Source organism: Cavia porcellus, unplaced genomic scaffold (genome assembly GCF_034190915.1).
Source record: "Cavia porcellus strain 051 isolate PalLab524CR breed Dunkin Hartley unplaced genomic scaffold, mCavPor4.1 scaffold_30, whole genome shotgun sequence".
Taxonomy (NCBI): domain Eukaryota; kingdom Metazoa; phylum Chordata; class Mammalia; order Rodentia; family Caviidae; genus Cavia; species Cavia porcellus.
The window spans coordinates 38,627,917-38,916,274 of NW_026947513.1; positions in this window are offsets into that span (position 1 = coordinate 38,627,917).

The following is a 288,358-nucleotide window of genomic DNA, read 5'->3' on the forward strand; positions in this document are numbered from 1 at the left end:
CCTTAAAGAGGATCTGCGAATTCATAACTATTCTCAGTTTATTTCTTATCTCTTATTTGCTTGCTGTCCACCATGAGATGAGCAGGGTTACTCTGCCAAGAGTTATGGTGATGTACTGCCTTAGACTCCTGAAACCATGAAGCAAACCAAATATTTCCTTTAAAAATTGATTTTCTAGGGTATTTTGTCACAACAGTGAAAACCTAACATGCTAGCATAGGAATATGCAAATAGATAATTCTAGAAAAATAGAGTAGAATTTTCTATGACAGAAGTGATACAAATTCACATGTTCAATGGATTTCCAACAAGTGTTCCAGGTCAATTTTGTAGGAACATTCTGGATAACTTATAGAAAAAGTCATTTAGGATCATTGAGTTATTTGTTTAGATCTGCTCACTCTATGACTATCACGCAAAAGTCAATTGAATTGAATGCATTTTGGTGCAGGACACAAAGACAAATTGTTGTAAACTCACATAGTGATACAGGACACAATTAAAATCATGATAAAATGCTTAATAATATAAATAACTTTTATAAGCATTCTATGGAACACAAAGCAGTCCCCCAGTAAATAATAAATACTCTACTCCATTTAAGTAAATTTATAAATAATCATTCCTAAATATGATATAAGACATTAGGATAGAATTTAATTTAGATAATTTAATTCAGATTAGCTTGTGTTTCTAAGAGTGGTTTCTTGGGTATGGACTGATGCTAGTGACATTTTATGTGCAGAGGTGGATTTGTTTATTTTAGTACAGCTGTCCTTAATGTCTGCTTCTCATGAATGTGTAAGTTGGATCATTCATGGGTGAGACAAAGTGGGTCTTGCACACTTTCAACACAAATGCACATTATAAACCATAAAAACCCAAACATATAAACAAAAATACTGTAAATGAACTACTTTTACATTTACAGTTATATTCAAATGGTGGGATAGTTCAGTAAAACTCTGACAATGTTTGGCAGGTATGTGAAGCATCTTGACCATCTATGAGTGTTCATAATTACAGGTCTGTTTGTGCTTGTGAGAGTTCAGAACTCGAGTGTTTATAAGTCAGGGACTTATTGAAATTCACTGAAATATTATTAGTGTAATTTCCTGCAGGGACTTGATATATCAATCCATTTATAAAAAATTAGACAATTTCTCTCAAGTACATAAGAAAACTGGAAATTTTAGCAATCTTCATTTTGACTCAACTGCTATTATAGGTATTCAAACTAGTCATTATCAGTCAATAATGAGTTTTATTTCATTTTTTATAATGCCCAGACAGTTACATAAACATACTATACTCTCTCCATTTTCTTTACCAGATGATAAACTGATACTTAAAGCTGATAAAATTGAAACTTTATGGGCTGGAATAGGATGAATTCTAAGGTATCTTTTTGAATGAAAGGTGCAATGAACAGAGAGAACAAATACTATATTGCTGATAATATGATTAAATTACACAGTGGTAACTTGTTTAAGATATAAGATATTCTTACTGCACTTTATAGTTTACACTCCACCAAATTTATTCTGTACTAAGTGTATTATTTTACATGTATGACTCCTCTGAGAAATATGTGGGCTAATATTTACCTCTCTTGGTCAGAGAGAAAACAGATTCTTAATCGTTCCATATATATATATATATATATATATATATATATATATATATAAAATTTAAAAAGTGTGAAATTTTAGCTTTTTAATTCACCACCTAGAACTTTATCACATGTATGTGAGCAATAGATATTCATCATTTGAAAATATTTTAAATCTTTTATTTTACATAACATATATTTTTGCATTCAAAATAGAAGTAGTAGGAAACACTTTTCTTGTGTCTTTTTTGTGGTTGTATTTCTTTTCAAAATACTTAAAGTGTTCTTTTTAAAGACAGGAGAAATGATGTGGGAAAATTAATCTACACAACTTTTAGAAAAGTGGTACAGTATTTCCATTTATTGGTTTAAAAACTCTACTATATATAACTTTGATAAAATTAACTCTTAAACTATTCAAGAACAGGATTTAGAATTGAAATGTCCTCCTGGTACCCCAGCGTTGTTACCACAGTCTGACAGAATGCCTAATAGGTATTTCTAAAGCCTTGATGTTAGATAATTACTTATTCTATTAGTCTAATGTTATTGTTTTACACTTCGATCAGAAATCTTTCTCTTAAAAACCAATTCCATTTCAAATTACAAGGTACATGTCTGAACTTTTGACACAGACATTTTTAAAACTCCATAAAATAATTATCGTTATAAAATTCACAAGTACTGCATCTTTTCTTCTTTAGAAAATTTAAAAGATTGATTTCTTTATTTGTGTGGAAATCTAATCATATTATTTGTCCTCTTGATTTTTCATTACTCTTAATTATAGAAGTGTGGTATGGAAATATCTTTCTAGTGAAGTGTTTCCATTTGTGACAAATAAAAAGTGATTGAAATATTAAACCTATTTTCCAAATTGAATTAGCTGGATTTTCCTTCTGATTATTTGTTATGACTGGGGTTGTCATATTTTATGTGTTGAAAATTATTCTTATATCAAAAAGAAAAAACTATTTTTAGAAAATGAATTAATTAGCACTTTGTAGTCATCTATGAATATTTGTTGAAAAAAAGGTAGGTGAGACACATTATGATTCATTTTATGTAGTTTTCTTATGGCTTAGAAAGCTCACTGGTATTTGTGTGTCTTTTTGAAAATTAAGACTTACGAAAATAGTGCAACCTGTAATATCCTACATCATAAATTCTTTGTGCTATAGTTTCACTTCCTGATTGTGCATATTGAAAATATTTCATCGGAAATATTTAATTCAGTGCAATTATGGTTTCATTGTCTTATACTATACAAATAATTTTTTAAATAATAGGAAAACAACACTTTCAAATGATTATACAAAAATATTAAATAAATTGACAGGAGTAATTTTACATGCATTTGGATAAGATCTCAAGTGTTCTACTTCAATTATTATTTTTATTATCCTCAAGTATTTTGTACAAATAAAATGTCAGATTGGTTTTTTCCTACTCTTCTTGTGCTTTTGTATATTTGAAAGTACTGTCAGTGAAGGTTGCAAAAATGTGTCACTATCTGATAAGCTCTGCATTAGGACATGAGGAAGGTAGATTTCAGTGTTTACTTATTTCATTTTGAATTTTATCACATATCAAGATGTTCATATTAATATTTAATTATTATTATTTGTTATATATTATATATATTTACTTTTATTTACATATATATATATATATATACATATATATATATATATATATATATATACATATATATATATATATATATATATATATTTACTTTGATTTGACTTCCGTTTATTCATGGTTTTTTCACCGTACTGACAGATTTCCTATGGAAGGAAAAGGAAATTTTACAGTAAGATTATAGAGAGACAATGCATTAAAAATTATTTAAAAATAATAGCCCAGTATTCACAGTAATAAAACCAATACTGCATGAATTTTACTATGATATACTGTCTGAAAGACTTGCAAAACTTCTCAAACTGAAAACTCATGCTTATTATTATTATTATTATTATTATTATTATTATTATTATTATTTTGGTACTCAGGATTGGAATCAGGAACTTGCATTTACCAGGCATATGATTTTCCAGCTTATTTTTAGTGCTGTGTTAGATCTGGTTACATAGACATAAAGCTTGGGATGATAGTGTCCATTTAGTGATGCACTGGGGGAATTCCTTTAATAGCATGAACAAAAGCATCACAGAAGGGCATGATTTAAAAAAAAAAAAAAAAAAAAACAAAAACACTAAGCAAGAATGTGGTCTTAGCCAGATTCAGGCAAATCTCATGGAACCAACCTAGAGTACAAATTGCATCAAATAGGTTAGAACCACCTTAAAAATAGAAGATTAAGAAAAGGTCTATCTTTACCCTAAAATGATCCATCATTGGCTGAAGATATTTCACTATATGTCTTCAATAGAGCTTCATGAACACAATTTCTCCATTTGACCAATGTCTGTTATTTAGGAAAGGGAAAGCTATGATTTAATTAGCCAAAACGCACAGAAAAGAGATGCTCAGCTCATAACAAATGGTTTTTGTATGCGCACCATTAATTTCTCACATGTGACAACTGCAGAATAATAGAGTGGGTAATTAATAAAGAATAAAAATGCGTTGGTTTACAGCTCTGGAGACCGAAGGACGCAAGAGTAAGACACTGACCTGCATCTAGTGAGGGCTTTCTCGTTTCATCTGTCTATAGTATAAGGGTGTGAGAGATGACAGAAAGGGGACACTTGTGCTTTGATGAGGAACCCACTTTTCCCTAATGGAACTATTCACATTGATCATTTCCATTAGACTCGGCTTCCCAACACTATTGGCTTGGATGGGAAGTTTTCATATCATTCTTTTGGGGGTAAATATTTAATGTGTAGCACCACATATTAGTAGCAAACTTGCCTGCAGAGCCATAATTATTATAAAATGGTATTTTTTGTTGTTGTTGTTGTTGTTTGTTTGTTTGTTTTTTCTTTTTCAGGATATAAACATCTGGAAAAGGACTCCAGGTCTCTCTGGGAGGACTGAGAGGGTCGATGATCAATATTCTCCTGTAGTTCTACAGGGTGAACCTGTTCAGTCAATGCATTCTGAATCAGCAAATTGGGCTGGATTTGTAAGATCAACAAGTGTTTCTCATTTTTATGGACTAACTGATGTAAGACATTTTTCATCTATTTGTTATCTTTTTGGAGATAAATTATATAGCAATCTCCTGTAGGTGGTCCATCTATGTTTCTCTTAGAAAAAAGAGTACCTGACCCCTTTCTTTCAGTCTGTTGATGTTGGGCATTCTTGCTTCTTATTCACAATTTCTGATCAACTATAATGTTGTGTGAGCTAATTTGCCTGCTAATTTGAAACAGTGTAGAGATAGCAATTAAAGTCATGAAATTTTAAGTCAGGGTTTCAGTCTAGGCTCCACTGTTCAATAACTGCCCTCCACAACTGACTAATTTAGCAGTCATTTACTACTTCAGCCATTACTAAATATTATGATTTTTAATTTTTGAATTCTAGTTGTTTTACTAACTCAGGCTGTTTATAACAGCATACCGTATACTAGGTGGGTAAACGAAAAAGTTGTTATTTTAGATGGCAGTAGTAACAGGTCCAAGGCCTGGGGGGGTTTCTCAGGGTTTACAGACAACTCTTTTATTACGCTTTTGCCCGTGGAAGAAAAGAAGAGAAAAACAAAGAAAACCCCCCACAAACATACACAGACTTTCCTATCTTTTTAAAGGCGTTAATCTCACTAATGAAGAGTGGGTCTCTTGTCCCTAGTTTTGCGCTGGATGTTTCAATTTCCATAACGCAAGGGATTAAGATTTCAACGAACGAATTTAAGAGAAATATGTTCAGTCCATAACATTAGTATATAATTTGCAGAGTTATAGCAAAGATTAAGTTACCCATAATCATAGTTATTAAACACCACAGATATAATCCTGCATTTTATGAAATCAGTACATTTAAATGTAAATTACATTTGAAATAAAACCTACTGAAGATCTGTCAGAGTCAAATAGTTTAAACTTTTGAAAGAGTTGTATTTTGACTTTCATTGTGTCAAGAATATTTATAATTTTCCTTTTTAAGGAAAATATACATTTTATTTTAAAAATATTTATTCTAGTGTATCTAATTTTTAAAAATTCCTCTAAAAATAAATCATATTATACTTAAGTTAATCTTTATTTGGTTTATGAAATGAATGAAATTTTGATTAGCATCTTTCTATTCTGAAAGATTTAATTATGTAATATCTATCAAAGATTAGATTTAATGGTATTTCTGCCTTTAATGTTTCTTCATATTAAGACTATAACAAATTTAGTGATTATAGATTATCACTGGATTATAGATTTGAAACATATATTAAATATCCATTAAACTATCTAAATTAATAATTTGTTATTCAGTAAATGTCTCCTCCTTTCCTTTATTTTGTTTGTGAAGGTATTTATTGTCTGCAACTTTAAATTAACTTAGATGGATGTGCCTGGTAATATATTCACATGTGATATGCATCTTCTAAAAATCCTTATCTTCTCATACAGCCTTGTTTTGTGATGATGCATGAAACATAAGCTTCTTCTACTATATTATTGATTTCACTTTAGATTTTGCATATTGTTATTCACGTTTTAATGTATAGTTGAGTTAGAATATTTAACCAAGGGCAGTTTAAGGCCATGTACCCAAATTTTAACTGATAATTTTTTGTGGTTTTATGCATGAGTTAGAAAACCAGATCTATTGTAATTTACTTCAGTTTCTCTAAAATATAAATTTTTAATTTTCTTCTCTTATCCATAACTTCAGTACTCATAATTTCTCATATTTCAAATTCACAATTTAAAATTTTTATTTTACATTATACTTAAAATTAATTATGTAATATATATAAATGTGAATATTTTCAACTGAGCATTATTTTGGTATTTCTTGCCCTAGATAGCTTTGGCTTGATGGAAGACAGCTAACTGCGTTGCTGTAACCTAAGGAATATGAGGACACAGTTTCCAATACAAAATGTTATCTATAGAATACACTTTGCACTTCACTAAGGTTAACAGTGAAACTCGCTAGTGTTACAAACTCATTCAACCGTATTATTTTGAAAATGCACATTAAAATGAAAAACATCAAGATTGACAGTAAGCTTGGACACATTTGTTTAGATTAGATATTGTAATTATAGAGGAACATTGAAAATTGGCAACAGTGCTTCAAAAGAGAAAGCATCATGAATTGTTAACAAACACTACACATAAGAAATAAACTATATATGATGATCTAATAAATTTGCATACACTTATTTTGAAATATATTATTTACTATTTGATTTCAGATATAAGAATTCTAGGTTTGTTCTTTATAACTTGTTGAAGATAAATAAAATCAGTGGATGGGCATTATTTGATTTTATATCAAAATGGATATTTAAAGAAATACTTTTAAACTTGGTAGGCCACCACAGGGTCACACCAGCCTTTTAAACACTCGTGATATTCTAACATTTAATAAAAAATTAAATAAAAGGAATGTTTTACTCTTATCTTAATGCCTGTTATTTCTTATCTATAATACACCTCAAAAATAAGAAAATACTCTCCAGTAGAGGCCCTATATATTATTGGGAGGTGACAAAGTCAGAATGATCAGTCAACATTTTCATAATGTCACTTCCGATGGAATTACTAAGGGAATAAAGAGAACTGATAGGAAAATATTAGAATATGTGAGGTCACCTCTAATGGTACCCTTTCTTCTTGTTTACCATTGATCCAATCAATATTCATCTCACTTGCATACAAATATGTGTAAACCTACAGAGTTCTTTATACACAGAGCTCAAATTTATTTATTTGTAAAATATTCTTTACAAGATCACTGAAAGATTAAACTACCTGCTTGCATTATATTCACAGCATACTATTTGATATATAGTAGGCAATTTAGAAATTGAAGACACAAATAACTACTTGTAGCATTAACATTTAGCATAATAAATAAATATTCCAATATTCAATAATATCAGTTGTTTGAGCAAGCAATTGGCCATTGAAATGTGTAAGGATTTGTTAGACGTTATATTAGTTTAGGCATTTAAAGTTTGTCAGATATTCATTACGTTCAAGACTGAACGCTAGACCCTAAGAATGTACTAGTTGGGAGACATAGATAGTGTCAGATCTCAACCTCTTATCATCAGTAGGCAGAATGACCACATGTTCAGAAAAATAAATATGTAATTATTACAGCCGGTGATAAGTACAACACAATATTTTCAAACTGGTAGTTTGTACTGACAAGTTTGACAGATATTTTTAGGCTTAGCCCTCTCTTCAAATTGAATTTTCAGGACAGGTTTTTTTGTTATTCAACTCAGTTATAACTTTTAACTCATTTTTCTTAAATACGATTGCAGCTATATTTCCCTATCAATTTTGCCAAATATTGTATAACTTTTTCCTCTATAGTGTATTCTTTACTCTTTAATCACATTTACTGAATTCTCAATATATATTAAAGCTACTTACTGAGATTGTGAATAGAGTCTTGGTCCTTCTTACTCTGTGGTAGTCAAACCTGAGATCCAGTAATGAATAGAGAAAAATGTTCCCTACAGTACTGGAGGCTGAGATATCTCATTCTGGAGACTCCTTGTGGCTGTCACACTGTATTAAACCACGGCAGCAAATGAAAAGGTAAAAGAGGAAAAAGAAATTTACTGCAGCCCTTTCTAGAGAACTTCATCCTGCACTGACTCCCTTAGCTTGTTCATGAGAGCAGAGTACGCACGGTTTAGAGTCTTAGTGAGACCTCAATTGGACTGAGTTTCCACTTACGCTTTGGAGGACATTTGCAACAATAGAAATCTGAAAGACCGTACCAATTAGAAATTACAGCTACTTGTAACCAAAATTGACTTGTACATATTCAGTTAATCATTGAACAAGAATTTCTCTTACTCTCTACTACAAATATTGAAGAAAAAAAAAGACATTCTCAATATGAATTAGATCAGTGTTTTGAGTGGCTAGCATGTGTAATTTGAATATTAAAAAAACTATATCAATACTTCATTAGCATCCTTATGATAAGATTTTTTTTTTGTCTTTTTCTTTTTTATCGTTACTGGGGATCGAACTCATGACTGCCTGCTTGCAAGGCAGGCGTTTATGCTGCTGAGCTAAATCCCCAGCTCCTATGATAAGATTTTTGTAAAACAGAAACAACCATTTGTGTGTATGTGTGTGCACACTCACATGTACAGTCAGAATAGAACATTACAAATGGAATGCAGAAGCAAGGCAGAGACAGAGACATAGGAAGGAAGAGAGAATTAATTTTAGGGTGGCCCACACAGTTACAGAGGCTGTTAACTTCAAAGTCTTCAGTGCAAGGTACCATCGCAGGTTGGAAAGCTATGAGAGAACCAAGTTGAGCCTCAAGTTCACAGGCAATCTGCTAGGTGAATTCCCTCTTCTGCCCAACACCTCAAACGGATTAAATAGCTCTCAGATTCTGAAGATGAATCTGTTTTTTTTCATACTGCAATGCTTTAAATGCTAATCTCATCTATGCCAGGGTTTGACCAAATAGCTAAGTGTCATTGGCTAACCAATTGATACATGAAACTGATTAGTTTTATGTGTCAACTTAATAAATGTTATTTCCAAATATGTTTATTCTTTCTTATTGCATTAATTTTGGAAATGTCATTTTATTGTTCACTCAAATACAAGATTAGTTTTTTGTGATTTTCTGACTTTTTATTTTTCATTTGAAACATTTAATTCACCTACATCTAATTTATAGTAAAACTTAAAACAAACAAATCTTGCTTTAGTGTTCTTTGATGGTTTATATGAGAAATTCAAGTATTCATCCTTTTCTTTTATTGTAAGTTTTATTCTAACACAATTTTCCTATGAGGGAGGAGGGCATAACTATGGTTATGTTTGGATCAAAAATGAACTCATGTGTGTAAATATTAAAATGTTTCCCCCGAGTGAGAAACTGAAAGCGTAATAAGGACCAAACTGTATAATAGAAATTGTGAAATAGGAAGAAAATGTTCAGCTGGGAGAGGGGCCTAGGAAAGAAAGAAGGAAGGGAAAAATGAAAAGGAAGGATAAAATGGAAACTAAACTTTTGCATATAAGTTGGGGAAGAGGGATAAAGGGAAGGGAGGGGAATGGGGAAAATAAAAGTCAAATTATATCATGTGTAGGCACAAATTCTCTGTGATGAATATGATCATTATGTATATCGAAATTGTACTAATGAATTTAATTAAATAAAAAAAAAGTTCAAAAAATAATGAAAGTAGCTCGCCTGGTCATCCTTCTTGGTGAACCCTCAGAATTTTCATGGAGGGAGAGAATGCTATTTCTTCCCCTGCGCTGTTTGTGTAAGTTGGCCACCAGAACAAGGGCACTTTCGCCACTGACTGCCATAAAGACATGCATTTTTGTGTCTATTCCACTAAAATTCTGAGGGAACTGGTGGACCAAAGCATATGTGTCGATGAAATAAAATAGTTCAACATTCATGGGAAACTGTCTGCCAAGCGCCTTGCGATCTGCCTTCACATTGTCTGCAGCTTCACAGAACATGCAATTATTATGCGACTTTGCCACTCATTTCCAGAGCACCGTCAGAATATACCTCAAAGAAAGCTCACAAAAGAATCTCATTAGAAGGGCTTGCAGACAAAATGTTGACAGAGTAAATCTCACCAATAACAGTTTCTCTCTCAGAGTCAGCCAACTCACGGTTCAGTTGATAAGATTTGGGGATGGCTCAGAGTTTTCAGTTTCCACATTTTTCCTAGGAAGATTGTAATAAGTTTTTTTAAATGTTGAGGATTATAAAATTACTATAGAAGCAAGATATTTTTAAAGAATGTACAATTTTAAATTAGCCACCCTCTGTTTTTAGAATGTGTATTTAATATTCCTTTAGCTCGAGTCCCATTTTTCACGAACATGGATTCTCCTGAGAAAGAAGTGTTAAAGAATAAATCAGAAACCTCTGAAATATGAGAAATATTTTGTAGTGCTTCAAATATTCATCATTCACATACTTTAAAATGATGATTGCCAATATATTTGAATGCCATAACCATATCAAATTCCCAATATTACATACACACACGCACACGCCAGAATTGAATGCTTGATTTATTTAGAGTTTCAAAAATATTCTTTCAGTATCATAGAAGTGTAAATATCAAGACCAACTAGGTTTACATTTTAAATTTATTTTCAAAAATGCACACATGTACATTTGCAGAGTAAAAGCTATGATTTGACAGTAACTTGAAAGGATTGAATAAAAAAACAATCCACTGCATTACAGAATTACAAAAAGTTTTAAATGTTTAATTCAATAAAATAAAACAAAATAAAGTAATTTATTGAGAATCAGAAAATGCTCTTCAGTATCCTCAAACTTAATTTGCCATCGTGTTCCACTGCTGTCTTGGGAATAGAATGTCTGTTCTCTTTGGTCACAGCAAGGGCTATGACTGGCATTTCCAGAACCATTCTTCTGTCACCTGGACTCCAAACAAGTCCCAGAGGTATCAGCCATTCAAAGGGAGAAGGTTTCATCATCCAATAGAAAGAAGGCAAAGCCACATGAAGAAAGCACTGAGAGACGAGGAGGGCTGTGGTGACAATGCTGGGGCATCCTTTTTCAGATAGTCTGAGGAGCTAGTGAGAAAGGGATTAATTTTTTATGGATTTGCTGAATCACTGAATAGACAGCTGCAAAAATAAATTCATCTTTATACTGCGTATATTGTATCAGTGTAAATTCCCACTGAGTAAATTAAATGTATCAATGAAATACAGATAGGAGGAAAAAGGAAATTTATGTTCTAATATTATAGCAACAATGACCTTCCTAATTAAGATTAAAATTTAGAAGTAAAAATCACAGAGATAAAATAATGACCAAAATAAAACAAATTTTCACAAACTAAAAGTATTTCAAAAATTAACAGAAATAGTCCAATGACAATTAGAAAATATTCGTGAATTATATGAAGATAAAGATACAACTTCTGGAATATATAGGTATCTTTTTCTCACAAATAAGTAAGTAACAGCAGTCAAAATTCATTACAAAATGATCAAAAGACATGAATAAATTTCATAGAGAAGTAATAAGAGGAATTCCTTAAAAAATTAAAAGAATCTCAGCCACTTATAGAAGCACAGAAATAAAAATCAAATCACACTGAACTACACTTTTTGTTCCAATAGGACAGGTATAAACAAACACAGATCATCTCTTTTGCATTGCTTGTAGAAGTGCAAAATTTGAAAATTTTACTTGAAAACTATTTGCCAATCTTTATCCAAATTGTATATACTTTGTATATCTATTATTTTTAAGCTGTATGTCTGTTATTTTTTCTATAGATATATTTGTATGAGGGCAAACTTCCATTCTCAGATAAACCAAAATCTATCTGAAGAATATTTTTATTACTTAAATTACTTAAAATACTTAAAGTATTTATGTAGCAAGAAAACATAATTTAAAATCACGCCATGATTATATGTAGTTATTTCGTGTAAAACATATGCTTTTTATGAGTTATATGTTTTATTTTATTATAAAAGGATTTAGCAGCAGTGAAATGCACAGGTTTTAAAATCAAACTGCTTCCACTTTTGAGTGCATAGCCAAAGCTATAAAATCAGCTTGTCACTCCTCATTCACTAAACCACTATTACAATAGCCAGACAATGCAAACAACTCTGGTACCCATCAACTCATGAAAGGACAAAGAAACTGGGCTATATACACATGATACAATGTCTCTGCTATCAAAATTATGTGACTTGTGGCGTAATGGATGGAGCTGGAAATCATCATGCTATGTGAAATAAACCAGGCCAAAAAAAAAAAAAAATGAGCATCATATGCTCTCTCTCATGAAGAATCTAAGAAATAAATCTCATGGAAGTTGAGTGTCAGAAGGTGGCGAAGGATGAGGGCATTAGAGGATAGAGTTGTAGGGACAAGCTGAAAGAAGAGTACTAAATTATGGAGAGAAAGGAACAAGAGGTTCTGGAGTTACATGCATAGACTGATGACGGCAGCAACTAATTTATACTGTACACTGTATCTTGTATACAGTACACTGCATTATTCACTTTATACTTTAAACAGCCGAATGAATTTTAAGAGTTTTCACCACAAAGAAATGAGAAGTGTTTGAAGAAATAATAGGCAACTAAGTTACATAGAAATTAATATACAGTCAGAGAAAGACTTGGTTTTCAAGTAATTCAGCACAAACATAAGACAGTAAGACTGTTGCTGGAGGTCCGAGACGGAAATGTAATAAGCAGCCTGCATGCCTTCTTAGAGATAAATAGCAACATGAGATTATACTGCAATTAGCACCACCTGGTCCATAAAGTCCAGAGAAGTATCAGAGGCATAGGTGGGTGACCAGAACATCTGGACCTGTCTCTCACTCTTTTCCAGGAATGCCTTTGATCTTTCCATATAGAATTGCTGCATGACTCATTTCCCTATCAGATCAATCTTAGCTAAGCAGTTGTGTTTGTCATTGTACAGGTTGATTGCAGTTTGACTCATGTTGTATACACATTGAGATTTTGGTATATCAATCACTTAACAAAGGAACTTCATAGCCATCCTATTTGAAACTCTTTGCAGAAACCCAAGAGCTACTCTTCTTTCCTTATCTCAGTAAAACTCTTTCTTCGTTTGGTTCAAGATTTCATTCCTCAGTGTTTTCCATGAACTCAACATATTTGACATCTAACAGGTTGAGAGTCATGTTTGTCCTGTATGAATAAATGTGTTTAATTCGATTGACCCATAATGCAATAAACATGTCAAACAATACATGGTGTCTCACAAATACTTTTTAACTTGATTAAAAAAAAAAAGAACAGATGGCTTGGTCAGTGGATAACAATTGTAGTATTCGGCCATGTCATATTTTTCTAAAAGTATGGGTAACAATATATCAACTGCCTAGGAGAGTTAGAAGGAAGAGTGTATGTAAAACTTGTGAAATGAAATGCGACAGTGCTCCTTGTATGCTCAGTCAGTTTAGGTAAATGCATAGTTACCTCCGTGCACCAGTATCTCAGGGATTCCCTTTTTATTTCCAACAAAGGTGTAGGAGCCACCTTTATATGAAGCAAGTGGATCTCACAGTAAAACCAGAGCACAGATGTAGAAATCACACACGGTGGATCAAGATCTCCATGAAAGTTAACCACAAGTTTCATGGATAAAAGTAAAGCACACTATAGTAGATGTGTAATAGTAGAAATAATCTTACTTTAGGAGGAGGTGTGATAGGAGATAAAGAAATTTAGAGATATGCCAAATACTTCCACAATTCACACTACAGAATTAATAATTGTTTTAGTACTTTGTTATAAGCATTTAGTATCTACCACATACTCTTTAAATTAATATATTCTCCTATATGCACATTTATATTTATATATGTATATATACTTGTCATAAGGCTAATTTATTTTCTTAATTATTTTTAGATGGATAGGAAAAACAAAAATTAATACAATTGTCAGACTTCTACATAAATGCCTTCTAATTTGACAAGGTTGCCACATGAAATTAGTGGAAAACTAATTGACTTGAACTTTGTAAATGTCCCCATTGTATAAGAAATACAAACTTATAAGCCTCTAAGCTAGGAAAAACACAGTTGTCTAATTCATGAATTTAAAGTGGAAAAACGGTTATAGGTCATGTCTCTGGTGTTTCGTAAGATCTGCAATTTAAAATGCATGAAACAACGGAGAGGAAACTAGGCAGAGGACACAACTGCATTATTTTCAGGTGGAGCTTTGGTTAGTGAAACTCAGGATATTTCAAATAGATTGAGGCAAATATAATACTGAACAGGAAAATACATAGATAAATGCTGGAGACACGTGGAGTTTCTAAGTGGCCTTCTTATCCTTTCCCTAAGGTTACAGTCAAAGGCTCAATGTCTAGCTCTATTTTGCTCTAACTACCCAGGCAGTACCTTTTCTGTTTTCTCCATTTATACACTAAACATGAACACAAATTATAATATGTTTTATCTGTATTTATGAAGAAAGATAGATTACCTTCTGGTTATATTTTAAAGTGCTTATATTTGTTCCCCAAACTGCATCATCAAAACACCCTTCCAGGCTTCTAACTTTTTTCCGTAAGTAGGCCCAAGATCCTATCAAATATACCATATGTTTAGTCTCTGAATATCCCAGTGGGTCTTATTTAACTAATCATGGTGTAATGATAGTTACTTTGCATTATCTCATACAATTGAAAATGAATAAGTTACATATAATATCATTCACTTGAAAGCAGAGCAAAGTAGATCAAGAGATCTACTGCTCATGACTTTTAAGTATGACTTTTGTCTTGTTTTGCTGTTTTGAGCTTTACATCAATTAAAAGACTCTCAGCTACAAACAGTATGTAAACTAAGTCAGATTGGTCCAGAAATACATTGGATCATGTGACAGTAAGGTGGCTGCATAAATGCTTCTCTTTCCTAAAGAAAGTTCGAGTTTTGAACTTTAACCAGAAAGAAAAAATGAGAAGAGAAGAGGAGAGGGGACAGGAAGGAGGAGAGAGAGAGGAGGGGGGAGTGGGAGAGGAGGAGAGAAAATGGAGAGGAGGGGAGGAGAGGAAAAGAAAGGGAAGAGATGGGAAGGGAAGGGAAGGGAAGGGAAGGAAAGGAAAAAAGAAAAGGAGAAGAGAGGAGATGAGAAGATAGGAGTGGAGAGGGGAGAGCAGGGGAGGGGAGAGGAGAGGAGAGGAGAGGAGAGGAGAGGAGAGGAGAGGAGAGGAGAGGAGAGGAGAGGAGAGGAGAGGAGAAGAGAGGAGCCAGGATTGTTTTGTAAAGCCTTGCATCCCATGCATCCTCGGTCCATGAACATCATAAACTAATCACTGAGCAGGTGGATGCAGTTGCCGCCCCCACCATTAGAGTCATCTGAGAAGCTGACACAAATTCATCTTTAACAGCACACACAGGGATTCTGTGGGGGATGATGGAGGAAGACATGCATGACAGAGGCAAAAATACTTATTCTGGCATCCTTTGAAATACTTCCTTTCACTTATTATCCCATCATGATTTGTGTGTTATATGTTTCCAAGTGAGGGGCAGTTCTGTTTTACCAAGTTTTCACTCAGTTGTTATGCTGTGTAAGATATTTTCAGGTAAATTTCAATAGGCTCATATTTCATTGTTGAGACCATCGTGTCTCAGATACAAATAGATTTTAAAAGGCACTATTCTGTATCTTCTTGAACAATGCTTGAATAATGTACAGCTTTGTCAGTAGGATCAGTCAGCTTTCAAGAAAAAGGACAATATAAACATATAATATTGAGATTAGACAAGCTGCAGTTCTTGAAATAACTAAGCAAAATTTGTAGAAATAGATTTCCTTGCACTGAAAGACAAAATCAGTGATTTAGATCAATAATATTATTTCTTCCTTTCGCTATATGAGTGAAATAAAAATAAAGTAAAATCTGGGTTTTTAAAAATACTAGATATTTAAGACTATTATTTGGAAACATTGCAGAAGATGAATACTGTACACATTTCAAAAGATATGTTAAAATTGTTGGGGAAAGTATTATATATTGTAATTTAAACCAAATTTATAATTTGAACTAAATAGGTATGAAAAATCACATTTATTGATCTCATGTTTCAAGATTATACACCCAGCCTATAAGTTTAACACTAATGCAAGATACTATGGATCCCAACTAGCAAAACATGAACAAATTCAGATATGACAAACTAAAATTAAATAAGCAATAACAAACTTTCAAACTAAGAAAAGGATGTTTATGAGATAACCAGTTTCTGCTGAGTGTAAAAACTGAAACTACTCAATTTCATCTTTTTGAGAAATCTCCAGACTGACCTCCACAATGGTTGCTCCAGTGTACATTCCCAAGAGTGCAGGAGAGTTCCTTTTTCCCCACAGCCTCTCCAGCATTTGTTGTTGATGATGAGTAATATTAAAGTGTATAAAAACATAGAACTCTAATCTGGCCATTCTTTCAGGAGTGCGATGGACTCTCAGTGTGGTTTTAATTTGCATTTCTCTCATGACTAATGATGATGAACATTTTATCATGTATTTGTTCGCCATTTGTATTTCTTCATATGAGAAGTGTGTATTCATCTCAGATGCCCATTTTTGGATTGGATCTTTGAATTTCAGGGATCTGATTTTATTTAAAATTCTTTATATGTTTTAGACAGAAGTCCTTTGTCTGAAGGACAGTTCACTAAGATTTTTTTCCCAATTTGTGGGTTTTCTTTTCACTATGCTGGAGATTTCTTTTGATGTGCAGGAAGTTTCTTAAATTGTTCTGTTCTGAAAAAAAAAAGCAGAAACTATATAAGTATTATAAATGGTTCTCTTTTATCATTTTCATTGATGCTTTAAAATTTATTAAAATAAAAATATAATTTTGAGGATCTATATAATTCGTTTCTAATAGAATAAATTCCAAAAAAATAAGTAAATATTTTTCCTTCTTTAAATCAGTCTTTTTTCCTGATACGAATACAGAATAAAATTAAAACAATTAGAGAAATAACAAAAAGAATTAAAAGCAAACAAACCACAGAAATGACACCTTATCTAATCATCTTTTGTTTTTATATTTCTCTTTTATGGAAATATATATAGATATAGACATAGCTATCGATTAAGATATAGATATATGATTCATCCCATTTAGCCTGAGACAAGATTTCTTGGAAATTATTAAAATATACTCCTTTATGAGATACAATATGTAAAATATTTTAGTTTTAACTCTGTACTTCCTATATTATAGTTGTTTCACAAAACATTATTATCTGTACATTTTAAAAGCAAAATTGATCTCCTCCATCTCATACCATGCCATCATCTAAATGTTAATATAATGTGGTGCATTTTAAGAAATGTTAGTGCCTTTTGTTTCAACTTCCCAGACGTTGTTTACCATCCTTAACTCCATCTTCTTTCTTACTAATTACATTTCTTAATTTATATTTTCAAACTGAAGCCTAAATTATTTCATCATATCCACTCATTTCTCTGCTTTTCTTGGCTATTTTTCTAATTTAAGAACAATTGCACTGCAACGCCATTTATTAAAGAGATTGTCGTTCTTCCAGTGAACCTGTTTGGCTCCTTTACCAAAGATAAGGTGGTTGTGTGTGTTTGTAATTGTGGTTGTATCTTCTAATCTATTCCATTGATCTGCAGCTCTGTTTTGATTCCGGTACCAGGTTGATTTTACTACTGTTGCTTTGCAGTATAACTTCAAGTCAGGGATTGTGATGCCTTCTGCCTTGCTTTTGCTGCTTAGAACTGTCTTTGCTATTCTAGGTCTCTTCTCACACCAGATGAATTTTAGGAGTGATTTCTCTAAATGTATGAGGAATATTTATAGTATTTTTATTGGAATTGCATTGAATCTGTATAAGAGTTTTGGGAGAATGGCCATTTTCACAATATTTATTCTTCTTATCCATGAGAAGGGGATGTCTCTCCATATTCTGAGATCATCTTCAATTTCTTTTTTCAGTGTATTATAATTTTCCCTGTATAGGTCTTTTACTTCTTTCGTGAGAGTAATTCCTAAATATTTCATTTTTTTGGTTGCTAGTGTGAAGGGTGTGGCTTCTCTTATTTCTCTTTTTGTGATTTTGTTAATGGTGTATAGGAAGGTTATTGATTTTGAGTACTGATTTTGTATCCAGCTACATTACTGAATTTATTTATTATATTTAAGAGTCTTTTATGAAGTTTAGGGCATCTTCTATGTAGCATATCATGTCATCTGTAAACAATGATAATTTAACTTCTTTTCTTATCTTTACAACTTTTATTCCTCTCTTTTGCCTAATTGCTCTGGCTGGCATTTCCAGTACTATATTAAATAGGAGTGGTGATAAAGGACATCCTTGTCTTGGGCCTGATTTTAAAGTAAAGGCCTTCAATTTTTGGCCATTTAGTAAGATACTGGCTGTTGGTTTGTCATAGATGGCCTTTATTATATTGAAGTAAAGACCATCTATTCCAATTTTCTGTAAAGTTTTTATCATGAATGAATGTTGGACCTTTTCAAAAGCTTTTTCTGCATCTATAGAAATGATCATGTGATTCTTACTATTGGATTATTCATATGGTAGATTACATTTATTGATTTATGTATGTTGAACCATCCCTGCATGACTGGGATGAATCTCACTTCACTGTGGTGAACAATCTTATTGATGATTTGCTGCATCCTATTTGCCAATATTTTATTGAGGGTTTTGCATCTGTGTTCATTAGGGAAACTGATCTATAATTCTCTTTTTCAGTGGGATCTTTTTAAGGTTTTGGCACTAGAGTAATATTTGTTTCCAGGCATGACTTAGGAAGGATTGCTTCCTTCCTAAATTTCATTGAAGAGTTTGAGGAGCATTGGCATTAGGTCTTCTTTGTATTTCTTGTAGAATTTGGTAGTGAATCTGTCTGGGCCTGGGCTCTACTTTGTAGGTGATGACTTAGTTACATTTTCAGTTTGAGTAATAAAAATTGGGTTATTCAGCAGTTTAACACCCTGTTGACCTAGCTTTGGTACTTCATATGTTTTAAGAATCTGTTTCTTGTGTTATCAAACATTTGAGAGTAGAGTTTTTTGAGATAAGTGTTGATGACCTTTGGTATTTCTATTGAGTTTGTAGTGATTTCATCTTTTTCATTTCTTATTGCAAGAATTTGAGCATTTTCTTCCCTTTTTAAAATAAGGTTGGATAGGGGCTTATCAATTTTGTTTATTCTTTCAAAGAACCAACTCTGATTCATTGATTCTTTGGATTGTTTTCTTAGATCTATTGCATTGATTTCTGCTCTGATTTTTATAATTTCCTCTCTTATTTGGCTTTGGGCTTGACTTGCTCTTCTTTTTCTATATGTTTGAGGTGTAACATTACTTTATTTATTTGTATTTGTTCTGTTTTCCTGATGTGGGAACTCAGTGCGATAAATTTTCCTCCAAGGACAGCTTTCATTGCATCCCACAGATTCTGGTAAGTTTTATCTGTATTTTCATTTTCTTGTAGGTGTTGTTTAATTTCTTCTTTGATTTCCTCTGTGACCCACTGATTACTCAAGAGTGGGTCTTGCACTCTATTCAGTTTCCATGTATTTGTGGAATTTTTGCAGTATCTTTTATCATTAAGTTCTAGTTTCAAAGTGCTATGATCTGACAACATAAAGGAATAATTTCAATTGTTTTGCATTTATTTAAATATTTTCTGTGAGCTAATATATGGTCTAATTTAGAGGGTGATCTATGTACTGCTGAGAAGAATGTGTATTCTGATGTTGTTGGATGGAACACTGTAGGTGTCTATCAAGTCCATTTGTTCACATGTGTGTTTCAGTTCTGTTATTTGTTTGTTGATTTTCTGTCTGGTTGATCTGTCCCTTGGTGTCAATGATGTTTTAAGGTCTCCTGTTACAATTGTGTTACTGATAATTTGATTTTTTAATTTCTGTTAATACTTGTTTTATATAACTGGAATTTGGTACATATATATTTAAGGTATTTATCTCTTCCTCTTGAAATTTTCCCCTAACAAGTATGTAGTCACCTTCTTTATCTCTTCTGATCATTATTGGCTTTCCATATGCCGCAGACTTCAACTAGACCTATGCCTATCACCATGTATTAAATTAAAATCTAAATAGATCAAAGATCTGAAAATTAAAACAAAAACACTAAATCTATTGGAAGACAAATTGGGTAGAAACCTTGAAGACATAAGGGTACATAGAGAATTCATGAACAGGACTCAAACTGCAAAGGAAATACTTCCCAGAATCAATAACTGGGACTACCTTTTATTAAAAACTTTCTTCATGTCAAAAGCTATCTCCAGCATAGTGAAAAGAAAACCCACAAAGTGGGAAAAAAATAATATCGAACTCTCCCTCAGACAAAGGACATCTGTTTAAAACATATAAAGAATTAAAAAAAGTCAGACCCCCAAAATTCAAATATCCAATCCAAAAATGGGCATCTGAGATGAATACACAATGCTCAGGTAAAGAAATAAAAATGGCAAATAAATACATTGAAAAAATTTCATCATCATTAGTCATTAGAGAAATGCAAATTAAAACCACTCTGAGATTCCATTTCACTCCTGAAAGAATGGCCAGGATCAAGAAAACCTACAACAACAAATGCTGGAAAGGCTGTGGGGGAAAAGGAACTCTTCTGCACTGTTGGTGGAGTGTAGACTGGTACAACCATTGGGGAGGTCAGTCTGGAGATTTCTCAAAAGCTGGGATTGGAAGTCCCATTTGTTCCAGCTATCCCACTTCTAGGCATATTCCCAGAAGAGCTGAACAGATGGTATCTCAGAGTGGTTTTAATTTGCATTTCTCTAATGACTAATGATGATGAAATTTTTTAGATGCATTTGTTTGCAGCATACCACAGTAATATATGTGCACCCATGTTTATAGCAGCACAATTTGTAATAGCCAGATCTTGGAAACAACCTAAGTGCCCATCAACTGAGGAATGGATAAAAATGTGGTATTTTTATACAATTGCGTACTGCTCAGCTATAAAGTAGGATCACATTGAGATATTTATATATAAATGGATGCAGCTTGAGACCATACTCATAAGTGAAATAAATCAAACTCACATGTATGAATACCGAATAGTTTCCTTATTGTAAGAAATGATTCAAATATATAAAACTATGTGGTAATCATGATTCCCCATTATGTGGCTTTCAAGCCATATAAAGGTATCACTCAATTGGAATGGCTTTATTTCTGGCTTTTTGATATTATTGCCTGTGATGATATGAACAGCTATTTTGAAGAAAACAAGACATCATAATAGCTAGTGATGATTTAATATCATCTTGTTTTGAATCCCACCAAACTGTTGTTCTTCTGTCTCCATTGTTTTTTTTTTTTTTTTCATGTTGTATCTTACTGGATTTTATTACCTGTGATAGTATAAACAAAAAATTTTATAGTCAAAGAGATAATGTAGAAACCATGGTTCCTTTTCCGTTAGCTGGTTCTAAATACCCTGTAATACTTTCATATTCTTGAATGGTTTCAAACTGCCTTGATATGTTTGAAGCCATAGTGTATGAAGTTATACTCAAATATTTCAAGGAAACAGATACTATGGTATCTACTGTTAAGTCGGGTTATCTTGTGGTGAAGCATCAGGTTGCTGAAATTGTTATACTTTGACCTGTATTGTTACGTTGTTGTGTCCTGTTTTATCTCAGTCTCCCCCCCTTTAAAAATTATTTATTTATTATTATTTTTTTAATTAAGGAAAAAAAGCTGGATATATTATAGTAACTTTTTTGATTTTCTATTAAAATGATTTGAAGCTCTGTATTGCTCCCACCATCTTGTTTTGACTGATTTTACTCTGTTCTGTTTAGTTAGATAGTATCAAGTTTGAGGGTATAGGCAACTACTTTGAAAGCAATAAGATTCACTATGATGCCCATTCTGGTTTGACTATTATCTTCTTTTGAAGTCCTCTAATTTCTCCAGTGTTTAGGTTTTATTGGTCTTGTTCTGTATTGTTTGGTTCAATTTTATTATACCTAATGGTATAGGCAATTCTTTTTAAGGTAGCAAGAGGCATTATGGTAACCGTTGTTGATTATCTTGTATTCTGTTTTTACATCATGTGCTATGTCCATCCTTTGTTTTGACTGACTGGATTGTTTTGGCATATTTGGTTTTATTCTCTCCCAAAATGAAGTAATAAGAACTATGGGAGTAATAAAACCCAAAATGTATAAATGTTGTTGTAAAAAAGAGAAAAAAAAGTGCTCTAAAGGATACAACTGCAAGTGTGTTTAGGTGTGTTAAAATAGATACCATATTAATAAGTTTTTGTTAGGTCATTGAACACAACTGTTTGCAGTCTCACTGTTTGAATGTCCACTTTGTATGCTTTAATCCTGTAACTTGAACAACTATTTCTTAGATGACAATATGTACTCTATTCACTAGTGATTTTTTTGCTGTTTTTTTTTTAAATTCTGCATTACTTGTACCCTTATACTGGTTCTTTTTTTGCTTTAAATAAAAAAATGAAAAAAAAGAACAATTGCACTCTTATTTCACCTATACTTTCGGTGAAGTTATGGTCATACTGAATTCATTACTTTAGGGTAGAGTGAATCTGCCTATTTTACCACTCCAAGAGTGTAAAGGTAATTTAACAGTGAGTTTGGAAAACATATTAAAAGAGATTTACATCGACTCTTACCACTCTTATTCAGTGCATATTTCATGATAATTGTCAAATATATATAGTAACATGTTTTATTTTGTAAATCTCTTATTTAAAGGTAAAATGTTTTACCTTAAATTTTTGCCTTCTCTAATTTCTGTTAATCTGGGGGACCCTAACCAATAAAAAGTGTATACATTAAATAACACAATATATACCAACATTTCAGCTTTTTATAGAATGTTGTATATATTGAAAAGAAGAAGTTTATAGATATCATTTATGGATATTCATATATTTGAATATCTGTGTCAATTTGATTTTTAAAAGTTCTGTTGTCAATTAAACAGTGCGAGAAGTCACTTTTGAACAAACCTAAAAATCTAATGGGAAATAAAAATTAAACTATAACAAAAACACAGAGAATAGAGACCATCATTTACTTGTGAGTCTAATTATACCATGAAATTAAAATAAGTGATATTGATTTCCATGTTCATACATATCAGAAAGTATGTATTCTAGGTGGCTTCCATAGACATTAATGTTTGTAGAACTCTAATCTGTGTATTTTTTATGCCAACATTTTTATCCATTTTAATATTATTCATCATCAAGTAATATTAAGCTGCCTGTGAATAACTATGTTAAAGATCAAGATTTAGCAGTGGTACATGTTTATAATTCATATGCATTATTCACAGGTGCAATTTTATTTTAAGGAATTATAGCCTTGGGCCATTAAAAAAAGAGTATTTAAAATCCAGATGTGTGCTTTCATAAGTTTTGAAAAAATAATGACTGTCCTTAATTTCACCATTTAAAAGTTTAATGAGCAGTGATTATTACTTGCTTAATTTTATATATTTAATTTTTTTCCAAAAGTGAATTTATACATCTGTTCTACATTGAATGTTGACTAAAAGTTAGAGCTATTCATAATACTTAGTCTCTAGTATTTCCTCCAATTCTTTTTATTGCCTCTATATAGACAAGTTGTATAGTAATGTAGTGTAGTCAAGCAACCTCAAATAAAAAAAGTAACCTCAAGAAAAGCAAAATAATCACCATATGCTAAATCATAGAACAGGTATAAGACATTAAGATTATGAAATGCTCTTTTTACAAGTGTTATTGAAGATTAAAAATCTTAACTGTCTGTCTTCTTGTTACATAGTAAGATGTATACATCTGTAGTAGATATTTTCTTTATAATAATCATACATACATACTTTGATACATGGTGTATGATATTCATAGTTATAAGTGAATTGAAGGCATTTAATCTTCCCAAGACATTAGCATTTCTTGCCTATGCATCTAAAACATGTTATCAATAATTGAAAAAATAAAATGTATTTATATTTGTTTAATAATGTGTTATATTTTAAACACATAATTTAAAAGAAAGCAAAAATGGCTGAACCAAAGAGCATGAAAGAGTCCAGAGAGACAGACATCAACTTCCTGCAGGTTTTCTATACATATGGACTCCAGGGGTGAGGGCCTCACAGGGCATCCTTTCATGGGCTGAGCTAGGTAGGCAGGCGGGGGGCACAGGAGCAAAATACTGTCTTTAAATACTGGGCATATCTGGTGGATGGAGAGTTGAAGCACTGTATGCATCCATTCTCAGCTTTCATTCAATTTTAGACTGTGTTGTTTGTGTAACTTACTCGTTTTCATAATATATATAATTTTCTAAATTTCAATGTAATTATAATTCAAGTGATTTACATTTTAATTAAATAGATATTGCATCTAGAGTAGAAAAGCACTATGTAGTTTACTGCTTCAACTGGCAAGAAGTTTGCTGCTAAGTAGTATTGACCTATGGAGTCCATTAATGGACTGTCTTGTATTTAATAAGAGATTTCTATCACCACAGTCTTGTATGTGTGCACCACTGGGAAAATGATGAAGCTCAAGGGAAAAGGAATATATAATCTTCAGCTGGTGTTCTATGGAACACCTAGGAAGTAGGATTTTCTTGTCTATCACTGGCCAGGGCCATTTATAAGACCATCTGTAGCAAAAGATTTATGGCAAACAAGGTAGTGTTTTTAAGCTTGATGCATTGGTATGATAAAAAAAACATACATTTCATTTAAAATGATGAGGGAAAAATGCCTAGGCACATAAGCAGTGTCTACCACTACTATCATGATGGGAAGACTAGCTTGGATGTAAGAGTCACATTTGGTAAGTAGGAACCAAAATCTAAAGTTCTCTGTGGGTTCTTCTGTCAAAGTTGGGGTTTCTTTTATTGAGAATGGGATGCAACTGTAGATTGAAAAAGAATAATATAATACATTAACATATAGTATAGTATATATGACATATTATGCATATATATATATATATATATATATATATATATATATGACTATGTGGCTTTTAAGATTTCCATTATTTTATTAATTAAAAATAAAAGAATAAAACAATAAATGAATAGAAGAAAATAATAAAGTTTAGAAAATGCAAACATCAAATAAACATCATTTTTATATAGATTAACATTTTGATTCTTACATTTCTGTAAAAATAGAAAAGATTTAGAATATTCTAAATGACTTTTATAAAAGAACAAAATTAGTGTTCCAACCCTCCCCAATCTTATGACTTTTACAATGTTACACCAACCATGACAAAACAGAGTTGATATCAAGATAGACAAACCACTGAATTACCAACATAAAGTCCCAAAATAGATACCCAAATAACAGACATTTGACTTCTGGCAAAGATGAAAAAACAATTAAGTGGAGAAGGGGTTTTAGCCTCAATAAATATACTGGAAAAGCTGTATATCCATTCACATACAAACAACCCAAATGTTATAGTATATCAAAAATTTCATAAAATATCCAAAAGTCAACAAGATGTACATTCTTGAAAGAGAACTTTGAAATAATCAAGAAATATAGCTGTATACATACTGTACAAAATAGGACTATTGTCAGTTTAAATTTAGAATTTCCTAGTAGAGGAGAAATTGAATAAGATGTTGTTTGAAATATAGGTTTTCAAATCCATAATAGTAATACTGAATTTACTATTTTAATCTTAGGTTTATTCTTATTTTCCAGGATGTAAAAGGATAAAATCAAAATGTCAGAAAAATTAATGTGCTCTTAAGGCATATATATTTATTATCATGAATAGTTTATATATTTATTCATAAAGATGTTAACTTATGCCTCAAATTAAACATAACTGCTATATTAAGAAAGACAGATTTAAAAATTTAAATGAACCACAAGGAAATATTAATCAATGAGTATGCCAGATAAGAGTTTAAATTGTTTTTGTTTTTTTTTTTAATTTTATTTAAAGAGAGAATAAACAAAACAGAAAAAGGGTAGAAATAATACATAATTTCAAAGAAAAATAAACAGAAATCACTGGTTGATAATTATATATTTTCCTCTTACAAATAGTTGTTCAAGTTACAAAAGTGAAGCATACAAAGTGGGCATTCAAACAACGAGACTGCAAACAGTTCAACTGTTCAACTATTCAACAAAAATTTAGTAATATGGTTAACAATCCTATGCACTTTAACATACATTCAGTTATCCATATCTTCATGTATGTTAAGATTAAACAAACCAAAGAAAGCTAAAATGGCTCGAAACAAAGAATAATAGTATTGCTGGATTTCACATTATGACACCACGGGATTGACCCTGGGTACTGTAGTGTCTTTTTCTTTAAAGTAGTTGTTATTTCACCATGCATTATAAGATAAGTTCTCATAAACTCTTTATAGGTTCTATGCATACATGAATCTCTCTATATATTTCTATCCTTTCTATATTAGAGGGAGAAACAAAACAAAGCAAGACAAAAAAAAAACATATTCCTATAAACACATGAAACCAAAAAATCATACAAAACCATAGTACAATGTGTTTTACAATGGTTTCTGTGTTTTCTCTTGTTACCTTCAATAGAATTGTCTATAGCATCAGGCATAGTATAATTGAATATAGTAGTACATACAATGTTAATAAAAACAAAACATTGTAGATAGTATAAAACTTCAAAAGCAGATAATAATCAAATCAGAATGGGCATTGTAGTGAATCTTGTCATCTTCAGTGTAGTTGCCTATACTCTCAGACTTGATATTGTCAATCATAACAGTTTTGAATAAAACCCATCAATACCAAACAGCAATCTAACAAACCAGATTCAACTAAGATCAGCCATGGTAAAACAGTATAAGTTATACAGGGCTTCAGAGTAAGTTAATAGGGAATTAAGGATGATTACCTTACTATATCCTGTTATTTTTGGGATAGCTGTCTGTGCCCTCAGATCTAGTGCAAGTAGACAAACTAGGACAGAATATAATCTATCTAAACAGAGCAGTGTGAGTACTGTGGGGTTTAAGTCCCGATACACAATTAACAATATCCTCTGCCTTCTTTTTTTAGACTAGTCCTTCCCTTTCACTCTCACAGGGTGCACTGTGCACTTTTGGGTCCCACCAACTTTAGATTGAGGGGGCAACCTGCTATTCACCTAAGTGGTTCCGAACCTTCTCCCTCCTGGACTTGATCTCAGGTTGTACTCCTTTACCTACAAAATATGTCTTTACAGTCTATCTGCAGGTGCTGGTCCAGTTGCCCATTACTCTGTCATTCCCAGTCACATACAGCATCGTTTTCTCATATTTGATTTTCAGTCTGTAAACCCTTTTTCAGGTTAATTATATTTCTTATATAGAATGTCTCAGTTGACCTTGCCTCCTGATCTACTATGCCTGTGTTTCTTTTTTCTTTTTCTTTTCTTTTTTTAAGTGTATCAATGCCATCTATAGTAGAGATTATAGCCAACCTTCTCTGCCTCATTTCTGTTGTGCTTTTTTTCTGCCATTAGTTATTCACTTTCTCCTTCACTCCACTTCTGCTCCATTCATTGAGGCCTCTCTGCCACTGTTCCTGGAATCCTGGTAATTTGCTCTCTCTAGAATGTCTTTCAGTATTCTTTGTAGGGCTGGATTGGCAGTTGCATATTCCCCTAATTCCTCTTTGTCTTGGAAGTATCTTGTTTCTTCATTAATTTCTAGAGATAGTTATCCAGGGTACATCAGTCTGAGTAGGAAGTTATTTTCTTTCAGGATTTGGAATACATCATTCCAAGCTCTTCTTGATTTGATGGTCTGTGTCAAGAAGTCTGGCATGTTTTTGATGGGTTTTCCTTTATAGGTGATCTGTTTCTTTTTGCTGATGGCTTTTAATATTCTGTTTTTATATTGAAGTTCTGGGATCTTGTTTATTATATGTCTGGGTGTAGCTCTGTTTTGTTGTAGGTGACTGGAGTTTTGTATGCCTTGTACATCTGAATATAACTTCTTTTTCCTATCTTGTTCCTATGTTTTCTTAATTATATCTGTGAATATCCTTTGTAGTTCCTAAGTTTGTTCTACTGCTTCTTCATTCACATTCTTTATTCTTAAGTTATAGATCCTCTTGTCATCTTATATCCTTTGTATTGTTGCTACCTGTTTCCTTGTTATTTTTAAGATATTTTTTTCCTTTAATGATTCCACATTGCAAACCTGTCTTCAAGTTTTGATAGTCTATCCTTAGTTTCTCTTAAGCAGTTTTGCCAGCTTTCAATGGAATTTTTTATTTCCTGGAAATCTCTTTGAATCTGCTTCATGTATTCTAGATTTTATTTATATTCTTCATTGAATGTTTGTCTCCTTTTTTTGTGTTCCTCCATTCTTCCATCTTTGTCTTCTTGAAAGGCTACTTATATCCTGCTTTACTTGATTAAATATTTCACTTTTGAGCTCATCTATGGGATCCCAAATATATCTCTTTATGTCCACTGATGCCGTGTCTGATAGTGAATGTTTGCTGCCATCAGTCTCTTTTGTATTTACCTTTCCTGGATCAATGCTCTCAGAGCAAGGGTCTGGGGATGTGTTTTGTTTCTTTCACTTGTCATGTTTTTTATTACTTCCAAACAGGTGTATAGAGGAGGTCCCAGCACCCTTCCTTATTGGTTGTGACTCTTCTGAAACATGCTGGCTAGGGTTTTCTGCCCTCTCCAGTTTGCTATTGGTCACTGAGGTGCAAGCAGGGGCAGCATATGCTGGCCCCTCCCCTCTGAGTCAGTCGACCTGTGGGGGTCTTCACTGTGTTAGTGTGTGCCATGTGTAAGGAATGGATTTCGGGCAACTTATTTGGTCTGAGCGAGAGGTGTGACACAGGCCAGGCATGCCAATCTGGTCTGGGAAGGGAACAACTGACTGAAGTCACTGCTGTTCCTTGTTCCTGCACATCCTGCCTGATTCCAATATGTCCTCCAGTTGGTCACCCCCTTTCCATAGGAGGGTCTTATTCCCAGCACTCACAGCACATAATGAAGGCCTTAGCTGGCTCCATTCTCTAAAGACTTGCCAACCTCCAACTTCAGCATGACTGTGGTTCCAGGGAGTCGCAGCAGGGGGAGTTCAGTTAGCTTGGTTGAAGTGGCAGGTGTTTGGGTGGCTGGATCACAGGGGTGGAAATTCGGTTGGCTTAGAAAGTTGCAACCGCATGAATTCAGGCACTGTGGTGAGGACACTGTGGCTGCTAATCTTAGCTGCTCCAGTGGTAGCCCCAGGACTGCATGTTTGACCAGTTCTTTTCCCTTTAGCGTCTTTCTGGGTCAAGAGGATCCATCTCCTTCTGTTCGGACCTCCCCACAATGTTTTATTCTGGCATCTGAGTTGTCTCTCAGGGAGCCTGCTTATCTATCTGCAGTCTTTCCACACTGACCAAGAGTTTTAAAAATTAAAGAAAAATTTCATACCATTTAGCATTGCTTTGAATGAGCATTATGTAATCATAATATATGGAAAATACAATGTATTTAGTCATTAAAATATATTTAATTAAATACAATTAGATTTCTATTAAATAAGCTATAATGTAAAAATCTAATAAGTATTAATATAATTTATTAAATCAATAGAGATAAAGGTAAAAATTATTGACTTGATAAAAAACAGACTTTCATAAATCCTAATGAAATAGTTACGTGGAAAGGTAATAAGAACTGTGGGATTAATAATACCCCAAATGTGTAAATGTTATTGTAAAAAGAGAGGAAAAGTAAGTGCTCTAAAGGACACAACTGAAAGTGTGTTTAGGTGTGTAAGGTAGATGACCATATTACTAAGTTTTTGTTGGATCATTGACCACAACTGTTTGCAGTCTCACTGATTGAATGTTCACTTTGTATGCTTTAATTTTGTAATTTGAACAACTATTTCTAAGATGAAAATATATAATTTGTTAACTAGTGCTTTCTTACTGTTTATCTTTTTTTGAATTTCTGTATTACTTGTACCCTTTTACTGTCTTGTTTTATTTTCCTTTAAATACAAATTAAAAAATAGTTATGTGGTACTGTATTTGATTAGACATATTGAAGTTAAATGAGTAAAATGAAGAATAATAACTCAAGGTACTACATTTACTATTGTAGCCTATGTAATATTATGCTAATGGATTTTAAAGTCAAAAGTAAATAAAGTAAATATTATTCACATATAGAATGAGGCAGTAGAAAATAAAAAACCTCAAGAATTATAGAAAAAAGAATTGGGATTCACATATTTGCTTATTCACTAATTCTCTACTCACAACACAAAAACAAAAGCTCGAAGCATATACTTACTTCACAGATAAACTGTATCTTGCTTAGAAATCAGAATATATTTGTCTAGCACAAGCCACATAGTTTAGAAAAGGAACATGAACAACCCTAATATTCATTTCTTGAGTTTTCATTAAGACTAAACTTTCTGAATTTGAGAACCAGGAAAAGAAATCAATAGTAGAAACCAAAAGTAGTTACTGTCCTGTTAATATTTGAACATTTTACTAATACTTTGTTAATGAAATTATATAAAAAATCTAATTCCATATAGTTTAAAATTCTTACAAAATGAGTCTAACTAAAGTATATTATTGCAATGCAAAATTGTTTAATTTTAAAAAGTACTAATATGATTCTAATTTGTATTTAAAGGAAAACTAAAGTTAAATGAAGTCTTAACAGTGATTCTTTAGTTATTTTTGCAATTTTACAATATATATACATTTTCAAAATCATAAATATACAATTTTCTGATCAAAATAAATCTTAGTAACTGCAAATGGTAATACTTTTCCTTAACATGAAAATTATTTTTATCAAAATACCAGAAACTATTGATGCAAGAATAAGCTTCAACAACAGGTATAAATCATGAATTAAAAGTACCATCTACACTTCTTAATACAGTATTTACGTAGTCAACTACTTTACAATAAAGAAAACATGAGGAAATGTTTTTAAAAATTAAAAAAAATAATTTTTTAAAAAATTAATTAAATAAAAATTTTAAAATTTAAATAAAAAATTTTTTTAAATTTTTAAAAATTAAAATATCAGAGAAGCATTCAGGAAGCAACAGACACAACATTTTTATTTTCAAAATACATGGGTGTATTCAGACTAGCAAAGCAAATGAAAATTACTTAAAAGCATTTTACAGAGTAGCTATCAATGTTAAAAATATTAGAAATAAAGATATCATGATATACTAAAACACACCCAGTATGATGGTTTTTTGAACTATGAAATATATATTGGAGTAGCCCATACCAATTATACAAGCATATATATGTCCACATATAAATATACGTATATACACACATCCAGAAAGGAACAAGTCTTAATTTCTGCCACATAGATACCTCTGGAAAAGACTGTTGTTTGGAGTGGCGATCAAGGTAAGGTGTCTAAGATTATCTCAACAATTAACTTTTCAAAAAGATTTGTGAGCAGTGGACATTGCTTTGCTATGAATTAATTCATATTGTATAGAGTAATAACTTTCAGGATGTGCTTTTGTCTGAGGTGTACACTTTTATATGGTAGCACTTTTCTCCTTTTTGGGTATATATGCTAAGGTAGAATATTTTGGGTAACTTATTTATGACAGAGTCAGACAGCCACTCCACTTTGGACACACAAAGGGTTTAAAAGGAACAAATCCCAGGTTAATAGCACAAACATAAAGCATATATATATATATATTATATATATATTATATATATATATATAATATATATATATATATATATATATATATATATATATATATAAATTCTTCATGCTAATAAAAGCACTGCCTCCGGATTTAGCCTATTAAACCAGAACAATGGACACATGGTTTGTGAAAACCAAATCACAGAAAATGATGTTTTTAAGTTCATCACACATACTGGATCAACAGATGATGTGATCCTTTTGTCACCTTCATAGAAAAAGAGTCCCCTCCATCAGGATGTCCTCTGAAGACTGTCTGCTTTAGATTTATTTCTAGTAGTTACAAATATCTTTGTTAATAAGGTATCTTTGTTAACAAATATCTTTGTTAATATCTTTGTTAAGATAAAAACCCTGTTGTCTTATTTGGTTTCACTACTTATCTCCTGATTCATTAGGAAAGTTACCATAAAGTCCTCGGAATGTAATATTTTCTGTGAAGAGTATCCTCCTACTTCAGGCTTGTTTTCTTCTCTAAGCACATTTCTTCAAACTGTTCCAGTTTTAGTGTATGTGCCACTGATAGGGGTACTTTTGAAACTTTTCCACTCCTGTCTTTTAATCCTTTCTTTTAGTCTTATCTCTATGGAAAAATCTTCTCTGAACATTATGTCTAAAATTACAATAGTTCTGTCCAAGACATATACTCATCCTTTATATGTCTCCTTCCTTATTGTGTTTCTATCTTTGAATTATGTATATTACTCAAAATTTTCCTCATTTATGTCTTTTTGCTTTCTAGAATTTAAGCTGTATGTTGAAAAGGGCAACAAATCAGACGTATTTTTGCCTTCCAGTAGATATCTGTGACCAGAGAAGATTTGAGAAATTTCAAATACACACTAATTCATTTTTACATATAAAATACAAATTAAAATATTTACTCATTTTTCTTAGTATGTTCAGATCAGACATTTTTCATCAGCATTCCAGCTTTTATTTTCTATGGATTTTATTTTCAATTTTTAAAACCTCAATATATTTGGTATTAATGTCATATTTCTAAATATGCAATTTCATATGTTAGCAACAAAATTTGAGTTGTTTTGAACAAAATGTTTGAAAATAATTGCTATATATTCATAATTCACAGAAATCGAGAATTAGCAAAGCTGATAGAGTCTCTCAATAAAACTAGAAGTAGATGGGCTTGAGACATAGTTCAATGTTAGAGCACTTGCCTAGTGAAGGGAAGGCCTTTGGTTCAATCTTAAGGACCTGCCTCATCCCCCACAAAGTTAGTAACGGTAATATTTTTTTTTGTCTTTTTCATTTTTTATCAGTACCAGGGATCGAACTCACGACCGCCTGCTTGCAAGGCAGGTACTTACGCTGCTGAGCTAAATCACTAGCCCCCTAAAGGTAATATTTTATATCATAATTTTAATAAGAGAACTTCAATTTTAAAATCACATATTCAAACCATATCTGATTACTTGTTATAATTTCATAAGCTCAATAAATTCTAATGTAAGTTCCTAAACTCTTGAGGAACTGGACTAACATTATCATGTGAAATGAGAGACAAAGTAAAATTTATGAATTAATTTGTAAGGCTGTGTGAGGTTAGAGGAAGAGGACATTTGAGAGATGTTTTCTGCTTTTTGCTCTTATTATCACTGATAAAATCATTTGTAGAGATAACTCAAGATCAAAGTTAAAGTACAATCATAGACATTGACAAATTGAGAACATGAAATGTCATTGAAAGTATTTTCATGACAGGTGTTTTTCTTTTTATTGCTTGATTTTAATGAGTCTAGGAACACTGACATTGTTCTTTCTATAAAGTGAAAAGTTTCTTGCCTTCAACGCTGTTATTTGAACCTCATTATAGCCTTTGAGTGACTGCAAAGCCTCTGAATTTGAAAATCTTTGTTATAATGTTCGTTGCCACACTGGAAGTGAGAAAATTTTGTCTTCATAAAATATATTAGCCAATGACTAATTACTACATTAATTTTCACTGTCTATTCTAAATTGAATACAGTTTCCATTACATCAGGCTTTCAAAAGGTGGCTATTTTTATGCGAAAGTAATTATGAAAAGTAAGAAGAAAATTGTGCAAGTAAGTTAGAGAATAAACCTAAGGCTTCGTGTGCTTAATAACATTGTTATGAATAAACCTGAAAAGGGCTGTGTCTGTTTGAGTTTTTTACTGGAAATATGTTGCGATTATTTGAGACCATAACTGTAGCCAAATTATTTGATAATTATCTATGGAAATCAGAAGAACAAACTTAACTTTGTCACAGCACATTTGTCAGAGAAAACATTTCAACTATTATATCCACTTTTATATTTTAATATTATGATGTTATTGGCTTGTTGATATCTAAACTATTAGGATACAATTGGCTAAATAGGGAATAATTTCTGGTGTAAGATTTTGTTAGGATAGCCTGTGGAAAAAGCTTTATAATCAATTCTGAAATCTATTTTACTTACTCAGTTGCGTGAGATATATCATAGTAAATATTCTTAATATGGAATTTCAGGTTATTTGGATATAAAAGAAAATTACATCAATTACTAGTCTTTCTAAGTCTATATCGACTATAGCATCTTTTTTTAATATTTTGATTATTATAATAGTGTGAATTATGTGTAGTCATCATTTCACATATTAAAATAGTGATATCAGAAATTCATGTGATTTAATATGACGTTTTATATTCTTTAAGTTTTTCATTTCTGGATGAGCATTGTAGAAGATCATATGCAATAGTACATAAAGGTTAAATGATATCAATAATTTAAAAACCTATAAAGAGCAAATATTGCTGTACGTATTTTTAAAATGATACATTTTACTCTATTTCCAAAGGAACAATGTTGTCTGGCCAGTCAAGAAGACACAGAGACATTCAGTATTATACAGTGGCTTGAGGACTTCACATGTTAACATGAGATAATTATTAGATTTTTAGCAATAATAATTATATTACTTCCTTGGTGTTAAGTTTTTCTTTAAAACACATTTTATGTTAATTTTTTTAGATGTTGTTTACTCAAGTAGTATTCAAGTTTTTGATAATTTCCTTGAATTGATCATTCACATTGATTTTTTTCAAGTGTATGTAAGATTTATGAATGACTCCATTCGTTGTGGCCTCCCCGCCACTATTTCTGAGTTCTTTGTATTTTTCTTTTTTTAGAATATCCTGCAATACTTTCTGTAGGGTTGAGTTGGTGGTTGCAAATTCCCCCAGTTCCTCTTTATCCTGGAAGCACCTCGTTTTTCCATCAATTTCCAGGGACAGTTGTGCAGGATATCTCAATCTTGGCTGGAGATTATTATCTTTCAAAGCTTGAATTATTTCTCCCCATGCTCTTCGTGATTTGATGGTTTGTGAAGAGAACTCTGCTGTAATTCTGATGGGTATTCCCTGGTAAGTGATCTGTTTCTTGTCTCTTACAGCTTTTAATATTCTGTTCTTGTATTGAATTTCTGGAATTTTTATTATTATATGCCTGTGTGTTTCTCTGTTAGGGTTGTAGGTAGCTGGGGTCCTGTATGCCTCATACATCTGAGTATCTTTACCTTTTACTAAATTAGGAAAATTCTCCTGGATTATTTCTGTGAGTAGCTTTTGTAGTTCACTTGTTTGTGTCCCTACTTCTTCTTTTATGTTCTTAATCCTTAAGTTATGGCTCCTCTTATCATCTTCTTGTCTTTGTATTATTGCTGTGTGTTTCTTTGTTATTTTTAAGAAGTTTTTCATTTCATTCTCCCATGTTTCAAGTCTGCCCTCCAATTCAGATAGTCTGTCCTTAGTTTCTTTCAAGCTGTTATGCCAGTCTTGGATAGACTTCTTAATTTCTTGATAGTCTCTTTGAACCTGCTTCACATACTCATGTGTAATAGTCATTGTACAAAAGAGAGGAAAAGAAAGTGCTCTAAACTATATAACCGCATGTATATTTAAGTGTATAAGATAGAAAATGATATCACAGAGTTTTATTGGATCATTGAATAGAACTGTTTGCAGTATCATTGTTGGAATGTCCACTCTACAAGCTTTAATTTTGTGACTTGAACAATTATTTCTAAGATGGCAATATGTAATCCATTAACTAGTGATTGCCTACTGCGCATTTTTTTCTCCTGTAAATCTGTATAACTTGTACCCCTTCACTGTTTTTTTTCTTTCTTTTCTTTTCTCCTTAAATAAAATAAAAAAAAAGATTTATGAATGACACAATGTTCACATTTTCACATAAATTTTATATTTGATTATTTTAAATATAAATTTTCACGAGAAGAGACATCAATATATGTCCTGGTAAATTTTTTAACTATCAGAAATAAGTGAATTTATAGGCTCATATACATATTGACAGACACAAATATGTCAAAGTTTGGAATATTGCAAATTTATAGCTGTATCTGTCAATGAAAGAAAAGTTGAAAAGGAAATTATTTTTAAACTAGAAACAACTATATTAATGGGAAAAATAAGAAAAATACAATTTAACTTTCAGCTATAAGGTTGATCAAGGAATTTGTAAGACAAAATGGTCACCTAGTCAATTAAATTGGCTTCGTTGCTAATATAACAATTTAAATGACACATTCAAATTATTTTAACTGACAAATGCACTCCTGGGAATAGTGTAGCCATTGTCAAACACGTTCACATTTACTTATCCCTACAAAATTTGCTTTTAAAAATGAACTTATTACTCTTGTTTTTCACTATATAAAGAAGAAAATTTATTACTTTTGAAGTTTTACTGTGAAAATAAATGATACATTGTCATGATTTTTTTTTTTTCTTTTTCCTTTTTATCGGACCGGGGGTTAGACTCACGACTGCCAGCTTGCAAGGCAGGTGCTTATGCTGCTGAGCTAAATCCCCAGCCCATGAAATTTTTTTAGACACATGAAATAATGTGCAATGAATGAACTGATGCTGTAGAACATGAATATGCTGTACTATAATAAGCTTGTTCCTGGGCTACAATATTTCTCTTAATAGTTTATAGTGATATAACTAAATTTTCTAAGAATTTACATAGTTTTTTAAAAAAATGGCTTGCATTAAGGTGTTCTTATATTTTTTCTAGTAAATTGAATTTCACCTTATTTCCTCATTTGTCTTATATAATAAAAATCAAAAAGTATTTATTTGATGCATTTACTATATTTTACTATTTTTGTTACTATGCTTTATATAAATATAATTACTTATGCAATGCACCAATTCTAACTCAACATCAATGGGGCACTTAAGTTATTTCTCTAATCCTAATTTGTTTTTCTTCTAATAATCAAAGACAAATAGGATGCAACTGATTATATATAAATATATATATATGGAATTGACAGAATAAACAAACAGAAAGCAACAATAGTGGCAGATTTATTTGAAATGATTAGTCTTATTAATCATATATGAACATTAATCAAAGCGAATTGAAATCTAATTGTTACTATCAAATTTTTCAATAATACCAAGAATGGTGAACTAAATTGTTCTTGAGACTCATTTAGAGATATTCCTTACATATTAAAATGCCCCATCAAAATTAATATTAATGTTAATTATTAAATAGTATTTTCCTGTTATGTCTACAGCTATCCAGTATAGTTATTTGTTTAAAAACTGTTATCTTTCATGAGAGTTGATGAAACCATAAATGCTATTATATTCATATGTGTATATGATAATATTCACTAAAAGTTATGATTTAGATTGTAACATAAGTTTGCTACTAAATAAATGTTTTTTATGCTTTTAGACACATATTTATATAGCAATATGTTAATATAAATGTAGTAACATAAATATTTAGAATTCTTTTTACTATCTATGAATCAGAGTTACATTTTCTATTCTTTGAGGATCAACATTCACTCAAACTAAACGGCGGAAAATTACTTCATTTCTGAGGACTAAGAGGATTACTTTTAGTGGAAGGCTTCATGTGTAAATTGTCTCTGGATAACAGAGTAAACTTAGTTTTCCAAGACAACAGAGATATAGTCAAAGATTTCAAACCTGAGTAACTACAGAACTTTGCTAAAACTGCTGGCTCCAAAACCATACGACTGAGCTGTATAGATCAGACAGCGATATCCACAGTGCTGATTAGTAAACTCAGAATTCATTACAGTTCTGCTTCTGCAGTTCTTACAACTCTGCAGCAAAAACTTGCCCTTTATTCCATATATACATGACCCTTCAAAATCTTTCCACGAGCAGCACACTGGCAGTAGCTATACCACATGCAAGACCAACATTGTACGGAACTTTGGGGCCGCCTAATGTTCAGCATTGCAGTGAAAAGGCCGGTAACAGACTGCTTCAGGAGTATCTACCATACAGAGATTTTCACATCGCTCCTTTCAGCGTTTATGCCTTCAACTAAGAAAAATCTCCAACAAATTTTATTTCAAACCTAAATATACAGAAATAGCTATGATCTTCCCCATGTCATCTGTATTATGTTCCTTAGTGAAAAATCATCTTTTTGTCTAATTCAGTAGCCTGCTTTATAATTTCAGTGTCATTCTCTAATTTTTCCATACTTTTCTTAAAGAGTATGCTGCAAATTTTAGTTGTTGAAGTATTAAACTTATCTGGAGCTAAAAAAGCAAAGAGTATTTGTTATTTTACATTTACCCTAGGTTTTTTTTTGTTTGTTTGTTTGTTTGTTTTTTTTGGAAGAACTTAACTTTTGTTTAGCTTTTACTTATTTATGTAATTGCATTTTAACTTTTTTAGATAGTGGAAAAAGTTGGCATTTTATTCTAGGTCTTGACTTTACTTAAAACACAAGTGAAGCAGAAAAGGCATTTTCAGCCTCATATGGTCTGTTATCTCAGCATTCTAGAATGCTGAGGCAGGAGGATCACAAGTTTGATCCCAGCTTGGACAACTGGGTAACTTAGTGAGACTTTCTTTGAAATTTTTTAAAAACTCTAAAAAGGATTTGCTGATGCAATGCAGTGTGAAGGCTTTTTTACTCCTTCTGCCAAAGGAAGGCAATTTCTTAACGGAAATAACCTTGTATCCGAAGACTCAAACAGGAAGACAGGTAATATTCAGCTATGCCATAATTATAGCTCTTAGGATTGCTACTACTATTTTGACAACTAGTACTATTTCTTTTAAACTGTAAAGTTATATTCACAAACACTTAAAAGGCTTACTTTTAAGGGTAGACATATATCCTGTCATTTAAAAAATTTTCTTCATGATACGGATCAATACCAAAAAATCTAAAAACCTTAGATAAATAAATAGCTATTTGGTACACAATAGGAGTTGATTTCCATCAACTCTTTATGGATCTCTTTTTAGTTATCTATCATTGTTTTAAACATTACAGAATCTGTAAGATTTAAAACACTACACGAGTCTGAATTAGCAATCTGAGCAAGACATAACATACCTTTTCCTCAGATTCTAGCTTAGTTTTAAGTAACTATCAGCAGTAATGTCTTATCTGCAAGTGAAACAAAAGAAACATCCTCTTGTGGGTTCTCTCAAGTAGGCACAACTGATTTCCCCATGTCTGTCAGGCTGAGTGCCTCAGTGTTTTGGTGGCTGTTGGTTGGAGGATGTCTGCAGCTCTTAGCAAGGCGGGGCACCCAGCACTGCTGCTTACTTCTCCTAGGGCATCCGGGGTCATCAGCTAGAAACACGGAGATGCATAGAGCGATTCCAAGGATGCTGTTTAACTTCTGTTCATTTTATCAGTCATGTCATATGTCCCACCTATGCACTCCCACGGGCTGAGAGTAGAGGATGGGTCAATGCAAGGGTGCAAACACTAGCAGCAGGAGTTGTGGCGGGCACTGGGAGTCTGTTTGCTGCCCTCTGCCCTCGAAATCTCAGTGATTCTTTTCGCTCCCATATGAAAAATGTATACCCTATATAATTTGATTATGAAACCTGTTGGGTTTTTCCTTGGTGTGGTAGTGAAGCAAGAGCAGATAGAGGAGAAAAAGGGGGGAAAAGGCCTTTATGGCAGCAGAGGGTTACAGAGCGCGCAAGATCCCCGAAGCCAACCAAGAAGCTGTGAGCTTTCATTTGGTTGGCGAGCAGTGAGGTTTTGACTGCTCATTGGGTGAATGTAGGCGCATGCGCAAAAGGCCCGGTGAATTTAATATCTGCTTGGAAGAAGAACACTGAAGTCAACACTGGAGGACACGCTGTCGCTCTAGGGCCCATCTCCGTGTTGGGCAGGCGCCAGGCTGGACCTGGCAGAGCTTCACAGGGACAGAACCCATCAGCCTCTAGTTGAAAGGTCAGAATTTATTTACTTTTTATTATTTTAAATAGAATAAAATCAAATAAAATGAAGTCTAAATTTGAATACACTTTTTAGATGTGGTGTCTCTGCATTGATCCGTAAAACTGAGCAGGCTTGTTATCTGTGTCCACTCCCGTGCATGCAACATGCAGTGCAGCACAGATGAAAGCAAACATTCCTATCTATAAATGGGAGGAAAAAGGGCTGAGTACTTATACCAGTTTTGAAATATTGCTGAGCACATATTGGTATTTCCTGTTTAGGTTCAGTGCTTGGCAGATTGTCTGTGACTCAACTCCTCCACCAGGCTCATTGCTCTGTCCTGAGTCTCTTCATTTCACATGGAAGGTAACACCTGTTTTATTGTTTATTAAAGGATAACATCTTTCAGATTCTTAAAAACTCTATGCTGTGTAATCTGTGAGGTACATCAACTTGTTCAAATAAGGCGTCAACAACAGTATTTTATCATAACCAGTGTTACAGCCTTCAGGTGCATAGAGGAGCAAAAAGTAAAAAAAAAAAAAAAAAAAAAAAAAAGGAAAGAAACAAAAGAACAGCATTACTGAGGATATTGAAGGGAACACACAACCCATGGTGGTTGGGCTGTATCCTTTGATCAGATACAGAGAGTGAGAGGGTTTTATGACATCTGATCAGAAGTGGCTCATGGGGTGGACACTGATAATGTGTGAGGAACTGATTGGAATTTTCTGCATGCAAACAGGAAAGGGAGTTGTAATTAGGGCTGAAGAAGAGGGAGGAAGAGGAGGAAATGGTGAGCGTTCCCGCTTTGGCCTTCCACCATGTTAGACTACTACTATGATTGTACAGAAATGTATACTAGTGCAGAGAACGTTCATTCCTGCCTTTGTATTGTTAGGAAAAGGGTGAAGACTCTCTTATTATTTTCTGCTGGATGGGACATCATGTTGGGGTTTAGTAAGGTTGGCAGGATGACAGTTGATATCCATGTAGAAACTGGTACCAAACCAGGTGTTTTAGTCAGGACAAGGAGTTTCACATCCTAGATTGGAGAAATAAAAAGGCAAGGTGCTATAAGGAGGTTGATCACTATCATAATTAATGGACCTAGGAGAGGTAGAAAGAAAGGTGACCTTGATCTGCATATAACATTTCATCAGGAGCTTGGTAAGAATGAATCTGAAATATGAGCTTGCAATTGGGAAAGGTGAAGTTATGAAAGGCCATCATTACCCCATCTGAAAGGGTAAAAGTAAAAGTGTAGGCAGGACTCAGTTCTGATCCAGGGGTTGAGCTGGAGAGACTGGGAAGTATGAGAAATGTAAGGCCTGACAGTTGAATCATGTTTGGGAAATTATAAACTAATGATGAGGAGGGCTGTCACTGTCACTATAAGTGAGACGAGAGCCCAGACCCATCTGATGGGTCTCATGTTTAGAATGAAAGGAATTAGGAACCAAGTAGGATAACAAAACATGACCTAACCTGAAACTTGTGGCTCTGGGGCCTTGGTAAGACAGAGATGCGTGGGAGATAGGAGATGTGATGACCACTCAGGATGTTTAGAGTCAGGGTGGTTAGGATTAGAAGGGTACTGCTTAGCTTGCGTGATGTGGAAGCAGGATGGCAGTTCAGTACCCTTGACCAGCAGTGGAGCTCCAAGGCAGTTCCAGGTGCAGGACACTGCACTTTGGGGATAGACCTGTTGAGTGATCTAAGAAATAAAGATTGGATCATTATCTGACTAAATAATGGAATGATTTCTCGTAACAGGACTTTAGTAACTATATCAGTAGTCTCTCTGGTTGTGCAAAAGGCTTTTATTTATCCTGAAAAAGTACAGACAAAAGTAGGAAGATTTTAAGAGTTTTGTGGTGGGGCATATATGTAAAATTTATCTACATGTCCTGACCAAGAGTATCCATGAAATTGAAGAAAAGGAAAGGAAGGAAGAGATGTGGGACACGTTGGTAATACCAGAAAGCTATGAATGAAGAAGAGAGTCTGGAACCTGTATGGAATGGGCCCTGTTTGTAGAGGCTGCATTGGTTGGTCATTAATACCCCACTGTAGAGACTGAGGATTTAGTATAACAGCCTGAAAACTCAGGAAGAACAATATATGTGATCTCCATGTCTACCAGTACAAAGAGCATTTTATCTGTGACCTCCAGTGAGACTTGGGGCTCTGAGAAGGATACCTTATTGGGGGCTGTGAGCCCCAAGGCTCATCAGTGTTAGTAGCAAATCCAAGTTGATCAGCCAGTGATGAATCCGGTGGTAATAAGATCTCCTGTGAGGGTAAGGATTTGTAGGATGGCTTACCTGCTCTCTGGTGCTAGGACAGTAGCTCTTCCAATGGCCCTTGAGAATGTAGAAGGGGCATTCTCTTGTCCAGTATTCTTCCTTGTCACATTTGAAGTCTTGCTCAAGAGGGCTTCAGGGGGCTCCAACTTGTTTTTGCTTTACCTGCCTTAAAGCTCTAAGTGCCACTGCTGAAAGAATGTTATTTTTGCTTTTTGTTTGAGTTTTATTTCTGTTGTTCAAATCACAAAAAGCCATATTAAGAAGGTTTCCCTGTGGGGTTTGAGGGTCAACTTTAGCCCACAGCACAAGGTATCTGTTTCCTCCAAGGTCACAAAACATCTGGTCCTCTTTGTGGGCTCTTATGAGGCCCTCTCCTGTCTGACTGCCTATAGTATTTTTAACTGACGCAACTACCTATAACAGTTTTCCCCAAGAAGAAGTAACACAAACTGCCATGAGGAGTAATAGGCAATGAGTGATCTGTCATCTTCAAGCTAAAAGGGGTTGAAGTTGTCAAACAGCAGTCAGGGATACTTTTCAGAGCTTTTAACTAGTGACTCTCAGTGGATAGCAGGCATTTTCATCTTGGGTAGGCATACAGCTCTCCGTTTAGAGGAGACAAAGGCAAAGAATCAGTTAAGTATGCGTGGGTCAAGTGGCAGAATCAACAGGATATTTATGAGTTAATTTTGGCAAAGGTTTCCTATAACAAGACTAAGGATACGGTCCAGGGAATTTTAGAAACTGACATGTCATTAATTTATCATACACACATTTAGTTTTTATAGTTGTGTAAGTCTATTTCATGCTGTTAGAATTTCTAATGTCATCTGAGTTTGGAGGATGGTCTGTTTTATTAATTTTACCTTTCTATTTAGCAGAGAGAACAGCTGTGGTGTCTTTTAAGTCCTATTAATTATAGTTAATTATGATCTCAGTATATATACAACATCATATTTTTGGGGGGAAAAGATCTGGTAGATCCCAGTAAAGGGAATTTAAAAAGAATTTATAATTATCTCTAAATTTTAATTATTGAACAACAAGAATAAAAGATTGATAATACAGTATAGTAGAGGCAATAAGCTTAACATAGAACATTAAATGGAAAATTAAATTAAATTTTGTTAAACATAAATGTTTTAACATTTTGGATGACATATTGTTACACATATTCATTAATAGGATTTCCTTGAAGAAATTTGTGACATTGTTTGGACTGCTCAATGTTTAAGCATCTGTTAGTATAGTTGTACACATATAACATATACATTACATAAACTTTGGTTGAAAAATAATCACTTGACTGGTGACCTCATGTTGGTTTGAATTGAATTTCTCAGCTGGAGCACAAGAAAAAGGCGGATGTCTGGATCTGAAAGAAAATGTTTATCATCATAAATAACCCCAATTTTATATCTGAAGGTATGAAAATACCATAAGATCAGCAACAATGAATTATCTTAACCATATGAACTTTAGTTGTGGTATCTCGCATAAGGCTATGGACATTATTGGAGACTCTAATTAATGAATAAGAATTGGTTAAAGTTACCAGGTGGTTGCATTCTTATCCATCACTTGAAGTCTTGCTTAATCTCTCCTCACTCAAAGGGATTTTATTTTACCAATTTTAGTGTCATTTTGATTGGCTGGCAACCTAGTGAAGTATGCTTTTTAAATCTATAACCCAAATAAATCTTGCTTAAATGATCCGAAAATGAAAAAAAAAAAAAAAAAAAGGAAAAGAAAAAGATTGTTGAGCTCAAATAAAAAGGAAAAGCTGTTTACAGAGCAGATAAATGAACAAACATGGACAGATGATCTTTACAGAATAAACAGACTGGACAAACAGACAACAGATATACAGAATGACTGACAAACATCTTACAAAATCAGACTGTACCCAAATATGTTTGACCAATTTGAACTATCGGAAGTATATAGTGAGCAGCCAACCCACCCAGAAAGCATCTTGTGGGCAGTAATTGGGTGACTGATCACAAAATGACCACTTGTCATCGTGCAATAGGGAAGCTCAAGATGGCAGCTGGTTATCATGACACTCAAAACAAGATGGCTGTTGCTGGTTACATGGTGAAGGAGCACAAGGTGACAGCTGGTCATCATATGACCTGCAACAAGATGGCTGCTGATCCCCTGATGAGGGACTCCAAGTTGGCGGCTATTTACCCTGTGACCTGTTACAGGATGGTGGTGCACTATCACATGGCAGAGGACTGCAAGATGGCGGCTGTCCTCCATGTGAGCTACAGCAAGATGGCTGCTGAGGACTCTGTGATATGGGATCACAAAATGGTGGTCAAATGCCATGTGGTCTGCTAAGTGACTAAAATGCACGAGACTGAGTATGATGAGCTGGTGGAGAGAATGGCAGTGCAGAGTAGCGGGGATGGAAGTGGGGTGATCCAACAGGATGGAGAGCTCAAGGTGAGGGACCTGAGCCCGAAAGGAGCAGAGAAGGGAGGGAAAGGAAGAGTTAGAGACTGCTGGGGGTGAGGAAAAGGAAGAGAATGAAACAGGGCTCAGAGACCTGTGGCTGAAAATGTGGAGGGATTTGGTCTTGGGGATACGGGGGGCGGGGGGAGCAGTGAAGACAGGAGGGGCATCATCTAAGGAGACTAGTGAGGAGGAAAGGAGAGATCCTTGTGTAGCAGAGTGAGCCAAAAGTATTTGGGCCATTGTACAAGGCACAATTGAGAGAAGAACATGTCCTCAAAGTGAAAAAGGCCTAAAAATGAGGGGTTTCTGCCAAATTTCTGCCATTGTGACAAAAGTATTTTTGAGGCTAAGAGCACCAAGGTTATGAACCAGACACTCCAGAGGTATGTTTATCTGTGTTGCACGTGGTTAGTGGCAATGTATAAGCAAGTCCTGGATGAAGGAAAGGTTCATAGACAGGGGAGTTCAAACTGGGAGTGACCCCCAGGAGCCAATGTATTCTGCCAATCTGAGTTACAAGGAAATAAGACGTTAGAGTTTTGAGGTACAATAGAGAAGTAAAAAGTGAAAAAAAAAAAAAAAAAACAGGTTTATTGAGGATATGGAAAGGGGAGCACACAGCCCATAGTGGTTGGGCTGTGTTCTTTGACTGGATACAGAGAGGCAGAGATTATATGACCTCTGGTCAGAAGTGGCTCATGGGGTGGACACTGATGATGTGTGAGGAACTGATTGGGATTTTCTTTACATGCAAACAAGAAAGGGAATTGCAATTAGTACTGAAGAAGAGGAAGGAAATGGTAAGTGTTCCCGCTTTGGCCTTCCACCATGTTAGACCACCACCATAATTGTACAGTAATGTATACTAGGGCAAGAATCTTTTAACCAGCAAAAAGAAACCACTTGATCTCTAATCCCCTGCCTAGAAATCTCTTTAGCTATATTAACCAAATTCACTACTTAAAGGTCTGTTTCAGTATATCTCATGTGGCATATTTTTTTGAGGCCGTGTTTCACTATATTGTCCAAGCTGGTCTGAATGCACTTTGTAACCCAGGCTGGCCTTGAATATGCAGCAGTTCTCCTGCCTCAGCTTCCTGAGTACTGGGATTACAGGCATGTGTCACTACACCCAGTTTATGTGACAATTTTACTAGACAGTTTGCAACTACATAACAGTCCTTCCTCTAGTTACCACAAAAACATTCATCCTATGCAGTTGAGTTCTCACCAATAACAATTTGGCAAAATATAGTTTAAAAGAAAACAGTTAAAACAAAACAAACTAATAGAACCATACTATTTCAAAACAAGTTGATAGGAAATTTAAAAAGATCACTAGATTGCATATTTTAATCTCAAAAAATAGATGCTTAGATTATGAAATACAAGCAAAATAGATCACACAACATAAGCAGTTTCTTTCACAGAACTCACAGTAACTTTTTAAGTCTATATATCTGCTAACCATTAATCCAGAGCAATTTAGGCTATCTCCATCATGATTATTGAAATTGCATTAGTTTCTACTTCCATCTTGGCCCCAAACTGCTTTTGTACTTTTAAGTATTTGTTAGAGCAACACACTCCTTTAAGCACCTACATGACATTAGTTTTCTACTGTTGCTCTACACAAATTTAGAGGTTTAAATAATGTGTATTAATTGTTTTATAGTTCCTAAGGTCTGGCAAATTCTTACTTGGGTCCTCTATTAAATTTCCACAAGCTGCTGCCAAAATGCCACCAAAGAAAGAAGAGACCCAAGAAACAAAGTGACTGATGAGTTTCTACTGAATGCAATGGAAGGCAGACTTAGACTGTTCCATGAGTCCAATTTTCGGTGTCTGGTGTCATAGATACAACTGGATAAACCATAGCAATTTATTCCATTTGATGCTGTAAAATGAACTAATTCTGAATAGTAACGTTGGCTCATGCAAAGTCACAAAATCTTTTAGATGTATTAGTTGTTAATTAAAATATATAAAAACTAATTATTTTGATTAATTGTTTCTGATTTTTACCACCTTGAAAATTATTTATTTTTAAAAGATTTTTTCTATCATTTAGTGTCAATATTGCTTGTATTTTCTATTTTCAAATTACTACTCAAAGTAAGATAAGTTTTGCTTCTTGAATGTTATACATAATCAGTGATCTATTCTATTTTAAATGCCAATCATTCTAGAAAAGCTATCTTTTCTCATGAGTCTCAAGTTTTCTTGAACATTTCATGTGTAGTTTTTGTGTGACTTCTCAATACCTTAAGCTGCGTAAAGAGTACAACTATTGTGAGAATCTTATTTCTTCTCAATACCTCCCTGCAGAGAAGCATGTTTTAGGCCAGGCTGAAATGATGCTGAATCTTCAGTACCTTACCTGGGTGATCTTTAATCTGGGATTTCTTTTTTAGATGGCCTCATTTCTATCTAGTTTCTCATGCTTTATTTTGTGTTTGTAATATCTGTTTATCCAGTTTATTCTGCCTTGATTAATAGCACCTAGAGGCTTTGTTTGATGATTTCTTGTTGAAATCTTATTTTACTCAGCCAAACTGACTAACAGAAGTAGGAAGGCTTTCTAGTTGTGAAAGTGCCACAGCAATTCTGAATGAAGAAAAGTAAAATTCAGTTATTCTTTTCAAAGATTATTTTACAATATACATCTGCAAAGAGTTGTTGATTAGGAACAGTTAAGGGATTCTGGTCTCAAATAACACCACAAACTGAGTCAAGTCACAGCCACAGAAAACATTGAATATTTAAGTAAATATCAAAAAGGTTTTCTAGTTGCAAAAAAAAATGCTTTTTATCATGCCAGTTTCTCAAACTTTCTGGTGTTTTTTTCTTTCTCTAACAACAGTAAGAGTATTTGATTTTTAAAAAAAGAATATATTTTTCAACAGAAACAAGAGACACGACTCTGCAAGCAGTCTTCCAAATGACAAAGATGAACTTAAAAGTATAAGTTTAAAGTCATGTACATCATGACATGAAAACTGAACTTTATTCAGCAGATAAAGGAGAGTATGTACAAGATTTCAGACAGAAAAGTGGGATGATTAAAACTGATTTCTCAAAAGTCTTTATGATACTCACAACTTTCTTATTGTAACATTCTTCATTTATTTGTAGATTTTATATATGTATATGTATAATGTTTAGCCTAATTCATCAATTTTTTTATGTTCACTAATCCAGTCCAGTAAGACATTGTATTTCAAAAACTTGCTTTGAACTCTGACATTCACTGTTACTAAATTTGTCATTAATAAGTACAAGAGGAAAATTGGAGAAAACCACAGGTACTGTCACTGCTTTCCCTTAGATGTGTGAATATAATTCTTTTAAACTGAAAAAGTAAGAAAGTACAAAGCTTAAAAATGGCTATCAGGGAAAAGGAAATAGGATGACAAAAAGTGAAGACTAGCTCTTTACAATATGGTTTGCTTCGCAAATCTGACATCAAAGCTTTATTAATTGTCAAAGATTTAAATTGCATGGAGATTTCCATGTCTGAGCAAGTCCTTGGTCCTGTGACACGGACCTATGTACTTCTCCTTCATGCTGACTTCTGCATGTAATTATATTCAACTTTTTCATGTTTATTAACTTCTTTCCCTGCTATTCAGATACTCGTATTTTTGTGAATTTTCCAAATATTTCTCTTTTAGATTTACATTCTATTTCATTTATGTATATTTATATTTATATATATTTATTATGTATATTGTGCATGTTTATCATGTATATTATATATATTTATTATGTACTTATATATTTATTATTTTTAAAATATATTTTAGAAGTGAACAGAAGTCAAGATTTTGAACCGAGTTTCAATCTATCAGTTTTAGCTGGAAGTGAAGGTTACCTTTCTTACAATGTTTGATATTCTTATATTTTTAAAATCTGTTAATCTGTTCCACATAATTCTGTGAATCCTTGACTTTTCTGTGGCTATTATATAGCATAAACTCTTAAATAGTCATTACCTATATGATTATTATCAAATATTTATCTATATTTATACCACACTTGGAATTGAAACCAAGGCCTTTGCACTAAACAGTGTCCCCAGCTCATTTTCTTTTTTTTTAAATTTAATTGTTTCCTTTCCTTTCCTTTCTTTTTCTTTCTTTCTTTTCTTTTTTTCTACGATAGGGTCTTCCAAAATTGCCAAATTGCCCCGTCTGGGCTATAATTTGTATTGTTCCTACTCAGCCTCCCACAGTACTGGGATTATAAAGTTCAATCCCAGCTGGATCAAACTATTTTAATAGCTGATTAAACAATCAGTTGTTGCTTAAAATAATATCAGAACCCATTGCTTTAAAATAACAATCATTTATCAGCCTTTGAATCCATCGGTTTGTAGTTAGGCATAGGTGTAGGCAGATGACCTTTGTGTTCTGGCCTCAATATAAATGTCATCCAGAAGATCTCTGAGAAGCTGGAGATGAGCAGAGCCCCTTGTGCCTTTTGTCATGTAAACTCTCAGCCTCTAGAAACACAACCCAGGCTTATTTTCCTTGTGGTAAGCTGTTTGAGGATCATTAATGTGTAATCACCAATAAATAAGATAAAACATCATGCTTTCTACCTTCCACTTGCCAAAGAAAATCATAGGGTCAATTCTGGAATCAAAAGTTACAAGAGTAAACTCCACCACTTTACATAAGATGTTGTGGATCTACATTGTACAAGTGAAATCCAAATGAATGGATGGCTGCTTAGGCAACATATCACCATGACTGTGTTTTGCGATGGAAAGTACATTGAAATAGAATATTATTTTAAACAGAATAGTCTCTCATACTAATTTCTCAGCAACCGTATCAAACCTGATAAAATTTTCATACAGAAATCAACACTTTGAATATATTTACATCATTCACCACATGCAGTCCACAAGATCAATTACAAGTGACTAATGTAAGGATAGGGCTAGGGCCAACAATACTCATAATTGAAATCCATTATGTAAAGATATTTTCAAGCAAACACACTACTGTCATGCATTTAATTTCATTAGTGTTTCAGTAGTATTTTCATCAAGCTATTTTTCCTTAAAATACAATATTAGGAAATATTTATTCATAGAAAACCTGAAAATTCATCATAGAGACTGTGTCATTACCTTTTCAATATGGATAGAGTTCACAGCTACAGAAAGGAGTGAGATATTCAATCCAAACAGCACAATACAAAAGAAAGGTGAAATATGAAGTGTTAGTAATTTATCAAAAACTGGAGCTGGGGATTTAGCTCAGCGGCATAAGCACCTGCCTTGTAAGCAGGCGGTCCTGAGTTCGATTCCCAGTACCAATTAAAAAAAAAAAAAAAAGAATACAGAGAAATTTATAAGAAACTGAGAAAAAGTCTGTTTCTTGGTTATGTGTGCTATTTTTTCAGTATTTATGCAAATATTAAACGTAAATAAAAGAAAATGTTCTGTCTTCTTGTTATGTAATACACCCTGTCATGTTTGCAAAAATGGTGAAGAAAAAGAATTAGATCACCACGTATCTATGAAAATAAAAAGATACCTCAAAATTGTAGAAAATTGAATATGTCAGTTGGACACAAAAGCAACATGGTTGAATATATAAAGTTTCTATGTTCATATTAGGCTTTTATTGTTGGTTTGTATTTTTACATTAGAATTTATTTGCTAATATAAAATATGAAATGTATTTCAAAAAGAGCACAGCCACATGCTTAGAATATAATTAACATTTTAGAAAACAAAAATTTGGGAAGACAGAATGAGAATTGCATGATTTTTTTCTTGTGCTGTTCTGAAACACACTACCTTGATATTAAAGTTTAAGAACAAACAGGCAACATATTTCAATTCAGTTTTTTGTCAGCTACAGAAACACTGGGCACTCAGTTCTTTCTTCAATAACACTCAACCTTACATAGAGTATATACTTGACAAAACAACCAAAGCAATCTAAAAATTTTCTATTAGTATTGATTATGCATATTTGTTTCCAAAATACATATTACTTAGAAAAAAATAGAAAAATATTTACAAGTGCAAAGTATACTTGTCATGATGTATATCTTGTATTAGGTGAGTGATCAAAATGATATTAAATTATATAAAGTGATGGTGCTTGCGTTTCTTCCTTGCTGTATCTGCCCGTTTTAAATAATTCTTGGAATGGAGTAAATATTTTGATACAAATTCAATTGTCAATTTTTATGCATATGAAGTCATCATTTTGCAAATTGTGCTACCAAGATAGCTTATGCAAAACTTGTTTCTGTGAACCAAGCTAGTATTACCCATTCATTAATCAGCTGTAACAACTAGAACTTGAAATTTTACATTGGTGTGTCCTCTACATATTTATCAGGACTTCCAGGCATCCTGAGATGCTGTGGCTTCAACTCTTGAGTACAGAGTGCTGACCAATGTGGATCCTGTCTCCTTAGTGACCGCAATACCCCCAGTTTCAACAGCAAAATATAACTTGCTTTGATAAGCTTTTTATTACTTGATTTATAGTTTTTGAGGTGAAAGTGAAATTGTGCTTCCAAGAAAACCTTGAACATTTTTGTCCTTTTTATTTTTGGTGGTATGAGGTATTGAATTCCAGACCTTTGAGCTAATTCCTAAACCCATTTTTAAAAAATATTTTAATATTTTATTGATGCAGGTTCTCTCCAATTCACTAAGTTTCCCAAACTCAGATTTGTGACCCTTTTGTCTCAGCCTCCCAGATTTATATAATTATAAGTGTGAACCACTACACCATGCTTCTTAATTTTAAAAAAAAAATCTTAAATATCATGTATGTTGAAGACTTATATGCAGATATCTAAAATGTTGATGTAGATATATCTTCAAAATGTTCAGTGTAGTCAAAACATGGTACAGTACATAACTACTACAGCACACAAAATTACTGCTCCTTAGTATGCAGTCATCATTCCAAAACATGCTTTGATCCCTTTTGTTCCTTAGAGATTAAATAATATTAACTAAAGCTTTACAAAAATTGAAAAACAGAGAATGAATTTTCCAGTGGCTGTTCATTTACTAACTGATATTTCTAACTGTCTTAGATATTTCACTATTCTTATTTATTGAACTTCTTTCTCTTGCTAGTGTTAGTCCATCCTTCAGTATCTGTCATATTGAAATTGTGAATAGAGAACTAGATGGGAACAAAAAATGACTCTGCTTAGATGATGTATGCGTGTCAAAGAAAATATGTGAGTTAAATAAAAGAAGAAAAAAAAAACTATAACATGCTACTTTTTGAAATTAACTCCATGGTAGAAATACCATTATCCATCATATTGATGGAAAGTACATTTTGTGCTGAAGAGAAATTTTCTTTACTATAAAATGGATTTGTACTTTTTTATTCAAAAAATTTGAGGAACTGTATTCATACTAATTAGAAAACCCACAAAGAATATCTGTTAAAATTTCTGCAATTAAGATTCATTGATTCCACAACTCCTAATGAAGCAGAGGAGACTTAGGAGAATTTCTAAAAGGCAGATCAACACAACACTGAAGATTTTCTGTTTTAATTCTTCAACATGTGCCTTTCATAAACAAATTGATAAACTTTGTAAATGAAGGTCGTGTAGTGCTACGGATGCGCACATGTACACAGCACATATTCATTACCCTTTAGAACTTGAGTAACTATAAATTATTTATGTTAAAGCTACGTTTGATAATCACCATCTACTATGCAAATCTAATATGCCAGAGAGAAAACTTAACCCTAAGAAACAAAATGACTATGCAGTCAGAGAGCCTCTCTAAATATTAATTATGTAGAGCATCATATGTGCTAACTGGACACACTAGCAATCTTACATACTATAGGGCTAGCACTTCCAGGGTTAATCACAAGTAGGAAATGTAAACTAATGTAAGACACATTATAACTGACAGAAGCTTGAATTTTATACTATGTACAATCTCATATGTACCTTATTATTGAGAGATAATGTGACAAAATTGACATTGAAAAAAAATAAATGTGTTCATTACACAACAAACAGAAACTTATCTCCACGAGACTGGAAGAGTCTGTGGACAAGTGGTACATGCATACCTTGTATGTTGTACAGAATCACATCTAAAAAATAATAAGTCACTTCTTATAAAGCAGAGTTGCATCTTACTCAAGGAAAAATATGACTTCAGCCTCCAAAGTTTTATTGCTGCAAATATAACCTTAAAAAATACTGCACACAGAATAGCCTTGGCCTTAGATTCCTTTAACTTTATGAAATAGTTCTAAATTCTGATTTGAGGAATAAGAATGTCTGTCTCATGACTCCTTTACCATGGTGTTGTCTTCTTTTTTTTTTTTTTTAATGGTGTCTTACTTTCTAATTCACACTGGCCTTCAACTCACTGTGTAGCCAGGCCGACCGCAAATTTACGGCAATCCTCCTGCTTTTGCCCCCCAATTTCTGAGATTATAGTCATGCACCGCCACACCCAGTACCCATTGTGCTTTGGAAGCTGTCAGTTTCTGATTTTGTAGGTCTAATATGGGCAGGAATATTTTTGCAGAGTGCATCCAGCCAGATAATTATCCATACACAATTTAGAATGTTTGGATAGTAAAACTTGGATTGTCTGAGCTGTATTCAGAGGAGACTGGCATTGCGGTTGATTCTGGGATGCACTGAGAATTTTAGAAGTTGTGAGGTGAAGAGAATGGCTTTTGCATATTTAAAAAGTGTGACTTAGAGGAAGGCTGTGGACACAGAAAGAGAGAGTGACTGAATGGCATCCTCTGAGATGGAATATGACTTTAGTTTGAAACTGAGATCTGTAGAGGCAGTTAAAAAAGAGATCATACGGGCCCTAGATTGGAAGTAAAAGGGAAACACAGAAGCCTCAGGAAGACGGCACGTGGAAGTAGATGAAAGGACTGAGGTTAAACCGCAGCAAGTCAAGGAAAGTGAAGCCACCAGGTGGAGGCAGCAGGAGGACACAGCAGCTGCCCTCAGGAGAAATCCTAACTTCCCATGACCGGCCCGCGCCTGTGACTTAGCAAGATCCAGTTGTTTTTAGGAACCAAACTTATGGGAACGTGCTAGTGAGGCTCCATGCAACACCTACAGAAATGCTGGCTGAGGATTGGCAAACTCTTAAGTAGGTGAAAAAAGAAGAGACAAATATAATTTGCTCCCTTCGGAACAGTGGCAGGGCACACAATGGCAGTTTTTCTTCTTTATTTACCTCTGTGAAGGCTTCTCAGAAAGAGTCCACTTGCGTGTCCTAGGGAAGGGTTAATGGGCTTGACCACTGCAAGCAGAAAACAGCACTCGGTACTGTACCCCGTTATCCAGATCTCCTTCCAATGCTGAAGTTCTCACGTCTCCCTCTGAGAAGAGGGTTGCTGACTGTGTGTTGTAAACTGAGAGCCATTCTGAGAACTGTTGGAGCTGAAAATTCCTCCTGAGCCTATGGCATTGGCTGTTACCAATTGTGCAGCACAGATGCAGTGACAGATCCACAGGGGCTTGTGGGTCCTATTCCCTCCTTCACTTAGACACATCTCTGAGGACCACCACAGGCACAGAGCTTAAAATATGATGGCTGCATTGTAGATTAATTCTCCATTATGCCAAAGTTTACTTTTTTCACCTTCTCAAAGGTGTTGAACATTAGTGTATGCTCAAATACACTTCCACATATTAATCTTCATCTAAATGTTCACATTCCATAGAATCCAGCCTAACAGAAAAGATAAGCTCAAGTTTTGCTAGGTTACTTTTGATATCTAAACATATTTTTCCTTAAATCAATCCATGCAGAAGCTAGTACTCCAAGATTTTAATGATTTATATTTTTAGGTTTTTGAATATCTATTAGAATTTGTATTCCATGCAAAAATATCACTTTCATGGTGAAAAGTTAGTACTAAACACCCTAATATTGGCCAATATTAGGAACAGACAGGCAGCTATGAGGTGCTGCTTTTGATTTTCTGCTGTGATATTAAATATTTCATGTTTTATGAGACTTTCTGTAGCTTTTTTGTGAGAAGAAATAAAACTCAACTCAGATGTTTTCTTTTATTGTAATATTGTGTATACCTCCATTGTAATTTTTTTATTCCTCAAAAAGAATCACTGTCAGTCTTGATGTCTCTGAGGACTTTCCTTCTTATGAATTGACTACATGGCATATCTCAAGGATTCTGAAGAAAGTTATATGCCATGTTCCATAGCATTACATTAGTGGTAAATTTAGGAAAGTTTAAGTATTAAATGCAAACAACCACAACAAAAACATATTTGGAATAAAGACAAATACTTCTGACATTAATGCTCAGTCCAAAACATATTTATAAATTTACATGATTTCATAAGTTTCTCTAATAAAATTGTTTAAATTTCTCTAATAAAAAATGTTATTCTCAAAGAGAAATTCTGGGTTGGTTTATAGAATTAAATTGAGGGTGGAATTCCCCAAAGAGATTATCTGGATCAGTGGAGTTTTAGAATCTAGGCTAATCACCTGAAAATATTATTGGGTCCCTGGAGCTTTTGAAATGATTTGAGAAAGAAAAAACGATTTTCTATAAATATTTTCTGAATGAACATAAAATCACCATACCAGTAATAACATTTAAACTTTTACATTGGAATTAACTTTTAACTACTGTTGTAGTCAGGGGTTGTACAGAGAACAATTCAGATCAGGACATTGAGTTTATAATATTTTTATAATGGCCACTGGAAGTTAACACGAAAATGCAGGAAATCTATCCACACCGCCAAAGACATAGATTATTTAGTCAAGAGCCTAAACTCCACAGCAATTCCCACATGAGTCCAGATAAAAATCCAGAGCTCAGGACAATGGCTCCCATGAGTCGAACTGGAGGCCCAGAGCCCACAAGGACTCACGTTCATCTCTTTTACGGATGCGTGCCGGGAAGACCCAAGGGTCAGCGGTGGAAGCCAGAAAGTCTATGCCAGCAGGATGAAGGAGCTGTGCTAGTGGGATGAGTGTTCTACGCTGGAGCTGAGAAGTCACACTCACAACCAAGACCAGGGCTGTCCTGAAAGGTACCACAGCTGTCAGCGACACGGAGGCTCCGAGCTCCTCTGATGACAAGCACAGTCGGGTATGTGCCAGGAAGCAGTGTGACAAGTTCATCCTGGAGACCAAGCAGCACATGTCTTCCCCTCCAGAGCCAGGAAGCAATGCTCGATGTGAAGACCAAAGCTTCTCCAGAAGAACCAACAGCTCAGACAGCAACTCGTAGGAGAACCCACAATGCTTCCTTAACGCCTCAACCCCTCAACACCTCCCTTCTTCTCCACCGATTTATCCTGGCAACTTTCCGGTGGAGCATCTTCACTCAGTGCCATGCTGATGTAATCCAGCTGGCGTTAAGTTGACCAGTTCTTAACCCGTAACAACAACCAAAAATAATTGTAGATGTACTTTTAGAATGAAAGTTAATATCATAATTCAGTATTAGATAACAAAAGATTTTCAATAATTGTTTTCATTTGGAATAAAGAGAAGCATGTATTTTAGATATTGATACAATACTGTATATACCTCAATCCAGTCACAACTGCAAAAGACAATTGGAAAATAATTAGGCAAGTTTACTCACGAAGATTGTTAATACAAGTTATTGAATGTATACACCTGCATCGGAAACCTGATACTACTTTTTACATATGTAAATTAATGACACTATTAAATAGTCTACCACTATATCAGGGCCAGTATAATCTAATTATAAACTTTACAGCTACTAACCCTAGTAAAACAATTAATAAACTGCAATGCTCACATTTAGCTATTGGAGCCATCTTACTTGTGTTAATCTGGTTGTAAAACAACTGAAAACTGGCAGGCAAGACAACTCAATTGTTGAATGTCTTGATATTATGTTATGCTTACAGAAGGTATGCAGTGAGAAAGGAATTTTAATAAATTAAATGCATTTAATCCATTACTGTATTTTCCAAGACATGAACTTACTATTCAAATAAAATAGTTCAGATAAAAAATTAAAGTTGACCTCGCCACAGAAAATATATTTGTAGTATAAAAGTGTAACAAACACACATCTTTGGAGGGAAAATCAAAAATGATGAAGACTTCAGCTACATATTCTACAGGGAACCAGTGCATCATGTGACCATCCGCTTTATTCCGCATAGAAACCGGTTTTAACATATGTAGTGTAAGACAGCAGTGCAGAAAGTATACTGTTAACACTCATTTTTTGTGAGCTTTTAAATAATACAAAGTTCTAATTGCTTCAGAATGAGTTGTGATATTTATAGGTATCATCCTTTACATTAAAATGTAACTTCGAGGAACACAGATTTAATTACTGCATTTTTCTAATTATTGCTGAGAGAATAAAACTAGTACAGTAAATATATTCAGCCGAAAATAAAACAGAAAAATATTCCCCTTTCCTCTGCTGACTCTAACTGAATTGGGCAAGGGAAATAAAAACATGATCATAGTATGAAAACATCTTCTTAGCAATTTCTCTGAAGTCAGGTGGAATGAATCTCCCAAATGAAAGGATGCGAGCCCCAGCTGCTGCCTCAAATTGGTCTATTTACTAGAACATATCTGTTTAATCTTTCATGATACATCACGACACCAAAAACATCTTGACATGAACTGAACTTGACATTTGCCAAATTAATTTCTCATTTTCTCTCCAGAAACAGGAAATTTTGTTAATTTGCAGCATATTCGTGGCATACACCAATATTTATGTAATTACATAACATATGGCAAATGATAAGACAGTCTATGAAACATTGTATTCCAAGTGAACGCTAATTCACATAGGACTTAAGTAATCAATTTAACTAAGTGGTTATATGTGATACTAGCAACCCACATGGCTTTGAGTAGGATTTTGTTATTCTGTATTGTTCTGGCTTGTCAGTTAAGATGATTTGTTAAAATTCTATCCACATTCACATACTTTTCATATATGCCTATGTTCGATGGAAATAAAAAGCTGAAAAACTGGAAATAAGACAATTTTAAAAATATTTTTGGAAACACTTTTACACTGAAAATATTTAGTAAGCAAGACGAAGAGAACTCCCAAAGCATAACAACCATTTTTTATTACATTCTACTTGATAACAGGGATATTATTACATGTCCCTATTGCTGGGAAAAATACCTGACACACTTTAAGGGAGGAAAGGTTAATTTTGGCTTATTATTTGTAAATGTTTAGTCTTTTGTCCACTAAATAGCATGACAGAGGGATACAATATGGCGTGGGGGGGGGATTCTTCCTTTTATGGTGGACAAGAAACAGTTAAAAGAGGAAGGTAAAGCTTTCCAGGTCACAATCACAGGGAGTTATTTCTTCCTACTGGCTGCATCTCCTAATAGCAAGTCAGCTATAATGTGTCCATAATCCAATAACCTTCCAAAGGTCTCAGCTTTGATCTCATGAGGCTTTCAGGCATTATCTAGACATAAACCATAACAAGACCTAACATTAAAGTAAATTGATATGAATGAAAAATAAAATAGCTAAACTTGCATAGACTTTTAAGAGAGGCAATATATTCAGCTTTTGGTTCACAATGGAGTTCTGTTATACAGATTAAATATAAAAATAAATAGGGAGTGTAATAAGAGGAACCAGCAAGAAGGAAATTTTATCAACTCACATGGAAGACTATGATGTATTTTACTAATGCTACATCATTAAAAAGAAAATTACTCATTAAATAATTTAAAAATTTAGAAAACAATGACAAGTTTTAAACATCAATTTGCAGGTGAGTACATTTAAATTTAAGTCTTGAGGGCCACTGTGATAAGTTAGCATGATTTTCAAAGGATAAATATGTGAATCGGAAGTCTGTAGTCTGAAATTTGTAATGGGTAACCCAGGTGTGACAGCAAAGGCCTGTGATCCCAGTACATGGTAGGTTGAGACAGGATTGTTGTTGGAATGCAAAATAACACCATTTAGTCATATGAAAACATACTGTAGTTTCTCTTTCTGATTAAAAAATATATTTTAGCTCGTCAAGGTATGAAGGGGTACAATATGAAGTTTACCTCAAGGGCCTGTGGACTTGGGCTCACAGCTGGGTCCTGAAGCCTTTATTTAGGTGTTATTAGAAGACGACAATGAGGTGGACCTGAGTTCGGAAGAAAGGTCATTAGGAGAGAATGCTTGGAAGACATATGGGCAATTTTACTCTTTTCTATCTTCTCTCTTCGCAGCTCTGCTCCTCCCCAGGCTCCCGGTCATGATGGTGTGGCTCATCAGAGATCCTAAGACGATGGAGACCAACAGCTGTGGCCTGAACCTTCTACAGGAGAAATATAACAGGAAAGAAATGAATTAAGATTTGTGTTAATAAAAATTCATACCTGAGAGAATACACTCAGCTAGTTTTTAGGGTAGACGTCAAGTAGAATGTCATGCATAGATCCAAGAATAAAAAGATACTGCAGTTTTGGAGGCCAAAGAAAATGAAGGTAAAAGTGGAAACCACAGAAAGGAAAGACTTACAGGGGAGAAAATGAAAATAGTTACTTTTTTTCTTAAATCTTTGGCTGAACTGATAAACTGTACATCTATAGAAAGAGTCCTCTCCTGTCCAGATAATGGCAATATTCAAAACAAAATTGTATGTATAATTAGCTATGCATAACGAGGGAGAAAGAGTGATATATATATGCATATATATTATGCATATATATATGCATAATGATATATATGCATAATGGGGAGAGAGAGAGACAGGTTTAGAGAGAAACAGACGAATAAGAATGAATGAAGCATAAAAATATTTGAAGAAAGATGGATTATCTCCAAAATCAGATCTAAAAATAAATTAGTTTATAAATTTATAATTTTGGCCTGCTTTTAACAGTAAATAAAGTAAAAATACTCAGTCAAATTGCTAAAACAGACAAAAATTCCTTAAACTTTTTTATGTTGCCAGAAAAATAAAATAAAATAAAATAAAACAATACCTTTAAGGTAACAACTACACTAAAGAATCTGAACTCTAATCAGACCATATTGACAAAAAAATTATACTATTTTAAGTGTTAAATTAAAAAGAAGTGTGACCAGCATTATATATCCAAACAGAAACAGAAAAGAAAACCATAGTGTTGTAACACTGAAGTCTACAAGTTATCACTAGTGGATTTGGCACACTGCGACATATTCTAAAGAAAGTGTTTCAGACTGAAGAAACATAACACCAGAACTTGGAAAAGAAATGGAAAGCAATGGGCATAGGAGGTTATTTTGATTTTTAAAATATGTGTGAATGCAATATATATGACAGTATATGAAGTAGAAAGAAGGTGCTAAGTCGATGTGTTCTAGTAAAAGTGACTAAAATTTTTAGTGAAGTCTGAAGTAAAATAATAACTGCAAGCACACTTCAAACGAATGATTCACAAACAAAATCAAGTATTAAAAATGAAGGAATATTGTAACTATGGCTAAATACGTAGCAGGGTAAGTAAATATACTTTAGTTTTTATTACCCTGCAAGTACAAAAGGAAAGACTAGCAACAAAAAATTTTAACAAAACATTAACAAAAATCTAAAATAAGTAGCAAATGTAGTGGATCTATTTTGTTTAATCAACAAAGATACAAAAAATACTCAGCAAGGTACTGTCAAACAGAATGTAAGAAATCATCAAAACAACCATACATCATTACTGAATAGGTTCTCAGAGATGAAAAGGTTATTCATTATCATTTAATTGTAGAAACTAATTTCTTCAGTAATTTCATCTGTAACTCACTGATTGTTCAGGACAGTGTTATATATATTTTCGTGCACTTATAAATTTTTCTTGTTTCTTTTACCATTGATTTCCAATTTTATTGCACTATGATCTGATAATATTCAAGGGCTAGTAAATAACATATACATGAAAAATTATTCAAATCACTACCCTTTACAGAAATGCAAATTTTAACAACACGGAGATTTTAGCTTACTCTAAAAGTGTGACTATGATCAAGAAATCATAATAACAACTTCTAGTGAAGCTGTGGGAAAAAGAAACCCTTCTACATTGTTGGTGGAAATGTAAAGTAGCAAAATCAATATGGAAATATGTACATATAGTCCTCAAAAATTGAAAACAGAAACTCGATTTGACCCAGTGATTCTCTGTCTAGATATCTGTAAGGATTGAAACAGTGAGACATTTGTTTTAATTCAGTACATCAGAACATTGAAAATTCAAAATTAAGATTTATCAAATACGCTAAATCATAGCTTGAATTTTGTAAATGAAATAGCCTAAATGACACAGTGTGCCGATTTTAAAAAATATCACTTGCAGTGAAAATGTAAACTAAAACATTCTGGTCAGACTACTATTTGAATAAATTATTACTGTATTAAAAGAATAATGCATTTGTGTTGAGTAAATTTGTAAGTTCAGATAAAACAAACTATACTTACTTAAATATAAAGCTAATTTCCTCCAAATATGATAATGATGTAGAATCTTTTATATTTCTTTTCATGTCCTTTGAGTTTTGTTTTAAGCAAGATTTATTGGAATATGTTCCATCTTTGGTTAACAGACTTTGTTTTGAGTCCTAACAATATTGCCTGAAGCCATGCAACTTTAAGCTTTATTGCAACAAGTGGTATTTAGTTTGCACGATATGATGGGAGAAAGCAAGCTGTTTGCTTCAAAGAGCCTAATTAGTATAACTGAAAGTCGTGTTTCAGCATCAAAAGTAATACTACACTGAAAGATTAGCTATAAACTGGAAAATTTCAAATTAACTCAGACATTACTCCTATTCACAGCCAAGAAAATATAATCTGAATTTAAAAATTGGAGACATTGTTACACAATGAAAACATGACTAATTTTTATACAGAACACCGTTCTTCAACTGAAGCATGTTTACAGTGGTCTCTTGTCAGTCAGCAAAGTTTCATTGCACAACCTACATTCCCTTATTGGGGCACTCTCTGTCAAACTACTTTTCCAAAGCCTTACTTCTCTTGTGTCCAGTCATCAGCTAAATGGGTAATATATTATTTTTATCTACACAGTCCTGAGCTTGTCTATAATGCAAGGTTGGAGTTCTATCTATCTTAATAGGGCAATTATTCCTGTCTGTCACTCTGCTGCTCCATTAAAAATGGACTTGAGAAGAAAGCCAAGACATATATGCAGCTAAAAATGTAGATCTATCCAAACAGGAAGGACTTGGTTACTTTTGTGTCATTGGTGGGACAAAAACACTGGACAATCAAAAAAGGAAAGGTTTTTTTTTTTTTTAGCTTACAGGCTGTGAAGATTTAAGTCCATATGATGTTAGCTCCAAGGCAGGGTGGAATGGCACAGGGGCAGCCCTTCATGGCAGCAGCAGTTACCAAGGCAAGAGCAGGATAGTGAAGAGCACAGCTCCTTCTCTTCCTTATATTTTATGCTACCGGATTCTGGATTGGTGCAGCACTCACACCAGCAATCCCAGCACTAGACATAACTCAATCAGAAATGCTAGATTTAGTCACCTCCATTACTGCATGAGGCTTTGGGAGCACATCAAAACAAAAGGCACCTTTTCACTAGCTATGAATTGGAGCCACATCTAAGAGCACATTTTTTTGAACTTAAGTAAAGTGCAGAGAGAAGGAATCCTAACTGCCTCCTTTTTCAAGTTCTTACTTTCAATGCAGAATGGAACATTATATATTAAATAACAAAATATGCCAACTATTATAGAAAATCTCAAAATATCACCATTTTTTTAGCCCTAAGTATTTGTGGGTCTTTTGACCTCAGTTGCCAACTACCAGCATCTGTATCCTTGCTTACCACTTCTTCTTACCACCAAAGTCTTTTTTTGTTGGAGCCAGTGGTAGAAAACGGAAGGACTTCTCTTTCCCTTGGAGGCAGTCTTCAACTTATGATATACAGCTATTGGCCTAATAAGTATGCCTGGTCTCTCAGAATGAAGATGGGATAATTGAGGTGCTTACTCTAATTCATAATCACTATTGTTCCAGTTACTGATAACATTAAATAGTTTGAAACAGTTTTTTTTTTTTTTTTTTTACATTTCTACATATTTTCTCAGTTGTGATTAACTTGGATCACAACTAAAATAAATTACTCGCACTCTAGTCTCCCTTTTATGGCCTCTTTCTGGAGAATGCAAACTGAAACACTGATTTCTGCTCTTCATCATAAGGAAAACATTGATATTCTTCCTGGGGTGACAAAATTCACATTTGAATTTCTTAGCTACTTGACGTCTTGGTTGCATTTTTATTACTGAGACGTAATATCCAACACTCAAATTAAATGAGGAAAGTTTTATGTCAACCTATATTTTGTAAAAGTTTCATTCCGGAGTCAGCTGGCTTCTAGGCATTCTAGCCTGACAGAAGATAAACAGTCCATTGCAAAGCAGGTGAGAGGCAGTCAAGCAGCAAGCAGCAGCAGCAGCAGCAGCAAATCTGCCTTCCCTTTCTATCTTTCTATTGGATCCAAGCTAAGACTTTTGAGTGGTGGGCCAACCAGGATGGGCCTTCCCATTATCCACTCTCAGATCTCTGATAAACTAATCATAGGAATAACTTAGTACCAAACATTTAATCCCAGTATTGTATTCCCTAAATTTAGCCAGCTCTTAAATCAAAAACAAAATTTTTTATAAACAAGGAGATAATATAGAAACCATTGTTCATTTTCTGTTAGTGGATTCTGAATACCCTGTAATACTTTCATTCTCTTGAATGGTTTTATACTGTTTTGTTATGTTTCATACTATAGTGTATGAAGGCATACTCAAATATTTTAAGGAAAGAGACACTATAGTAGCTACTGCTATGTTGGATTGTCTTGTGGTGAAACATTATGTTGCTTAAATTGTTCTGTTCTGACCTGTCTTGTTATGTTCTCTTTTATCTTAAACTTTTTTTTTTTAAATTAAAAAGTGCAAAAAACAAACAAAAAAAAAAAAATACAAGTGCCTGATGCTTAGGGAGTGCATCTTGATAAAAGCTATACACTTCTCAAGATTTTATTTCTTCTTCCTTAATCATATAGGTGCCTTATGTTTGCAAGACACCATGAGATTATGTATGATCTTGTCCCTGTGATCTAGACAGACGTTAGTGGGCACATGTTACATGTTCCCTTGCTAAACCATTATTTTCATGATAATTTACTGCTTTTATCAAATGATCATTGTTGTATGATTGTATCTGTGATATTCTTAATTGGGACCATGACACATAGATTTCTTTAAATCAAAATGGAAAACAGTAAATAGATTTGCCTTTCAGTTTTAGTCTGTTGTTCAGTTAATCTTTGGTATATCTCAAACTTATCTACATACTTTGGTTATAGTGAAAAACAGGTAAATGCTTTTGAGGAAATTTCAATGTCAAAGCACAAAAAACATGTAAAATATACTGCATATATAGAAATACAAAATTGTCAATTGTAAAACACATGTGGCTTCTTCAGAGAGTAACTGAGGAGACCATTTGTACAAACAACAATTCCCAGAAAATATCTTGAGGGACAAAAAGGAGCTAACATGCAAATGCCAGTACAGAATAGCATTCTGTACAATGCAACAGGTTTAAGAGTGCAGAGCAGGTAGTAGAAACAATTAACAAAACATTTATAGCTTCAGAAATGGATGCAGAAAAAGAGTTTAATGATAGAATGTCGGGGTCGCTCCCGGCCGGCAGGAAAGACACACGACAAAGTCTGGCGGTGTGCAACCTTGCCTTTATTTGTCTCCGCGTGGGCCCCGCGAGGCCTCCTCTCTGCCACCAGTCCTTTCTCGCCGGTGGACTTTTTCTATCTCTCTCTGTCTTCCTCTCGTGGCGGGAGAGGCATTTACTTTTATAGGGCAACAGTAGCCAATCAGTTCAAAGCATGCGATGCGGGCTGACTGGCTAACATCAGCTGTTGCTAGGCAGACTATCTTACAGAGCGGGTTGTTCAAGTCGCCAGCGCAATCAGGGGGCAGGAAGCAGGCGCCAACTTGGCTCACTCGATGGGAGGGGCAATCTAGCTCAGGCTCCGCTCCCACCCACAGGCCCTACGTCCGCCAAGTAAGGCGACCGGTGTCGGCCGCGGCTCCCAACATCTCCCCCTAATTTATTTACTTTGAATGAATGTATGCATCGCAGCCCACCCTGGATCGAGTGCAGAGGCTTATGCCCTGTGTTGAGGCCCACCGTAGGCCCTTGGCTTGGACCCTGGTCGGCCGCCCCGGGTCCGCCAAGGCCTTGAGACCCTCGTCCTTTTTCCAGGGCCAGGAGTGAACTGGACGGAACCTGGATGCACATAGGCATGCACTCATGCCCCTCCGTGTGATCCCCTCGGAGAGGCATCTAGATCTGGGCAGATTCTAGTAATCCAGCGGCTTTCGTGCAGTATGGGGTAGGGCCTGGCTTAGGTCGAGTCGTGCTGGGGAGGCACGCTCTTACCCGTCATTGACTCACCTACCCTGCTGTGTGGTGTCAATAGGGAAGGAATGCGGAAGACCCGCCACACCTAGACCCGGTCATAGGCCAGTCGAGCGAGCCATGCGTAGGCCTGGGGGTCATTGTGCCCATCACGGGCTGCTGCCAGGGCCGCATGGGCAACCAGGCGTACTTGACGCCGGGCCGCCGCAAGGCGCCCATTAATAAATGATGTAACCCATCAGAGCAAGAATGGTCCTACAAGTAAGAGCAGAAGCAAGGAGCACAGGGGACCTAACAATGGTAAAATATAGGGGAGCAAGCCATTCCAGGCTCCCCAAAAAGGGATTGTCCTGCAGTTCTTTTAGGGCTCATCTTGTTGTTGGGTCTGCGGTTGGCCTCTGGTGGAACAGGCCTGATCTTCAGTCGAGGGACTTGTCGCAACCTCTCTGGGACCCACAGTGGTTTTCGTCCCGGTTCCTGCGGAAAAACACAAACCGCGCCTCGGTTCCAGCTAACCACCGGATCCGGGCCCATCCATTGTCATGCCATAGATAACCGTGCCTTTGGAGGCAGGCCTTGGCTTACTCCCCCTTTTTATTTTTTATTTTATTTTTTTTTTTTATTTTTGGTCTGTTTCGTTTTTTTTTTTTTTTTTTTTTTTTTTTTTTTTATCGGTACCAGGGATCGAACTCGCGATTGCCTGCTTACAAGGCAGGCGCTTATGCCGCTGAGCTAAATCCCCAGCCCCCGTTTCCTCGACCGGCGTTTTTCTCAGCCTGCTCGGCAGAGTAGCCGCCCATGAAAATACCGTCCGCCCCGCGGCGCAACGTCATAGGACGGCGGTCGCGACAGAGTGGAACGGGGCATCACTTCCTGTGCCGGCTGAGAGAAGGGAGGGTTCCCTGTAGCGGCCTCTCGGCGGGGAGCCGCTTCTGGAGAAGAGCTCCAGGGCGGAGCGGATGGCTCTCTATCTCCTCCCCGCCAGAGAGCGCTCGGGGGCCCTTTCTCCTCTCTCTGCTTTTTTCGAGCGGCGCACGCACACAATTCGCGGCGCAACTCGGCATAGGAGTCAAGGCACGCATGTATCATTTCCCACAGGGGGTGAATAGCCGGCGAAATATCGCCTCCCAATTCCGCCGAGGCGAGGTCCCCGCCTAACTTCTCCCATGACGGCAGGTTTAAATGCCCTGTGGGTAAAAACCAGGGAGCCACCCTATCTACCTCTGCTATGAATAGTTCCAGTGTTTTTTGACCTACCCTGAGGTCTCTAGCTTTTAAAAGCTTCCTAAGGGCCTTTACCAAGGGCCGCGCCTCCGCGCTCGGTAAATTACCCATCCTCAACCTCTAAGGGCTGTAACTCACCGCGTGTGACTTAAAGAACCCGTCACCTACGCGTGAGCCTGAGGGGAGTCTAAAAGCCCTGTAGGTACGCGCCACCCAGAGCCCAGGCTTATCCCCAACTCACCTGTCCGGCAGCACCACGCTGGAGCGTTGCACACCACCGCCGTGTCTCGGGGTTGATCAGTCCCCGTGCGGGTCACCAAATGTCGGGGTCGCTCCCGGCCGGCAGGAAAGACACACGACAAAGTCTGGCGGTGTGCAACCTTGCCTTTATTTGTCTCCGCGTGGGCCCCGCGAGGCCTCCTCTCTGCCACCAGTCCTTTCTCGCCGGTGGACTTTTTCTATCTCTCTCTGTCTTCCTCTCGTGGCGGGAGAGGCATTTACTTTTATAGGGCAACAGTAGCCAATCAGTTCAAAGCGCGCGATGCGGGCTGACTGGCTAACATCAGCTGTTGCTAGGCAGACTATCTTACAGAGCGGGTTGTTCAAGTCGCCAGCGCAATCAGGGGGCAGGAAGCAGGCGCCAACTTGGCTCACTCGATGGGAGGGGCAATCTAGCTCAGGCTCCGCTCCCACCCACAGGCCCTACGTCCGCCAAGTAAGGCGACCGGTGTCGGCCGCGGCTCCCAACAATAGAAGATACCACAAAAGAAAGTTTAGGAGTTTTAATGTTTATTCTTTAGCTATACTTCTGATGTAAGTACACAGTTTAGATTTGTAGCAGTGCATTTTAAATGTTTGATAGCAAATAGATTCTGGAAGGACACATATAGACACACACAAAACAGTCATATGCTAATACAATTGTTTTTTTAAAATAAGTGATACTGAGACCTTTGTCTAAGGTGGTTCTTGAAAAACTAGAAAGAAGTTCAAGAATGTGACCTGGGAATATTTTTGATAGACATAGCTAAAGGATTATATGAATGATGAGAGAAATACAGGTATGAAGGATAAGTAACTGTGATACAAAAATAATTTTGTTTAGTTTAGTGACACAAGAAAGACTGCTGAAGAGGATAAATGAAAAAAAAAACAATTTTGTGACACATTTTTTAAGCAAAAGAAATGTCTGCAATTCTATCTTTCTGGTGAACTCCTAGAAGTTTGTGTGACAGAAAGATGTTAAGAATGTAAATAAATGATTATCCAGGTAAAATAAAAATTCCCTGATGTGTATTTATTCAATATTATTTTTCCTAAATACTGTGATCATAACCATATATTTATTGCAGGTGAGTCACTAACAACTAAAAGACAAAAATTATCATAAATTAGTATTAGTATAGATTTGAAGTCCATACATGTGAACTAACACATCTGACGAAATCGAGCAGATCATCATGGGATAGGGAATTATAAAATTAAAGTAATCAAATGAAATAGTCTCTAGCTTTTTTTGTTATTCAGTTGCTTATTCTAAAGTAGGATAAGTGTAACTAGTTATCCTTAGGAATCATTTAAAGTAAGCAATGATATAGCCAGCATTTGTATTTGCTAGTCAAAAATTTTATTGACTATAATTCAAATGTCCACCTTCCTCAGAGGACTGTGTGATACAAAGATCTTAATGAATCTTAAAGTACTTACATATGTACCTAAAAACATAGAAAAGTAAGAAATAAAATTTTTAGGATAAGTGTAGGAACCAAAGTCACATTATAATACAGTGAGAATGCAATAGAGTTAGTATGGCAATAAACACATTAAAGTACACTAATGTCTTCTAATATAATGGAAAAGTTTATCATGTTGTCTTTGTCCAAAATCCCTCCCATCATTTCTTGAAAAACTCTACTGGATTCTTCTCATAAACAGCGGAGCAGAGGGTAAGAGAAATTGTTAGGGTCTGCTATGCTCAGGAAGAGACACGAGCATTTCTCTACACTCACGGTGACAAGAGGAAACCAAGACTTTTACCCTGTGGTAGCGCAGTGGCCCAGCTATTGATGAAGTGATGGTTACTTTTTTTTTTTTCTCATGTGAAAATTCCTTGAAAATTCCAGTGAGCTTTACTGGTGTCATATTTACAGCAATGTGAAAAAACTTTGATGTTTGAAGTGTCATTCTTCCTTTAGGATAGATAATAAGCAATTATTTTAGAATGTGTGTATTTCAAGTGATTCAAAGAGCAGAGTATTTTCTCTAGTCACAAAAAATTATACTTGAAATAAAAATGACAAGCTATATGTAAAATATATAAATATTTAGCATTTAAATAGCATAATTCAAACACCATTCCATGAAAAGAAGCACATCAGAAATTAGAAAATATTTGAGGTGATCCATCAATAAATGATATGATGTTAGTAAACTTCATGGGAAGCTGAGATGTACTCCTATGAATGCAAAGCCTCATTCTCACATTTGGAAAAGGTAAATGTGCTGGGGATATGGCTCAGTGGTTGGGTGCTTGAATGGCATTCACTTGACCCAGTTCAATCCCAGCATGGACAAGTGATAAAGAAGAAAGAGGTGGATATTTATTTTTTTTTATTTTTTTATCTTTTTCGTTTTTATCGGTACCAGGGATTGAACTCACGACTGCCTGCTTGCAAGGCAGGCATTTATGCTGCTGAGCTAAATCCTCAGCCCCTGAGGTGGAGATTTAGAATAAATTACATTAACAATTGCTTTAAGCAGATAGAAAGGAGTCCATCAGATCTAAATTAAATAGAAATAATAATATTTTGAGCAGGAATTCATGCAATAAAAAACATAGAAGCAAAAATAAAAGATGGTTTATTAAAATTCCTAACTCATCAACATTTGGTTTTTAAAAAGAGAAATATTAAAAAATTCACTTATTAGGCGAGCAATAAGGAAATCTTACAAAGTTGAATTTATAAGGAATAAGATACCAATAAAGAAGTAAATACCTTGAGAAAAAGATTAAAATTGACCAAAGAACTAAGTGAAAAATAGCCCTAATCATATTAAAGAAATGCCACATATGGTTTATAATTTTTTTTAAAAAGATCAAGGTAGAAATATGGGAAGTTTCATTATTTTTGTTTGTTTTAGTACAGAGAGAAAAAATACATCTTTTGTGTTAAGCTATAATCACCTCCTTACTTAAATTAGATAACAGAAGCATAAGTCACAAAATACATAAAAAGAAAACTGGAAAACTGCAAATGTTTAAGTATGTTCAGAGATATACAAGCCTTTTAAAAATAAGGTATAGAAAAATATAATTAAATGACAGTCAATATACACAGACTTAAGTAAAGAAAAGAGGCTTATACCCCAGTGGCAAATGACCTGCCTTGCCACAAAGGAACTCCATGAAAGCACAGGGCATCAGGAGGAGATGGAAGAAAACACAAAAATTTTGGTATGGTTTCCCAAGAAATGACAGACAAAGCATATTTTGCTGAGCTTGACTACTTTGGATAATTTCAGCAGTTCTTGAGACATATGTGGTTACCAGGGATCTGTTCCTGTGTTTATTAGGCCTAAAATGTAAGCATCTGAGACAAGCACTCGGGAATTGGGAGTATGGGCTCTGAAAAGACTTGATTTTATATGGAAGGTGTGACTAACGTGAGGTGCCTGGTGACCAGCAGGCAAGAAATACTCAGGAGAAGCTAAGCAGCCCCAAGACTTCAGTGTCTGAATATCAAAGATGAAAAATGTGATTAATGCAGTGTGTATATCACAAACATTGAAGAAAAACATTGTATCTGAAACTATTTTTCACATAAAACGGAGATGGGGACTTATATTATAAGCGAAATATTTGGACCATTATCAAGACACTAGAAATGAACAAATATCACACTTTAATTTAGTGTGATTTAGGGCTCTTTAAATACATATATATATATATATATATATATATATATATATATTGACATATATATTTATATATGAAATCCTGATTTCATTTACTGGATATACATAAGACATATACATGGTGCTTATCACCATTTCATTATAGTATACAGTGAAAAGAAATTAGCAATAAATACATAATTGCATAATTCAGATATTATGTTCTGATATAATGTCTGGATACTGCAGTTTAAAAAATGAAAAATGACTACATATCCAAAAAGCTATGCTTAAATGAATAGATGGGTATAAATATCATAAGTAGCTCTGTAATTTTAACAGTCAAAATATGATATTTTTTATTTAAATATATTTATCTGGCTTCTGCTAAAAATGGCAGATAGATAAGAGCAGATTACAGAGGCTCCCTGAGACAGTCAAATTAAATGATGAAATAAAACATTGTGGGGAGTCCTGGACAGAGGGAGATGAAGTCTCTCAACCTAGGAGGTAACTAAAGTAAAAAGAAACAGTAAAATATGCTATCCTGGCACTACTATTGGGACAGCTAAGATTTGGTGCTCCTGCTGCAGTTCCCAAACCATAACCAATAAAGAAAGGGACTGGGACCTCCTCTATATGCCTGTACATGAGAAACAAAAAATATGAGAAGAAGAAGCAACAAGAAAAAGTCCCCAGCCCCCAACTCAGAACATTGATCCAGGAAAGGTAAATACAGAGATTTAGGTTGGCAAATATGCAGTATCAGACACGGCACCAGTGTACATAAAGAGATATCATTGGGATCTCATAGCCAAGTTCAAAAGTGAAATACTTAACCAAGTAGAGCAAGATATAAATAGATAAAAAAAAGTAATGCTAAACACCTCTCAAGAAGGCACAGATGAAAGAATGGAGGAACAAAAAAAAGGGGGGAGAATCATTTGATAAAGAATATGAAGAAAAAATACAATACATGAAGCAGGTTCAAAGAGATTACCAGGAAAAAAAAAAAAAAACTCCATTGAAAGCTGGCAAAACTGCTTGAAAGAAACTAAGGATAGATTATCCAAACTGGAGGACATGTTTGCAATGTGGGATCACAAAAGGAAAAATCTCTTTTAAAAAAAATAAGGAAACAAGCAATAATAATACAAAGGCTAGAAGATGAAAAAAGGGTCTATAACTTGAGAATAAAGAATGTGAATGAAGAAGCAGGGCTACAAAGAAAGGAACTACAAAGGCTATTCACAGAAATATTTAATGGAAACTTCCCAAACATAGGAAATGATATTCAGATGTATGGGGCATACAGAACTCCAACAACCTACAACAAAACAGATCTACACCCAGGCATAAAATAATCAAGTTTCCAGAAAATCAGTATAAGAACAGAATACTAAAAACTCTCAGAAATGCAAAACAGATTACCTATAAAGGAAAACCCAGCAAAATGATGGCAGACTTCTTGACACAAACCATCAAATCAAGAAGAGCTTGAAGTATTCCAAGCCCTGAAAGAAACTAACCTCCAGCCCAGATTGATGTACCTTGAAAAACTGTCTCTAGAAATTAATGGAGAAATAAGATGCTTCTAAGACAAAGAGGAACTGTGGGAATCCGTGACCACCAATTCAACTCTATGGAGAATTCTGCAGGACATTCTAGAGAGAGAGAAAAGTACTGATTTCAGGAACAGTGGCAGAGAGGCCTCAATGAATAGAGCAGAAAGTGGAATGAAGAAGATAAGCAGACAACTAGTGGCAGAAAAAGAGCACAACGGAAATGAGGCAGAGAAGGTTGGCTATAATCTCTAATATAAACGGCCTTGATTCACAGAGAGAGAGAGAGAGAGAGAGAGAGAGAGAGAGAGAGAGAGAGAGAGAGAGAGAGAGAGAGAGAGAGAGAGAGAGAGAGAGAGAGAACACAGACAGAGTAGATCAGGAGGGAGGGTCCAACGAGATGCCCTTTATAGGAAATATAATTAACCCGAAAAAGAGTATATGGACCAGAAATCAAATATGTGAAAACAATGCTCTATTTGACAGGGAATCAGAGAGAAATAGGGGCAACTAGACCAGTATTTGTGGGCATATTGGAAAGACAGGCTTTAATAGGTAAAGGAATACCACTAGAGATCAAGTCCATGAGGGAGAAGGTTCAGAAGCACTTATGTAAATAGCAGTTTGCCTCCCAGTCTAAACCATGAGGGTGTTGATGAGACCTATAACTCCACAGTGCACACTGGGTTAGTGAAAGGGGAGGAATAGTCTTTAAAAAGACAGCAAAATATTTGTTAATACTGTATCAGGATTTAAAACCCATATTACTCACACCCCTCTGCTGAGATAGATTTTATTTTGTCCCAGTTTGTTTACTTGCACTAGATCTGATGGCACAGACAGCTACAAAAACAGGATATAGTACAGTAATCTTCTTTAATTTCCTATTAACCTAATCTGGAGCCCTGTATAACTTATACTGTTTTATCATGACTTAGTTAAATTTGGTTTGTTTGATTGCTGGTTGGTAATGACAGATTTTTATTTAAAACTGTTATGACTGATAATATCAAGTCTGAAAGTATAGGCAACTGCACTGAAGATGACAAGATTCATTATGATATTCATTATTTGATTACTACCTGTTTTTGAAATTTTGCACTATCTACAAAGTTGTGTTTTTATTAATATAGGTATGTACTGCTATATTCAAATATACTATGTCTGATGATATAGCCAATTCTATTCAAGATAACAAGAGACAATATAGTAACCATGGTAGAACTCCTTGTACAGCAGTTTTATATGTCGTTTCCATTTCATGTGTTTATAGGAATATATTTTGTTTTGCCTTGATTTGTTTTGTTTCTCCCTCTAATATAGAAAGGATAGAAATACATGTTAAGACTCATGCATGCATAAAATCTATAAACAGTTGACAAGAACTGCGCATCTAATACATGATGAAATTTTCCCAGTTTGTGGGTTTTCTTTTCACTATACTGGAGATTTCTTTTGATATGCAGAAACTTTTTAATAAGACATGATTCCAGTTATTGATTCTGGGAAGTATTTCCCATGCAGTTTGATTCCTGTCCAAGAATTCTCTACCTACCGCTACATTTTCAAGATTTTTATGTAATTTTTGTTTCAATAGATTTAGTGTTTCTGTTTTAGGTGGTTGGAGTAGGTGGTTGGAGTTTCTGTATGCTCATTATAACAAATATGGAGAACTGCTTGTATGTTTAAGTGTGTAGGATGGATAAGTTTTTGATGCATATTACTAAGTTTTTAATGCATAGTTGAACAGAACTGTTTGCAGTCTCATTGTTTAAATCCCCACTTTATATTTCACTTTTGTATCTTGAACAACTATTTGTAGGAGGACAATATGTAATCATCAACTAGTGATTTCTTACTGTATTTTTTTTCTTTGAGAGCATGTATTATTTCTACTTATTTTGTTTTGTGTAATCTTGCTTTAAATAAATTTTTTTAAAAATAATAATTAATAATAAATGCATTTATCCATATGTAAAAGCATATAGTATAATGTACTCTTATTTAAAAAAAAGTTATTGAGAACTGAGAAATTGTACTGTTATTTATTTTATACTTTTTAGTGTAAAAAATTAGAACATGTGAAAAAATCATATTAATTCTTAATGCAATATATGATGATGTTTTGGGTTACTTCCCTTTTTATTTTTTCTTCTGCATTCACAAATCAAAACGTAATTGTATCCACCATAAACATATATTTAATTACTTTTAATTTTAAAGAGATTAAGACAAAAGATGACATAACAAAGCAGACCAGAACAGACTACTGTAAGTAACACAATATTTCACCACAAGACAATGTGTAATTAGCGGTAACTACCATAATGTCTCTTTCTTTGAAATAGTTGAGCATAACTTCATTTACAATAGTATCTAACATTACAAAATAGTATAAAAGCATTCAAGAGAATGAAAGTATTACAGGGCTTTCCGAACCAAATAACAGAAAACGAACGATGGGTACTATATTATCTCATTTTGCATAGAAAATTTGTTTATACTATCATATATTGTAAAATCTGATAAGATACAACATAGATACAAATCTAGTAAGATATAAATCTGATAAGATACAACATAGAACCAATGGAAACAGAAGAACAAAAGTATGGTAGGACTTCAGAGGAAGATGATATTAGATCAGCACTGGCTATTATTATGTATTGTTTTCTTCAAAATAGCTGTTCATACCATCACAGATAATAAAATCAAAAACAAATCAGAATAAAATCATTCCAACTGGTGAATGCAAACATTATAAGGCTTCAAATCAATGTAATGGGGAATCATAATTACCCTAAACTCTTATGTTCTCTTACCATTTCTTACACTAGGAGAGTAGGTGATATAAATACATGTGCATTGGATTTATTTCACTTATGAGTATGGTCTCAAGTTGTATCCATTTATTTATAAATATCTCAGTGTGATCATTCTTTATATCTGAGTAGTGCTCCATTGTATAAAATATACCACAAGTTTTTGTTTGTTTGTTTGTTTGTTTTTGTTTTTATCCATTCCTCAGTTGATGGACACTTAGGTTGTTTCCAATATCTGGCTATTACAAATTGTGTGGCTATAAACATGGGTGAACATATATCACTGTTGTATGATGTACTCATTTTCTTCTGGGATTATGCCTACAAGTGGAAGAGCTGGGTCGAATGGGACTTCCAATCCCAGCATTCTGAGTAATCTCCCAACTGACCTCCACAGTGGCTGCACCAGCCTACACTCCCCCAACAGCGCAGGAGAGCTCCTTTTTCCCCACAGCCTCTCCAGGATTTGTTGTTGGTAGTTTTCTTGATCCTGGCCATGCTTTCAGGAGTCAGATGGAATCTCAGTGTGGTTTTAGTTTGCATTTCTCTAATGACTAATGATGATGAACATTTTTTATGTATTTATTTGCCATTTGTATTTCTTCATCTGAGAACTGTGTTTTCATCACAGATGACCATTTTTGGATTGGATCTTTGAATTTTGGAGGCCTGAATTCTTTTAAATTCTTTTAAGCAGAAAGACATCCTTTGTCTGAGGGAGAGTTTGCTAACATTTTTTCCCCCAGTTTGTGGGTTTTCTTTTCACTATACTGGAGATTTCTTTTGACATGCAGAAACTTTTAAATAAGACATGATTCCAGTTATTGATTCTGGGAAGTATTTCCCATGCAGTTTGACTCCTATCCATGAATTCTCTACCTACCCCTACATTTTCAAGATTTTTTGTAATTTTTTTCAATAGATTTAATGTTTCTGTTTTAATATTCAGATCTTTGATCTATTTATATTGTAGCTTCATACATGGTGAAAGGCATGTATCTGTTTTCAGTCTGTGCATGTGAAAAGCCAATTTTTCCAATGTAATTTATTTAGCTTTTGGCACATTGAGTACCAGATTTTCCAGCAGCATTTATTAAAGAGACTTTTGTTTTTCCAGTGAACATGTTTGGCCCCTTTATTAAAGATAAGATGGTTGAGTGTGTTGGTGGTTGTGGCTGTATCTTCTAATATATTCCATTGATCTTCAGATCTGTTTTTATTCCAGTACCATGTTGATTTTATTAAAATAGTTGTGTAGTACAACTTCAAACCAGGGATTGTGATGCCTCCTTCCTTACCTTTGCTGCTTAGAATTGCCTTAGCTATTCTAGGTCTTTTCTAGTTCCAGATGAATTTTAGAGTGATTTCTCTAGATCTAGGAGGTATGTTGATTTCATTGGGATTGCATTGAATCTGTATAACAGTTTTGGAAGAATGGCCATTTTCACAATATTTATTTTTTCTATCCATGAGCAACAGATGTCTTTCCATTTTCTGCCATCTTTTTCAATTTCTTTTTCAGGGTATTATAATTTTCCCTATAGAGTTTTTTCACTTCTTTTGTGAGAACAATTCATAAGTATTTCATTTTTTGGATGCTAGTGTGAAGGTTGTGGCTTCTCTTATTTCTCTCTCAGTGATTTTTTTGTGAGTATACAGAAATTGATTTTTGAGTACTGATTTTGTATCAAGCTACATTGCTGAATTTGTTTATTACATACAGGATTCTTTCAATGGAATTTTGGGGTCTTCTATGTAGAATGTCATGTCATCTGCAAATAATGATAAATTAACTTCCTCTTTGCCTATCTTTACCTCTTTATTTCTCTCTCTTGTCTAATTGCTCTGTCTAATTTCCAGTACTATGTTGAATAGGAGTGATTATAAGAGACATCCTTGTCTTGTGCTTGATTTTATGGTAAAGACCTTCAGGTTTTGGCCGTTTAATATGTTACTGGCTGTTGGTTTGTCATAGATGACCTTTATTATATTGAGGTAAAGGCCACCTATTCATTCCAATTTTCTGCAAGGTTCTTATCATGAATGAGTGTTGGACATTATGAAAAGCTTTTCTGCATCAATCGAAATGATCATGTGATTCTTACTTTGACTTTATTGATACGGTGGATAACATTTATAGATATACATATGTTGAACCATCACTTCATGGCTGGGATGAATCCCACTTGATCATGGTGTATAATCTTCTTGATGATTTGCTGCATCCTTTTGCCTATATTTTATTGAGTATTTTTGCATGTGTGTTAATTAGGGAGATTGGCCTGTAGTTCTCTTTTTTAGTTTGGTCTTTCTCAGATTTAGTTACTAAAGTAATATTTCCTTTCTGGAATGACTTAAGAAGGATTGTTTCCATTTCAATTTCACTGAAGAGGTTGAGGCATGTTGGCATTAAGCCTTCTTTGTATTTTTTGTAGGATTCTGAAGTGAGTCCATCTGGGCCTGGGCTCTTTTTATAGGTAAGGACTTAATTACACTTTCAGTTTCATTAAAAAATTGAGTTATTCAGCAGTTTTACATTTTCTTGATCTAGCTTTGGTACTTCATATGTTTTTAGGAATCTGTACATTTTTTAAAAATTTTATTTAAAGAGAAAAACAAAACAGAAAAAAGGTAAAAGTAATAAAGAATTTTTAAAAAATAAACTAACAAATCATTAGTTAATAGATTGCATATTGTCATCTTAGAAATAGTTGTTCAAGTTACAAAATGAAAGCATGCAAAGTGGACATTCAAACAGTGAGACTGCAAACAGTTCTGTTCAATGATCCAACAAAAACTTAGTAATATCATTGTCTAACACGCTTAAATATACATACAGTTATATCCTTTAGAGCACTTTCTTTTCCTATCTTCTTTACAATAACAATTACAATAACAATAAAATTTTTCACAATAACAATTTTGGGTTTTATTACTCCCACAGTTCTTTTTACTTTTTTTGAAGACAATAAAACCAAATGTGACAAAACAAAAGACAGTCAAATCAAAAGGATGGACATAGTACATAATGTAAAAACAGAATACAAGGTGATCAACAATGGTTACCATAATGCCTCTTACTATCTTAAAATGAATTGCCTATATCATCAGTTATAATAAAATTGAACAAAACAGTATGAAACAAAACCAATAAAAGTGAAACATTGTAAAACATTGCAGGACTTCAAAAGTAGATAATAGTCAAACCAGCATGGGCATCATAGTGAATCTTATTGTCTTCAATGTAGTTTCCTATACCCTCAAACTTGATACTATCAAACAGAACCAAGCAGAGTAAAATCAGTCAAAATAAGATGGTGGGAGCAATACAGGGCTTCAAATCAAGTTAATAGGAAATCAAAAAAGTTACTGTAATATATCCTGCTATTTGTTTATTTATTTTCCCTTTATTAAAAAAATAAAAATAAAAAATGTTTAAAAAGGAGATTGAGATAAAAGAGAACATAACAACACAACAGCAGAGGTCAGAACAGAGCAATTTAAGCAACATATTTTTTCACCACAAGATAACTTGACATAACAGTAGTTACCATAATGTCTCTTTCCTCTTCTGTGCTATGGAGCCTTTGAGAGTAGAGGTACTTTACCTTTTTCATTCCTTATTGCATGAATTTGGGCTTTTTCTTCTCTTTTTAAAATAAGGTTTGTTAAATAATCAATTTTATTTATTATTTCAAAGAACCCACTCTGATTCGTTGATTCTTTGGATTGTTTTGTTAGTTTCTATTGCATTAATTTTTACTCTTATTTTTATAATTTCCTCTTTTCTTTTGGCTTTGGGTTTGACTTGCTTTTCTTTTGCTAGATGTTTGATGTGTAGCATCATGTTCTTTATTTGTATTCGTTCTGTTCTCCTGATATAAGAACATGCTGCAGTAAATTTTCCTCTGAGGACTGCTTTCATTACATCCCACATATTCCACTAAATTGCATTTTCATTTGCTTGAATGTAATGTTTAATTTCTTCTTTAATTTCCCCTCTGAGCCACTCATTGTTTAGAATGTATTATTCAATGTCCATGTGTTTGTGGGTTTTTGCAGTTTCTTTTTTCATTAAGTTCTAGTTTCATGGCCCTATGATCTGACAACATGCATGGGATAATTTCAATTCTTTTGCATTTCCTTAAATATGTTCTGTGGGCTAGTATGTCTGTTGTAGAGAATGTCCTATGTACTGCTGATAAGAATGTATATTCTGATGTTGTTGGATGGAATATTCTGTATATGTATATCAAGTCCATTTGTTCACAGGTGTGATTCAGTTCTGTTATTTCTCTACTGATTTTCTGTCTGGTTGACTTCTCCCTTGGTGTCAATGGTGTGTTAAGGTCTCTTTTTGTAACTGTATTATTGCTTATTTGATTTTTCATTTCTATTAATACTTGCTTTGTATAACTGGGTGCTCTATAATTTGGTGCATATATATGTAAGATTGTTATCTCTTCCTCTTGAAGTTTTCTCCTAACCAGTATGTAGTAACTTTCTTTATCTCTTTGGATCATTCTGATTTCAATTTCACATTGTCTGCAAAATGAATAGCTACCCCTGCTTTTTGGGGGTGATTCCTGTTGCATGTAGTATTGTTTTTATTCTTTGCCCTTTCAGTCTGAGAGTTTCTTTTTGGTTTAGGTGGGTTTCTTGTAGACAGAAAATGGCTGGATATTGTTTCTTGATCCATTCTGCCAGTCTGTTTCTTTTAATTGGTGAATTGAGACCATTTACATTAATGATTATACCTGTTATATATTGGCTTGTTTTTGACATGTTTTCTTTCTGCTGTTGCTTCTCTTTCCATTCTATTTAATTGTCTGCCTTGCTTAGTGCTTTTTTCCTATGTGTATGTAAACTGTCTTTCAGTATTCTCTGCAGGGTTGGCTTGGTGATCATGAAGTTCTTCAGCTGTTCTTTGTCATGGAAGTTTCTTATTTTTCCATCCATTTTGAAGTACAGTTTTGCAGGTTACATCAGTCTAGGTTGGAAATCATTTTCCTTTAGGATCTGAAATACTTCACTCCATGCTCTTCTTGACTTTACTGTTTGTAATGAGAACTCTGATGTGATTCTGATAGATTTTCCTTTATAGGTGATCAGTCTTTAGTCTCTAACAGTTTTTAGTATTGTATTCTCTTGTTGGGTTTCTGGGATGGTGATTATTATATGTCTGGGTGTAGGTTTTGTTTTTTTGGTTTTGACTGTTGTACTAAAATGCTAAAAAACTAAAATGCAAAGTTAAAAAACATTTTTATTATCTAAAAGAGCTTTGTCTTTCTGTGTTATACTTATCACCCTAGTAACCATGTAACTGGAGCACTGATCACATAGTTATAGATTAACTAATGCATTGTTATACTGTTCTGTATGTTTCGTCACCCTACTAGCCTGTTTGCTGTGTCAACCTTCGTTTTATGTGAGACCAATGATGCTGTCAATCTTTGTTCCCTTTATGAGAGACAAATGTTCCTGGAATTGGCAGACCAAGGGCTGTAAATTAAGGGGGAAAAAGGACTAACCACCAACTGTGAAATGTCTCTGATCCCAATCAAAAGGGAACAAAGGCCTTCTCCATTCTTGCTCTCCTCATGTCACTCTTTACTTTGCAGTTTAATTGCTATAGAAGTATGTCAAAATTCTAACCCAGTCACACAGCTTTGCAAAGTCCACCTGCACTGTGTCACTGGTGCCAGCTGAAATAAAAGCACTTTTTTTCTTTTTTAAAAAGATATCTTGCCCCATTTTTCTTGGATAACATCTTGTGGACTCAAAGGGGTACAACAATGACTATTTGGAGTTCTGTATGCTGCACTAATCCTAATGTCAGTTTCCATTTTCATGTTTGGGAAATTTTCAGGTATTCTATAAATAGCCTCTTGATACCATTTGTCTTGTCCCCTTCTTTTCTGTTTATCCCAATCAATCTTAGGTTGTTTTTCTTTGCATCATCTTGCAATTGTTGAATTGTTATTTCCTGATTCCTTGTTATTTTTAAAAGATATTTCCTTTCTCTTTCACTAGCTGCAATCTTGACTCCAGGGTCTGAAATTCTCTCTTCACTTTTGTTGAGGCAGTTTTGACAACTTTCAATGGAATTTTTTATTACCTGTATATCTCTTTGAATCTGCTTCATGCATTCTGCTTGTCTCTTATTTTGTTCATCCAGGGATTCTGTCTTTTTTTTTTTGTTGTTCCTCTAATTTTTTAACTGTGTCTTCTTTAGATTTGTTTAGCATCTCATTAATTACTTTTATCATTTCTTGTTTTACCTGGGAGGTTCTTTCTAATTTGTATTCCTTTGTAGCTTCCTGGAGTTGCTTCTTTATTTCAGTTGCTATTATTTCAGGTATTTCAGGCATATGGCATATATTTTCTTCTATATACATAGCTCCCAGGCTTTCTTGGGAAGGGCTGGAGGTTTGAGATTACCTTTTGGTCTTTCATTTTTGTCATTTTCCTGTATTTCTGTGTTTCAAGTGATGTTCCAAAGCTTCCACTGGGCATGTGGGAAGTCATCTCCTATGCCCTAGTCTCCTGGGACTGAATGGAGGTTGCTGAGCATGGTCCATTCAGGGCCACAGGACCTCCTATGCTACCTCCACTGTTCCAGAAACTGGGTAGGCACCTAACAACTGTGGATCCTGGCCCAAATCTCTCCCTGGGTAAGTGCCAATCCTCTGGAACTCACTTCATGTGCCCTGAACTCCCCTGATTGAAAGGGTTCGCTGGATGTGGTGTAGTCTGTCTGCAAAACCTCCCAAGCCTACTCTAGTGTGGCTGGAAGCTCTGTGAGTCCTTGACCACTGGGAAAATGATCTTAAACTCTCCTGAAGCCTGAGCTGATGTGCAAGAACTCTCCTCTGATAGCTCAGTTCCCTGGATTGAATGAAGCTCACTGGGTATGGCCCAGGCATGCCTGAAAGGTGAAGAGCCCAGTCTAGTGTGGCTGAAAGCTGGAAGTGTCCTTAACTGCTGGGAGTCATGATCTTAAACTCTTTCTGGGCTCCACCACCAACAGGTGTAGTATATATTTATTAACCAATGTCAATACCAAGACAAAACATAGCATTCAGCTTGGAAAAAAAATTACTAAACATTTCTTGAAGCAAAACTGTGTCAGAAAAATACTGTGGCAAAATTTGGTGAATACAGAATGAGCAGGGGAAAATGTTTATTTGTAAGTTTATGAAATTTATATGAAAACAAAATTAAAGCTTTTTACTTCAATCTAGCTCTTAGAAAAATCATCACAAAAGTATTTTTAGAAAGAAATAATTTCTTTGAGGCAAATTTCAGTGCACTTAAAATCAGTTCAAGTAGTTTTCAAAGAGGATAATTTTTGGTCAAAAATGATGCTGACAAAAGATAATTTTTCTAAATAAGTCATTTTGGGGAAGTATTCTGTGCTAAGTAATATTTAAGAGGTTTTTTAACTTTGTTGAGTTATTCCTTGAATTGCTAAATTTTGGGGAAAGCACAGACTTCGCATTCTTAAGAGTTAAAATATTTCAATGCCCAAAGGTCCAAATATTCTGTGATTCCTGGGCTTTCTTCTCTACAACCACATTTGGTTTTCCATGTTGACAAGCAGCAGAATACATTGAAATTAAGTATTAACAAATATAAAGACATATAGCAATTAATAAGTACACTGAAAGTAGAATAAAGTGTTTATAATTTGAATTTTAATAGCAACATTAAGAATAATAAAATGCTAGAATCTGATAGATAGCAAGATTGAGAATAATAAAAAGCTAGCATATCTGATGGAGCATAAATAACACTACTAACAATCTAACAATAGGTTTAACATGTTAAAATAACTTGCATCTTTAGTAAGGATGAATTACCATATTAAATATTTGTTAAAGTTTATGAATTTATTATATTTTAATAATAGAATATTGTACAGTTAAAATGATTGATATCGTGGATGTAACTTGAAGAAGGCAGATCCAGAAATAAGTGAAATAGGTCAGATGCAGAGAGACAAATTCTGGATATTCTCTCCCAGATTTGAATATCAAAGATAAATAAGATTATATAATAGTGATACATAGAGGCTAAAAATAAGTGAAGTTGTGGAGGGATAGTGAAGGTTTTCTGACAGATACCCAAACACAGACAGAGAGTTAAACTCTAGAGTGCTACAGATCAGTCAGTCCAAGGGCCATAGCACAGAATAAGTAGTTGTACACATGAAGAATGAATGGAAGAAATAAGCTCAGAGCTGTTGGAGACCACTATGAAGCAGCTTTGAGAAGGATTTAAATTTTACTAATTGGCTTTCTATATTTGTCTGTAAGTATGTCCTAAGCCTTGGCCCCTTGCCTGGCAATGGGAGCTGATTTATAGTAAGTGAACCTCTATGAATCACTGGTCCTGGCTGAGGCCTGTAGTAGCCTGTGAGGCCAGTGACACCTCAATGGGCAAGATAAGGCCACAGCTGAAGACACTATGCTTCCAAACAATAATTAAATAAATAGAGATTGCAGACTCACTCTTGCAATCACACTAGTAACATATATATTATCTTGGAGATAAGATGATTCTCCTAAATTGGCTTAACTTATTACTTGGAGAAGTCTTTGAAATGATTCCCAAGGTCCTGTTCATTTCCTGTGCTTTCCTCTGTTTCCCAACCTTTTGTCTTTGGTACTAATAAAAATGGGCTGATCCAGAGAACGCTTTGTCACAGCTCTCGGAGTTGTGAGCTCAACTAAAGGGTTTTGACCCTCCTGGAGCCCTAAAAATCACACAAGTTGTCTCTTTTTATTTAAACTCTGCTGTACAATCATTTGGAAGTTCAGGGATCTAGGTCATTACCCAATACAGAGCTTCTCTCTCTCTCTCTCTCTCTCTCTCTCTCTATATATATATATATATATATATATATATATATAATCACACTATACCCAAAATATCACACAGTATCCCAAAATATGTAGTTATTAACATGGTAGCCAAAAACATTTTAAACATCTAAAGTGATAAGATATTTGGTGATCCTGATTTGACCATTGCATGCCTAATAGGTTTATCAAATAGTTTCAGTTTAATCCCTAAATTTGTATAATTTTACCAAAATTTTATTAAGTTTATGGTTTCCTAAGGTAGATTAGGTAGTGTATGACTGAATCCCAGCATTCAGGAAGTTGACACAAAAGGAGTATAAATTCTAGGGCACAGAAGCCTATATAGCAAGATCAAAGCTAACCTACAATACAAAGTGTTTGGTCATTCACAAAACAGAAATACTTAAAATTAAAAAAAGATGACTATGGCTTACTCAAAATTTAATGAAATTGATCTGTTCTTCCAGGCAGGTCCTAGGGCAAACAAGTTTGGAGTTAGTGCCCCTGCAGTATTAGGCCATATGCATACTACCCTGATGTGTCACTAGTGTGAAATATATTTTCCACTACAACAAACACACCACAGTCCTTTAATGAAGTAATTATTGATGGCCAGATTCATTTTTTAATCTGGAAGATATTGAAATAGCACACTGCAGATGCTGCCAAAATTGATTAACAATTAAAAAACTTGAAGAACTGTCCAACCTGGAGAAGTTCTCATTAAAATTAAATTTTGAAGGTAATATTTTTCATATATTTCTTATAATCTAAGAAAAAAATATAATATGTTATAGAGAGAAAAGATGCTTTTAATGTATAGACTTAATGAAAACTTATAAAATATATTGTTATTTTTGCTTATATAAATGTAATGACATCTTTATAGCATAGAAGTTTTGAGGATAAAAATTACCTCAAAATATTGTTGTAAACTACCTTATAAATCATTTCTAGTTTTCTCTTTGCAAATATGTTAGTATTTAAGGCAGTAGTGAGAGTTAAATAATATCACACAATGGTCTAGATATTAAAATTCAGAAAAATGAAACCAAACAAAAAATTCATTGAGAATCCCAGTGACAAAATGATAATTTAAAGCTTGATAAACAAACCAACACTTAGCTAGTTTGGTCACCAAGTTGTCCTTATCTATGCTAGATGCAATTCATAGAATACCATCTTACTTTTCAATCCAAATTGTGTTGCCAGACGGCTTCAATCAAGTTCAATTAGATAGACAAATGAGATTTTATATGTCCCAAGGTAAGCATTTAAGAAGCATCATAGTTGCAAAGTGGTTTATTAGTTGTGTATCTTCCACATATGTAGGCTTTATGAAAAACATAATTCTATTAGCCTCTTTCTGTGGCAGGAAATACCCTGACATGAAACTTTAAAGAAGTTGATTGTGGCTCAATATTGTTATTCCTCATCAGCCTAATCTAAGGCAGAGGGATGACAGAGAAAAAGTACTCACCTCATGACCACCAGAAGACAAAAAGACACAAGAGGGATCAAGGAAAGAATGCACCCTCCCAGCTAACACCTACACCTTCAACCAAACATCACACTCTAAAATCATGCTCAGTTACAGAAGCAATCAGTACATGAATCTGTTAATGACTATAGCATCTGCATGGTCCAATCTTCTTCCAAAAACATGAGATTTTTGTGCAAAGATTTAGATCTAAACAATGTTATGATCCTGATTTTCAAAAGACTCTATTTTAAGAGTTGTTGAGTCTTTTTTTTTAAATTTTATTTAAAAGGAAAAAGAGAAAAGCACAAAAAAAAGCAGTGTAAGGGTACAAGTAATACAGAATTACAAAAAAAAAACAGTAAAAAATCACAGTTAATAGATTACATATTATCATCTTAGAAATAGTTGCTCAAATCACAGTATCAAAGAATACAAAGTGGACATTCAAACAGTGAGACTGCAAACAGTTGTGTTCAATGATCCAACCAAAAACATTAATATGGTCAGCTATTTAACACCCCTAAACACACTTGCTGTTGTATCCTTTAGAGCTCTTTTTTCCCTCTCTTTTTTACAACAAAACTTACACATTTTGGCTTCTATTACTCCTTAGTTCTTATTACTTTTTTGGGGGGGAGAGAATAAAGTCAAATATGGCAAAACAAAGCAGTCAGTCAAAACCAAGGATAGACATAGCACATGATGTAAAACAGAGTACAAGGTTATCAACAATGGTTATCAACAATGTCTCTTGTTTCCTTAAAAAGAATTTTCTATCTCATTAGATATTATAAAGTTGAACAAAACAGTAGAGAACAAGATCAATAAAACTTAGGCATTGTAAACATTACAGGACTTCCAAAGGAGACAATAGTCAAACCAGAATGGGCATCTTAGTGAATCTTATTGCCTTCAAAGTAGTTGCCTATACCCTCAAACTTGATACTATCGCACAGAATGGAACAGAGTCTAATCAGTCAAAACAAGATCATGGGAGTATTACAGGACTTCAAAACAAGTTAATAGGAAATAAAAAAAGTTACTATTATATATCCTGCTATTTTTTTAAATTTTCCCCTTAATTAAAACAAACATAAGAAATAACTAAATAATTTTTTAAAGAATAAGGGGGAGATTGAGATAAAACAGGACATAACAATATAACAATACAGGTCAAAGCATGACAGTTTCAGCAACCTAGTGCTTCACCACCAAGTAGCCCGACTTAATAGTAGTTACCATAGTGTCTGTCTTTTACCTTGAAATATTTGAATAAAACTTCATATACTATAGCTTCAAATATTTCCATATCAAGAAGCTCAGAATAAAGCTTTTCCAATTCATAAGTGAAAACTTTATAAGGCTTCAAGGCCACATAATGGGGAATCATGATTACCACATATTTTTATATATTTGAATCATTACTTACATTAGGGAAACTATTCAGTATTCACACATGAGAGATTGATTTATTTCACTTATGAGTATGGTCTCAAGCTGCGCCCATTTATTGATAAATATCTCAATGTGATCTTTCTTTATAGCTGAATAATACTCCATTGTATAGAAATACCACAACTTTTTTATCCATTCCTCAGTTGATGGACACTTGGGTTGTTTCCAAGATCTGGTGATTACAAATTGTGATGCTATAAACATAAGTGCGCATATATCACTGTGGTATGATGCTTTCAATTCTTCTGGGAATATGCCTAGAATTGGAATAGCTGGAATAAATGGGACTTCCAATCCCAGGTTTTTGAGAAATCTCCAGACAGACCTCCACAAAGGCTGCACCAGTCTACACTCCCACCAGCAGTGTAGGAGAGTTCCTTTTTCTTCACAGCCTCTCCAGCATTTGTTGTTGTTGGTTTTCTTGATCCTGGCCATTCTTTCAGGAGTGAGATGGTATCTCAGTGTGGTTTTAATTTGCATTTCTCTAATGACCAATGATGATGAACATTTTTTCATGTATTTATTTGCCATTTGCATTTCTTCATCTGAGAAGTGCGTATTCATCTCATATGCCCATTTTTGGATTGGATCTTTGAATTTTGGGGGTCTGAGTTTTTTTTTTAATTCTTTAAATGTTTTAGACAAGAGTCCCTTGTCTGAGAGAGAGTTCACTAAAATCTTTTCCCAGTTTGTGGGTTTTCTTTTCACTATGCTGGAGATTTCTTTTGACATGCAAAAACTTTTTAATAAGAAGTGGTCCCAGTTATTGATTCTGGGAAGTATTTCCTGTGCCGTTTGAGTCCTGTTCATGAATTCTCTACCTACTCCTATGTCTTGAAGGTTTCTATCCAATTTGTCTTCCAATAGATTTAGTGTTTCTGTTTTAATATTCAGATCTTTGACCTGAATATTAATATAATTCAATATAATATAATTCTGGTAATTAATATAATATTCAGATCTTTGACCCATTTAGATTTTAATTTAGTACATGGTGATAGCCATGGGTCTAGCTTTAGATTTCGGCAAAAGGAGAGCCAGTTTTTCCAGCACCATTTATTAAAGAGACTGTCGTTCTTCCAGTGAACCTGCTCGGCTCCTTTATCAAAGATAAGGTGGTTGAGTGTGTTTGTAGTTGTGTTTGTATCTTCTAATTTATTCCATTGATCTTTGGCTCTGTTTTGATTCCAATACCATGTTGATTTTACTACTGTTGCTTTGTAGTATAACTTCAAGTTAGGGATTGTGATGCCTCCTGCTTTGTCTTTGCTGCTTAGAATTTCCTTTGCTATTCTAGGTCTCTTCTGGTTCCAGATGAAATTTAGGAGTGATCTCTCTAGATCTATAAGGTATGTTGATGGTATTTTTATTGGGATTGTATTGAATCTGTATAAAAGTTTTGGGAGAATGGCCATTTTCACAATGTTTGTTCTTCCTATCCATGAGCAAGGGATGTCTTTCCATTTTCTGAGATCATCTTCAATTTCTTTTTTCAGTGTATTACAATTTTCACTGTATAAGTCTTTCACTTCTTTCGTAAGAGTAATTCCTAAATATTTCATTATTTGCTTGCTAATGTATAGAGTGCAGTTTCTCTTATTTCCTTCTCTGTGGTTTTGTTGTTCGAGTATAGGAATGCTATTGATTTCTGAGTATTGATTTTGTATCCAGCCACATTATTGGATTTATTTATTGTATCTAAGAGTCTTTCAATGGAGTTAGGGGGTCTTCTATGTAGAGTATCATGTCATCTGCAAACAATGATAATTTAACTTCTTCTTTTCCTATCTTTACCCCTTTTATTTCTCTCTCTTGCCTAATTGCTCTGGCTAGTACTTCCAGTACTATATTAAATAGGAGTGGTGATAAAGGACATCCTTGTCTTGTGCCTGATTTTAAAGTAAAGGCTTTCAATTTTTGCCCATTTAGTATGATGCTGGCTGTTGGTTCGTCATAAATGCCCTTTATTATATTGAGGTAAAGACCATCTATTCCAATTTTCTGTAAAGTTCTTATCATGAATAAATGTTGGACCTTATCGAAGGCTTTTTTGCATCTATAGAAATGATCATGTGATTCTTATTTTTGGCGTTATTGATATGGTGGATTACATTTATTGATTTACGTATGTTGAACCATCCTTGCATTCCTGGGATGAATCCCACTTGGTCATGATGTATAATCTTCTTGATGATTTGCTGCATCCTATTTGCCAATATTTTATTGAGGATTTTTGCATCTGTGTTCATTAGGGAGATCAGTCTATAGTTCTCTTTTTTGGTTGGGTCTTTCTCAGGTTTTGGTACTAGAGTAATATTTGCTTCCAGGAATGACTTAAGAAGGATTGCTTCCCTTTCAATTTCATTGAATACTTTGAGGAGTGTCAGCACTAGGTCTTCTTTGTGTTTCTTGTAGAATTCTGCAGTGAATCCATCTGTGCCTGGGCTCTTCTTGGTGGGTAAGGACTTAATTACATTTTCAATTTCATTAACAGAGATTGGGTTATTTAACAGTTTTACATCCTAGCTTTGGTACTTCATATGTTTCTAAGAATCTGTCTATTTCTTTTGCGTTATCAAACTTTTGAGAGTAGATGATCAGAAGATGCTCAGAAATACAGAAGATGATGATCTTCTGTATTTCTATTGGGTCTGTAGTGATTTCACCTTCTTCATTTCTTATTGCTTGAATTTGAGCTTTTTCTTCCCTTTTTTTAATAAGGTTGGCTAGGGGCTTATTGATTTTATTTATTCTTTCAAAGAACCATCTCTTTGATTCGATGATTCTTTGGATTGTTTTCTTAGTCTCTATTGCATTGATTTCTGCTCTGATTTTTACAATTTCCTCTCTTCTTTTGGCTTTGGGCTTGACTTGCTCTTCTTTTTCTAGCTGTTTGAGGTATAGCATCAAGTTATTTATTTGTATTCGTTCTGTTTTCCTGATGTGGGAACTCAGTGCAATAAATTTTCCTCTCAGGACGGCTTTCATTGCATCCCACAAATTCCGGTAAGTTGTATCTGCATTTTCATTTTCTTTTAGGTATTGTTTAATTTCTTCTTTAATTTCTTCTGTGACCCACTGATTACTCAAGAGTGTGTTATTCAGTTTCCACTTGTTTGCGGGATTTTTGCAGTATCTTTTATCATTAATTTCTGATTTCATAGCACTATGATCCGATAACATGCAAGGGATGATTTCAACTCTTTTGCATTTGTTTAACTATGTTCTGTGAGCTAATATATGGTCTATTTTAGAGAATGATCCATGTACTGCTGAGAAGAATGTGTATTCTGATGTTGTTGGGTGGAACATTCTGTATATGTCTATCAAACCCATTTGTTCGCAGGTGTGATTCAGTTCTGTTTTTTTCTTTGCTCATTTTCTGTCTGGTTGATCTGTCCCTTGGTGTCAATGGCGTATTAAGATCTCCTGTTACCATTGTGTTACTGATAATTTGAGTTTTCATTTCTGTTAATAGTTGTTTTATATAACTGGGTGCTCTGGAGTTTGGTGCGTATATATTTAAGATAGTTATCTCTTCCTCCTGGAGTTTTCCCCTTACGAGTATGTAGTGACATTCTTTGTCCTTTATGGTCATTGTTGGTTTAAAGTTCACATTGTCTGCAAACAGAATGGCTACTCCTGCCTTTTTTTGGATTCCTGCTGCATGAATTATTGTTTTCCATCCTTTGACTTTCAGTCTGTGAGTATCCTTCTGGGTTAGATGGGTTTCCTGTAAACAGCATATGGTTGGATTTTGTTTCTTGATCCATTCTGCTAGTCTGTTTCTTTTGATTGGTGCATTGAGACCATTTACATTAATGGTTATTACTGTTAAATGCTGGTTTATTGTTGGCATGTTATCTCTCTGCTGTTGCATCTTTATCTTTTTGTTCTGTTTAATTATCTGCTTTGCTTAGTGTTTTTTTCCTTTGTGTATCTAAACTGTCTTTTAATATTTTTTGCAGGGTTGGTTTGGTGTTCATGAAGTTCTTCAGCTGTTCTTTGTCATGGAAGTATCGTATTTCACCATCTATTTTGAATGATAGTTTTGCAGGATATATCAGTCTAGGTTGGAAATCATTTTGCTTTTGGATCTAGAATACTTCACTCCATGCTCTTCTTGACTTTATTTTTTGTGCTGAGAAGTCTGCTGTGATTCTGATAAGTTTTCCTTTATAAGTGATCTGTCTTTACTCTTTGACAGCTTTTAATAATCTATTCTTGTGTTGGATTTCTGGGATGGTGATTATTATATGTCTGGGTGTAGTTTTATTTTGGTTCTGACTATTTGGAGTTCTATATGCTTCACTGATCCTGATGTCAGTTTCTGATCTCATGCTTGGGAAATTTTCAGCTATTACTTCTCTAAATATCCTCTTGACATACTTTATGTTGTCTCCTTCTTTTTCATTAATCCCTATCATTCTTGTTATTTTTCTTTGCATCATCTTGCAGTTGTTGAATTGTTGTTTCCTGATTCCTTGTTATTTTTAAAAGATCTTTCCTTTCCTGTTCACTAGCTGCAATCCTGTCTTCAAGGTCTGAAATTCTATCTTCACTTTCATTAAGGCGGTTTTTACAACTTTCAGTGGAGTTTTTTATTTGCTGTATATCTCTGTGCATCTGCATTATGTATTCTGTTTGTTTCTTATATTGCTCCTCTAGGGATTCTATCTTTTTGTTTAGTTCCTCCAATTTTTTATCTGTGTTTTCTTTAGATATATTCAGAGTCTCTTTCATTTCTTTTATCATTTCTTCTTTTCCCTGGGAGATTATTTCGAGTTTGAATTTCTTTAAAGCTTCCTGGAATTGCTTGTTAATTTCGGTGGCTATTGTGTCCGATATTTGAGGTGAATGGCATATATTTTCTTCTATATACATTGCTCCTAGGGTTTCTTGAGATGGGCTGGAGGTTTGAGGTTGTAATTTGGTCTTTCATTTTGTCATTTTCCTACATTTCTGTGTTTCAAGTGTTATTTGAAAGTTTCCTCAGGATCTGTTGGGAATCCCCTTCTATGTTTGCAGCTACTGAGACTCTGGCACCACGCTACCCCAAGCCACTGGGCCTGCAGAACCAATGGCCCTCCTCTGCCTGCTGAGAACTCTGCAGTTCCAGACAAGCTGGGCCTCAGGGACACTGTGCGCCCACCTGCCCCTTAGAAGCTCCACAGCTCTCCAATCGCAGCTGGGATGTGGAGACAGATATAGATGCCTCAAACCCACCTCTCCACTTCATTGCACCTGGAAGCCTGGAGGGACCCAAACAGTCTGGGCTCTGGGCAGAGTGCGCTGAGCACTCACCACAGGCTGCAGGGCCTCCGGAACCCATGATGTTCCACTGCCTGCTGAGACATCCACAGTCCTCCAGACCCACAGGGAGGCCGATGCAGGTGCCCCAGATCCACCCAGCCCCTCCTCTGCACACCGATGGCTAGGCGCGGCAGTTCGAAACAGGCTGGGCTCCATGGATAGTGTGGGCCCGCCCACCCTTTGGAAGCTCAGCTGTTCTCCAAGTGCAGCTGGGGTGGGGAGGCAGATGTAGAGGCCTCAAACCCACTTCTCCACTTCACTGCACCTGGAAGCTTGGAGGGTCTGGAACAGTCTGGGATTTGGGCAGAGTGCGCTGAGAACTCACCACAGGCCGCAGTGCCTCAGGAACCTGTGATCCCTCCCTGCTTGCTGAGACTAGTTGTTGAGTCTTAACAGTTCCATCAATGCTGAAGAGTCCAAGAGCAAATTTCCAATGAGACTCAAAGCAAATTCTTAACCATGAATCCCTATAGAAATCAAAAGAAATATTAAAAGCTCCCTACATAAATTGGCAGATAATAAGCATTCTCATTCTAAACCGAGAAATAGTAGGATAGAAAGGAAAGCAAGACCAAAACCCAGCAAGACAAACAATAAATTCAGTAGTTCCAGTTCCAGTACCTGGATGTGGGAGTGATGAGACACAAGCTCTGCAACACTCAGAGAGCACTCTAGACCTGTGCCCATTGAGCCCACACAGCTTCACTCTTGGGCTGACTGTGCCCACTGCTTGTGCCTTCCCTTAATAGACAGTCCATGTTCCTGTTATCCCTATTACTTCTTTAGTTTCACTTTACAGTTTTAGTCATTGTTCTCTGAGGGCACAGTGGTTGGCCACTAAAGCCTTCCTCTGCAATTTGGGGGGAAACCTCCATAACCCTGTAATTCTTGCATTCTGCATATTTCTCCGCCCATACTTCCAACTCATAGCTTGTTGATCTGCCCTTTCAAGCTCTGCGTAAAGCTCAGGCAGCCCCTAAGATGCTGTACATCACTGTGATGGCAGCCTATAAATGTTTGCATATCTCAACAGTATGAGATAAATCCCACAGAACATGTTCTGTAGACAGCGTTCCCTGTGCTGATGTCTCAGGTTATTCTTTTCATATGAAAAGTTTACAGCTTTATAGTTCAGAGCCTGCTCAGTATGGGGTTTTTTTCATTACTGAGATGCTTTCATGGTATCTTTCCTACTGTCCTGATACATCCTACTTGCCTTCTTTTTAATGCTAACTTTTTCATCAGCTAAATTTCCATGACTTAAACCTTTTATGTACTTCTTGGTTGAGAAAACTGCAAACATTCACACATGTGGTTTGCTCCTTATTTTCACTGTATATCTGGATAAAAATACCCATAGTACCTATATACTCATAGTATATACTGGAAACAGTTTCCCAAAATGAAGACAAAAAACTTAAGCTACTTTACCCACAAAATAAGTGTTCGAGTTTTTTTACTTCTTTCACAGAAAAACAATTTTTAGGACACATAGGGAAAGCAAATGGTACTTAGTAGGCTAAAATGTCAGATCATGCACTCCAAGCAATAGGTCTGGTTACTCAAAAGAGAGAGACATATTTTTCCCCAAAACTAGGAATATTCATGCTTCTCTTAAGAGAATGAACAGCCAAGGAAATATGGCATTTCTCCCTGATGGGTTTTAGTCTGCTTTACGGGTATAAGCTTAACTTATTTAGGCAGATAACTTAAGCATTCTGTAAATTATTAACCTGTTTTATTTTAGAATCAGATTCCTGCTCTTTATTTCTCAAGTAGGCCAATTTATGGACACTTAATATCCTTAAGGAATCTGAGGAGTGATGGGTCTGGAAAGAAAGGAAACTAAGTTATTTAAGAGAATTCTAATGAGTGTAACTCTGGACATTTCTATATCCCTGAGGTTGCAATCATTTTAGAAGAACAATCTTTAGTCATGATTTCTTTCATGTCTTTTCTACCCATTTTTTCCCTTCTACTTGAATTCAATTGTGCAGCTACTTTGAAATTTTCTCACCAGGATTAATTCGTCTGGTGCCCTTAATCTTGGTTGCCTTTAGTCTCAGAAAACAGGCAAAAAGAAGACAATTTTTCTGCCAGACTGTAGTCTACATGTTCTCCAGTGCAGCCATCAATAGAATCTACGGTCCTTACTGAAATCTGAACCTGGCCTTTACTCTCTGCATTCCTATCAATGTTCTGGATTTCTGAGTTCCATTCAGAATCACCCAAGGTGCTCAGGTTACCCCATGTGCTATGGCTTCTCTGGTAATCATCTTTAAACCTTTCTAAATGCTTCCTGAAAACCAGTACCAAATACTTCTAATCAACATGGTAATGTATAGTCATAACGGAGTAATAAATTGATGAGCACAATGCCCTCAATGATCTAGTCACTTTCAAACATATTAGACTTTTCAGGAATATTTTAGACATAAGTCATAAAAATAATGCATTTACTTAGGCACTTTATTAAAATTTTTAAAAAAGTTAGTGAGAATATTATTGGTTGTATCATGTGCTTTCTGTTGGTAAAAAAAAACTGTTGTCATTCTCGTCAATATTTTGCTGATATTTCAAGTGAATTTTAGTTGTAAATATGTTATATACTTATCATTCCTATCCTTGTACTCTAGGCGGGATATAGTCTATCGGGATATATTTTATTATTAAGAACTGAGAAAAATTTGCACTCAGTTTTAAATTAGTGTTAAATTGAACATGGAATTTAACTTCCAGATCCTCATAAGTTTATTGACAATTTTTATGGTTATTTCTTCAAATTCAGTAGATTTGAAATAGTCATTAGGAAATAGGAAAGGAATAGATGAATTTATGACTTTTCTCTCTGTGATACATGTATTAGTATTAATTAAAAATCAAGTACCTGATGATGGGTTTTTAAGTGCAAAATAAGTACTTTTAATGAAACATTCACTGCTCTACTAGTATTTATAAAGTAAACTGTAAAACTGATTATTTTAGAAATGCTAAACTAGGGAAAATATACTGTGATTTGAAAATCATGTTGTCATTCTTTCTTTTATACATCTGGAAAGCACAAATTCCAAAGCAATGTATTGGCAGAGCCATGCTCTCTCTTAAGTCTGTAGGATCCTTTTGATTTCTAATGGTGCCTAAAATCCCTTGGTTTGTGGCAATGTATTTTTTCTTGCTTGGTTAATTAACTTTATTAGTTCAATTTAGGTATACATAATGATCACTTTAATTGTAGGGAATTTGTACCTGTATGTGATATATCTGTATTTCTCTTTTTTCCCCATTTCCCTGCCTTTCCTTCAGCCACTCTTCACTTTCACATTCACAAACCTCTGTTTCTGTCTTATCTTTCTTTTCTCATTTTTTCTTTTCTCTTTCTTTCTTTCCTCTCCTTCATGCTTTTACTTTTGAACAACTGCTTCATATTTCACAGTATCTATTGCATATTTTGATTCTGATTTGCATTTTCAGTTCCTCATACCAGAGAGGCAAAACAATATTTCCATAAGTGTGTCTGATTTATTTCACTTACAGTTATGTGATCTATCTATTTAGTTATAAACATCTCAAATTAATTCTTCTTTATGGATAAGTAATATTCCACTATATAAAATCTTCTCTCTTTATCTCACTCTCTCTTTTTTTTGTACAGGGGAAAAAACTCACAATCTTGTGCTTGTAAAAAAATCTTTTCTATTCATTCATATGTTGATGGGCATTTGGGATGCTTTCAAGATTTAGCTAATAAAAGTCATGCTGCTATAAATATGAGTGTCCATATATTTTTGTGGGATGAGGTTTTAATTCCTGCAGGAAGATGACAAGAAAGGGAATATCTAGGTCAAATGGGACCTTTAGTCCTAGATTTTCCTCCACACTGATTTCCACAGTGATTGCATCAATCTATGATCCTTCTCACAGAGATAAGGGTTCCTTTTTCCTCCATGGCTCCATCTGCATTTGTTATTGGTTGGTTTCTTGAGGATAGCCTTTCCTTCTGAGATGTGATGGCGCATTAGTGTTTTTTTTAAATGTGCATTTATGAAATTATCTGCAACACTGAACATTTTTTTTCCATATACTTATTTGTTGTTTGAGGCACTAAGATTAGGTTAGTGATTTACCATATATATTTACAGTAAACACAAACTGAATACATAATACAAAATTTGAATTTGCAATATAAATTGAAATTCAAATTCAGAGAATACTTTAACTCTACTGATAATTTAAGTATCACAGTTAACAATTTGCAGATAAAACAATTATGAAATAGAAAAAACACATTGAAATTAATCTTGATTCACTTTGAAACTCACTTTCATCAATGAATCAAATTTAATACTCATAAAATCATTTTTATGTTAATGATGACATAAGTTAAATTTCAAATGATTAAATTTTTTAAAATCAACTCTACTGTGAATATATTATTAATAACATTTATTTACAGTTCTAATACTTCTTTTATATAAATTTAAAATAAGTTTGTTTCTGTCTTTTCAAGAAAGTTGTCAAGACATGTAAACACACATTTTTCCTGCATGAATCATTTAATATGTAAAAAGATGAACTATAATGGACAACACATAAATATATATATATATATATATATATATATATATATATATATAAAATATATTCACCAGTCTTAAACAAAATATTTATAAATCATGAAATGTAAAAATGTTAAAATTATATACTTCTCCATATTTTTGAAATTTTTAACAGATTTGCCAATAGCCTGGATAGTTTATAGTCCAAAAAGATACTGATTAAATTTAACCAGTATGCCAGGTAAATGAAAGAGTAAAAGATGAAACAAGATAGAATCATATGAACAGACATAGAACTCATTCCCAACAGTGAAGTAACATACTTGTGAAGAGAACTCCGGCTCTTTAGTATCATTTCATTCATACTCATTTCATTAATGCTATATTTTGCATTAAAATGCTATGTAACAAAAACAGAATGCTACTTTTAGTGATGTTTTAATTAATGGCAATACTAATTATATAACCACTAATAGTTATCATGAAGTCATGCAGAAATGTGGACTTTTAGACTTGAAATGTACTTAAAATTATTTCATAATTCTGCCTATGTTTTCTTATAGTACCAAATAATTCAAGTGGTTAAACTTACAGTGGATTTTATTTACTCAGGTATTGTCTTAATTATCAGTTAGCTGGGGTCTGTGATGCAAGCTTCTTTTGTCCTAAAACAGTCTGACAGAGTATCCTGTCGCAAAGCATGAAGTGAAAGACAACTCTGCTTGGTCTTTTAGAAATGGCTGTGCTGGGTTTCCATCTTGTTATTCATTGCTTCTTGAGTAATTTCTCCTGGAAGTCAGAAAAACAGAAAGACAGACTAAGAGATCATAGCACTCAGATGACTTGCCATAAGTGTAGATTTTAAATTGAAGTTCATGTGATTATCCAGGGTTCTAGTATTTGTTAAATTTCTTACACAAGTAGCTTAACTACTGGCTCACTAGTACAGTGTTATGGTGGTGATTTAAGATAGAGAGTAAATTTAGGAGTAATGACCAAAATACAAATATGTACATCTTTCTATGAATTTAGTAAAAGTTTATCATTTTTTATTTGCAAATATGTATTAATAAGAATGATTTTGCAAAAATTTTATATGCAATGTTTTAACCTTACTTTCACTGTTGGTTTATAGGATTCAATGTGCAAAATATTATCTAGATTGAGTTGAATCTATGATGGGGGATACATTAATTTTGAGTTGTGACAAATCTTCACAAAATCATTCCATGCATAAGTGAACCTGAATTCCACTGAGAATTGGTAAATATGTTTCAAGTTTTACATATATTAGAAATAAATGAGTGAATTTTAAAAAATTAGATAGTTATGTATCTCTAAAAGGTAGTTCATACACATATTAAACATTAAAATCACTTTAAAAGGGCATATAATGGAAAACATTATTTTTCCAGCAAAACAGAGATATTACTGTGTTCTATGTCCTTATAGGTATAAGCTTCACATTTATCCAAATAATTCTGCATTTTTCTGCTGAATTTATTACCTTACGTTTGTGATATTTTTTCCTGTTCTGTGTGTTTATAATCTATGCACAATGTTCCATTATGCAGGAGATTAATTTAATATGTTGACTAGTCTATCAAAGGATTTTTAATTGATTACCTCCTTTAGCTATTTAAAGCAAGGCTTAAGTGCGCAGATCTTGTTTTCTAGATAAATCAATATAACTATCATAAACATCTGGAAAGACTAGTACTGAGTCAAAGTGGATACTAATTTTTATTTTTGATAATTTTACATTTTCCTGGTAAAGATCCTATAAATTGGAGTTACAGACAATTTATAAGAGTGAAAACTTCTTTGAAACCTTAATTCCTGAAAAAAAAATGCATACACTTCACATTTGACTGGTATATATTATACTTCAAAATTTTCTCATTCTAAGTGATTGTTTTACCTGTCTTTAATTCATTACAAATGTCCTACAATACATTTTTGCTCTCACTCACAATCAAACCTAAATGAAGTTATTATTAAGTATCCTACAAAAGAAGTCATATAGCCCACATGCCTATCAAAAAATCAAATTTTATGATTCACTGATTCAAATTACATGATTGTACAGAAAAGGAAACAATTACTACTGCAACATCTAATCGCATCTTAAACGTAAAAAGAGTAAGGATTGCCAAGGTATAATCCATGCCAAAGGTGATTACTTGGCAGCAGAGAAAATGGGTAAACTGAGAATTCAGAGTACTACAGTGCAGAAAATGACTATATACATGCACGTGAGATGGGAACCTGAAGATCATTAGCAAGGCTGCTTCAATCTCTGATGGATTTCTAAATTCAGATTTAGCCTCCCTGAGTGCAGGGTCAGCGCTGTCTCCTGGATTAACCTTCATAGGAGGACATCTGAGAGAAGGTGATGGTTTGTCCTTCGTGCACCACGAGGTTGTTACAAATAAAAACTAAAAGAAAATAAAACTTCCTCCTCTTCATCTTTCCCAGGAATGCCATAGAATTATACTTCCTCTGTTACTTTCCTCCTGCAGTCCTTATGCATATTTTAGTAAACTTTTATCATTATATTTAGGGTTTTTGTAGTGATATAAATGGTACTGTAAAACTTGTAATATAAAATTTCAATTATACATTGATGATATATAACAACTGATTTTTTGTATTGACTCTGAATCCTGATATCTATGTATATTGTCTTCATGAGTCTACTTTTAAATTGGATCTTTGGAGTTTCCTATATATGCTATCATATCACGTACAGGTATTGAGAATTTTATTTCTTTCTTCCTATCTGTATAATTTTTATTTTCTTTCTTAGTTTCATTATGTTGACCATGACTTTTACAGTATATTTCTACTGAGTGTTCAGTAGGATTTTACCTGCTCTTAGGAAGAAGAGCATCTAGTTTTTCACCATGACATATTTTGTTAGAGGTTGACTGTTCTTTAGATGCTTCTTATCATGTAGAGGAAATTCCAATTTATTCTTAGTTTTTGACAGTTTCAATTAGTGAAAGATTTTATCTAATGCTTTCTGCATCAATTTTTATGATCATATATGTTTTTCTACTTTAGCATCTTGATGTGGTTGGAAATGACTTTGAAAATTATAATAACTCGGTACAACTCAAATTAAGCACACTTCTCATGATATGTGATACCTTCTATTCATCAATGAATTGTGTCAATAGATGCTTAAAACGTACTTTATAAAGTTTCATATCACTACTAGATAAAAATACTTAGAAATTTCAGTTTTTAAGAAACATTAAATAAACATTAAATAAAGGCCAATTATTATAAATGAATAGATAATATTGTACTGAATTGAAAATAGTGAAAGCTTTCTTTCTAAGATCTGGCATAAGGCTGGGATCTCCACCTTTACCAGTTTTTTTTTTTTTTTTTTTTTTTTGTTTGTTTGTTTGTTTTTTTCCTTTTTATCGGTACCGGGGATTGAACTCACGACTGCCTGCTTGCAAGGCAGGCGCTTATACTGCTGAGCTAAACCCCAGCCCCCAACCTTTACCAGTTTTATTCAGTGTATTCCAAGCAGTACTAGACAGACAAGTAGGTAAGATTAAGAAACAAGGAAAGCTAGATAAGAAAAGAGAAAGTTAAATTGTCACTTTTACAGATAATATTGTGTCCTAATCCACCCAAGAATTCCAAATTAACTCCAAATATCCCATCATAAATTATTATAAATAAAAAATTAACTCAGTAAACTTTAAGAATATAAAAACAACAGGAATAAGTCAATGAAAATGATGCATGTGTATAGAAATTTATGTAAAATGGAAGTTGGAAAAATCCTATATATAATAGCATATGTGAGTAGATAAAATACTTCAGAATAAATTTACCTAAACAGTGAAAGACCCTTGCAAACATAGTTATAAGAAACATACTGACAGAAGAAATTAAAGAACACAAAGACAATTAGAAAGACATCCTATAATAATGGATGAAAAAACTTCAAAGTCTAACATATCCACAATATCCACAGTGATCTACAAATTTAATGTATATCCTAGGAAAATATCAATGACGTTTCACATAATTGGAAAGAAAAATCCTAAAATTTGAAAGAAACCACATGTATTTCCTTGAAATAGTTAAAGCTATCTAGAGTTAAAAGAACAAAGAAGGATTTTTTATACTATATGGATTCAACATAGACTACAAAGCTGTCACAATCAAAACACCGTACTGGAATAAATACAGGTACACAGAAAAATGGTGTAGAACAGAAAGCCTAGAAGTAAACCCGAGCGACTGAAACCAACTAATTTTCCACACAGATACTAATAATAAACTTGGAGAAAGGACAATCCTTTCAATAAATGACGCAGAGAAAGCTAGAATCAAAATGCAAAACAATGAATATAGGCTCATAGTTCTCTAATGGTACCAAAAGATCAACTCAAAATGCATTAAAGACTTAAATGTAAACCTGAAACTATATAAGTGCTAGAATAAAATACAGAAAAAATATCTCAGGACATTTGAATAGGGAGCAATTCTTTTTTTTTTTTTTAAATAGAATGTCAGATACACAGAAAGCAAATGTAAAAATAGATATGATTACAACAAAATAGACATCTAGAAAGCAAAGGAAACAATCTACATAATAAACAACCGAGTTACAGAATGAATAAAATGCCTTCAAGCTATGCATCTAGCAAAGTTTGAAGTTCATGGTATAAAGATTCCCCAAACTCTATAGTCTCAGTCAAAAAGCAATAGAAATAATTAAATATTTCACAAAACTGATATATAAATGGCTAACCGGTATATGAAAAAAAATCACTATTCATCAAGGAAATGAAAATCAAAGACACAATAAATGACTACTTCATACTATAAAGAATTATTATAGTGTTATTATTTTTATTTTATAGAAAAAAGGTAAGACACAATTTCATAAGAAAATAATAGGAGAATGACAATAGTTAATACATTACAGGTTGCCCTCACTAAAGTAGTTGCTCAAGGCACAAGATATGGGCATAAAATTTCTCCATTTGAAATTAGCACTATCCTTCCTTTGTAATGAACTAAGAGACACTACTAGTATAACTGACTTACATTTTTTAACCTTTTCTCTACTATCCTTTCCCTTTTCCACTTTCCTTTTTGAACAATTTCTACCCATTTCACAATGTTTATTACACATTTTAGACCTTATTTTCTTTTTCAGTTTCTCACACTAGAAGGTCAATATGGTGTTTACACATGTGAAATTGATATATGCCACTTATGAGCATGATCTCGAGTTGCTTCCAATTACCTATAGTCTTAAGTTTATCCTTATTTATGACTTAGTAGTATGCTAAGTAGTATGTGTAAAAATACCACATTTTTAATTCATTCCTCAGTTGACATGCATTTGGGTTGTTTCCAAGATTTAGCTATCACAAATTATAATCTTATAAATTTGGGTATCATATACTGCTCTTGTATGCAATTTTTAATTCTTCTGGGAAGATATCCAGAAGGAGAATAGCTGTTTTGAATGGAATTCTAATCCTGATATTTTGAGGAATCTCCACACTGATTCCACAGTGGTTGTGGGTCTACACTCCAACCAACCATGGAGAGGAAGTCCATTTCCCCAAAAGCCTCTTCAGCATTTGTTATTGATTGATTTCCTAGTGATAGCCATTCTTCCTGGAGTGAGATGGAATCTCAGTGTTGTTTTAATTTTCATTTCTCCAATGACCAGGAATGTTGAAATTTTTTTTCATGTATTTGTTTGAGATTTCTATCTCGTCATCTGAGAAGTATGTATTCATCCTAGAAGGCATTTTCTATTTATTTATTTATTTATTTATTTATTTATTTTTATTTATTTATTTATTTATTTATTTTGAGACAGGCTATTTTTCTTCCAGTGAGCATATTTGGTACCTTGTCAACGAAAAGATGACTGTATTTATATTTGTATCTGCATCTTCTAATCTGTTCCACTACTTTTAAGATCTACATTTTTGGTATTTTGTCAGTACCATGTTGATTTTACCAGAGTACTTTTCCAGTATAATCTTGAAGTTAAGAATTGTGAGCCTCTTTGTTTGCTTTTGTTGTCCAGATTGCCTTTGCTATTCTAGGTCTCTTCTGGTTTCACATAAATTTTGTGAATATTTCGTCTTGATATGTGAGGTATGCTAATGATGTTTTGGTCAGGATTGCACTAAATCTGTATAAGAATCTTAAGAGTATGAACATTTTCACAATGTTGATTCTTCAAATCTATGAACCAGGGTTATCGTTCCATTTTATGATACTCTCAAATCTCTTTATCAGAGGACTATAGTTTTCAAATTCAATCATTCACTTTCTTTGTTAGATTGATTCCTATGTATTTCTCCCTTTTTTGGGTAGTATTACTAAGGATGTTGTTTCCTTAATTTCTCTTTCAAGAAGTTTGTTTTTTGTGCACAAAAATGCTATTGATGTTTGAGTGTTGACTTTGTATTCAGCTAGTCTATTGAATTTTGCTACTAAATATAGAAGTCCTTTGGTGGAGTTTTTGGAGTCTTCTAAGTAGAGTATCATGTCACCTGCAAATAATGATATTTTAACTTCTTACTTTTCTATATTTACTATTTTTTAATCTCTTTTGTCTAGTTTCTCTAGCTAAAATTTCTAGGACTGTGTTGAATAAGTGGAGAGTGGACATCCTTGCCTTGTTCCTGATTTTGAAGTGAAAGCTTTCAATTTTTGCCCATTTGATATGTTGTTCACTGTTGATTTGTAGTAGATGCCTTTTATCAGATAGAGATAAAGATTATCTATTATGATTTTCTGTAGTTCTTTTTTTTTTCTCATGAATGAGTGTTGGAATTTGCCATTTTTTTCTGCATCTATTGAGATGGTCATGCAATTATTGTGTTTGGCTCTGTTGAGTTGGTGGATTACATTTATTTGCATATGTTGTAACATCCCTGCATTTCTGGAATGAATTCCACTTGAGCATGGTATATAATCTTCTTGATGATTTTCTGCATTCTATTTGCCAGTATCTTATTGAGGAATTTTGTATCTATGTTCGTTAGAGATCTTGGCTTGTAGTTTTCATCTTTCTCTGGTTTTGGTTTCAGGGTAATGATTGCCTCCAGGAATATATTAGGGAGAATTATATCCCTTTCAAGTTCAGTAAGAGTTTGCAATAAATCTAAATTTCTTGTAGAATTAGTATTAGTATTAAATCTAAGTTTCTTGTAGAATTCAGCCACGAATTCATCAGACCCTGATCTTTTCTTTGTTGTTAAGTTTTATATTAGATTTTCAATTTTATGATTGATAACAGGTTATTCAGGATTTTTATATCTTCTTGATTCAGCTTTGATAATTGGTACACATCCAGAAATTTGTTCATTTCTTCTGTATTTTCCATCTCATGAGAATAAAGATTTTAAAAGTAGATATTGGTGATCTTCATAATACCTACAGGATGTGTGGTGATTTCACCCTTTTCATTACTCATTGCACAAATTTCCCTCTTTCCCTTCTCTTTTTTGATAAGATTGGCTATAGGCTTATCAATTTTATTCATTCTTTCAAAGAATGAACTCTTCAGCTCATTCATTCTTTGTATGCTCTGTTAGTCTCAGTTGTATTAATTTCTATTCTAATCTTTGTAATTTCCTTCCTTGTAATGGGTTTTGGGCTTATTCCTCTTCTTTTTCTAGAGGCTTAATATGCAATATTAGGTTTATTATTTGTTGTATTTTCATCCTGTTATAAATTGCCCTCTTAGAACTGCTTTTCTTCTGTCCCACAGGGTGCAGTATATTGCATCTGCCTTTTCATTTAATTGTGGATTTTTAAAATTTTTCCTTTGATTCCATCTGTACCCATTTGTGGTTCAAGAGGCTGTTATTTAATTTCCATTGTTTATAGAGCTTTTGTGGTTTCTTTTGTCATTAATTTGCAATTTAATTGCACTATGCTCAGAAAATATGCATAGGAAATTGTCCGGCGCCGCGTCTGTCCCGCAGAATGAGGCACACGAACACTTTGTCTCTGCAGGCTCCTTTATTGACTGGGCTACAACCTCAATACACGTCCGTCCTTGACGGCTTCCTACGTGTTGTGCGTCGGGCACTTCCTATACTTGGGCTTATATAGCTAATGTTATCCAATCATGGGATTACACGTGGGGACAGGCAATTGGGCGGCAACAAGGAAGCAATCAATCATTACCATATATGGCGAGGACAGTAAGCCGAGCAAGAACCAGAAACAGGATGTGTGCGCCATCTTGGGCACACGATGGGCGGGGGAGCAGCGAGGCGGTAGGCGGACGCATCTTGTGGCTATATTCTCATGGGTAATACAGCAGGCTCCCAACATCTCCCCCTTTCTTATTTACAAGGAAGGACAGTGAGACCTTCCAAGTGACTACAGAGGTCTGTACCCCGCTGTGCATGGCTCTGAGGTCATCCCCCGGCACAGGTTGGCCACCCCCGCGTCGGAAGGGACCTCCAAGCCTCATCCTTTTGTGCAGGGCTAGGGTAATTCGGATGAAACCTAGATGCATACAGACATATAGCCTGACAGCTCTCTTCAAAAACCCCAAGAGTAGAATGTCATGCAGTACCATCTGGTCTCGCACCTTGGTACCTCTCGCTGTCTTAATGGAACGGGGCCTGTCTTAGGTTGAGCAAGGTGGGGTACCTTGATTTTACCCGTCTTCGGCTTGCCCATTCAGCATCCTTATAACTGATGCTCTGCAACATGAAGGAGATATGCAGCCGCCCGACCACCAGATGGGCCAGCCTCTGCCAGCTGCATAGCCGCCATGGCTGTAAATCTGACTTGTTGTTGAGTCTGCATCAAGCGATCAAGCAAGCATTTAACAACCACTAATCCAACCAGGATAGCAACAGCAATAAAAATCCAGGTAGTCAAATTGGGCCAGGAGAACCAAGAGGTGACATGAATGTCCAGGGGCTGATAATAAGGCGCGCCGGCCTGGTCCTGGAGGACCGGGTAGAAGCTGGGAGCGTCATACGAGGCAAGGCCCCTACGCAAGACGTCCCATAAACGGCCATGAAATGAGCGGCACCCGGAGAACGGAAGTGTGGCAGGGAAGGGAAGAGGCGGCCCCCAACCACCAGGGGCATTCATTCCCTGGGGTGGTTCCCAGGGAGGGGCCGACGGGACGGACTAACCCCGCCTCGCCGGGGGTGCGCATTTCCTGCAGATCACTCTCCACCCTCTCGAGCTCCTCCCCTAGGCTCTCCATCATCCCTTCACACAAGGCTCCAGCAGGTTTATGAACTTTCTGCCCTGTATTGCGATGTGGGCCTATCTTACTGTCAGTTTCCTCCTTTGGGCCCACCTTAGGGTCTTCCCCCTCTGAATCTGAATGGCTCGGTGAGCCAACCTCTGAGGCCTCCCTGGAGCTCTCCGAGCGCGCCTGCTCGAAAGCGTGGCGTGCCTCTTTGAGTCCCTGGGCTGCGCCTACCATACTTTCGGTTTTAAGACATGCCCGAACCATCTCCCATATGGGGCGGACCATAGGGTCGACACCCATCCCTTGTTCCTCAGCAAACTGAATATCATATCCTAACTTCTCCCAGGAGGGTAAAGTGAGGGATCCGGTGGGCAGAAACCATGGGGCCAAACCATCGATACATTCGAAAAACTGCAGCACCGTTTGCTTATCTATCCTAATCCCTCACGCCCTAAGCCACAACCACAGCGATAAGGCGAGGGGGCCGCAGTTAACATTGCCCATCTTAACAAAATTAAAGAGGCCCGAGGCGCAATAGCCAACAGAGGCCTGCCCTTTTTTTTTCGGGCATTGTCAATCCCCGCAAGGGGTCGACCAGTAGATCCCTTAAAGTGCGTCCACCAAGGGCCGGGTTAAGCCACCGCTCACCCGCAGGTACGTACCGTTTTTCAACGCAGTCACAGGAGTCGCAGAAGACACGGGAATGGTTTCAAGTCCCCGTACGGGCCACCAGCTGTCCGGCGCCGCGTCTGTCCCGCAGAATGAGGCACAAGAACACTTTGTCTCTGCAGGCTCCTTTATTGACTGGGCTACAACCTCAATACACGTCCGTCCTTGACGGCTTCCTACGTGTTGTGCGTCAGGCACTTCCTATACTTGGGCTTATATAGCTAATGTTATCCAATCATGGGATTATACGTGGGGACAGGCGATTGGGCGGCAACAAGGAAGCAATCAATCATTACCATATATGGCGAGGACAGTAAGCCGAGCAAGAACCAGGAAGCAGGATGTGTGCGCCATCTTGGGCACACGATGGGCGGGGGAGCAGCGAGGTGGTAGGCGGACGCATCTTGTGGCTATATTCTCATGGGTAATACAGCAGGCTCCCAACAGGAAATGTTCAGTTCTTTTACATTTACTTAAGCATGCTCTGTGTACTAACCATATGGTGTATTTTAAAGAACATCTTATGTGCAGCTGAGAATGTGTATTCTGATGTTTTTGGGTAGAACACTCTGTATATATAGTAAGTCCATTAGTTAACAGGCTTGGTTCAGATATCTCTTGGCTGATTTTTTGCCTGGTTGACCTATCTATTTGAGATACAGAGTTCTATGATCCTCAATTAAAACTGTGCTATGGCTCACTTGATTTTTTTCCTGTCTATTAATATTGATCTTATAAAACTGGATGCTCCCATATTTGGTGCATAATATTTATGATTGTTATCTCTTCCTCTCTAACATTTTCCCTAAGAAGTAGGTAGGTACCTTCATTATACATTTGGATCATGCTTGGTTTCAAGTTCATAATTCCACAAACAAAATAGCAACCCCTGATTTTTTGTGTGTTTGTTTTTTTTGTTTTTGGTTCCTATTGCATGGGGCAATTTTTTCCATCCTTTACCTTTTAGTCTATGTATTTCTTTTTGAGTTAAATGTGTTTCTTGTATGCAGCATATTGTTCAATTTTGTTTCTTCATCCTCTTTGCCACTCTGATTCTTTGATGGTGGAACTGAGGTCATTTACATTGATGGTTACAACTGATATGTACGGGCTTACATTTGTCATGTTATTTTCATGTTATTGGTTCTGTGCATTTTTTTCCTGTCATCTATATATAAGCAGCAATGACTGCTATAAAGTCTTTGGGAACCAAACTTTCTAAAATTAATTTCTCAATGATTAAAGAGTTAAAGGAATTAACTATCAAAAGGATTCCAATTCCAACAAAGACTTTTTTAGGAAAGACAGAAGTCAGAACTCATTTGAGAAAAAGGGATGTGTATTAGCAGCTGGGGAAAAAAATGTTTTCCTAGGTGTTTGTTCAATTAGAGGCAAATATATCCTGGAGTTCCCCATGCTCCTTTTTTCCTTGAGAATCCTCTTTCAGTGTCCTAAATCACAATTCCTTCTCTGCAATCCATATCATCTAACAAACAGGCAGCATTTGCATGCTCTTATCTTTAAAGAGATGTGATGACCATTGTAGTGTCCAGAACAGCAGCTTTCAAACCACTGTGTTACATATTTCAATATATTTGTTTAATGTTTGGGGGAGAAAGAGAATTCTATATCTAGTTTAATTGTCCTAAAACTTTAGATCTTCTGATAATAAATTTTTCTTCTATAAATATTAAGGGTTTTATTTAATATAAAACCCTAGCCTAGATAATTATTTTCATGAATCTCAAAAACCACACAGATTAGCTACAGATTATAAGAAATTTTCTCAGGTCCTCTGTATTGGAAGCTACTTCTGCATACAAGCATGCCCTGAGAAATGATTTCCATTCTTAGACTTTCTCATGTTTCACTTTCATTTCTTCTTATCAGTATCATTGTTTCATTTTTAGTTTAAAATTACAGTTTATGTTGTTGCTGTTCTAGTATAAAATTTTCATTTAGACATTGCCACTGGAAAAATTTGAGCGAGTTACTCAAATTTAGTTTCTGGCTTGGAATATTTTCTGAAAGGAAGGAATTAACAAGCAGATGACTTATCTGATTCCCATTAAGTTCTGTTTTGCACATAATGAAGCATATTGTGCTTATAAATATTAACAGCATCTAATGCCAATTTTGAGTTCATCACAATGTCTAGATGTCAAATAACGTAACTTGTGCTTCCTGGTTAAATGTGTAGCTTTTCCTGTCCCTGGTCCACATTCCATTCCCTTTTACTGGCTCCAAATTCTTCTTTCAGCAAACTTCTTGGCTGAGATTGCAATTAAAGTTGTGTTAGTTAATCTCTGCATTCCTTTTAGTCATAGCCAGATTAAGTTTAGAAGCTTATTTCACATCAGAATGTTGCACACTATTTATCTCTGAGTAGTAATACAGATGTCTTCTGTATAAACCGACATTAAAGTTAAAAAGCATGTTGTGGCCTTCAAGCCTTATAAAGTTTTCACTTATTAATTGGAAAGTCTTTATTCTGGGCTTCTTGATATGGAAATATTTGAAGCTATAGTATATGAAGTTTTATTCAAATATTTCAAGGAAAAAGACAGACACTATGGTAACTAATATTAAGTTGGATTATTTGGTGGTGAAACACTAGGTTGCTGAAACAGTCATGCTTTGACCTGTATTGTTATATTGATATGTCCTATTTTATCTCAATCTCCCCCTTATTCTTTAAAAAATTATTTAGTTATTTCTTATGTTTGTTTTAATTAAGGGGAAAATTTAAAAAAATAGCAGGATATATAATAGTAACTTTTTTTGATTTCCTATTAACGTGTTTGAAGTCCTGTAATACTCCCACTATCTTGTTTTGACTGATTAGACTCTGTTCTATTCTGTATGCTAGTATCAAGGGTATAGACAACTACTTTGAAGGCAATAAGATTCACTAAGATGCCCTTTCTGGTTTGACTAATGTCTCCTTTGGAAGTCCTGTAATGTTTACAATGCTTAATTTTATTGGTCTTGTTCTCTACTGTTTTGTTCAACTTTATAATACCTAATGAGATAGACAATTATTTTTAAGGAAACAAAAGACATTATGGTAACCATTGTTGATAACCTTGTACTCTGTTTTTACATCATATGCTATGTCTATCCTTGGTTTTCACTGACAGCTTTGTTTTGCCATATTTGACTCCCCCCCCACCAAAAAAGTAATAAGAACTAAGGAGTAATAAAACCCAAAATGTGTAAATTTTGTTGTAAAAAAGATAAGGAAAAAAAGTGCTCTACAAGATACAACAGCAAGTGTGTTTAGGGGTGTTAAATAGCTGACCATATTAATGTTTTTGGTTGGATGATTGAACACAACTGTTTGCAGTCTCACTGTTTGAATGTCCACTTTGTGTGCTTTGATACTGTGACTTGAGCAACTATCTCTAAGATGATAATATGTAATCTATTAACTGGTGATTGCTTACTGTTTTTTTTTTCTGTAGTTCTGTATTACTTGTACCCTTACAACACTTAGTTTTGTTTTGTTTTTTCTCTTTTTCCTTTTAAATAATTTTTTTTAAAAAAAGCAGGTTGTAGCTTAAAAATTTTTATCAGATACTGTGCTCCTTAATCATATGCATATCTGTGATACAGATGCATGTTAGGACAACAGTTTTTTTCTGCAGACAATGTATGACCATTTCTGCTGTATAGTCATAATGATGGGCACAAATAGGATGCATGGTCTCTGCTTTGTAACCTGCTGTGCTGTTATCTAGGAAGTGACACGAGATACGACTATTCTGTTTAATGAACAATATTAGAGAATGCCATATACAGTCAATCTTCATTCCAATATTTTCAAGTTATTATGCATATTCTCACTCATTTTTGCCTAAAATAATAGATAAAAAGTAAATCTCACCCAATGTCTCATCAAGTTTTTCACTGTAAAGTCACTAAGCAAAAGTGAATATTTCTATTCTCGTCAACATTACTTTAAATTATAAATAATTATTTCCTTGTTTTTATACCCTATAACTAAAAATTTAAAATTTAAAAAATGTGTATATTGAACTATTTTTCTTTAGAATTCAAAATTTACAGTTTCTCAACATTGAATCCTTTCCAAAAAGATAGTTTAAATTTCTTCAAAGGAATGTCAGGAAGTTTTTCCTCGCATACCTTAGTGATGACTGGCTAGTCAATGGCCTATTACAAGTAAAACTGTAATTTCTAGGTAGACTAATACGAGTTGACTGATATTTGCCTGTGCAGATCCTTAAGTGATAATAAGTATAGAATTACTCATTGGTAGAGGCTTATGTCATAAGCTCGCTGTCTAAATGATGAATATATAATGAAATTAAATAGAATCAAGACAGATGGTTCTAGCTTTTGATAAATGTGCATATCTCCATAATCAGATAATAAGACCATTGCCTGGAAATCAATTGGGATATAATAACTTTGAAAACTAAATCATTTCATTGTTTGGCATTTATGAGATATGCTAAAAAGCAAATTCCATTTTAATTTACTTAAAGTATTACTTATTATCTATCTAAGACCTTGATGAAAAATAGAAGAGAAGGTATCACTACCTTGTTATTGTTATCTTGTTTCTTTCTCACACAAAATTAATTTTTTTCTATAATGGCTTTGGAAAATCAACTTGATACAAAATATTTAAAAATTTCTGGCTTTTTAGTAAAAAAGAGTGCAATAAAATATCACAAATGTATGTAATGTCAAATATGAGATACAAATTATTAAAAGTGATAATTAAACTATAAATCTAATCTGAGAGCATTTATTTCCTTTACCTAAATTTTTAAAATAAATACAGATCAATATGCTATTTGTTCTAGAAAGATGTTTAGATGTTTGGTAAAATAAGTATTTACTTTCCTGTATTTTCTATTTTAACTAAAAATCTTAAATAAAATTTTATTATGAATAAATTTGAAATACACTCATTTTGGAGAGGGAATTAATTTTTCCTTTAGTTGACATAATATGTAATTTTAAGCTTATGATACAATGATATGATAAGAAATTTGCAAATACGAACAATGATTCATCATTATTATATGTGATATTTTATAATAATCTGAGTCTACTGACTTGGAAGATATTTTATAAGATATGATGTTCCAAGGGTTATTTGCTTACATTGTTTGTTTTGTAATATAATTGGCAATAATTAACTAGGTTACACTTATGGGACAATAATATTTAGAAATGTTTACATTTCAAATGAATTTTATGAATGTTTTCTATTTTGTCAATCACATTGATACAACAGTATAAATCAAATATACTTATTTCCAGTGAATATCAAGTTGACAAGATTGAAGAATTAATTTGAGTATTCTAAAACGCTATTTTCTTCTTTAGTAGGTTGTTATTTGATCCATCAAAACTGTACCGTTTATAATGTCTTTGTTAAATTCCAATAATTAAAACTAAACAAATTCCTTTTTATTCTGATTGTGTTTTCCCTATTAGACAATGAAATCATAAGCATTGATAGTTTACATTCAAAAAATCTAAATCTGTAAGAGCATATTCTTTCAAAATTTAGAAACTATAACAAATCCTGATATATAAAAACAGTTTCAAATATAAAAGTATATTATGTATTTCTTGATAGTAAAGATTAACAGTCGGTTTTATCTAACCTTAGAGGTAAGAGGGGTTGAATGTAGAGTTATGTTATGTTATTGAATTCTGAAAAATGCCCTATATGAAAATAATGTTTTTTTCCACTTTCAGACTATTTGTTCCTAAGATCACATTTTTGTTCTGATTTCTCATGGTTTTTCTTCACAAAGTTCCAAGTAGTTATTTCATGTTCGGTAAGATTTTGTGATGAGTATTTGGAATTATAGGAATTAATTTTGTCATCCAATATTTTGATAGCCGAACTAGGTTTAGAGTTTTCATATAGTATCATTAACTAGGTGACTTATAAAATTGTTGTCTCAGTTTGGGGACCTGGAAGTCTGAAACGAAGTATTGGCAGTACCTTTGTTTCTTAAAAAACTGTAGGTCTATCTTTCCTTTTCTCTTCCTCCACTCAACATTCCTTACATTGTCAATCTTAGTTTAATTTTTACATATTTTTTTGCCTACAGATATTCAGATTCTATTCCTTCTGTGCAAATATGACTTTCTGTCATCAACTCCCTTTGTTATTTACTGAATTCTCTTTTATCAGAACTTTTGCTTGCACAAGTTCTGTCACCCTCTGTACTGTCACATTACACACCAAAATCTCCAAGTATTCTCCAATTTATCCTAAGGATGATTTAACTTCTTAAATAGTGAGTAATGACTGGATTTCTCACATTAAACTCACATCTTATGGTGGGGATTGATCTAGGGCCTTTGCATTGAGCTACATCTTTCTTTTAGCATTTACAAATTTATGTATTTATTTATTTGATTTTGTGGAAGAGACTTGCTAGCTTGCTAAGACATCCAGGCTGCCCTCAAGATCACAGTTCTCTTACCTCGTTCTCGTTGGATGAAGCAACCTGCTGTTACACTGTTGAGAAAAGATAATGACAGTTTATTAGATTCTTCATTCCTCACTCCTTAGATAAGGCAGCAATTGCACTTCATGAGAAGAGTCATCTAGCATTAAATAGGGACCAGGGTTATAGCTCAGCTGTATAAGCACCTGCCTGGTAAGCACAATATCCTGAGATCAATTACCGGTACAAAAAATAATTAAAGGTAATAAAGACACGACTTCTAACAGCACACCTTTTACCTAACAACATAAACCATTCACCCTGCACTTAGAATATCAAAAAAGTGCAATTTCTCTTACATCAATAATGAATCTGAAAATGTCTACAAGTTTTTGGATTTGGCATCATGTACTAAGGTTGAATATATGAATATATATATATATATATATATATATATATATATTCTGATCTTGCATTTTTCCTTTTAGGAGTTTACAAATACCATCATTACTTGCAAAAGTTAGCATGTATAACTGTAAAGCATGATTTGAAATGTCAAAAATTGAAAGCTAAATTTATTAGTCAGGGTTGTATTTAATAATTTAGTCTCTATCAATTTAAAGGAATATTCTACTTATATAAAATATGCTAAAGTTTTACTGAATTCTGATGTGAAAATATCACCATTGTGTGTTACTAAATTGAAAAGAACAAGTTATGGATTGGGACTATTGTATAACTTATGTAAATTGTGAAACCATTTTAAATATTAAAAAAAAAAAAAACTTGTGACTATTTGTCTCCCTAGGTGACAGGGAAATAGATGTTTGAAGAACTTTTTTAATTCAAATTTCAAGCCTTTGAAACTTAACCATCTAAACATAATACCTGTCCTAACTGTATAGTAACAAAACTCCAAGGGTTATAAGGAAAATTTTAGGGAGATAATTGTGTTGAACAATTAAATAGGAAAAAATAGGAAAATAACAGCCCTTTGAAAGTAAGAAATTGCTTGTGAGATGTCTTCTCAGATTATTAGTGTGTATCTCAGTGTCTGGCACACCTGAAGATTCTACAACAACAACAACAACAACAACAACAAAAAAAAAGGATGGTAGGGACCGGGCAGATTTGCAGGAATAGAGCACTGCAGTGACTTCAGTCACGTATCTCCCTCTCAAGCAGGATTGGTGAGCAGTGCCTAGCATACGTGACGCTGCAGGCTGAGACCCAGTAGGCTAGCACAACCCAGGTCCCAGTGCCTGAAGGTAGATTGACCTGGTGGGGCGGGCCCCGCATAGGCTGCCTGGTCTGCAACTTCTTGGTGCGCTGCGGTGGGTGGGAACACCTAGCCAGCGCAATTCAATCAGACTGTGGCTGACAGGGAAGGAAGCCGGGCCTCCTATATATGCTTGCATATATAAGGAACAAAGAATATGGGAAGAGGCAGCAACAAGAAAGGCTCCTTGGCCACCAATCCTGAGAAAGAGGCAATAGCAGACACAGCACCAATAGACATAAAGCACTATCTCCAGAGCCTCATAGACAAGTTCAGAAATGAAGTTATTAATGACCTAAAGCTAGACATAAGCAGAATAGTTAGAGAAATGCTAAGCACCACCCAAGAAAAAACAGATGGTGAAATGGAAGAACAGAAAAAGAGGGGAGAATTGTTTAATGGACAAAATAGAAAAAGCATAGAATACATGAAGAAGGTTCAAAGAGATTACCAGGAAACTAAAAACTCTATCAAAAACTGGCATAACAGCTTGAAAGAAACTAAGGGCAGATTATCTGAACTGAAGGGCAGATTTGTAATATGGGAGCAGGAAATAAAAAACTTCTTAAAAATAACAAACAAACAAACAGCAATAATACAAAGACTAGAAGATGATCAGAGGGTCTATAACTTAAGAATTAAGAACATAAAAGAAAAAGTAGGGACACAAACAAATGAACTACAAAAGCTACTCAGAGAAATAATCCAGGAGAATTTTCCTAATATAGCAAAAGGTAAAGATTCTCAGTTGTATGAAGCATACAGGACCCCAGCCACCTACAACCCAAACACAGCAACACCCAGGCATATAATAATTAAAATTCCCAAAATCCAATACAAGAACAGAATATTAAAAGCTGTCAGAAACAAGAAACAGATCACTTACAAGGGAATACCCATCAGAATTACAGCAGACTTCTCGGCACAAGCCATCAAATCACGAAAAGCGTGGGGGGAAATAGTTCAAGCTTTGAAAGATAATAATCCCCAGCCAAGATTGATATATCCTGCACAACTATCCCTGGAAATTGATGGAAAAACAAGGTGCTTTCAGGATAAAGAGGAACTAGGGGAATATGCAACCACCAATTCAACTCTACAGAGAATACTGCAGGATATTCTAAAAAAGAAAAATACAAAGAATCCAGAAATAGCAGCAGAGAGGCCACAATGAATGGATCAGAAAACAAAATGAAGAAGGCAAACTGACAACTAATGACAGAAAATGAGCTCAAGAGAAATGAGGCAGAGACGATTGGATGATAGGAACAGCTATTTTGGAAAAAATGACGTCTTAAGAGGTAATACTGATTTAGTATCATCTTGTTTTGAAGTCTCATCAAGCTTTTGTTCTTCTGTCTCTATTGGTCTAAACAGGTTGTATCTTATTGGATTTTATTATATATGATAGTATAAGCAAAAAATTTTATAGACAAGGAGATTATATAGAAACCATTGTTAATTTCTGTTAGTTGATTCTAAATATCCTGTAATACTGTAATTCTCTTAAATCGTTTTACATTGTTTTGATATATTTGATGCTACAGTATATAAATTTATACTCAAAGATTTGAAGGAAAGAGACAATATGGTAACTACTTTTATGTCGGGATTATCTTGTGGTGATACACTATTTTGCTTAAATGGTTACATTTTGATCTGCGCTGTTTTGCTGTTATGCCCTCTTTTATCTCAATCTCTACTTCATTATTTACTTTTTTATTTTTATCCTTTTAATTAAGGGAAAAATAAATTAAAAAATAGCAGGATATATTATAGTAACCCACTTTGACTTTCCATTATCTTGATTTAAAGCCCTATATTGCTCTCACCATCTTGTTTTGACTGATGTTCCTCTATTCTGTTTTGCTTGATAGTACCAGGTTTGAAAGTTTAGGCAACAGCTGTGAAGATAGTGGGATTCATTATGACGCCCATTCTGGTTGACTATTATCTACTTTTGAAGACCTATAATATCTCCAATGTTTTGGTATTGTTGGTTTTGTTCTTTACTGTTTTGTTCAATTTTATTATAACTGATGATATAGGCAATTCTATTAGAGATATCGGGAGGCGTTATGGTAACCATTGCTGATCACCTTGTATTATGCTTTTGCATTATCTATTATGTCCACCCTTTTGATTTGACTGACTCTGCTCTGCTAAGTCACATTTGGTTCTACTCTCTTCCTAAAAAGTAACAAGAACTGTGGGAGCAACAAAACCCAAAATGTGTAATTGTCATTGTACAAAAGAGAGGAAAAGAAAGTGCTCTAAACAATATAACTGCATGTATATTTAAGTGTGTACGATAGAAAATGCTATTACTGAGTTTTGTTGGATCATTGAACGGAACTGTTTGCAGTCTCACTGTTGGAATGTCCACTTTATAAGCTTTAATTTTGTAACTTGAACAATTATTTCTAAGATGACAATATGTAATCCATTAACTAGTGATTTCCTACTGTTTATTTTTTTCTGTAAACCTGTATGACTTGCACCCTTTGTCTGCTTTTTTTTTTCTTTTTCTCCTTAAATAAAATTTAAAAAAAAGTCTTTCCTGTGCCCCACCTTCAGCGTAACCTTCACAGTATCCACCATGCCCTATGGTGGGTGCAGAGGTGCCTGGAGAGTGATGCTTGCTGGGGAACACGGCTTGCTCTGAGAGATACCATGAGTAGAAAATTACCAGAAGAAAAAATTGTCTCTCTGGTAGAAATAAACAATGAAAAGAGTTATGTCTGAAGCACAGAGGATACTAAGATGATAGGAGCTTTAAAACAAGGAAAGTGTAAGCATCTTTGAAAGACACTGGGTGAGTTATTGTTTTGTTTCATTTGTAGCAAATACGTGGGAAAAAACTAATCCTAACAGATACCTGAAAGATACAGAGCAAAACAATTATTATTCTTTATATTGATATTTTGCTATTTAAAAATCACAACTATTACAATTTCTTACTTAATAATCGCTTTTCTTTGAATAACCACTTCATAGAAAATTTATCTCGTGAACACATACAGTTAGGGCAATTGTATAGTATAGAAGTTCCCTCAGCAGGTTTATTGTTGAAAATATAGAACTTCACATGCTAATAGGAAGTATGCATTACAGTAATACACGTTTGATCAATGATACAACTGAACGACATTTTTTATGGGAATTACCAGAATAAGGTTGCTGTTAAAGTGCAGTCATAGGGGGGAAATGTAATTTATTAGAAAAGAGAAAATGCCCTACACGACATAAATGATCGAATGCGATGTCTAATGCTCATGCTGGGTGCTGTATATTGGTATTTCTTCTGAATGCCAAATGTGAAAGCAAACAAAGTTTTTTTTTATGAGATTTCTTTTCTACACAAATTGTCACACAGTGGTAATCTGTATCTGTTTGTAATTAAAATGACATTAAGTAGCTTTACTTTCAGCTATACAATATTTCATAGTAAAGATCTCATATAAAGCCCTTCACTATTTCTATAGCTTCAATTATATAACAGATATTACTATATCTCCACATAAAATAATGATGCATTGTCTGATTACCTTCAAAAGAAGACTTCATTCTGGAATTTAATCATACACTGCCTTGCAAAGTTTCTTAAGTGATTCATGCCCTCGTGTCTGACCAACAACTCTCAAAACTTAAAGAACTGGAAGTTTACAAATAATGATTCATTTGAATATACAGTACTGATACATTTACTAGGTATTTTGTGAATGTTTACAGAGAGACAGAATGAAAATCTCTTTTTCTTTCCTCTGTATTTTGCTTTACTCTTAAAATGAGATTAATAATACCTATTTCCTGAGGTAACGTGGCATGATAGAATGAAATTTGATTTTTAGTACTTTTCATTTCTATTTTTAAAAAATCATTTGTAGATCTTTATAGATGTAATAAAATAAATGGAATATTTTCTCATGATATCTACTCACCACTCCCTCTAGTAAGAATTAGTTAATTCATGCTATATAACCTTCCACAGTAATAGTTTAACAAAGCATCACAACCTGAATGATTTAAAACAACAGACATGTGTCCTTCTGCAGTTTAAGAGATTAGAAATTTGAAATCCAGATAGGAACAGAGCTATCCTTCCTGTGAGGCTCTCAGGGAGGGTGTCTTCTTTCTTTTTCAGGATCTGAAATCCTCTAGGACCACTTGGTTTGTGGCAGCATAATTTAATCTGTTCCCCCATCTTCACATTGCTATTTTCCAGTATGCGGTGTCCCAAATTCATGACGGGGACTTTTCATTTGATAATGGCTTTACTTTGAATGAAACTAGTGCATTTTTAATGACTCCATTCTAAAACAGGATTACGTTGAGATAGTGTGTGTCTTAGTTACTTTTTACTCGTTGCTGAGACAAAATACCTGAAGCCCAAGTAGGGAAAGGAAAGGTTTATTTCTTACAATTTTTGGAGCTTTCAGTCCACATTCAGTTGGCTCCAGGCAGGTGGGCATGGCTGGGCCCAGTTCACAGTGGCTGCAAACAGCAAGCAGGAACTAGCAAAGAGCAAGACACACCTTCTTCGTGCCATTATATCACATCCTGGCTCCACCCCTATGTGGGTGGAGCACTGACACCATCAATCCAAGCAGTAGACAATGAACCATCACAAATGCACAATGCAAACTCATGAGGCCTGGGGGCCACAGACATAAGCCATGACAGTGTGGTTTAGGACTTCCCACTATCTTTTGGGAAGCACAATCCAACTCATCACATACACTGAACTGGATATTAAAAGTGAACGATAAAACTGAAACATTAGAATTTGACTCATAGGAAGTATTTTGCTCAAATAGGGGTAGAATTTTCACTATATGTTAGATTAGACCACAGTTGTTATTATATATACCAGTTGAAGTAATTTGAGTCTATCCTTACTTAAAGTAGGCTTAATGTTTGACTAAACCACTACGTAGCCTAAATTGGATATGGAACTTGCAATTTTCTGGCTTCAGCATCCCAGAAAGCTGGGATTGAAAAATCATACCATAACCCAAATTTAATGTCTATTTTTGTCTTGTGGGGTATTTTTTGTTTTGTTTTTTCTGCAACTGTCTATGGAAACACTGGATAATGTTTTCCTTGGCACAGAAGGTGATAGTTGAATTAAGTGTTTATGCATTCTTCAACAAATTTGGTTTCAGTGCTACAAAAAATAATTGGCATTTGTGTTACAGAAAACATCAGCATCACATTGTAATTGATCTTCCTGTGGAATACATTCTGAACCCTCCTTTTTATTGGTACCAAAATCTCATCACATCTGTACTTTGAGAAAATTTGAGATATTATGAGAATAAAAAACATAAGAGATATCACTTTTCCCAGTGGATTTTTCTTAAACAATTATTTACATATTAAATATTTAATAGTTGTTTAAATATAATCTATTTTATTATTTTTCTTCTACATAGGTTGATTGGCATAAGTATCAAGGAGTTACTGTTCTGATTTTCCTATGAAATATTTTATCAATGACTACATAACTTGAGAATTGTAACCATTTTATTTCTCTCTGAAAAACCTATCTGATGGCCTCACTCTTTCACTGTAGGCAGGAGAGGCCCAGTACGCCTTCTGTACACTGTCACCTAGCATTGCCCATCAGACTTATTACGTCTTCAGGTGACACACATTTACAATTTTCAGTATAAGTGCAACTAACTAAGCATCACCTTCAGGGAAACAAAGGATCCATCCTGTCCTAAGTTTTCATCCTATCTTAATTTCAGGGGACAAGCAGTATAATTTGATATGATCAAAATGAGCAGAAAATGTCCTTTCTTGGCACTGAATAAGAAAAAATAAATTTAAAAAGGAAATATCAACAGGGTTTATGTTGAGCACAAGTACCATTCAATTTTTTAAGAGATAATGAGGGCATTTTCTAGTGAGTTGAGGGCATTTGATCTGGAGTTGTTATTTCATATAAGAATTTTCTTATAACCGAAGATGTTTAAAATCTGATTAATGACTACATTTCCATGGCATATGAATGCCTTTCTGACTGCAAAGACTATAACTGATGGTTACTGAAACAAACAAACAAACAAAAAAAATAGAAAAAATTGAAGTTCAAATGTATAAGAAAACTTTATCCTAATTGGAGTATAGCCTGTGATCCTTAATGCTGTCATTGGCAATTTGCAAAGAGAAGTAGATGGGTAGGAAATAAGAAATGTGTCTTGTTTATCAGATACACAACACCAATTTAGAATTAAGACTTTCTTCTATATCACTGATGAATAAGGAAAACAAGAGGACATGAGGCCAGTGACAGAATCAGCTACTCAGCAGCATACAGGATGTCTGATAGAAAAAGACCCAAGCCACAGGACAGGCCATCACCCCATTAGTGAGACGTGCGTATACTCGACTAAGTATAAGTAACAAATGTTTTCTTATGCTAGTGGGAATGTGATCCCTTTACCGCTCCTAGACTTGGAGGTCTGGTGAAAAATAGATATTCATAAAGATTTTCATAGAGAATGACACAAGGTTATGTGACTGAGGAAAAGAAACATGACCTTACTACAGCAGAATAAAACCGCCATATGGTAATAAGGACCCAGAAGCAAAGGGAAAATTTGCTAGAGAGAGAAGACACATTAGAGACCTAACTGTGTGATTTACTTTCATGAATGTCCATATTTATGTGCACTTGAATTCACTGTGTACATTATGGTAGTCAACATGCTACTGCCAGGATCAGGGCCACTTGGCTCATTATGGTTACCTGTCTTCATCTTTATCTATCTATCTATTTATCTACCTATCTACTTATCTACTTTGTTAGTAAAATTTAATTGAACACGATTGTTCCCACAATAACATCCTTGCTTACTATCCTTTTGTTTGTTTTCATAATTAATTTTTATCCATTTATTTATTTTTTATTCTGCAAATGGGAGGTCAATCCCAGGACCACTCATTCATTCTTAAGTAATTACATATTTTGATGATATTATAAATTTTGAAATAATTACCATTACTTTTTTGAAAACGTTTCATTATGTGCATTTATCCTTATTTATCATTATGACATTACAGTATAATAGAGAGTTGGAGAGAGTAGAGGATTTTTTATTTAATGCACATATATGTCATATTACACATATGTGTATTTCTTCAGTCTGAAACATAGTTTTATGTTTTTGGCATATGCCCTTAATATGTTCCATGATTAAATCTTTTTTAAAAATTTTATTTAAAGAGAAAAAAAGCAAAATAGAAAAAAGGGGAAGTAATAATACCAAGCTCCAAAAATAATGTAAATAAAGCAAACTCTGAGAGAGCACTAGTTGACAAATTACATATTGTCATATTACTAACAGTTGTTTAAGTTACAAAATTAAAGCACACAAAGTGGAAAAACAATGAGACTGTAAACAGTTCTGCTCCATGATCCAAAAAACCTTAGTAATGTGGTTATCAATCCTACACACTTAAACACACATGCAGTTATATTCTGCAGAGCACTTTCTTTTCTTCTCCTTTTGACAATAGCAATTACACATTTGAGGTTTAATTACTCTTACAATTCTTATTACTTTTTACACTGGAGACACGATGTGATATTATAAATATGATTCTTGTTTATTTCACTTTTGAGAATAGTCTCAAGTTGCATCCATTTCAATATGAAGGTCTCTCGATCATCCTTTTTTATAGCTGAGTAATATTGCATTGTGTAATAATACCACATCTTTTCCATCCACTCGGCAGTTGATGGGAATTTTGGTTGTTTCCAAGATTAAGCTATTACAAATTGTGCTGTTATGAACATGGGTGCATATATGTCACTGTGACATGATCTTTTCAGGTTTTCTGGAAAAATACTCAGGGGTGGGAATAGCTGGGTTGAAAGGAACTCCAATCCTAGGCTTCTGAGAAATCTGCATAGTGATTTCCATTGTGGCTGCATCAGTCTACACTCCCACCAACACTGGAGCAGTGAGTGATCCTTTTTCCCCACATCCTCACCAACATTTGTTATCAGTTAATTTTTTGATGACAGTTATTCTTTCTGGAGTGAGATGAAATCTCAGTGCTGTTTTTAATTTGCATTTCTTGAATGACCAGTGATGGTGAACATTTCTTCATTTATTTATTGCCATTTTATATCTTCAGCTGAGAATTAGATGTTCACCTCAGATGCCCATTTTTGGAGAGGGTCTTTGAATTTGGGGGGCTTGATATTTTTTAATTCTTTAAATGTTCTGAATATAAGTCCTTTGAGGGTTGCTGGCTAAAATTCTTTCCCATTTGGGGGGGGTTTCTTTTCACTCTGTTGGTGATATTGTTTGAAGTGCAGAAACTTTTAAATATTATGAGATCCCAGTTATTGATCCTTTAAAGTGTTTCCCATGCAGTTTGCATTTTGTTCATGAATTCTCTGCCTACTCCTATGTCTCCAAGACTTTTACCTACCTTGTCTTTCAGTACACTTAGTGTTTCTCTTTTAATATTTAGATCTTTGATCCATTTAGACTTTAGTTTTGTGCATGGTGATAGGCATGGATCTAGTTTCAGTCTTTGGCATGTGGAGAACTGACTTTTCCAGCACCATTTATTAAGAGGTTATCCCTATTCCAGGGAACATGTTTAGCCCCTTGTCAAGTGGCTGAGTGTCATTGTAGTGGTGCTTGCATCTTCTGATCTGTTCCCTTAATCCTCAGGCCTATTTCTTTGCCAGTACCATGTTGATTGTATCACTGTAACTTTGTAGTATAGTTTCAAGTCAGGAATTGAGATACCTCCTGCCTTGCCTTTGTTGTTTAGAATTGTCTTTGCTATTCTAGGCTTCTTCTGTTACAAATTAATTTTATGAGTGTTTTCTCTAGATCTGTGAGGTATGCCAATGACATTTTGATTTGGATTGTGTTAAATCTGTAAAACAGTTTTGGGAGTAAGGCCATTTTCAAAATATTGATTTTTCCTAGCCAAGAACAAGGATTATGCTTCCATTTTCTAATATCCTGTTCAAACTCCTTTTTTAGCATAGCATAATTTTCAGCATATAGGTCTTTTATATGTCAGGTTAATTCCTAAGTATTTTTTTTTTTAGATGTTATTGTGGAGGGTAATAATTTCATAATTTTTCTCTCAGTGTGGTTTTGTTTGTGTACAGGAATGTTATTCATTTCTGAGCACTGACTTTGTATCCAGCTAAATTGCTGAATTTATTACTTCTAGTCATCTATTAATGGAGTTTTTTTGGTCTTCTATATAAAGTTTCATGTCACGTGCAATTAGTGACAATTTAACTTCTTCCTTTCCTATCTTTATTCCTTTTATTTCTCTCTCTTGTCTGATTGCCCTACCTAGTGTTTCCAGAACTATATTGGATAGGAGTGTGATAATGGACATCCTTGTCTTGTTCCTGATTTTAAAGTGAAAGCTTTCAGATTTTGTAAATTTATTATAATGTTGGCTTTTGCTTTGTCATAGATGGCCTTTATAAGATTGAGGTAGACACCATGTATTCTGAGTTTCTGAAGCGTTTTTATCATGAACATGTATTGGACTTTATCAAAAGTTTTTCTGCATCTATTGAGGTGACCATGTCATTTATGTTTTGGGCTCTGTTGATATGGTGTAATACATTTATTGATTTGTGTATGTTAAACCATCCCTGCATTCCTGGAATGAATCCCACTTGGTCATGATGTATAATCTTCTTGATGATTTGCTGCATTCTATATGCCAGTATTTTATTGAGAATCTTTGATTCAGTGTTCATTAGTGAGATTGGCCTATAGTTCTCCTTTTTGGTTAGGTCTTTCTCTGTTTTTGGTATTAGAAAGATATTGCCTCCAAGAATGATTTAGGGAGAATTGATTCTTTTTAAATTTCATTGAAGAGTTTAAGGAATATTGACATCAAATCTTCTCTAAATTTCTTGTAAAATTCAGCCATGGGTCATCAGGACTAGGCTTTTCTTTGCTGGTAAGGTTTTAGTTATGTTTTAAATTTCAATAGCTGATATTGGGTTATTAAAAGTTGCTATACCTTCTGATTTGAGGTTTGGTAGCTCATATGTTTCTAGAAATCTGTCCATTTCCTCATGTTTTCCACTATATATTTGTAGAATTTTTTTTTTTTTGTCTTTTTCCTTTTTATCGGTACCAGGGATCGAACTCACAACTGCCTGCTTGCAAGGCACGCATTTATGCCACTGAGCTAAATCCCCAGCCCCTAGAAATTTTCAAAGTAGGTATTTATGATCTTTTGAATTTCCATGAGATCTATAATAATTTCCCCCTTTTCAGTCCTTATTGTGTGAATTTGTTTTTTTTTTTTCTTTCTTTTTCTTGATAAGTTTAGCTAGAGGTTTGTCAATTTTGTTTATTCTCTCAAAAAACCATCTTTTTGATTCATTAATTCTTTGTATTTTTTTTTTAGTTTCAATGGCATTGATTTCTGCTCTAATCTTTACAATTTCCTTTCTTCTATGAGCTTTGGGTTTAAGTTGCTCTTTTTCTAGAAGCTTGAGTTGAAGCATTAGGTTGTTTATTTGTGCTGATTCTGTTTTCTTGATGTGACAATTTATTGCTATATATTTCCCTCCTAAAAACACTTTCATCACATTCTACAGTTTGCAGTATGTTGTTTCTGCATTTTCATTGAATTGTAGGTATTGCTTTATTATTTAATTTCATCCATAGTCCACTGGTTGTTCAAAAGATTGTTATTTAATTTCCAGGTATTTTTGCAGGTTTTGAAATTTCTTTAGCCATTAATTTCCAATTTCAGTGTGCTATTGTCGCATAATACACATGGAATAATTTGAATACCTTTGCATTACTTATGAATATTTTATGTGATAATATATGGCCTATTTTGGAGAATGTCCCATGTACTGCTGAGAAGAATGTGTACTCTAATGTGGTTGTGTGGAACACTTTGTAAACATCTCTTAAGTCCAATTGCTCACAGGTGTGATTCAGTTCTATTATTTCTTTGCTGACATTTTGTCTAGTTGATCTATCTCTTTGTGACAATGGACTGTTAAGATCCCTTGTTATAATTGTGTTCTTGTGTATTTTGTCTTTCATGTCCATTAGTCTTATATAGTTGAGTGTCCCTGCATTTGATGCATATATATTTATAATTGTTAGTTCTTCTTCTTAAATTTTTCTAATAATGAGTATGTAATTTTTATCTCTTTTAATCATTTTACATTTGAAGTTCATGTGGTCTGCAAATACAACAGTTACCCCTGCTTTTTTCTTGGTTTATGTTGCATGGAATACTGTTTTGCATCCTTTAATTTTTAATCTATGCATTTCCTTTTGGGTCAAATGTACTTCTTGTATACAACATATTGGGTCAGATCATGTTTTGTGATCCATTATTTAGACTTATTTCTTTTGATAGGTGAATTGAGGCCATTTACATTTATGGATATCACTGATATGTACTGGGTGGACTTTGCCATGCCGTGTTCCATTTGTTTGCTTTCTGCTTTTCCCTTTTGTTTAATTGTCCTACTTGGTGGTTTCTTTTTGTTGTTGTTCTGGGGATTGTGGTAACTTTTATCTCTATCTAGTATGTCTTTCAATACTCTTTCTAGGGTTGGCTTGGTGGGCATGAATTTCTTCTGTTGTTCTTTGTCATGGAAGTATCTTGTTTCTCCATTAGATTTGAATGAGAGTTTTCCTGGGTACATCAGTCTGGATTGAAAGTTGTTTTCTTTTAGGGCTTGAAATACTTCACTCCAAGCATGTCTTCACTTGAGGGTTGGGCTGAAAAATCTGCTGTGATTCTAATGGGCTTTCCTTAATAGTTGAGTTGTGTCTTTTCACTAACAGCTTTTAATATTCTGTTTTTATGCTGTATTTCTGAGACCTTAATTATTATATGTCTGGTTGTAGATTTATGTTGATTGTGACTGTTTGGCATTCTGTATGCCTCACTTATCTGTGTATCAGATTTTCCGTCCATTTTGGGAAATTTTCTTCTGTTACTTCTGTGATTTGTTTAGTTGTATCACTTGCACTGATTCCTGCATCTTCACTGATGCCTATTAATATTACATTTTTTTTTTCTCTTGGCATCATCTGGAAGCTGCTGGTTTGTCACTTCATGCTGCTTTATTTTTAAAAGTTCTATCTTTTCATGATCACTAACTGCGATCCTGTCCTCATGGTCTGAAATCCTATCCTCAGCTTCATTTAAATGGTTTTGCCAGCTTTGAATAGAATTTTTGTTTCTTGGATGTCTCTTCGATCTTTGTTTCATGAATTTTGCATGCCTTGTATTTTGTTCATTCGAAGTTTCAATCAGTTTTCCATGCTCCTGTACTTTTTTCTCTATTTCTTCTTTAGCTGTGCTCAACAACTCCTTTACTAAGGTTGTTATTTCCATCTTTACATGGGAGAGTATTTCTAACTTGTTTACCTCTATAGCCTTATGGAATTGTTTTCTTATTTTTATTTTACTATCTTCTCAAAGATATCTGGTGTGTTACTTTTGAATTCCTATACTTGCTCCTGGTTGACTATATGTTTGAGATTGCATTTTGCTTTTTTTTTTTTTGCCATTTTCCCCTTTTGAGTTAATATTTGGTCCTTCAATCCCACCAATGTCAACTGTTGGTAGTGTGTATCTTGGTGTCTTAATGTAAGTTGATGTTTGTCCAATTGCTGGGTCCCACAGTGAATAGGTGGGCCAGTCACCTGACTTCCCACTGCAGGGCTTGTTGGTTGAGTTTTATATTCTTCTTGGGCTGTCAAGCCTAGTAATATTGACATAGGTCAAATTTAGTTTCTGCTATTGCTTTATCTTCAGGTTATTCTACGTCACCAAATTTCCCTGTCTAAAGCATTTGTGTCAGCTGAGGCCCTACTGTGTCCCTATTATGTGCCTGTATGTCTCATAAGCCCTTTTGATTTTCTCCAAGTTGTGCGAGTCCTTACTGGCACCCTCCTCACGCTGCCTGATCTTCTCTGTGTGCAGGAAGGAGTCACTTACATTCTTGTCAGACTCACCAAGGTCTTACGGTTAGTTGGAGGAAGCTTTACTACTGGTCTACTTACCCACTGTGCACCTCTATTTTAGGGTCATACTCTCCACACTGACTGGAGCCTGCTGAGATCTTCCATTTGGATGAGGTAGTCACTGAATCTCCCCTCAAGCTAGCACAGTTAATCTGCTATAGTCCAAGGTTCTGGGAGAAAGAATGGGAGCTCTGGCTGGTGTTTCCTGGCCTGCAAAGTCTTCTGCGGAGATGGCGAAGGTCACAGGAGGGGCCCAGGTCTAGGCCAACCAGTGTGTGCCTCTGCCTGGAGTTCCTGGGTGCTGTGAAGCTGTCTGCAGAGAAGACAGAGTTGCAAGAGAGGCCTGCCCCTCTGCTGGCCCGGCGTACCTCTGGCTGGAGTTCCCAGGGGCCGCAATGTCTCCATGATTTATCTTAAATCTCTATTATCTTCTTATCCAATTCCATCTTACTCATCATAGATTTTATATGTAAACGTCACTAGTGAAAGGGCATAGGTTATCTGGGAGGAGGAAGTTGCACAGTTCAGCCCAGCTACCCGCACAAACTTTTCCAAAAGCAGAAAAACAAAAACCAGTCATAGACACAGTTGATAGCACTGACCACAAAGACACCTGCGTACTTTCCCAAGAACCACAGTGCCCACTGAAACGTTCCTGACTTTCACAACTCTACCTCAAAATGTTCCTGTCGTGCCTTCCCAGATGGTTGTTCTAGCCCACGAGACCATTCCCACAACTGTGGTTTTCATGCATTGAAGCCCCTGACCTCCTGCCTTTAGGGTCACTCGCTGCCCACAACATGAACACTCCCTTGCACCAAATAAACTTCTTTTTTGTGTCAGAGTGTCTCCATCACCCTTGTGTGGATCACAGTTTACATTTATCTCTCAACTAGTAGGCTAACACCTCCTTTTTCAAAAAAAAAAAAAAAAAACTTCCATAAATTAGTACCTATAGCATTAATATTTTATTAATAACTATTTATTTTATCTTTAATAAAAGAAATAGGCATTAAAGTCAAATACTTAGGTATAGGTATTTTGTTTGAAGAATGAAAATTATTTGTAATCTGTCTACAGAGTTACAAGTTTTGAATTTTAGATAGATAAATTTATGATCTTGACGCATATAAGACAAAGGCACAGAGCCTAATAAAACATAACTAAAATAACACAAAGTGATCTTCATAATGCTACATTCAATATTCAGTAAATATTTGTTATTGTTTACTGACAGACATGCAGAGAGAAATAGCCAGGTTTAAGCGAATTCATGTGAAAATACACATGCCATCTAGTTGAATTAGATGGCATGTGTATTATGTACTAGATGGCATGTGTCTTATGGCCTGAAAAAAAGTTACCTTCATTTTTCCTGTGTCCTGAGAATTTACAGTTGACTGCTTTTAAGTGATATAGATTATTCTGAGGGAGGATATTTCAGGGTAGCCCAAAATTCAGATTACAGCATAAGTATTTAATGTGATTTTAACTATATCTATATGAGAATCAGGCCCAGAAAAACAACACAAAAATATGAAAACACTTGTTGGAGTATAGAAAAAAAAATGTCTTTAAACAGCAACATTTCCTATTTTCCTTCTTTCTTTTTATTATTTTTTATTACAGGGGATCAAACTCATGACCTCACACTTATGAGGTACATGCTTGTACTGCTGAGCTAAATCAGCAGCCCCTGAAAATGGCTGTAAAGTTGAGGCCCATAAAATTCATGCTGAGAAGGGCTTAATTATGAAAATAGTTCACATTTTTAAAAACACAAGTACACTACATCATCACAATAGGAAAAATGCCTTGAAGTTATCTCAGGAATCTGCAAGACAAACATTTCAGAAGCTGAAAGGTGTAAAAATTGACAGACTGCTTTGTGAAGTGAGCTCCAGGGGCGTAGCTCATCAAGGGTCAAGTAGGAAAGAGTTTCTCAAAGTTCAGCTATGCAGTCATTCAGAGACTGCTACAGCCACATTTTAAGGAGACTAGCTACTGCTTAAACTTTTTGTCATACATATTTCTAGGTTTACCAGCACACACAAATTAAGATTTTGAGGGTCTGTGAGCTTTTGGCCCAGATTACAGAAGGCCTTGGATGTCAGGCCATGTGCCCCAGGAAGCCATGAGAGCAAAGCTAAATGTAGGGTATAGACCCCCAGGAAGCTGGCGTTCCCAGAAACACAGAAGTACTGCTGAGGAAAACTGGAGGGTGAGTGAAGTCACCCTAGGAGAGAAGCTGTGAGATCTGCAGCTGGCAGTGTCATAGGTATGGGAACAACAAGCCTGTTGTGATTTTATATCTTGCCACATTTGCTCCTCCCTGTGGACAGAAAGCTACTGCTTTAATATTTGCTCTGTTTGGTTTTAGTCTTGCTTTGGTCTGATGTCTTTTGATTTCCCTGATTTTCCCATTTTAATGGAAAGGATTCCCCTGTGCCTATGTGTGTTGGAATTTTTTTTTACTTTCATTTCTTTTTCTTTTTTTTAATAACACCTCAGATAGGAGATTGCCTTGAGTCTCAAAGGAGACATTAGATTCAGATTTTTCAGCAATGTTGGAATTGTTAAATGTTGACAAGTCTTAGAGATGGACTAAATTTATTTTGCATAAGGAGCTGTGTATATGAATCTCTAGGGAGCCAGAGTGAATATTATTATTATTTAGAATAAAAATATACTCCCAAAGCCTCAGGAGCTCCATGATGAGACATGTAAAGGAGTCTAGGCCACAGAGCATTACAGCTGACGTGCTGTTAGGTGATGGGCCTGACTGGAGCCAGGCTGACTTGACTGTTGATGTTGACTCTCATTACTTTTGGAAATAAACTAGTATGTTAAAGATAGTATATTTTATATTTAATGAGATATGAAATCTCTACTTCAAATAAAAAAATTTGACCATTGTTTTGTGCCCTTTCTCACTGATATGAATACTTTTGGGATCTATCATTCAAATGTAGTTTTCAATCCATCTCTTATTAAAAAAATGAAATCTGGTTTCCTTGCTCCTCTTTTCTCATAATGCTGCTATTCACCCATCAATACTTTGCCCAGATACCAAAGAAATATTTATCATATCATTCTCCTACATTTAAAAAATCATAGCATTTTATAGCATTAAACTCCTAAAAATCTCCTTTCCATATTTGTGCTCTTACTGATACTATTAATCTTAGCTGTTTTTATGGGATATGATGTTTCCATTTATTATGGTTATTAGGTTCCTGTTCATCACATATTTTTATTCTATTTATTTCTCTTTATACTCCTTCTTATCCCTTTGCCTTTGTTTCTTGGACTTCTCATTTCCAAGAGATCCATCAACTTGTCACATTTATTGATATTTTAATGATCTTTATGTTTGTCTTTTGCATTCCTTAAGTGATACTATACAGTATTTACAAATGTGCCCCTGTTTATTTCACTAAATATTATATATTCCAGGTATATCCATTTCCTTACAAATGTCTCTAATTTGTCTTTATAATTATGATTATATTATATATAAATATTATATTTTCTTTAACCAATCATTTTAAAATGTTGCTTTCAGGATTCACTTGTCATAAATTGTGCTACTGTGAACATTTGTGTGCATGTGCTGCTGTAGTATGATGTTTTAAGCTCTTTATGGAATATGCTTAGAAGAGGAGTAGCTGGGTCAGACAGAATTTCTAATTTTAATACTTTCAGAAATCTCTATGATGATTTTCACAGTGGTTGTATAAATTTACATTCCCACCAACAATTTCAGACGGTTCCTTTGTCACCTCAGCCTCACCAGCATTTGTTAGTTTTAAATTTCTTGATTATTGCCCATCCTTCCTGAAGTAAGATGGAATCTTAGCATTGTTCTAGTTTTCATTTCTCTAATGAACAGAGATATTGAACATTTTTTTTCATGTATCTGTTGGTCATTTGAACTTCTTGAAGTGTCTATGTGAAGTGTCTGTTCATTTTGCTTGTTCAATTCTTGATTGAGTCATTCATTTTAGATGGTCTATTTTCTTGAGTTCTTTGTATATTTTTCATATAGTCTTCTGTCTGAGGAGAAACTGACAAAATTTTTCCATTCTGTGGGTGGCCTGTTAAATGTATTAGTTGATGCCTTTGCTATACACTAGTTTTAGTTTTGTAATTGAAAGGTTCTTGCCCTAGTATTAAATTACTGTACAATTATGGTGGTGGTCTAATATAGCAGAAGGCCAAAGTGAGAATGCTTACCACTTCCTGCTTCTTGTTCAGCCCTAGTTGCAACAGCCCTTCCTGTTTTCAGGCACAGAGAATTCAATCAGTCTGCACACATCAATATCTGCCCCAGGCACCACTTCCTATCAGAAGTCCTGTAAGCCTCTGCCCCTCTCTATCTGCTCGAAGGAGCTAGCCCAACCTCCATGGATTGTGTGCTCCTTTCCAGGTCCTCAGTAAATCTGTTCATTTTGTACTTTTTTGCTTCTCTATTGTGCCAGAAAACTTTTAACAGTTTTTATCCTATTTGTTGACTCTTGATTTCATATCTTGGGCATTTGCAGTTCTGTTTAGAAATTCCTCTCCTGCTTCTATTTTTTTCAGTGTTTTACTTATTTTTATCTTCCAGTAGGCTAAGGGGTTTCTGTTTTACATTTCTATCAATTTTTATTTAATTCAGTAGATTGTGGGATATACATCTAGTTTCAATCTGGTAACAGTTTTCCAGTATTCACAGCACCATTTGCTGAATAGAATATGTGTTCTCCGACAAACATACTTTTGACCAGTTTGTCAAAAGATCAAATAGCTGACTATTTCTGCAAATGTTTGTGTGTCCTCTGTTTTGTTCTATAAATTTACATATTTATTTTTGTTTGGAATCATGCTATTTTTTTCACTATTGCTTGGAGATATGGGTGAAGACCAGTATTTTAATGTTTCTTGTTATGTTCTCATTGGCCAGAATTTCTTTTGCTATTTTTGCTCCCTTCTGGGTCCAAATGAATTTTAAGACTGTTTCCTCTAGATTTGTGAAGTACATTTTTGGCATTTTGATTGTAACTGGAAAGAATCTGTGTGACAATTTGGGGGCTTATTTTTGAGAGTATCGATTCTGCTTCTCGGCGAATAGGGGATATCTTTCCATTTTCTGATATTCTCTTTAGTCTCCATTTTGAGGCTCCTGTGCTTTTTTCATAGAAATCTTTTACTTTCTTGGATAGGTTAATTCCCAGGTATTTCATTTTGCTTGAAGTTATGGTGAATAGTTTTGTTTTCATAATTTTCATCTTATCAAACTCATCAGTATATGCAAATGCTGATTATTTTTATGTATTGATTTTGTATTTTGCTATTTGCTGAAATCAATGATTAATTTTAAGAGTTTTTGATGCAATCCAATGGGTCTTTTATGTAGAATACTATATCAAACTCAAAATGATGATAGTTTGAGTTCCCTACATGCATTCCTTTTGTTTCTTTTTCTTTTCTGAGTGATCTCTGTGGAGTAGAATAGAAGTGGTGGTGGCAGACATTCATTTGTGTGCTCCTCATTTTAGGGAGAATTTTTTTTTTTTTTTGCCTGTTCAATATGATGTTCACTGTTGATTTGTCATAAACAGTGTTAAGCTCATAAAGATAATTTATCAAATTCAAGTATCCTTCTATTACTCTTTTCTTCAGGATTTTTTTTTATCATGAAGTGATGTTAAATTTTTGTCAAAAGCCTTATCTGTATCTATTGATATGATCATTTGTATTTTGAACTTGCTTCTGTTTATGTTATTATTACAGTGACTGATCTACATATATTGAACCATCTTTGCTTCTCTGGGACGAATTCTACTTAATTTTGATGTATGATCCTTTTATGATTTGCTGTATTCACTAATATTTGTTTAGAATTTTTGCATAAATGACAATATCTGCTTTACTTGACTCTTTATCTGATTTTGGTATCAGGGATACGGGTTTTCATAAATTTGTTTGGGCATACTCCATCATTTCAATTCCTTTGAAGAGCTTGAGAATCACTTCTAGTAATACTGCATCCTTAAGATTTTGTAGAACTGAGCTATGAAATCAGTCAGGTCCAGAGACTTTTTAGTTGGTAGATTCATTTTACTATGATGATTTCACTGTTTGTTTTGGGGTTGTTCATTGTATTTTTGGGAGGATATATTTGATAGTTTATATGACCCTAGATATCTGCTTATTTCTTCAAACTTGCCAATTGTTTGAAATACATTTTTTAAAAGTAGCTGTTAGCATTTAGATTTTAACATTGCTGTGATCTCAAATTTTTCATTTCTAATTGCATTGATCTGAATATTTTCTTTTTTTCTCTTGGTAAAATTGGCTAAGGGCTTACCAATTTTTGTTATTTTTTCAAAGACCAACTCTGATTCATTGATTTCTTGTACTTTTTTCTTTACATTTAATTGACTTCTATGCTAATAATAATAATTTGCCTCCTTAATTTCAGTATGGGCCTTGATTGTTATTTTTCAAGTATCTTAAGATACTTCATAATGTTGTTTATTACAGCTTATACTGTTTTCCTAATATAAGATTGATTTCAATAAATTTTTCTCCTAAGACTGATTTTATAGTGTCCTAGAGATTTTAGCAAATTGTACTAGCATTTTTTTTTTTTTTTTTTTACTTCCAGAAATGTTTATTTTTTTTCAGTTCTTCCAACCCTTTGGTTTCTTGGAAGTGTGTTGTTTATTTTCAAGGTTCTTCTGGATTTTCTCTGATTTCTCCTGTCATTGATTTCTATTTTTGTTGTACATTGTTCTGCTAGTAAAAATGAGTTAATTTCTATTCTTTTATATTTATTTAAGCAGTATTTGTAGACTGTTCTGTGATCTAGCTTGGAAAAAGCACCATCTGCTTCCTTGAAATATGTAAACTCTGACCTAGAATAGCAAAAGCAATTCTGAGCAACAAAAAGCAAACTAGGAGGCAATGCAATCTCTGACTTTAAATTATATTACAAAACTACTCTGATAAAATCAGCATAGTACTGGAGATCAGTACTATGTGGAACAAATTAGAAGATGCAGAAACAACTCCAAGAATATCCAACCAACTTATCTTTCACAAAGGGGCAAAGAATATTTACTGGAAGAAAGACATACTCTTTGATAAATGGTGCTAGAAAAATGGGTTTTCCTCATTCCAAAGACTAAAACTAGACTCATATCTATCACCATGCACTACACTAACGTCAAACTGGATCAAAGGTCTAAATACTAAAGCAGAAACACCAAATCTACTGGAAGAGAAAGTAGGTAGAAATCTACACAGATGTAGGCAGAGACTTCATGAACAAAACCAAACTACCTAGGAAATACTGCAAAGAATCAACAACTGAATGTTATCTTATTAAAATCTTTGGTGCATCAAAAGAAGTCACTAACAGAGTGAAAAGACAATGCACAGGATGGGAACAAATTTTAGCCAATTGCCCCTCAGACAAAGAACTTCTATCTAGAATATATAAATAACTGAAATGAATCCAATTCCTTCCCTCAATTCAAAGACCCAATCCACAAATGGGCATCTGAGACGGATATATATTTTTCCCTTTTGTGGAATGGAGTGATCTTATTTGTTTCTTAAAATTAGGTTTAACTAGATATTTACCCTTTCTGAGATTAAAATTGGGATCTTGGTGCATGTAATATTGTTTTTTATCTTTTAATTTTAGGTCTAGGAATATCATTCTGTATTAGACAAGTTTCTTGCATAGAACAGACTGTTGGATTCTGTTGCTTGACCTGGTCCTCAATCTACTTTTTTAATTGGAGAACTGAGAATATTAACTTTGAGATATATTCTTGAAATATATTGATTAATTATTACCATTGCATTTGTACTTGGTTGGTAATTCCATTGTTTTAATCTTCTCCTGTCTTTTTTTTTCTTTTATTGTTGTTTATCCATTGAACTTACTTGATATTTTGCTTTTGTTTGAATTTTTACTTATATTAATCTGATTGCTTCTTTCAAGGATGTGCTTGAATATTTCCAGTTTTGTAGGCAGAAATCTCTGAGCTCGTGTTTTTCACGAAGACCATTTGTTTCATTTCACCGTATGTTTTGAATGAGCGCTTTACTGGATGAGTTAGTCTAGGTTGGAAGTTATTGGCTTGTAGGGCTTGAAACAAATCATTTGACACTCTTGTAGCCTTAAGATTTGTGCTGAGAAGTCTTCTGCAATTCTAATGAGTTTGCATTTAGATGTGAATTTTTGCTTTTCTCTGGCTGCTTTTGCAATTCTTTGTTGCTGGGGCTGTTGCTGTTGGCTGTCTAACAGTTTAATAAGGTTGTACCTTGTTGAGCCTCTTTTTCCACCTTACTGGTTGGCTGTTCTGTAAACCTTACTTCTTTGAATATCAAAACCACTTATCATATTTTTGAATTTTCCTTATATGGTATCTGTAAACATTAACAATTTCATCTGTATTATCTTCTAGCTTTTCTCTAACTGACACCCAATGGGTATCCTTCGTTCTGTCTAGTACCTATTTGATGGTGTTTTCTTGTTCATTTATATTTTCATGGCTTCTTTGAAAACTTCTCAGTAATTTAACTTTTTGTCTTCTTATGGAACTGAAGATATTGGCATAGAGAGAAATATCAGTTGTTTTTCTGCTATTATTTTATATTGGATAAAGCAGCAAATTCAGTAGCATCTATGACATTAAATGGTAACTAAATATTAAACCCAGGAGCCACTCCCAGATATCCATTAACCAGAGATACAAGGACTACAATTTCAGAGGCAAGAGACACTATTCACCTATAACACTCCAGACCACTAGACTGAGTATAAGCAGCCATGTCAAAGGTCAAAACTACTCCAGTACTGACTTCTTCGGGCCCATTCCCTCTGATCAACCTCCTTACCCGGACTCTTTCAACACAATGCTGGCCCTCTGAATTTCCTGATGTGACTCTAGGTTGCCTAAGGTATCTCAGGTGGTCCCTATTCGGTTCGCCCCTTCCCAAGCCTGTTAACCAAGGATTCTCCTGCTTGGTCTCTGTGATAGAGCAGCACTTCAGTCCTGAAGTAAAACTCCTCCTGCATGACAGTCTGTTCTCCAGTGAGATGGGTCAGCTGGCTTTTACCTCTGCTGCCCTATGCTGAGGAGACCCCAGCAGCATACCCTGTCATGTAACTTGTCCAATCAATCTTGGAATTCTTCCTCAGGCTAGGAGAATGTCATGGGCCGGTGTGCAGCTGGGGTGTGGATAGTTGTCCAGCAGGCCCTAGGATTTCTCCTTGGGTCAAGCATGAGGTGAAGGACCCAGTCAGGGTATGTTGTGCTCATTTGATGGATCGTTGGCTTGATAATTATCTTCTTATCACTGAGAGACCAAAAGACATAAATTAAAAAAAAAAAAAAAAAAAAGAGAAAGTTTTGGTTCCACAGAGATGTTCCTTGGCTTGAAATAGCAAAACTTTCTCTGAGCACAGATATTCCTATTGTCACTTCCCATTCATATAAGAGAGCAGTCATATTGGATTAGGGCTTTACCATAAAAGCCTCATTTTAACTCATAACTTATTTAAAGATGTTACTTCCAAATACGATTATAGTTTCAGGTTGAGTCTTCAACGTATAAATTGAGAAGAACACACAAGTCAGCCAGTAATACATGTCTTACTTGGATTCATGTTCCATGCAATTTGTTCTTTTAGTCTATCTTGTTTTGCTTTATCTGAATAGTACAGAGTGATAATTCATAATGAAGAGAATTTACGGGACAACAATTTCAGAGGCTGGTGCTCCAAGAATGGGCTGTGAGCCCAGGGAGCTGCTGAGGGTTTCTTCCTGGCTGATGTGTGCTGTCTGCTTGTTGTGTTATCACACCGCATGGACCTTACCCTGGTTGGGAACTGGTTCTTTTGGATCATTGAGTCACAGTTATGACTTCATTAAATATTATTTGCATTATCTTCAATAAATTCATGCATGGGTTAAGATTTTACTATATTGATGTGAGAGCAGAGGTGACACAATTCAATTCCTACAACTGAATATTTTGGTAACTTTATTCACCTTGAGACATTCTAACCTTGGAAAGTATTGATGGAGAGGCAAAGAAGTTAAGCAAGAAAAAAGAGTTATGTCATTTAAAAATAAAAATCTGAGTTTAGTTTCTACCAAAGGAAAAGTAAATGAAGAGGTTCACATATGCACAATGAAGACATGAAGTGTTACTCCAAACAAATAATATTATATTAGAATCAAGCATCCTCAAGAGAACCTGAAGTTCAGTTTATAACTCCTCTTAATTTCTGGTTTTAATAGCAGATTTTAAACTACTCAAAATTATTTTGAATTTTGATATGTTATAAGTAAAAGTCCAGAATACCAACATAGAAAACAGAGTTACCAAAATATTTTAAAACATGGAACACAGCAAATGGATTTAGGGTTACTGAAATCATAGAACAGACAGAGAATGAAGCTATATTGAGTATAGAATAACATAAAATTTTCAAAACTAATAAAACTTTTCAAAGGAAAATTCAAGAAGTACTAAGTAAGTACCAACTACTATGTTAAATGTAATATTTTACATAGTTTGAAGACTTTTAGTACATAGGTGAAATGCAGAATTTAAGATACCACTGACTCAAAATTTTTGACATACTTGACTGGATTTGGATAAGCTAAATAAGTACATGCAATAACCCTAGGAAACAAGTGGGACATTACTACCCCGCCCCGTTTAATTAGATCTAAGAAAGACTTGGCTTTCATGTGTATGTATTTGAATTTGGAGATAGAATAAAGCAGTGCTAAAACTACTACAGAATTTGGACTTGCCTTTTAAAATGCAAAAAAGACACTTTTCATTTGTCATAACAAGTTCTACCTTGCTCTAAGTGAAGTGCCTTTGCTGTTTCCTCAGGCCCAGGTACATGGGAAGCTCACATAGTTTACAGGATTCCAGTTCCCACAAGGTTACTATGTCCAGGGTTGACAAGCCACCTACACAGATGGACAGCTGTGTAAAACTTCTTTATGCTGTGAGGTGATGGAGGCCATTTGACCCTGGGAAGTTTATAAAGTTAGATAGCAACAGTAGCTGTATTTCATAATGCATGACAGCAAATCTTGGGAATTATAAGTATAGTAAAACAAAACAAAGCAAAGCAACAAATAGACATATAATAATAATAATGATAATGTTCATGAATAAATACTTATTCACAGAATTAACTTGTTTTGCAACCTAATCGCAATAAAGAAAAGATGATCTTCCCAGTGAATGATGTTGGTGAGTGAGGAATTCATGTAGAAAAAATATATCTTCTGTTAGTAATAATCAAATTCATCCTTTGTAATCATAGATGAATAGGTGAAATGTGAAACAATAACTGTTCAATGTGCAGGACAGGAAAATATCTTAACTTATTTAGTTAAGTATTTCTGAAACAAAACATGCTATCTACATAGTATAGGAGTACTAAATTGGACTTTTATAAACTTAGAGACATATTTGTAATTTTTTTATCAAAAATACATTTAAATAAGTATCATAAGTACATTTAAATCAGTAAGACATATACTATTTAATTAACACAAGTAATGTATGTGCAAACATAATTCACAAATAAGCACATCCAACTGACCAATAAGGAGATGAGAAAGAATTTAACATCATTAGTTATAAAACTAGTGCTTTTTTAAAAAGCCACAATGTGAAATAAATTAACACTAACCAAAATAAATAAGAAAAGAGGAAAGGATAGGAAAAAAAAAGAAAAGGAAAGGGAAGGGAAGGGAGAGGAGGGGAGGGGAAAGAGAAGGGAGGGGAGGGGAAAATGAGGGGAGGGAAGGGAAAGAAAATACAGCAAAAACAAGAAAGAAAATGCTACTGTTTTGTTGAATAAAGACCATTTCTGAAAGCCAGAAAAATCAATGACAATCAATGCTTCTTGCAGTTATATGGTCAACAAGAACCTTACTGCCTGAACCGTAGATGCCATGACTGAAGTTTAATCACTTACAGTTGTCAATCTGTAAATTCTGAAATGTGTGTGTAAGGTTGAAAATTGATCATAATTAGAGAGCTTGTAACTTAAAAGCGTTCTCTTCCTTAGATAAAAAGAACCATTCTATTTTTGGTTTCCAATATTGAATGGTTTTTACCTTCAGTACTACATTGAATATATGTAATTGTAAGCAACGATGATAAACAATTAGCACTTTACAAATTGGTACTTTACAAATTATGTATTGCTGACAAGAGAAAAAAGAGAAAAAACTATGTAGGAAGCCATTAGTATCAAACTGAGCTGAGAAGATGCTTCCTTTTTCCCTGTAACATACACAGTAATCATTATTATATAGAGGTTTTGCTATCCTTGTTCATAATAACTAGGTTGTAAAAAAGTCAAAAATCAATAATGAAACTAATGGATACTCACATTGTGGTGGATTCATAAAATGGGATTCAGTTCACCAAGTGAAAAGTATGTTTTTATGTTAGCAACAGTTTTGATTAATATTATACCCCTTGTACTGAGAAGGGGAGGGGAGGTCAATTATGGCTGGAAAAATTGGACAACCAAAGGGGCAGAATACGGCAAAGGTGACAGAACTATACCAACAAAAACATGCTAACAGACTGATCGGTATGTTTCCTGAAAAGAGTGGATTGCACAAAGCACAACACTCAAAATGACGGCAAGCGTCCCCTGGCTGAGTGCCACAGGCCAAGTGGAAGCATTGTCAGTGCTTCATTTGAATCTGGCTTAGTTTGCAGAACCACGCAGAAGATGCTTTTTTCAGTCCTTCACTTGCATTGGGGCACAATCCACCGAGGGACACTGTTCCTGAGCCTGCATTTACATCACACAAGTTTTCTGAGAAGACTGATAATGGCTACCAGGAGGCGGGATGACTGTCCCACTGTCCTAAGTGTGTGAGTGGGTGAGCACCTGCCGGTGGTCTGCTTCAGCCTTTTTCAATGAGCTTCATTTCCAACTTCAGTAAGCGCACACAGCACTCCATTCGTGGTGTCTTATCTAGTGCAGGGTTTAGTGTACTAAGTGCCTGCAAAAAAGCCTTGGGATCCACTGCCTGCCTGGCAACACTTGAGAGCTTTTGTTCATGCAGTTAAAAATGCGATAGAACTCAGATGATTTATGTACTTCACTGAATGTTCTACAGAAAATAATACACAGGAAAAAAAGAATTACCATGAGCCTGAACCAAATTAAATATGAACAGAAACCACACCAAGTTATTTTAGTGTATAACTAATTCAATCCATGGAAAAAGTGATTTATCTTTTAAAGGTACTGAAAAAGGACTCTCTACATTCACAAACACAAATGTGACTGTTGACTTCTATAAGAGGTACCTGGGATCACATAAATTCTTGTTGTTGTAAGCACCAACTCTAACAAGAAATACCTAAAAGAAATGCGAGCTCTTAGCCTGCAAGAGTAGAGCATGCCTGTGATACCATCACTTGGGAGGCTGAAGAAGGAGGGTTACTGTGGGTCACAGATCAGCCTACGCTACCTAAGTGAGTTCAAGGCCAGATTGCACTACATAGAGAGATCCTGTCTCAGAGAAACAACAACAACAACAAATCCAGCAACAACAATAAAAAAAAGCAAAATGGTACAAATAAAACAAGAAAGACAAGACATTTGTGGTGTTTACTTCAAAGTTCGTTCCTACTTGTATCTGAAAGCCATTACAATAGCTATTACCTTCCTGTCAGTGGGCAGACCCTGGCAATAACTATGAGTATCTTTTATTCTAATGAAAATGCACTAAAATTACTTCTAGTGTTTTTTTGTTTCTTCACTTGCTTACACCATTCAAATTTTAAATATTAGGTTTGTATCTATGAAGTAGGGCAGACCTCAAATTCAGCAAAAGATCACCACTTTCCTGTAGAGTAAATGTCTTGTAGGGCAAATCTTTATATTTTAATTTTTCTTATACAAAGTGAGCTAAATTTTAATTCTTTAATCAACTACTTTTACAACTAAAATGGCTACGAACTAATCTGGAGATCTCTCTAGGTTATGCTATGCTGAATGTCTGTCTATTGTCATTTAAACTGACATTTTGCAGAAAGTATTCTGTCAAACTCACTTGGTGTCATATGATATGAACTGTCGCATTGCCAAACGTACTTGGCTATCTATTACATATTAATGAAGAATTAAAAATAGTATCTTCTGATGGGTTATACACCTGTTCCAATGAAGGATTGAAAAGACCATCTTCAGATTGGATCTGTGAACCTGAGTCAACTGAAGATTTAAAAAAAACAAGTTTCTGATTAATCCAAAATAGTAATTTCCTGATTGGTTCTGTGTACGGTGATTATGCTGTTACTATATGGTGAGTATCTTTCCTCTTGGGGGTTTCCCTCTGCCACATGCAGTCTATAAATATTTTCCATAAGAGACTTTGCATTAACTCCAGAAATCTATGTTGTTTCATTTCAAATGTATCTTGCAGACAATTTGCCTAACCCAAACAAGACCTATTTCTTTCTATTGCTGTATGTTTATTAAGACAATTAAAGCTCAAAAAACAACAAACTTTTACCATTAGACTACATTTTGCTTTTGCTTTACATGCTTTCTAAAAACCTGCATTTGTGATAACTTAAAGAGCATTACAGGGTTTACAGTTGACATTTATTTTGAGAATCTTTTTCATATTCTTTTGAAACTAGCTCTAAAACTAGTGTAACAACTGCTTTAATTTATTATGCATACGATTTACACACAAAGCAAATATTTCTACTTCTCATGCATCTTTATATTATTTTCTCAAATTGGGCTCAAAGATGAGAGAAATAAATATTTCTTGCTCTGTATCAGAGAGTGTATTATGAGAAGGTAACACATTTTCACCATAGAGAAAAACAGAAGACAGAGAAAGGCCATTTTACAGTTCTTTAAGGTGTGATTTGGTAGTGTAAAGGGGAATTGTTTAGAGGCAGGGTTTCATTGCATGGTTCAGATTGGCCTTGAAATTATTTTATAGTACAGTCTGACTTTGAACTTGCAGCATCAGCCTCCCGAGTGCTGGGTTTACAACTGTGTGTCACCATGTCCAGTTTGACAGATCTAGTATTTTATACATTTTTTGAGGCAGGATCTTGCTATTTAGTTTAGATTGCGTTGGATTACTGTGTAGCTTTGGTTGGCTTCAAATTTATGAGGATCTTCTTGCCTCAGTGCTGGGATTATAGGTATGTGGCACCACAATCTGATTATTTTATAATATTTTATCACTATCCATATAGTTTTTGCTTGCTTTTTTACAAAAATATGTAGAGGAACTTGTGTTTATGTGCATGGATGCACTTCATTCGATGAAATAAAAGTGATGAAAAAATATTAACACCTGCTGGCACATTAAAAGCTAATCAGCCTAGCAGAAATGTTAATTTAAAGTTCAAAACAAAAATTTCTGATCAAATGCCCCCTCCCTTTGGAAACTTTAAGAGTTCATATACAGTATTCTTCAAATAAATTTTTCAGTTTTTCCTTGATCCACTCTAGAATTCTGTTATGGATTAGATATAAAATGCCTCCATAGTCTCCTATACTCAGAAATGAGGCTTCTAGAGGGTTATTAGAGAATGTGGGTGCTCCAGTCATGAGAGGGTTGATCCATTAATGAGTTCTCCGCTGACCGCACTGTTAGTAGATGGAGCATCATGGGAAGAGTCAAAGGAGACCCAGCCTGGGAGGATGTGCTCTCATCCTTAGCTTCTCCTGTTTCTGTCTGCTTCCCTGCTGGCATAAGCTGAGCACTTGCTTCTGCCCTGCTGCCCACTGCTCCTACCTGGACCAGGGTCAGTTCCAATGGGCTGCACACCCGGCATTTGTGAACCAAAAGATCCTTCCCTCATTTAGGTTGAAAGTGTCCAGTATTTTGTCCCAGTGATAAGACTGTGACTAATATATTTTTCAAGTAGTTCTACTAAGAAAATACTGTGTCAAAAACAGTATTCACAAAAACCATATATCTTTCTTTTTTTTCTTTTTTGGTAGTAAACTTAACAGAAAACTGGTGAAAAAAATTATGTACTACGCTATTTCCATACCACATGATATTTTACCATGAAGAAAAAGATCTAAATACTATTGACTTCAAATTTAGTACTTATTATGGTTTCTACTTGGACGACCCCCACAAGCCTCATGTGCTCACACATGGTACTTTGTGAAGGGATTTGATCATAGGATGTATTGCTGATCTGCTCTCAAGCAGTGGAGTCTGGCTAGGATGGCGGCTGCTGGGGGCACGGCTCCACAGAGTCCATCACCCTCCTAGTCTCTCTGTAGTCCAAGTCACCATCCTCCCTTCAGTCTCTGCTTTTCTCTGCCTTTCTCTTCTGCCTTGGAGTCAGTTGGTCATGGCCTGTACACATGAGTCAAAATGATTCTATTCTCCTTTAAACTGTGAGCATCAAGTTTTGTGTCCCAGTGAGAACAGTAGCTAAGACATGGAAAACAGTTCCATGGTGAATGTAAACAAAACAAACAAAACAAAACAAAACAAAACAAAAAAAAAAACACTGGCTTTTTGTTGGGGAAGTTTAGTTCATAATATTTAGCAGTTTGTGTAAATGAAAATGCTTCTCTCAATGCTGATTTCAAGCTACCAAGAACACCTTGAAAAGAGAACTGTAAAAAGATGATGGAGGTCATCACATGCCCAATTAAGGCATCAACAGTATACTATGCTGTACCACATATTTCCGTAATAAGATGAATATATGATAATTTTTTGTTAAATAATTTTTCATGTATTTTAGTGCTTCTATGATGTGTTATCATATTGACATGATACAACTATAAATTATGGGTTTTCAGCTCATATTTTTGCTTACTTATACATTCTAATACATGAAAAGTTATCTTCACTACATTTTCTTTGGATATGTTTCAAATTTTCTGACGTAGACTCTTGAGAGTGATATGGGGAGTAAAAATATAAAGAAGTATACCAGCGTAATGGAAAAAGCGTCAATGACTTTCTACAGGTTAAATAACATAATATTAGCTCAAGAAGGTCCCCACAGAAGTAGAGAGGTGCATGGTTTCAGCAGAACAACAACATATAAATGAAATTAGGAGAAGCATAGGATAAATGAATGTAATTTACTGTGTAAATTTAACCTTAAATATTGATCTAGTTGTTTAAACCTTTTATGCCCCAATTTCATCTGAAGAGACCAGAATTATGAAAGACAGACATTTTAAAAATTAAAGTGAATGAGACAAAACAGAAAAATTAAAAGATAGAAATGATTTTGATTTACCCCTGAATTCCTTGAAAAGCGGGTGATATGGTGCCACAGAAGCTGGCACTTTCATCGTGGGCTAAACAGAACTGTTCAGGTGTGTGAGAAGCTGAAGAGTTAGTGGGAGATGTTGGACTGGCTTCGGACACAAACGACGCTGCAAACAAACACAGTGAGCTAGAGTTTTATCAGGATGTACATAATCTGAAACAGAGCTGATTACTGTCTTTCTAGCTTGATCAAGACTTCACTTGTGCTGTAAAAGTTTACACAGATTCATTTGTCTCATGTTCTCTCAGAAGATAACCCTTAGTATCATAATTTTAGTGTAACTAAGTTAACAGTACAGGTACAGTTACAATGATTTGTATCCTAAAAGTCACCTGATGAATTCAAATTATTCACAAAGTCAGTGATTTTTTCAAGGTATCTTTTATTTTCAAACCCGACCACCATTAGGCTTCCCTTTTAAATCCAGTAATTTTCAGTTGAATGTTATCATACCTTCATATGCTTTAACCACTAAGAATGCAGTTAACAGATTTTTTAATGTTCAAATTATTTTGGAACATTTTTTAATGTTCAAATTATTTTGGAATGCAAACTCTAAACTGAAACTTTTGCAACATACTATAGGTATGACCTTTAATAAGAAGCATTTGCATTTGTAAGCTTTAAATTTTGTAAAAAGAAAAGTGGCTGTGTGATGAGCTTGCCCACTGATGACGCTGGGATGTAATACACAGAGAGGAAGCAGCAATGAGTCACTGCTTTAGAATTACACTGCTTTTAGGGGTAGACCGCTCAGAAGTCCGTGGCCAGGCTGCTGTGATGCCGAAACCTATTGATCCTTTTGTGTTGATCACAGTTGTGTTGTCTTCATATCTATCATTACAGCTCTCCTAACTGAGACCCACTTATCAGATTAAACTAAATCATTTTACAATTATTTCTTTCCATACCAGGAGTCTTTGAGAAATCTTGGATCAAATCTTTATAAAAATAAGAATGTGTCTAACTGAGGTGGCTTTTTTTTTTCATGTATATAAGAGCAATCTATGGAAGAAGAGTTGAGTTAATTTTCACCTGATAGAAGTGAAGTGTCACAGAGTACTGTGACAGTTCAGATTGCCAAATTCATTGTCTTGGGAGCCACAAATGGTAGACTTCTAGGTATGTTTGTGTAGGTTGTGCAGGGATGGCCATGGGGACAGTATCAGTCCCCTTATTCACTGCTTCTGCCATTCCTGCTCTGCTTTCTGTCTACCGCAGAATAAGAAACTTTGTCCCACCGCATTTTGCCATCATAAACACTCTGCTCAGGACCTGGGCAGCTACGAACTGAGACCTCTTAAACTACATGTCAGATTAAGCCTCATCACCTTTACATTGAGTGTGCTAGATATTTTGTCTTAGCTAAAGGAAAGATGATTAATGTAAATTGTAATGAGAAATCAGTAGAGATTTTGTGCAAATGAAATTCATGAATAACAGCAAATCATTAGAAAGCAGAAGATTTAACAAAGGTGTCTCAGATTTTTTACTAAGATTTTACTAAGCAAATACTTTTGTGACTGTGTAGTGAACAGACATGATGACTAGTTAATGTAAGGCATAGAAATACATGGTTATCCCATGTTCTATGAGATTTTCAGGAGTACTGAACTTCTGTCTTCTATACAGTCATCGTGCACATGAGCTGCTTAATCCGTTCTAACATATTTTATAAGCAACTGGGTTTTAGTATCATTTACTATAACATTCAGTTAGTATAACAGACGTGAGTAAACAAATATTATAATAAAAAAATGATACAAATATACTGTAGAAGTTTTATTTGACCCAAATTACATATTAAAATATTTTTAACAGAGAAGAAAAAAATTAAAAGAACAAAAATGTATTTAGTATTTTATTATACTAACCATGCTGGTTAAAAAAATGCTTTAATTTAATGATCATATTTAAGTTTGGATGGTGCCAAAGCATTTGTAAAATTGCAAAGTAAAAATTTCTGTAAATGCACTCTTTCATATGCATGATTACAACCACAGGAAAACTGCCAAAAACATTTTAAAACTCTGCCCATTACTTAATAGCTTGTAACAGTCTAGGAAGCATAAGCGTTTCTTTACAAAACCATAGCTGATTCAGATTAAAAAACACAAAAAACAGAGTTGTTTCATCTTTCAACTTACATGATTAACATTCCTCGCTCTCCATTCCTGTGTTGGCTGGAATGAATACCAGTAAAACCTGGCAGCCAGAAGCCCCTGGAGAAAATGTAACAGCTTTGGACCTCTTCCCAAAAGCCTCCTCTCCAGAGCACTGCCACCATTTGAACTATCAAGAATCCCATTGGGGCGACACTATTTGCAGAGGTTGTCTTTATTCAAACCTAACAGGTCATTCGAAAAGAGATTCTAATTCCAGAACATATGAAAACAACTGCTCCCAAATTATGTAAAATTCCACTGGGCTAGATAGTCACACAAAGTTTGGTAAATAAAAAGCCAGCTAATGCTTTTTTCAGAACTGAGCAGTACACAGACCTTTTGGTAAATTTTAACCTTTTCTTGAGCACGTTAAACACCAATGGTCCATGCTCATGCCTAGTGAAGACATAAATGCTCTAAACTCTCATTTCTGCTTGACCATGAGAACCTTGGCAAGTAAAGAGTGGATGATGAGACAAAATTGTGAAACCCTGCAGCCTTGAAAGGCTACTCCAGCACCACCACACAAAGATCTTGGCAGAGGGCTGGAGACATATTCATTTAAGACATGCACTATCAAATCATTAACTAATAAATTACATTAGTTAACAACACACAGGATGGAAAATAAATGAAACTACACAGGAAAACAATTTTGTGTGTTATTGTTACATTAATTTTAATCAACTGAGTAATTTTAAGTAAAGCTTTTAACTAAAATTTCCAAAGTAGGGCAGAATTTAGTATGCACATGACAGGAAATTAAAAATTTTGTGCAGTGAGTCTAGGAAATAATCAAGCAAACAAAGTGTATAATTAACAGAAGCCACAAAAACAACCAGTCCCAATAGTAGAATATTTAAATTTTGAGAGTTATCACTACTTATTATTTTAAAAATATTTATTATTTCATTCATTATTTTAAAAATCAGATTTGAATTATTCAATTATTATTTAATTACTTCTTTTAAAAGTCTGATTTGAGCAACAACAACAAAGTATGAAACATGTAAACAAATAAGAATCTATGGTCTGTGTATTAGCAAAGCACAGTAAAGTTACCTCTGATGTAACTCGGTTGTGGAAATTACTAAATAAGACATTAAAATCAACTCATCAATATTTTTAATAACTGCAGAAAATCATGTTCAAATTATTAAAGGAAAGCATGAGGACACAATTCTACCACGTAGAGGACAGTAGAAACAGGTTATGGCTTGTCTAAAAGAACAAAATCAAAATTATGAAGTTAAAAAGGAAAATAATGAAAGAAAAATTCCTAGAAAAGACTCAACAACAAACTTAAACCACCAGAAATAAAATCAATGTACCTGAAATAAATTAATTTAGAATATTTTTTAAAGAAACAGAACAAAGAAAATACAATTAAGCAGATATTAAAATGAAGGAAATGTAGGATTTCATCAAATGTCCTAACATATACTGAATATTCCAGAGATAGGAGAATAAAAATGGAAGAAAAATGATTTGAATAAATACCTAGAGATTGAAGATATCCACACTGACACCACTGTAAATGTGTAGAAAGAAAAAAAATTTAAAAAATAATAATTTAACATATAGAAGATATTTCCAGGAAGATTAACAGCTGACTTTTTGCCAAACACATATGGAAGCCAGAAGCTGGGACATCAAAAGGTAAAGAAGCAAAAGCAAAGAAAAGATTGTTCACAAGGAGTTTAGTAACCAGAAAAATAGTCCTTGAAAATGAAGAAAAATTAAGACAAATAAATTGGGAAAAAAAAAAAAAAAAAGCAATGCTAGCAGACCTACCTTACCCAAAATACATCCTATTGTGTCTGTTAGGTAGGAATGGAAGAACACTAGAGAATAACTTAAATAACCATAAAGAAGAATAATTAGGAAACTATGTAAACAAATAACATAGACAATATGCATACTTGTTTTGGTTATACTATTCTTCTGATATATTGTTTTAACTTCACAAAAGTATACATTTGGGGATATATAATGAATAAAGATATAGTTAACATGGCTATTACAATGCACGGGATGGAAAATAAATGAAACTACAGGGAAAACAAATTTGTGTTATTAAGTTAAATTAATGTTAATCAACTGAACAATTTTAAGTAAAGCTCTTAACTAGTATTTCCAGAACAACCACAAAGAGAATAATTTTTGACATACAATATATTAGAAGGCATCATTTTGATAGAAAGAAGGTAATAATGGAGAAATAAAATCAAGTGACATAAATAAAAACAAATTGCAAATGTGTAAATACAAACCAACCATGCCACTAATGAGATTATATTTAAAGGACAAAGATTATCCAGAAAGAAGTTAGTGATGTAAAAGATTATACTATATTTTTTCTATTGTAGAAGCATTTTAGTTTCAGAGATACAATTATATTGAGATTAAAACATATGAGAAAATTATACCATTCAAGTAAAAACTATAACATAATTAAGAGAAATATACTCTGGCAAGCACAAGATCATGAGTTCCACTCACAGTATCAAAAAAAAAAAATGAGAGAGAAATACACTTACATTTGTAGAACGCACATTAAATATGTGTTTATAAGTAAATTGCCAAACATAGAAAGGGAAATGTTGCAAAAGTCAAAGTGTCAATTTTTTCTCTTGATGTAGCATATACATCAAATAATTGAGACAAAGTTAACATCTAATGATATAACTGAGCAATAAAAATTGAAGAGTTAATTATTGTGGGAGAAGTAATGGTTACATAAAGTATGTAAAATATCAGAGGTTGTGTGGGACACTTTAAAAATGACTGTAAACTAAGTAGATTTAAAAGACATTCACGAAACATACACCTGGAATAAAAACAATACATATTTCTAACTATAAGCTAAATGTTTTTTAAGTAGTGGTTGCTATAGCTGTAAAAAAAAAAAAAAAAAAAACAAAAAAAAAACATAACAAATTTAAAAGGATAGAAATCATGAAAAGAATTCCAAAACAAAATTTAAATAAATTTTAAAAATAAAATTTGAGACAGTCTCAAACTAGTGGAAATGATGCAAAACACCTGAGAAGGGCACTGCAAGATGGAAAGGGAAGAGAAGGCATGAAGAATGAATTGAGGGGTGTCGTGTACATGGTGCAGTTCTCCATGAGGAGTGCACCCCATGTGAACTGCAAGCATCTATTTAAAAATAAAAAAATTGAAATAAAATAACAGTGAAAATGAAAGAAAACTATAACCAATCTTATAGTACACGAGGTACATGGAGTATTATTTCTATCTGGAAATGCAAATTAAAATAATTCCTAAAATTAAAACTCTGAATGATAGCCTAAAATGAAGAAATAGAACAACAACCTAAAGGCAAAGGCAGGAAATAGAATAAAAAAATAAAATGCACAGGACAATGAAACTGAGAGAAGCAGGAAATGGAAACATGCAAAAAACAAATACAAAACATATATACAAAACAAATATACAAAAAAACTACAGTACAGTAGTGCAAAGGTAGTGCAAAGTTTTTCTTTGAAAACTTAAGCAAACTTACAAGCTTTTTCAGAAGAGAATTCTATTTTTGCTTTTACATTTTATGACAGCTTCTTGTAAACTATGAAGTTGCCTGGGTTGGCCTCCGTCTGTGACCCCTCTGCCTCATCCTCGCAGAGCGCTGTGATGTCCAACTTTCCCTGGCTGCAGGGAACTAATGGTAAGTTCTGTGTGTCAAGCAAATGTAGAGCACTAAACAGACCCACAGTTTCCCAGAAAGACACAAACTGCCAAAAGAGTGTTAAGGAGCATTAGAAATCCTGACTGGAATGATAAAAAAAGAATGACGTTAGATGAATAGTTTGGAAGTTCAGGCACAAATGGTGTCAATAGTGAAGTGTGTAAAACATTAGAAGAACACAAAACTATCACAATTTTTTTCCCCAAAATATAGGACAGGCAACAGATCTGTCTTCATTCTATGAGGTCAATATCCAAAAGGAGGTAAAGATACCATTAGAAAAGAAAACTATCCATTGATATATATTTATAAATTCAGAAACCATGCTAACAAAAAGAGCTACAACAAGCTTAATTTGGAAACATAAAAAAATATGTCCCATTCTGTAGGTTGTCTGTTCACTCTACAGATTATTTCTTTTGCAATACTAAAAAGTTTTGATCTGATACAATCCTATTTATTGATTGTTGCTTTCATTTCTTCTGCAATTGAAGTTCTATTTAGAAAATACTTGCCTACGTATGTCTTTGTTGTTTTACCTATTTTATCCTCCAGAAAGTTTAATGCTTTTTTTAGTGTTTAAATGTTTGATCTATTATGATTTTAGTTTAGTATATGGTGAGAGATAAGGGTTCAGTTTCAATCATGTGCATACGGATATCCAGTTTCCCCAGCACCACTTGGTGAATAGGCTGCCTTAACTCCAAAATATGCTTTTGGCCCCTTTACTAAAGAATAAGTTAAACATGTCAGGAAGAAGTTTTGTATCCTCAGTTTTATTCCATTGATCCAAATATTTGTTTCTGTTCCAGGACCATGCTGGGTTTTTGTTGTTGTTTTGTTTTTGTTTTTTCTTTTATTTTTACTTTGTGTTTTTGTTTTTGTACCAGGAATTGAACTCATGACCTTATTCCTGCCAGGCAAGCATTGTGCCCTGAGCTACATCCCTGGCCCCATGATGCTTTGTAATCACCATTGCTCGGTGGTACAGCGTGAAGTGAGATACTGTATTGTTATTCCTCCTGCTTTGCTATTGTTGCCCAAAATAGCTTTTGGTATTGTGGCTCTCTTCAGATGAATTTCAGAATTTATTTTTAAGATTTATGAAATATGTTGTTGTTATTTGGTTTGGGACTGCATTGAATCTGTACCACAAGGTTGGGAGTATTGTGATTTTGACAATGTTGGTTCTGCTTACATAGGAGCACTGAAGAGCATCTTTCCATTTTCTGATGCTTTTCCAGAGTAGTGCCCTTTGCAGAGGTCTTTCATTTCCTTGGTAGGATAACTCCTCAGTATACATTTTTCTTAATGTTACTATGAATGGTATCATTTTCATAATTTCCTTCTCATACCATTCTTGTTAATGCATTCAAATGCTAATAATTTTGTGTATTGATTTTTTATACTGATGCATTGCTATTATTAATTTTAATAAACCTTTGGTAGAATTTTTGGGTCTTCAACGTACAACATTCCGCTATCTAAGGATAATGATAATTTGAGTTCTTATTTTTTCCATGACAATACCATTTATTTCTCTTGGCTAATTGCTCTGGCTAATGCTTCAAGTACTATGTTGAATACAAGATGTGACAATGCGTATCCTTTATCCATTAAATAACTTACTTTGAAACACGTTATGAAAATTAAAACACTTTCATTTAAATCATCTTAAATATTCTGTTAATAACAAAAATTATTTGAAATACTTTATTTATAATAAAACAATCTCTTTGAGATAATTAGGAATTACAACTCTTTCATTGTTTCCTCTGACAATGAAGGAATGCTGTCACTTATTTTTTATCTCTACTAGAATGAAATGAAGAGATTCAAGGAGACATATTTTATGGTATTTTTTAGACTTTAGTAGACTCATTTTTTTTCTTAAAGATTTTAGTAGTCATTTTTTTCTTAAAACTATGTTACATAAGTATGTAAATTTAGATCTGCTTTTTAATATTTATATTGGTTATATTAAAGAATAAAGAATTTTTCTGTGTTTTAAAGAGTATTATAAGGGAATAATACAAAAGAAAGACTATAAAATTAATTCTTTACAAAAATCATAGCTACTTATGTTAAGAAATCACAGCATAATGTTCACCGAATTTCATTTTTTTTTTTTTTTGTTACCATGTGTTAAACACAGGACCCTGTGCTTGCCACGGCATGTGCTGTGCCACTGAGGTGTATCCTCAGCCAAAGAATTTCATAAGAACAGTACTCATTACAGAAAAAAATCTTTAAGGAAAATAACATTAATATAAACCCAAATACAAAACAACCCCCCTCAAACACCACATAAAATTTGACACAGCATTTTTCATAAAAATCATTAAGGAACTCTTTCATTTAGAACAAATACAGCATTAAAATAAGTATCTTTATTTGATGTTTCTTATGTGAAGTGTTTTAACTCATACCCCCGTATAAAATCCAAGGAAACAAGAGTCCGAAAATTTAGGTAGCAAAGGCTTTATTTCCAGGCCTGGTGACAAGTCTCCGGGAGCCAATTTGGAGACTGTGTCCCAGAGACTGAAGGGACGACTTTAAAAAGAGGTTGGAGGAAAAGGGTGGGGGGAGAAACAAACCTGCAGAGCCATCAAACTTGTTGACCCGAGTCTGGAAACTGTATTGCTGTCCACTTAGCTCTGACAATCTCGGGAGTTCCTGATGTTTCTCAAATTACTCCCATTGTACAGACTGACATTATCTCGGAGTAACACATCTGCAGCAATATTTGGAGAAGAAAGTGGGGAAGTTAATTATCCCAGGACAGCTCGTTTTCGCTAGTGGGTGTGAAGGGGTCACGAGTTACAAGAAGCTGAAACTTAAGTTTTACAAAGATCTGATATCTAACTCATTTGATGCATACAGAACAAAAGGAAAGCACCGATTGGGGTTTGGGCCATAGTATTTCCTGTTAATGTCTTTGAAGCTAAACAGTTCTTAAAATTTGGGGCACGTTCATTTTATGACAGATCACTACCGGGTCAGGAAGAGGTCACCAGAAACCCAAATTCTTTATGGCCTAGATAGATAGGTGAGGGGAGAGGGAGGCAATAAGGCGCCATACAGAACAGAACACGGTGGTTATGTGTCAAGGTCAGGTAAAGGGCTAAACTCATATGCAAATCTCTCTGCACATAAGCAGGTTACTTTAAACAAGTGTAAATTAATGGGCCATTCTAGTTTTCTTTAGCTCTTTAGCGGAGAATAGGGGCGCCTAACAGTGATTAACAACCCTTGTTAACTTGTTTTAGCAAAACTTCTGTAGTTTGTAGAGGGCAACAATGGTTAACATATCAATTAGGTGAGATTCTTGCAAGTCTTTGCAGAGGAGAGTATTGCTCAACATATCAATTAGGTCACTTAACATATCAGTTAGGGAAAAAGGATAAAAAAACACATTTAGTAAGCCACATTTGCAGGTTTGCTATAATACACATATAACGAAGCTATTTTCTTAGAGTACAACATAAGAAATACTTTTTGTGATTCTTTTGATATTGGCACATAGTTACCTAAAAATATCAAATGTCTGTAAGCTTGAATCGTTCTGTCTTTTTAGACTCAGTAGACAGCATAGATAAAAAGTTTATTATGTGTGATGTTCAGTTTTCTCAACCTGACTAAGCCATTGTGTACCAAGACATGAGCTAAAGATTACTGTGGTTGTGTCCGTTTGTGTGTTTTTGAAAAGATAATCCACTACGGGACTGAATATGGTGTAGAGACTGAGCTAAGAAGAATGTGAGCTCTTTGTTTAACTGTCTATGAGCTAGGACATTGGTTCTCTCTTGCCTTTACACTCACATTCAAAATGGAACTAATTCCACAACTCTCTCAGTTCACAGGTCTTTTAATTCAGACGAAAAGCATTCTTTTGGTTTCTTTTCATTATTCTGCATGTTAACTGAATATCACAGATCTTGTGAGCATTTCTTAGACTTTATCAATATAAATATCCTAGATAATTAGGACAAATGCAATTCATTACTGGTTTACAACTACAGAATGAATCTTCCTTGATTCTATACAGTACCTAGGAAAATTAGTACAAAATCCAGATACAGTGGCGGGATTATCAAGAAGTTGAGTTCAAGCCGAGGCTGGCCAATTTAACAAGTTATCAAGATCCTGTCATGAATAAAAATAATAAAATATATTTTAAAATGGCTGGAGATGTAGCTCCATGTAAAAGAATTGAATTTAATTCCCAGCACTGAAAATACATAATAAAAGAAAAAGGAAAAGAGAAAAGGAAGGAAGGAACGGAAGACAGAAGGACCTATACAAAGTTTTCTTGACAATCAACTAATAAAATTTTAGAAGTATTGCATTCTTCTGTGAAAGCTGGACAGGTATTTAGAATATAATTCAAATAATATAGGAACAGTGAAAAATATTTTTAAATTATTTTTCTAACACCAAATAAACATAGAACTGAGGTCAAAACTCCTGGCTCACAAATAAAAAATAATAATTTGGATGAGTTACTTGTTATGGTAAATATGTACACCAGCTTATTTACTTTAGGACAGAGCAAAAACTATGCCAAAAAAGGTTGTACAGATAAGGAAGAATCAAGGTTAAAACAAGAAAATGATTAGAATGCATGGAGTCTGAGTTCAACTCCACTGAAACACAGCACTGAAAAGTATTTGATAGCTATCTGTGATGGGAGAGTTTTGCTTTATTCACAGGAAAGTAAACCCTCTCCAATCAAGGCAGAAGCAGTTTTACAAATCTGAACCAGGCACATGCCAGTCACCTTCTTCTTTTTTACAGAGAATGGGAGGTGTGGCATGGGCCAGCACATGTCAAACAAATCCTTGAGAAAGACCTTTGCAGCTTATAAAACTTGATAAAGGCTTTTAAAAAGATGTGAATCTCTAGGGAAGAGAGACATCATTTGTAATTTTCATTTTTTTTTTCTTTGTAAGTAAATTCTGCAAGAAGAGGGAAATAAAGGTCCTTAAATCATGTACAGGTTTGTTAAAAATTTAAGACTTTGTTGTCAAAATGCTAATAAATCCCATCCCATCTCTAAGTGAGAAATCAAGTTAGATCAAGCATTTCGGTTTGTTTGCCATATAGGGATCTTTCTCACTGCTTTATAATAACAACTAAGGATTTTAGTAAGTTAGATCTTATCTGTATAGAACATGTCTATTTCCACTCAGTGGGAGGAGAAAACTATAGCATATGTTCAATGATATATATCTTATTAAACATACGGCAATTTCATTGTATAGTACTTAAGCATGGAACAATTCTGATTCAAATGATGTATATCTTTTCAATATATAAATATTGTGTACAATATTTGTATACTGAATGCAATATACATTGTATTCAATATATAAATATTACATATGTTTCAGTATATAAATATTCTGAAAATAAGCATTCTAATACTTATAACTTCATATACAAGGAAATCAATAATTTAGACTAAGTTGAAAGTAAAACCTGTGTTTAGATAATTAGGATTATTGAGAAACATAATCAAATCTTTTATACAGGGCTGTAGACCATATTAGATTGCATACATTAATTCATTGTATCTTTCTATTCTTTTTTGTTTGCTTCCTGAATGCCTTAGAACTACAAAACTGGATACTTACTTAGAATAGATACACTGTTTTTATAAGGTTGCTACCTTGGGGCCAAGAGAATCATTTAGCTGCATGGTTTGTAACACCATCTTTTGTTTAGTAGCTCAAAGGTCTCAGTGGAATAGATGTTTGACTACTTTGCCAATTTGAGTAAAGATGTTGTAATAAAAGAAAGAGCCAACAAGAGTAAAAAAAGATCTCTCATGCCTCTTAAATGTTCATACTGAAGTGGAGAGAGACTGTCCTCTTATTGCTCTTAAATTCCTTTTTTATTTTGTCTAAGCATTCCTCTGTGCTCTTCCAAGCTCAGCCGAGACCTTCTAAAGGAAAGCATAGATGAGAAAGTTGATAAACCAATATCTGAATAATTTAGGTGGCCCTGAGGAAATGTGGAAACTATTAAGTCAGGCAATATTTAAGAACCAGAACTTCAAGTCAGGAACACTAAAGCAGCAGGTCCAACAAAAAGCAATTGGGAATTCTCTAACCAACTTGGCAATTGAAACTGTGGAGCACAGCTATTTAGTAAGAGGCTTCGGTTGGCCTCAATCTTGAGCTAAATTTGCTTTTTATAAATACAACCAAATTTATTCACAGATAGCTGGCAAAGCCTTTTTTTCCCCTCTGCTAATGGAAACATGTATTTTGTCAAAATACAGTGGCCTTTCATCCATTTTTCTTGTTTTTGCGCAGGTTTCATCACCTGTGTAGACACACCGGCTCATTTTCTTCATCATCATGGTGTTATGCAAACCTTTACAAGGGAGCAGTGTTTTCTGAAGCTTCCAAATCTGCTTTGTGGACTTTCACTACCTGTCACGTTACAGGAGAGAACCAAGCATTGGTTTGCGGTTTTGGAGATTGTGGTAGGTGCTCACTGACAGGAAACTGAGAAAATTGAGTGTGGCAAAGAGAGATGAACAAATTGGTGACAACTAAGAACACTAACATCTTTCAGTCGGTGGTGCCATCTGTGCCCGACTAATTTGCATTTCCCTAATGAAATTACATTTAAACTTGTATTAACAGCTAGGTGTGCAAACAGGCATTAGTGATTGAGAGGAAAATTAATGCTGAATTTAGATTTTATGTTCCCATTTTCTTTAGCAGAATGCACAGGATGGAAGAAATGCCTCCCTCTGGCAATGAGGGAAGAAATATAAGCAGTGAAATGCAAAATGACAATTACACTATCCTTTGATAAGTATGAAAGGTAAATGTTCTTCTGAATTTTGGGGGCAATATTTTTGGCTGCTATTATTCTTTGTGGAAAAGTGTTTTGCAACAGGTTCATAACATTAATAGATAAAGAAATGTTCTGTTTCCTTTATCCTTTATAAGTAGTGGCAAGTCAGGTTTTGTTTCATTATTTGAGAAACTTCTAATTCATGTTGTCAACTGTATTAAATTAGCTTTTATCTATTTTGTGATTCTGGGGCATCCATGTGTCTCCTCAGTACCTCCATTCCAGGTAATTTACTTACATTAATATGCCGGAAACATGGCTCTTCCTTTTTTCTTTATCAATATCATTCTAGAGATTTATACTTTTATTAACAGAGTCTAAGAACCAATTTTTTGATTTATTGGTTTTCTTTACAGAAGATTCCTTTGCAATGCCAATGAATATTCACGATTATTTATTTTTGTTACTTATTTTGATTTAGTAAACACTTTCTAGCCATAAAAGCATTAACCATAGCCAGTTATTTTATTTTTATTTTTTAAGTTAAATATTTGCATATATTTAAACATTGATATTTATTCCTTTTACTCAACATTTAGTAATATCAAAGAAGTATTTACATAGTCACTGGTACTACTCAAAATCCTTTTCTACACTTTGTTGGAATTTATGTTTTAAACCGTAAGTAATTAATATGACAGTTATGTTGTGTCTTTTTGAAAACTGTCCAGCTGTCTTAGTTACACTGTGATATGAGGACTTATTTTTTGTAAGCACTTGAAACACTTATTTAAGTCCTAGTTTTGGCTGATTTTGCTAAATGATATTCTTGTATGTGAAAGGATATATGCATAGTGAGCTAGTTAATAGTCTAAGAACTTGTGTCCTCCTGAAAATTCATGTGCTGAAATTCTAACTCCCAAGGCTGATTGTAGAGTGAGCCCTTTTGGGCCCTTTAGACAGAGACCTCTGGACTAAGACCTTGGTAAGACAGGTTCCAGTTCCTTCTGTCTTCCTCAATGTGAAGACAAAAGGAAGTACTATTTACAAATCAGAAAGCAAACTCTCACCAGGAATAGATTAAACTTTCTGATGTTGTTTTTTGTGTTTTCAAAATTAATTTGCATAGATCAATGTATTATTTCTATATTTCATAGTATTTAATACAATTGTATGACTCAGTATTATTTTATTAAGTGTTTTTAATTGATAAAAATGGATTTCTATTCACTTCTACCCTCTCAGGGATTTACACCTCAGACACTTCACATAAACTATGTATTACTATCTTCTTTTGATTTCTTAGACTTAAAAGCTTTATATTTCAGTTAGACTACAGTCAATTAATATTTATTTTAATTACAAACATGTTTGGATGAATCCATTGTTCCTTCGTTTTTCTCTTTGAACACCCTTTTGGTGTTTCTTTCTTCTCTCCTATGATACTAACTTTTGGGTTATTATTTTATGTGATGCCATAATATCTATTAATCTTTTTGTATCATATTTTACTCATATAACAGGCAAAAATATGCTAATATTGAACATACTAAGTTGTAGTCAGACTTGTCAGAGCCTTCTTCTTAACAAGGTTTCAAACATAGCTAATAAAATCGCCAGCTGACAACAGAAACAATTTCATCTCCATCCATTCATAAAGTAACAAAATGAGTGTCACCCTCTGTTCCCTTGCAGCGCGTCAGTGAATTATTTCTCTATATTCCTGACTGATGGTGAATTCTTTTATCACCTGCAGCTCCAGCCTCTCACACTTTGCACAGTAGTTGTCAAACAGATTTAAATCTTGTTTTATGCCAAACTTGATGACAATTCTTAAACACTTCTCACATCTAACAAAATGTGACTAATCTCTAACAAAATGTAGGTATCACATTTTGTGCTTCTTTGCAATAAAAATGTGCACAAATAGGTTACAGTATATGGATAATGAATATAGTCAGTGCACTTTCATTTGTATTTCATTAAATTTAATGAATATACTCAATGTGTTTACATTTATGTTATTAAATTTTAAATGTAAGTTAATCTATTTGAATATTGACTCACACTTTAAAATTTAAATTGAGTGAGTTTTTAGGTACTATATTATTTTAGTTGTGCGTTCCATATGCATTTTAAAGAACCCTCTTATTCACTGACACAAATGTGTTTAAATTATAACTTGATTTATTAAAATGTCAAAAGTTGATTCATTAAAAGTTCAAGATCTTTGAAGACTTTCATGCAATAGAAGACAATTTGATGTTGTAAAACTTATACACATATTAACCTCTATTTCCAATATGATTTATAATTACATAATTTTTCAACTATATTTAACATAATTGTATTTTTTATATTTGTGGTACAAAGTGATTACATTCATCAAGATGAATTTGTACACATATATAAGATCTTAGTATGTTTTATGTCCCTTTCATATTTCTTTCCTTTCCCTCCTCTATCTTTTGTCTCGCTCCCATTTTCAAAAACATTCATCTCCTTGTTTCCTGTTACCAGTCTTTTATTTTGCTTTTATATTTATTTATGTTTTGGTTTATCATATAAGAGAAATTATACAATATTTAAGCTTGTGTGTCTGATTGATTTCACTGAATATCATGATCTCAAAGTGAATCATATTCTTACAAATCACCCAAGTTCATCCTTCAGTATGAGAGATTACTGCTCCATTATGTACAAATATCACACTTTCTTTAATCCATTCATCTGTTGGTGAACACATGGGCCACTGCCAACACACAGTTACTATGAACTGTGGTGCTATAAACATGGGCATTCATGTATCATTGTAATACATTGTTTTAACTCTTTTGGGAAGATACCTAAAAAAAAAATAGCTCAGTTAAATGGAATTTCTAGTTTTAGGTTTTTGAGGCTTCTCCATACTGATTTTCATACTAGTTTTACTAGTATACATACTCACCAGAGTAGAAGGTCTTGTTTTTCTCAGCAGTCTCACTTACTAGTGAGACTATTTTATATTTGAATCCCTGATGTTTGCCACACTTTCTGGGGTAAAATTTAATCTCAGTTTTGCCTTAATCATAATTGTTCTACCAACCAAAAATGTTAGAATAGTTTCTTGCATTCACTGGTTATTTGTTCTTTTGCTGAGAAATATGTTTATTTCAGTTACCTAGTTTTTGATTGGGTCTCTTATTTGAGAGGCTTTAATTGTTTTTAGTTCTTTATATATTCTAGATATTAATTAGTACCCTGTCTGAAGAGAATTAACAAATTGTCTTTCCATTCTGTAGGTTGTCTCTTCATTTTGGTGGTTCTTTCCTTTGCTGAGAAGACTCTGTTTAATTTTATATGATTCCATTTATTGCTTTTTATTATTTCTTGTAGCATTGAGGTTCTATTCAGAAAGTTCTTGCCTGTTCCTGTGTTCCCAATTGTTTTACATATTTTATGTTCAGTCAATTAAATATTTCCATTTTACAGTTAGATCTTTGATCCTTTTAAACTTTTGCTCAGTGCCCCGAGAGACATGAGTCTGGATTCCGTCTTCTGCATGAGTATAGCCAGTTTTTCCAGCACCATTTAGCAAGTCTTAGTATGAAGATTATCAGAGCTGAGTTTGATTTTATTATCATTTGCATAATATTGAAAAGTGAGCACTAATTTCTTAATTGTTTTAAATTATGGTCATCTTTGTAAGAAAAATGTGGAGAACTTTTATACTAATTCTAGAAAGGTCTGGAGTCAGACAGATTTATGTAATAGTGAACAGAACGCTGCTGCATATTGGGACTTTATATTCCATTAGCTGGGCAACATTTCCTCCCAAGTAAAATGAAATTACTGACATAAAATACCTGCACCACTATATGCTAAGTTGTCAAAAGTGCATGCTTTACTTCCTGAAAAACGTACTCTGTTTCATTCGAATATTTTGTTTTGGGGTACGCTTGTTCTTGGTTCCTAATAACCTGCTTTAGAATTAATGTACTGATTTATTTATGCATATACTACACTTATACAAAAGACTGTAGTTTTTTTGTAATTACATTATCTTCATGCATCACTTAAGATAGAAATATTGTAAACCTTATTGAATCATCTAATCTATGAATTATGTGTATCTTTAGTTAAGCAGTGATTAGTATTATTAGAAATGTATAGAACAATTATATTTTGAGAAATATTATAAATGTGACTTTTAAAATTGAATTCAAACATTTTTTTTTCTGGCTTACCCATATGTAATTGTTTCTTCATGTGAGTTTTGGGTTCAGAAAATGTATTTAGCTTTTAGTGTACTGTTTTATGGCACTACCTACAACTCTAATGTTAAGCAAGAGCTATTTTTGCTTTAAGAATTTGCATGTATCTAAAAATCTTCCTGAAAGATTTTATTTTCACCTGTATTTGACAGTTTTATTATGGTCACAAGATCAGATTAGTGATGAGTAGAAAATTTATTAAAATGTGTAAGTTTTCTATAATATATACATTTATGATTTTAATAACTGGCTATTAAGTAAAGTACAAATCAAGTATTAAGAAAGTGTAATCTAAATGCTTTCATTTAGAAAATTTAGAACTTTAATCCCCCTTTATTTGTAAATGAGGTATAGATAAAAATGGAAAGAACAGAAAAGGTATTGTGATCCGGTGTTCACAATATATCTGAAAGTGTACCTTAACTTACCACAATTTTCTCACTTATATTATATGTTCTTTGGTTTAGTGATATGGTTTTAAATCTGTATATATGACAATTAACTTTATAAGTTCTTATCAGCTAAATTGGTCTGATGCTGAAAAAATAAAAGGGACATGAGAGGAAGGGAGAAAAAAGCAAGCTGACATGTGTTATGTACATGTACCAATATTTAAAGTGAATGTAATCATTATGCACTGCAGAAATATTATTACAAAACAAAATAATGTGAAAAATAATTGTGAACATGAGCAAATCAATGTAAAGTGATAGAAAAATGCCTAAAACATACATTGATCTTTGAAAATGAAGTACATGTTGGATGTACTATGAGCTTACTATTAATGAGGATGTTATTCACTGAATCATTTGCTGACAGTAAGAAAATCATTTTGCCTCTGATAAGATAGAATAATTGAAAAATATATTTATGTTAGTAAATAGTAATTGTGAAAACTGTAAAATATAGCTTTTTAATTGAACTGCTACAGAGCATATGTGATTTAATATGAAGCTATTACTGTGCAAACCACAAGAAATAATTAGATTTCTCTGCATGCATATATAAACTAACTAGAACCTCTCTGGAGGTATTCCACAGAATCAGGTGGTGTTGCTTCTGTAAAGGTGTTGAGGTGATATAAGACTAGAAATGATATATTGAGCTATCATATGCAGTAAAAATTTCAAAATTGGCAATCTGAATGTGGTACTTCTGTATGGATGTATACAAAGACACATCTTAATCTAAACTAGTTAGTTAAAATCAAAATAATTTTTACCAGATAGAATTTTGGTTAGTTAAATAATGAAATTTAATTACCTAATGTTGTAATTAATTTACAAATTTTCTAATTTTCTTAAAGAGAACTGTATCTTATAAAAATTACACATGGTCACACAAACACACATGCACATAATTAATAGCTACCATAAACCTAAAAAAAGAACTATTCACATGGAATAAAAAGAAAATATTTCAATATATATGAAGAAAACTAAGGTATTTTTAGCATTTTATGTATAGATCTCATCTAAAGTATTATTATTATTTTTATGATTATGGATACATAGTGTTCTACAGTATTTTATAGATTTGTCAATAATTGAAATTATTTTTAGATTTACAGGCAAACTGAGCAGATGATACAGAGTCACCAATTTGCAGTACGTATCCCTAACAGTTCACAATAGTCCACGGTTCCATTTGCCAATATTATTGGGCCATTTTTTTTTTTTTTCAGTTGTTAACTCGTGTCCATTTACTTCCTGAGAATTTCACCTCGGATATTGCTTTCACTAATTTCAATATTTCTGAGATCTTCTTACCTATAATTTCTTGTATTTTTTATTTTATTTTTGAGCAAATAAAACCAAATAAAATAAAACAGAATAAAGTCAATCAAAACAAAGCAGTGAACGTGATACAAGATATCAAAAGTATAGGAAATACAGGATAGCTACCACAATGTCTCTTGTTATCTTCAAAATAGTTGCTCTTACAATTAGAACTGGCTGTAATTTCTTAAATATTTTTTTCTGTTTTTCTTGAACACTGACAGATCTTGACCACATGAAATGCTCAGCCTATTGAATTTTAGACAGAGGCAAGAGAGTCGCCTTTTATAGCCTTTAGTACTGTAAGGGATCACAGGTTTCTACTGGGTTCATGTGTAAATGTTGTTTACATGGACTAGGAACATACTCAGCATAGACTAAATCACCATGTGAAACAGACCTGTATGTATCCTTCAGTGTGTAATCTTGTCTAACAGATTTCAGTAGAGTGGAAAACAAAACACCTCACCTGTAAATCACAGAGTAAGTGATGCATATTGTCTTTAAAAATCCATAGCAACTGATTATTTTTGGTATTTTTTCTCAATTTGAAAATTTAATGATACAAAGGTCGAGAATAGCTTATAGATACTTTTATGAAGGTGAAATTAACAAAATGCATATTTAATTGGAAGATCAGAAAGAGAATGTAAGATTTGTACTTAGTATACTGGCTTAGATAATTGAGAGTAAACATGGATTTCTTCTAATTTAGACAGACACTGTATTTAGTCCTTCCTCTCAGATGCTCTCATAAGAATATTTAATCTTCATTTTTGTAGTCATACTATTTATTGCCTATTAACTTTTTCTTAGTAAACTGTATAAGTATACATTTTCAAACTATAATTTAACCCAAAGTTTTTTTTTTTAATTCCCTTTGCCCTTTCCTTCAAAATAAATTAAGTATTGTTGCCATGAGGCAGTACTGTTGTGCGTATCTTATTAAGTAGCACCAAAAATAAACTGAATACTGCCAAAAGTCATGTCTATATTTTAAGTATTCCATGTACATAGCTAATAGAAAATAAGCATTCCAATATATTTGATTCCAGTGGGAGTAAATGAATGAATCTTTGTGAAAGACGTACATGAGAGAGGCAGAAGCATGAAAATAAATATTATATGAGAATGCTATTATTTGCATTATCACTTAGTTTTAGTATTTTACAATGAGCATACATTTATGTATTTTTGTAAATATACATATATATGTATGTCAACTTTTGAGAACAAATCTATTGCATAAAATATATAAATGGCAGTGAATTTAGAGATGAGAGCTTGAATAAAAGAACATTTGGTTTGGATACATTTTACAGTGAATAATCATTATTAGTTACAGAAATTGATTTATAAGTATGATAATGATATGCAATGGTAACATAATGCCATTTTATTATGAATGGCCATAAATATAGTTCTCAATAAGCTACTTCTATAAACTATAGTTAACTACATCTTATAGTTAACCCATATGGCTAACTACAGCTTATAAACTAATCTTCAAATAATGCCAAACTGAGTTTTGCTGGATGTTTTAAAGAATGTTATGTCTTATCTTTTGTTTATGTGAGTGAATGTATTCCTTGGAATGGTAAAGTCTAATAAGAAGACATGTTCAAATAAAATTTGAACAACTACTTTCAGTGTCTTATACCTAAATCCAATAAGCATTGAAGGCAATTTGTTTATTTTTATACATGTATTAATCATGAATTATTTCATCAGACAAGACCTGAAATGCTGAAGATTTCTATGTTCTTCTACTGAAATAAACTAAAATTTATTTCAGTGAGTAGAGTAAGGTGAAAAATTAAAGCAAGTAATGTGTAATTAAATAAGTGTTAAATATATCTAAGAGTATACATTTATTGCAAGATAGAAAATATTATTTCATCGGATCTAATATTATCAAAGGCAACTTTGTGCAGTAGATATTGTCCTCAACAGAAATGTAGGATAGTGCATGAATTAACAAGGGTCCTAAAAACTGATTAATTTTCAGTAAATACAATTCACCCATAACAAAGGTGAAATCTTGTCATATGGAACATCCTTGATATAACAGAAGATCATCTTGATGCCAAATAATCTCACTCATCCTTTAATTCTATACAATTAGTTCTCTCAGAAGTCAAGAGTAGAATAACCATGCCCAGAGTTTACAGACAGTCAGAAGGGGGAGAGAAGGGAAAAGCTGATCGACAGGTACTGTGCTATGGCAGTATGGCACTATATTTTTCTATTTCACAGTAGCATGATTACTCAACATGATAATTTGCTGCATATTCCTAAAAGCTAGAAGTATTTTAAATATTTTGTCAAAAAGAAATTGTAAGTATTTGATATGATAAATATGTAGGGACTTATATAAGTATTCCATAATATGTGCATGCAATTGTGTTACATGGTCTCCCTCATAATATGCATAATTTTAATATTTATGTGTTTTTAAAATTAAAATACTATGTAGTGAAATAAAAAATTATTTAAGTAGAAACAAGTTTCCAAGTACAACAAATATATTCTCCAACAGAGGTGTTTCAATCTTCACCATATGTTTGTACATAATTGATCCAAATTACATTGTAATAAAAAGACTTTTATAATGTTTCCTTAAATAGCAGTCCCAAGGACATAGAAATTTAAGTTTCAAGTTATCAGCAAGTTGTTTCTTAGGAATGATTATTTGTAATCAATGTTAAGTAATGTTACTATTTAGTAAGAACTATCTATGATTATACTCCATGTTTTAAATTAGAAAACATTAAGGTAATTTTATAATGTGTATTTCTTTATAACAATTACAGTAATCAGCACAGGAAATATTTCCTTTTAAGGATTTGGCATATTCTAAGTGAAAATATCAGTGTACTATTACATTTAAACAGTGAAATGTGCATATAAGTAGGATGGATTTTATATCATAAAATAATGTGAAATAAAACTTTAGTGCTACAGTATTTGTAGCCACTGATGAGTCTTGTCAGTATAATTTGTTGTAAATGTTTTCAAACATATGAAATTTCATGTTTACATAAAACCATCTCGTGTGACATGTAGTTTTCTTGTTTTTGTTTTTTGTTTGTTTGTTTGTTTGTGTTTTGTCTTTTTCATTTTTATCAGTACCAGGGATCAAACTCTCGACTGCCTGTTTGCAAGGTAGGCGCTTATGCCACTGAGCTACATCCCCAGCCCTGAAATGTAGTTTTTAAAATATTCCTAAAGCCAGAAATCAGAAAAATATTACATAATTATTTATTACACTATTTCATTGTGATTTCTTTCTAAAGCCATGCATACAAATCAACTAACTCTTACAATGAAATAAAAAATTTCAAAAGCCTGGATTTAACAAAGCCAGTTTAAATACTTTATAGTGTGTATATATGTGAAGTTGAACTTAACAAATCTGTTTGAAGTTTTGTTACCATTCCTAAAAGCTTCACAGGTTGAAGGAAGATTTTGCATCAAAAATATTATTTTTAAAATTAGAATACGATTTTTAGATTTTTTAAAATTAGAATATGATTAAGTAATCACTTTTAGTATAGTAGCATATTTATTGAAAGTAGATATGCTTTACATAACTAAGTTTGAGTTTGACATATACATATGATATAAAATCAGTGTTGTTGTCCTTGCAAAGTATTTGCAGTTCTAAAGTTATATTTTTAAAAGTATAGTGTAATAAGTAAAAAGTACAATGTAACTGTATGATTTTCTCTACAGTTACAGAACTACCTGCACAATTGAGATATAAAATTTTTCCTCCACAAGAAATAATGGCTTTAGCCTCCTTGGCATTCAATCTACTCCAAATTTCCCCAGTCCTAATATGATTTCAGTCCATATGGATTTGCCTTTTCCAAAATATAAATTGAATCGTGCAGCTTGTAGCCTTTTGAGTCAATTTTATTTTACTTAGTATAATGTGTTTGAGTTTTATCCATTTTGCTACATGCATCAGTAGTTTGATCATAATAATAAATTTTAATTTTAAGGTATGGCCCCTATGGAGAAGGTTCCCAGGAATCTCATTTCTTAAGCGAACCTTGAAAATACTGCATTATGAGAACCAAATCTTCTCTGATCTCAGAAGTACCTAATAAGATCCAGAGAAGTTTTTCCTAAATATAAGAAAAGCTAATGACTACTTATAAAAATGTTCATTATTATATACACACAAACATCTGCTAAGCACTGTTCACCTGCACCTACAAATCAATCATGAAAGTCTATATAATTTAAAGCAGCTTAGCCAAAGCCTTCAAAATCCAGGCACACACTAATGCATGACTGGAGAGAGTAGTGCATCCCTGTGTTGTCTGTTTGCAAGGAAAGAAATTTAATACAGGACATATAATTTATGGGATTATTTTATAATATTCACCAAGAGAGTCAAATGCAATAGAGTTCAGGAACTCTATCCAAGCACCTGAGGCAGCATCACTGAGGTCCACGTAACCATGATTTCAAGCTCATCATCTGCTTGCTCCCCAATATTTGTGCCCTAACAGCTCTCATGATTTCATCACCAAATGTTGTCTGGCTTACCATCCCTTCAAATAAAATCTTGCATCATTTCCTTTGTAGCTTCAGATTCGGAATCTGACCTAGTTAGACTTGTTGCATATGCAAAATGTTTCTAAATATAAATATAAGACATTTTGTATAAACACACATTTAAAACAATTATGAATAAAAGATAATTGCAGAGCAACAATATTATCAAACAAGTTTTTTTTTTTCCTTAGGAAGTTTCTCTAAAATTTACTTTAGCAGGGTTAATTTTGTTAAAAACCCTTGAAAAACTAGTATGATCCATTTTTCCCCAAAAATTCCTTTTTTTTTTTTTTTTTTTTTTTTTTGCTATTTTTCATTGTTATCAAACAAGTTGAGAAGGAGAACACGTTAGGAATTCACAGTTTATAACAAATAAATATAATAGAGTTGCTTAAGAGTTTTAGAATTTTCATGAGGCATATATTTTCAGGAGCATTTAATTTTGAATTTAAATGGCCAAAGAAAGGAGAAACTGTTTCTGTTAGTGATTTCATGCTCGTGTTTTACCTCATTATGTCTTGTTGAGTCTCCTACTGTTTATAAAATTGAAAAATCATGCTGAGTTGAATGTCCAATGGCCTGAATAAAATTGATTTTAACATTGTGTATTCCTCTTCTTAAGTTGATCATTGACAGCAGTTAGAAAAAAAAGTTCTTACAGACAAAATTTGCTTTGTGCACTACATGTGTAATTGGTGGTGGTTGTTTCTTTTTAATGTTGTGAATGTATCTTGCTATAACGGAGAAAACCAGGAGAATTAGCAATCAGGGTCACGACTTAAATAACCATGATTAAAGCAATGCTCAGATCTCTCATAAAAACATCCATTGAAATGAAAATTCAAATGCAAGAGTGAATTTTAGATTAGCTATGTGATTTGGAAAAATTGTTTAAGTTTGAAACAGATGCAAACATATAAAATACAGTTGCTATTAGAAATTCACATTGTTTCAGAAATATGAACAGGACATATCAAAATGATATGGCATAGAAAGCTAGAGAAAATAATACTATCTGTTTACTTCATATATATTTGAAATATTTAGAAATGTTTGTCACAAAAATATAAAAATAATAGCCAACTTAAATCAATAATACTAAGAAAGAATAAAGGATTCTGCTTTATATTTTTATCAGCATCAGGTTAAATTAAATTAAAATTGATGTAAGATTTATATGTTCATTATTATCTTCTGAATAATTTCATATACATTTATTATAATGTTCTAAAATCTATTCCCAGATTCGAGCAGTAGGAGTTTATTTTGCAGAGTTCCAAAAACCCTTTTCTTAAGATGCTAATTGGATGATACTTGTTTTCTTTAATTAAATTAAGCTTTCCTGCTGTTTTGAAACAATTGTTCTAAAATCCTGTTTTGTACTAGGAAAAGAAAAATTACTGCAACATTTTCTGTCCTTCAGAGGATGGTCCAGAGAGAAGCTGAATCCCAGTGTCCCAGAAGCTATTAAACATAAAAGCAACTTGGCACTGATTCACCTTAGCACAATTTCTAGAAAATTAGTTCACATTAAATTGCTTTTAAGTAATTTAGTGTGGTGATACCCTTGCCTTAAAACATCTCTAAAAATGTTCTGAATTTAACTATCGTATCACATATATAACTTTCCTTTAGAGATTCTGATTACTGTCTTGATTCCATGATGGTAATCAGATATAAATAAATTAAAATCTATTAATTGAAGTAGATATAGTAGCTTATTGACATCATTGTTTGTTTTAACAATATTCTGAATGGAGTTGACAAAAATCATAAGCTTGGCAATAATTATCTTCACATATTCATTTTACAATGTGTTGTGCTTAAAGAAATAAATTATTTCTCAACCGTAACCTCACTGATCATGTATAAATTTAAATCATGTATAAAATTAACACAGGCATTACATGAGCAGTTGGATAGGAAAGACTTTGAAAAGTTAAAAATGTATTTATTGTGATTACTCAATTAAATAAACTTAGTATAATGGCATTGTTGCTTGTACATTTATGCTGCAACATTACCAGCCCTGTGTTATTGAGGAACAAATATTTCAAAATTTTATCAGAAATAACTATTATTACATTATTAAATTACAATAGTGACAATTCCCTTTTATTATTTTAAAATATTTATATTCATGTATGATCCGATCCCGCGGATCAATCCGTGGGCCCTCACCTGGAGAGGGGATCCAGCATGGGGGCAGGGCAAGAGAAAAGAGAGACAGACTCTTAAGAGATTCCGGTCAAACCTCTTCATTTTTTAAAAATGGCTACAACTTATGTAGGGTGGAGGCGGGCCAAAGGCAGGAAGAGGGCACGGAGTGTTATCTGATGGGTCATTGTCACATCCGGATATATTATGTATGCAGGAGAGGATTATGGGTAATGTAGGCTGACATGAGGATCATGGGAAATGTAGGCTGAAGCAGGAAGTTGCTTACTCATGCACATTGTAGGCAAGGGGGGGATCATGGAAAATGTAGGCTGACACACAAAATGCCCTCAGGCGGGAGGGGCAGGGCAGCAGCAGCCATTTTAAGCCGCTCCCTACACGTGTATATACCTCTAGTATATCCTATTATCTTTAAGCTTGATAAATATTACTTGTCATCAGTAGAATACATTTCTAGTAATCATCTACTCCCATAACTCTTATTAAGCAATATGAAGGAATGAACAGCCAACAAGTTGGGCGCCCAGTTTCTTAAGGCTCATTGGTGGCTTCCCACCTACTGCAATCCTTTCTGTTGGGAGGAGAAGCTGTTTTATAGATATTGCTTTTTTGTATTTTTTCGGATTCCACCTCTGTTCCTAATTCTCATTAAGTCATTCAATCCAGCAAATAATGGGAAGAACGAATAGACATTAGATATTACTAGATATTATTAGATATTATGAATAATGGGGCTGTGAATGTGTCGATTTTAAATAGGGTTTGAGACAAGTGAACAGGCAATATTTTCTTAAAACACCTGCCAATTAGCTGAAGAATGAAGCAAACTAATGGACTCAGCCCTGGGTTCTCCAGCAGGTCTCTCCTGTCTGATTCAGTATACACTGCCATGAAGACTCAATAAAACTCCTCCTTGAGGAGTTTAACTGACACTGTTCAGGGTCTGTCACAAGCTAGGCTGTATCTAAGCCATTTATTGAATTATTCTCTTCTCTTCTAAAATAGGTGATAATAATAATAGTTTTTAAACATCATCCTTATAAGAAAAATTGAATTCGATAGATTTTCAATAATGGTTATCCAGAGGCCTTGCCTAAAGGGGGCAGATAATGACATTTCCTGCTCAGGTAGGAACCCCCCTCACACACACACACAGCACACACCCCGAGAGGTGCTGCCGCGCCTGTGACCCACATTCACGCGTGTGTTCCATTGATTGAGAGGGTGGACCTTCCAGTTGTGAGCTAGGAAAGTTTTTAGAACTGTCTGTCATCTTACAGTCTGTAAATCAGGATTTAACATAGAAAGAATAAAAGATACATTGTTTAGCAAGCTAAAGTCAATTTAATTTAAAAACTGTAAATTTATAAAAGTCAGCATCAGTATCCTCAGTTTATTCCAAATTGTTCAAAACAAATGACTACACATTCCTTTTAACTGTAGACTGAAAAATATCCAGTACTACAAAAGGAAGCATGATACTACTTAAAAAATAAAATTTATCTTTTTCTTTTTTTTTCTTTTTTTTTTTATTTAAGAGGAAAAAGAGAAAAACACAAAACAAAACAAAGCAGTGTAAGGTTACACATAATACAGAACTACAAAAAAAAAAAAAAAACATAACAGTAAGAAATCACCTGTTAATAGATTACATAATATCATCTTGGAAATAGTTGCTCAAATCACAGTATCAAAGAATACAAAGTAGACATTCAAACGGAGAGACTGCAAACAGCTGTGTTCAATGATCCAAAAACATTAATATAGTCAGCTATTTAACATCCCTAAACACACTTATCTTTTTCTTATATTATTACTTTAAGAAAATAAAATTTTGCCTCATTTAATGAATACAATGATTGACAATGCATTGAACTATAGTTAACATTGAAGTCACAGATGTTAAGAACTTATTAAATTAATTGTTTTTAAATAAGTAGATTTTAAATACACTTGTAAATTTGAATTTTTCATTTTTCCAAATAATGACAGGGAAATGAGCCTCTGAAAGCAGGACAATTATCTGCATTTTATTAGACTCCTGTTCAGTATCAACCAAATAGCCTAGAGAGATTCAAACCTAATTTAAATGTATACATACATATTGAATATTATGTGAAGGAATTAAACTAGTGTAAAATAAATAGGAATTAATAACTTATTATCAAGAATTATATCCATGTAAGACTTAAACAGTATAAACATTATGTGTTCTTTTTCAATCTGTAAATGAAAAAAAGATATTCTTGGAGACCAACTATAAAAATAAATTCCAAGCAATTGAAAATGCATTACAGGAGCCCTGATCTTCTCTAGACAATTAGAGAGCAATTCTCCTTTGAGTATAAAGTGGCACGTGAAGAAGTGAATAAATTATGCTGTTATCTGAAATTTAAAATCTCTTGCTTGAGAACAATAGACCTGATTATTGTTGAAACCTTCCAGTTAGGTTACAAAGTATTTTGTTCTCTTTTTAAATAAGTGCCCTATTATTTTTCCTACATCAAAGACAGTTAATCATATTCTGTATCACACAGATAGCTAACCTCTTCACGTAGTGATACACTGCTACAGTTAAGAGATGATGGTACTATTTTAAAACAGCTTTAACATTTTGTCTGCTGCTTTTGTGAGTGGGGCAAAAGGTACATTTAAGGACTATTGATTTAAAAAAGGAGGAAAAAGATTATTTTAATTATTCCAATCTAATTTTTCAGTTACTGACTTTATGGTTTATTACTATAAGACTACAACAAATAAATATTTATAATCAAAAGAATCAGGAATTCACAGCAATGCAATGAACAACATGCCATTTACTCTAAGCTTAAATATGACGTTTTAACAATAAATTTCATTGTTTTCATTTCTGCAAAATATTTTAGTATTACAAACTATTATGAAGTTTTTACTGTATAACAAAAGATACTATATTATATAGTCAGTATAAAATTTTCTAGCTTCTTGATAGAGAAGAGAAATTTGATTTCAAGTTACTGAACCAAACGGCACATATACATGATGTTTTGATGCAATTCAAAGAAAAAATTCAGAGTACTTGTGCATTTTAAATGTAATTGTTAGACACTTTAATAATGTTTCAGGCATGATAAAGTCACTCTAAGGAACCACTGGCAATGAAAGAAAGTGTCTGAAATATTGAAAAAATTTTCTCAATTTTTTTCAAGTGTTAATTTGTCCCTATCAATATCATTGAGCTTTGATGTCTTGATTACAAACATATGCTTGACAGCTTGAAAATTTAAATACTGAAATCCATTGAAATAATTGTCTTCCAACCTATTTCCAAATATTTCTAAACACTGGAATATTACATATACTGCCAAATGTTCGTTATGTGTTTTCATCTTCCACAAGCTAAGTATTTCTATAGCCTTTCAATTTTCAGTCTTAAGTTACAATTGTTACATCAGTGTATCAAAGTGAAAATGAACAAGACTTTTAAAAACAAATTTAAAATGCTTTTTTTCATTTGAATTTAAAGAGTCTCAGAGCCACATATTTATAAAGTGATTTATTTCTTTTACTTTTAAGTAATTGTTTTATAAATGAAACAATTAATTTTGAATCATTTATAAAAAAGAAGAGTATAAAATGAGGAGACGTGGTTTTATGCACAGAGTAATGAAAACTTAAAAGTGTTAAAACATTTAGGATTTCTCTTGCTATTTTAAAGTGACTGGCACATATTATGGAATGAGAAATCTAAAATGCAAATAATAACAATGAAGATAACACTTTGCTTCATTTCTCAATTTACATAGGACTCTGGCAAGAAAGATGAGTATTTCAAGAGTGCCTTCCAAGACGACAATCTCTAAAATTCCACCATAAACATGTTATTATAAAAGAACAATTTTGGGCTTGATCCCTCTCACTAGATGCAGTTTGCAATTTCCCAGTTCCCAGATTAACGCATCACCTTGTCTTGGTAACAGGGTTTGAAAGTTAGTGTGTCTGTGTGTCGGTCAGAGTTCTTTTTCCATATGATATAGATTATATGGTATTTGAGTGTACGTATGTCATGCCATTGTATGAAACCCCTTTGAAACTCATAACCATTTTATACTCCCATTTTGCCTGGAAAATTTTGATCTGATACCCCTTTGTTTAGTATTGAATAACCAAGCTAGTACTTGTCAGTGTTTATCATCTTGTGACTAATTATGCTTCCCAGCCCAAACAATTTGTTAGTTACTCACTGTTTTTGGTACTCATGACATTTCCCAGGACCATTAACAACTGGGACTGAAGTGCCCGGTACACTGTGTGATGTTCGACTAAGGATAATCACATCTATCCATTCAATTTTTTTCATTTATCTGTGGTGGAAAAGGTTACTCTTTAGTCTAGTGAGTTTACATTGTTTTTCCAGTCTTAAAGTTATTTGTTGATATTCTATCTCTGAATTTTATCTGGTTTTATAAATAAGACACTGATGTACTGTTATCTGTTTCTCCTTTATTTTGGTCAATGTTTTCCCCACGTATTTCTGTATTCTTTTGAAAAAAAAATATATATACAATTTATAGTCATCTCATTCCTTGGTTCTCTCCTCTAAATTAGCCTACATTCCAAGCTGTATCTTACTTATCTATTGATTCTTCCCAAGTGCCTTTAAATACAACATTCAGTGTTCTTCACAAAGTACTTGGGTAGAAATTATTCCAAGCTCTTTCATAAACAGACTGTTTTCTGGAGAAATTGTTTTATGGTTTGTTCTCTTCCTTCACAGGCAAGTTACTGGCCTAAACAACTGAGTTGAGAAGGGAATCCTGCCTGCTAGATTCTCTCTGATCACATCCCAGGCTCAGATCTGAGTCCTGTGGAAGAGGAGGCAGCATCTGTCCAGATGCTCCTGGTTTGTTTCTCAGGTCACAGAACCACCAGCTCTCACCTGCGGAATGCCTAGTAAATCTCAGATACTTCAATGGGCTACATTCAAGTGTGAATGTTTATCATAAAAGTTGGAAGAATTAGAATTAGACAGCGAATGCCAGCACATGTACGCTGGACCTCCAGGGAGAGGAAGCCCAGTGGGGCTTGCTGCTGCTCTCTGAGGTGGCATCTGCATCTCCACCTGACTGTGCCAGGAGCGAGGACACAGGACCTAGTTTTGATTCTAATATTACCAGTTCTGATCTTTTGACCTCAGTATCCACAAGTTATCTCAATAGCTATTTCTTTATTGCTCATTTACTGGATGACCATATTCAGAGTATTTGAACGTTATTTAAACAATGTTCACCAGTGGAAAGAGGGCTATTGTAGCTCCATGCTGTCACCAGGGGATATGGAGGTATTGTTTCTTTCATGCTGCTATGGTAGACTACCAATCTTGGTTCTTAGCACATCTCCTCACTGGGACATCTCCTACTGATTTGCTCTTCAATTTTCTTTAAAAAAATCCTGTGACAAATTTGGTTTTAAGGCCAGATATATAAGGAGTCTTAATCTCAAGTGAAATATTAATTCATCTCTATTTTATTTTGTAATCTATATATAACATTCTCAAAGGTTTCAGGAGTTAAGACATAAGTGTGTTTGTAAATCATTATTCTAGCTAGAATAACAGACTCCTCTGCTTAGAATAATTCCCTATGGAATCTACAGGTGCTTCATACTGGTCTGAATTCTTGGTTTTTAGGAATTTCAACAGATACTTGAAAAATTCCTATCTCCTTGAGTAACCAAGCTTTTATTGCATGAAACAGACAAAAGTCGTGGCTTTCTAACTTTCTAACATAAAAATTACTGCAAAGAAAGTAGTAAGAATATCTAGAGCTAAGACATCACTAAAGGGAAAAGGCCTTATCCTTTTGAGTGTTTACATCCAAGGTTCAGGAAAGTTATATTATTTCATCAACTTTTCATATAATTAAATACAGTGTAATTAAATATTACACAAATCTTCAGACAAGTATTTGCACTTGTCTATGACTATGCACCTTTGAAAGGTAAATGTTTTTAAATCACAAAATAAAAAGAAGTATGATAAGTAGATGAAACAACTATATTTTCATTAATTTGGAGTTCTATTGTTGACCCTTTCGTAAAGAGAATGCTATTTACCTGAACGTATATTCTTAAATTTTACTAGCTTGAATTATTCACTATATAAGTTCCATGTCCAGCGTAGCAGTCGAAGTTCCCAGGGGGAAGGATGGTGAGAGGATGGAGAAATAAAGAGAAGAAAGGAAAGCTGCGGTCAGGTGGAGCCCTCCCTCCAGACGGGAGGAAAGGACTGCTGGGCCACCGTACAGCATTTACTTAGATATTTCGTGAGTCTGTTCACATGACGCTCACTTTCTCTATCAATCCGTTTCTGGATTGTCTTGGAACGCAGTGTTCCCTGCACTCAGCAGTTTGTTCACGTGGCTTGCCTGGGGTAGTCTTTGTTCTCCTACAAGGCTTGCCTCGCCCCCAATTTCCAGGTTTAGCTGTTCGGAGCATATAAATTCTTTTTAATGTCAGAGTTTATGAAATAACACAATAGATTATGGTTCACACATATAACAATCTATAAGCATTTTTTAGAATTGTCTTTATTTTCATGCATATATGATAATATATTTATATCTCAGAATCATGGAGATATATATATATATATATATATATATATATATATATATATATGAAGATATTTACATATGCCAGGGGTGTATACGTACATTTATTCAAAAAACGGACATACACAAATAACAGTTACTGTTTCAAGGCCTTGACAGTAAATATTTTCACTTTTGTGGCTTCTGTACTCCACTGGTTTTATCCCTAGTCGTAATCCTGGTGCTTAATTAAGAAAACATGAAGATAGATTAATCAAAAATTAATTAGTCAGAGTACACTTTTTCTGAATTGTTAAAATTAACACTGTAAAACAGTTTATTTAGACTTGCCCTGAAAGAACTCTTGACTTTATTTTAAGAAAGTTTTGAAATATAACTGTGAACCTTGCCTCAAATAAATGCATTGGATTTGATTGAATGAAATATAAGTTTGAAAATCCCTGTGATGTGCCAAGCTAAGTGTAACTCTATATTGAAATGGCATAACCAAGGGTAACACTGCTGGGCTTCAAAACTCAGGATATAAATAACCTACTCCTGAAATTTGCCTGGAGTCCTTACAAAGATAGGTTTTTAGTTGAATCTTGATGAATGTACTGTATTTGGAAGTTAAAAATTAATATGACCGGAGAATAATTACCCCTATGTTTAATCCACTTGTGGAGTGATGGTCATGTGTGACTAACAAAACTTACACTGCAGTCCTAGGTGACAATATTGTAGAAAAGGGAGTTATTCACAATTTTGATACATTTGTCAAGTGAAACTTCTAAATTATTATAACAGAATTTGCATATACATATTTATATATAAAATTATATATATATATATATATATATATATATATATAAATGGACTGGACACTAAAATAAAAATATGGATTATAATAATTATGAAGTTATGAAAAATGAAACAAAATACATGTTTAGGTGTTTGTGATATATATTTTCCACAAATTCTTTACATTGTATATCTTGCAATGCTAATTCAAATAATGATAAAAGTTTTAATATATCAAGTTTTCAGATGAGGTAAAACAAATATATTTTCCTTCATAACTTTAATATAGACTGTTACATTATAGATATATGTATATTAATTCATTTACATATCTGTTATTTAATAAAAATATTTACAATTGACTTGAATATGGTGATTTTGTTATTTCAGGATGCAACATATATATACTCTTCCTTTAGCATGAAAGTGACACATCATTTACTTCACAAATTTGCAGTCTATTACCCAAACCAGCTGGGATACTAAGCAGCTGTTATTCAGATGAAAAATAGTCCATATACTTTTCTGAAATTCTCATTTAAGATTTATATATAATGAAATCATCTCCTATTTCACACAGAGTGAAAAATGATTACCAAGACAGAACTATTTTGAAATAAGTCATCTCATGGCAGGTATAATTTGTAGAGGAAACAAGAGATATTTTAGGGCACAGTAGGAAGTCAAATCTGTTCATTAATTTTTTAAAAAGCATAAATGATTTTAAACTCTATGCTCAGAATAAAACAGTTCAATGTTATAAAATTACCTGACTTGTGAGTTACTCTATCTAGCTTATTTGATAAAGTAGGTAAGGGATTTTATCATTTACATAAAGCAATTTTCAAAATTCTATTTTAGCTTAGTGTATGACTCATCCTATAATACCAGCAATCAGGAAGGCTGAGGCAGGATTACAAATTCGAGCTCAGTCTGGAAAGCTAGCAATTCAAGGAGACCAGTCTTAAAATAAAAAGTACTAAGATTACTGGATATACAGTTTTTTTTCTAAAAACAGAGGTCCAATTCCTAATTCAAAATACATAAAAAAACCAAGGTTTTGATATGCATATGTATACACAAATGCAGGATAAGACATTGCAAAATGGTCTAGTAAAACTAAACTCTAAAACTTACAAAAGTGAAGAAATCATTAAAACAATACTAAACACGTATTAACTGTTAAAAAAGGAAAATAATAAATACTTTTATTCCATTGGAAAAAAACAGGTTAAGATTTTCACTTTAATATGATTAAAACTTATATTATCAGCTAGTAATCCAATAGCAAAACCTGTGCAGATTTTGATAATGCCAAAAGGCTTTCTCTAAGAAAAACATATATTTTGTGATGAAAAACTTGTTTTTTTTAAATTGTATTTTTTCTTAAGGGCCCTAGAAATCAGATCAGTTATGTTTTTCTCTAATAAATCAAGTCATGATTCACTTTTTTACACTGTGCGTGGATCCTGTTTCTAACCTGGATTTCCTCCATTCCCTCTTTATTTTAGAAACATTCCCGTATACTTTTTCACTGTTATTTTGCCTACTGAACTCCCCAAAACTTCCCATGAGCCTTCTTTTAGTTATAAAAAAGACTCATGAAGCACTCACCATTTATTATTGTACTTGACAAGAAACCATTATATTATTCTCTAGGTTTTCAAAAAGCAAATAATTTGTAAACACTGTATCCTCATCCAGGATGAAATATTGCTTAATTGATATTTCTGGCCAAATATTTATAAATATTTAATGGAGAAAAAATTAGATTTTGATTTAACTGAAAACTTAGTTTTGTTACTTATTCAAAAGAAATCATTTGCCTCATTATTACTCACCTTTAATTTTATTTTCAATTGATTAAAATTAAGCATACAAAAACCTCACTAAAGGAGAGAATAGTAAATTCTCTTATTTAGTCAACATGTTTTAGATTACTATTTTTCTTTTTTTATCCAAGTGCAAGAAAAAGATAATTCATTTCTGAAAGTTTTATATTGAATTAACCACCATTTCTGTTAGCTTACTTGGTAACAAAACCCTTTAATTATATTGTAATTAATTAACAAACTACTGAAAGTTGTGATATCATCAAAAAATAAATTAATCTCATAATTGAAGTGAATTTATTTAGTAACTAACTGTAGACAATGTTGTACAAGGTGAGCTACTCAAATATAGCTATTTAACACAAGACTTTAAAGAATTTGTCAGTGAAGACTTCAAATATGATGAATACTAAATACAAAAATGCCTGAAATAATTTAATAATAGTTTTGAAATATATATGCATATATATGTTATTCACATATATATAATTATTACAAGAGTCTTACAAGACAATTTCAGTCAAGATATTATTTTCCCAAAGCAAAAATATAACATGTGTTAAAATGATTTTCAACTTTTTATTAAGTATAAATAACAAATTCATATACACCTAAGGCACAAAACATGCTCTGCAATACATACTGATTATGAATTGACCACTAAAATCAGTCTAATCAATATATCATCACCTCAAATACTCACACCAATTCTCAATTTTTCTGCCCTGAAATATTTTCCAGTAGCACACGTACAAATACTATTATAAAAGAAAAATACACTCATCATCTCACTCCCAGAGGCAGATTAAGTGAAAACCATTTTAGACAATTACTAAATATTTCCCTATATTACTGCACTTTAAAAAACAACAAAAGCAAAATGAAAACCTCTTAGAAATCTTACAGATACTGTTTTGTGACCTGCAGTTTCACTAGCAGAGTGCACTGGACACATCATCACTTCAATAAATGCATATCAACAAAATGACTTCTTAACTATATAATTAATAACTTTTTACACCCCTGAACCTCTCCATTCTTTCTTTTATTTCCTTCTATTTGTCTAAAAATAGTCTCCCTTCCACTTTTTTATCATATTTTTTTAAGATTCCACATGTTAGGGAAAACATGCAATACTGTCTTTCTGAGTACAGTTTATTTCACTTAACGTGATAAGCACCCAGTTCCACCCATTTTCCTATAGGTGATATAATTTAACTTTTCTTTAATACTGAATAACACTCCATGGTGTGTATATACAAATACATGTTTAGTATGTTTATTTTAATTTTTTCTGGTATAAGCCAACTTGTGTAATAGTTAGTAAACGGTAGCTGTATTTTTAGTTTTATGTTTTTTATTTTGTAATCCCAAAACAAGACATTCAACTACTAATTATCATCTTCTAATTCCTCTTCTCTAAATCAAGTCATTGAGAAACTCTATATTTCACAGGCTTTCTGATTCTAGAAATTTACTTTTTAAAAAATTTAAAATAACAATATTCATAGCAATAATAAAGGGAATAGCACATCCAAAGAAATGTAAATCTTGCAAAGTGAACTCTCAAACCATGTTAGAGTGAAACTAGAAAATAGTACAAGCAGTATACATAGAATACAGTAACTTTTCTCTTTTTTCCTATAGCATTTTCATAGAAGAGAATTCTTGAAATCCTTGAACTTGTGTGTCTCATTCAACTTCACTTAATTTTATGGTTTTTAGATGCATCAATTTTCCTATAAATGATTCAAGTTTATGTTTCTTTATGTCAGAGTATCATTCCACTAAATATAAATACTCATTTTCTTTATCCATTCTTCTGTTGATAAGCATACGTGTTTCCTAGGTTTAACTATTAGGAATTGTGCTGCTATAAACCTGGGTTTGTGTGCATCATTTGCTGGGATACTTTAAATCGTTTTGGGAAGGTACTCAAAAAGGGGAAACTGGGTCAACTGGAATTTGTAGCTTTAGTTTCTTGAGGAATCTTCATACTAATTCCCATTGTGGTTGTATCAGTTTGCACTCCCTCTGATAATGAAGATGGTTTTCTTTCTTCATAAAAACTTGCCAGCATTTGTCATTGGTTGATCCATTGATGTTAGCCATTTTTTATGGAATGAGATGGAATATCAAAGTTGTTTTAATTTGCATTTTTCAAATGGCCAGCAATACTGAACATTTTTGCAAGTATTTATTTGCCAGATATGTTTCTTTATGTGAGAACTGTCCATTCATTTTAGATTCCCTTTCTTTGATTTTATCTTTAAATTAGGGGGATTTTATTTTCTGTTTTGAATTTTCATATATTATTGATAGTAAACGGTTGAGGAATAGCACATAAAATTTTTTCCACATGCTGTGGGTTATCTCTGCATCCTGTTCCTGGTTTTCTTTAGTGTGCTAAAGCTTTTTAATTTAATGCAGTAACATTTATTGATCTTGGTAATATTTCTTGCACAACCATGCTTTTATTTAGAAAGATTTTACCTACACCTGTGTCTTGAAGAGTTTACATAGTCTGCAATCCAGTAGATTGTCTCTGTTCTAAAGTTTAGATCGTTGATCCATTTTAATTTTAGTTTATTGCATAGTAAGAATATGAGTCTAATTTCAGCTTTCAGAATGTGGAAAGCCAGTTCTCACAGCATCATTTGTTAAAGATCTATTTTTCCTCCAGCAAAGGGATTTGGCACTTTTATCAAAGACTGACTAACTAAGCCTGACTAGAGTTCTTTCTATACCTTCTTTTCTGTTCCACTGATCCACAAATCTGGTTTGTTTGTTTGTTTATTTATTTGTCAATACCATGCTGTTTTTATGACTAGTTTTATTGTATAATTTGAGAATTTCATTCTCTAGCTCTGTGAGAAACATTTTTGATATTTTAAGTGTGAATGTGTTAAATTAAAAAAACATTGTTGGAAGTATAACTGTTTTAACCATATTGGTTCTGTGTACCCAGAGATAGAGGACATCTTTATTTTTTATCTCCTTTTCATCTATATTTTTAGAATTCTATAGCTTTCATTATAGATGTCTTTCACTTTCTTGGTTAGGTTAATTCCTAAGTATTTCAGTTTTATTGATGCTAGTGTGAATGACATTGTTTCCTAATTTCTCTCTCAATGAGTTTGTTATTAATGTATTAGCAAAATCAATTATGTACCACCTTTAATCATAGAGAAAATGTTTGCAATTATGATGTAAACATTGAAGCAAACTAGGTATTGATTTATAGCTAATGTGTATTAAAAGCAACAACTATAGCTTCAGTAAGGGTAAAAAAGAATTCAGTAGTAATTTTATAGAGTTAATATAAAAAGTTTAACTAGGATTTATAGTTTGTTAAAAATATAGAGTGTGGGTGTGGGTAATCTGTTTAAGTTACCTTTCTTACTGCTGAGACAAAATTCTCAATGCTCGCAAGCTGAAGGAGGAAGGGTTTATTTTAGCCCAGAATTTTTAATAGTTTTACTCCATAGTATCTAGCTCCAAAGTAGAATGGCCTGGGAGAAGAGAAACAGTCCATGGCATAGCAGGCAGCAGGCAGCACAGCTTCAGAAGCAGCTTCCCATTCTCTTTTATCCCATCTTGGGTACAATCTTATGGGTCGTGTGACTCAAATGCAGGTTCAGCCTTCCCTGTCTCCATACTCAAAGCTATGCTAAATCAATCTATGATTAATTTAGTTATTCCACACTTATGCATATTCATGCAACCTTAATCCAAAGTCACACACCCTATGTTAAATTGCCTCCAAAAATGCACCTAGGAAACTATAAAACTTTGGGGGACATATTGACACAAGATATAATGGATTGCAACAGAAAAATTTTGAAAGCTTAAATTCTTATACAAGAGGAAAGAGAAAAAATAGATACAAGGTATTTTATTTGGATGTAGAAGCACTTCTATAGAATTTAATAAAGATAACACAAAAAACCACCTAGAAAGGTAAGATAAAAGAAAAAGAGAGGAAACAGAAAGGAATTATATATAGCAAGCGAAAATTAGAAATACTCAAGAGAAGAAAAATTATATAGAAGAAGAAAATATAGGGAAAATAAGAGTTTAGAAGCAAGACAGAGGTCAAAAGAAGGTTATCTGAGCAAGGAACTAAATGAACAAAACAACAACAGCAACAAAAAACAACATTCACACTTAAAAAATGATTTTCTTTTTGATGTCAAATGTGCAGTTATCATCCAGGGTATACTTTTGGGCCAATGTCCAAGCCAAGATGCATCCCTGCTCCTGCTGGTAGACAATGAAGACAAGGCATGGCCCAGTCTCATAGTGAGTACACTCACAAGCAAGCAGGCAGCCAGATTGAGGTGGTTTTATGCTGATTGTTGGAAGATGCAGGCTAAACCTGGCCCCAGGTCATGAGGGAGGGGCCTAAGTCATTTAGCCTAGCAAACTCTAGGTAAATCTTAGTCTTACCTCACCTTCCCTAATCATGGATGCAGCCCATACATGACCCTCCCAATCCCCTTGAAAGTATAGATCTGGGAGTGTTGAAATAATGGCAACAGGTGCTGCTCAGAGTCCTGTGTTCAGCACTGAGAACTCATTAAGGAGATACAGCAAGTGCTATCTCGGGCTGGAGTTATTCACCAGTGGTGGCACCCCAGCTTCCAGTACCATGACACAGGATGTGTTTCTCCTGTAGACTTTTGCAGATCCGCATTTTCACTATATTTCTTGTACATTAGGCCATTTGCAGGTCATAGGTCAGGACCTAAGGGGAAAGTTCAGATTGTTTTTTCTTTTCTTTTTTTTTTTTTTTTTTTACACCACACATCAAACTCAGGACCTTGCCCTTGCCAGGCAGAGGCTTGTGCCACTGTGCTATATCCCAGTTGTTCCTTCTTTTTTCTACATTTTGTTCTTTGTCTTCAATTACTCCACAGTGCTCTCATCATACACCTCCGGGGTCCCAGAACTCCAACTGCTTCCTTCTTCTCTTTCTCAGATTATTATTTTCCAGTATCTGTATTCTAAATTCTAGAGGAGCTGATTGTTTGCTGTTTGTCATTCCACCATCTTCATGGAAGATGTTTGCGTAGGTACTTAATTAGATGTTTTGTTTATATTGCTGACTATTTTCTTTCAATAACTTACCTTATTCATCAAGCAATTTCAGAGAAATTCTGATTCAGTATCTTTTTTAAAGACAAGTATATGTTCCTTTTATTTCACATATTCTTTCATTATGAATTTTGCTTCTTCTGCTAGTGGTCTTTCAATTTTCTTCTGCTTGTTTGATAAGAAAATGGTTTTCCCATCTTGTGCTTCAAGGAACTAACTGTTCTACAGAGGCACCAAATATCAAGGCTTAAAAAAAAAAAAACATATGAATCGATTTTTGAGATCATTAATCTGTATAAGTTACCTAGCAACTGTTTTCAGTTTTTTACTAGATATATTGATGTTTAAGGTATGATTTTACACTTGATGCATTTTCATTTATATGTAATACTAGATCTCATAAAATTATTTATAGCCACAGAAAAGTACCCAAAATATTTACCTAGGAAATCCTCTTCTCCTTATTGTGAAGTTAGATACAGTGGAATTGTTCTGCTGACTGATTTTCCTACTGAATACTGGTACATTACAAAGATTTAAAGGAAATTTCACCTAAAATTAAAAAGATAAATTGTTCTTGCAAGCAATTACCTTGTAAAAATCTATCCCTAATTAAGGCTCAGATTCAGTCTGTACTACATATATATATATATTTTTTTTTCAGTATTTTATTTTAGAATTTTTCTCCTAAATATATTGATTCAATTAAAATTAATGCCATGTTTACCTGTCATAATTTTTCTGATAATTTTTAGCCATTCCTGATTTGAAATTTATAATAAAAAGGTGATTCTAAAATATATTGTGAGGTTAAATTTTAAATAGTTTATGTATATGTTAACATTTGTGTATTATAAACTTATTGTCTTCTCATCTAGAATATGTGCTAAGAATAATATTTAAATAATTTGAAAATGTGAATATTTGACACAGGTATGACTGGGTAGCAGAAATGGTTTGCCAGAAAAGTTTTCTAAAGATGTGAATATCCTGGAAGAGTTTTTAAAAAGTAAAACTTGTATTGAGGATCAGAAATTGATAGTGAATAAAAAGAAAAATGAGATTTGTAAAAATAGAAGTTTCAACATTAATTCATTTTACACTTGTTTGTTGCACTGGCTTGGACAATGAGGAATATGATAAAATCAAGTAGTAATCACAGCACTTAAGGAACATAATAGTAAATATAGTGTAGAATGAAAATAAGATTAAAAACTTAACAGGTCACCGAGTGTACGTGGAGACAGAGGCTGGAGGATCACAAGTGTGAGTCTGACCTGCGCAACTTAATAACTTAGCCAGAGCTGTCTCAAAATGAGAAAAAAAAAAAAAAAAAAGTAAGGATCTGGTGATGTAGTTCAGTGTGAAGGCTTAGATCAATCACAGTAGTACCAAAACAGAGAGACAGAGAGAGAGGGACAGAGACAAAGAGAGAGACAGAAAGAGACAGAGAGAGACAGACAGAGAGTGCTGATATTCAACTGTTCGTATATACATGCCACTTAAGAGTCAGTGAAGATGATCTCTCTAGAAATACTTATCCCTTCATGGTTAATTGGTGCCTTTCATAAATTGTCCCATAGAACTTTCAGTAACCAGGTTAGAGAAAGATTCAGATTCAGCTGACCAGCTCTTCGAGTACTCTCACCGATCCCAGATGCACCCAGCTGGGGACATCTGAATATTCTATGGAACCCTGTGGCCAGTTACCACTCATCCCTCACTGAGTGGGACTGGACATGTCTAGCACTCGTGAGCCTTCATTCTCTTTCCCTGTACTTTCTGGTTACCCATGGACTAGAATTAATATAATAACAGTGCCATATAACAACAAACACTTTAGGTCAATCAGTGCTCAGGGAAGTCTTTACAGCATGCTTACCCCTATGTTGGCAGGCACTCAGTATATCAAAGAGATGGTGTCAATCCCACTTCCACATCCATGAGCTATTGTGGTAAATAAATGTCTTTCAGACTGTGCTGTGCAACATTTGAATTTTTTTGAAGTAGTTCTTCTTTTGAACCTCACCAAAGTAATAGTTATCATATAGTACACTTGACTCTAATGAACTATTTTTGTTATACTATTATATATTAGCCAATGATTCAAATAAAAACAAACCACTATGCTATCTTTTGACAAGTAAATTATTTGAATATTTACATCAAATAATTAAATAATAAGAAATACAAATAAATCAATGATAGAAACTTAGATTAATTGCAATTTACCAGTATAAACTGAAAATTTCAGTCATTTAAATATAAGTGATCATCATGACTTTTATTATTAATAGATACTAAATGATTCACAAAGTAGAATTCGAGGTGAATGAGATATGCAAAAGAGAGAAAAAAAGTACAAAGTATTTATTTAAAGGAATTTAGCCAAAATGGGATTATTTAAATTGTTTCACACCCACATATATGAAAACAAAAGTTACATACAGATATCATTACACTGAATATTAGCAGTTATTTCCCGAAAATCAACTGATGAAATTACTGGACTATTATTTTTGAATATATTTTCTTTTTTTAAAGGAGAAAAAACAAAACAAAACAGTATAAGGGTACAAGTAATACAGAATTTAAAAAAAACAGTAAGAAATCACTAGTTAATAGATAACATATTGTCATCTTAGAAATAGTTGTTCAAGTTACAGGATTAAAGCATACAAAGTGGACATTCAAACAGTGAGACTGCAAACAGTTCTGTTCAATGATCCAACAAAAACTTAGTAATATGGTTATCTATCTTAACACACCTAAACACACTTGCCGTTGTATCCTTTAGAGCACTTTTTTTTCCCTATCTTTTTTACAACAACATTTATACACATTTTGGGTTTTATTACTCCCAAAGTTCTTATTACTTTTTTTGGAAAGAAAATAAAACCAAATATGACAAAATAAAGCAGTCAGTCAAAACAAAGGATGGACATATTACATGATATAAAAACAGAACACAAGGTAATCAACAATGGTTACCATAATGCCTCTTGCTACCTTAAAAAGAATTGCCTAAATCATTAGGTATAATAAAATTGAACCAAACAGTACAGAACAAGACCGATAAAACCTAAACATTGGAGATATTACAGGACTTCAAAGAAGATAATTATCAAACCAGAATGGGCATCATAGTGAATCTTATTGTGTTCAAAGTGGTTGCCTATACCTTCAAACTTGGTACTGTCAAACAGAACAGACCAGAGTAAAATCAGTCAAAACAAGATGGTGGGAGCAATACAGGGCTTCCAATCAAGTTAATAGGAAATCAAAAAAGTTACTGTAATATATCCTGCTAATTTTTTTTCTCAATTAAAAATATTAAAAAATATATTTTTTTAAAAAGGGGGAGACTGAGATAAAAGAGGACATAACATAACAATACAGGTCAAAGCATAACAATTTCACAACCTAGTGCTTCACGAGATAACTCAATTTAGTAGTTACCATGGTGTATCTTTCCTTGAAATATTTGACTATAACTTCATATACTATGGCTTCAAACATATCGAGGCAGTGTGAAACCATTCAAGAGGATGAAAGTATTACAGGGTATTGAGAACCAGCTAACAGAAAATGAAGAATAGTTTCTAAATTATCTATTTGTCTATAAAATTTTTTATTTATATTATCACATATAATAAAATCCAGTAAGATACAACATGATAAAACCAATGGAAACAGAAGAACAACAGTTTGGTGGGACTTCGAAACAAGATGATATTAAATCAGCACTGGCTATTATGATGCTTAGTTTTCTTCAAAATAGCTGTTTATATCATCACAGGCAATAAAACCAAATAGTCCAGGATCAAGTCATTCCAACTAATTAGTGAAAACTTTATAAGTCTTCAAAGCCACATAATGGGGAATCATGATTACCACATACTTTTATATATTTGAATCATTTCTTACAACAGGAAAACAATTCGGTATTCATACATGTGAGTTTGATTTATTTCACTTATGAGTATGGTCTTAAGCTGTGTCCATTTATTTATAAATATCTCAACATGATCCTTCTTGATAGCTGAGTCGTACTCCATTGTATAAAAATACATGATTTTTTTATCCACTCGTCAGTTGATGGACACTTAGGTTGTTTCCAAGATCTGGCGATTACAAATTGGGCTGCTATAAACATGGGTGCACATATATTACTGTGGTATGATGCTTTCAGTTGTTCTGGGAATATGCCTAGAAGTGGGTTAGATGGAAAAATGAGATTTCCAGTCCCAAGTTTGCACCAGTCTACACTCCCACCAACAGTACTGGTGAGTTCCTTCCCCCAACCCCCACATTATCACCAGCATTTGTTGATTGTTTTCTTGATCCTCACCATTCTTACAAGACTCAGATGGAATCTCGGTGTGGTTTTAATTTGCATTTCTCTAATGACTAATGATGATGAACTTTTTAATGTATTTATTTTCCACTTATATTTCTTCATCTGAGAAGTGTGTATTGATCTCAGATGCCCAGTTTTGCATTGGATCTTTGAATTTTGGGGGTGTGAGTTTTTTTAATTCTTTGTATGTCTTAGACACAAGTCCTTTGTCTGAGGGAGAGTTCATAAAGATTTTTTCCCAGTTTGTGGGTTTTATTTTCACTATGCTGGAGATTTCTTTTAACATGCAGAAACTTTTTAAAAAGAGGTGGTTCCAGTTATTGATTATGGGAAGTATTTCCCGTGCGGTTTGAGTCCTGTTTATGAATTCTCTACCTACCCTGTTTCTTCAAGGTTTCTACCCAATTTGTGTTCCAATAGATTGTTTCTGTGTTAGTATTCAGAAAAGTGATCCATTTAGATTTTAATTTAGTACATGGGGATAGGCATGGATCTAGTTTTAGTTTTCGGCATATGGAGAGCCAGTTTTTCCAAAACCATTTATTAAAGAGACTGTCGTTTTTCCAGTGAATATGTTTGGCTCCTGTCAAAGATAAGGTTGTTGAACGTGTTTGTAGTTTTGGTTGTATCTTCTTATATATTCCATTGATTTTCAGCTCTGTTTTGATTCCAGTATCATGTTGATTTTACTATGGTTGCTTTGTAGTATAACTTCAAGTCAGGGATTGTGATGCCTCCTGCTTGCCTTTGTTGCTTAGAATTGTCTCTGCTATTCTAGGTTTCTTCTCACTCCAGATGAATTTTAGGAGTGATTTCTCTAAATTTATGAGGAATATTTATAGTATTTTTATTGGAATTGCATTGAATCTGTATAAGAGTTTTGAGAGAATGGCCATTTTCACAATATGTATTCTTCTTATCCATAAGAAAGGGATGTCTTTCTATTTTCTGAGATCATCTTCAATTTCTTTTTTCAGTGTATTATAATTTTCCCTGTACAGGTCTTTCACTTCTTTCGTGAGAGTAATTCCTAGATATTTCATTTTTTTTGGGTTGCTAGTGTGAAGGGTGTGGCTTGTCTTATTTCTCTCTCTGTGATTTTGTTATTAGTGCATAGGAATGCTATTGATTTTTGAGTATTGATTTTGTATCCAGCTACATAACTGAATTTATTTATTATATCTAAGAGTCTTTCAATGGAGTTTAGGGGAAACAATGATAATTTAACTTCTTCTTTTCCTATCTTTACCCCTTTTATTTCTCTTGCTTGTCTAATTGCTTGGCTAGTATTTTAAGTACTATATTAAATAGGAGTGGTGATAAAGGACACCCTTGTCTTGTGCCTGATTTTAAAGTAAAGGCCTTCAACTTTTGGACATTTAGTATGATGCTGACTGTTGGTTTGTCATAGATGAATTTATTATATTGAATTAAAGACCATCTATTCTAATTTTCTGTAAAGTTCTTATCATGAGTGCATGTTGAACCTTATCAATAGCTTTTTCTGTGTCTATTGAAATGATCATGTGATTCTTACTTTTGGCTTTATCGATATGGTGGCTTACATTTATTGATTTACATATATTGAACCATCCCTGCATGCCTGGGATGAATGCCGCTTGGTCATGGTGTATAATTTTCTTGATGATTTGCTGCATTCTATTTGCCAATATTTTATTGAGGATTTTTGCATCTGTGTTCATTAGGGAGTTTGGTCTATAGTTCTCTTTTTTAGTTGGGTCTTTCTCAGGTTTTAGTACTAGAGTAATATTTGACTCCAGGAATGAGTTAAGAAGGATTGCTTACCTTTCAATTTTATTGCAGAGTTTGAGGAGTGCTAGCTTTTGGTCTTCTTTGTATTTTTTGTAGAATTCTGCAGTGAATCCATCTGGGCCTGGGCTCTTCTTTCTAGGTAAGGACTTAATTATGTTTTCAATTACATTAATAAAAATTGGGTTTTTCAGCAGTTTTACATCCTCTTGGTACCTCATATGTTTTTAGGAATCTATTTCTTCTGTGTTATCGAACCTTTGAGGGTAGAGGTTTTCTAAATAGATGTTAATGATCTTCTGTATTTCTATAGAGTCTGTAGTGATTTCATATTTTTCATTTCTTATTGCATGAATTTGAGCTTTTTCTTCCCTTTTTTAAAATAATGTTTGCTAGGCGCTAATTGATTTTATTTATTCTTTCAAAGAAACAATTCTTTAATTCATTGATTTCTTGGATTGTTTCCTTATTCTCTATTGCATTGATTTCTGCTCTGATTTTTATAATTTCCTCTCTTCTTTTGGCTTTGGGCTTTACTTGCTCTTCTTTTTCTAGCTGTTTGAGGTGTAGCATCAGGTTATTTATTTGTATGCCTTCTGTTTTCCTGATGTGGGAACTCATTGCAATAAATTTTCCTCTGAGGATGGCTTTCATCACATCCCACAGATTCCGGTAACTTGTATTTGTATTTTAAATTTTTGTAGGTATTGCTTAATTTCTTCTTTAATTTCCTCCGTGACCTACTGATTACTCAAGAGTTTGTTATTCAGTTTCCATGTGTTTGTGAGATATTTGCAGTATCTTTTACCATTAATTTCTAGTTTCAAATGCTATGAACCGACAACATGTAAGGGATAATTTCACCTATTTTGCATTTATTTAAATATGTTCTGTGAGCTAATATATGGTCTCTTTTAGAGACTGACCCATGTGCTGCTGAGAAGAATGTATATTTTGATATTGGATGGAACATTGTGTATATGTCTATCAAGTCCATTTTTTCACAGGTGTGATTCAATTATTATTTCTTTGCTTATTTTCTGTCTGGTTGATCTGTCCCTTGGTATCAATAGTGTGTTAAGGTATCCTGTTACAACTGTGTTACTGATAATTTGATTTTTCATTTCTGTTAGTACTTGTTTATATATCTGGGTGCTCTCGAATTTGGTGCATATATATTTAAGATAGCTATCTCTTCCTCTTGAAGTTTTCCCCTAACAAGCATGTAGTGACCTTCTTTATTTCTTCTGATCATTATTGGTTTTAAGCTCACATTCTCTGGAAACAGAATGGCTACTCCTGCTTTTCTTTTGGGCTCCTGTTGCGTGACATATTGTTTTCCATTCTTGGACTTTCAGTCTGTGATTATCCTATTTGGGTTAGATGGGTTTGTTGTAGACAGCATATGGTTGGATTTTTTTTCTTGATCGATTCTGCCAGTCTGTTTCTTTTAATTGGTGCATTGAGACCATTTACACTAATGATTATAACTGTTATATTTTGGTTTATTGCTGACATATTATCTTTCTGCTGTTGCATCTTTATCTTATGTTCTGTTTAATGATCTGCTTTGCTTAGTGGTTTTTTTTTTTTTTCCCCTAAGTGTATCTAAATTGTCTTTCAATATTTTTTGCAGGGTTGGTTTGGTGATCATGAAGTTCTTCATCTGTACTTTGTCATGCAAGTATGTTATTTCTCCATTGATTTTGAAGGACAAATTTGCAGGGTACATCAGTCTAAGTTGGAAATCATTTTCCTTTTATCTGGAATACTTCATGGTCTTCTTGACTTTATTGTTTGTGCTGGGAAGTCTGCTGTGATTCTGATAGGTTTTTCTTTATAAGTGATCTGTCTTTTCTCTCTGACAACTTTTAATATTCTATTCTTATGTTGGATTTCTGGAATGGTGATTATTATATGTCTGGGTGTAGTTTTATTTTGGTTATGACTACCTGGAGTTCTATGTGTTTCACTGATCCTGATGACAATTCCCAACCTCATGTTTGGGAAATTTTCAGCTATTACTTCTCTAAATATCCTCTTGACATCCTTTATGTCATCCCCTTCTTTTTCATTAATCACTATCAATCTTATGCTGGTTTTTGTGTGTGTGTGTGTGTCATCTTGCAGTTGTTGAATTGTTATTTCCTGATTCTTTGTTATTTTTAAAAGATCTTTCCTTTCCTATTCACGAGCTGCAATCTTGTCTTTGAGGTCTGAAATTCTATCTTAACTTTCACTGAGGTGGTTTTACAGCTTTCAGTGGAATTTTTGATTTCTGTATGTCGCTGTGCATCTGCTTTATATATTCTGTTTGTTTCTTATATTGCTCATCTAGGGATTGTATTTTTTGTTTAGTTCCTCCATTTTTTTTAACTGTGTTTTCTGTGGATATATTCAGCATGTCTTTCATTTCTTTTATCATTTCTTCTTTTACCTGGGAGATTATTTCTAGTATGAATTCCTTTACAGCTTCCCGGAGTTGCTTTTTTGTTTCAGTTGCTATTATGTACGATATTTGAGGTGTATGGCATATATTTTCTTCTATATCCATCAATCCTAAGCTTTCTTTCGAGGGCTGGAGGCTTGAGATTGTAATTTGATCTTTCGTTCTGTCATTTTCCTATATTTCTGTGTTTCAAGTGTTTTGGTGTTAGTCTAAGGCTTCCTCAGTTACTGTTGTAAATCCTCTTCTATGCCCCCTTCTACTGGGACTCTGGCACCCAGTTCCCTGTATTTATAGAGGGTCACTGGGGGTGTAGCAGGCTGTCTCAAGCCTAGCCTCTGGATCCAATGATGCCGGTCTGCTTGCTTAGCACTCCACAGTCTGCCAAGCACAGCCAGGAGAGGGGAGGCTGATGCCTGCTCCAGGGACCTGCTGCGTTGCTCCAGTGCACCTAGAAGCCATGAGGTTCCCTGCCTGGGGCAGAAAGAGGGTCCCAAACTAGCTGGGCTTTGGGGAAAGTGCATGGGGTGCAAATATGCTAGGCTGCCAGGCCTCTGGAACCTGTGGCACCCGCCTGCTTGCTTAGAACTCCACAGTCCTCCAAACACAGGCGGGAACAGGGAGCCCAATGCAGGCACCCCAGATCCACTGAGCTATTCCAGGGCACCTGGAAGCCGCAAGGGTCCCAATCAAGCTGGACTCAGGGGAAAGTGCGTGGGACACTTATGCCATGCCAGTGGACCTCAGGAAAATGTGGTGCCCTCCTACTTGCTTAGAACTCCACAGTCCACCAAACACACCTTGAATATATTTTCTAATATTATTGTCTTTGATTATCCATGGAGATAATATTTTCATTTATTAATTTTGGGGTTTGTTTTAAAGAGAAAAAAAAGTAAAAATAACAAAACAGAGTTTCCAAATGTCTACAAGGACAGTAACAATAATTAGCACATTGCATATTGTTGTTTACATAGTAGTTATACAGGTTACAAATTTTAAGCATATTATGTAATATATTTTGATTATAACCTGAAAAATAAATGGTACAAAAAATGCTGGTTTGTTAAAGAGACGAAGATTGTGAGATGTCCATCTTGAGCTTCATTGTTCTGCCATATGACCATCTAAATGCCTTTCTCATTATTCCAAAGGTAAGATATTCAGGTTGAAAGATATTCTACTTTCAAATAATTAAAAACACACACATTATGATAAGGTTTTGTTAATAAAATTCTCAAGTTACTAGGCATTTCTCTCTCCTCTATCTCTCATTTCAATACTATTTATTTAAGGCTTTATATTATAATTTTTCTGAATATTTGAATCTGAGTCAATATGAGCAATGTAATTTGATTCTAATATTTTGTGAAGGAACTGCTAGTATTTCTCTTACTGGCCTCTCAATTTAACTAAGACAAAGAAGTATTCAAAGAATCTGAGTATAAAATGTAAATAATACATATTAAAAAGATATACAGATAAATAAAATATTAATAATTGCTGAGTAAATTATCACATAGAATACAAAAACATGTTTGAATAATGGTGCACATATAATTATGCATATATAATGCCATATCTATTTATATAACAAATTGTCAATGTATATTATGCATAAATAAGTACAATTATAAAATGCTAAAAAGTATTGTGCAAAGGAGAAAAATTTGAATTAAGTTAGAGCTGTACTGGTTTGTGTATTGAGCCTATAAAAAATAACTTATTTTTACCTGAACTAACATATTAATACTTCTGTTGTACAAGTTATACCAAACTAAAAATATCATAAGATTAAAAAATCTTTGCAATTACAATTTGATATTTTTCATGATATAGTTTAGAAAGTACAATATTTATCATTTCAAAACTTTGAAATAAATCACCATTTGGTCTAAGACCTTAAATTATAGTTGGAAAGATTGAGGAAACATATTTGTCAATATCTGTTTCAAGATTATTTTATGCATATATATATATATATATATATATATATATATATATTATATCTATTTGAATATTTCCTTTCCTAAAATAACTCTTTTAACTAAAACAGCTGCAAATTTAGATTTTCCTCATTCTTACACACCTACAAAATATAATTCTATTTTTGTTTTACTTTCCCAAGATATGAAATCATTATTATTTCACTGTTAAACATTTGACTTCTTTTTGTGGGTGTGAGGTGGTCTAGGAGACAAATTCAGAATCTCACACTTATTATTTTACATTTCATGGTCAGTATTACTTCACAAAACCACTAACACCAATAGTTTTGATTATGTTTCTCTTATTGCACAAGGAATACAACACATATTATTCTAATTAATTTATATATTATGCCATATAATTTTCATTATACTCATAAAATTGGTGATATCAATAAAAACATAAAATATGAAACAGAACAGAGAAGATGGTGGCTTGCTAGATAGCTGTGAGGAAAGCCTCTCTGGGAAAAAACAACTCAAACTTTGGAATTTGATGAGATATAGAGGGCCGGATGAATGAAGAGGGATTCTCATGACCTCAGGAGGAAAGTGACAGAAAAAGAAAAATACGAAGAGGAAGGGAAAATGCAGGTGGAAGTGAAGCCTGACACTGTCACTGAGACCCATCTCACCCTCTGCTGGGAGTCACATTATCCATGGTCATGCTGAAGCTGCAGTTGCTCAATAACAGGAGTTGGTGAGTCCCTGACCCTTGGCAAGAGGACATAGCTCAGCATGGAGTGGAGCCAAGGTGAAGGATTACATTAATTCTTGATGAGTGCTGGAAATTGGGTCCCACAGTGGCTGTGGCTGGCTGGAAGACATCTTGGAGTGGGGCAGAGCCCGGTGCCACAGTGGCATCAGTCAACCACCCCTGGCCCAGAGAGGACTGATGGGATCAGTTTGGGCTGAGTCACACCGTTGGTCAGGACCTAATAGCAGGGACAAAACTGTCTCAATCCTGTGACATCACCACAGCTCAGCCTAAGTTGCTGTAAGCACTTGCCAGTTGACTGGCTCAGAAGAGAGGAGCCGGCCTACATCATTCCTGCATGCACCTCAGATAACAGCAAACTGGAGAAGGCAGCAAGCCACCAGCCAGCAAGCTTCAGAAAACCTGTAGGCAATATGGAAAGGGCTTGTGACCTGCACCACACACCTGTCTGAAAGAAGCCAGAAACATAACAAGAGAAACAAATTAGAGAAAACCTCCAGCTGCTGACTTTGGGAAAATAAGTGCAGAAGAGGTAAATACAGAAGAGATCCAGTGCAGCAATCATGCAATATTAGCCACAGCATCAGCAGACATAAAGAAATACCTTCATGACCTCATGGATGAACGTAAAACTGAAATTCTAATCCAAATGAGGCAAGATATTAAAAAAAAATTAATTAAAGAAATACTAAACTCCTCTCAAGAAGACACAGATGGAAGAATGGAGGAATCTAGAAAAGGAAGAGAAACCTTTGGTGAAGAATATAAACAAAATCTAGAATACATGAAACAGATTCAAAGAGATTACCAGGAAAATAAAATTTCCATTGAAAAATGGCAAAATGCCTTGACAGAAACTAAAGGTAGCATCTTGAAATTTGAAGAGAGATTTACCATGTGTGATCGTGAAAGAAAAGACCTATTAAAAATAACAAGGAATCAAGAAGTAACAATACAAAGGCTAGAGGATGACAAGAGGATCTATAAGTTAAGAATAAAAACATGAGCGAAGAAGCAAGAGTAAACACAAATGAGTAACAAAGGCTACTCACAGAAATAATTAAGGAAAACTTCTCAAGCATAGGAAAAAAAAATTATACCCAGATGAAAGAGGCATACAGAACTTTAACCAACTACAACCCAAACAGATCTACCCCCAGACAAATAATAATCAAGATCCCAGAAATCTAACACAAGAATAGAATATTAAAAGTGGCCAGAGAAAAGAAGAGATCACATACAACAGAAAAATCATCAAAATAATGATAGACTTATCAACACAAACTATCAAATCAAGAAGTGCCTGGGGGGAAATAGTCCAAGCCCTGAAAGAAAATAACCTCCAACCCAGATTGATGTACCCTGAAAAATTCTATCTCAAAATTAATGGAGAAATAAGATGTTTCCAAGACAAGGAGGTACTGAGGGAGTTCATGGCCACCAATCCAGCCTTACAAAAAATACTGAAGGACATTCTAGAGAGGGAGAGGAAAAAATACCAGGATTCCAGTAACAATGTCAGAGAGGCCTCAATGAATGGGGAAGACAGTGAAATGAAGGAGAAAAGTGGACAAATAATAGCAGAAAAATAGAATAGCAGAGATGAGGCAGAAAAGGTAGGCTATAATCTTTAATATAGATAGCCTTGATACACTAGCAAAAAGAAACACAGGCAGAGTAGATTAAGAGGCAGGATCCATCGAGATGCTCTGAATAGGAAACATACTCAACCTGAAAGAGGGTTAATAAACTACTTTTATGTCAGCATTATCTTGTGGTGAAACACTATTCTGCTTAAATGTTTATGTTTTGATCTGCGGTGTTTTGCTGTTATGCCCTCTTTTATCTCAATCTCCACTTCATTATTTACTTTTTAATTTTTATCCTTTTAATTAAGGGAAAAATAAAAATAGCAGGATATATTATAGTAACCCACTTTGACTTTCCATTATCTTGATTTAAAGCCCTGTATTACTCTCACTATCTTGTTTTTGACTGATGTCCCCCTATTTTGTGTTGCTTGATAGTACCAGGTTCGAAAGTTTAAGCAACAGCTATGAAGATAGTGAGATTCATTATAACGCCCATTCTCGTTGATTATTATCTACTTTTGAAGACCCATAATGTCTCAAATATTTTGGTTTTGTCGGTTTTGTTCTTTACTGTTTTGTTCAATTTTATTATAACTGATGATATAGGCAATTCTATGTGAGATAGCGGGAGGCATTATGGTAACCATTGTTCATCACCTTCTATTATGCTTTTACATTATCTATTGTGTCCACCCTTTTAATTTAACTGACTCTGTTCTGTTATGTCACGTTTGGTTCTACTCCCTTCCAAAAAATAATGAGAACTGTGGGAGCAACAAAACCCAAAATGGGTAATTGTCATTGTACAAAAGAGAGGAAAAGAAAGTGCTCTAAATGATATAACTGCATGTATATATAAGTGTATAAGATAGATAATGATATCACTGAGTTTTGTTGGATCATTGAACAGAACTGTTTGCAGTCTCACTGTTGGAATGTCCACTTTACAAGCTTTAGTTTTGTGACTTGAACAATTATTTCTAAGATGACAATATGCAATCCATTAACTAATGATTTCCTACTCTTTATTTTTTTCTGTAAATCTGTATAACTTGTACCCTTTCTCTGCTTTTTTTTTCTCCTTAAATAAAATTTTTTAAAAATGAGCAAAAAAAATATTCCAACTTCTAAACCTACAAAAAATAAAAAAAACTGAATATGAAAGATGAGAAAACAATGCTCTATGTGACAGGGAACCAGAGAGAAATTAGGGACAACTCATCCAGCAGCCACAGAAAGGTTGCAAAGTTATGATACTTTTGTGCAGCGTAGAATTACACAGCTAAAAGAAAGGAAAACTTCATGGCTTTAATAAGTAAAGGAGTACAGCTCAAGATCAAGCTCAGGGGTAAAATTGTTCAACACCACTCAGTTAGATAATGGATTGACCCCTAATCTAAAAACTAAAGGAGCTGTTGTGACCCAAAATATACAAAGCATCCTCAGAAAGGGAAAGGTGAGGAATTGCCTTAAAAAAGGAAGGCAGAAGACATTGTTAATAGTGTATCAGGATTTAAAAGCCATGGTAGTTTTGTTTAGTTTGGTTTTATTATTTCCTGTCTGTCTACTCATACTAGATTTGAGGGCAGAGACAGCTATCCCAAAAATAGCAGGTTATACCATGGTAACTATCCTTAATTTTTTATTAACTTAAACTGCAGCCCTTTATTACTAACATTGTCTTACTATGACTGACATAATTTGAAGCTGGTTTGTCAGAACACTGTTTTGACTTGACTGACTTTATTTGAATTTGGTATGCTTGATAGTATCAAGTCAAAGAGTAGAGGCAACTACTCTGAAAATGACAAGATGTAATAAGACACCCATTCCAGTTTGATTATTAACTGCTTTTGAAGTCCTACAATGTTTCCAAAGTTGTGTTTTTTATTAAAATAGCTATGTAATGCTATGTTTAGTTTTATTATGTCTGATGATGTGGACAATTCTATTGAAAATAACCAGAGAAAGCATAGTAACTACTGTAGATCTCCTAATGTTGTCTCTTTATACATTTTTTCATTTCATGTTTTTCTAAGAATTTGTTTTGATGTCTTGTTATGATCTGTTTTTCCTTATAATACAGAAAGGATAGATACATATGTAGAGATTCACACATGGGGAGAATTTCTAAACAGTTTATGGGAGCAGATTATATAATGCAAGATGTAATAAATAGATACTCTGAAGCAGAAGAGACACTAAGAAACCCAGAGCTAATTCTGCAGCATTATGATATAAAGTCTAGCAATACTATTATTCACTGATCAGAGTGATATTATATAGTCTTTTATGTCCAATTTCAGCATGCATAAAGATAAGGACAGCTACTCTGAACAGAATGAGAGACATTATGGCAGTCATTATTGACTTCCCCAATGTCAGGTCTTGAAAACCTAAAAAGCTTTCATTCATCATCCTGTTATGATGAGGTTAATTCTATAATTTTCAGTATGTATTCAAAGTGTGTGAAGATGAGGACAACTTTTTGGAAGAAAACTAGAGACAATAAGATAAGACAGTGAAGATCTCCAGTGGACTTGTTTTGAAATCCGTGTTTCTTAAAATTTTTTCCTTATGATCTGTTTTGTTCTGTTTTGTGATGCTTAATCTTACCATTTTTAAAATAAAAAATATGAAACACACACTAATTGTTTCTGTAGCCTCTTTCTTGAGTTTGCAAATTGATAAAACAAATAATAACTTTGGAAAACACAATTGTTCAGATTATGCTCTTTTTCTGTAGTGTTTAATCCTAAATTAAGATATACACTTAAAATTATTGTGATATGAATTGAAATTCAGCTCTATAAAAGTAAAATAGCTTCGATATTGCAGACAAATTACCTAAGAATAATTTATTTGGTACTAATTACAAAATGAAGGCAGTAATCTAAATTTTATTTTCAAAATAGTAAAAATTTTAATTTCTGTAATTGGAAATTTTAAAAATTTCATTTTTTCAGTTGCATAGATACTATGTTTAATGTAACCTACTCTATTACATGGTGAGATTTACTTGTTGTAGAAAATCAAGACAAAATGGAATTTATTGTTTTGTTTTTATAATTTAGAGAATAATTTGTTAGTTTCTGTTATCAAACCCAGAGATACATTTTCCATATTTAATATAGTGCATTACCTATGTACAAATGGAAAAAATATAAATTTAACATTTCTAGACAAGAATGGCTGCTAATTTCTGTACAATGTTAATTCAATGCAGTAAACCTAGATAACTTCCTCCAAAGTTAACAACACATTTAAAGTTCACCAAAATTCAAATTGTTTGTATTACTTATATTTACATTTTATAAGCAAAGGCCCAGAATAGCAATATGTAATCATCAATAGCATTAACATCTTTTCCAGGTTCTGCTGTCATCTGAACAAAAGTATGCATAAAAACAGCACGGATATTGAAGATAAATAAAACTAGAAATGGCAATTGTGTTAGATTCCTGGTCTAGTGCTATCTCTTCCTAGGCATGTATCCATAAATAGGTAAATTGATCTCTATCCCTATGCTGCACTGTCTGGAATTTGTAAAATAATCCTGACTTTGTTAGGTACATGAGATCACTGATTAAATTGAGTATCTTATGAAATTCTCCAACATTGTAAGAAAGGCACATAATGCCTACTTGATAAGGGTAGTAACTTCTTGGAAATGAATATTATAGGAATAGATAATATAATTTCATGGTAAGTAAATGAATACATTCTCTTAAAAAATCACTATAATAGCCTTTTCTAATGATGTTAACCATCATGCTCATTGACCTTGTTTAGTATTAATTGAGATTTATTGAAGTTTCTTTATGATAGGTTTGAGTGTATAATAATTATTTTATTCTGGTTCATTTGTAGGTAACTTAAATTGAAATGTGAGTCTGTGAGTAATGCATTTTAATTTTATTGCCAAGAATTCTGAAAAAATTACCAAATTTGCTTAGTAACTGAAGTGGGTTTTCTTAAGGTCACAAATTTATCATTTACTATAAGAAGGAAAATTTCATTATTATAAAATTTTAAATTATTGTAAGAATTGTAAATTCTGCATTGTGTTATTCCTCTTTTACTTTTAAATGTAACTACTTAATTTATACACTGCTTCTATATCTACACTGTAAAAAATAAATGTAAATTTATGCCTACATGGAATAAGTATATGTAAATATATTTAAAGCCCTATATAAATTATGTTTTTTTAGTTTTACTTGAAATATATGCATTAATGGTTATCATACTACAATTAATATATTTTATAAAAATAATTAAATCAGCCCACCTTTTTCCTATAGCTCTATGTCCTGGGAACTTTATGCACTACTAAATGTAGATATAAGTTTAACTCTTTTAAATAGTATGTAAAACCAACAGAGTTATGTTTTGGGATTTATTAATGAATAGCTGTGATATAGTTATGGGAAATTCAGTGTGACAATTTTACATAACTTTGCATAAACTATGTATAAGATCAAAATGTTTATACACAAATGATTAAATCTCCCCAGGTTTCTCAAAAGAATTGTATTATTTACACACAAGCAAATTTTATTGACATAGAATGGTTTTTTAAACACTTAATGGGCAAATTAAATTTTAGATCAGAAAAAAATGCCAATTCATCTCATTTTGGTTTATGGAGCTTTTAAAATGGTTCACAAAGATGAATCTTGTATTTAACATTTTATGTATTTATAATTAGAGAAAATTGCTAGATCTTAAATACACTATTTTTCCATTAAAAACCATTTTTGATTCCTTTGTTATAGAAATGAAAGCATTTCAGAGTCACTAACAACAACCACAGAGAAAGATAAATCTTCAGATGATTTTTGTTGCTGGATTAAATTTTAAAATGGTAATGCTGTTTTAAGTTCAGTTTTAATAAATGCTTATAAACAGATATTCCTAGTTTTGTAATGCAAGTATGAGTGACATATAACCTTAACGTGCTTCAATACAACATCTTACTTCAGCTGAAACATCTCAAAATACCTAGTCTCAAAAATCAGACTGAAGGTTTAAAATGAAAAACATAACCAACGCTTGCCGAGGAGAGTATGTAAATACAGAGGTTATAATTTGCAAATTTTTAGACAGTTTATATTTTACAAGGACACCTTCAAGGAGACTCCAAGTGGTGCCACACTGCAGTTTTAAACACATTGATAAATATATACCAATTTAGTCTTTTTCTCTGCGATGTTTGCAAGCAGTATGAGTTTAGAAGTGGCTATTTCTGGCTAGATATAAAATTCATTTGTTTTCACAGATTTTGCTTTTTATTAAAAACTCAGTACATATTATAGATTGAACTGCACTGTGCTATCTCATTGGGTGTACAGTTATATCATAGTTGATGATTTTGTCAAAGGTAATGAAACAGTACAGAAACCAGATGATGATAGATTGAGTAAATACCATGACAATTGTATGTAAGAGCAGAGGTCCTACTCTGGCTATGTGTTGGAGAGGTGAAACACAAGTAAATGCCAATTTTATATACTATATAAAAATAGACATATATATATATATATATATATATATATATGTGTGTGTATATAGAGAGAGAATGAGAGAGAGAGCTACAGGTACAGCTAAGGAAAAGAGAGAGAGAGAGAGAGACAGAGAGAGAGAGAGAGAGATTTCATTTGATGATGCTGAACACCTACCAACATGGAGATGCAGGGAAGAAAGAAGTCAGTTCATTCAGAAAGGTTTTCAGGGTCTCAAGTCTTAAGACAAGGTGCTTCTTTCCCTTCCTTCTGTGGGCAGCGGGATTTGCAAAACTACTGAGTGAAGACAGCGTGACAGGAAAGGCAGGAAGTCTACATCACATGAGAGGAGTACAGGCATGTCTTGGTTCTCAAGATGACTCCACCAGGGGTTCTAAAAGGCCTAGTTTTATCCCCAAAAGTCTGCAGTCCAGGTAACTTTGAAAATGCTGCCTGCCCTCAGCAGGCATATTCCTTGCTGTCACTCTGCTGACTATTAGGGAGCCTCGCTACAGGAAGAAAGGTACTAACTTCTTGTGCTTCTTGTCATGAACAGAAAACTAACAAACAATGAAAAGCCTAGGAAGGGATAAATTGTACCTTAATACATAGAAGTCGACCAAACTGTGAGGGAAACTATTTATAGTCTTTAAATTTTTAGTTACATATGATGTAGGCTTTAAATACACAGTATATATTTAAAATTTAAAAAAAAAAACTAGTATATAAAACACTGGCATTAATACCCCTCAAAATACTTCCCTTCAATTTTAAACCACATACTGCACTGTGCTGGCCACTTCCTGAAGGAGTTCCTAGGAAATACTGTGCCAAGAGTGTTTATGAGAGATTGAAAATATGGTGCACACTGCCGCCAACTTCCAACCAGCAGAAAGGCAGGTTTGTAAAAATATCATGGAGTCTTCTTAGCCACCATATTCCCTGCATCTGGCAACACAGGACATCTGATTCTTCCTCAAAATCAAAGTGACCATGAAAATATAAATGATTTGAGTCCACTTAGGTCATTGCGGCAGCTACTACAGCACAAATGAAGTCATACATAGAAGACTTTCAGAACTATTTTAGAAAACTGTGAACAATTATGAGACAAGTGTGTTTGAAGTGAGAGGAATATTTGAGGAAGATGAATGGCAATATATCTTCTGCTATAATGCAGTTTATAAAAGTTTAAACATTTACCATATGTTTTGATCACATCTCATACTTATGTGGAATCCATTTTATTCTTGCCCAAGCACACACAGATGCTATGGTGCAAAGTTTGTCTGTGACGATGTTTCTGGTAGAACTGGCAGCAACAACCCAGATTCAAACATAACAAAACAGGATAGGTGGACAGCCTGTGAGAGTTATCTCCAGTGGTCCTGTACCACTGTGGAGAATAGCAGCAGATTAGCAGCTCTGAGGAAAATGAAACATCTTCACCTTGTTGTTCTCAGAATAGTTGCTTACTCTAGAAATATGCTCTGGAGTTCAGAAGAGACTATATTCAAATGTGTAGGATTACTAAAGCTTGAATGCAGTTACTGATTGGCTGGGGAGAGTAAACATTTATGGATTGGATAGATCAGAAAAGTATATTGGAAAGAATTAGCCACTAAGAGAAGAATTTATTCTCAAGTGGAAAGAACTCGTAAATAATATCAAGAACTACTGAACAGTGAAATAGAATGAAGCCTGAGAAATGATCATTGGTTTAGAAATCACCAGGTTATTGATGACAAAAATGAAGTAATTTCAGTGAAACTGTGAGGATGAATTTCTAAACATAAATGGAAAAGGAGAAAATGGGTGGTAAGCAGGAGGAACAGGAAATAGAGTTATCAGAATTTTAATTTATAAGTTTCAAAGCCGAGACTTGAACTTTTCATCCAACTAAGACTAGCAGCAAGCAAGAATGATTTAAGAGTGAGCTGCCGCTCACATTAATCTTAATGATAACATTTGTCTCCTGACTTGTGTTCATTTCTCTTGTGAAAGTGCACTTAGAGGAAGCACTTTCAGTAATGCCAGCTTTGAAGTTAATGGAAACACAGGCAAGTAGCTGTCTGTGCTGAGCTATCATTTTAAAATGAACTGTAATGTTCCTCGGTAATTATTTGGAAATTTTAGAATATGGTTTTGATGTGAAGGAGTTATGTAGAATAATCATATTAAATTTTGCCATAAGCCTTTAACTTTCTTTTAATACTGTCTAAATCTACATTCAGAATTCTAATGATTCCAATAGGACATTAGGGATAATATATGCTGTTCAAAATGAGTTTTAGGAAGAGCAGATGTGACTTGACAAGGAACAGACTTAAATTGAGTCACAGAATTAAAGATTGATTGGTGGGTGTGGGCTATTATAAAGATCACAGTAGAACAAAAAGTGAAAACAGAAATGGTGTCTGGAAAAGGTTATTTATCAAGCCACAAAGACTTTTTGAAAGTCGTAAGCCTAAGAATAATGTTTTCAATTTATATACTAAGATCATTCAAGAAGACTTACTAAAATGTCACTGCCAGAAATATTTTTAAAGGATATGAATAAGCATAAAATATGGGAAGGAATGGATCAAAACAGGGCTTAAAATATCCAGAGATGGTCTTTAAGAATAAAAGGCTGGGAATTTTTAAAATTTGATTAGCTATGAAGAAAAAAAAAGATAAATATTAAAATATTTGGAGGTGGTCAAATTAATTATATCTCTTTGCAACACTGTGACATACCAGGACTACTTCCCAGTCACAATAGCATGAAACTGGAAATAATAATGGGCCAAAGTTCAGGAAATATACAAATATGAACATGGAAATTAAACAATGTGTTCTGAAATAAATAGAGTCAGGAAGGAAATATGAAGATAGTTTTAAAAAGATTTTTAGATAAATGGTAATTGAAACACGATATTCCAAATACTTACTAGATGCAACCAAAGCATCTAAGAAGGAAAATGGTGGTTATAAACTTCATCAAAAAGAAACAAAATATGTCGAATAAGTAGTTTAACATTATACTTTAAGAAATTTGAAAATAAAAATCTAAATTCCAAAATTAGTAGAAGGAAGAAAATAATAAAAAGTTGAAAAAGAAGACATATGACATTTTAATTGATACAAAAAAAGAAACTGAAGAAAAGCAAAATATATCACTTTGGTACCATATATAGGGGATATTTGAAAATAAGTACATATATAATGTCACAAATATTAAGTAATACTAACCAGCAGCAGTAATTTGGATTATATCCTGCATAATGAAAGTATTCAAGGGTGTGATAGTTTCATTATATAAAATTTTAAAGATGCACTGTCAATACACTGAAAGCTTGTACAAATAAGGTTGCTGAGGAGTTGAAATCATACTCAGGCACAATACAAATTCATCCTGGGAATTTACACATCTTATACTTGCTTGTGACAGTTTAGTTTTGAACTTTCCATCAAGGATTCTGTATCTAGATTTTGCAAGAGAAATTTCAAGCCAAATCACTTCTTAAATTTCAGAAATCCCAAATTCTTTCAATCAATTACTTTATTTTATTTACCTGTATTTCCATTCATTTTGTATTATTAAAAAGCAATTACCTTCTTTATATAATTAACTCATCAGATTTGACTACAGGATACTTCAAATTACATAAAACCTTGAGAAAAAAAAAGCTTATTCAAATGTTCTTCTCTTTCCAAGAAATCCAACTTGGATGTGTATGATATATTTTATCTAATTTTCTATCTCCATCTCTATCTCTATCTCTATTTCTATCTCTATCACTTGTCTATCAAGCCTCTCTATACCTCATTGAGTAGAAATAAAAATAGTGGGAATCTTTATCCACCCCCTTGTTCTTGACATGATTCATAAACCAGAAATATTGGGAACATACATAGACAGAAATTCAATTTTTATACCATTTTATCTGAGGACAGAGTATCAAGTGAGTCAAATACTGTATAAGTTTGGACATTTCTAAAATATCTGTGACTTGTAAAAGACTAAGATATTCAAGTATTGTTGTTTTTTTACCTTCAGTACAAATTTCATGACTACGTACAGAAACCATCTTAAAATGATAAAGTAATAATGACTAAAATGGTGAAAAGTAATGTTAATAGCATATTTAAGCAAAACCGTGAAAACTATGAAAATATTTGTCATATCTGTGATAGTTTCTTGAAAAAGAAGTTATTATCCTACATTTCAAAAAATTTAAATGATGTAAAAATGTTCACAAATAAGATATTCTTTTTGCAAATTTATGGAGAGTGTTGTGGTTCAGCCCACAGAATGTCCCCAAGAGACTCCTGCACTTGGGGACGAGACATTTGGAAGGTGAGTGACGTATGGGGACAATGTATCTGACTTATTAGAAGTCAGGACTAGTCAGAAGAGACCGGTCTCTGGAGATGTGTCCCAGAAGGAGGTACCACTCTTCTTGTCTCCTTCCTTTGATGGTTTGCTTTCTGGTCGCCATGATGCGACCCGCTTTCCTCTTCCTGGAAACTTCTATTTCATTGTTCCTGTGTTTGAGCCTGGTGTATGTGGACTGAGACATCTAAACTTTGAATCAAAACAAACCTCCTCTCCTCTAACCAGGTGTCAGGCACTGTGTCTAAGTGATGTGGAGAGTGAGTAAAGCAGAGGAAATAGAGAAAATTGCCACCACTGTAAGCAAATTGAGGGTATTAAAGGCAGTGCATGCAACTCTGGAACTGCTCTCCTGGTAATAGAATTTAAGAACTGAAACAAAAGCAGATAAAAGCTGATAAATGAGCCATTAGCAACAGTGCTTAGTTTTGTTCATGGTGTGTAGACTATCTCTGATGGAAAGAAAAGACAAGAAAATAATGAGAAAAGTGTTTCACTTACAATTCATTCATCAAATCTTTTGTTTTTACAAATTATTCAAAATGAAATAGTTTACAATAGTGTACTATTCTTTATTTCCTTAATCTCCAGTATGGGATTGTAGGAAGGCTCTGGGGTATCACTTCACTGACAGCATTTCTAGGCCACCTAATGCGATGATTACAGTGTCTGAACTTGGACAGAAGGAGCTGGTGGACATTGTCACCTCTTCTCTGTCACAACCTCTCCACAAGGTTTGTCTATCAAGCCTCTCTCTACCTCATCAAGTAGAAATAAAAATAGTGGGAAATCTTTTAAAGTCTATGCAATATATTGTGATTGAACAATTAATGTTTAAAAGAAAAATACAAAAATTTTACGAGTGAATAAAAGTTTATAAAAATCATATTTCAGGCTTCTTAAATTGTAAACAATATTTTATGGATTTGTTAAATTATTGTTACTACATATTTACTTTAATACACATTTAGAACATATTTCTAACACTGACATTTCTTTTACTAGTGAGAAAATACACGATAATCTGCTACTCATTGTATTACTCACAGCTCCAGTTAATTTTGTCATAAATGGTCAGTGTCAGGTTTCCTAATTTGATCATCATTAGATATTTTTTGCAAGATATTAACATTATAAGACTTGTGTACCTATGTTTTTATTCTCTTTCTGTAGCATGCTTTCAACTGTGTGAAAAGCAGAAAGACAGAACTGTCTTGGATTCTGTTTCTATAGTTCTTTAGACTCCAAAACCAGTTCCAATTTTCTGCTTTTTTTCTTAAATTTTAACATCATTTCAGCCAGAAAGTATTTAATTATCAATGTATTTGTGTGTCTTCTGTTTGTTCCTTCTTCCTATTGCTCATGTCAAATTTCAGTTTTTATTTTTCAAATATAATACTACATTTTAGTAGCATTCTTAGTTCATTGTAATTTACAGTGTCAACAGTTTATAATTTCATAATCCCAAGAAACAATATAAAGAAGCAAGATCACCTTTTACTAAAAAGGTACATATTTTAAAATACCTACTTCAATTCCCATCCTCATCACAGCATCTACTATTGGATGACTAATATAAATTATGAGTTTTTTATTCCATGGATTGGCCATCAAAGGAGCACAGTAATAATCCCTATTTATGTAATTAATGTGGTCATTAAATCACTTACTACTGTTAAAAATTTTATTTAGAGTGTTTGGCATAAAATAGACCTTATGTTAGGCAATGAATATTAATATTATTTTGTTTTCATATTGTCATTTTAAACTACTATTTGTCCTCAAAATATAAATCTATATTTTATATAAATCTTCCTTTATGTACTACCAGAATTGTCTCTATGCAGGCACTTGGATCATTATCATTTAATGTTCTAGGGTCAAATTTCATAATTTTGTCCAAAGATTTTTCTAACTTTTATTTTTACCAATTTAACTAGAAAATATCAGATATGACTGCTGTAGTTTGATTTATAAGTATAGTGAAAAGCAAAAGAAACAAAAAATATATATCTAGATATAAAGCATGCTGTGATTTGTATCTAGATATTTTCCCAACACCCCTTGAGGTTATTGGTTAGGTTTTTCAGAGGTGGCTGGATCTAAACTGAGTGACATTGGGATTACGTCACAAAATTCTCCAATTGATTACTTTAGCATAGCTCTGGGAGTGAATAATAAGAAGACTCACCCTGCGTGTGAGCAATATCACCCAAAAGGCAGGTAGCCTGGAAAGGACAAAAGCCAAAGATGAAGACTGCCTCTGTATTTACTACTTTACTGTTTCGCTGCCTTCAGTCTTCCCACAACACCGTGATTCTTCTTTGTGCAATGCCCCTCTGCCATGCCACCCCGCACTGGAGCCAACTGAATATGGACTGAAACCTCCACAAATGTGAGCTGAAATAAACTTTCCCCCTTTGAACTTGTGGTGTTGGGTATTTTGCCTCAGTGATGAGAAAAGTACACATGAAAAGGTGTGTTTCTAATCATCAAAGAATTAATTGTAGAAATAAAATACTTTCCAAAAATAAGTTAAATAAACTTTTCTTACACGTTAATAAACATTAACGTGTAAGTGGAAGAGAAGAATAATCAGGAATTCTGAAAATGAAATTTGGCATAAATGAGACTAGGAAAATAGTCTCACCATGTCCATTTGCCCACAGTTGGGAGAAAAAGATGTGTCAAATAGAACCTATTTTAGAAAATAAAAGTCCTGGTCAAAATTTACATCCTGAAAGATTATAAAAAGGCTTGTCAATTATTCATTAAAAATGCCAAAATAATATCATACAGAAATATCAAATTAGTGGAATAAAAAATGAATGCTATTATGCAATAAAGCTTTATCACCAAGGTAGTATTATGTAGGATGCAAGAACATCCTACATTCTAAGAAAATCAGACACAGAGCATATAAAGGAAAAAAAGAATTTGAAAACATTTGTTATAGTGAGCCAAAAAAGGATTATTTTGAAAAACTGATTAATATTTAGTACCAGAAGACAATTTTTTTTGTCTTTTTCTTTTTTATCGGTACCAGGGATTGAACTCACGACACACACTTGCAAGGCAGGCGCCTATGCCACTTAGCTAAATCCCCAGCCCCCAGAAGACAATTTTAAAAGGGAGACATTATAATAAAAATAAACCAACATATATAATATAATTAGTTTCTATTGGATTATTAGTATAAAAATAAAGAATATCCTCAATTTGGAGAGAATTAGAATTCCATAAGAAACTAATGCTGAACTATATTTTATAATAATACCCCCAAAATGAAGAAATAACATAAATATTGCTGAGTTCAAGAGAAGTTGTAATAATAGGACTTTCGTGAAGACTGAATACTTAATAATAACTAATGCACTATGATTTTGGGGATTCGTTAAAAGTCAGTGTCCTGATGTGTTAGTCATCTTCCTGTTACCTTGACAAAACATCTGAGATATTAAAATTTTAAGGCAGAAAGGTTGACTGTGCCTCACACTCTTAAAGGTTTTCCTTCACGCTTGGCCGGGCTGCTGCCTCTGTGGCTGCTGTAGTGAGGCAGAAGGAGGCAGCAGGATGTGGGGGCACTTCATGGCTGCAATGAAAACAAGGCAGAGCGAGGCAGTGATTGTGTTCCCATGTTCCCTGCGGAAACACACCTGCCTGGCTTTACTTTCTGCAACAAAACTTCACCTATTATGAGTCTACCAAGCAGGGCCGCTGGTCCTTAAACCTTTAACTCACTGCATTTGTATGACATTCCAGAGCCCAACTGTAGTGATATATTTTGTCAAGTATTTTTAACAAAGAGTAACACACTGAGAAAAATATTGTGAAATAATGTCAAAGTGGTAAAATTGAGACCTTTTGTAGCCAAATATCAGTCTTTCATAAAACTCAAAATTTGTTTTGAAAACAAACCATAATAAACATCACTCTAAGAATTTGTTCTTTTAACATGACAAAAGTGCTTCCAATTCTGATGTACTGTTGAACACACATTTTTGAAAATGGTATATCACTCCTTCAATTTCCACTTTTTTGAAATTTTATTTATATTTTATTTTATGTATTTTAAAGTAACATTTAAATGTATTATATTTTTGCAAAAGCATTTCTAGGCATCATTTTACTTATCTACTTTTTACCTTTTTATAATTAATCTTTGTAATTTAAAGTATTAATAGTGAATTGTTAGACAATGATACTTTATTTCATCTCAAAGACAGTGAGATTTTGGAATACTATACATTTGTTTTTATGCTATTCTATATTGTTTAAATGTAATAGGGTATATATCAAATGTGTAACTTAATTGCATCAATTTTTTTTTTTTTTTTTTTTTTTTTTATCAGTACCAGGGATTGAACTCAGGACCACACACTTGCAAGACAGGTGCTTATGCTGCTGAACTAAATCCCCAGCCCCAACTCCATCAATTTTCATAAATGATATAAAATGCTTTGTTCATTAGCTCTCTGTAATTGTAAAGTGACGCATTTGTGTAATTCCCATTTACAACTGAATAGGATTTATCTATTCCACAATACTCAACACTATATTTGTTTCTCTAATTGTTAAACTGTACACATTTCCTAAATCACATTTTGTGAAGAAAATAATACTTTGAAATTAAGAGTTTATATACTGAATATACATTGTAGATTACAGTAAAATAATAAAATAGTTTTAAATTATTTGGGGGACCTGGTAAGCAAGATATTCACCTATAATTTCAAATTTATTTAAGTTCGTCAGAGAAAATTTTATTTTTCACAAAGAGACATTAAAATTTTTATTAAAGAAAATGTCTACAATGGAAAATAACAGCAGAAAAACAGTATCTCAGTCTTTATTCTATACTTGTTATAGGAATTTGCAAAAATTATTCGATATCTTTATTGTTCCAAAATATACCCCAAAGAAAGCTTCATGTGTTTGGAAGGTAACCAGATCATAGGGTGCTATAGTCAGGGATTTGTCCATTGGTAAGTTGAGTAGCTAACACACATGTCAGAACGGGGTCATGTTGGAGGTGAGTTAAAATGGGCTTGGCTTGGAAGGATATGTTCTTGTCTCTGGCTCTGTGATTGAATCCTCTAAAGTCAAAGTAAATTTATCCTCCTTCCAGTTTGGATATTAAGTATTTTGTCACAGCAATGGGAAAGTGACTAATGAATTATCCTTCCATATTGACATCAAAGAATAACAATGATATAGATCATGTCCTGTACCAAAATACAATGGTGCTTTTAAAAATAATGAAAATGAACTTTCTTTGCATATGACACTATATACGTTAAAATTAATAGTCAAGTATGCTAGGACAAATGTTAATTGGTTCTCATTATCATTCACTTATCAAATAGTACTGTGGCCCTATTGTTACATAATTATATATTATATTATTACAATGTAACTATATATTATAATTAAATATTAATGCCAATGGAAATAGATGCAAAGGAGATAACAAAGTTAAGAGTTTTATTTCGAAGGAAATAAAATGGTTAATTTCTTTGTAAATATTAGTGATGAGTCACTAATTGGGAGAAATGTTACATGACACCTAAAATGCATAAGAGACTAAAGTATAAAGAAATCCAAGTCTGGACACAGACTGCGTCACTTTTCAAGACAATTCAAGGAAAAAGACATACCAGACATAGCATTGGGTAACATCGTGTGGCTCCTCCCAGCACAAGAATACTGGTTTACACTGTATTGTTATACAAAAAGACCCTGAAGAGAACTGAGCTGAGGTGTGGCTTCTACTTTAAAATGAGACTTTTGTCTTCTTGTTGGGAAACATGAAGGAATGAAAGTGCAGAAACTGGAAGATCAGTGACAAAAACATTCTAGTAAATCAGATAATGGAATCCAAAGATATGGGCCAATTGGAAATATTGCGTACAAAACATTTAAATATTCTTGCATCTGCAATAGCAAACTAGTGAAAGAGAGTTCTTTGAAGCTGACAGAATACGAATGGGATGTCACAAATCCAGTACAAGACTTGTTCAGGAAATAAAAATGTCACATCATTTACATTTTACTATATGACAATCTAAAGACAAGATTTTTCAGATTTAGTAACAACAATCTGTTTCCTGATTCATTTCTTGTAGGACAATTAATGAGTATTCACTTGGAAAAGAAGATTTTTTTAAATAACGTCATTACATGCAGCTGAGTTACATAAAAAATATTATAGGCAGCCGGACAGTGCTGAGCCTTCAAAGGAGCCAGTGCAGCAGCCAGATACCATGCAACAGTGGGGCAGACAGATACCTCCAGTTTGTGCCAGACCACAAGACAAAAGATCAAGCAAAGACACCCACATCCTAAGGATTGATATTCTAAGTAGTTCTCTGTCACCTGAGGAAGCCAGGAGTCACCATCACAACCCTTTCAGGAAGACTCACTGCTCTCTAAGCATGCCCTCTTGCTATGTGGTGACTTGCTTTCCCATTTGTCCCCAGTTTAATCAATTTTACCTGAGCTCTATGTCAGGGAGCTGAGCAACATGGGTACCTTCACAAAGAAGAAAAGGAGGATCAGGTGAAAAGGCTAGAGCTGAGTCAAGTCTTCATCATCTGGAGACCATGCTGTCTTTCCTTTCCTCCGGTCGCACAGACCAATAAACATTCTCCATCTGTTGGTACAGGGCACTGGGGTGTCCCGGAGCTCCTTCATGGTTGCTGTTGAGCTTCAAAGAATTTTTAAAAAACAAGTAAACAATACAATGGTTTTATGCTTATTTTAGATACTAAAGATAAGAAAGGCAGCGTGGGAAGAAGCATCTGAAAAGAAGCAATGTGCCTATAAAAATAGTAAAAGAAACACCTCTGGAAAAGTGCAGGATGGGCAGGAGGGGGACAAGGCTTATGTCAGCCAGGAGCCTAATGCGCACCATCTTTCACAACCCTTTTCTGACTTCAGGATCTCTGATTGGTGTTAACCTGTACACTCTTCATGCCTTAATTTCTTATGCTCATTAGGAGCAATTACTATATTCCCTTAAAAGGAAAATAATCAAAACACTTCACAAAACTAAACACTAAAGAGGGGAATTCCAAAGGTTATCAGATATTGTAGGTTTTGTAAATGTGTAGAAAGATTTAGCAATTACCATCCTAACTGTTTAAATGGGGCTTTTCTTTGTAATTTACACTGTGAGGCATTGGGCCAGGGAGTGATATTTGTAAACATATTTTCAAGGGGTGTAAAGGCAAAGAGAATGAGAATGGAAAGACAACTCCAAAGAAACAGCCCTGGTACGACAATCGTTAGCATTTATATTGTGTTAATAATTAATATTTCAAAATCTTCTATGTATGAACTATTTAGGAGATATTTACTAAATGTTTTGTTTCAAAATTAGAATCAATATTGCCAATACACTTGAAGCCTAAGTTCAAGTTCTAAGGATTAAGCAATTTGAAAATAACACAGATATATGACAGTATAAAAATATTCCAAATATTTGGATAGATGCCTTCAGGTTACTGTTATAAACAGCTTCTTTATTTATCCTATGATTAAGGCAGTTGTTAGTGGGCTGGGGATTTAGCTCAGCGGCATAAGCACCTACCTTGCAAGCAGGCAGTCGCGAGTTCGATCCCTGGTACCGATTAAAACAAACAAACAAACAAACAAAAAATAAGGCAGTTGCTAGAGGAAAAAGCCTCTGAGGTAGAGTTGAGTGATCAGCAACAGTCATAAAAGTAAAAATAAGAATAGATAGTGAAAATGTACTCTGGGCCAAGAATAAACTTCCTTGGACAACACAAAATGCCTTCAAGTGAGGTGGAGTTACTTCATATTAAGCTGCGGAGTTTTGATGACTTTAAAATGCAAAATAAACATATTATTTTCTTTAGAAGACCAATTTTCGTTTAACCCTACCTGATGAAGAATTAGGTGAAAGTACCTGAAATCTAACTGTTTATCTTAAATTCAGGTGGCCACTGAGCAAATGGCAAACTCCAGTGTTTGCTTACATGTCAGTAGTTCTGGATGGGGTGACCATGCAGCCAACCACTGGGAACCTAGACTGGAAATTCAGAAGTTTGTTCAATTTCCAATAAAACTCTCCTAAACTCCTCCTTTGAGTCCAATTTTTTTCCTTCAACCTGTATAGAACCACTTGCTCAGATCATATGGTAACCGACCTTGCACGATTTTTGCATGTTCAGTGAATATTTATTTTTTTAATAAGAATGCTGTTTTTTTTAAAATAAGAATGCTGTCATAGCATAGAATCTAGAGGCTTTAGGGAACAGACTCTTTTTAAAAGAGAAGTGCTATGAATTATGATGTTCTAAACTCCTAGTTATGTGTAGAAAATCTTTATTTAGAGGAAAATACATCTGAATCTTTTATGAATATAAACTTTGTATGACTTAAATGTTTCTGTCACATATGCTCTTTTATTGTTACTTTTTTTTTTTTTTTGGTCTTTTTCCTTTTTATAGGTACAGGGGATCGAACTCACGACTGCCTGCTTGCAAGGCAGGCGCTTATGCCGCTGAGCTAAATCCCCAGCCCTATTATTGCTTTTATAAAGAATAAAAACAACATTATGGAAATCTATTTGACTTTAACTTTTAAATATAGTATTTAAAATTCTCATATTTTTCTCTAAAGTAACAATTTTTTAAATTTTGCATTTGTATTGTAATATCTCATGAGCAATTCACTAGAAATTATTACCAAAATTTAATCATATTGGATTCATGTTCTTCAGCATATTTAAAGTAAAAAGAGAAAAAAAAAAAAAAACCTCAAGTTCTGAAACATGTACCTCAGAACTATTTGTGCACCTGATGAATAGTCCTATTTGTAACCATATTTAATAAATGATAGGTGCAGAGATACATCTATTTCTTTTCTTCCAGGAGCAGTGACTCTGTTTAATGGCTTAGATCATGATGGGGAAGGGCCATTATTCACTCCATAAATTGCATCTAGGTTGAAACTTTTTTTCCAAAGGGATCCAGAATCCCTCTCATTTATTTTCATATCTTTAATAATTAAGAAAGATGCTATAAAACTTCATGAGAGATTCAGAATTACATTCCTATCCATTGGAACTATGTTTCTTACATTACTTTGTAAATAAGATTAGAGCCAGAAATGGTGGCACATGCCATGAAGAATATGGCAGGAAGATCAAACAGTCAAACTTACACTGGGCAACTTTGAAGAAAGATCTTAACACAAATATTTGTATAGTTCAGTGAAAAGTCCATGGATTTAGTCATCTATACAGCAAATGAAGAAAAAAAAATTCACAAATATTTAAAAATACTGATTTTTTCATTTGTTTGACTTGAGTTAGTTCTTAGATAATTTGGAATCAGTTCAAAAACATTCTATACCTTATGACAATTCACTGTTGTCACTGTGCTCACATTTTCTTTAACTTGAAATATCACTCCAGTAAACCATTTTACTCTGTCACCTTCATTTCTACTCCACAGTTGTTCAAGGGTGCTTAACAGCTGTTAAATGTATTTGGAAAGCCAAGAAATGTGATGAAAGGATTTACCAAGACAGAAACAAAACCAAAGGAAAGCTTAATAGTATGCTATAAACCAGTAGTGTTGCTGAGTTTTAGGCTTCTGTTGACAGCTTTTAGAGATTCTTTCTAGGTTCCTCTTATCCTGAACAAATAATTGGACATAATAAGTGCTAAAAGCAGTGAGGTATTACATTTATTAAAGATAAGTAAAGGGATATGCTCTTCGGGGTGCGTGTGGGCCAGTGAAATGCAAGTAGTAAATTCTGGGGAGAGAGTGAGCCATGCAAAAGAGGAAGCACAGTGGCCGAAAGCTTAATGGCAGCCATGTGTATGACACCCCTCAGACTGAGGTGCCATCTAGGCCATCATAGCAGAAACCTGCTTGACTTTCTCTGAGAAGTAATGAAGGTGCATTTTCTTGTTGGCTCCGCGAGCAGGGCTTGGCGGCATGTTTCCTGCATCTTTGCCAGTTTCCCACATCCTAATCTTCTGCCTAATAGGAAAGACAAGAGGTGTTGGAGGAGAGGCAGCACCAGTGTGCTGTGTTTAAAGGGAAAAGTGCATATGGGAAAAAGTGAGTGCCTCACTTTTATGCATCAGTGGGAAAGTCTAGGAGTCCTTCTCAGAGATCTTGAGAACGAGTGTATATATCAAAAAATATGGAGAAGATGAATAATAAAAATATAATAAGGTGAGTCTGCAGCTACATTGTTCAAACTAAAGGGACACAGTCTAATTTGATAGAAAGAGCACTAAGTCAAGTACAGCTTGGCAACTTAAGGTCTCATTTAAAAGTATAATAATAAAAAAAAAAACTGGGGATAGGTCACATTGAAGGCATGATGTTTACCAAACCCCGCCCCCCACACACAAAACCTTAAGGAAACAATCAGTGACTTTGAATATAAAATACTTGAAATTAAACAATAATGAGAGAATATAAATAAATGAAGAATTACAGGTCATAAAATTATTGAACACAATTACATCAAACTCTGCATAAGATGAATACAAAATGATGGAACAAAAGAAATAAAACCAGAATACATTTTGAAGGAAATAGTGGATGAAAAGTTTGTAATGCAGTAATATATTGGTTTACAAATCCTTCTGTACACAAATTATTTTATTCATGAACAGAAGCTTTTAGCAAAATACTGTTTCCATACATGAACTTCCCATTGGGTGACAAATATGACCATGGCTATGTTCTCCACATGAACAAAAATGTGACCATCTTCACCAGAATCATAAAACAAATTAAGTTCATGAACAAAGGTGCCATTGTATAAAGAAAGAAGCCAAAATCCATATAAAAGATTTACAGGGAACTTCAATAAAGTAGAACCTAAAGAGGAATTATTATGCATATAATTAAAATAAAAAATGAAAACAATAAGGAATAATTAGAAGTACGTAAAGTTAAATAAAAGAAGTTGTAATATAGAGAACACCAAATTTCTCCACAGAAACTGGAAGTCAAGGAGAGAATAAAATAATACACAAAAAATGATGGAGGAAAAACTCCACAACCCAGTTATACTCAACACAGAAAAGCTAGACTTTACAAATGGAAAAAAAAAAAAAAAAAAAAAAAAAAAAAAAAAAAAAAAACAATTTCCAAGACAAATAAAGGCTGAAGGAATTTATTAGCAGCAGACTTGATTTAAGAGGAATAATGTCATGTGTGATACTCATATCTGTAAGCAAATACTCCAGAAGCTGAGGCAGGAAGATCTCCAGGAGTTCCAGGCCAGCCTTGGGTACAAAATGAGTTGAAAGTTAGGCCAAACTACGCTGTGAGACCTTGTCTATAATAATAATAATGATAATAATAATAATAATAATAATAATAATGCTGACTCAGTTGTAGTCGCATTTGCCTATAATTGCAGTGCCTAAGAGGATGAGTTCAAAATCAATCGTCAGATTTTGTCTCAGAAACTGAACCAAAAGGAAAAAAAAAAAAAAAAAAAAAAAAAAGAGAGAAAAAGAAAAGAAAAAAAAAGTAAAAATTTAAGAGTCAACAAGAGGGAGTTTTTCAAGTTAAAATAAATGAATGAAAATGTAGAGATATTATATAGAGTGATTTAAAAAAAGTATTTTTAATAAACCTCATAGAAACTGCACAGCAAAAGTATACACCAAATTTACTAAAAAAATAATTTTAAGAAATAAAAATATACTGCTAGAGAAGTCAGAAAAGAAGATATAGATTCAGGAAGAGAACAATAAATTATCAAGCAGAAAAAGAGTTGCAGAAGGACAGTAGTAGGAGTTTACACATCAATAATTACTTAGAAATTTGTTAACTACATTCTCCAATTAAAAAGCATGCTGTGACAAAAGCAAGATACAAATATACGCTATGAACAAGAGACCCAATTCACCAGTAAATCGATCATCTGTACATGAAAGAATAGGCAAAGATTTTCTATTTAAGTGGAAAAAAAAAGGGAATAGGAATCAGATGTATCTCAGATCAAATAGGCTTTAAGAGACACAGTGGGGAATAAGGGACAAAAGTTTGTATAGGATGATAAAAATGATTGATGTGGTAAAAAATTACAATAGTAAATACATGTGCACCAGAAATTAAAGCACTCTTATAACAAAGTCAGTATTAGTAGATTTAAGGGGGGCTACAGGCTACAATAAAATCATATGGGGAAATTCTATTGCCAATCTAAAACAGGGGAGATACCATCCACACAGGATGTTCCATGCAGGAAATCAATTGAGACACTTTAGATTTTACTATACATAGATGAAATGGAACTAACAGATATTTGAAAATTTTCAGTTCAACAACTGAAAAAATATGAACTAACCAATAAGAAAACTCCGGAAATTGTGTAAGTACCCAAAATTTTAATTTTGTAAAACATACTACTAGAAAACCAATGAGTCAAACAAACAAGTAAAAATAATTAAAAATTTTACTAATTCCAATGAAAATAGAAAACATCAAACTTAAGAGATACAATCAAAGCAGTACTGAGGAAAGTTATAGTCATACACCATCTATATCTTCAAACAGAAAAAAAGTCAAATAATTCATCCAATGTTTCATCTCAGTGAACTGGGAAAAAATTAGTAAAAGCTACTCCCAAATGTAACACACAAAAAAATAATAAAATCCTAAGAAAGATAAGTGAAATTCCCAGAGACGAGAGATTTAAAAGATTAGTGAAGTGCAGAGCTGTTTACTTTGAAATGGTAACAATAACAACATTTCACTAGACTAAGGAAAACATAAAGAAGCATTATGCAAATAAAATCAGGGATTAAAACGGAGATATTCCAACAAACTACAGAAATAAAAATGATCACAAGAGATCATAGAGTGTTTTTAATGTAAACCTACACGGTATAGCCAAATACACACCTCCTATTTTATAGAACATTCTACATTTCTTTATAATTCCCTGACATGTTGTAAGTCACAGTTTAACAAACACTCCACTGTACAAAAGTTGTACTAATATTGTGTATTTATACTCAAAAACATAAAAAAAATTTAACGATCAATGTTCATTGTGATAACATGAAAAAGGATAGTTCAAAGGTAAATGAACTAAAAGATGTATACATGAAATAATATAATATGTCAATAAAATAACTAGAACTAAGACAAAATAGCAATGTATATTAATTTTGCATGTCAGAAATACAGCTCTGTGGCATAACTGCATGCCTGACAAGTGCAAGGTTCTGATTTTAATTTCCAGTAAAATAAAATTACAAGCATAACATTATGTCAAAAATCAAGTTGCAGAGGTACACAGAAAATAAAATGTTATTAATTATTTGAAATATATAAAACAAATGTTTAGCAGACATGTATGTATATGAAATAGAAGAAGAGATCCATATTTTAAAATGGCAAGCCCATGACTGAGTACACCCAGGCTGGGTGGACACTGGACACAGAAGCAAAATGCAACCCAAGCCCCAGTCAAACCAGGACAAGCCTGCAGCATAATGAGATGGATGAAATTGGAAGTCAAACACTGGAACTTTCTGGTGTCTTCCCAAAAAATCAATATCATACCACAACAATATAGGCACACCCTTGTATATAGCAGCACAATTTGTAATAGCTAAATCTTGGAAACAACCCAAGTGCTCATCAACCAATGAATGGGTAAAAAAGATGTGTTTTTATACAATGGAATACTAATTAGCAATAAAGAAGAATAAACTGGAGACTTTTATAGATGAATGGATGCAACTTAAGACCGTACTCATAAGTGAAGTTAATTGGACTTGCATTTGTAAACATTGCATTGTCTCCCTAGTTTAAGAAATTGAAAGAGAAAATAAGTTCTAAAATATGCACTGGATATTATGAAATGGGAGAAAACATTTCAAAAGAAAGAGAATTCAGGACAGGGGTAGGAGAAAAGAAGGAAAGGAAAAGAAAATACAGCATACAAAAGTTTTTTTATTATTATTTTTAACACCAAGTACATTTATTAGAAGAAAAAGTGATGAAGTATCCTCATACTTGAGAAATGAAAAATAAAAGAATAAAACTAAAAACCAATAGAAAACCATAATAAAGATCAGAAAACACAATCCCTTATCAAACTAACATCATTATTGATATAGATTAACATTTTGATTCCTACATTCCTGTATAAATTAAAAAATAGACTCAGAATAGTCTAAACAACTTTGATAAAGGAACAAAATTAGAGTTCTAACCCTTTCCAATCCACAATTTGTCAGAAACTTATATCAAACATGACAAAACGGTATTGATATCAAGATAGACAAACCACCAAAGTACCAATATAAATTGATACCCACTTAAAAGACCATTGATTTCTGGCAAAGATGCAAGAGCAGTTAGGTAGACAGTGGATTACAGCCTCAATAAGTATACTGGGACAACCGGATATCCACATGCAAAAAACGCAAACTGTACAGCACATCAAAAATTTCTTAAGACATTCAAAAGTCAAATCAAAATGACTTACAGCAGGTTAGTTAAAGTAAAGGCAAGTGTGGTCTGAATCATTGTCTGACTGAAGTCATTCTCTCTAGAACAAAATACATGTTTTTTACTTATTATACTAATGAAACAGTATGATAATTATACATGCATGACATTTATTTCACTAATGAGTATGTTCTCAAGGTGTATCCATTTTCCTATATAAATGTCCATTTTATTATTATTTATGGCTGAATAAGTATTCCATTATATAGAAATAGCAGATCATTTTTATCCATTCCTCAGTTGAAGGGCAAGTCTCCACAAGCAATTTAATCCTATCATGAATTTCCTTGTTTCTGCTTGCAGATCCCTCCTCCTTTTCTCATTGGCCTACAAAGAGTCCGCTCTTCATGTCTAACTTCTTTTCTATCTTTAGAAGCAGCTTATGAGTTTCTTTTTTTTTTTTTTGGTGGTACCAGGGATTGAACTCAGGACCTCGTGCTTGCCAGGCAGGGGCTTATGCCACTGAGCTAAATTCCTGACCACAACCTTATGAGTTTCTAACAGCAAATGATTAAACTAACTACAGGGAGAAAGTTCTTATCCATCAATGCTTTCTGCAGTTAGCATAGTGAGTTCTATTCTTAATTAAATATTTTCCCTTCCTTTGTGTAGACACCCTTCAAATGTGTGAGCCCAGTCACTTGTTACAGACTTCAGTCTGAGACCATTTAAAAGCTTTGTTTGTTAACATTCTCTCTTTCTCTCTTTTATCACACTCAGTCTCATTGTTATGTCAGATTAGGATTTTGTTTTATTTTTAAACTCTTTTAATACTTTCTGAGACTCATAATTTGGTGCTGACTCTAGCAATAACAGGTTGTTTTGTTGATAGGACATAGGTGTCTGTTTGGCTAGAGCTATCTCAGTTAACCTCTGAGTTAGTCTCCTTACACGTGGTATATAATACAGCACCCAAAGGTGGTAAGAGTTCTTGTAATTATTGGGGAGGTTAGCATTGCTGATATCATCCCCTTCCATTTTTCATGCCATTTTTTTATCAAACCTGCAAACAGATCATCTACTTCTGAATTTTTTTGCTAATTCGTTGATCAGATTTGTGAGTCCTCAAATTTAGTCTTATCTGGAGCTGTGTTAGCAGGAAGAAAGATGCAACACTATGAATTTTTTTTTGCAATTTTTAATCTTTACTTTTATTAGCATATATTTGTCACATATATTAATCATGCTCTTCATAGGGAATTTGTAACTGTATATAATGTATCTTATCTTACATTCTTTTTTTCTCATTCTTCCTACCTTTCAATGCCTCCTCCTTTTTTATTTACAAAAGGTTCTTTGCTCTTTTTTATTTTCTCCTTCTTGCATTCCACTCTTCCATACCTTGATTCTTTTCACATTTGAACGTGTTCCTCCTACTCCTCAATATCTGCCCTCCATTATGTTTCCTTGGGGTTTCTCACATGACAAAAACAATTCCATATTTAAACACACTGTTCAATTTATAACACTTAAGATTAGCCACAGGGAATGTAAATTGGTATAACCACTATGGAAAACACTATGAAAATTCTGCAAAAAAATAAGACTAGACTTTCCATTTGATTCAGTAGATCCCTTTCTAGAGATCTTTCTGAAAGAGTTGAAGCATCATACCACAGGGATATGTGCACACCTGTGTTTACACCAGCACAATTTGAAACAGCTAAATCTTAGGAAGAGTCCATCAGTATCATCTTAGAATGACACAAACCTTCATTTATTTAAGCTATAATCATATTTAAAACAATCTTACTAGTACTGTCTAGTTGAATGGCTATTCCTTGTGAAGCATTGCTTGTGTGGATGATAGATTCTTTTTGATTATAATAAATGTAATGAATGCAATGTGCATTCTTATTGTTATGAATCATCAGAAAAGAACTGACTCAAATCCAGTAGCTATTTTCTATTTTACCTCTTTTGGAAGTTCAGTTAACTCTGTATAGATATTAGAGTTATAAGAGCCTGGCACAGACTTCTTACTTTGGTGACTGAGTTACTGTTTTGGAAATCGATAAAATGACAGAGTAGAAGAGCCAGTTGCACAAAGATGCAAATTTCTTCCCTGCTGGATACCATCTGGTCAACAGGCTTCTTTCTTTTTTACACAAAGTCACCAGATATAGGCCTGGTGTACTTGAATTGTTACCATTGTTTGGTTCACCAGTGATATCTACAAATTTAGTGCAGATAGTCTGTTTTCCCATTGACCTGTGAAACGGAGGCACTTAAATTATATAGAAATTATTAGACCCTTAGAGAGAGACTAGGCATCTCAAGACAGTCAACAATAAAATTAAAATGAAATAAAGTAAAATAAAATTAAATAGGCAGCAGAATTGTGGTTGGAGTTCATTGCCTGCACCTTTGCAACATGACCCACTTCCCTACTGGGTCAGTATTAACTAAGCAGCTATACTTGTAACCCTATAGGTGATTACAGTTTAACCCAGGTGGTACCCACATTGTAACTTTACTGTATAAACTATCCCTGACAACAGGGCTTGGTGGCAACCCATTTAACAGGACCACTCTTGTCTCTTAACTGCTATCTCTCAGTAAAATTTTCTTTCTCTTAACCTGGTTTGTCCTTTGAAATTCATTCTTCGATTTCAAGTAACATGAACTCAGCACAGTATCCTCTCTTGAGCAATAGATCCGGATTGTAACTTTTGGTCCTTTGTTTAGAGATGTTGGATTTTTAATCTCTTTAGTACAATAAAAGAAACTCTTGCAAGCACCTTGCACAGTCATTTTGATGGTCAGAAGTAATTGGTATGGATATTTGCAACTGGACTGAGCTTCTCTTCTTTCCAGGTCTGAATCAATACCGAGTCTTCTAGCTAGAAGTGATGAATAGTAAACATCAAGAGTGGAGTTTGTGATAAAAGTCCTTTCATTCTGTGAGAGCAGAAAAGGGAATGATAAGACACTATGTAGTTCTCTTGTAAATTAATCCTTAGTTCTCCTAATGAAGCAGTTCATAGCTCTGTACATATATGGGTACCCCTGAAGCACTTTATAGGGAGAAAGCACCCTTGTCGCAAATTCTCTCTGTTTGGAGAGATATACAAAAAAAAAAAAAAAAAAAAAAAAACTAGAGAAAAGAAAAGGATCCTGCTTAGGTCCCCTGAGTTATGGGTGTGCGAGCCACTCACCTGAGGTTGAGGTCACACTCCATGTGCAACCCAAACCAAAGCCATCAAAGTATCTCAATGTCATGAAAAGCCTAGGCATTTTGTCACTTATGCACAGATTTCCTGTTTATATCCAGAACAAACATTCTTATTCCTGGGACAAACTCATTTTATCTTATATTAACAGATTAGGAAGGCAGGGAAAAGGAGTTGCACATAACAGCTAGACTTTTACCCAAAAACTTACCCTAAAGATTTTCATATTTAACTACCTGTGTAATTACTTACCTGTGACCTGTGCAAGGAACTCATAGAAGGTATAAAATGTCTGATAGTATTTCTTACTAACCATACTATGCAGTGGCATAATGATAATAAAGCAATTATAAAAAATTATTGCCATTGTGAGCATTTCTAGTTAGAAATGACCAGTATAGTCATAATTTTATCTGTAAGCTGGATTTTAGGTCTGCTTAACAGGTCTTGAAAGTTCAACTGCGCTGTCAGGAATTTAGGAACATCTTTAGAAGTTGTATAACTTTAGGAGGCAATGTTGCTCAAAAAATAGACCACCCAATAGGTAAGCATATCTCATTTATATAACCACAAAATATTTGTTTAATTTAAGCTGATGGATATGGATCAAGTTTTAAATAGCAGCTCCAAAACTAGAAAAGGTATACTGTATATTGTATAAAAGAGAATATCCACTAATTACTCAGTATGGATTGATTTTAGAGCTTTAGTTTTACACTTAACTTTAAAGCCTAGAATTTTAGCACATCACATATTATACAGCACATCCTATCATGTACACATGTATAATCACATACATAATTTAATTCATAAAACAATAAAAGTTATTTAACCCATCATAACTGAATGATTGCAAATCTTTTTCTAAGCCATCATTTGATTTAACTTTTGCAATTCAGTTACAGTAACCAAAAGATTAACAATGGAAAACACAAAGAACTAGGAAACATTTGGAAGGCTGGTCTTTATTCTAGCTTTGTAAATGTAGCCAAGAGCATCTTAAAGATATTTTAAGGAAACTTCACTGTTTTATATATACAGAATTTAACTCTTTGATTGTAGCTACTATAAATATATCACAATAAAATATTTACTGTTTCTCAAAGTATGTCACCAACCCACTCAGTTCTCTCAAAATAATTTTGACTGACTTATGAGAACCATTTATAATAGTTAACAGCTTTTAATAAAAATTATATTTAAGTTATTTATGCAGAAAATAGATATTATACTTACAAAACCAATGTCGGTATTTTATTTGGCTAAACAGCCTGAAAGGACACACATTGCCAAATTTAAACACATCTTTACATTTACTCATTGTCCTAAATCAGAGCACTGTTAAGCTATGTGAACTAAAAGATACTTAGAATAATATCACGTGTTCATTCATTTATAACCAACACTAGACAGTGAATCAATCACAAACCCCAGATCTAACCACTCTGAAAGGCTCCCCCTAACCTCATGACTGTGTGAGGCTTTGGTGGCACATCTAGACACAAACCATAACATTCCACAACAATATTTGGGCAATGTCCCAGGAATTCATTCTCCTTGTCTTTGTTTCCTTAGGCCTAGAAGTTTCATCCCCCTCCCTCAATTTTTGGTTGGTCCTTGTGACTGAATTTCTCTTTGTATTTAACTCCCTTTAATTCAGATCTCCTCTGCACCTTGAGAATCACTTCCTTGCACATGCAACACTCTCCCGTAGAGTGAAGGTTTCTTATGCACACTGAATCTCTTCTTTGTGTATTAACTACGCTCTCCATACTACATACTATCGCTTGACCAACTGCAGCCATTTTTCTCACTGGAGAAAAAAAATCACAGATCTTTCTACACTCAATTGGAGTCTAGAACACATTTCAGTTTATTTCTCATTCTTGGAAAAAATGGTGTTCCAGCCCAACACTCAGGCTGACATCCTCCTAGAGCTGTCTCAGTTAGCACACAGTACATTCCTCCTTCCTAATGCAGTTCCCTTCCTGTTTCTTCATTGGCCAAGGGCTCTGAGGTTATAGTTTATCCCATTGGCTATTTCCACCTTTAATAAATGTAAACTGTCACTGTCTTTTGTCCTTCTCTTGTTAAATTCTTTGTTCCAAACTACAAGAAATGTCAAAGAATCTCCAGAAAGCATGCTCAGCATCCCAGAATCACAGTAATATATAAGAGTGGATAACAGTCAGAGATTCAGCACAGTGATCATGAGGCTAAGGATCAGTTTGTTTGTGTCTCTTGTTCTTCTCACTCATGACAGATCCTGGATATCCTATTTAAAACCTGGTTGATATTATACAGAAGAATTGAAGATAGTATTTTGAAATTGGCCCTAACCTTGGGAGTTGAGCAGCTATGCCCTTAAGTCTGATTGATGAGGTGTCCTTGCTCAGATGGCTGCCCACACTCCATTGTGAAACACACTTACACACACACTCACATAAACACACACCTAGAGTAGGTAAAATGAACAAGCCTTCCTTCATGGCAAAGACCTATGTTATAGACTCCTAAATGTTAAATTCATTTTCCTTGAACTTACTAAAGTTGAAATCACAAAATAGTGCCTCAGATGGACAAATACTAGGTGAATCTCATGCAAAAAAATGAGACTGTTGCAGTATTCAGCATAGTAAGCACAGTATAATTTCTGCTATTTCATGTCATATAATAAGAGAAGCCAAATATTTTTTTAATAGAAAGCTTATGTCAAAGTCCTGCTCAAAAACTTTCATTTGTTTTCCCTTTAAAATAAAGGTCCAAACTCCTTCTCCTGGAAGAAAGTGACACAGACTTTAGGATCTTAAGTGATTACCAATCCTTTTAGCATTGTTGTCTATTTTTCTATCCCTGCTTGTTGGGGTCCAGGCATGGAACTTTGTCAACTACATAAAAATATTAGTTGTCACCAGTGTCTAAGTCTAGAACTCTCCTCTAACCCTCACACTGCTTTTGTCTCCTCCATCTACTTGCAGAATGACTGGTCACACTTATTTACAGATGACTTGACTGCCACTTCCCTACTAAATCAGCTTTTATTGGCACATGGCACTGTTATGCTTTGTTTGTTCGTTTTTGTTTTTACAGTATTTATCAGAATCAATATAATTTTACAATGAATGTTATAGAAAATTGCTTGCTTTAAGTCATTTCTGCAAAGGGACTAATTTTCTTTATTATCTACTCCGTGATACTAAGCCCTTTATTACATGTAAGATAACACTAAAATTACATGTAAAATAATGCTAACATATACTATATATAGTACCATTTTGTTGATCTGAATATATCTAAGTAGCTATTGCAGGCCAAGTCCATATTCCAAATTCTGCAGGTACAGTTAAATAAAAAAAAATACTCTTGTTAGAACTGAGTCTTTTGTTTAGCATTAGCATATATCTAAAGATGAGAAAAATTGTCTATGTAAAGCATGACAGTATGGGGAAGAAATCCTATTTGGTGGCATGATGTCTTTTATAATGAGGTACAGAAATTCTGCCTGGGACAATAAACTATAATTTAAATAAAGGAAAAATTATATCTCTTGTATAAGAATGATCATATAACAGACATCGAAGAAGTTTCATGCTAAAACCGTGTGTATTGCTGGCATTTGTGGGAGGCAGCTGAAACTGGAGAGCAATCACATGTGCAGGACTAAAGTAAGGCCAGCTCCTAGAACTGGAAAGCCTGAGGTGGCCCAAGTAAAAGAGCTGCTCCACTTCCAGGTAAACAAGCTGTTCAAGCCTTGAAACAGGAGGTTCTCAGGTAAGCCACACAATGCTGCAAAGCAGAGGGGTTAAAACTGACACCAATTTCCCAAGTTTATAAATAAATGCACTGTGTTGTATGAGCAGTTCCTTTCCTTCCATCAGTAGAGAGGGCTCCACTTGATCATAGATTTGATCTGTTTTCTTCATTTTCCCATCTTGTCATCATCCTCCCCACTCCAGGAACTTCCTGGATGCAACAGGAATTAAGGGTTTGTGATTACTAAACTAGTCCACAGATTGGCTTGGCATAGTTCTAGATAGCACTAAGAGTGCCCCACACTCTATGTCAGTGCTACTTGCCAAAAGAAGGGTATCTTTGATAACACTTAAGGGATGGAAGAGGGCCGGTGTGGTGTCTCATTGCTTGCTGGCTGCTTGCTGGCTGCAGCCTTCCATCCCCTACCTTGCCATGTACTATTTCGGCTCTGTGAAGCCTCTTTGCCATGCATTCCTGCCTTGGAGCCAGCTGACTGTGAACTGAAACTTGTATGAATTTTATGTCCAATAAACTTTTACATATTTTAATTTTGAATGTTGGGTATTTTGTCTCACAGTAAGAAAACTAGAAACTGTATAATCGGCCTTGGAGCTAAATGCTCACAGTTTACGTATTTTGGACCCCCCTCCAATGAAGTGGCTTTTCATTTCATCCTTCCAAATAACATGCCCTTGGCAATATTCACTGCTTGCTGTTTTGTTAGCTTCAGTTTTTAGCACCCAAAACAAAGACCTAGAGCATAAAGGAGCTGATATCAATATGAATTCCCTTACATAAACTCCTTTTGTGTTTCTTTTCCTCAATGACACCTTTTTTTTTGTCAAAAAGAATACAGGTGTAAATTAATAATAATTTTGAATTAATAATTCAAATTTGAATTAATAATAATTGAATGATAATCTATTTCTTTTAGAACCCAAGCAAGCGTTTGTCAGGTTTTATTAAGTCTTTACAAATCTATATTTTTACTTACATAGTACAGGAAATATATGCACAAAAATTGTTCTTTAAGGATGAAATCCATATTGATTCAAAATACATAATGAAGTGTAAAGATTTTGAGAATCTTACACCAAATATCCCATGAGCACTTTGTCTGTCCAGATGTTGCCCAACTGCTTTTGAAAGGAAAATACTCCTACTCAACTTTAGTAAAATACTGACGTAAGAGTTTGAGTAGATCTGTCAAGTATTCTAAATAATTAAAAGATCTAATTAATTTACTTTCAGTTTTTAACTATTTACATTGATGTTAACACTATTCATAGCAATCATATAAAAACTGTGCTGTGAAAATAAAGTTGGATGCATCATTAAATGTGTTGATGAGCAACCTTCAGTGTGAAGGAAGATGTTAGAGAAGACCAGCTTCTTTCAAATTGAGGGAGAGAAAGAGACAGAGACAGTGACAGACAGAAAGAGAAAGAGAGAGACAGAGAGAGAAAGTCAAAGACAAAGACAGACAGAGACAGACAATGAGAGAGAGAGAGAGAGAAAGAGTGAGGGGGGGACTAAGAGAGGAGGTCTATTTATTGAACATATTGAAGTCCCAGAAGAAAACAAAAACCATGTCATAACATGAAAAATTTCTAATTCGTGTAAGCAACCTATTAATATTAACTTTTATATTACATATAAAATAGTGATATTGTATTGGTGATGATTCTTGGTAATGCAGACAAATCCTCAAAGCACAGTTTCTTACACATCCATAGGCTTAGAATTTTATATATTGCTTACTGAATGTCACAGACCACAATTCACTAACATATTCCTGGTGCGCATTAACATCAACCTTTTGAATCCTTACTTAAGAGGTGATGTTTTGGTTTTGCTTTTCTATTGGTCTGGAATTTTTTCTGAAAGAAATTGAAATTAAAAATATTTTCTAAACAATTTTATGGTTCATTCATTAGACACAAATTAACATTATACTCTGTTTTCTAATTATCAATTATAACTATTCTTGTTTTCTCCGTAATTTTAAAAACGAAAATTATTTATGTACTTCAAAAACCAGAACTAGAGAAAGAAAGTTAACATAATGACATTATGTCACACATAATTGTACCTATGGGAAAAAAATTATATGTGTCTTTTGTTAATGTGGCATATTTAATATAAAATAATTTATTGTATTTTTACATTTTTGATCCAATCTAATTTTGATGCTTTGTCATACAAACCAATGTCATGTATTAACCAAACCATTTTCAATTTTCTTTGATCCTACAAAGAAACTATTTTCTACATTTTATAACTCTCAGGCAGGGCTACGTGAGTCACACGGTGAGAATTTGAAAATAGGTAAAAATTACATGCAATTTAATATTAAAAATTCCTATGACTTCTCCATGAATTTTTCTCATTAACCTTCTTTTTCCAGCTAGATGACACCAGGGCTGACCCCAAGCCATATCACAGTAATAGCAGGTGGAAGACAAGCAGCGAGCTTGTCACTGATGCCTGTCCAGAGCAGAGACTCATATCTCACTCCCGATTCTCCACGCACAGCACGACTGGCTGTAGCATGAGTAACAAATGTCCAATGTACAAAGAACCTCAATATCTCTATTTTTATTTAGATGTGCTAGCACTGAGTATTCTAACATGAGAATCTCAATTAGAACAAATGTGGACAACACTTTTCTGAATGATAGTAATATGGAGGCTCTTTTCCCATCCTTGTCTCCATCCAGGGAATTTATATTTATAAATTAATGGAAAGGTTGTTTGAATCCTGGAGAATTAATTTTAATCTACCATTCCCGGTGCAAACCACAATGTGAATGAAGACACCAAACCTACTTATAATTAAGGGCCACCAACTGGTCCAGAGCCTGGCCAGACAAGGATTCACAAAAAAGGTCAATACCCAGAACCTAACCTTGATTCTATTAATTTGTGAAGAAGGGAGTAACTAGAGGATGAATGACTGTAAGAATGGCAAGAATTTTGTGAGTACTGAGAGCTGAGCTAGGTAAGAGGCCAGAAAGCAGCTATGCCAAGTGCAGAGAGAAGGATATGCAGACCAATCACCATATCACAACTGAGGTGGCATTTAATGTTTAGAAGAAGCTGCTTCAGTTCTGATGTGTAAATCTTTTTTCCCCTGGAAGTCATAGCCTCTTGTCTCCAGTCTCAAACCTAGCTGACAGCCCTGGAGCTGTGTGGCTCTGCCATCCCACTGAGCACAACCATTTAGAGGGAAACAGAGGCAGGGATATGACACTGTTTCCCGGCTTCAAAGATTACACATCAGTACTTCAGTGAGCTCTGTTTACATTGCTTAGAGCCTACTGAACAGAAAAGGAAATGGCCAGCTCTGCACATGTCAGTACATAGAGATAGGGCCAGGTTTAGTCAAAATGGAGGTAATTGCTCTGTATTCAAGGAGACCTAGGTGCTCTTCTGCAAAATAGTATATCTGAATTGGAACTGGAAATGAAATAATAATAATAGTATTAGTAAGAAGTTGATATATATTATTTACCCTAGCTTGACACCTTATCAGAAATTTGAAAAACAAGAATATATGTTGACTTAATGCAAAAACAAACTTCAGAGAAGTTAAGACTACACAAGATGTAAAAAGGATAGTAAAATACTATGCAGTTGTTAAAATTTATGATAAATATGTATATATTTTGTACAATTTTCAAAAAATGATTTAATTTTCAAATCTTATTCAGACTATCCAAATGTTCTTGAATTTATTTCTTCATCAACATAGTTGTGAACACTCTAATAATTTTCCATGTTACCATTAATTGCCATTGCTCTCCTATAAACTTTCTGTTGTTAGTCAAAGAAAATTTCTTCTTGTATGATTTTGTCTATATTTTTCTTTTTAAAATATTAGATAATTGTTTCACGACTATTTTTATTCTAGTTTGGCTTCACCATTCTGCCTGGGATTCTTTTAAAATTTTTAAATGATGATGTTTCTAGTAGATATAAGTGGAGATTTTCTTTCTTGGTCATTTATTAGGAGTGGTACTTGCCTGAGTATTTTATCAAGGCTTCTAAAATTCTTATGTAGCAAAATCTTTTGCCATAGAAAAAAGATGTTCTCATTGTGATATGGACTGCAAAGCTTACTGTGGACTGGAAAAGCATAGCAGGCAGATTTGAACGCAACCAACCCTAGATCTCATCAATCCTAAGTCTTGTCATCTGGAAACCAGTAAAACCCATACTTTATTTCAGTACTAATATCTATATTCAAATCAGAAAAAACTGAGGCCAGAATAAGTAAATTTGTGTGGGTACTGAGTTCTAAGTTTAAAACTCAAGGTTATGTAGTGTCTAAATGTTTGCTGCTGCAACAGTGGCTCTCTGTTATGGTATTAGAAGGATTTCATGAAGATGATTCCTATTTATAATGCTGTTACAAAAAGTCCGTGAGAAATATTCACCCTGTGTAAGACTGTATGTTTTCTCTTCCTTTAAGATAGTACTTATAGTCTTAGAGGAAGTGGAGTTTTTAATGAAAAAACTAATAAATGTGTTTCTTAATACTGTTTAATTGAATGGAGTTGGGGAAAATGTTAATATTTAATAAAAATTCTGTCATGAAAATGTAAGCAAAGGCTTCATCACATAAGGTTTCTTTATGTCATTTAATACTTTGGGAAACTTAAATTAGTCAAAATTTTCATAACCTCAGCAGACAGGTCTATGCATATTTGTGTATGTTCATGTATGTGATTAAATTGGGAAAGCATCTGATTTTGAGACAAATCCTGGATATATCTTTTATGGAAAAAGTGAATTTTTCAATGTAGTTTACATACATTTATTAATAAACAATATAAAACAATATAAAGACTTCAAGGAACATTATTCATTTTTAATTCTTTTTCATTTTAAAAAAAGCAAAACAGAAAAAATGATAAAAATAATACAGAATTTAAAAAAAAAACAGAAAGAAATTGACACTATTTTGTATATTGCATATTGTTATCTTAGAAGTAGTTGTTCAGGTTACAAGATTGAGGCATAAAAAATGATCAAAAAACTGACAAGCATAAACTTCTTTTTGTTGGGCTAACAGATTATTAATATAGTTATCTATCTGTACAAATATATATATATATATATATATATATATATATATATATATAATTATATGTGTGTGTTTCTACATATATTTAATCTTTTCTTCCATCTCTCCACCCAAGTTGTTCATTCCTTCCCAGGACCTTATTTCCCTTTAATTATTACAATATCTATCATATATTTTGGATCTTATTACTCTTTAAGTTTTTTATTATTTATCTTTTACACTAGGGAAATAATATACTTACATTTATGAGTCTGCTTTATTTCACACATGAGCATTGTCTCAAGTTGCCTCTATGAACCCATAAAAGTGAAGATTACCCATTTTTATAGCTGAGTAATACTCCATTGTATAAAAATACAATATCAATTTTTATTCATTCTGTTGTTCGTGGGCATTTTGGTTATTTCCAAGATTCAGCTTTTACAAATTGTGCTACTATAAACATGGGTGCACGTATATCACTGGGACATGACCTTTCCAATTTTTTTCTGGGAGAACACCCAGAAGAGGAATTGAGTGGGACCTCCAATCCTAGTTTTCTGAGGAATTTCCATACTGATTTCTATAGTAGCTACAACAGAAGACACTAAAAATTCCATCAAAAGACTACTAAAATTAATAAACAAATTCAGCAGTGTAGATGAATACAAAATCAACACTAAAAAATCAATAGCATTCCTATACACAAACAATATCACTAGGAGAAAATCATGGAAATAACAACTTTCACAATAGCATCCAAAGCAATGAAATATGTAGGAATCAACCTAACAAAGGATGTAAAAGGATGTAAAATTATACTTAAAACTATAGTTTCTAAAAAAGAGATTGAAGATGATGTCAGCAAATGAAAAGATACCCCTTGCTCTTGGTTAAGAAATGTCAAAACTGTGAAAAGACCATACTCCCAAATCTTGTATCCAGATTTTATATAATTCCAATCAAAATACCCATAACATAGCTCACAAATCTAGAGAAAACATTCCTAAATTCCTTTGGAAACAGAAAAATCCTAGAACAGCAAATGCAATCCTGGGATACAAAGACAAGGCAGGAAACATCACAATTCCTGAGGTGAAATTATACTAAAAGGCTATATTGATAAAATCCACATGATACTGGCAAAAAAAAAAAAAGACCCGAAGATCAATAGAACAGATTAGAAGATGCAAACACAGCTACAAAGACAATCAGCCACCTTATACTTGCCAAAGGGGCTAAACATGTTCAATAGAAAAAAATATCCTCTTTAATAAATAGTGGTGGAAAAATTGGTTTTCCCATGCCTAAATCTGAAACTGCATCCATGTCTCTCATCACGCACTAAACTAAAATCATAATGGATCAATGATCTAAATATTAAATAGAAACACTAAATCTACTGGAAGACAAGGTAAGGAGAAATCGTGAAGACATAGGGTAGGCAAAGGGTTGATAAACAAAATACAATCTGCATGGTAACTACTTCAAAAAATCAAAAAATAGAATCTCATCTTATTAAAAGTTTTTTGCACTTCAAAAGAAATCAACTACAGAATGAAAAAGAAAACCTACAGAATGTAAAAGAATTTTAGCCAGCTGTCTATCAGACAAAGAACTTATATCTGGAACACATAAAGCATTGAAAAACATCAGACCATGTATTCAAAGACCCAATCCAAAAGTGGGTATCTGAGATGAACATGAACTTTCAGATGAAGAAATATGTAAGGCAAATAAATACATGGAAAAACGTTCAACATCTCTGGTAATCCAAGAAATACAAATTAAAACAACATTAACATTCTATCTCATTCCAGACTGAGTGGATGCCATCAAGAAATCAACTGATAACAAATGTTGGCAAGACTGTGGGGGAAAAAAGAACATTATTTACTCTTAATTTTGCACTGGCTTTGGTTTTAAATTCTTATCTGTGATTTTGACTTATGCTTTATTAATATTATAAAGTTCCATAATTCTTTTGCAAAGTAGGAATATCACATGATTTTACCAGTTTTTCTTCAGTCAGTGTTTCCCATTTACTTTTGTCTGAAAGAATTGTATCACTAGAGTAACAGAAAAAATTTAAATGCATCACTTATGTCAGAATATTAGTATTCATGCAAATTTTTCTCTGTGATGCTCTTATGGGAATTAATTTATTAAGGTAAGAAAACACAATCACAATATGAAATCAATAATTTGATTGAAAATTTCCTTTCAGCTCAAAATCTAAGCTTACAATAAAATTCAGCATTGTACTTAATACTCCTCTATGAATAAAATACTTTTTGCATGTAAGTTTCTGTCAGAGTCACTCAAATATTTTAGAATTAAATTAATCTCTGCTAATAGAAAAGTTAAATTCATTTACTGTGATTCACAGGGCTGGAAAAATAAATTTGGAAATTATTTTTCTCAGATTTGCTCATTTCAGTTTTATTTTTGTCTTGTAATTCTTGTACAGCTATCTGACTGTTTTCAAGGAAAATTATAACTACAATTTGTTAAGAGAGGAGAAGAAAAATGTGGGGTAAAATTATAATCAAATTGAGAAAAATGATGGAAAAAAGGTTTTATTATAAATGAAGAGAACCAAAGAATAGCTCATCTTTTTAAAGTATATAATTCTTTAAATAATTTAATTATTTTCAATCATAGAAACAGAATTCACTGTCTTGTAAAAGAAAAGAGACAACAAGATAGAGACAAGGTGATATAAAAATAATTGAGTTGCTCCACCCTCCACAGACCTAGGGATCAGAGAAAACTTTGGCTGTCGATGTCCGCTCCCGGCCGGCAGGAAGGACACACGACAAAGTCTGGTAGTGGACAACCTTTTCTTTTTATTTTCCTTCTCCGTACAGCCTGCCCTGGGTTCTCCCAGCTGAAGCCTCCTCTGGTCCGCTCCCCGCGGCTCCTTTTGTGCTTCGCTCCGAAGCCTCTATCGGTCCGCTCTCCGCGGCTCCTTCTGGGCTTCTACTTCCGGGCTTCTACCTGGCTTCTTCTTCCGCCCAGGGGTGGCACCGGTATATATACGGGTACAGTGTCCAATCATGTTAAAGTAAGCAAGGCAAGCTGATTGGCTAACATCATCAGTTGCCAGGCAGACTATATTGTTGAGCGGGTTGTTTACGCGGTAAGCAGGAAACTAACATATTCGATGGGAGGGGTAATCTACCTCAGGCTTTGCTCTTTACCACAGGCCGCACGTCCGCCGCGCAAGGCGAGCTATCACAGACGCGGCTCCCAACATTTGGCCTTGCTCCTCTTTCTGCCTCCATTGACTTGGGGGCTGGTGAGCATCAGCCCCACCTCTTGTCCTCCATCCATGAACCTAAGGGTTGGTAGACATGGCCTTGCTCCTCCTCTTCCCTCCATGAACCTAGAGGTTAGAGGAAACTTTGGCCTCACCTCTTCGCCTCCCTCCTAAAACCTAGGGATTAGCATATGCTGGCCTCACCACTCCTGCTCCCTCCATAGACCTAAGGGTAGATGGGATCATTGGTTACCCTCCCCTCACACACACACATTCAAAAACCACAGCAGCCCATGGAAAACAAGCAATTCCTCCACCACCTTCAGAGTCTTGATGGGCTGGTGGGAGCCTGAGCAAAGCTTCACCCACATAGAAGACCTCAGTGGGCTTGCAAGATTGTAATGAATTTCTCTCTCAAATAGAGGACTTCATTGGGTAAACAGGAGCAGCAGTGGACTCTTCTCCAGCTTTAGAATCGTGGCAAGTCTGGCAAGAATGTGAGTCCTTTTTCCAACAATAGGTGGGTTGAGGAGAGTGTCAACAAGACCTCCCCCAACCCAGAGATAATCAAAAGGGCCTACAAGACATCCAGCGATGCAGTAGGGTCCCAGCTGACACTATAGCTAGATAGATCTGGCAGTCTGGAACAGCCTTAAGCCATAGTAACTTTGGAAGCTAAAGTTTGACTTATTTCCATACTCGTAGGCTAGTTAATCCTAGGAAGAATATAGGACTCACCCAAAGGCCTTGCAGGAGGAATTCATGTGACTCAACAGTTGGGCAAACAACTACACAGTAGTACCCTAAGACACATATGATGAACAGTTGAGACTGGTGAGATGGAAAAGATGAAAATATTAACCCAACCAGTGAAAATGACAAAACAAAAAGCAAAATGCAATCTCAAATGACAATTCCATTAGGAAAAAGAGACATTGAAATAGAGGACATTAGAAGTTACACACCTGAAATTTTTGAAAAAATAGCAAAGGAAGCAAAGAAATAAATCCATGATGATATAGAGGAAATTAGATTAGAAATAGTAATGTAAAAAATGACAACCATAATAGAGGAGTTGCTCAGCATAGAGAATACATAGATAAAAAAAAAAGTACAGGAGCATGGGAAGATGACGGAAACCTTGAATGAACAACACAGAAAAGAAGTAGAATGCATGAAACAAATTCAGAGATATCCAAGAGATTAAAAAATAAAAACTCTGTTGAAAGCTAGTGAAATCATTGGAATGAAGCTGAGGATAGAATTTCAGACCTTGAGGACAGGACCACAATTAGTGATCATGAAAGAAAAAATTTAAAAATAACAAGACAGCATGAAATGACAATTAAACAGCTTCAAGATACTGCAAAGAGAAACAATACAAGTCTAGTAGGCATCAATGAAGATGCAGGAGTCAACACAAATGACATCAATAAACTATTTGCAGAAATAATACCAGAACATTTCCCAAACATGGGAAAAGAGTCAGATATACAGATAAGTGAGGCATATAGAATGCCAAACAGTCGTAATCAAAATAAATCTATACACAGGCCATAATAATTAAGATCACAAAAATTCATCATAAAAACGGAATCCTTAATGCTGTTATAGAAAAAACACTATTCACCTATCAAGGAAAGCCTATTAAAATCATATCAGGCTTCTCAGCACAAACCTTCAAGTCAAATTTAGCTTGGGGTGAAGTATTTCACATTCTTAAAAAAAAAAAAAAAAAAAAAAAAAACTGAAATTGAAAATGTCATTAAAAACTTCTCAACAAAGAAATGCCCAGATCTTGACTGATTTATGGTTGAATTCTGTAAGAAATTTAGAGATTTAATGCCAATACTCAAACTTTTCAATGAAACTGAAAAGGAAGAAATTCTTTTATCTCATTCCTGGAGGCAAATATTAGTCTGATACCAAAACCAGAGAAAGTCTCATCTAAAAAGGAGAACTCTAGGCTAATCCTTAATTAATATTGATACAAAAATTTTCACTAAAATATTGGCAAATAGACTGCAGCAAACAGATTATACATCATGATCAAGTGGGGTTTATCTCAGGAATGCAGGGATAGTTTAACGTACACAAATCAATAAATGTTATGCATCATATCAACAGAGCAAAAGACAAAAATCATGTGATCATCTCAATAGATGTATAAAACTTTTGATAATGTTCAACACTTGCTCATGATAAAATCCTACAAAAACTGGGAATAGATTGTATCTACCTCAATCTGATAAAAATCATCTATGACAAACCAACAGCCAACATCATACTAAATGGACAAAAACTGTAAGCTTTCACTTTAAAATCAGGAACAAGACAAGAATGCCCACTATCACCACTCCTATTAATATAGTTGTGGAATCATTAGCCAGAGCAATTAGACAAGAGAGAGAAATATAAGAAATAAAGATAGGAAAGAAAGAAGTTAAATTATCATTATTTAAAGATGACATGATAGTTTACATAAAATATCTCAAAAAAATCTATCAAAAGGCTTCTAGAATTAGTAAGCAAATTCAGCAGTGTATCTGAATACAAAATCAATACTCAAAACTCAATAGCATTCCTGTACACAAACAACAGATTAACTTGGAGAGAAATAGCATTCAAAACAATAAAATACTTAGAAATCAAGGTAACAAAGAATGTAAAATACTTACATGTTGAAAACTATAGTACTCTAAAAATAAGATTGAAGAGGAAATAAGAAAATGGAATGATATCCTTGCTCTTGGTTGGGAAATATCAACATTGTGAAAATGGCCCTACTGCCAAAAGTGTTGCACAAGTGTAACACAGTCCCAAAAAAAGTACCACTGACATGCCTTACAGATCTAGAAACACCATTCCTAAAATTCTCTTAGAAGCAGAAGAAACCTAGCATAGTAAAGGCAATTCTGTGCAACAAAAACAAGGCAGGAAGCATCTCAATCCCTGTCTTAAAATTATACTACATGCTGTGGTGATAAAATACACATGATATTAGCAAAGAAATAGTTCTGAGAATCAGTGAAAAAAAATCAGATTTAGACACAACTACAAACACATTCAACCACATTATCTTTGAAAAAGGGGCCAAAGATGATCACAGGAAGAAAAACAGTGTCTTCAATAAATTTTGCTGGAAAAATTGGCTTTCCACATGCAAAGACTAAAGATAGAGCCATGTCTATCACCAAGCATTAAACTAAAGTCAAAATGGATCAAAAATATGAATATTAAAACAGAAACACTAAATCTGTTGGAAGACAAGGTAGATGATAATCTTGAAGACAGGGATAGGCATAGAGTTCATGAACAAAACATAATCTGCATGGGACATATTTCAAAGAATCAACAACTGGCATCTTATCTTATTAAAAAGTTTTTGCATGTCAAAAGGAATCACCAACAAAGTGAAAAGAAAATACATAGAATGGGAAAGAGTTTTAGCTAGTAGTCCCTCAGACAAAGGACTTATATCCAGAACATATAAAGAATTGAAAAACATCAAGCCCCCAAATTCAAAGACCCATTCCAAAAAATGGGCATCTGAGATGAATATAAATTTCTCAGATGAAGAAATACAAATGGAAAATAAATACATGAAGAAATGTTCACCATCACTGGTCATTTGAAAAGTGCAAATTAAAAACCATTGAGATTTCATCCCACACTGGAAAGAATGGCTGCCATCAAGAAACCAACTGATAACAAATGTTGGCCCCGCTGTGAGGAAAAGAGAACACTTCTCCACTGTTGGTGGGAGTGTGGACTGGTGTTACCACTGTGGAAATCAGTATGGAGATTCCTCAACCACAGAAGGTATGAAAAAGTTGTGGTATTTTTATACAATGGAATATTGTTCATCTAAAAACAGCAAGAGTTTGAGGCTTTTATAGGAGTGGAGGCAACTTGATACTATATGCATAAGTGCAATATATCAGGCTCACATTTGTCAATATCATATGGTCTCTCTAGTGTTAAAAATAACACTAAAAAGTCAAAGAGTAATAAGATACAAAATGTACAATAGATATTGTAATAATGGAAAGTAAAGAAAGTGTCCAAAAAAGGACAGAACTATTAGGACAAGAGAATGGAAAAAAGGAAAAGATTGTATGTATATTGATAAATAGCTATAAATGTATGTATATATATGTATGCTAGATAGATAACTATATTACTAATCTATCTTAATTCATCAAAAAGAACAGTTTGTGCTGTCATTGTTTGATTAATCACTTTTGTATGTATGTATATATATATATATATATATATATATATATATATATATATTTGTAACTTGACCATCTAGTTCTGAGATACCAATGTGCAATGTATTAACTAGTGTTATTTCCCTATTTTTTTTTCCTTTTTTGAATTTTGGAATTATTTTTGTTCTTTTTTTATGTTTTGTTTTTCTTAGAAATAAAATTTTAAAAAATAGATATATCAAAAAAAGAGTAACGTTGTGTATATACGTGTTTCAACCACCAAAGTGAATATGGTCATTATATATTGCAAATGCACAAATAAAATGATAAAACAAAAAATTATGAGAATGTTAATTTTTTAAATCTTTAGTTCTGTACAGTTTTTAATGAAATTTTCAACTTGAACAAGATATAAGTTTAATAGTGCTGAGTTGCAACAGGACCAAGCATATGGTAAATGCCCAGTAAATATCCACTAAAAGAATGAAATAAATATTATGGGAAATAATAGCATGCTCACTTTCTGTCTGGAAAAGTCTCCCTGGAAATTGCTTTAGGAGGTTTCCAAAATCAAAGCAAAAATATCTCAATAAAAACAATATTTCTATGATAAATTAGTGAACAAATTTATAAATATAATACATTACTAAGGTTTTTCAATGACTGCTAAAAACGTTTCCATAAAGATTATTTTTACATCAATATATTAGAGAAAAGTAAATTTTGCATCATACACAACGTAATTGAAACACATTTTTTCCACACTAAGAAGAATTTGAAATATTTGCCACATTTTAATTTATAAGAGAGGTTCCAGTGAAAACTGTTTTTTTTATTCCCCTTCTAAAGAGTCTTTAAATATAAATAGCACTGAATGTGTCAGAGAAGCAAGAAGTATGTGAAGTAATGACATATTTTTCTGATATGAGGACAGGCATTTAGGAATGCAACTGCTCTAATTAGGTAAAGAAAATCCTCAAATTCTATTGGAGACCACTATGAAGCAACTCTGAGCAAGATTTAGAATTAACTAATTGGCTTTCTATGTTCATCTGTAAATCTGTTCTAAGCCTAGGCCTCTTGCATGGAGATGGAAGCTGATTCATAGTAAGTGAACTTCTATGAATCCCAGGTTCTGGCTGAGATATGTAGTGGCCTTTGAGGCCAGAGATACCTCAAATGGCTGTAGCTGAGGATGTCATCATTGAGGTAAGAGGATTCTCCTAAATTGGCATAATTTACTGCTTGGGAAAATCTTTGAAGTGACTTCCAAGGTCCTGCTTATTTACTTGACTTTCCTCAATATCCTTTTTCTTTGTTTGAAAAAGTAATAAATATGGAAGCCCAGAAAAGCTCTTTGTTTTAGTCCTGAGAGTCAAGAACTCTGCAGAGGGTTTTTAATCCTCCTGGAGCCCTAAAATCATACCACTTGTCTCATTTATTTAAGTCTTTGCCATACACTCCTGTGGGAGATTGGGGACCTAGGCCAGACCCTGAAAAGGTCCTCTTGATTGCATTGTAGAAAAATAGATATCTTGAGACACAGTTGTTAAGGATTAAGAGTCATTAGGGATACACATTTGAGACAAGCATTTTTAATCTTTCAGCAAACATACAAGGTAACCACTAAAGGTATGCTAACCAGTTCTGTGGCTTGGATTTTGTCTGTAATTCATAAGTTCATGCGTTAAAAGCTTGGTATCCAGGATACTGTTATTAGAGAATTAGAGTCCTTTCACAGCTGGGTCACAGGCTCAGGCTTTAGCTCAAAGGTACAGCACTTTCCTCCCATACGCAAGACCCTGGGTTAGATCACTGACACTAAAAAAGAATGAATGAATGAATGAACGAATGAATGAATAAGAACTAGTAGGAAATTTTTAGGACAGCTGATCTAACATAGGTGATCTAACATAGAAAAAATTTCAAAAACTTCAGTCTCTGGTTTGCGGCTTGGTAATGTGCTATCTTCCTCCCCTAGGCCCTTTCAAAAATGTCATTTGTCTTGATAGGACTCAGCCAGGGAAGATGGTCTTTGCCAGAACCTGTGTCATCCTATTTGGATACTGAGCCTCCAAAACTGTCAGCTACATAAATCTTTATTCTTCATAAAGTTAGTTTTTCTTGGATATTTTGCTGTAAGAATATACTTGGCTTGATAAATGTGATTCACAGAGAAAAAGGAACTGTATAAATCATATTGTATAAACCACTGCATTCTTAGTTGGAAAAAAAAAACTCTAACATCTTTTCCTGGCTCATCTATCATAACCAACTTTTCTTAGTCTGGCTTTATTGCCTCTACACCTAGGAGATAACACGGTGTAGGTTGCTTACATGGCACAATATTTATCTTGTCAAAATATGTTTCTGGAAAAATATTAATTATGTAAGGTGATTCTCTGCACAGATTGAATGCCTAGGATGTCACAATGCTACATCATAAAAAGTTTCCTCAGTTCGTCATTGCAATAAAGAAGTTTGAAATATTTTGTGCACAGATAATATTTTCCTCTCAAATTTTCCTCTTGTTGTGAAGTTCATATAAGTACCATATATCAAGAAAATAAAAAAATATCAGTCATTTATTATATTTGAAGTACTTTTAACAGAATTGCAGAATTCTTTATAAGCAGAATCAGTATACACTTCAGGATGTGATTTGCAAAATTTAGAAGGTATTTCTTGTTTTATCTTTCTCACTTCTTTTCTAAAATTTAAATACAGGAGGAAATACCTCAATAGAAAATAGATAGCATAAAACATTCAGAGATGCAAAATAAACAACCTTACATATCATTTCCTTACTCTAAGGAGATTATGGTTTATTTTATCAGGGCTACTCAGTATTCAATAAGAAATTAATCTAATTTAAATTGTAAGAAAACTTCATAGTCATACTTTAATTCATTTTTAGTGTGCTTAATTGCTTCTATCTTTAAATATTACAACTTTCAAAGGTTTGTTTCTGTCTTTCTTCTATACCATTTGTAATTTTGAAAGTCTTGGGACTAGGTCATAAATCCTCCAGTCTTTTTCTTTGTCTTCATTGTATGCACTAACTTAATATAGACATATGAATTTAAGCCATACATAAATTGCTAAATATCTAAGTTTATAATTTTAGATAAAATTGGTAAATTAGTACTATACTGGTATTACCAAAGATCTATCTGAAATCTCAAATAGATTTTTTTAAAAGAAATTTCCTTTTAGCTAATCTTGGCTGGGGAATCTCATAACAATAATTTAACTCAAACACCTGTTTTGCATGTTTCCCATTTTAGAAGTATATTAATATAATATCCAGTGTTGCACCTAGGAAGTGTTCCTTGCTTAATGCAATAAAAAATTGAGGATTGCCAAAAATATCTTCATCATGGTTCATTCAAAGAGACTTTACAATACTATTGTCATGGTAAATATCCAAGTAAAAGCAAATAGTGCTTTATGCTTGAGTTCTTTCTTCTTATGTGACTTGTCACACTTTGGGGGAAATGATGCTATGTTATAATTCATCTCCAAATTCTAAAATTAATTTTAAATGACATCTAACAAACAATAATTAAAGAAAAATGACAGTCATTATGGTTTATTTATATTTAACTTTAAAACTAAACTTAGTTTGAACTTCTACAGAAAAGCACAAAAATATGCATACTAGTGAGATAATGTGGTACTTTAATGCAGGTCTACATCACACAATGTTTAAAACAGGTGAAAGGGAATTCTTTCATCACACATTTATCATTTCTTTCTGATAAACATGCTTCAAAATCCTTTCTTGCACTTTTTCTAGGGTTTTGAAATACATAGTACAGTACTGATATGCATGGTCCCTTTATTGTCCAGAAGTGCAGCAGAACTTTTGGCTACTATAACATCTGTCGCCTCCTCCTACTGTCTCCAGTCCATGGGAACTACTATTCACCTTCCAGCTTCTATGAGATCTAGTGTTTCTGGTTCCACATATGAGTGATAACATATGGTATTTTCCTAACCATGCTTGGTTCATTTTGCTTAACGCAGTCAACTCCAGTTTTATGCATGTATCACACGACAAGGTTATATTCATTTTTATGGCTGAATACTACTTCGTTGAGTGTAATGTACCACCAGTTTTTTTTTTTTTTGTTTGTTTGTTTGTTTTGTTTTTGTTTTTTGGCCTTTTCATTTTTATCAGTACTGGTGATCAAACTCATAATCAGTCAACAGACATTTACATTGTTCCTTTTCCTCACAACTGTGAAGAGCATCAACAAGACAATCACTTTAATAATTTATATACAAATTCTATGATTTAAACACTTTAAAAAATAAATTTTGTACTGCTTTTGAAATTTTACAATGTGAAGCTGCAATATATTTTATAAAAGATAATTAAACATGGTCAACATAAATATCCTTGTAATTATATCTAAAATATTCTTATGTTCATATGATTTTGAATTAAGAAAAGAATATGTTAGAAAAATATAGGCTATGCAGTAAATCAATCATAGAATATACAATCTCAAGTTTCCTGAATTTCCCAAGGAGCTTTGAAATTGATAGAAACATGTAATGACACAAGATCCAAATACTAAACAAAGTAAAGATATTGATACTTTAAAATAAAACATACATTTAGTTTTATATAAATAAAATATTGGAATATGATTGTTAATTTTTATATTTCAAATAGAAGAGATTCTTATTTTCTTTTTTAAGTATTTAATCAGAATGGATCGAATTGATTTTTTCTATTTGTGGTTTATAGAATCAAGATTATATAAAAATTATGCCAAAATAATTCTAAAATGTTTATCCCTCCCAACATACTGTGTAGAAGCTAGTTTTCAATCAAGAATCTGAGGAGTTGACCAAATCAAAGATTTTTTTTTCCAGATGGACCTTTTGTTTAGCCAATACAAGTTCTTAGGTAATAAATAAGTATATTGCCAAACATTCAAAGACTAACCACTAGATTAAAAAGAAAAGAATAATTTCTGTTAGATACTATCTGAAATGTAACATAAAAACACTCTATAAAATTTAAGATTTCCTAGGGTTTATGTAAATTACAATCTTTCAGAATGATTCTCTTTCGAATGCTATGAGAATTCTCCTTTTTCAGTAAGTCGTATTATGAACCAAAGATCATTCAAATGCCTTTTGTATGTAGTAGATAGAATTATTTTACAATTTTAAAACAATATTTTATAAAATAAAGTGATGCTGGTGAAAAGGAAATATTTTTATTGTGTGAAATTACAGCTTTGGGTATTTTAGGTGATTTCCTAAAGAATTTATTTTAAAAAAATGATAAAATACTGGTAAAATATTTGAAAATACACTAACTGATAGTAGCCAAATCATAAGTACCTCCCATAAAAGAATTATGATATTCCAAAGAGTTTTACATACATTATTCCAAAATTCCTCATTATAGATTGTGGCCAAGGAAAAAGAAGCATTTCATAAATCAATTAAAGCAAAAACATTGATCTAATGGAATTTAAGATTAAATTTCAAAATGAGAAACTTTTTTTCTAGTCCAATATTTCAGGTGTTTATATTATCATTTAGAAAAATAATGGCAACTATAATCATTCATAATTTTTATCTTGTGAGGCATCTGTATTGGTTAGGACTATTGAGAGGAAACCAAATAGGTCATTGATTTATTAGATAGATTTTAGACTTTCAGGAACAAAATTGAGAGTTCACAACTTCCATCTGTGCTCTTGAGAGCTACAAGATCTAGTGACTGCTCAGTGCAAGAAACTGGTAGTTTGAAGTAGGAGGCATTATAAGCTATAGATACATAGCTGATCTCAGATACAAGGCCTGCAAGCTGTCTGTAGGATTCCATGTTAAGTGGCTCAGAAACCTAAAGTGCAGGGTCCACAGGCAATTGCAATATCAAAAGACATACCAGTTTAGAACAGATGCTTTTACATGCAGGTAAACTCTTCCCTTTTTCTCTTACATTTTATTTGAGATGCAAGTCTATTGGATGGTGCCACTGACAATCAGGGTAGTACTTAAACTCCACTCCTAAATTGCTGTCATCAAAACCCCTCAAAAACAACAAAATAATAACAGCAAAACCTCACAGGTGATAGAACTGTGGGGGACCAGCGGAGGCTGAAAAGATAAGAAGCATGAAATATAAATGACCTTTATTTTGAGAATGCAGGGAGAGACACCCCCAATCCCCTGGGGCACAGCATCTCCACCCCGGGGTCAGTGATCTCTCTGTAGAACACATGGAGTGAGGCACATAAGTACCCTCGGTTTGGGGTGGAACCTAAGGAGGCATCAGGGATGCACAGGTAGCCCATTGGGCTTTGCTTGGTGCCATAGGTAAATTCTGAGGGGAGGGGGAAATAGGAGCTCCTTGGTTCTGCCTCTAAGACTTTACTGGCTACAGTGTCCTATCTGGGCCAAAACCCTTTCATATGCCATCTTATTATTGTTATTATGAAAAAGGGTGAAGATTTCTTTCTTTAACTGCTTCCTGCTGGCAAAGTGCACTTACTGGGGTCTAGGGGAGTCAACGGGATGATGGTTGATGCCCAGGTAGATGATGCTGCCAGGTGTTTTAGCCAGGACAACTTCACTGTGAATGCATGTATGTTAGATTGGAAAAAAAAAAGAGACAATATGTTATGAGGAGGCATGGCACTGTTATATTTAAGGACCCAGGTGAGGTAGAAGTAAAGGTGCCTTTGATTTAGACATGTCATTATATCAGGACCACTTTGAGGTAGGAACATTTGCACAGTAAGGCAGAATTCTGAAAATTAAACATGGGGTTAGGAGGAGTGAAGTTATGAGAGGTGATTACTCCCCCATCTGAAAGGGTAAAAGTTAAAAGTGTAGGTAAGTAAGGCTTGTCTCTGGTATGCATGATGTTAGAGTCTGTAGGAAATACTGTTAAGAGTCCTGCTGTAAAAATGATCATTAATAGAACGTAAGAAATTAGGAACTAAAGTGGATAACCAAACATGACTTAGCCTGTGAGTCGTGGCTGTGAGGCCTTGGTAAGGCAGAGATGAGAAGGCAGCAGGATGGTTAGAACTAGGGCCCTGAGTGATGTGAAACTAGAATGGCAATCTAGCAACTTTGATCACTGTTGAGGTTGCCAAGAATATCAGGCAGGTATGGGTCACTGTAACCTGGTTTTAGTCCTTGGCATGATTTGCTGTAACAGAGCTTTTTTGTTTTTTATTGGTACCAGGGATTGAACTCATGACCGTCTGCTTGGAAGGCAGGTGCTTATGCCACTGAGCTGAATCCCTAGACCCACTGTAACAGAGCTTTAGCAAGTATATCAGCAGGCTCCCTGGTTGTGGGAAAGGCTTTTATGTATCCTTGAAAAGTATAAACAAAATGAGAAGGCAAAATGTATCTATCAGCCTTGACCAGGGTTGCCTGAGAAATTGGTGAATAAGAAAGGAAGGCCGTGGTCTTATATCACTGAGGAGAGGTTTACTAGTGATAACAGGTGGAAGCTGCTAAGGCCTCAGTGTGTCTAAGTCAGCCTGCATAAACACAAGGGAATAAAAGGCATTTTAAGATTTAGGACTGAGGCCTGCACAAAATAGGCCCTATTTGTAAATGGCATAGGTTGACCTCCAACACCCCACCATAGAGATTGAGGGCTTACTATAGCAGCCTGAAAACTCAGGAAGAACTCTGTATATATGGCCTCTATGTCCACAAATATAGAGAATGTCTTGCCTGAGAGTTTTAGTGGGACTTGGACTCTGAGACGGACACACACAAAGGAGGCTGTTGGCCCTGAGCACCCTCAGTCTTTGGCAGCAAGTTTTGGCGATGAATCTGACAGTCCTGGCATTTCCTGGGAGGGCTAGAAATTAGGATGGCTTGCCCAGTCTCTGGGGGCTAGGACAGTTCAGTAGCTCTGGAGTAAGGTCTCAAAGAACTTCAAGATGGGGCACTCTCTTGCCCGATGTATTCTGCTGCATTTGAGCATGGTCCATGGGGGCAGCCAGGCAGCTCCACCTTTTGTAGGTTTACCTGTCTCAGAACTCCAAGTGTCACAAGTGTTCTCATTATCTCTGTTGTTGAAAACATGAAAAGTCATATTAAGATCTCTATAAAGTTTGAAGGTCAAATTTTGCCTTTTTGTTTGGGATTTGGACTACAGTAGAAAGTATCTATAGAATTAAGTATGCAGGAGTCAACAGGGTATTTATAACTTTAGTAATGACTTTATAACTTCCCATAAGGAGGACAAGGTCTAGAGAAATTTAGAAACTGACATGTTATTTATGTCCTATATATATAAGTATCTCTTTATGGTATTAAAATGTCTAATGCTATCTGATTTTTAGAGGATGGCCTGTTTATTAATTTTTACCATTTTATTATTTAGGAGAGAGATCAGTTATGGTGTTATTTAAATATGGTTTTGGCATTCCAGATCAGAGAGCAGGCTTTAGCTGGATGGCACACCACTTTTTTCCATGGTGCCAAGTGGAATTACATACTTAACACAAAAGGCTTTCACCTGCCCTCCCTCTTTCGGAGTATAATCTCATTTTAATGGAAACATTTTGCAGTAAAGGTTTACCAATCTTATGAATAAATCTACCAAAACTGATCTAATACTGTCTAATTCTGAACACATTTTTTCTTTTCAAACCTATTTGCAGTACTATGAACCAAGACAAGTAAAATTCACATTCTTGAGCTTTCAATAACTTACTATATACCCTCAAGTCTTCTTTCACATTAACAAAGACAAATAAAATTTACATCCTCTCGAGCTTTCAACAACTTCTTCTTGAGCTTTCTACAACTTACTATATACCCTCAAGTTGAGCTAAAATTTACATCCCCTTTCACATTTTACATTATTTTTGAGCTTTTTACAACTTACTATGTACCCTCAAGTTAACAATTACCTTTTTTATCACTTCTCAGACAACATTAAAACTTTCAACAAAACCCTTGTCTTGGAACAGAACTAGTGGTTCCCAGCATAAGGAATTTATAATTATCTGGATCTAAAAGAAAATGTTTGTCATGGCTGGAACCCACACACAAAAAAAGGCAACAGAAACAATCTGAACTTTATATCTGAAAATATGAACAGCATCAGATCAGCAATGAGTTTATCCATTGCACCTGTCTGCGGTGGCAGACAGAGCGCACCTGCAGAGAGAGCATACTCGTGCTTGGGGGCAGGGGCTGGGATCTCTCTGGCATGCAGCACATAATGGAACACACAGAGCGAGTGAGGTGAGTGCCAGACATAGTGTGCAGGGGTGGGCTGGGACTGCCCCCGGAAATGTGCAAGGTTGAGGTTACCATGACTGAGAATGGGGGGGGGGTGAGGCTGGGACTGCCCCCAGAAATGCGCAAGGTGGAGGCAGTGTTTCAGTGGCAGTGGTGGGCTTGCAGCGACAGCCACAGGCCCACCCACACATGGTGGTGGGACTGGGAGGCAGCCCGATGCAGCATGAAGCCGGGTCTGCTCCCGGAGGCATGTGGCCAGTAGCCGAATGGCGCTGAGTCAAACTGCCATGGGGAGGAGCCACTAGCGGGATGCATTAAAGCTGAACCTGCATGTGGACCTGGCTGCCTGAGAGCCGAGACACCATGTGTGGAGTTGGGAGATGGTGAGAGTGCCCAAAGCTGATCAAAGCCCAAAGAAGCTTGATACGGTCCCGCATGTGTCTCTCAACTCTGCCTGGGCTCGCCCCCTACCCTGGTGGGGAATGGGCCCACAAGCATGGCGGGCTTGGCAGGGGGAGGGGAAGTGGTGAGACAAAGGGACAGGGATGCTGGCAGGAAAGGACACATTCTCAAAACAAAGGCTTAAAAATAGAGAGTTTTGTAAACTTGTTGTCAGTGTGATAAGCCATAGATAGGTGTGTTTTTTTGGGGGGAACAGGAAGTGCTCCCCAAGATAGAATCTGGTGTGGGGTCTAAGCCCATGAAGTTATAGCAGATGAGTTTATTATATATTATACAGACTGACCGGTTATTATATAACTCCATAACTCCTAATAATTGGCTGTCACCAATATTATGAGTGGACTTCCATGTCAGTCTAATAACAGCTCTGCCTGTGAGAACTTAAAAAGCTCTGAAGGACATGAGGGTCTCTCAGTGTGGTCTGGTCCAGGGTGGACACAGGTTGCCCAGAAAGACCCTGTTTGGGGTGAGGACATGAGAGCTTTACGTGAACCCACAGAGAGGGGGAGAAAACCTGCCTGGGGCCTGGCCCATTGGCAATCTCCAGGAGTTGCTCACCTGTGGTAAATTGTGTCAGTGTTGTTTGCAAACCCGCAGTGACAAGCTTACAGCTCCTGAGTGTAGTAGTGAGGAATTAATGCAGGATGCAGTCCAGTCCTGGTCCTGAATGGCAGGGGACTCAAAACTGGGAACCGGCCCCAGGAGTCTCTCGTCTGCTGTTCCTGGTCAGGGAAACATATGATAGAACTGCGGGGGACCGGTGGCTGCTGAAAAGATAAGAAGTATGAAATATAAATGACCTTTATTTTGAGATTGTGGGGAGAGACACCCCTGATCCCCTGGGACGTGGCATTTCCACCCTGGGTTTGCCGATCTCTCTGTGGAACACGTGGAGTGAGGCACGTAAATAGCCTCAGTTTGGGGTGGAACCTAAGGAGGCATCAGGGATGCACAGGTAGCCCATTGGTCTGTGTGACGCCACATGTAAATTCCTAGGGGAGAGGGAGATAAGAACTCCTTGATTCTGCCTCTAAGATTTTATTGGCTACAATGTCCTGTCTAGGCCAAAACCCTTTTAACAGGGATATCTAGAAGTGTGCTGTACTAATATCTAGAAGTGTGCTGTACTAATATCTAGAAGTGTGTTAGGTATTACATAATGCATTCAAGTCCACAGTCACAATTAGCAATCACAATTGGCCTCTCCTAGATTGACAGCTGTGCAAATCTCCATCTCCAGTGGGCACAGTGTTGTAATGGAACACTTTTGGTGGGTACTGCGATTAAGTCTGGAACCAGGCCCTCCTTGCCTCTCCCTCTGTCAAATAACCATGAGTCCATAATTGTGTTCTGGAGGACAGAAAGCAGCAAAAAGAAAGTAGGAACCATGGATATTTTGGTCAGTTCTTCATGAAACTCACTTGTACCTTCACCTTGTCGAGGGATTGTCTCTGAGAGCTACAGTTGGTCTGTAATTCAATCATTTCTTAATGAAGGCCTATATTTAATGTTTTGCAATTTTAGCTTAACAGCTTCAAAAGAGAAAATTATCTTTCAAGATACAATTACAAGTCTTTTAAATGGTGTGCGCATGCTTGGGGGTAGAAATTGAATCTTTCAGCTCACTGCTTTCCTTTATTACTTTTTTTAAAGATGCTAAAAGCAATAGTCAACATAATCTTGCAGAGAGTGAATGTGTTAAGGTCCATGTATGAAATGTCCATTATTAACGTAATAATTATATACCACAAACTTGTAATAACAATAATTTAAAAATGAACTTAAAGTGTATAAAGTGAAATACAGTATTAACTTGGTTCATGAACTTAATTTGTTCTACAATTCTGGAAAAGAGCCATTCATGTTCATGTGGGGCAAGATAGCTTCAGTTGTGTTATTACTGGCAGAGTTTGCAAACAAAAAACAAATTTTGCAAAAATGTTCTGTTTGTGGACTAAATTGTGAATAAAAATGTTCACCTACTCAGGCACAACTGTATATAGAGTCAGTGTATCTGTTGCATCTTACAAGTTGTGATTAGTAGTGTTAAATGAATCTACATGACATTTTTCTTTAACTCACACAACAGACTGTCAGCACTTGCTAAATTGTCAGGTGAAAGCATGGCAACTTTAGGTCTCATCAAATTGTATATCACATGTTAGAAAACACTGGCGAGAAGAGAGGCCTTGTTATTCTGTTTCTGTGGAAACCCGTAAAGGCATACATCTGTATTGGTTAGGATTCTCCAGAGAAACACCAAGACACAGATGTAATAAACATGCTTAAAGGATATGAGATGTCATCCCCAGTGGCCCTTTGCTTGCTGCAGAGTCTCACAATCCTCAAACTGTTCAGTCCAAGAAGCTGGTACCTGCAGAAACAGGAGAAATGAACACAGTGGCCAATCAAGACTGCAGAACCTGCAGCTCACTAGAGTCTGCTGATGTGAGTCCACATTGAATGACTGAGGATCTGAGGTTCAAATGTGATGGTTGTAGCAAAAGATGCATTTGATGAAGCAGAATGGAAAGAAGCAGGCTCTTTGCTTTCTTTACTTTGGTTCCATCTGGGCTGCAAGCCTACTGGATGATGTCACCCATGGTCAGGTACCATCACTTCATGCTCAGTTTACTGAGCTACATACATACCAGTCTTCTCTGGAAACACCTCACAGACATATCCTGCAGTTTAATTTACTAACTTCCTAGATGCTTTTAATCAAGGCTGATTGAAAAGCATGGAAGGCAATGGTATTCTAGTAAATTTTATTAGCACAGCATTAATGGTCTTGCAATCTTTTGTAAAACATTTAGACTAGAAATTTGATGAGAAATACAAATGGTTATTATATATATGTTATTCTCCAAATTATTAAAATTAATATAAAATATGGTAAAATGTTCAAATGAAAACACTTGAAAAGAGATTTACCAAGAAAGAAGATAAAATAAAGTTAAGGATTTGACACCAGGTAATTTTATTTAATTCATCAACACTGAATAAGAAAATCATTAGTGGTAAGTGTATTATCGTTTTATATCCTCCTTCTTTATTGAGTTTAATATAAAATCATAAATCAGGTAAAACAAAAAAAAAACACAAAGGGGAATAAAATATATAAAACATAATTATGTTTGATTAAGCATGTGATTATAGAATTCATTATTGCTCATATGTTTAAACCCAATAAAAATAAAGTCAGTTTAAATGTTATCACTACCTCAGAGCTTTTGGTAAATAAAATTACTGTAATAAAAAAGGTTGTAAAAGAAACTATAACCTTTAATTTGAGAAAATTAAATAAGACTATAATGTTGGATATACAAACTATTTTATTACTATTTCATATGAAAACCTAATTTTTCCAAGTTATTGATATGTACAGGAGAATATCATTTTTTCAGTGCAAAGAGATTTGCTCTGACTCTAAGAACTTTGCAAAATTACGTTTTGGGGAGAGGGAATTTTTAGGCAGATCATAAAAGGCTTTTAGTGTCAAGCATGACTGTGTTTTACTTCCTTCTGAAATCAAATAGAATACAGAAAATCATTTTTAATTATTCAAAATGTTCTTTGATGCATAAAAAGTAACTTCTATGTATGAATAACAAGTACATGAAAGCAGTAGGAAAAATGAGCAGATGTTTCTTTTAAAACAATAATATAGTACGTTAGACCAGACGGGTGAAGGTAAACTATTAGAACATTTGAACACTAATAATTAATAGTGAATTTATTTTTGCACTAGTGCCATTTGCAAGGCCATCAAACACTAGATTGGAAACCTTGCTCAACAAGATGTGCAGTATGTGTTGGGTCTACGAAGAACAGAATATGGTAAAGGGGAGAATAACATAACAGTCCCTATATGGTCATGATGCCGTATCCGCTAGTCAGTTAAGGTTTACATAATAAAAACACTGCAATAACAAAATACTGCTGTCCATGTGTGTGTTAAAAACAACAGACGTTTGCTTTCTCTCAGAAAGTCCATGATATTTTTTGAAGAGTTTTCTTTATGTGGTTACGTAGATAGTAATCTTTTCAGATCAGAGCTCTACCATTAAGCCTGCAATTAGTCTCGTTTAACTCTTTAAGTACCTTATATATTCATATCAGCCTTTAGGACTTCAAAGTATGAATATTGGGGGTCATCTGTTGCTATCTATAAGTAGTAAAATTTGAATAATTTTCTATTATTGGGTTGAAATCTAGAATTTACCATAAATTATAGAAATCATTTACAAGGTTGGATTTAGTAACTTCAGTTACCATCTCCTATAATCAGGGACTATTTGCAGATCCTATGTGAGGGAGCCTGCTATATTTCTCATGATGCAGAGTGTTCTCGAATTATTGGTTCTGATTAAATTTTTACTGGTTAAAAAGTATTGAGTTTCCAAAGAATTGTTATTTAAATGCTTAAAATATGTAGGAAATTAAGATTAAAAACTGTAATGTCACTTATTTATTCATTTAATTTAACAATAACAAACCATTATAGCATGTTACTAAAACAACTATTTTGTGCATTTTGTAAAATGGTTATAGTAAAATATTAAAACAAAAGGTAGGGAAAGAACTGACATTATTTTCCATTTCAGAAATGTCTTCATTGTTGGCCAAATGAAAGTATGACATCTGTACATGTTTTCCTGTGTTCTGTCTGAGAGCCTCAAGAAAACTCCATTATTCATTTACAAGAAAATGTGAATGAAGAGAATTATCATGACAATAGTTTTGATGACTAAGAATTCTTGTAAGTTTATCAGAAATTTCTGGCATCATTACAATGAAATTTACAAGAGCAATGCTACGAAGGGACATACTGTTTGTTCTTAGATTAGTTAAGTGTTTTACAGCAAACTTATGTCAGAAAAGATAAGTATGCTTAGAGCTAGTCTGTGCCAAGCGATGTCTTGTATTGCTTCTCAGGCTTGCAAGTTGAACATTGACAGACTATTCTTTTATTATCTGAAGTAAAGAGATGATCCATTACCTCACTCAGAAATCTGATTGAATTCCTTGCATTTCTGGACATGATTAAATATATGCTTGAACCATTGCTTATTTTTTGCTCCTATAGAAATGATTAAAATTATGATGAGAGTATTATCAGGTCTTTGCAAAATTAGTAACAGGGATGTTAGCTGCATCAAGATTCTTGTAATTCTAAGCACATGATGAATACAGATTTATAAAAGATTGTCTTATATGATGCAACCTTCTTTAAAAAGATCTGCAACAGAAGCCCTACAGTACTACTTTATCATTGATTAAATTCTGAAGTTATTCATTCTTAAAATCATTAATGCTGCTTTATAGATTAATAAAATAATTTAATCATATTGATATATGTAAGATTAAAGTAGCTGTTTATCTTTTAGTTATGCAAATTAACAAGTCCATTGTATTTAACTATGCTAAATAATAATTACATTTTCTTAGTTTTAAGTGGATGTTGCTTTTACAGTATGTGTTTTTCTTCATATATACACCTACTAGTTGTATTTATGTAAGTTAACCTTAACAAAAATAAAATTTACTCACAAATGATTGCTAACCTTGACTAAAAATATCAAGACTCATGAGAAGATGATACTTTAATAAGAATAATAACACTGATTGAACTATTTAGTTAAACACATTTATTGCTTGTATTTTCATCAAAGCAAATATTTTATAATAATAACATGAATTGGAAGGATACTTGGAATATCTAGATTGATAAAAGTTGAACATTGGACAGAAATATTTCTCACTAACAATAATATGAACACAAATTCTCAATGGCATGGGAACAATTAAACGTTTGCAAAATGATTTTGGTAATAATGCACACTGACTCCCATTCATTCCTATTACATTACATCATTAATTCTTATTGAGTTAGGTCCTGGCATTTTACTCAGAATTATGTCTCTGGCATTTAAGTGATCGGTTCTAAATGTTACAGATGTCAATTATACAAGCATTCATCTTTTTCACTATGGGCTCTCATCAAACATTAATGGTATAAGTGTGAATTCATTTCAAGTAGTAGCAGATATCTGACCTGAAGAAGGATGACTCTATACAAGTGCTTTCACAACCTCTAGTAAGTAATTACTCTTAAAAATATCTCAGTAAATTCAAATCACTCCTACAGGCACTTTAAATTATATGTCATTAAAATGTAATGGTTTCTTCAAATGACAAGGGCATGCCAAAAAGCAAAACTGCTCTCTAATTTTATCTGAGAAAGCTACACCAATAAAAATGTTATAGATTACACTTCAAACTAGAGAAGATAAGTCATGTTATAGTGAGAGGTATTAGATTATCACGCTAAGTTATTATTTTGCTATTGTGTGCATGATATCACTGGGATAAATTGTCTGACACCCAGGTATCTAATAATCCTCTTAAAAGTGAAGAGGCTTATTTTGTTTGTGGCTTTAGAGGGTTCAGTCCAAGGTTACTGACTCAAAAGGATGGCATGGGTGATGACAACTGCTCACCTCCAGGCAGTCAAGTAGGGAGGATACAGGGCAAGCATGGACCTGAGTCATATCTCACAGTGACTAACCTCATAAAACAAAGCCCCATTGTGTCAGAGCACATTCACCTATGGACTTATCAATAAATTCACCCAGTAATGAGTATAATGCTCCTGTGATCCAGTCATGGACCAAACGCCCCAACACTGAATGCATGAGATTTTAGGGGTAGGGGAATATTTTAGATTTAAATCATAACATTTTTCCCTGATCCCTCAAAAGATTCTGTCTATCTTACTATGAAAAATGCATTTACTTCATCTCTAAACATTGCAACATTCTTAATAATTGCAGTGATTCTGGGAAATCCAGGTTCAAAATCTCCTCTGAGGCTCACAGCAAACTCTTAGCTATGAGACCCTATGAAATCTGGAGATGAGCCAACTCATCAGGGAAAACAATAAATTCTGAAGCTTCATGTCCAAAACCTTGGACAGGTTATAAGCAGACAAACTTTAGAAAACTTGGGCATCCTATTCATATATTTGCTGGTGCAGACCATGTGATCTCTCACTTGGATTGTCTCTTCTCTATGTCTGTGCCTTTGTTTAACACATGATCTATAGTTCTGATATCTCCTACTTTTTAGGGGTCTCCACTGTACCTTTGGCTTCACTCTCACAGCTTCATTCATTATGCTTTCAGGGAATCAATACCTGGTTTCCCATTCCTTCCTGTGAAAGATAGACATAAAGGCCAGGGATATGGTTTTGCAGTATATTACCTGTCTACCAAGATCAAAGTTGTGAGTTAGATTCCCAATTAAAATAAAATAGATAAAATTAAATATATATGGAAGTTTCCCTTCATCCAAAATTCTTGCAATCTGCATGCTTAAAAAGCAGACAACACAAGAATGATTGCAAGCATTGTTTATTGCATGTGTTGTCTCAGGGCCTTAAACGTCTCTGAGTACATGGCAGAGTGAACTTCCTTAGGTGGTCCTGATTTGGCAGGGTGCTCCAGAGCTCTCTACTGTAACAAAGATTTTTAATGGAGTTACGTTTCTACACATGAGTCTGTGATGCGTGGAATCTACCCATTTCCTGGAAAGCTCTGAAGACATCGTTTCTATAGTCCCGAAACAATGTACTTGATATCCATTTAATGCTAAAGTTTTAAATATCTAAGCTTTCCTTGTACACAATTTATTATAGTGATTTTCTCCCTGGGAAAGCTGTAATTTTTTTTTAACTCATTCAACTCTGCTGTTTTCTCTTGATTATTTTTGTATTTTTGACTAAAACTCCCACACATATACATGGCACAGTCCAAAAATCAAAGTTCTTTAAAGTTTCTTCAGACAGATTTTTAGTCAACTACCTTTAAATTCAGTCCCTAGTCTTAGAAAATTGAGAATATGTAGACAAATTTTTTGACCAACTAAATAAACACGGACTCTTGCCAATTTTCCCCATTTTCAACTGGAACTTCATGAACCTGGTCTTTACTCTCTACATTCCTATTGTTTTTTGGTCATCTGAATAGTAATCCATCAAGCAACATTGTAGGGTTTCCCCAACCTCCATCTTCAAGCTTTCTAACTTCTCCCACAAATGCCTTCTAAAGAGTTTTGAACATTATATGGGATATTCACAGCAAAAATACTCCTCTTGGTACAAACATTCTGTATTAGTCACTTTCCCACATGGAAAAAATTCCCAGGACAAATAATTCAAAGGAGAAGAGAATTGTTTGGAGTTATAATTTTAGAAGGTTTAGCCTGAGATTGACTTGCTCTAAGGCAGTGGTAGTGAGCCTATGGCACACACAACACAGAACATTGATTGTATCATTGAAAGCTTTAAAAGGTTCACCATCATTATTATGAGACAAAAAGAGTATGGAGGAAGGTTATGAAAGATAACTCCTCATCTTGTGGGAGACAGGAAAGGATGGGGGAACCAGGAAGACACTCTGCTCTATCATGTTTCCTCACTAGGAAAAGGTCTCATCCAATGAGGCCTCACATGGTAAAAGAACATTCAGCTATAAATTCATCAGTGAATTAGTTTGCCTCTTCCCATGACCCAGTCACCTAGCAAAAGCCCAACCTAAGAACACAGATATTTTTTGGATATTTTTACTGCAGGCATAAAACTTATTGATATTAAACCCGAACTTCACTAAACCTAAACATAAGCTTTAATACAGAGACATGCTCCCACTCCACAAAATTCTTAATAAATACAAAATAAGCCAATAACTACTATTTAAAATTCCTCCCAAGTATATACAAAGAAGGAAAATTTCAAAAGACATTTGAGAAAATTGGTCTAGATTACACACATGAAAATTAGTGACATATCAATTTTTCTAATAAATTTTAATGAACTATTAAAATATTGTCAAAGACTTAAATATAAAATTCAATGAAATAAATATTTTTTCAAGACAGAATTTGTTTTACTAGCATTCAAATTAGTTTACTTTACTACAAATTAAAATATAAAAATTTATAGGATACATTTAAAAATCCAGGAGCACATTTCCATAGCCAAATATCTAGAAGCATAATAGAAACATTTTGTTAGTAGCTTAAAATATTAGTAAAAATACTAAAACAGATATCCCAAACATAATGAGTTACTGACATTGCTGCCTATCTAAAATCAGGAATAAGACAAAGAAAAGCACTGTAACTATTTTAGTTGGCATTTAATAAGACCTTAAATCAGAAACTAAAAAAATGAAAGGAAATACCATAAATAAGGAAGTAAAATGATAAAATAAATAAAAACCCAGTTACTGATGAATTATTTGCATGAAAAGAATCAATGAGAAATTACTGAAATTATAAATTTAAAGTTATTCAAATAATTCTGTGTTATTTATATACATTCTAGTCACTCTTTATCACAAAGAAACCTGTTTTGAAATTCCCCATAGCATACCCAAAACCACATTTTATATTTTGGTTCTTATTACATAGAACATGCTAAAGTTTAATTTAAGAATTAGGCATAGTAAAGGACTAAAAACAACTAATAGTACAAAGAACAACTATACAAATATAATACAACAATGTAATTAGCATAGCTTCTTTTGATCCTTGAAGTCATAATTAAATAAAATAAAAAAAAAGTTTTTGAAAGCCGCTTATCAGAACTCAGTGGAACTGATAACTGAGATCTAATAATATGACTAATGAGTGGGTGGTAAGTAAATTGCTGGTGTGCTGGGAAGAATGATTTCCATTCTATGCCAGTGCATGATTTTTATCATATTACTCAGAACTTCACACAGAAAGCATCCAAATTATTTATTTCTGCATTTTTCCATTTAATATTTTGGATGCTGAATAATTAAACACACTGATTGAAAGTTTGTGGATAACGAAGACTCCTTTACTAACAATAAGCAACCAAAAAAATGAAAAAAAAAACTTCATAACACTTAAAAAGCCAAATTCTTCAGAATATACATATGAAAATATGTAAACCTCTATAATGAAACATAAAAAATGTTGCATATAGGAAGAAAAATGCTTTCTATACAAAGGAACAAATATGTGGTGTTCGTAATTGGAAATTAAATCTAGTATAGTAGAACTGTATGTATGTAACTTGGTTATTTTAGTTTTCATACATGGTGATGACATACTTAGTAGATCAAAGAATATTTCCTAATATTATTTTGCTGCAGCTCTCAGGATGACAGTATTATTTTCGAATTCTGACAACCAAGCATGTATATAAAAATTGAGAAATTATTTTTCCCTTCATTTGGGGACTTCCATTGTAAAGGTCTTCATTTCCGCAAATTAGTACATGGATTCAATTTAATCCCGGGCAGAATTACGCGTCATGGAAATTCATAGCATGATTCTAAATGTCATACAGAAAGTCAAATTATCAAAAAGAATCAAAGTGGGACTGACCCCCCCCCCAAAAAAAAAAACAACAACACTAGAAGCTATAGCATTTAAGACAGCAATCTTTTTGAAAGGTAGATCTGTAAACCAAAGGAGTAATATACAACAGCTGGTAATAATTCACATATGTATAGTTACCTGATTTATGATAAAAACGATGTACTTTGCAATTTATAACATGTGACCTTTCTGAAAAATGACTAAATGTCCTTGGAAAAATTACATTCACCAAAAAATATTTTCAAATATGACAGGTAATGGGATAAAAGATAATTAAGACTGTCTTTTTCCCTGAGGTAGCTATTTCTTTAAAATGACATACAGATGAAAAATATTAAATTGCATTGAACTAAAATTAAGAAACTATGCTAATGTAAATGCAGTATTAACAGAAGGCTGAAGTCAAACAGAGTAGGTATACATTTTTCAGTACTTAAATTCTACAAAAATTCATATAGAAAATATCAATAAGCAAAACACCAAAAACTAAGAAAAAGATACGCCCTAAACCTGTATTCAAGTGTTCAATAAAATATCAAATTTACTCAAAGAGTTATCATGGCAATAAAAATAATAAATAAATTATTATTACATATTATGAGAATACCTAATTATTTTTTAAAGAACAAAATTCACATCCAATGTGTGAAGCAAAAGGAGTTCTCTTGCAATTTTGGTGAAAGTGTAATTTACAAGTAACTTGGAGAGCATCTTGGTATCCTCTGTTGTGCTTATCCATATATTTTATGTAAATAACAAGAGCATTTGTTGTTATAATTCAACAGACCTGCATATGGCTGTTTGCCATAATATATGCCCAAAATGTGATCAACAAATGTCATTTAAGAACTCCAAATAGAAATCATATTGTTCTCGAATAGTAGAATTGATATAGTATGTTTAAACAGCAAATCAGTATATGACAAGAAGAACCAACAAGTTACCCCACATGGAAAATCATGAATACAACACACAAAGATAATGTGAAAAACAAAACTAAGTATAAAGCATAAAAGTTAAATATTTTTTCTAAAAGAAAGTAAAAAAGATAAACAAAATATATCTTTATGTTAAATATAATTACAAACTGCTCATCCTTTAGGGATGAGTTGTGATTATAAAGGTGGTATGGGATACTTTGGAGTTACTGACCTGAGTGAGTTATATGACCCAGTGCAATTTATGAGATTAGTGTGTGCTCTTATGTACTTATTTGTATGCACTTTAAACAAGTTTATGCATACCAACATTTCTTTTAGTAAAGAAAAATAAATGTTAAAGTACCAAAAAATATGGAAATACAGTTTATAGAGAAAAAAGTTAATATGACAGCATTTTTAAATGGAAAATATGATGCAGATAGAAATAGTCAAAAATAAATTTACCTTATCTGGGCAAATATTTTGAGCTGGACATAAAGAAGTGAGAAAATTTTCCAATGTGGTGGTTTATATAAAAATTTGAATTATATTTTTCTAGAGACCACAAAAGATTCGTTTTAAAAAGATGTTTAAATATAGATTTATAATATAAATAGAAGCTGGATAAGAAGTCATTTGTAGTATATTTATCCCTTATGACCATGTAGGCAGAAAACATCACTACTACTTCAAAATTGTCAGTCCTTTTGTGTCAGGTACAATTAGTTTAGATACGCTTTTATATTTGATATTCATTGGAATATACATGTCTTAACCTGACCGGAGTGCAGCCATCTAGAATTCTAACTACCATAAGTGCTTTAGAATAATTCTCTGCAGAATTTTTCAGCCTATTATAAGTAGTGGGACTACTTCTTAGAGTGGTTCATGAGATTTCACAATCATATACTAATACCAATATTGTGTCACAAACTTTGATATTAGTCTAAGAAAATCCAGGAATAGTTTGCTCTTGCTGAAGTCACTTTTGTCTACCCCTTATTATGGTTTGAATATAAAATATTCCCCAAAGGTCTGTGTTCAGAGGTGGGCTTTTTGGAGGTGTCATATTCATAGTGAGTTAAAATTAATAGGTAAAATTCCTGTAATGTACTATGGCCTGGTTTGAAGAGGTTACTGAAAACATGGCTGCAATGATTTGCTTTTTTTTCCACTCAGTTTTCCTAGTTCTCTCTCCCTGTCCCTCCCTCCGCGCCTTCTTTGTCTTTCTGCTCTGCCTGTGTCTCTGTCTCTCTAGCTGTCTTTGCTTTCTGTCTCTCTGTCTCCCTGTCTTTTCTGGTTGCAATTTCCTCCCCCATACCTTTGCATCATTCTCTTTCAGCCCAGCAAACCATAAATGAAATACTCTGAAACCATAAACCAAAATAAACTTCTCCTTTAAATTCCAGTTGCCAGATAATTTGTCCTAGAATTGATAAAGTGACTGATGTATCTGTATAATTGTCTCTTCTTTTCACTCAAATAATGGATATTCTTTTGATTATACTGTTTATCAGGACTATGATTCTGTCTATAAATCCTGTGATAAATTATATTCTGTGCAAACTTACCTCTGCCTATTTCTCCAGTCCTACATTGCTTTGGGAATAGGTTTCATAGCCTGGATAAATTTGTTCTAGATCAAACTAATATCTAAAATTCAAAACAGATAATGTGGAAGAGCCATCAGAAACATTCATTCTTAAAATTACAAGTTTATTAGTTAATTATCACTAAGTAATGAAGTTGTGTATGTTAAGAAAGATTGTTCAAGAAGAAAAATGAGAAATTACTCCAAAGTGATGCAACATATATTGCATGGAAAAATAAATAATAATTACAATAAATTGTTTTTTCATATCTAGTATTAAACATGCAGATAGGATTCTTAATATGAGTTGTTATTTTTATCATTTATCAGTTACCTATGTAAGCATGTTACTAAATCTATTGAATTAAATGCATATTTATTTTTTCTGACAGTAAAATACGCAGAACACACATCTATGCTCTTAAGAAGTGAAATAAGAGACTCAAACAGATAGCTGTACTACAAGGTGAAAAAGCACCATTCACAGTAAGCAAACAAAGAAGCAGAACAAGGGTCCAGTGAGTGATGAATGGGCAAAAAAGATGTGAAATACATTTACAAAGAAATAAAATTCAAACTTGAGTAAAGTAATTTTGACACAGGGTAGACATGTTTGAACCTTGCAGACATGAAGTTAAGTGAAGCAAGTCTTTTTCATAAAGACAAACACATAATTTGACATTCATGAGATACCTAATGGTTCCAAAAAAAACCAAAAAGTACAATTCTGGTTGTCAAGGAATGGTAGATGGGGAAAGAGGTCTTATTATCCCGTGAATAAAGAGTTTCTTCTTGGCAGGATTGGACACTGATAATCATTAGAAACCTTTCAACATATTTAATGACATATAACTCTACAAATAGAATGATAGCATTTATAATATATATGTAAAGAATAAAATAAAAATATGTTTCATCAATTATTAAAACATTAAACTAACATTAAATCCACTAAAGAATCATCCTGAATTCTCCTCTTTCACCAGTAAATGAGAATATTTTCACTTTATTTTGTCCCTCCTCCCGTCTCCCTTCTTCTCTCAGTCCATTTATGTATTTTCCATTTTTTCAAGACCACAAAATGTTTTTTCTTTACCTCTGTAAATATTCAAATATGTACATGTATCTTTCACCGCCCTGAATTTTCAGTTTCTAAATTTCTTTACTCAGCAACATGCTTTGGAGTGCCCTTGAGTGCTAGACTGTTGGTGTCAAATTTCCTGTTTTTATTGTCCTCATATTTGGATTGTCATATTACTTTATTTTCATTTCTTTTATTTTTTGTTACACAATAGAGAGACTTTAGTTAATAATATATTTTATGTTTAAAACTAATAAAAGAAAAGATTATGTTTGCCACAAGGAGATAGCTTGAGATATGAGTGGACGTATAATTACCCAGATTTTATCACTGAAGGAATATAGATTTATTCAACTTCACCCTTGTTTCCAGTTTCACCTCAGTTTTGCTGACTTAAATTTTGTCTTGATTCTTCTTCTCTTGCTATATGTTTGAAGCTCATATAAATTGTTTTGGTATTTCCACTGTTATGAGAAGTTAACCAATAAATTAATTAAAGCTTTTAATGAGGTAATCTGTTTCTGACTTTTCCTTTTATGTTTAGATATTTGTCTATAAGGTAACTTTTCATTCATTCTTTTTTGGAGTTTGTTTATAAATTTGAATTTGTCACATAATACGTTCCATTTAAAAAAAATTAAAGCATTATTTGCTGAGACATTGGTTTATATTTATCCTCTTTACATTTACAGAGTTTGAATTACATGTTTATTATATCTTCTCTTTGTAAACTATCTAGTACCATTTCTTTAATATTTTATCTTTGTGATTTTGTGTGTCATATATATATATGTTTTCTCATGAATTCAACTTTATGCTGTCTCATATGTTTTTGATTGTATTATTTATTTTATCCAATATTTTCTTTTTACTTGTAATTATATTCATTTTGTCAATTATATGTATATTTTTATACATTTGTCTTTTGCTGATTATATATGATATATAATATATAATACATAATATATAGTATGTAAATATGTATAAATAATATATATATAATATAATATAATATAATATAATATAATATAATATATATTTATATATTATTACAATTTCTGTATCTGTTTATGGCCATGTCTGGAGTTCCTGTGGTTTGATTGCTAATGATTTTTTCCACTGATTTTTTTTTTAATACAGCATCACAGTACAATAGGTTAACATCCCTAATTTTCTTTTCCTATGATTTGAAGCAATGCAAGTATATTCCTTTTCCAAATCCTGTCTCGGGTACTTTTTTCTAGTTTTTGTAACAAAATACCTGACTCCCAAAATTAAGGAAGGAAAAGTTTATTCAGCTCACAGTTTGTGCATGTTTCCATCCATAATCAGCTGGCTCCAAGGCAGGGTGGGGTGGCCCAGGGACAGCAGTTCAAGAAGGCAGAAGACAGCAAAGCAACATGAACAGAATAAGAGAGAACAAGCCTCTTTCCCTCTCTTTTATTATAATAAGGCTACTTATCTTAGGACAAGTGAAACACAACATCTCCACGCTCCCCCCTGCACAGGATGAAGATGTTTACAACCTGTTGAGTCACTTAAATGAACGTCTAAACTCCAATCAACACAGTGTATCAACCTTACAATCCATCCCTTGTCAACTTGGCAATTGTACACATTTCTTTAAACTGCTTTCCAGAGAGAAAGACATGCTGATTCCTACCATTTCACAACTTGGACTTTGTAGCATAAGTTTAACAGTCCTTAAGAACCATTATGGATTCTATCAACATTATATTACATTAGAAACATACTATTTTCTTTTTTGTTTTGTTTTGTTTTTTGTCTTTTTCCTTTTTATCGGTACCGAGGATCGAACTCACGACTGCCTGCTTGCAAGGCAGGCGCTTACGCCGCTGAGCTAAATCCCCAGCCCCCCTATTTTCTGACCAGCCCCCTAAAGACTATATGTCTAACAGTTGCCAAAGACTTAACAGTTTCAGTAATACTGAAAAATCCAAATCTCAAGTTTACTATGGAGAGCAAGGTAAATTCTTATCAACAAATCCCTGTACAAATAAGAAGTTTAACACTTCCAACATTAAATGACAAGATAACACCTTTATTTCAAAAGTTACAAAATGGAAGATGCAAAGAATAGTGAGCAAAAAAGATCTAAAATCCAAACATTAAGTCCCATAATGCCACGTCCTGTGTTGGAAGCAACTTGTGGCAAGATGTGAACTCTAAAGGGCCTGGATAGCTGCACCCTACTGCACTTGTGGTGATTAAAATTCCTAGGGCTTCTCTCTTGGGCTTGCTTTGCTCCATTCTTATCGGTCTCCTTACATGATGCATGTTCAAGGCTTCTCCAAACTTTGGACGTATGTATTGCAGGTTTGGTGTCACCCTTACAGCTTCACTAATTGACCTCTCAGAGACACATTGCCTGACCTCCTCGGCCTTCTAACATCAAGCTTGAGGCCTTTGTAACCCACAAACTTTGCATTCTGCATGCTCCTAAAACCTATTCCACATGGATGATTCCAAGTTCTTCTCTCAGCTGAAGCAATATCCAGGCATCCCTGCCTCTTACCTGTAGGGAATGAGTACCTGGATCATTGGGCACTCTGAACCCAATTCCAAAGAAAAAATTCTCTATTCTGCTGCCATGCTGCAACATGGTGCTCTGTCGCTTTTTTTTTTTTTTTTTCAAAGCAAAGTCTTTCACTTTTGCAGTTTTGAAGCTGCAAATGGTGGTTAACTGCTGCTTCTTGTGATACTCTCAGAGCAATTTTTGTATTATCCTGTTCCTTCTCAACAATTAAAGCCTCTTAAGCTGGACATGGTGGTGCATGCCTGTAATTCCAATACTTCTGAGGCTGAGGCAAGAGGATCACAGTGAGTATAAGGCCAGCTAGGGCTATAAGGTGACTTCAAGGCCATCCTCAACTATATAGTGAAACCCTGTCTCAGAAAACATAAAAACAAACAAACAAAAGCAAGCAAACAAACAAACAAAAAACAATTGAAGCCTCCTTCAATGTATTTTGCAGTTCTAAGATTTACTGGATTTTTTGTTCTGCCCAGCTCACACATTTTATAGTATCTTGCTGGGCTCTTTGCTCTTTTTTCTCGACATAGATCTGGCTAAAAGCCCCCAACAGCAGTCATGCCATAACCTCAATATTTGACTGCCTTGACATTTCTTCTGCCAGATTAATTAGTTTTCAGCCCTTAATCTCAGTCTTAGGCAAAGTTGCTGGACATAAGAACCAATGCAAAAGAACTTCCTGCCAAGCCATAACACACGTTTTCTGGAGTCCAACAACATATATAATCCTATAATTCCAGCTCATCTCTTTAAGTGATATTTCTAAATGTTTTCAAACACTTCCCACGAGCCTTTCCTAAAAGCTCTTTAACCACATTGTCAGATATAGTCACATCAACAAATCTACTCTAGGTAACAAATTCTGTCTTGGTTACTTTTCTCCTGTTGCTGGGGAAAAAAATGCCTGACACTCAAAATTAAGGGAAGGAAGAATTTACTTAGTTCATAGATTGTGGAGGTTTTAGTCCCTAAATAGCTGACACTAAGGCACAATAGTATAGCATAGGAGTAATAGCTCAAGGTCACAGAAGATAGAAATAGCAAAAGAACATAAAAGGGGTTAGCAAGCCTCTCTTGCTCTTTTATATGGTAATCAGTCTTTGCCCTCCCTCAACTTCCCATCCTTTTGCACAGGATAAAAGTGTTCACAAAATGAGGTTGCTGGGTTCCTACTGAGTTACTTAGCTGAATTTCTAAACTTCTCAAATTGACACAATGTATTAACCATTATAAGTTCCTACAGGAATATGCACCTGAACTTATGTTATCTCCTTTATTCAACTAAGTTAACCAAAATTGTGCTGATGTCAACTACTGAAGACTGCAATTTTTAATTTACTTTTATTTCACTGTTCCTCCTAGTTGTCCTTTCAAAGACTTGGTAAAAATCCTATTTTTTAAAATTTTAAGTTCCTAACCTCATGTAGATCAAAGATACAAAAAATACATCCATTATCAGGAATTATGCACTTCCATATTTGAATAAAAGGTCACCCCCTCTTTTTTCTATTTTGTTTTAAAGAGCAAAAAAAGTCAAAGGACAATCAAACAAACAAACAAAATAAAAAAAAAAAAAAAAAAAAAAAAAAAAACAAAGCCAAATGACAATAGCATCAACAACAACAACAGCAAAAATATAGTGATATAGAATTTCAAAACAAGATAATAAGGAGTTTAACTATGGTTTCTGTATTGTACAATATTATCCTCAAAATAGTTGTTCAGGTTTCCAGATACAGACAGGCAAAATTCATTAAACAATATAATTTCCCCTTGAAGAGTTTTTTTGCCTTTCACTTTATTTATTGTAAATGTTTTTAACATATTTAAATTCATTTTTTTACACTAATGAGAAAATACAGTGTCTACGCATGTGACAGATTTATTTCACTTCTGAATGTGATCTCCAGTTGCATCCATTAATCCATAAAAACCCCTAGTTTATCCTTCTTTATAACTGAGTAGTACTCCATTGCATATAAATATGACATCTTTTTTATCCATTCCTGAGTTGATGCACATTTGGGCTCCTTGCAAGATTTAGCTATTAAAAATTGTGTTGTTTCCCTAATTTCTTTTTCTAAGAGTTTATTTTTTGTTAACAAGAATGTTATTGACCTTTCAGTGTTGTTAAGTCTGGAAGTCTGTTGGTGGCATGTTTGGGGTATTCTATGTAGAGTATCATGTCATCTGCAAATAATGATAATTTAACTTCCCCCTTTTCAATTATTCTTCTTTTCATTTGTCTCACTTTAGTTAATGTTTCTAGAAGTATTTTGAACAGGAGTGATGACTTTAGACATTTTTTTCTTTTTCCTGATTTTAGAGGGAAAGCTTTTGATTTTTGTAAATTTAGTATGATGTTTGCTGTTGGTTTGTCATAGAGGGCTTTTATCAGATTGAGATAAAGACCACATATCCAGATTTTCTCTAAGGTTTTTTATTTAAACCATGAGTTGGTGTTGATTTTATCAAAAGCTTTTTCTGCATCTATTGAGATGATCATGTGATTTTTGTTTTTGTCTCTGTTGATATGGTATATTACATTTGTTGATTTGCAAATATTGAACAATCCCTACATTTCTGAGATCAATCCCAGTTGGTCATGGTATATAATCTTGTTGATGATTTACTGCATTTTGTTTGCTAACTTTTTATTGAAGATGTCTGTATCTAACTTCATTAGGGAGATTAACCTGTAGTTCTCTCTTTTTGGTTGGGAATTTCTCTGGCTTTGGTATTTGGGTATGACTTGCCTCCAGGAATGAGTTAGGGATAATTGCTTCATTTTCAATTTCATTAGAAAGTTTGAGGAGTATTGGAGTTGAATCTTCTCTAAATTTCTTATAGAATTCAGCTATGAATTCATCAGGACCTAGACTTTTCTTTGTTGGTAAGTTTTTAACTACACTTTCAATTTCACTAACTTCTATTGGCATAGTCTTGATCTGGCATATCTTCTTGGCATATCTTCTTGATCCCATTTCATTTATTCCTAAATTTCCAAGAATCTGCATTTCTCCTGTGTTTTCCATCCTAGGAAAGTATATGTTTTCAGTGTAAGCACTGATGATCTTTGTTGTACTCTAAGAAAAATAGCTTCATTATATTTGTACTATAGCAAACTACCTGTAACATGGCCATACCGTATATGTGTTTTCCTTTTCTCCCTGGGTGACCTAATTGATATGTTAACCATTGTTGACCTCTACAAATAACAGATGCAGTGCTAAGATAAGCTAACAGGAGTTGTTAATTACTCCTAGGTTTCCCCATTTTCTGCTGAGGAAAACAGGATTTCTTCTTATCTAAAATTGCTTGTATGCAGGGAGACTTGCTTGTTAGCACAGCCCTTACCTGACCTTGCTCTCCCCAAGGAATGTAATCTCACCATATTTTCTGCTCTGTAATGCGCCGCACTGCCTTTCCCCTTTCCCTACCCGGTGGTAGTCTGTCATAAAATGTGCTAATTGCGCTGTTCTTAAGAAATACTTAACTTCAAAGAAATTACAAGAAAAATGTTGTGGCTTAACCCTAATGCACCAAAAGGGTTAAGTTCCAAATCCTTGTAAAACCTTAAGTTTCAGCTTCTTGTAACTTTCAACCCCTTCTCACATATTAGTGTAAATGAGCTGTCCTGAGATAATTAACTTTCTACTTTCTTTTCCAAATGTTATTGCAGATGTACTATTCCAAGATAATGCTTATTTACAGAATGGGAGTAACTTGAAAGGCACCAAAGGCTCCCGATGTTATCAGAACTAAGTGGACAGCTTTATAGTTTCCAGACTTGAGTTAACAGTTACTACATTCCTGTGGTTTTCCTCTTTAAAAGCCAACCTTTCTAGCTGTAAGGTGTGCAGTCTCCAAATTGGCTCCCTGAGACTCGTCACCAGGCCTGGCCTAAATAAAGCCTTTGCTTCCCAAATTTAATTTCTTGCTGCCTTGGATTTTATTACAGGGTCCAAGCTATCACAATCTTCTGAATTTCAACCAAATTGGTAGTGATTTCACTCTTCTCACTTCTTTTTTCATAAATTTGAGTTTTTCCTTTCCACTTTTTGATAAAGTTGGCTAGAAGTTCATCAATTTTATTTATTCTTTCAAAGAACCAACTCCACTAATTCTTTGTGCTGTTTTCTTAGTCTCAATTGCATTTATTTCTGCTCTTATCTTTATAATTTTCTCCCTTCTTTGAGCATCTGCCTTAACTTGCTTTTCTTTTTTCTAGAAATTTGAAGTGAAGCATTAGGTTGTTTATTGATGTTCCATTCTGTTTCCCTGATATGGAAATTTACTACCGTAAATTTCCCTCTAAGAACTATTTTCAGCGTATCCCATATGTTTTCATAACTTTTATTTACATGCTGTTCAATTGTAGATATTGTTTAATTTCTTCTGCGACCAAATCGATTGTTTAGGAGAGTGCTAATTTCCATGTATGTATGGAATTCTTGTAGTTTCTTTTGTTATTAATTCCCAATTTTTGACACCTATCAATTTTATATTGTTTCTCTTTACGTCATCTTGCATCTGTTGAGTTGTTGTTTTTGGTTTTTTGTTATTTTTAGGAGATCTTTCCTTTCATAAAGATAAGCATCTGTCCTGTTTTCAAGGATTCAGAGTCTATCTTCAATGTCATTCAAGCAATTTTGCCAGCTTTCAATGGAATTTTTAACTTCTTGAATATCTCTGAATCTGTCGCATGTATTCTAGTTCTTCTTACATTGTTCATTCAAAGTTTCCATCACTTTCTTGTTTTCCTCCATTTTTTATCTGAATCTTCCTTAGAAATACTGATCCATTCCTTTCTGAACTGATTTCCTCTATAACTTCATGGAGTCGTTCCTTTACTTTAGTTGCTATCACTTTTGAAAGTTTAGTTGTGTGATTTTTCAGTGTTTACATTTCACTGTCTCCTGGACTTGTTCTCAGTGTCCTGAAGGTCTGTGAATGTATCTTGCTATTGTGTTTTGTCATTGGTGTGTGTAATGGACAGGCAACCTCCCAATGGATTACACTGGTTGGCTGGGCTATTCAGAACTCAAAACCTCCAGTACCACTATGGTGCAGGGGGGGCATGTGCTGAGATAGGAAGAGTTTGGAATCTCCAAGAAACATCTTCTTGTTGGTCACACTCCGGTGGATGACTCTAGGGTTCTGGACGGGGCAGGGATCTATACTGCTGGGATCTGTGCAGCTGCGCAGGTGTTCCCTTGATTAGTTGCACTTGGGTGCTGGAGTGCGAAGAGCTCACATTACCTGAGACCCATGTACTTAGTAAGGATGCACTCCTGGAGTATGGCACTGGGGCCTTGTGCACGGCTGCTTAGTGTTCCAAACCTCTGGAACCTGCTAACATGATGCACTTCCAAACTATGGCACTTCCAGAATTCACACGGCTAACCAGGATATCCAGAGCATGGTGCCAGAGCCCTGTGTCTGGCTGGGCCACCCACTCTTTTTTTATCTCTTGATAATTTTCTGATGACTTTAAAATGCATATATACTCCATTATTTGGGATGTTGAAGAATTAATATATGTTACTTCTTTGAATCTAACATAAGTCAGATGGACAAAAGTTATTTTAAAGAAAAATGCAACAAATATGACACAATAAACTGCATATTGTAAATAATACTGTGAAAAAGTGGAAAATAATTTACTAGAATTAAAAAACAAATATAGCTAAAATATTTTGGAAAATATTATAATTGTTGACAAATAAATGAGTGTACTGTAAACAAAAATGTAAGTCTTCTGGTTTTTCATCTTGCTTTTTAAACAGTAGAAATTATAATCCATTTTACAGTGGAAACTAACTGACTTGGCTTTTGCACAATCTTTTAACATCAATTTCATTGGCATGTTAAAAAGCAGACACACACTTACACATGTATCACACTGACACCTTTACAAATACCATAGTCTTTTTTGATTTCAACATCTGTAGAGCAGTAGTAGTTCATTGAAGTAAAATTATGCTAAATTGAAGAACAGACATTTTTATTAGTTTTATGTAAGCTTCAATTTAATTATTAACTTCATTTTTTTTGTGAATTAATGTTAATAATTTCCACTTATTGTCAAAATGTAGTTACAAATTTATAACTATTTATATATGTTTGTGTATCGCTATGTATAAACATACTAAAGGCCCTGACTTAAAATTGCTTGTTTTACAGATTTTCAACTTTATTATGGCAAGAAAATGATACATCTAAAATTTTGAATTTGGATCTTTTTCAGGGATGGCAATAGGTATTACAATGTTCCTGTACATTCTGCACAGTGGTAGCAAGCCTCAGCTTCTTGCAGCCATGTTAATACAAGGATCAGCATCAGATACCTTACAATGCAATGTGCTGCTAAGTCATGACTTGGGGTGGGTCACCTGTATTTGAAATTTTACTTCTGATAGCTTAAATTTACAGGAAATTTGTTGGGATTTAATTTGTCATAAGTAGAGGATCTTTTAAACATATTCATATATAGTCAAGGTTGTAACAGATTTTAAAATAGTGTAACTATACACCATTAGACAAATAGAAAATATATATTCTGTAAATATTTATCCCTATACTTTTAAACAGTTTTATATCATGTCTAGTCACTTCTTTTTTTTAAAGAATATGATAAAAACAGTGTAACCTAGGGAAATATACTAATAAATCAAGATAGTTTGTGAAAATGTCACAATTCAAAATCTACATTACCATTTTAAAAAGAGTATATGTTGCATCGAATCAGATATAGTACATTTTTAAGGATTCCATGAAATTTTAAATCTGAGAGTCAATGACGTTATATTATTATATGCCTTCATTTGCTTTAATAAAGCAGTTTCCTTAAATATGTATTTGATATATAATTTAATTGGACCTTAAGAGTTTTTATAATCATTTTTGTTACTATTTTTAAAAAATTATACTTTCTGAAGTTTTAATAGTTAAATGTTTTTTAAGGGATCCAAGTAATTCTACACTTTTATTGAAGATATTCATGCAGATTGTTGTGTAAAATATGATAATGTTGAAATAAATTGAGATGTTGATAAGTCCTTGCAATACCAATTCATCTGTACCAGCAGTTACTGCTTCTTTAATTTGGAAAGGTTTTATACAACTATACAACTCCCTAGTTGTATAAAACTGAAAGATGTCATGTGATAAAATAGTGATGCTAGTAATGGAATGTTGCAAAAGTTAGTACTGATCTAAAATAATTCGACATATAACACTAAATTACTGACTAAATTTTTCTCATACATAATTTTTAAAAAGAGTGGCATGGAAAATGCCATTTATAATACTTTTCAATTTGCAACCTGTTTGTCAGCATGCTAATATAATAAGTGATGTTTCTATGGTAAAAATTTTACATTTCAAATAATGGCATTGTTTAAGCCTCAGTAATTTTCCTTATTTTTTATCTTCTGTATAGTCATTTATAATTTAATTTCAGTTTTATACAACCTAAATGGTTCCCCAAAAGCCAACAGTAACTTCTGCACTATAATTCAACAATATCTTGAGCAACTATATCTCATGACACAAATTTTGTTATCAAAAAGTATATTTTGTATGTATTCTTTATAAATTATCAGCTATACAACTTCAAGATGGTAATTTCATCTCTTTGAACTTAGTGTTGTTCATCTTAAAAATGAGAGAAATGATAAAATCTAAATTACAATTTTCCTAAATTAAGTTTGCTGAGATAATAGCTGTAAAGCACTTAACTTGGTGCTTCGCAGAGGAACAGAATGCAAAAATGATGTATTGCCATTATTAAGGATGATTATTAGGGATGCATTCAAATTTAGATGGATTATTCTAGAGAGAATACATTTTTAGCATACAATTTTTGACAAGCATAAAGATTTGGCTGGATTTTCAAGAAAAGTGCTGAACATCTTATATCATGCAGCTCTGAGCAATCTATTATCATTCATTAACTTTTCAAAATGAATTAATAATGTCAACTAGTAAATGCTAGCAATGTAAAGCAAAACTATGAGCTCTAATTTATTTTTCTCTTTTGGTAAATTGAATAATATGATTTTTTTGTGGTTTTCATGTTAAATGTGTCTAAACATTCTTTTAAAAATATGCAGAAAATAGGTTAGCAGATGTATATTTCAAAATATTATTTACTGTCATCCTGATTTGTGTTTTTAGACTTTTTTCCTTTGCACATATTCATTTAAAGATACAAGCATATATTCACAGTAGAAATAGATTTTTTTGAGGTATCTGATATAGAAATTGGAGATGAATTAAATTATATTTCTGAAATCCAAAAGGAAAATGATAATGATGAAACTTGGTAGCAGACAGATGGCAATTAGATGTTACATAAGCCAGGAAAACATTTATTTTATTTAGTCATTTTGTCATTCTCAGAGCTGTTCATTGAAAAGAAAATCAAGCATAAGGATATGAGATAATCATAGGTATAAAATAACTAGGAGATGACAGTGGACAAACTCAAATGCACTCTATTATGAGAGAGAGGGGGGGAGGAAGAGGGAGAGGGAGAGGGAGAAGGAGAGGGAGAGGGAGAGGGAGGAGAGAGTATAGGTAAGGGAAACAATAACTTCAACCTTTCAACTCCATGTCTTGCAAACAAAAAGGGCATGGAAAGAGATGGACTGAGAAAGATTGGGGCTGTGTTTGTGTTTGCTTGTGTTTTGATGTTACTAGAGTAAAACACAAGAAAAATCTTGTAAGATACCTGACAGACCTGTAGGTGTTTTGAAAAGTGCTAATGATAATTTATGGGAGAAATGTATTTATTCTAGATATGATTAAAACTGCAATAAATAAAATGAAATTTAGTTATTAAACTTTCCTTTGTTATAATCTTTCTCAAAGACAAGTGTATGTTACAATTATATTTTTTTCAAAAATCCAGATTACATTTCCTTGCATTCTGCTCTTTCAGAATGCAAGTTTTATTACAGATTAATAATTTCTGAAAAAAGGTTCACACATCGTAGAAAGACACAGCCAAAACCAAGTTTATTCTTATACTTTTGTTTAAAGTCTCTCCTTTTAGTAGGCTATCTTTTGATCTATAAACTAATATAATACTAACTTTCTTACATTAATAGCTTTCATTAAGCAAAGCTCTTTCAATAGAGTAAATCTTACTTTGAATTTCCATTTCAAAAATATTGAGGCCAAAACCATGATATCTACAAGGATTAACATTGCCCTAAACGTTTTCTTCATGCTTTAACCAAACACCCACACAGTTGTGTCCCCATTGGTAACCTGTCAACGTGAACCTGAGTGTTTCATCGCAGGGTGAAAGACAGGAATCATGAATATACTGTTGTGAAAGTCCTGTGATGGTGTCTCTCAAGCTCTTCTGTGAGTTACTGATTTGCTGTTGTGAAATTTCACCTTTCCATGAATTTGGGCCTGGGCTAGTTGGTTCTCACCAGCTACAGTGAAATCACATATGATTTGATTTTAGGTTTTGTAGTGTACAAACTCAAGGAGTCCCTATCTTCAAAAAACCAGCACTCAGAAATATAGAAGATATACAAGTGGCAGTGACCTGAACTGGGAAAGAGAGTCCCTGTTCCTGTTTCAGGCCAGAGGCATGATTTAGATTCATGCCCAGAAATGTCATCCACAGCTCACTTGCTAGGTGACATTTAAAAACGATGCATTTCTTAAATTTTGTTTGTATCTCTAAAATTTGTGTAAGACGTGTTATGTAAATGTTACCAACTCCACAAAAGGAATGTAAACAGTATGTAACACAAACACAAAATAATAGAAAGGGATCAAGAGGGAGGGGAAGGAGACAAAAAGGAGGGATTAAGGTGCATTATATACATGTACCAATTCTTCACAAGTGAGGTAATTTTTTTGTGTTTCAAATATGAACTAGCTAAAAAAAGTATGTTCTAGGAAAATATTCGATATGGTAACTTAGGTAAACAATCTTAAGAGTGTTATGTATCAATGTAAATATCTATGCATACGTGTATAGACTGATGTACAAAGCAATCAATGTGTATTTAACATGATGAAAAGTTCTACAGGAGCTTGCAGATAATGACATGTAACTTGCCAGTACTTGTTGCTTGCAAGAATCCACAATTTCCTCTTTATTATTCATCAGCTCATTCTTCATGTTGCATGTAAAATCTGTTCTCCCTGGGACAAACTTTTTCACTGTTTGTTTTTTGTTGGAATTTATCTTGGATTTATGGAGTATTGAGCAGTGAGGAAAGGATGAGAACAAGATTATTAGACTAAAATGTCTAATGGGATGGAAATTCTCATGACAACATTGAGAGTGTAATGTGTTGAAAGCTGTTAATAACATTTTGAATGAATAAAAAGAAAACTTGGTGGCCAGTTCAATACTTATATTAATGTACAAGAAAGACCAATAAATAAATAAATGACCTCTAATTCAGTGATGGTGAAAATGGTGGAAATTCAGGCAGACAGAAAGGAAGTTGGAATGCTGCGATACAGGATATTTTAGTTTATATTAAGAGACAAAAATAATGAAAACCTTTTTAAGGTGCCACTGAAAATGGTGCAGAGGTTAGGGTTAAGAACTTGGAGAAGAAAACTGTGCATGCCAGAAAATACTAAAGCAAACGATCAATTGGTGTGGCTAAAAGCGAAAATTGGAATGGACAATTTAACATTCTTAAGGTGCAGTCTAAATATTTTGATATTTTGAAGAGCAATGTGTCCTACTTGAGATTTTAGGCCAAAAAAAACTTGAATGTCTAGTTTTATGTGTTTTTGAAAGATTATTGTGCATGCTACAATAAAAATAAGAATAATTTTGGATAAACTGATGAAGGAATATTACTTGGGGTGGGAAAATTAGGTTTTAGTCTTAATAAAGCCCCAGTAATTATCAAAGAAAATAGTGCATCTGGCATAAATCCTTACGATTTCTACTCTGAGTAAAAATATTTTGGGCTTATGACATTGATGACAACAAATAATATTAAAAATAATATTACAATAGAGATAATTTCTTCAGGTATATGTATTTGAGATATTTATGAGATATTCAACTAGAGATCCCAGGATTGTAGTAGATTTCAGTTTATAGATTTTAAGTTCAATATTTTTATCTAGCATGAAAATCTAAGTGTAATTTTAGTGTTAGATGGTAATTAAATTGACATAGAATTCTAAGTGGAGAAATTGAAGTAAACTAATGTTTATGTAAACATGGCTAGATTGCATAATGTTTTATACTTTAATTTTTAAAAGTTATTTCAGTTATCACAGAATTCAAAATATCGTGTTCCCTTGAATGGATTTCTTACTGATATTTTACATCTTATTAGTGCCATGAAAACTTTCCTGAAGTTTGAAAATAATACAAACTCAAGTTTTTTAAAACAATGTTCATGTTTTGGAAAGCATTTAAAGATGTCTCATAAGAGTTAACAATATAAGGTTAAGCAGACTCTCCTTCTTAAACATGATTTCATTGTGCATAACAAGATATGTTGCAGTGGTATCAACTTCACATTATAAATGCTAAGCTTGTGACAACTTTTGAATATGAAGATAAATAACCATAACTGTAAGGACATTAATATGCATCGAACACTCCAACAATACATCCAGCTAAAACATGATTAATCTTACACATACTGATTATGTTCAAAGCAGAAGCATTATTGAAATTAATTTTGTCCTGTGAGAGAGTTCAATGACGAGTGTTGTTTATAATTTCAGTTTCTGGATAGTATAATAAAGCTTAAGCACTCATAATTACAAATATTTTGGTAGATTAGCTGCATTTATATACAAAAGATTATCGTATTTCCACATTTTGTGCAAATAAGATTTACTTGAAAACTGAGGAAAATAAAAAACATTGAAAACGACATGCACTATTATATCCTAAATGCCAATAACAATTAACTATATTTCCCTTTGTGGCAAAGAAATTTTGGAAATAGGGAAGCTACCCTGTGAACATGCAGCTCCAAACATATATAATATCAAACAATCGCACACAGTAAACTGATTGTGGAGAAATCCTATCATTTATTATTTGTAATGGTCTATTACTTTGAAAAAAACGGATGTACATAGTGGTAAATATATCAAAAATTTCAAACTACAACACATTTTCTCACAAAGTAACATTTTTGCAGAAGATAAATTATGAAAAGTTTTTTTTTACATTTTGTAGAGGCATATGTGTGCATATAATATTGTTTGCAGAGAACATTTATAAACAGATACAATTTAGAGACATCATTTACTAACCTCATGTACTTTATACATCTTAATGCATCACTAAATGTCTTCAGGTTTCTCAGTTTACAATGTTCAAAAAAATAACGGATTGTAGCTATTGAAATAAAATTGATCAAAGCAAATATCCTCAAACTTAAAATACCATATATCAGTCAGATTTTTTAAGATATGGTAAAATCTATTGAACATTGAATGTATACAACATGAGATATGCAATTCTAGAAATAAAGACAAGAACACAAATGAAAAGATGAGTATATTAGATAATTTATAATGTGTACTTTGGAAGTACCATGTTCCCAGTAATACAGTTATGTACAGTGTATGTTCACAAAAACACAAAAAACTGAAAAATTTGCATTTAACATGAATACAAACACACACATATATGCTCATCCTTGCAACAGCATAGAAATATGGCATAAATAGTTACAGGGGCTGTGGGGGGCTGATGATTCTTTGTATAAATGCTACAGAGAGAAGAGCTAGTTGAGAAGGTGAGACATGAAAATATGTTACATAGAAGATGTGGAGAAGCAGAATTCGAAACAGGCAGAGTGAAGAAATTACAAAGTCACAAAATCGATGGTGGTTCCTGTGCTTGAAGAGGAGAGGAAGGAGGCTGTTTGGACTGAGTGACCCAGAGAAAGAAATAAGAAATTGTATGATGAGGATGAATCACATCCATCCTTGTGAACCCCATGAGAATGCTGTTGGTTGGTGAGCTGTGGGAAATGGTGATGACTGGATACCAGGCGTAGGTAGCTAAAACATACAGCTATTGAGGAAAAAGACCTGGTATAGACAAAACATATAAAGTGCAATATCTAAAATAATTAAATTATCTGTCTAAAGATTGAAAATTAGAAGGTATAGCCCACTGACTAGCAGCTGTATATTTTCAAAGTATAGTAATTAAATGTCGATATATTTAAATTAACATAGTACACTGGAAACACAACCAAATATATAAAAGACTGCTTGACCTTAGAATTATGTTGAGGTACCACACCTATGCAGTGGAAAAATGAAAACCTATTTCTCTTATGTTGTTGCTGTGTTTTTTTGTTGTTGTTTTGTTTTATTTAACTAATAGACTGCTTTACAGTTTTAGGTTGATGATATAATTAAGAAGAGAGTACAGGATGCCCCTGTAAACATACACCACAATCTGCAGTAAGTTTCCTTCAATATTTTCTTTTTGTTTTATTATTTTTTTTTCTGTTTCTGTCTTTCTTTGATACTGGGATCAAACCTAGGACTTGTGTCTGATAGGAAAGCACTGTAACTCTGAGCTACATCTGTGGCCCAACTCTTTTAAGATCCTGATCTAATAAGGTACCTTCATTTGCAACTGATGAGCCAATATTCATACATTATTATTAATCAAAGTCCACAGCTTATATTACATTGCAAACAGGTGCATTCTGCATTATGTAGATCTTGACAGATGTTTACCAGTGTATTCATCACTATAGTATCATGCAGAATAATTTCAGCTTTCTAAAACTTTGCTGTGATCTGCCTTCTTCCCCGTAGACTTGTGGCAAAATCTGAACTAAGTTATTTTTGCATTGTCTAGATTGTCTCACAGTTAGAATCACAGCATAGAGCTTTTGTACATTAGCATATTTTGCTTTACAATACATATTTTAGTTTCCACGGTGTCTTTTCATGACCTGATAGATCATTTCTTTTTGCATTGACTAAAATCACATATATATATATATATATATATATATATATATGTTTGGTCTATCCATTTATTTATTAGAGGAAATCATGGATGGCTGCTGTTACTTTTGGCAGTTGCAGATAAGGTTGATATAATCATTCATAGTTAGTTTTCTCCATTGGTATAATGGTTTCATTTGGATAAATAATTAGAGGACAGATGATGTAGCTCAGAGGCACAGTATCTGCCTGACAAGTGCAAAGTTGTGAGCTCCATCCCTAGTCCAAAAATCCCTAAAAAACAAACAAACAAAAAACAGTTGGATAAGTAATTAGGATCATAAATGCTAATTATATGATTGTTATGTATAGCTTTATCAGAAATGTTACAAATGTCACCAAATTCGTCAAAGTTACAGAAAGGTTTGCAATTTAAGCAGCAATGAACAAGTGTTTCTATTTCTCAGCATCTTCCCCAGCATTTGGAGTTGTTTGTTTTCATGTTTAGCCATTCTAATATGCATGTGATGGCATCTTACAGTGGCCTCAATTTCATGTCCCCAGTGACATATGTCATTGAGAAACTTTTCACATTCGTATTTGCTGTATGTATCATCCTTGGTGAGATGTTTACCTAGACATTGTATTAAATTTTAAATTTGTTGTTTTTTATTGTTTTAACTCTATGTGTTTTGCTAATAGTCCTTTATTAAATGTGTTTCTGAAATATTTTCTTTGAATCTGACTTGCATATTTATCATATTCCATATAGCATATTCAGATTTTAAGAGAGTTTATCAATAATTCATTCATAGTACTTTCTGTATATAGATGTTTAGTTTTTCTAGATAACAGATTTACCTATTTGGAACCTACACAGGGAAGAAAAGCTCACATTTCTCAGTCTGAAGGAAGCTGAGTCTGTATCTCAGTAGTCCACGCCTCGTGTCCCCAAAGCCTCATTAAGTCATAGGACTTTGTCGGAGGTGTCTGCATTTAGTGTTTAGGATAGTGTGCCTGATTCATGGTGCTATGATCTAGGGTACTTCAAGGAAAGGTGTGAGTGTTACCTGCCTAAACAGACTGAATAAAATATGAAGGACAGAAAGAGACGTGGTCAACCTTGTTGTTTTGCTACTTTCTGTCCACAGTGAACTCGTTCTCCTTGGTGATACACCTTGCCTTGGAGCCAGACAGTTATGGACTGAATCTATACAAATTCTGAGCCAAATAAAACTTTCCTTCTTTAATTTTGGGCATTGAGTATTTTGTCTCAGCAGCGGGAAAACTAACACAACTCATAAATAGTTCTAATGGAACTACTTAAATTTGAGTCTCAAAGTACACTTTAGCATTAGTAGACTATATTGTGCGATTGCATAGATATCATATACAATAGTGAGTAAAATTTAAGAAGTTTCTCTTCTTTTCAAGATATCTTTTTCTATGTCCATGTGATGCAAAGGATCTCTTTGCTCACAGGAGACGTACGGAATACTTCATGTGCCTTGTTTCTCCAGTGTGCCAGATTCCTTGCACATGTGTGAAGACTGATGAAGACTCGGTTCCGAAACTAGACAGTGCAGAATTGTTAATGCTGCTTAGAAAAAAACTGAGAAAAATGAAAACGAGAAGTAAAAAAAATATACAAAGATAACTTCCATTTCACATTAGATAATTGTATCTTTCTGCGATTCTACAAATCCTGTGAAGAACACAGCAGTGTGTAAGTATATGCAATGCTTTCTGTAATTTAAAACAGATTCTCAAATTCATTTGCTTTTTCTAATCATTGAATCTTTTTTTCTTACTTTTTAATATTTTAAATAAATAAAATTTCTGTTAAAATACAAACATTTAGGGGCTGGGGATTTAGCTCAGCGGCATAAGCGCCTGCCTTGCAAGCAGGCAGTCGTGAGTTTGATCCCTGGTACCGATAAAAACGAAAAAGACAAAAAAAAAAAAATACAAACATTTAATATTTGTCACATGTTAATAAAATAGTACATAGTGTAAGAAAATAAAAAAGAAACAAAATGTGTCATATCAACTGAATCTCAATTTCTAAAAATAGTATTTCATACAAGAGATCGAAGGTTATTAAAGCATAGAAATGACTAAATGACTATAGAGATGACTATATATATATATATATATATATATATATATATATATTATATAAACTTAGGGACATGAAAAAAAATATGGAGATAAATTGATTTCTTTGAATTATGATCTACAGGGGATATAACTCAGCTACATAAGTGCCTGTCTGAATTATGATCAAGAATAAAATTATTAGTGCTACATACATTATTATTTTGGTTAATTTTTGCCTCCAACCAAGAAATATTTCTCACAATATACCTATAAATTTGTAAACAAAGATCATGATGGGCATGCAGTTTAAATGGATTATTAAATGCAACAAGGGGGAATTAATTTTTCCAAATTCTTTTAACAAATTTTATTGATTGAAATTTTATATTTTATTTATCAAATAGAGATGAAAATGTTGCTGTGGAGGAAATGCCAGAATTAAATGATAAATTAAATTTTAATATCTCTACACTAAGTTAAATATTTTATATTTGCATAATTTTACATGAACCAGCAAAAATATTGGGTTTTCCCGTTTCTCTGGTATAGCATTTGCCCCTTTTGTAAGAATATTTCTATGATTTAGTCTATATCCTTTTAACATACAGCATTCTATCAGAGTACTTAATTTCTCATCATTTCCTTTTTCTTTTCAATTTTAATTGTATTGCTTCGTGTTTGCAGTACACAATCATTGCACTCCTCAGAGGCAGATGGGACGTGTGTATAGTATGTCTTCCTCTTTCCACCAGCCTCTTACTCGAGTTTAATGTGTCTCATTCATACTTGTAGACACTGAAAGTACTTTGTGCCAGCTTTTCTCATGTGTTTTGACGTCTAATCCTATTACTCCATTTACTCCTGTTACCAGGTCCTTGTTTATGATTATATGTTTATTGAGTTTGTGAAACAGTTAAGAATGTCATAAAAAAAACTGAGATTTGCCTCCAAAATTAACAGATCACTTTGTTGGAAACAAAGATTCTCTTACCACAATAGAATTTTCTCTTTTTGCTAGTTTAAGCTTGAAAATAAGGGAGGATATATTTCAAGGCTTCTGAGAAAAACAAAATGAGTTTCAGAATACTTTATCACCCTAAACCGGATCACAAAGTAAAAAGCACTTGTTTTTCCATGAAACAGATCTTGAGACTCATGTAATACAATGCAGCCTAGTAACAAATATGTGAGAGGAACAACAGTTAGCCACTGTTCTAGCCATATCCACTACCAAGATTTCACTCTAAATAACATTCACTAGATTAGATACTTTAAAACCTAAAATATTCCACTTAAATTACATAAAAATGTTAGAGGAAACACATAGAATGATTTCTTTAAATATTATAACTTTATGGATATCAATTTTCTTTAAGATCTGTCTCAGATGAGTTATTTTTTCTACACATATAGTTATATTTTTCCTACAATTCAATTAAGATGTACTAAAACATTAAAAAAACTCTTGCGCCTTTACGCAAACTTGATTTTAAATTTGAATAATGAAACAGAGAGTCATCAAATATATTAAAGATACAGACTGCTAAGGAAAGTACTACAATCATTGATGGGATGGACGAAAGCCAGTAAAGAACAATAGCAAAATAGGCAAGAAGTTGTGTCACCAGATAATTTTCTGTAGTAGTAAAATGCTTTCTAAATTGTGCAGCCCCTTTATTTGTAGAATTAAAAAAAATAAAAGATATGAACCATGTGCTTTAGGTAACATACATATTTACAAGTATGTAATCAAAATAGAAGCACTTTAATAAAAATAGAAGTATGCTCAAACAATTCTGCACTTTCATTTTTAGTTTCTAAATATCAAACATGATAGATTCACATATTTGATTTTGGTAGGCACACTGTGTTGCATTTTAACATTTATGACACTTGGTAGAAATCTCAAATCAGTTTCTACATTCATCTTTGACTTTCCTCATTCAAGCTTAATTCCTGGCATATCTGAATTTCTCAATAAAGATAAATTGTCATATATCGACAAAGTGACAAGTCTCATGCACATAAAAAGACAAGTTTTGTAAGTTTAAACTTTATGCAGGCTGTACAGCTTTATAAACTAGGCTACATACTGTGTATATATGTATGCATTATATATATATATATATATAAATATATATGCACAAATATTTATGTATACTATGTCTAATTTCAAATAGTTTGGAAATGTGTTGAGGAAGCCATATGTTCATATAATCACCTCAACATATATTAAATATGCATAAATGTAAATAACATGAATTATTATTTTAGAACCTATAACGTATTTGTTTCTCTCACACCTTTCTACTAATTTAAATTCTTTATAATTTCTGTTTTCTCTGCGGATTGAAATTTCAGAACTAGCAATTCTATATCCCACATAAAAATATAATGTAGATTCTAAAGTATGTATTTTGTCTAACATTGTCATTCATTAAAGAATTCAGCACTGTACGCAGATATTGCTCAATTTATGATGAGGTTAACAGATTAATAAACCAAACATGTCAGGAATATATTAAGTTGAAATGGGTTTTATAATGTTATCTATCTGAATGCAATACTATGGTTTTACTGAGTGCAATGGTAGATAGCATTTTGCATACTTACACAATCACACAGACGGCAGTGAACAACAGCAGGTGAATTGCGAGTCTCCCTGCACACTGTTTATGTGCAGGTTTTGAATCTTCTCTAAAGAGGATATAAACTATTCCTGGTGAATAGTAGCACCACAGACATGAAAACGTCCTTATTTTTATGTGTAATATACAGTTACAATGTCATGAAAATGGATGAAAAGCTCACTGACACGTATGTATGTGAGTATTATTAAGTACACTGGGAGAATAATAATATGGCAGGATCTATAACACATGAAGACTTTTTACATTAACCCAATTTTGAGTGTCATTTTTGTGTCAAAAAATGCATGTGTTTATAGTAGTTACTGATATCAAGTGCATTTTTCTGATACCTGAGCTTCATAATCTGAATCTATTTTTCTTTGGAAATCTATAGTTTGCAAAATTATTTTATTCATTTCATTCTAAATCTGTTTCTTTTCCTTCAAATATTGTTTTCTGATAACAAACTATAGACAAAAGTAACAAAGAAACTATGCAAACTAGATCTTTCACTTAAGCAGATAGCTCTTGGTCTTGAAAAGAAAGAAAAAATCATTTTTCTTGACAAGGGATAGGAAGCACTACAGCTACAGTGTTGACGATTTGAGGAACAGTAGTAGCAGCAATGATAATAATTACCTTATCATACAAAGATGCTCCTTAAAAGGGGTGTGCAGATTCAATATTGAAACGCACTCCGCGATGCAATATTTTAATTTTCTTATGTAGATCTTGCTAAGCTTCGGCTTCATATTTTTACATACAGGTGATAGTGACTTTATTTTCACTTTGTTGATTTCAGTGAGGAGAGAGTTTGAGGCAAACAACCTCCATGGCTTTCCTTGATGTCCTGTGATTATAATAATCCTCAATAAGTGTATTACTTGACACAGTCTTTATTTAGTTTTTCTGTATTTCATGAAAGGAAAACTTTTTGAAATGTTTACTGTAGCTCATACTGGGTCTTCAGTGAGGTCTGAGAAATCCGAATTTAACTTTATAATTGCTTTCTATAAAATATCTATCTTTCCAGTCCCACCACAATTTGAATGAGTTTTCTGTTCTTTTCAATTCTCCTTTCTTTGCAAACATTCTTCTGTAATATCTGCTAAGTATGCCAGGGTAAGCAAGTAAAAATCCAGGATTACAGTCCAATTTGTATATTTTTGAAATCTGCAGATAAGATTACAGTATATGTCCCAAATATTTCATATGCTTCCATTTCTTGTTTATCAGAAATTCAAATTTGCTGGTGTACCCTATATTTATTCTTTGGACTACTTTACCTACCCTGGGTCACTGCTACTCATCTGGAAACGATGCATACTTTCTGCTCCATCGATATGTTTCATCTGATTGTTACCTAATTACAATGAGTATATCCATGACTGACCCATACAAGTCTTTACTAGTACAGCAAGTATCTGGAAAACAATGTTTTGTAACATGTCCATAGGAACACAATTCATGAAGGTGTATACGTAGTTCTCAGTTACACCAGTTGATCTTGTAATTCTTTCCTAACTATGAAGATGTCCCCATTTTTGAAAGGCAGCTTTTGTTGTAAATCTTAATGTCAAAATTTTAAAATTATAGGATTATTAAGCATAAAGACATAAATGATTGCAGCTTTATGTTGCTCTGCTATAGAAGACAAGTATGCATAAAATTCAGTGTCTCTGGCCAGGCATGGTAGTGCACACCTGCAATTCCAGCACTTATGAGACTGAAGCCAGAGGATCACTGTGAGTTTGAGGCCAGTTTAGATTGCAGAATGAGAGCCTGTCATACAAAGCAAAACAAAACAAAAACAGACAAACAAAACAAAACAATTCAGTGTATCAAATATAGTGTTGATGAAGTATCTTATTTTAGATTTCTAATTTTAATAATGTTCAAGCAAGGAACATGATGATCTTAAATATGATGTTTTTAGCATGGTTAGAAATTTAACCTAAATAAATGAAAAGACCTTAAAAATATTCTTACACCTCTCATCCCGTGAAAGAGAAAGCTCAGTATGGAATTATGTTATCTATCCAAAACATCAGCTGAAAAACTTGAATCAAAATCTTTCCTCACATTTCTGAAATTCTATTATCCACCCTACCAAAAAGAATCTTTGCACAAGGTCAAATCCATGTCTAGATTCATTCAGTCCCAATTTCAGAGTAA